General features: G+C 43.6%; 2 protein-coding genes across 7 annotated transcripts; both read left to right on the top strand.

Moving 5' to 3' along the window:
- The first annotated feature begins 2,225 nt into the window (after window positions 1-2,225).
- COL7A1 (collagen type VII alpha 1 chain) lies at window positions 2,226-203,977 on the top strand. Of its 6 annotated transcripts, none has more exons than XM_061618340.1 (122): window positions 2,226-2,303; window positions 20,470-20,563; window positions 28,369-28,549; window positions 29,595-29,754; window positions 31,155-31,248; window positions 32,801-32,959; window positions 33,573-33,736; window positions 34,056-34,185; window positions 37,268-37,387; window positions 40,889-41,038; window positions 46,376-46,495; window positions 50,380-50,526; window positions 51,094-51,210; window positions 52,789-52,938; window positions 53,934-54,062; window positions 55,387-55,533; window positions 58,023-58,148; window positions 58,691-58,837; window positions 59,891-60,016; window positions 63,262-63,405; window positions 63,515-63,640; window positions 69,394-69,540; window positions 70,408-70,533; window positions 70,937-71,083; window positions 72,694-72,813; window positions 77,648-77,794; window positions 78,223-78,359; window positions 79,968-80,094; window positions 80,781-80,924; window positions 83,010-83,182; window positions 83,722-83,757; window positions 84,647-84,673; window positions 84,791-84,835; window positions 86,161-86,253; window positions 87,820-87,891; window positions 88,921-88,956; window positions 89,035-89,079; window positions 91,161-91,232; window positions 91,586-91,708; window positions 92,500-92,526; window positions 96,288-96,341; window positions 96,909-96,971; window positions 97,321-97,380; window positions 97,646-97,681; window positions 98,953-98,997; window positions 99,844-99,879; window positions 100,563-100,607; window positions 101,687-101,722; window positions 102,901-102,936; window positions 103,533-103,565; window positions 103,853-103,924; window positions 104,768-104,827; window positions 105,259-105,294; window positions 106,048-106,128; window positions 108,646-108,681; window positions 108,776-108,820; window positions 109,379-109,450; window positions 109,537-109,581; window positions 110,390-110,416; window positions 110,511-110,546; window positions 111,025-111,105; window positions 112,486-112,521; window positions 112,654-112,689; window positions 113,782-113,862; window positions 115,625-115,660; window positions 116,146-116,217; window positions 116,938-116,982; window positions 117,184-117,219; window positions 117,799-117,834; window positions 118,351-118,455; window positions 120,609-120,644; window positions 122,338-122,373; window positions 123,223-123,270; window positions 124,124-124,159; window positions 125,539-125,670; window positions 126,584-126,784; window positions 127,754-127,789; window positions 132,441-132,476; window positions 135,814-135,885; window positions 138,907-138,951; window positions 140,366-140,428; window positions 140,709-140,753; window positions 150,787-150,822; window positions 153,150-153,185; window positions 153,830-153,874; window positions 154,206-154,238; window positions 155,297-155,359; window positions 155,465-155,500; window positions 155,899-155,979; window positions 156,811-156,879; window positions 161,428-161,463; window positions 163,786-163,827; window positions 163,919-163,963; window positions 164,101-164,145; window positions 164,891-164,926; window positions 167,666-167,725; window positions 168,257-168,382; window positions 168,764-168,835; window positions 169,064-169,099; window positions 170,264-170,323; window positions 170,815-170,859; window positions 170,959-170,994; window positions 171,569-171,604; window positions 173,612-173,668; window positions 174,166-174,237; window positions 177,529-177,600; window positions 178,094-178,129; window positions 178,224-178,304; window positions 178,945-178,998; window positions 185,527-185,580; window positions 185,668-185,730; window positions 186,627-186,689; window positions 189,059-189,175; window positions 189,620-189,697; window positions 191,409-191,462; window positions 191,984-192,032; window positions 192,813-192,845; window positions 195,063-195,158; window positions 196,769-196,888; window positions 197,968-198,030; window positions 199,636-199,815; window positions 200,097-203,977. In XM_061618340.1, the coding sequence occupies exons 2-122, from the start codon at window positions 20,479-20,481 to the stop codon at window positions 200,129-200,131; spliced, it is 9,321 nt and encodes a 3,106-aa protein (XP_061474324.1). In that variant the 5' UTR covers window positions 2,226-2,303; window positions 20,470-20,478; the 3' UTR covers window positions 200,132-203,977. The 6 variants fall into 6 exon arrangements, with proteins under 6 accessions (XP_061474324.1, XP_061474323.1, XP_061474322.1 ...); XM_061618339.1 differs by lacking the exon at window positions 2,226-2,303 and adding an exon at window positions 9,120-9,583; XM_061618338.1 differs by lacking the exons at window positions 2,226-2,303; window positions 150,787-150,822 and adding exons at window positions 9,120-9,583; window positions 151,034-151,069.
- A 12,248-nt stretch (window positions 203,978-216,225) lies between these two features.
- COPG1 (COPI coat complex subunit gamma 1) lies at window positions 216,226-248,273 on the top strand. The gene is made up of 24 exons (XM_061618344.1): window positions 216,226-216,498; window positions 220,225-220,277; window positions 220,368-220,448; window positions 220,875-220,946; window positions 221,612-221,691; window positions 222,819-222,894; window positions 223,103-223,195; window positions 223,634-223,720; window positions 223,868-224,025; window positions 224,481-224,614; window positions 225,435-225,502; window positions 226,414-226,602; window positions 226,721-226,816; window positions 229,939-230,182; window positions 231,076-231,151; window positions 232,357-232,460; window positions 234,060-234,185; window positions 234,623-234,691; window positions 235,920-236,062; window positions 237,049-237,220; window positions 238,800-238,897; window positions 241,003-241,141; window positions 246,241-246,339; window positions 247,730-248,273. The coding sequence occupies exons 1-24, from the start codon at window positions 216,462-216,464 to the stop codon at window positions 247,858-247,860; spliced, it is 2,625 nt and encodes an 874-aa protein (XP_061474328.1). The 5' UTR covers window positions 216,226-216,461; the 3' UTR covers window positions 247,861-248,273.
- The last annotated feature ends 7,218 nt before the right edge of the window (window positions 248,274-255,491 follow it).

Here is a 255,491-nt window from a genome sequence, read left to right on the forward strand (position 1 = left end):
TCTCACTAATTCTATCAATAAAAAATTCAAATCATTATGGTATTTTTCTATCCTCAAAAACACAGTTAAAAAAATCTTATTTGTCATGTGGCAAAAATGTTAACACATTGAAAAAACTGTTGGACACCTCTGTTCTATTTTTTTTACTGCTAAATTAAGATCCTCAATCCATTATGTAAGAGTTAAACAGCTCTCCAACATTGCAACACCAGTCTTCTGCCCACAATTATGGCTTTCTAAAGCCAAAAGTGTTGATGTGTGCTTGGTCTCCCTATTGTTGGAAGATAGCCCAGGCGGTGATTGACAGTAAGGCAATAAAATTGTATCTAGGCCAAATTTAATTCTGTATCCTACTAATTTCCTGAACAAGGTGATGATCAGGTAGCACCACAACAGGTATTAGTTTTGGAGTTTTTTCTGACCACAGTACAACCGTGTTTTTTACACCAAAAACTGCTTTTAAAATGTCAGACCAGACTGTTGTCATTGTGCAATGTGCATAGAGAGCCATTCACAACTAGCCATGCTTTCGTTATTCTGTTCAATGATGTTGTTTCCTCGTAGCCAGCTTCTCTCACTAGGTCCACTAATTTTTGTTCACCAAACACTGTGGTCACCCTTGCTAAAGTTTTTGGTATACACATATTGCAGCAGAGTGCAGAAATAACTGGTCTGTTATGACTGGTAGTTGAAAGAATAAAGAAACTTAAGGCTTATTACTACAAAGAGGTAAAGTCATATATGCAGGAGCAGCCATGCAGCCTGCATTCAGGGAGCTATCACAAACTAACTGAGAACAAAGACAAGAAGAGAAGGGAGGAGGGGAAGGAATAAAGCCTGCAAAACCTACAAACACTTTAGAGGAGGAATACGCAGAGGGAAGATTAGATTGCCTTTCTGTCTATTGCCCTCCACTGGTTCAGGTCCCTTGTAACATGCATTGGTGCTTTACTCCTAACAACCCTTCTGATCATTTTGTCACACTCACCAGAATTAATAGAACACTTTCCAAGGTGAGTGAGTATGGCAAGTGGAATTGTGGATCCCTGCAGGTCACTGTGGGATCTTATGATTTCCATTTTCTTGGATTTTATCTGGGTTCAAATCTACAAAACAAATGAAGGCTGTAATCATAAGTACACATGTTAAGGAGTACATTGCCTGGCCTGAGTAGTCTTGAATCTGGGCCATAATTGGGTGAAGCTCTGCTCTGGTTCTTTCTCTGAAGCAGAAACTGGATATAAAAAGTTTTCTATCCAGGAACTGGGCATTTCTGGTTCCACTGAAAAATTCAGTTCTCCAGTTACATTTCCCCATCATAGTACTCAAAGAATATCAAAATAGCATGTTTACATTTAGATCAGCTTTGTGTCATGGTGATGAGTCTCTACGCTTGCTTCTCAGTTCCTTGCAGCAGTAGCCCCTGAAAAAACAGTAGAATCACATCCATACCATATATTTAAGGCACATGACTTCCCCCTAAGAATCCTGGGAACTTTTGTTTGTTTGTAGCTCTTTGAGGGGTAAACTACAGCTCCCAGGATTCTTATTTTTGGGTAGGGAGAGTCATGTGTTTAAATATATGGTGTGGATGTGGTGTAGGTCTGATGAGAGAAGCAGACAGAGGGAGACTTCTTTGTGTCAAGCTCCCAGCTGATGCCTCCAGACAAATTTGCTCTCAGAGGGCCATACACTCCTGTCCTAGGCCTAAGGCCAGATCCAAAACTCTTGGCAGTCTCATCCATTCCTTTTTTAATGAACTCCCCTCATTTAATTGGGACAGGCTGTCCTTCCTTTATTAATCACATTTCTGAGCAGGAGGCTGTTTCAATTTGGATGACTGGTCAGAGGAAAGTGTGGGAGTTGTGTTGATTACAGAACTCTGTGTATGTGTGTGTGTGTTGTATATTCTGATTGGCAATTTAGGTGAGGGAAGCTGAAAGTGACTGTACATTTGGGATCCAGTGGAGCATGATCCTCCTCAAGAGAAAAAATGATAGCCCTATACAAACAAAGGCTAATCAGATACCAGGAGATGCTTGAAGTGATATATTTTTAAAGAGGAAATAAGATGTTGCAGCCCATTCCCTGTTTTTGCAATGGAACAGTTCTTTCTGGAGCCTGAACAGGTTGATTTTTCAAGAATCTCTGGAATAAGGAGAAGGTCCAATGTGAACGACACTATTCAGGATGTACATCTGGCTGTTGGTGACAGGCCAGAACTTTTTGCTAGAAGATGCATCCCTGAACTGCCTGCTTTGAGACTTGAGTCTGTGTTTCCGTACAAGAACTCAAGAACACAGGTAAATCAGACGTCTTAGTACTTTGTATCTCTGTGTAGTACAGGCTGAGAAAAGCAAACCGAAGATAAAAAATATATATTAGAAGCAAAGCAGGGGCATCACCAGATATATCTGAGGAAAATGGAGAGGAAAGCAAGCTCCTTGTTTCCTTCTCTTTGTGCAAATTGCCTTCTCTCAGGCCATGCTGGAATTGAGCAGTCTGAGAATGTTTTCTTTCCGGTGGGTGGCTCTTAGACAACCTCTTCATTCAACTTTGGAGCCATTTCCCTCAGTATTTGTTGACTAAAGACATTTCCCTTGTCTCTGATGTCTCAACATATGCCACAGTTTGAGCTGGGCATGCTAAAATCCCCCAGATACCCTTACAAAATGCATGGGAACCAGGATGTGGTAGAAAAACTGGGCTCAGTTCCCTTTTGCCCATTTCATATGGGTTTTTTACATTAAGGAAAGGGAACCTGTGGCCCTCCAGATGTTGTTGAAGTACAATGCCCATCATCCCTTACCATTGGCTATGCTGTCCGGAGTTGATAGGAATTGGAGTCCAACATCAGCTGAAGAGTCATAGGTTCCTCATCCCTGACCTACATTCTGTTTTCATTAGAGATGTGAAGGCCCGGAAAAAATCTGCAAAGATTTTTTGGGAGGGAATCCTCCCCCCATTTTCCAGGAAAAAACAGAAAAATGGGGGGGGGAGTTCCCCCCCCCCCAGGCTTTCACATCTCTAGTTCTCCTGCAGTCAAGAGCAAATGGCAGAAGGAACAGTCCTTTCATTGGTTCAGGTATAGTTCACAACTCATTTGGGAGGAAAGGTGAGATGATGATGATGACGATAATGATGATGATGACAATGATAATAATTCTGCTTTGGATATCCACAATGGAACAGTTCTTTCTTGTGAAATGTCAATCTCAGAAAACTGATAAGCAGTCTTTCTTCATCTCCACAGGATGACATTATTTATGCTGCATGGAGATTAATTGGGGAAAAGCTACTACCACTTGCTTAGAGAACCCATTTCATTCATGAGCAATTTTGAAGAAGTAAAAAAAGTAAACACTTTCACAATTCTGGTAATGGATTCCACATGATGTTGAAGAGCTTGCTATTTCTCCATTTAAATGATCTTCTAATACAGATCAATTATATCTTAACACTCCTGAACCACCCTTTTGTGCACACAGTCAAGATAGTTTAATACTGCTAAAAGAGTAAATTCCCATTGTTAACAAAGCTCCATCAGTATGCATGGCACTTTTCAGAGTTACAAGAGGACAGGTCCTTGACCCAAGCACTTTACATTAACAAAATCATTACACTTTTTCAATATCTTTTAAAATATATATATATAGCCATCAGTCTAGCGGACTGTGTGGAAGCTAGCAGGCCCAGTGTGGATACAGAAAAATCAGATCTGAACAGCCTGTTTTATCATATATGGCCCCTCTCTGCAAACACCCTATGAAAATTGCCTCTAATTTTTTTGTGGAATGGAAACTGCTGGGGATTGATCAAAAGCTGTAGTCCCTTTTGGCATACCATGAATAATTAACCTTCAACACTCTGATGACTGGTGAAAACACTAAATGCTGGAACAATCACTTTCCTAAGTAAAAACAAAAATCATGCAAGATCATTCACACAATAGGAAGGGAAATGCCGGGATTATGTAACAAATTGATTATAGCTATGCATTTATAGTACATAAAATGTATTCCTTAAAAAGGCTAGGAATTATAGTTCTCTGTGGTGGGAGGTAGCAAGATTAAGGTAGTCTTATTTATAATGCAGGTAAAGGTTAAGTAAAGCTCTAGCTACTGAGTGCTAACCTTAACACCCTCTGCTGGCTGTACTATGTCAGGCTTATCTATATGTACAGTTTAGGAAGTGAGGGAGGAGTGCTGTCCCCAATGAGCTAAGGTGCTCCTTTCCTTCCAGGACAAAAATATGTCTTGTTGGGAGCTAAGTGCTGACACCTTTGAGCAGAGATCTGCACAACCTGTGACCCCTGATTTGTCTCTCAACTTGTGACCAACCAAACTGAACAAAGCCCACCACCCCATGTGTTGTGTCAGGTGAAGTGCTAGATAACCTGGCTCTTGGGATGCTGCCATACATGGCTGGGTTTGTACAATTGATGCCAAGGCAGGCAGTGATTTGTTCACATGAGATGACTGATCTATACAACATGTATATGACCAGTTTCATTACAAGCAATGGCTCTTTTAAAAACTCGTCCCCTCCAATGAAGCAAGGATGAAATGAATGTAATGACTGACAATGACAGAACTGCATGTTCCCTAGAAAGCTACAGTTCAGGATATTAGCTGATCACAATGCTGGTGTACTATTGACCCCTGCTTGCTGGATCGTCACCTTGTAGTGGTGAGTGGGCTTGCGTGTTCCAGTGAACCCTGTGAGCGATGCCGTCGGGAGTCATGTACTCCCAGCAGGGTCACCCATGGCGGTAAGGTCAAGGGAGAGGAACCAGACAAAGAATGATCCAAGAAAGTCCTCAACGGCAGAACAGGCAGAGGATAATAATGTGTACGTTACAACGGCTGTGAAGGTGGATGAAGGCTGCAGCAGATAAAAGACTTCCAATCGTTGTGGTATCCATGCCATTGGATCAAAGCCTTTTTCTGTCAAGACTGTGTGTTGATCATCGTGCGCCTATCTCCCCACATAAAACAAATTCACGCACAGGTGTCTTCCAAGCATACCTTATCTTGGAAGACAATCTTACTCTCCACAAGTGATCGCCAGTAATAACTATTGACCCAAGAAGACTTAACAGTGATCTAAGTTGGATCCTTCTTCGTATTATCTGAAGTCCCTGGGCCTGTAATTGCTGAAAACATCAGACCCGGGCCTGCTAATTGAATCCAGCCCATCAGAAATAAGTAAGTTTATATATATTCTGCTTTGGAAATATTTTATTATTTTTAAATACTTAACAATCCTCAAAACTGTAAGGACTGAACTATCAATGAGCCATTGGCTACTCATTGGATATTATAAGGCAGGGTAGCCAACATGACACTTTCCAGATGTTGTGGACTCCAACTCCCTTCAACCCTGAGCATTGGCTATGCTGGCTGGGGTTGATGGGAGCTGGAATCCAACAACATCTGGAAGACACCACTGATTACCCCTGTCATAAGGTGTCAGAGATAAACCAGGGAATAAGAGCCATTATTGCTTCTACGTACTGTTTTGTACAATTTGCTGACTGCAGTATAGGAATGATCCGCTAGCTTCAGTTGTACAGAGGGATACAAGGAGTGATGGCGTTTGTTATGGCCTGAAATTCCTCTGATGATCAGGGATCAGACCCCTTCCTTGTCATTGTTAAGAGGCATGGTTGTGTGCATAGGGCAGTGATAGGACTTTTACTGTACTCTGAATATTTTCCTGGTTAAGGTGGTTTTCATCTTTTATACTGTATTCAGAGTTGTATGTGTACTGTACATGAAAAACACCAAACAAAACCCCAGCTGTGAACTGCATCAATTATACAAAGTTAGCACATTTATTTATTTTGGGACCACTGGGAATCATGCTGCCATTGCAAATAGCAGGAACCAGGAGACCCACTTCTAATTGGAAGCGCAGTAGGGGCAAAGATTAAAGTTCTTCCCCCAAACACACACCATGGTCCTGATCCAGCTTGTATCCCCACCTGTCCTGCATCAGTTATTTTCAAAAAGAAAAAAAGGGGAAAAAGAGAAAAAGGGGAAAAAATGACAAATTTTGCTCAGAGTTTTTCATGCCACTGTTCAACCTATATTGAGAAAGAAGTTGTAGTGGCATGCAAAACTATAACATGTGCTGATTGCTACTGAGCTTACTTTTGGGGGCAAATCTACACCATAGCGAAGGTGATCACTCCAGAAGCTGTGGAGTGGAACGGAATAAAACTTTGGTCACGCAACTCTGGCTCGTGACTGAAGCAGACCCCATTGTCTGTCTTGAGGACAGAAATGTTTTTCTGTCTGAAGTGTGAGAAGCAGAAATGCTGACAAGGCCCTAGACAAGCTAAGACAAACACTAATGTGAAGGGGGAAAAAGATTTGTAACTCCATGTGGCTAATAGCACTGGGTGACATTCATGAGCCTCCCTGTACCCCCATAAGACTTAGGATCATGGCAACCCCTTAAGTGGAACAATAAAACAATGGAAAGCTGTTTCTGCAAGTGTTTACCCTATGACCCATTTACCAATACAGAACAAATGTTAGTTGTGAGAAAAGGGAGAATTAAAGGAACCAATCAGCAAGCAGGAAAAGGTTTTTGGGATGCTGAGAAACAGAAAGCAGTTTCCATTTCTTCTCTGGATTCCATCTTAGCTTCAAAGCAGTTTTTTTTCCTGATGTCTTTTTGTGATGTAATATATCTCTTCTGGAACACACTCACAGAGAAGAAAACTTTGCTTTTAAGATTCCATTTTTGCTGCTTATAGGAATTTTATATTGGGTTAGGTTTTCTTCTGTGCTGAGTTTTCCACATACTTTTTGTAAGCTTGGATTAATTTTTCTCACTTGTTTTGCAGGAATTTTACTTCTCTCTTATCAGAGCAATTCCCTATGCTTACTATGCAAAACTGGATTTTCCCTGAATTTTGGCCTATGGACAGCTTTGAATTTAATTTTTTTATAGATTATTTTGTTCTTGCGTGAGGTTCAGACTTCACTATTTTTTTTTAAAAAAAATTCTTTAATTTTCTAGACTAATTTTTTTCTTTTCTTCAGTCCTATATCGTGGACACCAGATTAATCTCTCACAATACAGTAGGACCCCGCTTCCCAGCGTTCCACTAATGCGGCGGCTTTCATTCCCTGTTTTAAAGCCGATTTTGCGGCATTTTCGTGTCATTTTTACACGACGCACCCCATTATACTCAATGGGGTTCTGTTTTACGGCGATTTCCACTTTACGGCGGGGGTCTGGAATGGAACCTGCCGTATAAGCGGAGCCCGCATGTATACATCTAAGACCACAGGCACCTGTTTCCTGGAATTTCACTCTGGATTTTGGTAGCTATGTTCTCCTTTAACTAGAACACTTGCAGAATTTAGGTAGGCTAATACAGGATTCAACAACAGACTAGTTAATTTTAATCTTGCATATGCAATCCTTGCACGTAATAGTCACTTTATTGTTTTAGATTTTTCCTTTCCCAAGATTAATTTTATATTGATTTCTCTTTGATATTATTATGCTTATATCTTTTATAAACAAACACATTCACTGGTCTTCTGCTGATGCATTCGAAATAAATCTTTCCAAATTCATTGTAGCCTCTTGGGTCCTGCCTGGGTCACCACCCTCACACCCACTGGGGCAAAATTTGCCTCTTTAAAACTAAGGAATCTTAAATATTTGTGTTGGGCTCCAATAAGCCTTAGAACCCCAAGTATTCTAATCTTGACGTGTGAAAATAAAAATGGAAGTGATGCTGGCCCAAGGTAAGTTTGCTTGATGCTTAAAGGTGTGTGTGTCATGGTGGTGGGCTAGTGTTGCAACACCTGGGTAAGTACATATATATGATTATAGGTAAAATGAGAGTTCTGATCCACAATACTGATCACATGCATGGAACAAGGAGACAGCAGTTGTTTCAGATGAATGAACAGCATGAAAGAATTGACCTTATACACATGACCAGAAATGGGTTCATTCCCTTCCTGGGACTTATTTAGGTAAAAGTCACTAGAATGCAATAAAAAAATTCTGATTATGCTGTTATTTAAGGAAAATGAGAGAACCCTTTAAAAATACTCTGAAGGGGCTATTTTTTCCAGTGTCCAATTGAGAAAGAGTTCTTACAATGTTTTGCATACATTTTACTAAGAGAACCTAACAAAAGAAAAATCCAGTTAGAGACAACCTGAAAGAAACCTTCCTCTTCAGGTTTTTGTTTTTGGGGGGAAGGGAGATGGGAGTTGTAATCCAAAACATCTGGAGGGCACCAGGTTGGCAACCACTGGGCTAGATGTTAGACAAAGCAGATGATGGGGGAATGAGAAGGGGGAGAGTAGAAAAGTTAGGCTGGATATTGTAGCCACCGTCTGCATCAGAACTCATTCAATGATCTTCCCCAGTCGAAAGTTCATGGATCAAAGCTGGAAGGGAATCCCTTTGTGGCACATCATTCCATTTGATTTTCATGTTGGCTACTGCTATGGTACCAAGGTGTCATTTGTTGCAATCTGTAAAGAGACATATGCAATGTTGGACTGCTGAGGCCAATGACTTGTTCATTTGGTACTTTGAAAAAAATATCTTTCGTTACAACAATCATGATTTCCAGAAGCTGATAACCTGATCCAGTGACCTCACTTTGCAGCTGGCAGAAAGTGGGTTATTCCACACCTGAACTTTCCACTGCAAAATGATAGTGATTTCTATGCAGAAAGGTGGAGTGGTCTAACATGCACATCGCAAAGACCTGAGTTCTAGTCTCACCTTTGCACAAACTGAATGCATGGCCTCAAAAAGCAGTTCACCATCTCTCAACATTTACCCCCCCCTTGTATAACTGGAATAGTAACCACTTATTTCTCAGGACTGTTAAAAGAAGAACAATAATGGCACTCTAGGATTATTTTTGTAATAGACAAATAGTAACACATCTCACAAGCTGCTGTCCTTTCTTGATTTGATTTTTGTATTTGCTCTTGTCGCAAGAGAGAACGGAAAAGGTGGCTAGACAACAAAATAAAATAAACCCTTACCAAACAATTTTTTTACAAACCCGAGCTGGAAGTTCTTGGGTGTGGCATCCTCAGTTCCAATCTCGGCTGCCTGACATGCGAGAAGCGAAGCAGCCCTCTTCCACCTGAGAGGGCTGGTGGCGGTGGGGGAGGAGGGGCTGACTGGAGGTACTTCCCGCAGGCTCTCCTCCTCCTCCCCACTTGCGGAAAGAGAGCAAGGAGTTCTTGAACTTTAGGGACTCTTGGGGCCAAAGAGGCCGGCGCGGCGGCGGGAGCAGCAACAGACGGAAGGAGGGGCAAACCCTCCACAGATACAACCCCCTCCTCTTTGTCCCCCTTTGGCAACAGCGTCGCTGGGACTCCGGCCAGACTGCCTCTCGGCTGCTTCTAGAGAGGCGCTTGCTTTGGTCTCTCTCCCTCTGTCTCTCTCAAGTGCATCGCGGAAGGAGCTAAGGGGGGCTCCAGGTGAGGACGAGGAGGGGGAACTGCAGTGTCCCAGCTCAGCGTTGCAACGAGAGTTCTCAGATTATGCTGGCAAGTAGCAGCGGCGGCAGCAGCAGCAGGTAACTCCCGCCTTTCGAGGGGGAGCGGATTCTCCCAACAAGCTTTTGCAGATCTGCAGCCGGGAAACCCACCAGGTGGTGGCCGATGGAGTAGTATCTCCACCGGGGGGAGTCGGCTGGGGCTTTGCCGCTTACCCTGCTCAGCAAAGTGCTGCCGCGGGCCCGCCGCCTCCGGCGTTCTCCCCTACCCGTGCAGTGCTGGCGAGATGTCCTGCCGCTTTCCGCAGGGGTTGAGTTAGGGCGCGAAAGTGCGCGCGCATTGCGCGGAGGAGCCGCGATTGACGGGACACAGTCTCTGTTCTGCTCCTCGCACGTGTTGCTCCTGCCGGCCCTTCTTACCCAATACTCCACCGCTCAGGTCGGATCTAGAGGCCCTCCAGAAGTTTGCTGGACTATAGCTCCTGTCATCCCTGCCCATTGGCCCTGCTGGCTGGGGCCGATGGGAGCTGAAGTCAAACATCTGGAGGGCCAAAGGTTCGCCACCCTTTGCGGTGCTCCCAGCCCAGTCACCTTGACGCAGAAGTAAGTACCGCGGAGTTCCGTCAGGTCTTGCTCCCAAGTAATTGGGTCTACAATTGCAGACTAAACTGTAACATACTTACTGGAAAGTGAGGCCCGTCGAAGCGATTTACTAATGAGTAACCTTGTTTAAGCAGATGCCAACTTCTATAAGGAGAGGTGGAAGGGCTTAAATTTACCATGGAAGTTGTATCCTCGCGAATGACCGAAAATCCTAGTTGTGGGGGACTGGTGTGACTATAGTTACTCGATAGGAACAGCAAGGCACTATGTGTTCAGAGACAGTTCACACTCTGTGCCTTGACACTGAAAACAGGTTTCCAAGATAAGCAGCAAAGGTAGGGGACATTCAGGCAGATGTATGATCTAGCTATGGAATGGAAGTGGGCAGCCTTGAAAGAAAGTAAAAAAATTAAAATAAAGCAAAGGTTTGTGAAATAGAAGGGGATATACAAGGAACATTGGAAGCTGACTTCTACGAGGCCATATTATTTATAGCCCAGTAATGTCTATTCTGACTGGCACTGCAGAAATCTTTCCCATCATCTAATCCTAACTGGAGATGGCAATTGAACCTGGGACCTTTTGCATGCAAACAATGTGCTCTGCTACTGAGCACCCACTCACCATTGCTGCAGGGTAGGGGTAACGCTGCTGGTTTTCACCATAATAACAATGAATGCAATAACTCTGGGGAGAGGAAGAGAATTACATTTTTCCTGTGACAAAAACAAAAAAAATCGTAGCTGCAGAAATGCATTAACCCTGCAACAGATGTGCTGCCTTTTGCATCTCCTGCAGCACATGAGGAATGGTAATGCATCTATTGTGGAAAGGGTCCTGAAAGATATCAACCTGCTAAGACTATCTAAGAGCTTTGTGGCTGACTTGAATCCAGCTCTCTGAGATCATATCCTATGCTATCCACTGGACACACTGGCTCTTACCAAGTTAGAAACAGTTTCCTAAGGCCATGAATACTGAGCCAAAATGGCTGGCCTTTTCAACCGTATTGGTTGCAGGAATCTGAATCATATGGAAGATCGGATTAACAAGCATTGTGCAAAGGAAACAGAGGGACTCCAGTGTGATGTTCTGATTATTTGAAATAACTTCCTGGCACAGCTTTGCTCCACTTGTAACAGCCATTGGGAAGGGGACCACCATCTAGAGGGTGGTACCACTATTGAGTCCCTGGTCACTTTGGTTACTGAACTTGCATATTTCAAGGTGCAGAAAGACTACACAAATTTATTTATTTTATGTATTTATTGAATTTCTTAGTCGCCCATCTGGCTGGCTATCCAGCCACTCTGGGCGATGTACAAAATAGGCATACAAATATAATAGACATTAAAAATCTGAAAACAATGACGATAAAATCTAGCCCACCCCAAAAGCCTGCCTGAAGAGCCAGGTCTTATCTTCACAGCCCGGCGGAAACTCATTATAGAGGGGGCATGGCAGAGATCATTTGAGAGGCAGTTCCACAGGGTGGGAGCCACAATTGAAGAAGCCCTCTCTCTAGTCCTCACCAGTCTGGCTGTTTTGACTGATGGGATAGAGAGAAGGTCTTTTGAGGCTGATCTTGTTGGGAGGCATAGCTGATGATGCTGGAGGCGCTTCTTCAGAGAGACTGGGCCGAGACCGTATAGGGATTTAAAGGTCAAAACCAACACCTTGAATTGGGCCCGGCAAGCAACCGGTAACCAGTGCAACTCTTTTAGCACTGGAGTGATGTGATCTCGCTGGCTGCTGCCTTTAATCGGGCGCGCTGCTGCGTTCTGTACCAGTTGCAGCTTCTGGACCGTTTCCAAGAGTAGCCCCACGTAGAGCACATTACAGTAGTCTAGGCGAGAGGCGACCAGGGCACATACCACTTATAGGAGCAGATGATTGAGAAGGTAGGGGCGCAGCCTCCGTATCAGATGGAGTTGATACAGTGCTGCCCGGCTCACAGCCGAGACCTGAGCTTCCATGGACAGTTGGGAGTCAAGAATGATCCTGAGGCTGTGGATCTGGTCATTCGGGGGCAATTGTACCCTGTTGAGCATCAGGTCCAAATCCCTTAACAAAAAACCAAGCAGCTCCAATGGATTATGCCTTGGCACCGGTTTTTACAGTGAAGTGTCAGCTGAAATATGTGCCCAATATTGAGCTTGGAGGCAAAAGGAATGGAAAATCAAAGTCACCAGAAAACCCTGGGATGATTAGAAGAGCAAAAAGGGGAAGATGAGCAGCGGAAGGAGAGCAGCTGTCAAGGGCTGGGCAGCAGTGCCTGGGACTGTAGTTTTTATTCATTGTACACACCTTCTGAGAGCCAGTGTGGTGTAGTGGTTAAGGTGTTGGACTGCGACCTGGGAGACCAGGGTTCGAATCCCCACACACCCACACTCACTGGGTGACCTTGGGCCAGTCACTGCCTCTCAGCCTCAGAGGGAGGCAGTGGTAAACCCCCTCTGAATACCGCTTACCATGAAAACCCTATTCATAGGGTCGCCATAAGTCGGAATCGACTTGAAGGCAGTACATCATCATCACACACCTTCTGCCCTGAGGCTGAGAACTTTTCTCAGCTCCTGCAAAGCTCATTAAAGACCTTCATTTGTGAGCTGTGTTTGCCTTCCATGGGAGTGGCTTCAGGGAATTACTCTGAAGCTGTGTGGTGAACAGAGATCCATTTGGAGGAAGAGGAAGGGGTGGAAGACATAGAAAGGCATCTTCACACTTACACTTGTGCCTGCTCTTTCACACTTACACTTGTGCCTGCTCTTTCAGACCTACACAGATGTGTGTACTCAGTGTCCGCTCCGTGTGCACATGAAGCAACTGATATAGTCATTCACACTGTTGCAAGCAACCAAACTTGCATCCAGTTAATCTCCCAACATTGCAGACACGTGATATCTTGCACAGTTAGAATTGCATGTGGACAGTGGTGTGTACTATTTGCTGTAAGGATGGCCCAGAATTCTTCAGGAGAGAAACCAAGGCTTGGGACTCGAGTTAATTCATACATACATCATTATATATCATGGGGTTTGTTCTTTGATGAGTATACTGTACCTTGTTTTGGCTCTGGTATAACATGGCAAGAACCTCAAAATGTATAAACTGAAGCAGATGTGATACTTGGAGGGCTTAATCTCTTGACATGGCAGAGGGTGGTTCTATAATTGGATCACTCAACATATTTTTCTTCTCCCCACAAAAAAGCAGCCTGGGGTGAGTGCAGTTGGGGCTATGGTGCAGGGGAAGGGAGTTTTAACTCTTTGCCCCTGCTGCAATGATGCAATGGGGAAAAAAGTTTTTCCCCTTTCAAAGCTGCTATTAGCAACAGAAGGGAAAACAAACGGACAGAAAAAACATAAAATCATAGAATTGGAAGGGGCCTCTAAGGCCATCGAGTCCAACCCCCTGCTCAATGCAGGAATCCAAATTAAAGCATACCCAACAGGTGGCTGTCCAGCTGCCTCTTGAATCCCTCCAGGGTTGGAGAGCCCACCACTTCCCTAGGTAATTGGTTCCATTGTCGTATGGCTCTAACAGTTAGGATGTCCTGATGTCCAGTTGAAATCTGGCTTCCTGCAACTTGAGCCCATTATTCCAAGTCCTGCACGCTGCGGTGATCAAGAAGAGATCCTGGCCCTCCTTTGTGTGGCAATCTTTCAAGAATTGAAAAGTGCTATCATATTTCCCCTTAATCTTCTCTTCTCCAGGCTAAACATGCCCAGTTCTTTCAGTCTGTCCTCATAGGACTTTGTTTCTAGTCCTCTGACCATCCTTGTTGTCCTCCTCTGAACTTGTTCCAGTTTGCCTGCACCCTTCTTAAAGTGCAGTGTCCAGAACGGATGCTGTACTCAAAATGAGGCCTAACCAGTGCTGAATAGAGGTGAACCAGTATTTCACGTGATTTGGAAACTATACTTCTGTTAATGCAGCCTAAAATAGCATTTGCCTTTTTTGCAGCTGCATCATACTGTTGGCTCATATTCAGCTTGTGATCAACAACAACCCCAAGATCCTTCTTGCATGTAGTATTGCTGAGCCAGGTATCCCCCATATGATAACTGTGCATTTGGTTTCTTATTCCTATGTGTAGACCTTTGCACTTATCCCTGTTGAATTTCATTCTGTTGTCTTCAGCCCAATGCTCCAGCCTATCAAGGTCCCTTTGAATTTTGTTTCTGTCTTCCAAGGTATTAGCTATCCCTCCTGATTTTATATCATCTGCAAATTTGATACGCATTCCTTGCACTTCCTCATCCAAGTCATTAATAAAAATGTTGAAGAGCACTGGGCCCAAGACTGAGCCCTGCAGTACCCCTCTTGTTACTTCCTCCCCAGTTTGAGAAGGAACCATTGATAACCACTCTTTGAGTACGATTCTATAGCCAACTGTGGATCCACCTGATAGTTGTTCCATCCAGCCCACATTTTGCTAGTTTGCTAATCAGAATATCATGGGGCACTTTGTCAAAAGCCTTGCTGAAGTCAGGATATATTATGTCCTCAGCATTCCCACAGTCTATCAAGGATGTTACCCGATCAAAATGTTGTATCTGTATATTTTTCTCTCTTTTCCCCCTACCTCAGCCTCAGTCCCAATCTGGGCATGATTGCTTTTATAAGGAAAAATTATATTGGGAGTTCTGTGACTTGAACCTCCCATGTCTGTTCTAGTATAGCCCTCTGATGGACAAATGTAAAGCCAGGGCTGTGGGTGTGCTTTTTCTTTTTTAAAGAATTGCACGCAGCCAGTCTAAATTTTGAGCAACCAAATTCTGTGCCAAGAAAAGCTGAAGTTTGTGACTTGTGTAAATTATATTTTCTTAATTTATTTTATTCTCCTTAATTAGTTCTGCTCTTTTTGCATGTATCTGATGAAAAATTGATTCTGATTTATTTACTATTCATGGAGAAAGGCAAGGAGTTATGCAGAATGTGGAAGCCCTGCTCTCTGACCATTGTAACGTTTCTTCAGCCATCCCTTTGGCTTCTGAGATTTCAGCAGGCATTGCCCACACACTTTTAAACATATCTTCACAGCCGTAAGGGCTAGGAACTTGCCATTTTTTAAAATGAAAGCTGATATTGTGAGGAAGCTGGATTGTTTAGCCAAAGCTACATTTTCTGCACTACCCCAAAATCACAGCATAGATACAACACTGAGTAAAACTCACTAGCAGGAGTGGTTCTGCCTTGACATGTAGGAGAGTTAGGCTTATTCATAGGAAAATGGTATTCAACTCTGCTGCTTACATTTCTATTTGACAGGGAAGTGAGTTTGATCCAAAGGAGGGATCAAAGCGTGCTCTGAACCAGCTCAATAGTTATGACACATTGACTCTATTGCAATAAAAACAAGACTGATATCATTTCTACAACATCCTTTGAATTATCTAACCCAGTATATTAGGTGTGTGTTTGTCAGTCATGGGACTGGAGGCTGATGACTGAGGCATAATCTACAGCATTGAGGAATGTCATCAGACATCTTAATTGTCCATCCATTATGCCTATTACAACAGAACTTCAGAGCCTGGGCCACCAGAGGTTTCCCACTTACAATTAATAGTCATCATAATAATCTAAGCAAAAGCAAAGTACAAGGAGGTTTCCACCCCTACTCTTAGGGAACATTTGATGGCTACAAAATAGCATGTAGTTGACCAGGAATATAGTTGCCTTTTAGTGGATAGGCATGCTTGCATGAGGTAGGAATTTTCAAGCTGCAATTGTACTGCAAGACACACTGAATGTGGCCTCTAAGAGATTTCTAAACACATGCACACACATGCATGCGCACACACACACCAGAGTCTGCCCTTTTGTATAATTCCTTTTAGGAATTTATTCTGTGCTTTGGTCATCTCTTTTTAAAGTACTACAAACTTTCTCAGTGCCGGAATTCTCTTCTGCAGTTTCTTTCTTCTGCCTCAGTAGTCTTCAGTCTGCTACATTTACCTTTCTCTTTTGCCACTGAGTGCCATCTCACTTGTATTACACTATGATTCCATTGGCTTCCTTTCAGACTCTACATCATCTTTAGCCCTCTAGCCAATTGTTTCCAAAGCTCTCCACTTTTACACCTGATAAAGGGTGGATCCAGCCTACCAATGATACTATATAAACTCCTCCTGTAGCAAGTGCAACTCCCACTGAGATTGGATTGTCTAGCTGTAGCAGACAGCCACATGAGAGAATTTTACCATGCCTCAACAAACTTTACATTTTCAGTCAGTTGTAGAGGCAAGTTTACTTTGCTGTTTGGCCAGATGCTATAAATAATCGCCTGTCTACAAGTCTGTAGTCACTGCGAGATGGAGTCAGTTGGACTAGTTATGGCAGAGATGGGGAACTTATTACCCTTCTAGATATCACTGACCTACATCTCCCATCATCCCTGACCATTGGTCATGTTGGGTGGGGCTGATGGGAGCTGGAGTGCAACACCTGGAGGGCTACAGGTTCCCCATCCCATGAAAGTACCTAAGTGGTTCATTTTAAAGGCCAGTGAAAACGGGTTTTAAATCCCCCACTCCAGATAACTATGTATTTGTATGATATTATAAAAATTGCATTTACAGCCATTTTCTCTATCCAGAGCTTACCTTCGGCACTCTAGTTAGTATATTGGTGTCTATAGTATATATTTAAGCTTCAGTCCAAAACATACTTATTTAGAAGCAAGCTCCATTGAAATCATTGGGGTTTATGCATAAGTAAACATGAATAGGATCGACTACTAAAATTCAGTAGTTATTCCCCCTTCCCTTGGAAACTTTGGAGACTGTAGTTCTGAGAGGAGAAGGGTTTAGAAACTCTTTTAATTTACAGAGAATTTGCAGCATCTTCATTTGATTACAAGTCTCAGGATTCTTTGGGGAAAGCCCTGACAATCAAAAGTAATATATCTTTGTAGTCTTAGGCATACCCACAGAAAATGCTCAAATTTAGAAAAAAAGTAAATGACTATTTCTTGTTAGGAGTGAACGAAGCCTATTTTGGAAGTGTCCTGTAGTGAAAGTTCTGGAAGTGAACAAGACATTATGTGAAATGTTTTTATAGGCAGTTATAATCTTGTATTTATGCCTGTAAGTAAAGTTCAAGGAAAAGAGATGGGCTTCACTCTAGGCTACTCATTGGGCCTGATTCTGCTCTGTGCAACAATGGCAATACAACAGAAAGCAAACAGTATAGTAGAGCACACTAGATTTGGAATACACAAATACAGAAAATATCACAACATTGTTGAGCAGTGTTGTCATTTCATTAAGTCAGTAGGTACTTCCAGCTTTATCTAATCTAGCTCTTTGCAACCATGGCAGGATTTAGGAGGCCTGAATAATCTCTGCCGTACTCATCTAGCCCAGGGTAGGGAACCTCAGGCCCTTCAAGCTTCTCTTTCTGGCCCTTGGGATGCACCGCAGGCCACGCTCTCTTCCCACCCATCCCCCTTATTGGCCCTGCTTCACATCCTCCACAAGTGTTTTTGCTTGGCTGGAATGTGTCCTTAAACTCTGATAATGCCTCTTGCTTGCTTGGATGGAGGGCAGAAAAAGGGGTGTATGAATTTGTGCAGAAACTAGCCTACTGTACAAAGGTAATATCTGCATTAGCTGCTCTGCCCCCTTTTGCATCTGTCCCTGCCCACTACAGCCATTCGGCCATCACAAGGTTGCCCAGAAGGGAATGTGGCCTTGAGCTGAAAAAGGTCTCCATGCCTGTTCTAGTCTCTCCATTAAAAAAAAAAGCCAAAGAAGGCAATTCTGTATCTTTCCTGTGGGCTCCCATGCAATTCACCCTTTGTTCCTTGTCAACTGTTATAATCATCAGACTGGTTTTTTTAGATGCAATTTCAGAAATGGTTTATCATCTCCATCATTATTTTATTATTGATCCTTTTTGATGTGAAACACTCTTTAATAAACTCATTTACAGCAACCCACGAGGTAGCTCATTATTTCAAATGGGAAATTGTCACTGAGAGATAAGGCCTCATGATAAATCTAGGGCATGGATTGGTCTTGAATAATAAGCCCAAACCCAGAGAAAAAGAGAATGAAACCTGTATAAGAGATCCTGAAATGATTGGCACTATTCTGTTTTTTTTCCTGTCTCAGGAAGATCTCATGTCCAGACAGTCACTACTTTGTGGGTGGCATTCAGTCATGTATCAGAAATTTAGGTTTGCGCAATTAAACTGGATTAAAGTGCTCTGTCACTACAGCACAACAAATCGGCTTTTTAAAAAAACTAGACTTTTTTACAGTTAGGAAAGTGACAGGGAAATACACTAAAAAGTGTGGGATAACAATTGATCAATGGGAAGACATATGATCTCCATGCAAAACAAATCAGGATGAATGCTTATGGCTGTATAATTTCCCCACAAACATATCTGAATGAACGCTCAGTGAAGAGAAGGCACTCTATAACCTCCACTTAAGCTTTGTGCAAGCAACTCAGGATGAATGTTCAATAACCAGGTCATCTGGAGGAGCCCCCAGCACAATAGAATTCCCTCAGTGGAACAGAATTTGTGATAAACAGCAACAAATCACTGCTTATTGTGAGATAGATGAAGTCAAGGCTTTAGCACAATTTAAAAATAATTGGTCTTTTATGTAAGGTGAACAGCCTCTTCTACATTCTGTGGGATAAAGGGAAAACTAACAGCCTGACAGGAGAAAGTTTTATTTCCAGCAGAGTGGGGTCCTCCTCCAGAGTATCCCAAGTCATTTTGCTACCTGAGATGGAACAGTAAATTGTGTCCCTGCCCCTCCTGAATCCAGGTGCCAGTCAAGTTGTTTGGGCATATGAGACAGAAAATCCTACAAGTACCTCCCCTCCCTGGCTTAAAAAACACTATTAATAATAAGAAATGAAATAACTAACTGTTTGCTGCCCTGTCATGACTCCCCAAACTGCAACATGAGATGGCTGCCTCCTCTCTCTCTCTCTCTCTCTCTCTCTCTCTCTCTCTCTCCTCTCTCTCGGTCATCAGTATCGATGGCTATTGCGCAAATGCACTATCGTGGCCAAATAGTATCTCTGACAGAAGGTCTGCCCTTGGTAGTTTACATTCTATTGGGTTAATATGGGCCAATCTATTCTGACGCTAATATGGACAGCTATTTGCCATGTGGTAAAATATAGCCTATGTAAAAACTTGATAAGGCAGGTGTCTCTCTGCAACATCTTGACAAGTGGAATCCTATTTTACCTCACATTCATGATCAATTTTATTTAGTATTATGTTAAATTCCATGTGATGTATGTAGTTCTCCCCCTCTCCATGTTATCTGCACAACAGCCCTGTGGGGTAGATTAGGCTGAGAACTAGTGAGTGGCCCAAGATCACTCAGCAAGCTTCATGGCCAAGTGGCAATTTGAATTCTTGCCTCCTATGTCCTAGTCTGACACTCTTAACATTACATCATAGTTTCCTTTATAATATATAATATAATATATATATATATATATATATATATAATATATAATATAAGAGGCTTTCCAATATATCAGTTTATGTACTCAACAACATGAGGGAGGGAATGATGTGGTCTGTACTGTGCCCGACTGCCTTTGACGTCTGCTTCCAAAAGGATGAAGTGTCATTTATAGTATGTGTGTATTTGTGCACATGTGTGTGTGAGGGAGATAGAAAGTGAGAGAGACCAAAGAGTGACCATGCAGTGCAGAGGCGTAAGTAAGAAGAAAAAAAACTCTTGCAAATACAATGGATTTTGCAAAGACTCAGGTTGTTTGTGTTTAAGGATGTCCCTGAAGGATTCATGTTTGAAATGTGGTGGGCCTAATAAAACTATTTCTGTATACCTAGAGGCTTCCTTTCTGTTTCCAGTTTTGGTCCTGTAGCTGCCTCCCCTCTTCCTTTAGTTATAGCCTATGGCTGTGCATCACTGTCAAAGACTGTAGTGATACTCTATACCTGTGGTACCCACTTCCTTTCACATTGATGTGGTGCAACGCTAAATGGACTGCCAGTCTGCAATAGGGATGGGGAACCTGCAGCCCTCCAGATGCTGCTGGACTACACTCTCATCCTCCCTGACCGTTATCCATACTGGCTAGGGTGGGAGTTGGAGTCCAACAACATCTGGAAAGTCACAGGTTCCCTACCTGTGGCCTACAAGGAATGCAGCAAGTGATTTTGTCATGCTTGTAATCACCGGTATCAACGTGGGTGAAGATAACTAGAACTGTCAAGTGAGACTTTGCCATGTCTCATAGTTGGTGGGATGGGCAGTGGTGATTTTGAAGTAACTCAAGAGTGATCTTCTTAGGTCCTTGCCTCCTAGCCTGAACTGAGCCAATGTCTTTTTCCTTATTCTCTCTTTCAGGCTCCCACAATGAGAGGGGAGGTGCTGTTCTTCACCGCACTCCATGCTACTTTCTTTGCTTCAGCACAAGTTATGGCTCAGGCAAGGGAGAGAGGTAGGTGGATTATTTTCTTTGTACCACTGTGGAATGGCCCATAGCACAGGCTCTGCAGGGTCAGGGTCAATCTGTGGCATCTCCAGTCATCTAAGAGAGCAGGGCTGGGAAAAACCTTCCCCTTGAGACCTTGGAGAGCCAGTGCCAGTCAGAAAAGTCAGTACTGGTCTGCCTCAGTGTAAGGCAGCTTCAGGTCTTCATCCGTGTACGACAGAGTAGCATAAAAACATGTGACAAGATCCTGCCCCAAGGAAATTACAATCTACATTTGAAAAAAAGGAGTGAAGGAAGAGAGGTGAGGATAGCAAAAACAGGATGAAAGGGGGAACAATGGAAGAGGTGAGGAGAGAGGCTCATAATAAAGATATGTGAGATTGGTTTGGCTGCTTTGGCCTGATGATATGAACATGCTGATGGCATACCCTTAACTCTGACTCTCCCCATTTATCAGGGACAGTCCCTGTTTTCTGGTTCCTTTTTCCTGGTGAAGCATTTGTCCGTATTTTGCCCTTTGGAAAATGATGAAGATGATGAAGGCACTAGAGGATTTCAGATTTCTGCCCCCTTTGCAGGAGTGGTTGGTGAAGAGGGGTGGTGCGGCATACCTGAAGGGGAGCTGCTGACTCTTACTGGGAGGGAGAGGAGTGAGGCAGCAGGGAGGTCAGCACTGTGTGGGTGCATTCATGGCACCAATCTGGTGCTCCGGGGAATGCACCCACACACACCCATCTTCCCTGCCACCTTTCTCCCTTCCTCCTCCCGGTAAACAGCAGTAACTCTGCTGCTGGGCACGGTGCCATTTCTCCTTACCAGTCTCTCCTGCTCCTCTCACAGTCTCCAGAAGTTTAATACCTGAGTATATAGCCCAGTTCACACATCACAGTAAGCCAGGATATGCACAAACAGTGCGCGCTTAGCTTTGCTCCTCCTTTCGTGAAAATGAGCTAACAAGCAGAATACAGTACATAACATCTCGGGGTTAGTGTTGGAGTCCCCTAGGCTTGTGGTACTGGGGGACTTCGACATCCATGCCAAGACTGCTCTGTCGGCAGTGGCTCAGGATTTCATGGCCTCCAGGACAACCATGGGTCTGTCCCAAGTATTATCTGGTCCCACTCATGCTGCTGGCCACACTCTGGACCTTGTTTTCTGTGCTGGATGGGATGATGGTGACCTTGGTGTGGAGGAATGTTTTATAGTTCCATTGTCATGGACAGATCACTACCTGGTTGGGTTTAGACTCACTGAGACTCATGACCTCTATAGGGGTGGGGGACCGATTAGGATGGTCCACCCCAGGAGGCTGATGGATCCGGATGGTTTCCTGATGGTTCTTGGGGATTTTCCTGTCACCTCGGCAGGCGATTCTGTCGAAGCCCTGGTTGACCTCTGGAATGGGGAAATGGCCAGGGCGGTGGACATGATCGCTCCTGAGCATCCTCTCTCATGGAATGGAGCCAAACCGGCCCCTGGTTTACCAGGAAGCTGGCGGTGATGAAACGTATAAGACGGGGACTAGAGCGATGTTGGCGGAAGACTTGGAGCGAGTCTGACCAAACACGGGCTAGAGCCTATCTGAAGGCCTACTCCGTGGCAGTACGGGCAGCAAATAAATTATTCCTTTCTGCCACCATTTCATCTGCAGGGAGCCGTCCAACAGAGCTGTTTTGAGTGGTCAGGGGTCTTTTACATTCTGGCCCCTGAGAGGGTAATACAGACCACTCAACAGCCCACTGTCAAGAATTTGCACAGCACTTTACAGATAAAATTGCCCAGATTCGCTCCAACTTGGACGCTATAGTTGATACAGTGTCAGGGGATGTAACTCTGGCTCCTGCTTGCCCAATAATTATGGATTCTTTTCAATTTGTACAGCCCAAGGATGTTGACAGGACCCTTGGAAAAATGAGAGCCACCGCATGCCTGCTAGACCCTTGCCCTTCCTGGCTCATTAAAAGTGCCAGAGGAGGACTGGCCGAGTGGGTGAGGGAAGTGGTCAATGCCTCCCTACAACAAGGCAGAGTTCCAATCTGCCTGAAGGAGGCTGTTGTAAGGCCATTGCTGAAAAAGCCCTCCCTGGATCCCTCTATAATGGATAATTATCGGCCAGTGTCCAACATTTCATTTCTGGGCAAGGTAATAGAGCGTGTGGTGGCCTCCCAGCTCCAGAGATTCCTGGATGAAACGGATTATCTGGATCCATTTCAGTCTGGTTTCAGGCCTGGTTATGGGACAGAGACGGCTTTGGTCGCCTTGGTGGATGACCTACGCAGAGAACTGGACAGGGAAAGTGTGTCCCTGTTGGTTCTTTTGGACCTCTCAGCGGCTTTCAATACCATCGACAATGGTATCCTTCTGGGCCGCCTTGCTGGGATGGGACTTGGGGGCATTGTTTTACAGTGGCTCTGTTCCTTCCTGGAGGGGCGTAACCAGAAGGTGGTGCTGGGGGATTCCTGTTCGACTCCTTGGCCATTGGCCTGTAGGGTCCCTCAGGGTTCAGTTCTGTCCCCCATGTTATTCAACATCTACATGAAACTGCTGGGAGAGGTTGTCCGAGGGTTTGGGGTTTGGTGCCATCAGTATGCTGATGACACCCAACTCTGTTTCTCCTTTCCACCTAACACCAAGAAAGCTGTCTTGGTTCTGAACCGGTGCCTGGCAACAGTGATGGATTGGATGAGGGTGAACAAACTGAAGCTTAATCTAGACAAGACAGAGGTGCTCCTGGTCAGTCGAAAGGCAGATCAGGGAATAGGGATTCAGCCTGTGCTGGCTGGGGTTACACTCCCCCTGAAGACACAGGTTCGCAGTTTGGGTGTTCTCCTGGACTCAGCCTTAAATTTGGAGGTCCAGGTGTCTGCAGTGGCCAGGAGGGCTTTTGCACAGCTAAGACTAGTACGCCAACTGCGCCCGTTCCTGGAGAAGCCTGATCTGGCTATGGTGACACATGCCTTAGTTACATCCCGTTTAGATTACTGTAACGCGCTCTACATGGGGCTGCCTTTGAAGACTGCTTGGAAGCTTCAATTGGTACAACGAGCTGCAGCCAGAATGTTAACTGGCGCTGATTACAGGGATCATACAACCCCCCTGTTACAACAGCTCCACTGGCTCCCAGTTTACTTCCGGGCACAATTCAAAGTGCTGGTTATGACCTATAAAGCCCTATACGGCCTAGGTCCAGGCTATTTGTCAGACCGTATCTCCCTATATGAGCTTGCCCGGGCCCTGAGATCTTCAGGAGAGGCCCTTCTCTCAGTCCCAACACCTTCACAAGCACGATTGGTGGGGACGCAGGATAGGGCTTTTTCGGTGGCTTCCCCCAGGCTTTGGAACTCCCTTCCTAGGGAGGCAAGAATGACCACCTCCCTACTGTCCTTTTGTCGGCAGGTAAAGACCTTTTTATTCCGACAGGCCTTTGAAATAGAAGATGTTTAAGCATAGCGTTTAAGAGGTGTGCGGTATTGTTTTACTGCCTTAATTGCACTATCTTTAAACTGTTTTTAACCATTTTAAGTGTATGTTTAAATGTTTTAATGTCGTATATAGTTTAATTCAATTTTAAATGCAGGTTTTTGTATGTTTTTATTATATGTATTCGTTTTTTATTTGTAAGCCGCCCTGAGTTCCAGCTTTGGAAAAAGGGCGGGGTAAAAATAAAGATAATAATAATAATATAATAATAACTCTAATGTGTATACCAGTATATGTACTTACAAAAATATAAAATGACACTACACTGCACCCCCTCAATAATCGATTATCAAGATACTAATTTTTTCAGAATGTGTAATTCTTGTGTACAACAATATCTATCATACAACTAAACATTCTATTAAAATAGCTGTGTGTGTATGGTTGTGGTTATTTTTAAGATGTAATAGTCCGCTTACTAATACTGTATAGCAGTTTGTATACAAAGCCAGTGTGGAACATGCTACTGCAGAATAAGTGAATGCAACATGTTGCCGGTTGTGAAGAATTCCCAAAAACATTTTGTGTGTGTGGTGGGGAGCAAAAGTGTTGATGTTTGCTTTGAGAAAAACAGAAGTTTAGAAGAATGTCCCTGTTTTCATTCATGAAATGTTGGAGGGTAGGTGATGACAGCACCATTTCTTGGTGGGGGGATTCTTTAGAGGAGCTTTCAAGTACCTGTGTGGGGTGTTTCCACACTAGGCATTTTGATGTAGAATTGCCACTTTTTATTCACCCTCTTTTTATGGGGTATCCACATAACAAGCTCATCAGACAGTTATTCCTCATAGTAAAGACAATACCTCTAGTTAAAAAGAGAGAAAGGCCTCAATGGATGAATGAAGAAACTCTTAAAATGGTTAAAGAGAGAAGGAAAGCAAAAGCAAAAGCAAAAGGAGATAGAAACACGGTCAGAACCCTAAATGCAACAATACAGCGGCTAGTACGAAGGGACAAAGAAAACTATTACAATAGTTATTGTATAGAAATAGAAGAGGACAACAAAATGGGAAGAACAAGAGCCCTATTCCAAAAGATGAGAGAAATGAAAGGGAAATTTAAACCAAGAGTAGGGATGCTGAATAATCAACTGGGGAACACACTGACTGACCGAAATGAAATAAAAGGAAGATGGAAGCAATACACTGAAGAACTCTATAAAAGAGATGCCAGGATGACAGATTCATTCATGGAGGAACCGTATGATGAAGAACCAGAAATTTAAAAATGTGAGGTGAAAGCTGATCTAAAATTACTTGGAAGAAACAAATCACCAGGAATAGATGGCATACCAATAGAGTTGCTACACATTACTGAGACTGAATTTGTCCAAATTTTGACAAAAAATTGTCAAGAAATATGGAAAACTGAACAATGGCCCACAGACTGGAAGTGTTCAATATATATCCCAATTCCAAAGAAAGGGGATCCCAGTGGTGCAAGATACCCAGTTCACAGAGAATGCAGTAATTATCAAACTATTGCCTTAATATCCCATGCAAGTAAAGTAATGCTCAAGATTCTACAACAAAGGCTCTTACCATAGATGGAGCGAGAAATGCCAGATGGCCAAGCTGGATTTAGAAAGGGAAGAGGTACCTGAGATCATATCGCAAACATACTTTGGATAATGGAATGGACCAAGGAATTTCAGAAGAAAATCACCCTGTGCTTTATAGATCACAGCAAAGCCTTTGACTGTGTAGATCATGAAAAACTATGGAATACTTTAAAAGAAATAGGGGTGCCACAGCATCTGATGGTCCTGATGCACAACCTATACTCTGGACAAGAGACTACTGTAAGGACAGAATATGGAGAAAATGATTGGTTCCCAATAGGAAAGGGTATGAGACAGGGGTGTATTTTATCACCCTATTTGTTTAATCTATACGCAGAACATATCATACGGAAAGCGGGATTGGACCAAGATGAAGGAGGTGTGAAAATTGGAGGGAGAAATATCAGTAATTTAAGATATGCAGACGATACCATACTACTAGCAGAAACCAGTAATGAGTTGAAACGAATGCTGATGAAAGGGGTAGGGAAAGCACGAAAGCAGGACTACAGCTGAACGTCAAAAAGATTAAAGTAATGACAACAGAAGATTTATGTAACTTTAAAGTTGACAATGAGGACATTGTCAAGGATTATCAATACCTCGGCACAGTCATTAACCAAAATGGAGATAATAGTCAAGAAATCAGAAGAAGGCTAGGACTGGGGAGGGCAGCTGTGAGAGAACTAGAAAAGGTCCTCAAATGCAATGATGTATCACTGAACACTAAAGTCAGGATCATTCAGACCATGGTATTCCCAATCTCTGTGTATGGATGTGAAAGTTGGACAGTGAAATAAGCGGATAAAAGAAAAATCAATGTGCATACCATGGACCGTGAAAAAGACAAATAATTGGGTGTTAGAACAAATTAAACCAGAACTGTCACTAGAAGCTTAAATGATGAAACGGAGGTTATCATACTTTGGACACATCATGAGAAGACATGATTCACTAGAAAAGACAATAACGCTGGGAAAAACAGAAGGGAGTAGAAAAAGAGGAAGACCAAATAAGAGATGGATTGATTCCATAAAGGAAGCCACAGACCTGAACTTACAAGCTCTGAACAGGGTGGTTCATGACAGATGCTGTTGGAGGTCACTGATTCATGGGGTCGCCATAAGTCGTAATCGACTTGAAGGCACATAACAACAACAAATCAGACTGCAGAAAATCCCACTTTGCGGGAAAGAGAAGTATAGTCTCTGCAGTAGAGAGATGGAAGTATAGTCTCTGCAGTAGAGAGCTGCAGCACTATTCTTCCATATTTTCCAAGTGACATGATTTCAAGGCATGCAGCAATGTATCAGGAAGGTGAACCTATCACCATTCAGCACCCCTGGTAGTGTGGAAAGTCTGCTACATTGTCACTTGTAGCTGTCAATGGAAGATTAATGACTGAATAGCATAGCACTAAAAGCTGCCTGAAAGTACAGAGGGATAACTGGAGGATTGACGGTTTGGCTGTGCTAAGTTGAGCATAGTCTGACTCGATCCTTTCCTCTTGAAAGGCCTTTCCTACATTAGACTTTGATTCCCTTTGGTGCAAGATACCCAGTTCACAGAGAATTTTGAGTCACAGTTCCCTGGCAGCTGTGAAGAGTGAGGGAAGAAGATCTGCCAAATGGCTTTGCCATCCCACAGCATAACAGACAAGATGTTTGATGGTTCTGCCTACCCTAATCACAACTTAACACTGATAATCACTCTGGCATTGCTTCAAGATGGTTTGGCAAAGATATGCTGTTAGGAGTAGGTGTGCATATTTTGCTGAGGAAGGTGCATTGCACTTAGTGACCGTTCCTCTACCAGTCTGTCTCAGCCTTCACTCTGACCTGAGAGTTTCCAGACTGATGATCCACACACACAGGTACTTGGCTATCTAACTAAAGTCTTTTTTGCTCTCGCTCATGTTTCTTTCAGCGTCCCATGGGTGTCAGTACACCAACTTCTTCTTGCTGTTCAAGGGGAAGACCTCTCTCTCTCTCTCTCCCTCCTTCCCTCCCTGTGGAAATTCAGCATCTTGTCTCTCCACAAGAGTCAAGGGCTGGTTTCTCTACAATGATCAAAAAGACTCAACGTTTCCATAGCACTGGGCAATGGGGGAAAAAAATCTTAATTTTTTGGTGTAAATTAGACCTTTTCCAACTTCAGGAATGTAGGGCTCCACTCCATGATTGGTCCTCTGATACAGTATTTGGAGGGAAGTAGCAAAGGGGCCTTCTTTTATAGAAAACAGCACTCCATATTCCCTACAGTATTTTTTCCCTTTTTTTCTGCTCTTGCACTGATTACTAAGCAAAGGTTTGGCGTCTCCTCTTTTTTGCCCACCCCTTCCATTGGATGGAGGCTTGAGAATTTAGAGATCTACATACAGACTTGATGTGCAAGGAGGGAAAGAGCCCATTGAACAGAAGTGGTTCTGCCTGCCCCTGTGGGACCTGGAGCCCCAAGCTAGCTGTTCTGATGATTTAACTCCAAAGGAATGTGGTGGGTACGAGGTGCTAGTGTAAAGGACACCTGATTTGACATGCTGATGTATTCCTGTCTGCTTTGTGAGTTGCTGCAAATGGTAGCAAAGAATTTGACACCAGCCTGAGAATACACAGTACCTTCCCTGAAAGGCTTCTGGTAAGGGATTTTAGCCTATATAGAATAGGGTGTAAGGCCAGCCATACCCAGCCTCTGGTCCAAAATGTGATGCCTCTCATGCTTCTGTATTGCACATTATGATGAACCTTCTCACCTGTGGGCCATTATTTTACAGTGATCTGCACAAATGTCTACACGGCTGATGTTGTATTCCTGGTGGACGGATCCTCTAGCATTGGAAGGAGCAACTTCCAAATGATCCGAGCCTTCATGGAGGGGCTGGTTGCTCCTTTTGTCAATGTGGTGGGTGAGAGAGCGGTGCGCTTTGGAGCTGTGCAGTACAGTAATGACCCCAGGTGAGTCTCATTCTCCTTGCCCTCCACCATTATTCACATGAGGCAAATTCATGGAAGATTGGTCTTTCAATGGCTATGATTGTCAAAAGGAACCTCTGTGTTCTGAGACAGTATATTGCTGAATGACAGATGCTGAGGACAAACAACAAGGGAGGATTCTTACCTCCATGCCCTGCTTGTAGGCTTCCAGAGGCATATGGCAGACCACTGTTAGAAAGAGTTTGCTTGCTAGACTAGACTAACTCTTGGTCTGATCCAGCAGAACTCCTCTTATAGCAGGGGTAGTTAATCCATGATCCTCCAGGTATTTGTGGCTGGACTTCAAATTCCATCAGCATAGTCAACATGGCTAATAGTCAAAGATGATGAGAATTGTAGTCCAGCCTCATCTGGAGGACCATATGTCAGTCACTCCTGTCTTACAGGCTACTATAGAGTAGCCTTCCCCAACCTAGTGCTCTCCAGATGTTGTTGGACTCCAACTCCCATCATCCTCAGCCAGCATGACAAGAGGTTGGGGATGATGGGAGTTACAGTCCAAAACATCTGGAAGTCAGCCAGTTGGGGAAGCTTTCAATTGTCATAATATAACTTCAGTGTAAGTTTGTGATCAAAGCTGGTCTGCATTCCTGGAGTATGATCCTCAGGAGTTCCCAAGGGAATAAAGACAGTTACTGCCCTATCTATTCATAGAGCTGGCTAATGGCTGGGGTTTTGGTAGGTTCTACTGGGCACAAAAGTTTCTGGAATGCCTGTGTTTTTATTTTCAGGTCCCCTTGAGACCTAAACTCCCCTTTAAAAATAAAAAAGCTGTTTACAACATAACCTCCTTTTTCTTTTCTGAACAGCCAACTGATCCATTTATATCTAGAGAAATTCCTTTAGGGGCCCACTGCAACTTGGCCTTTCTGAAAAATGATTTGGTGATGCTCAAGCCATCCATAAGGAAGTGACTCATCCTGTGGATGCCACACAAGAGATGCACTAGAAAGTATTGTGATTTCTGCTCCTGCCCTCCCCCCCTTACTTTTCCTTTTGATCCCAGGACTGAGTTCACATTATCCAAATTCCGCAATGGGACAGAAGTGATGAGGGCTGTCCGAGAGATGGAGTACAAGACTGGGAACACACGGACGGGTGCAGGCCTTCGCTATGTGGCTGATAACTTCTTTGACGCCAGTCAGATTCGGCCCAATGTTCCAAAGGTAACAATTACACTCTTCTCTTGCCAGGTCAGAGGCAGAAGGCAGTTGTCAAAGCATCAGGGCAACATGGTGATGGGACCTCTCAACTCTTGATGGCCTCTGTTGGGCTCTGGCAATGCTGGAGCATGCATATTATGAAGCTAAAGCATTAACTATGACTGTCTCTGGGAAGGTGGGGAGAGAGAGCAAGAGAGCTCCTAAATTCCTAACATATATGAACTCTGTGAGCAATCTTTCTATCTTGAACAGGGAAGACATCAACAAACATAAGACTATATATGGTTTAACAAATTTAGACATATTAGAGCTAAAACCCTAAACGAATTGGGGTCCATGTATCTCACAAAAAACGTTTCCCTGTTCATTGGCAGCTGGTGATCACTTGGCCTGGTGGGGTGTTTTCACATCTAAGTGAAGGTGGAGCCAAGGAGATCATACAGGCTGATCCAAGTTATTCTGTATCAGTCAGCATATTAGCCTATGTCAGCCTGCCCAGGCCCTTAGATTGGGAGTTGGGGGGAGGCCTTTGTTGTCCCACCACTAGAGTTGATATATTGGGTGATGACATTGGACAGAGCCTTCTATGTGGTAGCATTCTGATTATGAAATACCTCCCTCTGGAAATATGCTAGGTGCTAACACTTTTGACATTCTAAGTCATTTATTTATTTATACTTTTTATTGTCTTTTTATTAACTACAAATAGCCATACAATAACAATACACTCAGGTGACACAATGCGTGGCGTGTGGGGGACAGGCAGGCAGGGGTGCTGAGAGTTTTACCTGGTTCGTAGTCCTTCCACACAAGGTTCCTAGCTAAGATCTGTCTTTTTGCCTGGGCATTTTTTGACACATTAGTCTGATACTTGGTTTTACACCATGTTTTTAAATTTATTTTTACCAGCTTTTTTATTTGATTGGATGTATTAGTGTTGTGATAAACACCTAACCTGTCCTGAGATCTGTGGATGTAGGGCTAAAAATATTCTGAAAGAAGTAGATTGTGGAATTGTGGGTGTTTGAACATTCTGCTGCATCTTTTATAAAGACATGGCCCAGAACAGCAGTAGCCAACATTATGCCCTCCAGATTTTATTGGACTCCCCACTGCCATCATCCCTGACCATTGGCCATGCTGGCTGAAGCTGGTGGGCATTGGAGTCCAGCAACATATGAAAAGGATTTTGTGGTGGCTACCCTCAGTTCAGAATAATACACATTCCCCTAAAATAAACCACATCTGGCAACTCCTCACCATTCTTCCTTCATCTCAGCTATTAAGCTCAGGTGAGGGATACAAAATGTTTGCACCAATATAAATTTAAAAAAGAGGCACTGAGCTGGGGCTCCGTGTTGGGGATATCTCCATGCTTTATTACTTTCTCTTCTTCGCATCAGATCTGTATCCTCATCACAGATGGAAAGTCTCAGGATGAAGTTGAGCAGGCAGCATCAAAGCTAAAGGATCAAGGCATTAAAGTCTTTGCTGTGGGTAAGTGGCTCCTGCAGTCAGATCCTGTGGACATTAGGACCCATCAGGGATTCATGGGATGTTCCCCCTTCATACAGCCATCTCTTCCCTCAATCCCTGGCTCCCACCAGCTCCTGCCTCACCCTGGTACCAGTTTTGTGACAGGGGAAGCAGAGCTAAGTGGGCGGTGCTGGTTAGTGTCTACACCAGTTCCTACTTGCCACACTAGGCCTAGGTAGGGGACAGGAGCATTGCAGGCATGTGATGGGCCTCCTAGAGTTACTGTCCTGGCAGTCTTCCTCTCTCACAGATTGTGCTTGTATCTGGAGTGAACCTGTGAGGTGCAAACTAAAAAATGAGGGTCAATTCAGCTGCACAGCTGTTATGCTAACTAATGTAGATGGTTATAGGGGAAAACCCATGATACCTTCAGTAACTCACTCTTTAGTATGCTTTTGATGCATATTGGGTCAATCCGCCCTTTTCTGAGATTAGTCAGTAAAATAACAATAAAGACATCAACATTTATTTTCCCACAAGATGTTGTGATGGCCACCAACTCAGATAGCTTTAAAAGAGGATTAGACAATTTAATGAATAATTAGGCTATCAGTGGCTACTTGCCATGACGGTTAGGTTCTACCTGTGTTGTCTGAGGTGGAATGCTTCTGAATACCACACAGAAGGGGAAAGTGGTCCTGCACTCAGGTCTTGCTTTTGGGCTTCCCATAGGCATCTGGTTGGCTACTGTGAACAAGATGCTGGACTAGATGGGCCATTGGCCTGATCCAGCAGGCCTCTTCTTATGTTCTTAACATTTTTTTAAAAAAACCCTGAACAAGCAGATTTCTTTAGATAGGCCCCCAAATGGTATGCTTCAATAGTGGCAAATCACTAGATTACAGCTGATTTTGTATGATGAACATGTGCAATTGTCCCATCATCAACAAGACCATGAAATATTACCAATCTTGGCTGTAGCATTACATGAGGGTGGAAGAGGAAGATTCCTCAAAGAAGTGCCAACTAGTGTGAGGGCTGGGCACTACCATTGCTGATTTTTCATTATAGTTGCTAAGTGCAATTTGGAAAGAGATTAGCACAGTCCTTGTGTTGATTATAGGCATCATGGGTATCTGTCACATCAATCCCCCAACTGGAATGCTTACATGGTGGGAAGGGGTGTATCTCGGTGGTAGATCATCTACTTTGCTTGCAGAAGGTTCCAGGTTCAATCCCTGGCATCTCCAGGTAGGCCTGGGAGAGTTCTCTGCCTAAGCTGCTGCCAGGATTTGTAGACAATACTAATTCTTCCTTCACTGTGACATTACTGAGCTAGATGGACCAATGATCTGACTTGATATAAGGCAGCTTACTGTGCTCCTATGTTCTTGCCTTCATCAGCGATTAAGGCCTGTTTTGCACCCTGGACCGAGCACAGAAAAGACCAAACACTTATGTATGAAAAGGCAGAGGGTTAGGAAGCCCCAAAGAAGGCGGGAATGTAACAGCTGCTTAAGGAAGGATCTCAGTTGAAGAAGATTGTTATGTGCATCTTTTCTCCTCTGCTTAGGCATCAAGAATGCAGACAGCAAGGAGCTCATCACAGTGGCTTCCACTCCCACCAACGATTTTTTCTTCTATGTCACTGACTTTAAAATTCTCTCCACTCTCTTGCCATTGATGTCACGGAGGGTGTGTGCCAGCACAGGGGGCATCCCACAGACAACAGGTAAAAGGTTCAAGGGCAGGTGGCCCTTGGCTTTGACATGCTGCGTAGATTCTCATTCTCTCTCTCTCTGGCAAGGGTTGCAAGGGTTAAGTCCCAGCCTGTCCTGTTTCCATGGAAATGCATCCTGGAGGAAGCTCCTGATCTAATCAATATGATACTCCACCAGGAGCCTGACCTAAGCTCAGTGTTGGTTAACCTCAACCTGTGGGTGTGGGTGAGAGCCAGTTTGGTGTAGTGGTTAAGGTGTTGGACTACGTCCTGGGAGACCAGGGTTCGAATCCCCACATAGCCATGAAGCGCACTGGGTGACCTTGGGTCCGTCACTGCCTCTCGGCCTCATGAAAACCCTATTCATAGGGTCGCCATAAGTCGGAATCGACTTGAGGGCAGTACATCTACATCTACATTGTGGGTGTGGGTAGCATCCAGTCTTCTGACCCTCCAGTGCCTGCTGGTGTCAATATAATTCACTCATCATTCTACAAATCTTTTCAGCTTTGGTGGGTGGGAATTTCTTTTCTGAAATTCTGGGCCTTACCTATTGGGCTTGTAGTGAGCTGCATATGCCAGCAAGGAAGCTTGATTTCTCCTCTCTACTCCCCTCCCCTTTAAGACACAGAGGCATACGGCGGCCCCTCAAACTTGGTCTTTGTGGAGCAGGGAATGGACATGCTGAGGATCCGCTGGACTACAGCTGGAGGTCCTGTAACAGGCTATAAAGTCCAGTATGTGCCTCTCACAGGCCTGGGGCAGCAAATAACAGCTGAAAGGCAGGAGGTGAGTCCTTTTCTGTCGGTGCAGTCCCATGTATGTTACTTAGCAGTAAGTCCCATGGGGAGAGCAATCTTAATTCCCCACTGCTGTGCCTCTGCAGCATGATTGAGCTCCTGCTGCATCCACAGCCCAGTCACTCATGGCGGGGAGAGAAGTCTGGTCCCACGTATGGTTCATTACAGGAGGCTACTGGCAATCATGGCTTCCTCCTCATGCACATGCAGCAAAATGGACACGAATGCTGTTGTCAATGTGACTGGGGTGTGATCCATTAGTCACACTATCTGACTCTGTTTTCCCATGCATTCTTGCTATTGGGCAGATTGGTTTGGGACCTGGTGAGACGAATACTGTACTACATGGCTTGAGGAGTGGAACAGATTACCTGGTCACAGTTATTGCTCAATATGCCAACAGCATTGGAGAATCTGTGTCTGGCAAAGGACGTACCCGTGAGTAAAGACTTTCGCCTTTGATATGCCACTATTCTGTGACTTCTTTGAGACTTCCTGTTACGCTTGTTTGTGGTGATTCTTCACAAGGGCCTGATTACTTTGAATTTCCCTATGTGTAGGACACACATGTAGTGCTATGATGTGTGATAATCTACATGGGGATTTCATGTGTTTTCCTATGTGTGAAGAGCTTTCTGTGTAGGAATATTGGGTTGTATTCAGTGCTAGTCCTACTCAGAGTAGACTCATTGGAGTTAGGAGACATAACTAACTTCACTAATTCATGGGGGGTACTCTGAGTAGAACTCAGTGGGATACAACCCATTGTAGTGTGTGAAGCAGCCACAATTTGTTCAACTGCAGCAGTAAGAGCTTTAATGAATGGTCCTTAGTCTGTGAAGAGAGCCAGTGTGGTGTAGTGTTTAAGGTGGTGGACTACGACCTGGGAGACCAGGGTTCGAATCCCCACACAGCCCCAAAGCTCACTGGCTGACCTTGGGCCAGTCACTGCCTCTCAGCCTCAGAAGGAGGCAATGGTAAACCTTCTCTGAATACCACTTACCATGAAAACCCTATTCATAGGGTCGCCATAAGTTGGGATCGACTTGAAAGCAGTCCATTTCCATATTTTTAGTCTGTGAAGTTGTTGTGTATCTTTGAGGAAGCTCAGGAAAATAAAATGTAAGGGGTTGTCGCTAAGCATGTTTTACTCAGAATGGACCTATTAAAATGAATAGTTCTAAGTTACTCATGTCCATTAATTTTAATGGGTCTACCTCTGAGTAGGACTAACAATGGATATAACGAAGGTGGCTGAAGCTGCTATTACTTTTGATCTGGGCATCATCACCACTAATAGAGAAGCCAACTGTTAGCACTCTTCATTGATCTCTCACTACAGGCCCAAGCAGCCTCTGTGGCAGATATCATTTTTTGCTAGCTAAGGCTCATGCACCAATTGTGAGCCCTCCTGGAGAGAGATAACTTGGCCACAGATATACCCACACTATGGTAACCTTCTGAATAGATTACTGCACTGTGTTGTACATGGGACTACCTTGGAAGAAGTCTTTGAAACTTCAGTTATTTAAATTATTATTAAATGTATGCCACACCTTTCAAAATTATTTTTTACCCTAGGATGGCTAGTTCAGAACTGGCCAAAAAGAGTATACCCCACCTGTTTTGAAACTGCTACACTGGCTACTGGCCCATTTCCAAGCACAATCCAAAATGCTGTTACTGATCTTCAGGAGAATTGTTAGGGGATGGCTGGGGGGAGGGTGAGCCCAGGGTCTTTTGTGGTGAGCCTTGGATCTCCTTACTGCTTCCCCCTTTTAAAACTGTTTTTAATTACTGTTTATTACTATTATTTTTTATTACAGTTTTATTGCTGTTTTAGTGGTTGGGCACAGTGCTGGCGAGACCCCAGCCATTCACCATCTTAATTTTCCATATATAATTTTATTTAACAAAATGTATATCCCACTTGACTGTAAAAAACCTCTAAACGGTTTACAAGAAACAAAATTATCAATAAAAATAAGTAATTGAAACATTTTAAAGATTTTCAAACAGCAGTAGAAAATATATTATCATATGCAAATTTGCTTCATGGGCTTGTGCCTTGTGTCCTTTAAGTAGCAAGCAAAGCTCCTGCTGACCTTTAAAGCCATATATGGTTAGGACCCAGTAGGTGAAGGATTGCCTTTCACCCACATATACTTTGCCTGTACAGTGAGAACATAATTGGAGGCCCTCCTTTGGGTGTCCCTACCTTCTGAAATTAGGTAGTTAACAACTGGTGACAGTTCCTTTTTAGCTGTAGCACCCACGCTTGGAATATTCTCCCTAGAGAGGCTTACCTCGCTCCTACTTCTATGTCCCTCTGGCTAAGACCTTTTTATTTTCCTCTACATATTGGTTGAATCTGGTTTTACTCTGCTTTTGTGATGCTTGTGCAGTTTTTGTTACTCTCTGCATTTTTAATCATGCTACTGTTGTTGTGTTATAGTTATATTTACACTGCATATATTAACTGTTGTCTTCAGTGTGGTTAGAGTGATGTTTTAAAGTTGTTTGCCACACTGGGCTTCCTTTGGGGAGGAAGGACAGATTATAAATTTGACGTTATTGTTATTGTTATTATTTGTAGTAGCAGTAGTAGTTTTTATTGACCTCCCTCCCTTGCGAATCTATTACTGAAAGGTTGGATATCATTTTCTAAATAAATACATTAATGTTCCCATCTTGGATTTTGTACCTGGGGGTAGTGGTGTGGAGGGGATTGACAGAATTTGTTATGCCCTCTTGGTGCGTCCCACAAAACCCATAGCTCTTGGTTTCAGAAGGTATAGCATCATGGATTTAGATCATATAACAATTGTTCACAATAGTTTTGGTCCTACCTTGACGGGCTACACCAGCAATGAAGGTGTAAACATTTTCTTTTTGCTACCTTTTTCTTAGCATTTTAAGAGAAGGAGAATGGTTGGGCGAGGGGAGAAAGAGAAAAGAAATGCCAGGAAAAGGAAGGAGAAAGATGGGCATACACGCTTAAAAAGAAATTAAAAAGTTGTTGCAGTTTGGGATTGAAATTGAATCCTGAGTTAGAAATGGCTGAGGACTGTAGGTCACATCCATAGCATACATGTAAATCACATGGCTTCCCCTCCTCAAAGAATTCTGGGAAATGTAGTTTGTTTCAGGGTGCTGGGAAATGTAGCTCTGTGAGGAGTAAACTGCATTTCCCAGGATTCTTTGTGGGAAACCATGACTGTTAAAGTGGTATAAATGTATTGTGCAGATGTGACCTTTTCTCGCAAAACCCATCTGAAATACAGAGAGTGCCACCCAACTAAGTTAGCTTAATGGTTATGTCAGCCTCTGGTGTCCCTCAGTTGTTCACTCTTACTTTAAGTCTTGACTCAACAGACTCCTATGGTGAGATTCCTCTTGACACACTATGGCAACTGAGGCAGCCTGCTTGCTCCTGCATCCATGGTGTGTCTCAGTCCCAAATGAAGGGCACATGTGAACCTTTCCCCACCACACACACTTAACCATGTTTCTCTTGTAGAGATCCTGTCCGGAGTGACAAATTTTCGAGTCTTGGAAGCAGGACCATCCTTCCTTAGGCTGTCCTGGGCAGCTGGTCTGGATGCTGTACAGGGCTACAGGCTCACATATGTGGGCAGAGGTTAGTGAGGAGCATGAAAGGGCAGCACTTACTGATCAGAAATATTGTGGGTCCTGTTGTCAGGTGGAGGCACTGCAGAAAAGCAGAAAGGTTTACTCTGAATTCTTCCTAGAGGCTAAAGGCTGCTGCTTTAGCCTCCATTGTGAGCTCTGTTTGAGTGCTATGTTCTGAGCAGGGAATACCAATGTGACTAGGGGCCACACATGCTGCTTCCAGTGTGTTCTTGTGCACTGCCACCTCCACCCCAACCTTTCTGTGTTAAGCGGGAAGGACTAAAGGGGGCTTCTAAGTGTGTTTGGCTGAGCATGCTTAGAAAACTCCTCACAATCAGGAACCTTGATAACACAGGGATCCAAATCACAGGGAGGCTTCTAAGCACATTCAGCTGAACACTCTTAGAAGCACTATTTAGACTTTCTGGCTCAGTGGTGGAAAGTCAGAGATGGAGAGGGTGGAGACAGGGACATTTGAGGCACGGCTGCTCTGTGTGTCCACTCATCCCTTACTCGTGTTGGCTGATAATTCCTCATCTCTCATGTGGCTCTCTCTCTCTTTTAAAAAGAAATACTTGGACAATTAGGACTGCTGTGGTAAAAGGAGACAGTCTACACTTCTATCCATGATAGGACTTCCTCCCTCGGGCAGAAAATCCAGCAGTATTTCTAATTGCAAAGTAACCTAAGCAGAAAAGCATGTGAGCCAAACATGATGCTCCCTTGCATGCGTGGCGCCCACTACTCCACATCCTCTTCCTGCACCTTCCTGTAATATTATAGTTAAAGCAGATGCTTAATGCAGCATCATTGGACATGCTGATGACATCACACCCATCATGCATTTGGTTTAGCTGGATGTTACAAAAAGATTCAGGGAGGAGACGTGGGTTGTTGGCAGTGGTCATATGTTTAAGCTAATGTGTTGTCCATTTGGTCCTAAGAGAGACTGAGAAGCAACTTTGGAAAATACTAAAAAGTCTCCTGATTTTATATCCAAGATGAAATGGGAGGGAATGATTATGTTTCCCTTGGCTATCAGAACTCCAGCTTTGGCAGGAGGGTGAGTAGTATTCTTTGGTGGAAAGTAGGCTGTTGTATGGAAGAGAGAAACTCAACCATGCTGGGCTTTACATGAGCACAGCACAGCCCTACACTAATCTTGGGAGAGAGCTCTTGTTGGTGAAGTTTATGTTCTGTGTTCTGGCACAATTTGAAAAGAAAGCTTTGGGACAGCATGGGGTGGAGGAATAGCTTGTGCCTGTGTGTGTGTGTGTGTGTGTGTGTGTGTGTGTGTGTGTGAATCAGAGTGTGCCTGAGTGTCGCAATGCATGTGCATTGCCAGAGTTCAGGCTGTGCTGGGCGAGAGAGTCCAGGATTGGGGGAGAAGACACTATTTGGAAGATTCCCCTGCTGAAAATATCCTGTGTTGTGCCTGTTGGAAGCTGCCCCTGGAGCTGCCCCTCCCCAGCCTGCAGCCATCCCAGTGCTTATAACCCTGGCAGATCTCCCAGAGCCTCACCCACTGCATGGCCACACCTGCTGCCATGGCAATGTATCTCCCTAGCAGAGAATGCTGCCCTGTGGGCACCAAAATGCCGCTGAGCTCAGCAGAAACAACCACCGCTTTGGTTGCCCTTTTACTCTGCATCTCCCAAATGTGCAGGAACCAAACCACTGCAGCTTTGGCCACAGTTAGACCCAAATGGGTCTCTTCTTGTGTCTCCCTATCCTATAGCCTTTGTCTATCAGTGTTGGAGAGGTAGCCCCTGGCATCCCTTTTCAGATCCTGTAAACTTCCTACCCAGTGGTTTAGCCTCTTGCATCTGGCTACACAGTGATCCAGAAACAAAGGTCTTTGAGCTCAGATATACACAGTGCGGCTTATTTGAGAGATGCCTACATAAACAAGTGGGGGCATGCAAGAATTCATAGCGGGTCAGGCATAGCTCTACACTGGCATCCTCTTCCTACTGCCAACAATCATGCACACAACCATACACACACCATGTTTCTCAGCAAGTGGTGCCTAGGCATTCACTGTGATGCTTGGAGAGAATGGTTCAACTCTCCACCATTATTCTGCAAGCCCAGCCAGTATCTACTGTAGGTAAAGAGCCTCTCCTGCCCTGCCCACTCCTCCCATTTCTCTCCTTAGCTGTTCAAATATGGATTGACTGAGTTCTCAGATAGGATATAGATTCCTCTGGGAAACTGGGGAAATATTATAAGAAGAGCCCTGTTGTATCAGGCCAGAGGCCCACCTAGTCCAGCATCTTGTTCTCACAGTGGCCAACCAGTTGCCCATGGGAAGCCTGCAGGCAGAATTTGAGTGCAACTGCACTCTTCCCACCTGTGATTCCCAGCAACTGGTATTCAGAAGCATATTCAGAAGCCTTTTAAGTAGAGACCTTATCCCAGTCTGCGTCTGTGTTGGAATTGCTTTTTAATATGTTTTTAAAGCTTTTTTAAAAAAAGATGTTTTGTTTTAATATGTTTTTAAGGATGCTTTGTTGTAATATATTTTAAAGTTTATTTTTATGATGTTTTATAGTGTTTTTAGTGCTTTTGGTTGCCGCTGTGGGCTCCTCCTTCCTGGGAGGAAGGGCAGGATATAAATCTAATTAATAAAATAAAATAAAACAAAAATAAAATAAAATAAAATAAAATAAAAATAAAATAAAATAAAATATTGCCTCCAATAGTGGAGACAGAACATAACCATTGTGGCAAGTAACCATTCATAGCCTTATTCTCCATGATATCACATAGAGACTGACAGGACCACTGGATCAAAACTCGGGGTTGCATCATGAAACTGGGGCATGCATTCTGTTATGTGTTACAGTGCTTTTAAAGTAAATACTGGTAATGGAAAATGCATGAGATGCATGAGCATGATCAACAGCGAGTATGCTGCATTCATATCATAGCAGAATGACATATTCCAGGTCCAGGAGTCTGAACCTCTGGCTCCAATCTGGCACTCCTTACCCAGCCAACAGAATGGACTATTGGACTGATTTTTACTCATTCATCAGTTTTCCTGCCAAACATGCTTCATATTTTCTCTTAGCTACATCTTTGCTTGTTGTTCACACACCTAAGAGTATTTTATGCCAGGATGCCCAACCCTCCTCACTCAGGAGAGCAAGGATTGCCTGCACTTTGCCACAACTTATGCCCTGCAGTGACTTCAAGATGTATGTGCAACTCAGAACAGTGTGAGTGCTTTGACTTAGAGCTACCAAATTGCCTTATCTTTCAGTCATTAGGCTTGCTAATGTTCTTGACATCACTTGGATCGCTAGGTTGCAAGATTAAGATTTCAAAAATAAAGGGACCAGTAAGGACTTGAAGTGGATTTTTTTCAGTAATGTGTTTAAATAAGAGTATAACCCTGTATAACCAATTATGTCATTGTATGAGGGATTTCTGGTGATGCTGTTCACCTCCACCCTTCTGTTCTATGTGTCCCTGAAATTCTCCTTGTTTTTTCTTCTCAAAGGTGACACTCAGCCTGAGGAGATCAATCTTGGGCCGAGTGCTACATCAGTCTTGCTCAGCAATCTTCGGCCCAACACTGACTATATGGTCACACTCTACCCCATCTACCCGCGTCATACAGTAGCACCTGCCGTAGTTAGTGGCCGTACATGTAAGTTCCATCTGACTTAAGGCCACCTGAGCCTGGATATCTGGGAAGAGAAATGTTCCTCTCAAGAGCTGCAGCCCTGGCTTAGGAGGGAGGAGCTGTGCTGAATTATTTTGGGGAGAACTGTTTGGCAATGGTATTTCCGAGACAAATTGATGACCTTTATGACCACTCTGCACCTCAACAGCCACTATTTTTTCAGCCTCAAATGCAAATGGTGAAGGGGTTATTTGAGTAACTCTTCTTAAGCATCCCAGCAGGCCTGTCTAATGGTGGTGTGCCAGATCAAATGTTTTGCTCACAACAAATGATTTAGACAACTTATTCAGTACATTCTAGGCTAAAAAAGTAGTCAGTAATGCCCAAAGTGATTAGGGAACTTGTCCTCCAGATCCATTTGAAACTAGCCATAGATTGGGGTTCAGAAGGGAAAATGACCTGTTTTATATCTAAGGCTAGCATAATAACAGTCCACAGGCTGTGAGTTATGTCTGACAGTGAGTGGCTGTTCCTTTGTGATGTCATAATTGGATTACATGGGTGGGGAAAAGGTAGAAACAGCTCCTCTGACATTAGTTGTTTCACTATCACAGGAGGCTTGGGCAGCAGAGTACAAAGTGGGTCTTGTACGACCTTAGAATTTGAATTCCAAAGTCCAACAGCCACTTATGCATTTTGGTGTAAACAGATGCAGACAACATTTGCTGCCTTTATAGCACAGTTGGCTAAACTGTGGCACTCCCATCAGCCCCAGCCAGCATGACTAATGATCAGGAATGATGGACGCTAGAGTCCAGCAACATCTGGAGGACCACAGGTTATCAATCTCTGCTTTATTATATGAGGGGATGGTGGCCAGGGAATACACATTCTTGCTAAATGTGATTCTCTGGGTGCATTCAACTATTGCTTTGCAATTACTGTGCCCCCCTAACTTAGGCATTTGTAGCTGGCCACTACTTGATAGAAAGTGATGGATTAGAGGTACTGTTTATTTAAGCTAATATGACTGCTTGCAGCCAAGTCCTATACATGTTTGTTCAATGACTGAGTTCAATGGGGCTTACTTTCAAGCAAGTGTGCACAGGATTGCAGCCTCAGTGCTAAGAACTGGTGGACCAAGTTTGATGTCTTGGTTTTGGTTTTCTAATTATAATGAAAACTTGTAGAATGCTTGATCTTTGCTGTTATCATCACACATTTTTAATTTGAAAAGTATTTCATAGTTAGGGCTGTTTTGCAATATATAAGGTGCACAACAAAATATCAAACCTGCAAAGCAATATTTTTTAAAAATCTTATGAAAAATAAGAAATTATGTGTGTTACTTTGTTAGCTTAGACTGACAATGTAAGTAACCCTCTATTTAAGTGGTGGCTCAATGTAGACAGATTTTATTCCAACTATAGTTGTGAAAGGGCGCCATCTGGTGGGGGGGGAACATTTCTGGTTTTACTAGTTCCTTAGAGACTTTATTATGAAATGTTTCTTCATCATTATCCCATTTTTCACCCTTGTTTGACAGGATGTGAGTGTGTAGGGCATTAGGGAACATTCCAGTGTTTTGCTAGCTTAAGATGAGCTGCACCTAAAAAAGAGACCACTAGATCTTTATGGAAAAGGTCTCTCAGATCATCTGCAAAAAGAAGGCCAACATGGGCTGTCATGTCTTATAATTTGACCTGTAATTTTGCCTTGAGAAACACCTTTGCCCATAAACGATTAACAGTTTCACCTATCAGTATCTAGTGTAGGGTCATCCCTAGACCAACTGACACCCTAGGTAAGTCACATCCTTGGCACCCCCTCCATTTGTTCAGCTTTTGGACACCTTAATTTTTATTGCATTTATTTCCAGTTTCACAATTGTGATGCATGATTTATGTGCGTGATTTATTGTTTTTTAAGATCTGTATGTTAGGATCTATAAACCTGTGTTTACTTGTGCTATATGAATTGTTTGAGTTATTTGTTCAAGTGGTTGAGTGGATAGTTGAGTAGCTAGGGTATGGATGGGAAACCCCAAGTCCTACACTCCACAGCCCAGGTGCCCCAGATGATTGCCATGGTTCCCCTCCCCCAAAATAATAATATAATAATAAATTTTATTTCTAAGTCGCCTATCTGGCCGTATGAACGGCCACTCTAGGCGACGTACAAAAGAATAAAATAACATATAAATACAAATGAACAGCAACTCTACATAATCAAAACCCACCCACATCTTTACAGAATAAAACGAGATTACCCAAAAGTCCCATAGGCCCGCCAAAATAGCCAGGTTTTCAATTCTCGGCGGAAACCTGCCAGGGAGGAGGCATGGCGGATGTCATAGGGCAGAGAATTCCAGAGGGTGGGGGCCACAATCGAAAATGCCCTCACTCTGGTCCGCACCAGCCTAGCTGTTTTGACTGGTGGGACCGAGAGAAGGTCTTGTGAGGCTGATCTCGTCAGGCGGCATATTTGATGATGCTGGAGGCGCTCCTTTAGATAAACTGGACCAAAACCGTGTAGGGCTTTAAAGGTTAATACCAACACCTTGAATTGGGCCCGGTAAACAACTGGTAACCAGTGCAGATCTTCTAGCACTGGAGTGATATGATCACGGTGGCGGCTGTTCTTAATCAAACGTGCCGCCGCATTCTGAACCAGTTGTAGTTTCTGGACCGTCTTCAAGGGTAACCCAACGTAGAGCGCATTACAGTAGTCTAAGCGAGAGGAGACCAGGGCATGTACCACCCGTGGGAGCAGATGGACAGGAAGGTAGGGTCGCAGCCTCTGTATTAGATGTAATTGATACCAAACTGCCCGGCTCACTGCCAAAACCTGAGCCTCCATGGACAGCTGGGAGTCAAGAATGACCCCGAGGCTGCGAACCTGGTCCTTCAGGGGCAATCTTACCCCATTCAACACCAGGTCAATATCTCCCAACCCTCTCTTGTCTCCCACAAGCAGTACCTCGGTCTTGTCGGGGTTCAGTTTCAGCCTATTGCCTCCCATCCATTCACTTACGGACTCCAGGCACTTGGAAATGGTATCCACAGCCAACTCTGGTGAGGACTTAAATGAGAGATAGAGCTGAATGTCATCCGCATATTGGTGGCACTGCAACCCAAATCTCTTGATGATGGCCCCTAGCGGCTTTACATAGATGTTAAATAGCATGGGAGAGAGGATAGAACCCTGTGGCACACCACAATTGAGAGGCCAAGGGTCTGAAACCTCATCTCCCAATGCCACCCGTTGGTGCCTGTCCGAGAGATAGGAACGGAACCACCATAAAACAGTGCCCCCTATTCCCATTCCCTCCAGGCAATCCAAGAGGATACCGTGGTCAACGGTATCGAAAGCCGCTGAGAGATCCAGGAGGACGAGGAATGCATGTTCTCCCCTATCCAACGCCCTCCTCAAATCATCCACCAGAGCGACCAAGGCTGTTTCAGTTCCATGTCCAGTCCTGAAGCCCGATTGGAATGGATCTAAATAATCTGCTTCATCCAAGTGTGTCTGTAACTGTGTGGCCACCACTCGCTCGATCACCTTGCCCCAAAATGGTAGATTAGAGACTGGGCGAAAGTTGTTCAACTCTTGGGGATCCAAGGAGGACTTTTTCAGAATGGGCTTTATTACCGCCTCCTTAAGGGCTAATGGCATTGCACCCTCTTCCAAGGAAGCATTTACCACTGCCTTGATCCCTTCGCTCAGTCTCTCTTTGCAGCCCATAATGAGCCACGTAGGGCAAGGGTCAAACAGACAGGTGGTCGGCCTCACAGTAGAGAGCACCTTGTCCACTTCCTCAGAGGGAAGAGGCTGAAACCGATCCCACCGGACCGGGATGCAACTGGCCGACTCTGGCCCACTTCCTGTATCCACGGCGTACGGAATCGTGTTCTTCAGGCACTCGATTTTATCAGCAAAGTGTTTGGCAAATGAGTGACAGGAGGCTTTAGAATGTTCCAAGGGTTCCTGCGCAACCAGACCGACCAGGCTTCGGACCACTTGGAACAACCTCCTGGGACAACACTCTGCGGATGCAATAGAGGCAGCAAAGAAATCCCTCTTTGTTGCCTTTGTTGCCACTTGATAGGCAGCTATTGCTGCTCTAACCAGTGTCCGATCGTCTTCGGAGCGAGATTTCCGCCACCGGCGCTCTAGTCGTCTCACCTCCTGCCTCAGACCCCATAAGCGTGGTATATACCAGGGCGCAATCTGAGTTCTATTCAGGGGGAGAGGACATTTCGGAGCCACCCGGTCTATTGCTCTGGTGATCTCCCTATTCCACTCTGTCACCAGGGTTTCGACCGGGCGACCTTCTGACGGCTCCAAATCTCCCAGCGCATTCAGGAATCCCTTTGGCTCCATCAGGCGTCTGGGACGGACCATCCTAATAGTTCCCTTTCCTAAAACTAGCCCTATTAGGTTCCTAAGGAATTGCAAGTTCCCTCATGTTGTATACATGTGGCAGTTTTTGAGAGATGTAGGGTGTCAGTGCTGCAGCATTTTCAGTCAAGACTGCTTCTTTATCATTAGCTTAGGGGTTTAAACAGGCATTTTGGGCCAAATAAGGCATCACATTTTAGATGATTTTGTTTATTTGATTTGTATGCCACTTGTGACCTTGGGCCAGTCACTGCCTCTCAGCCTCAGAGGAAGGTAATGGCAAACCACCTCTGAATGCCGCTTACTGTGAAAACCCTGTTCATGGGGTCGCCATAAGTCGGGATCGACTTGAAGGCAGTCCATTTATTTATTTATTTATTCTCAGCTCATGTACAAAAGAAAAAAAATGTTATAACATTTAAAATACATTATAAAATAAGCTATCAGAACATATGAACCAGAGTGAAACATGAAAAACTTTTCTAGTACAGTGAAATATAAACAAAAATATAAGCAGCAGCCGGTTCTTCAAAAATGCCAAATGCTGGACACAGCAAGCAGATTTCTTCAAGCCTGAAGCAAAATGTTTTATCTCCTCCCTTGCTGTAAAGGCCAGTGTTATCAGTCCGGGAGGCAGGACTTCAGGAGAGCAACAGTGTGCTGGGCAAAGATCTGCCCACCTGAGTGGTTCCAGCTGCTGCTTCCCATTCAACAAGCCTCTAGATATTATTGGCTGTATGCGTAAAGCATTGTATTCCTGCAACATATTTAAAGTAGTAAATTGTAAGCAGTGGAAACCATACCCTTTATTAAGTCCAAGGTATAGTTAATTAAGAATTATTTCTGTGAAATTGTGGTTCACCAGCATCTAGACTGTGGCATTATTGATAAATGGCATATTTAATAGATATAGAACATCATCATACTTTTCGGTGTTGGTTTTGCTTTCTCTATCCTCAGTGAGTTTGATAGGAGTGCAACAGCTATCTGCTTTGAACATCTCCTCCCATGGCATGCTGGTGACCTGGCGGGGTGTGAGTGGAGCAACTGCATACCGTGTTACCTGGGGACTCCTCTCAGGTATGTCTGCTCAACTGCCCCGTTTTCCTCCTGGGCTCCAACATCAGGATGCTAGAGCACAGTATGATCAATCAAATGAGTCAACATGATGCTACAATTACTTGATTGGCCCAAAATGCTATGAAGATATATTTCATATGTACCCAGTGGGACTTAATTGACTGTACTGATAACCTTATGGAAGTTCAATTTTATTTTCACTTCCCAAACTGCACTAATCACTTGTGTGCTGGTGCTTCAGCTACCAGAAAAAGAGGAAGGCAATTATTTTATTAAAAAGGTACATCTGAAGATTTTTACAGATGGATACAACAAGTGTGGAAGAAGTGTGGGAGGTAGGGGATTTGGTAGCAAATGCGTTGATCATAGCAGTTCAGCACAAGGTTCCAAAGTAGCTGGACCGAGAGCCCAATCAGGTGGCTGCTAAAATAAGTCCTTCATTTAGCACACAAAAAAGAAGCACCACTGTATGCATAAAAAGCATACTTTAGCATTTATCAAAAACCAATATAAAGTCTTGTTCAGTATAGGATACATTATTATAGAGAGGTGATAGTTTTAATTATATGTGTCCTTAAGTTCTTGTGGTACTCAGCTCTGAATCAAAGGATCAGTATCTACTTGCCTTTATAGGAAGCTAGGATCAACCCTTTTAATGTGTAAACTTATGTATGAGCATTAAGAAAGTCCCATGACGAACCAGAGATTGCTCTAGGTGAAGCTGTGATCTCACATATACCTACAGCTGTAGAACCTGAAAGAGGTAACCTAGCAGTGTAACTGTTCCAATAAGCTGTCAATATTCCTTCTTTTAAAAAAATCATGTCAGTAATGAAACTGCTGTGTTCATATTTCAAAGTATTATATTCCCTTCTAATTAATTATATAATTCATTTCTTAATTATATAATGAATATCTTATATAATTAATTATATCATTCATATCTTAATTTTACAATGACTATCATTTAACAATGCTGTTTTATCTGAAACTTTATCACATAATCATGGTATGGTACCTGCAAGAAAGATCACCATCTATATGCAGTTGCATAATGAATTATCTAAACAACTCACAGGATCTGTGACATCACAACTGGATTCCAGTTCTCTAGTAATTCATCCACCTGTTGACTGTAGTCATTCCATGCACTGGTGGGAATCATTGTGGCATAGCTGACAGTTAAATGTGTGTTGGACTTGGATCAGAGAAGCCTGAGTGCAGGACTCTGCACCACTGCTAAGTTCATTGAATGGCCTTAGCCAACGACTTGCTCTCAGCCTAACCTTCCTCCCAGAATTATTGTGAGACAAAAATGTGTTGAACTAAAATATGCCACCCCCTCTTAACTCTTTTGAGATATGACAGGATACAAAAATGATATATAATGAAAAATAATTGGTTTGTTCCAGGGACAACTCTTTCCTTATTATTGTTGTTGCGGTTTAAATTGATATTGACATGTGTCCATGAAGACAGCTGGTTTAGATACTGTACTGGTTTAGATGGGACATTGGTCCCTTTCAGGGTACGCTGCTGGTGGAATTCTCTCTGCTACAGACCATTCCTCTGATTGCTGTGTATTGAGCATCACCTAAGTCCTCATAAGAACATAAGAACATAAGAAGAGCCTGTTGCGTAAGGCCAGTGGCCCATCTAGTCCAGCATCCTGTTCTCACAGTGGCCAACCAGGTGCCTGGGGGAAGCCCGCAAGCAGGACCCAAGTGCAAGAACACTCTCCCCTCCTGAGGCTTCTGGCAACTGGTTTTCAGAAGCATGCTGCCTCTGACTAGGGTGGCAGAGCACAGCGATCATGGCTAGTGGCCATTGATAGCCCTGTCCTCCATGAATTTGTCTAATCTTCTTTTAAAGCTATCCAAGCTGGTGACCATTACTGCTTCTTGTCGGAGAAAATTCCATAGTTTAACTATGCGCTGAGTAAAGAAGTACTTCCTTTTGTCTCTCCTGAATCTTCCAACATTCAGCTTCTTTGAATGTCCACGAGTTGTAGTATTATGAGAGAGGGAGAAAAACTTTTCTCTATCCACTTTCTCAATGCCATGCATAATTTTATACACTTCTATCATGTCTCCTCTGACCTGCCTTTTCTCTAAACTAAAAAGCCCCAAATGCTGCAACCTTTCCTCGTAAGGGAGTCGCTCCATCCCCTTGATCATTCTGGTTGCCCTCTTCTGAACCTTTTCCAACTCTATAATATCCTTTTTGAGATGAGGCGACCAGAACTGTACACAGTATTCCAAATGCGGCCGCACCATAGATTTATACAATGGCATTATGATATCGGCTGTTTTATTTTCAATACCTTTCCTAATTATCCCTAGCATGGAATTTGCCTTTTTCACAGCTGCCACATACTGGGTCGACATTTTCATTGTGCTGTCCACTACAATCCCAAGGTCTCTCTCCTGGTCGGTCACCGCCAGTTCAGACCCCATGAGCGTATATGTGAAATGAAGATTTTTTTGCTCCAATATGCATAATTTTACACTTGCTTATATTGAATTGCATTTGCCATTTTTCCGCCCATTCACTCAGTTTGGAGAGGTCTTTTTGGAGCTCTTCGCAATCCCTTTTTGTTTTAACAACCCTGAACAATTTAGTATCGTCAGCAAACTTGGCCACTTCACTGCTCACTCCTAATTCTAGGTCATTAATGAACAAGTTGAAAAGTACAGGTCCCAATACCAATCCTTGAGGGACTCCACTTTCTATGGCCCTCCATTGGGAGAACTGTCCATTTATTCCTACTCTCTGCTTTCTGCTTCTTAACTAATTCCTTATCCACAAGAGGACCTCTCCTCTTATTCCATGACTGCTAAGCTTCCTCAGAAGTCTTTGGTGAGGTACCTTGTCAAACGCTTTTTGAAAGTCTAAGTACACTATGTCCACTGGATCACCTCTATCTATAATGCTTGTTGACACTCTCAAAGAATTCTAATAGGTTACTGAGACAGGACTTTCCCTTGCAGAAGCCATGCTGGCTCTGCTTCAGCAAGGCTTGTTCTTCTATGTGCTTAGTTAATCTAGCTTTAATAATACTTTCTACCAGTTTTCCAGGGACAGAAGTTAAGCTAACTGGCCTGTAATTTCTGGGATCCCCCCTGGATCCCTTTTTGAATATTGGCATTACATTTGCCACTTTCCAGTCCTCAGGCATGGAGGAGGACCTGAGGGACAAGTTACATATTTTAGTTAGCAGATCAGCAATTTCACATTTGAGTTCTTTGAGAACTCTCGGGTGGATGCCATCCGGGCCCGGTGATTTGTCAGTTTTTATATTGTCCATTAAGCCTAGAACTTCCTCTCTCGTTACCACTATTTGTCTCAGTTCCTCAGAATCCCTTCCTGCAAATGTTAGTTCAGGTTCAGGGATCTGCCCTATATCTTCCACTGTGAAGACAGATGCAAAGAATTCATTTAGCTTCTCTGCAATCTCCTTGTTGTTCTTTAGTACACCTTGGACTCCCTTATCATCCAAGGGTCCAATCGCCTCCCTAGATGGTCTCCTGCTTTGAATGTATTTATAGAATTTTTTGTTGTTGGTTTTTATGTTCTTAGCAATGTGCTCCTCAAATTCTTTTTTAGCATCCCTTATTGTCTTCTTGCATTTCTTTTGCCAGAGTTTGTGTTCCTTTTTATTTTCTTCATTTGGACAAGACTTCCATTTTCTGAAGGAAGACTTTTTGCCTCTAATAGCTCATGAAGATTAGCTTAGTAGGTAGTATTTTCCTTTCTCAGCCAGGAGTATTAGTCCATAGGCCATTTTAATGCAGTCCACTATGAACACCATTATCTCCATATACTGTATAGTAGATGTCACTGCTGCTAGATTGTTTTGTTTTGTTTGTTCTGTGTTTTTTCAGGTCAGGATGTGCAGGAAGCTGATGTGGATCCTAGCAAGAACTCCTACTTGTTAACTGGACTGCAGCCTGACACTGATTACGTGGTGACTGTTGCTCCAGTCTATGGGCAGATGGAAGGGCCAAAAGCCTCCATTAGGAGGAGAACTGGTGTGTGTTATATATCCAAGGGAGTATTTTTTTAAAAAAATATTATTATTATTAGTGGTAGTGGTAGCATTGGCCAAGCTACGTGATGAGACGGGTGGTTTAATCATTACTGGTCTGCTCAGCATTCCACTTCTAATGTGATCTCAGTCAAAGATTGAGATAACAGAATCGTTCTATGTTTCAAGTTTGAATAGCAGCTCACCCACCTTCTCCCCACATACCTGTATTCAAGAGAGGGAGGAAAATGTAAAATACAATACAATGTTGGAACTCTGCTGGAGATTGAGACACAGAGGTGAGAATTGGTATGCAGGCACATTCAGGACAACATTATGCATTTAGAGCACAAAGCCCAGCCACTCCTCTCCTTTTGAAGGAGTGTTAGAGCTTGTTGCAGTGATGTATTTTGATTTTGATTGGCTTTCCTTCCCCGCAAATGGACTTCTCCCACAGTCACAAGTTAAGATTTGGGGCATATTTGGAAGGTGAAGGAATTACTAAGTGGTTATTGTGCTCTTTCTGAGAGTTGCAATCCTCCTGAGCCCAGTTTGTATTTGCTCTCTTTAGAAACCATTATACTCCAGACTCTGAGAATTGTCACTATTGATCCAACATCTATCCAGTTGGCCTGGAACATCATCCCCAATGCCCGGGGCTATCGGCTGGAATGGAGAAAAGCAACAGGTGCTCTGGCCTGGTTTCTGTAATCAGTGGAAGGGAGTTTGTGGGAAGGCTAAGAGGTGGACTGGGTGGGTGAATGGGAGGAGACTTTCTCACACAAACTTTTGAGAAGCTGATTTTTCTTCTTCCTTTCTTTCCCACCCTTTTCCAGAATTTCCTGGGATATGATCTCTGAGGCTTCTCCATAAGCACAGGACTATTCTTCTTCTCTAGAGGAGAAGGATAATAGTAAAGGACTGTGGGGTTGTTACAGCAAAGCCTGGGCAAAATTGGAAGATATGATGAAGACTAGGAAGTTGGGGAGGCTAGATGTGGGCTATTGTTGTGACTAAGGATGGATAAATCAGTCTGTTTCTGGTCCATGTCACTCCCACATGTGTTCATTCATAAATCTGTTTCGTCCATTTACACATTTATGTGCAAATTTGTTTTTTTTAAAGCCCCATGAAAATTCACCTATACATATTTGTTTCAACATTTTAAGCATGTTTTCTTTAAAAAATGCATTTTAAGACATATTTCCTCTCAAACTACACTTTTCCAAACATATTTTCACTCAAAACATGTATTTTAAAATGCATTTTGATACATTTTTATAAGCCAAGAACGGTGTCAGATTATTTGGGAAATGCAAAAGCTAGTAGATAACCAAGTTTCAATCCACACATTAGTTCAGGAGGTGCAGATCAGGTCCAATTGTTCCAGAGTTCACAAATTCATCAAACATCCCTAAATGAGGGGAGAGAGACTCTGTTGCCATCAGGGGAGGCTGCTTCCACCTGCCTTGCCCCGCCCTCCAGCCTTCAAAAGGGAGCTGCCTCAAGAGAAGGACTATGAGGGGAGAGAGACTCTGTTGCCATCAGGGGAGGCTGCTTCCATCTGCCTTGCCCCACCCTCCAGCCTTCAAAAGGGAGCTGCCTCAAGAGAAGGACTATGAGGGGAGAGAGACTCTGTTGCCATCAAGGGAGGCTGTTTCCATCTGCCTTGCCCCACCCTCCAGCCTTCAAAAGGGAGCTGCCTCAAGAGAAGGACTATGAGGGGAGAGAGACTCTGTTGCCATCAAGGGAGGCTGTTTCCATCTGCCTTGCCCCACCCTCCAGCCTTCAAAAGGGAGCTGCCTCAAGAGAAGGACTATGAGGGGAGAGAGACTCTGTTGCCATCAAGGGAGGCTGTTTCCATCTGCCTTGCCCCACCCTCCAGCCTTCAAAAGGGAGCTGCCTCAAGAGAAGGACTATGAGGGGAGAGAGACTCTGTTGCCATCAGGGGAGGCTGCTTCCACCTGCCTTGCCCCACCCTCCAGCCTTCAAAAGGGAGCTTCTTTAGGAGGACTTTCTGATCTTTGGGTTGGGCTGTGTGGGTTGGGGGATAGCTTCTACTTTGTTGTTTAGTTTTATTGCTTCTTTTTTGATGTTTATATACTTTTATGTCTGATGTTTATATGCCTTTATTTTGTACGTCGCTCAGAGTGGCTGGGTTTCCAGCCAGATGAGCGACTAATAAATTGAATAAAATAAATAAAATAATAAAAATAAATAAATAATAATAAATAAAAAATAAATGTGTCCTTGTGCTGATCCCTAGGTTTGGAGCCCCCCAAGACTGTGCCCTTGCCTACCAATGAGAACAGCTATACTCTGACAGGGCTACAGCCAGGCACTGAATATCACATCACCCTCTATACCTTGTATGAAGGCAAGGAGGTGGCCACACCAGTTACTATCTTACAGACTGGTAAGTAAGTGAATAATGACTGGTGCTGCTTGCTACACATTTAGTCCTTGCACCTTGCTTTCTCAAAAGGGAAGAATGAAGGACCTGTGCTGTACATCTGCCAAGTTTACCTCCCTAAGCAGTAGACCGTTATTAGGACAAGGCTGCCTCTTCTGAATCTTGCTGCTTATTGGTGAAATGTTTTTCTTCTGTGAAATGTGACAGTGAAATGTGGGTAAGCTTTATTTAAATTGCTGGCAAGTATTTACATCGTCATTGAGAATTAACAATGTTTTTGAAGATTAAAATAAGAAATTGTCCATGCAGGAACTGAGTGGTTAGATGGTAGAAGTCTGGATGTGCATGTTAATTTAAAGTAAAACTGAGCCAAAATGTGCCCCCATATTGAAGATAATTTTTGGGGGGGCGGCTTCAAAACAGGAGAAATGAGTTCCTTTGCTCTGGTATAGCTTTGTGAACAAATATGACTGGTCATTTTCTGAGATGTCATCCTGCTGGCTGCATGATCCCTGATTGTCTGGATCACAAAGCCTTAAAGACACGTAGCAAACCTTTCCCCCCCTAAAGATCCTTTAAAAGTGCACTGACTCAGAGGGGTGCTGAATGGGAATGAAACAGTGCAAAAACAGATAAAATCCTGGAGAATCTTTGGGAAAATATTTTGGGAAATCAAAACCTCATTTTTCTCACCAAAACTGTTTGATTACAGAAGGTTACTTGCAAGCCAGTTATGATTAGAAATTGAAAATAGAGCAGAAAATAATCTTAAATCCAACCTTTCAGCGTTGCAATGTGAATTTTTTTTTTTTATATAGACATTTCTATCCCACCTTTCTCATACTTATGTGTCATAATGCTTTTGCTTTCAATGTACCTTTAACAAATGGGGATGTGAATGGATGTAAAATTAAAGCAGCCTTCCTCAACCTGTTGCCTTCCAGCTGTTTGCTCCCCTTTCTGGCTCCTTTGAATTTGTGCTGCAATTTGTCTTGCAGGGGTGGTGCCATCAGTGGGCAGCATCTCTGACTTAAGGGTCATTGAAACTTTGGGAAACCGAGTCCGACTGGCCTGGACGGGTGTCCCAGGGGCCACAGGGTATAAGATTGTACTACGCAATACCCAGGGTGAGTAAGTAGGGGAAACTGGCTGGTGTTTGAGGACTGATGGATGGTGGGGGCCTGCTGAAGATCCAGATGTGTGCTCAGCTAGTAGAAGCAGAGTGTCAGGCCCAGGATGTGACTCAGGAACCAGACCAACGGCTGTAGTTAATTCGTGTTTTATTAGGGTAATGTCCAAACAAAGACTGCGTTTTCTCATGAAGCAATACAGGGATACAGGTCCTGCGGCATTGGGAGAAAGTTGACAGAGCAAGGGACTTCTTCCCACCTGTTCTTTAAGAAGGGGCCAAACGGGCGCGCAATCTTTCGCTCCTCCTTAACTGCCCCTTAGGTACTGCCCGCCTTCCCCCCCTTCTCTCCTGTCTTTTCAGCTGTCTGCGTGTGCGCGGTGAGGGGGGAAGCATCACCCCCTCCTCTTCTGAAGTTTCCGATTCCAGAATGGGGGATAGGGGAGGGGCTGATGGTAAACTGCCTCCCCGCTTTTTGGCTGTGAGCAGCCCTCCCTCTTCTCCCTCTTGCTCTGAGCCTGAAAGAGGGGGAGGCGTGAGAATGTCCAGGGAGGGCTCAGACTCCCCGTTGCTAAGCGACCTTATCACTGGCAGTTCCTCTGTTTCATCTTCGCTCCAAAGGGGGGAAGTTCCTCCCCCTTCCCTCTGCCATCCATCCGAATACTCTTCTCCCAACTCTCCGGGATCCAGCTCCCCGGGATTGGGACCCCAGCTCTGCCTTCCGACACAGAGGGAAAAGCAGTGGCGGTTGGTTCATTAGGGCAAATGGGGCAGTGCCCCACCAATCTCAACCAGACCTCAGCCAGCACTCACCTGCCTGTCTTCTTACATTCAGACTTGGGGGAGGCACTTTCTGTCAGCTTCCTCCTTAGAGTCAGTGTCTTCATTGTTGAACTCAACATGGAGGTGGATGGGGACAATTAGAATTAGCTGGCTGTGCCTGTCACTGGCTCTGGCTTCACCTACCTCTCTGCCTTCTGCCCTACCAGTCCAATGGGCACCACTGGGGAAAAGCAAATAGTTGCCATAGGAGAGGGAGGTGAAGTTATACAGTGCAATGAAACAACATTTGTTGACAATTTGAAACCCTGCCATATGCAGCTACGGTTCCTCAGCCAATTCTCGATCGTGTCTGCACATTTTATGGCTTTACTGTACAACCATGAGGTCTAGGAACTTTTCCATTATGTTAAAAAAAATATGAAATTGAGATTCTGAACTTAGAAGCCAGAAAGGGCATTATTTGCAAGATAAAATCATAAATCTGTAGTATATGGACATGCCTGGATATGAGTACACAACTGTTTTGATCTCTGCTGCAGATGGCACAGAGAAGATTCGGCATGTCTTGGGCTCCCAGACCACTGAGGACCTGGCTGACCTGAAAGAGGATGTCTCATACGTGGTGCGTGTATCAGCTTTTATTGGCAACCGTGAGGGTAGTTCTGTTCCTCTCAACATCCGCATCCGTAAGTGTGAACTGACTGGCCTCCTCTTTATTGTCCTTCCGTCGGCAGGCAAAGACTTTTTTTATTCCAACAGGCTTTTAGAATAAAAGGTGGTTAGGACAGCTCGCTGAGAGGTTGCTGCATTGTTTATTGCTTAATTGCACTATTTTTAATGTGTTTTTATTTATTTTAAGCGGATGTTAAATGTTTTAATCGTGCTAATGGTTTAATCTTATTTTAATGTAGAATTTTGAATGTTTTAATGATATGTATTTATGTTTGTTGTAAGCCACCCTGAGTTCCACTTGGAAAAAGGGTGTGGTATAAAGAAAGATAAATAAATAAATAAATAAATAATCCCAGACAGTCTTACGTCCCCTTCAGAAATTAGCCTCCAGGCATTCAAAGGACTCATGGAAAGAGGAGCAGGGCTGCATATACTAGATCTGTCCACATCAACACTGTCCCCACCAGCTCCAGCCCTTGACCTTTGTGTGTTGGGTGGAAGATCAGCAGGGGAAACCTCGGTGGGCACAGCTGAACTCACATAGGTTTCTCCATGCGACCAGGAGTCATGATCGTGCAGTGCTTCCAATCACAGGGAGCAGCCTATATGCATTCAGCTGAACATGCAGACTCCCCCTGCAGTCTTTCCATCAGATATGCAAAGATCTGGGGATGAAGCCAGTGCAGATGGTGACATTATGGGTAGAGCCAGGATGTGCAGTCCCTCTCCCACCTTGCATTCTTTTGAACACGTGAAGGCCAATTTCTGAAGGATGCTGCAGTCATGGTGGGAGCTAAGAAAATACATTGATGGATAGTTGCCTTTTGGGGATGGGAGAGGGGGAAATCCTGCCTGTGTCGGTATTGCTTCTTGTGTCCTACTGTTCCCAGCAGAGCAGCAGATATGGAATTTATTCCCATTTCTCGGAACTTCATGAGCAAGGAGGGAGTTTGCCTTCTGGGAACTAAAGCAGGCAGCACTTATGGCTCAAAATGATATAATTCTGGCTCAAAGTGAGTCTTTTCTGTGGTGGCCCTCCAATTATGGAATGTTCTTCCCAGAGAGGCTCAACTTTGTCATCCTTCCAGCACCAGGCAAAAATGTTTTTATTCTCCTGGGCATTTAGACAACACTCATAGTCTGATTTTTGGTCTTTTTTTTTTTTTGCATTCCCATTTGTTGAGCTTTAAGTTAAATCAGCTAAAAACTGTAGGTTGTATTCAACTAAGCTTTACTCAAAGTAGATCCATTTAAATTAATGACTAAGTTAGTCATACCTATTAACTTAAAGGGATCTACTCTGAGTAGGACTAGCATTAGATACAATCCTGTATTATAACTGATAACATATCATATGCATGATTATGAATGCAAAACTAATAATAAAACAATTTTGATATTCATCCTTATGTAGGATTGTTGTTTTATGTTGCTGGTACCATTTCTATTTTTCCCAAATGCCCTGGAATGACGTACCATATTCTGAGTGGCATTTCAGGTGGATGGGGAGAAAATTGGTGGCCCTTGCTAGTAACTGTCAAAAAAGGTAGCTACCTGTGGGGGCACAATTGTTTCCTCACAGTGCCACTCAGAACAGCACAATGTTATAATGTAGCATCATTCCAGGGCATTTTGGAAATATAAAAAATGGTAGCACCAGGAAGGTTTCAGGAACAACAGGTGACTGTCGCTCCCTTACCGTTATGATGCAAGAACTGACCTCATCCAAGGCAAGTCTTCATACAGGGCTCAGGCTGATCACTATAAGAAAGCAGAGCTTTAATGTTGCTTCAGCAATAATCAGTGTTAGACTATGGGAGCAGCAGTTCTGTCTTGGTTGTAAGCTCCACCTTTACTGAAAGGTGCCTCATCAGTTAAAGGAGACGAGTTCGTTCCAGTCTTTTACTCCAGTGGGGTGGACTCCAGTGGGGTGGTTATACTGGGGCTCATGTGATAGAATCCTCTGAGTTGGAGGATGGCGGTGCAACATCCTTGGGCCAAAAACCACTGTTATCATGGACTTGCCTTGCAGACTTGCTACTGGGGCTGACCCTGCATGCAGTTCCCCTTCTGACTCGGAGGCCTTGATCTCATTCCCTGAAGAAGGGGACTCGGATCCAAGGATCACAACAAGTCTCCCAAAGTTCATGAGTTTCCACACTCAGTTCCCCAGCCCTAGATGAAAATAGGAAAGGAGATATAAGGTCCCGTAAGATGTGATTAATGCTGCCTACCAGTTTTGTGTATTTAAATTACTTGGAACTAAAGTTAATACAATGCAAACTTTAAAAAAGCTGTTGGGTTCCTGTTTTTCCCATGACTTTCTTCAGTGTTTGCTGAAGTGGGTTTAGTTTTACTCAGTAGTGGGCCATACAAGATGAAAACCCTCTTTTGCCTCTTTGAACTATTTGTGGGTTTTTTGCCAACCCTTGCTCTAAGAGTTCAGTGCTCATAACATTTCCAGGCTCTTCCAGTAATCAGGTTTTCTGTGCTCCTGTGGCAGGGCCAACATTTCCAGACAGTGTATCAAACCTGCGCAAGTCGTCAGTGGGACCAGGTCACATTCGGCTCTTGTGGACGCCTGTCCCCAGGGCTACAGCTTACAAGCTGGTGATTGTCAACACCCAAGGTAAGAATTGTTCTCTTGGGGAGTCGGTGGAGGGCTAGCCTAAAAATACTTAAGCTATTCAGTGCAATGCTGTGGCTTGCTCCACTTGCGACCTCTATATTTATGAAGATGTGTGAACACAAACTGGAACCTTGGGGGAAAATGAGCTGGGGATGCTGATCTTCTGAAGGCTTAACAAGGATCTAGGGAGGATGGTTAAAGCATCACAGGACAGGTATAGGAGATTAAATGAGCCAGGGTTGAGGAACTTTGCTTTTGTCTGACTTTTTCCCGTCACTGTTGAGGGCAACATGCCTCTGAATTCCAGTTGCCGGGGAATCACAAGTGGGGCAAGTGCAGTTGTACTCAGGTCCTGCCTGCAATTTTCCTGTGGGTATGTGGTTGGCCACTGTGGGAACAGGACACTGGACTAGATGGGCCTTCTTCTGATTTCTGTGGAGAGGCAGAGATATTGTGTTCAGTGTGAGGGGGTTCATTAAAGACTGAGCAAAACAGACCAAATTGGAAGAGGCTGATTCAATTTCTTTTGCACACTTCTTCAGATGGCTCTGAGGAGACTAGACGGATCCCTGGTGACCAGAGTTTCTTTGAACTGCAGGATCTGAAGGATGGCGTCACGTACTTGGTGCGAATAACAACACAATTGGGCAGTCAGGAGAGCATCCCTGCCACCATTACTTTCCAAATGGGTATGTTCTCTTTTGGGTCCTGGGCTGCCTCATTCTTCTTTGTGGTTCTGGGTTAGATTGCAGTATTCGTGTAGTTTACCTTTTCAGCACTGCAGGGTCCTTGAGCCTGGCGATGGCCTTATAGCGCATCTTGCCTTTTGTGGTAAGGCTTTGACACTGCTATAGCAGTACAGCACAATGCTCTTCCTTAGATCTATTACCCCTTCAGCAGTGTAAATCCAGCATTTCCATCAAAGACTGGGGGCATCCTGGGACTGCTTTGCAGACATTTTGGGGCATTTGTTCATTCCTGCTTATGTGGAAAGTTCAGAGATGTGGGAGGCAGATAAACTTAGTAGGTGAACTTTAGTCAAGTCAGTGCCTCTCAGCTTCAACCCCATTTACAATTTGTCAAAAAGAAAAACCTCCCTATCTTACAGGATTGCTGTACAAGTTACTGAAATAATGTACATGAAACACTTTTATAGCAGAGATGAGGAACGTTTTTTTCCAGCCCAAGGGACGCATTCCTTCATCGGACCACATCCCAGTGGTGGGCGAGGCCAGAGGAAAAAGTGGGTGGGGTCAGAGGTAAACATGGGCAGAGCAAGTGATTGTGAGTTTCACTTTTGTACAGTAGGCTACATTCCAATTTGTTTTTAAGATGTTTTCAGTGCTTTGTTTGCCACCCTGTGCTCCCTTTGGAAAGAAGGGGGGGGGATATACATTTAATACATGCATACATACATTCCAGCCACACAAGTCAGAGTGTTCTGTGCACATACACCCACTCCATCTCCCATTCAGGCAAGCAAGAGGCATTATCACATGTCAAGGACATATTTCAACCAGACGAAAGCACTTGAGGGTGGTGTACAGTAGGGCTGGTGAGAAATGCCTGGGGAAAGGGGATGTGGCCTAAGGAGGGTTATGACCTGGGAGTCAGAGGGTAGGAGGGCCACATTTAGCTCTTGGGCCTAAAGTTCTCCACCCCTGCTCTAAAGTGTTACAAATGTGTATTAGTATTATCAGTTTTTACCGGCCACCCTTTCGGTTCTCCCTTTGATCTTGTAGAACGCCCATCTGTGGGCAGCGTCACCAACCTACAAGTGGGTGCCATTGGACCCAGCCAGTTGCGGGTGACATGGAATCCAGTTGCTGGGGCTACTGGATATAAGGTGACATGGCGGCTGAGAGATGGTGAGTTTTGTGTGTGTGTGTGTGTGTGTGGCAAAAATGATATTTTCTGGTTGCAGGATTTGTCATACCTGGAATATGGGATTCTGTAGTAATCAAAGACTACAGTACTGCTGGGTAATAGTGGTGGAATAGGCAGGAGAGGAAAACCTGAGGCAGTGCTCCAGTTGGTGGCCAGTGCCCAGCTACAGAAAATGACAGTACACTGGAACTTAGTAGACTTGTGGTAAAGTTGTCAGTATGATGGCGAACATGACCTAGGACCCAAGTGAATTAGAATTTATCCATAGACGTTGGGGTTAAGTTTAGCCTGGGATCTCAGTTTTGAAGCCTATCCACTGTTGTGTCTGAAAGTTCAGGTTGTGGCATTGACAAGGAGTGGTATTCATAAACTCCATATGATGAAATATTGATGATGATGATGATGTATCCTATGAAGTTATCCCATTAGCACAAGGACTTCCACCTCCCTTTTGTCTCCCCTCATGCCCCCCCCATCTGCTCAGGAGAGATGGATGGGGCATGCAGGAGGGAGAAAAAGTCTTTGCGCTAATGGGATGACTTTGTTGGATACAACCAATACATAAATAACTATTTTCTGTGCGTTTTTTATCAACTACCCACTGAATTCTACCTTGGACGTTGTAGAACTTCCATCTGTGAGCAGACAGCACCAATCTACAGGGAGATGCTCTAACGTCATCTTTGTGGGCTAAGTTAAGACTTTGTAACTGATGCAGAATTTGGCACCTGCCCTCTGACAGACTATACTGAGATGGTGTAGAAGATAATTTTGGTTATCATTTGCCCAAGCAGAAGAGCCAGTGAACTCCACACTTTGAACCAATAAGCCACCCTCTGTGTATCTTTGATGTCTTCTCTCTGTATCCTGATTGTTATATTGCCACACTGCCAAATAATTTCTTTATAGTCAGGAAATACTGGAGAGCTGTAAGTAGATAGACTAGCTTACGAGTGTCTCTGAACAATCCAATGTCCTTTCCAGCTCCGGGCTGTTTACACCACCAGCTGCCAATTCTGAGCATAAGGCTCTTCTAAATTATGAAATTAAACACTTTTCAGTCAGTCACAAATAAAGGGATGGATTCTGTCCCTGGAATTCTAAAGCAAAACATGTTTAAACAAGGATGGTGCTATTTTTTTAAAAGAAGCAATATCATTATACAACAGAAAATAAAGCAAGCATGCAAATTAATATTTAATACAACTCTTTTCTTTGGTCTATTGAGATGGTGTATTAAACTAGAGTACATTTTACCCTGAATTACAAAACCAGAGGAGGAAAATTCAGGTTTGTACCTAGAAGGAGAATCTCTTCTCTCCTCTCTTAGAGAAGACAAGCTCATCTTCAGTTTGAAGCCAGTGTACCAGTCACACAATGTCGTTCTCTCATGCTATCCAAGATATTCCTTAAAAGACTCTCTGCTTATAACTGAGATTTTCTTTTCCTCACTATCCATTTGGATTCTTCCCCAAGAAAAAAAGCTTTTTAATTACTCTCCTTCCTCATCCTCCTCATTAGAAGTTGCATTCCAGCAATTAGGGTTGTACATGGTTATGTTTTGCTTGATCTTTCCGTTACTACTGCTAACTTGGGAGACCTCTGGACAAATATTAATTATAAAATGCAATGCCATTTCAGACTGGATGGTTTAATTGGATAGTTCTATCAGATAGAGTCTTGATCTATCAGCAATCTAGAGATCTCCAGGACAGTTTTTGTAACCAAGCAGGAAAACAATTTAGTATATCAAAGACACAATACGATAGTCATGAATTCTAAAAGGGAAATGAAAGGACTATTTACAAACACCTTCGGTCCGGGTTATCTAAAGAACCACCTCTTCCTATACTATTCTGCTCACACCTTAAGATCCAATGGAGAGGCCTGTGTTCTGACATGGGAGGATCCTAGGTTGTTTTGGATACACAGCAGAGTCTTTTCTATGACTATAATGCAGTTGTGCAGTTCTCGTCCACAGGAGGCTCAGCTGGCCCCTTTTTAGTTTCCACTGACTATTTTGTTTAGGCAGGCTTTTTATTAGCCCTGGTGTTTCTGCTGATTCTAACTTTAGTGATCAGCTGCACTGTCTCTTTTTATTTGGGGAGGGGCTGTAGCTCAGTGGTGGAACATCTGTTTAGGTAGGGCTGGCAGAGACTCCGGCTTGAAACTCTGGAGATCCACTGAGAGTCAGTGTACTGGGCTACAATGCCTTGCTTCAGTATGCGTCCTGTGCTTTTTCAGTTTTAATAGTTTTAAAATTGTATTTTTGGATGTTGTTATCCATCTTGGGTGTTATTTTATAGTGTAAAAGCAAGCTATAATTTTTCTAAATAAATAGTAATGGTGATGATGATAATGCTGATAATATACGTATGACGTAGATATTGTATAAAAGAAAGGTGGACAAAGGAACAAGGACATTCCTCAGTATTCTTTCCATATATCAAATTATTAGATCAAGGCCTCAATTAATTACATGGGCAGTCTGGCACTTTTTCAAAACCTCTTGCTGGGCCCATGTTTTCCTTTTTTTTTTTTAAGAAAAATTAGCTCATTCATATCGCATGGTATACTACCTCTCGCACATGTAATCATATGTTGATAATTGTTTTGTTCCCACAATTAGGCTAATAAAATCTATGCAGCTGTAAACAAATTACCAATCAGGCATCTACATTTTAAGTCTCTGGATGATCTTGTTGAGTCTGTCAAGGGTAGGATTCGTTTACTCCCCACTAGAGGAAAAATGTAGGTCTGGAGGAGAGCAGCGGTGTGTCCATTCTCCAGGGCAGAGGACGTAGCATGTAACCTACCATCACTGCACTGTTGCTATTCACAAGCTCATTCCTTTCCCTGTTGCTCTGGTTTGCATTTGCATTCGTACATACACACACACACAAGGCGTGCACAATACAATGCTGTTATTAAAATCTTGGTCTCAGAAGGATGTATTTATGTATATGCTGCCTGCTATAGACTGACTTTGTGGTATGCATGAAAGCTGTTTGTTGGAGGAGACTTTGTTAGTGCTAAGGTATGCACTTTCTGTTGGAAATGCAGTCTCTGGACTCTCACTTAGCAATTGTGTCAGAAAGAGCTATCCAGACCTGCTGTCTGGTGGCTGTAAGGTAGGAGGTGTCTTGCTGCACCAGCACATCCTGTTTTTATCCTTGCTTATGAAATGTGCTTCCTCCAACCTGCTGTCCTCTGCTTCTCCCCCAAGGTCAAGAATTTTCTCAAGTCCTTCCAGCTGCTGCAAGCTCCTACACTATTGAGGGCTTGAGGCCCAGGACCTACTATATTGTTGGGGTCTCAGTCTTGGTTGGCAACAGAGAAGGGAGTCCGGTCACCACTACAGCTGCCACAGGTGAGATCAACTTGGGCTATTGGACAATGATCCCATATGCCTCCACCCACAGTGGCTCCATCTCAGTGGCACTGTTCCCAATCATCTCTTTCCATTCTTTGTGTTGCAGTCTCTGATCAAGTGGGAATGGTCACCAGCCTGAAGGTCCTGGAATCCACAAGCAATGATGTACGAGTCACATGGGTTGGTGTGCCTGGAGTTACAGCGTACAGAGTGGTGTGGAGCCGGCGTGATGGTAAAGTACTTGCTCAGGTTTATCAGTTGTCTGCCTAGATTGCTGTTGTTTCTGCTGCTGAAGAATCTCCAGGAAAGTCCTTATGACTGCCCTTAGGCCTTACATAACAGAAACTGTTCTCTGCAAGCCATGGAATCCAAAGGTGCTGGTGCCATATGCTGAGTGATATCCAATGCTAGTCCTACTCAGAGTAGACCCACTGTAGTTAACAGACATGACTAACTTACGGTCATTAATTTCAGTGGTCTACTCTGAGTACAACCCATTGGTCCCATGTATACACAAGGTTAAGGCAGGGCTTGAGAATCTTTGGGCCTCCAGATGTTGCTGGATTACAACTCCCATCTTCCCTGACCATTGGCCATGCTGGTTGGGGCTGATGAGAGTTAAAGTCCAACATCATCTGAAGGGCCACAGGCTCCCCATCGCTCAGTTAAAGTGATGCTCTTTTATTGGACTAATAAAATGAGACCAATACTTTGGATGAAATGAGAAAAAAATAAACCAAATGTTTAGGCTTGAGAACTCTTCAGACTGAAAAATCTGGGGGAAGAAAAGCATGTGGTAGGTGAGGATGGAGTTAGCTAGATATTGAGGTGATTATCATTTCAAAGCCTTGGACACATAAAGGATGCTCAATGGCTCTGGTGTAGATGTCTGTTAGAATTAATGGTTAGCATTAATAACGTATCTTCTTTTCAGTGATACATGTCCTTGCCCTGTTTGAGCTATTTGGAAAGGAAAAACACATCATGGCATAGAAGTTTTGCATTTGACTTGGGAGGCTGATGTTTTTGTTATGTGCCTTCAAGTCGATTATGACTTATGGTGACCCTATGAATGAGCAACCTCCAATAGTATCTGTTATAAACCACCCTGTTCAGATCTTGTAAGTTCAGGTCTGTGGCTTCCTTCATGGAATCAATCCATCTCTTGTTTGGTCTTCCTCTTTTTCTACTTCCTTCTGTTTTTCCCAGCATTATTGTCTTTTCTAGTGAATCATGTCTTCTCATGATGTGTCCAAAGTATGATAACCTCAGTTTCATCATTTTAGCTTCTAGTGACAGTTCTGGTTTAATTTGTTCTAACACCCAATTATTTGTCTTTTTCGCAGTCCATGGTATCCACAAAGCTCTCCTCCATCACCACATTTCAAATGAGTTGATTTTTCTCTTATCCACCTTTTTCACTGTCCAACTTTCACATCCATACATAGATGGTATCGGGAATACCATGGTCTGAATGATCCTGACTTTAGTGTTCAGTGATACATCTTTGCATTTGAGAACCTTTTCTAGTTCTCTCATAGCTGCCCTCCCCAGTTCTCGCCTTCTACTAATTTATTTATTTATTATTTGATTTATATCACGCCCTTCCTCCCAGCAGGAGCCCAGGGCAGCAAACAAAAGCACTAAAAATTTTAAAACATCATAAAAACAAACTTTAAAACACATTAAAACAAAAACATCTTTAAAAACGTTTCTTAAAAAAGCTTTCAAAACATATTCTAAGATTAAAAACATTTTAAAAAGAAGGTTTAACAACGTATTAAAAAGCAATACCAACACAGACTGGGATGGGTCTCAACTTAAAAGGCTTGTTGAAAGAGGAAGGTCTTTAATAGGCGCTGAAAAGACAACAGAGATGGTGCCTGTCTAATATTTAAGGGGAGGGAATTCCAAAGTGTCGGTGCCACCACACTAAAGGTCTGTTTCCTATGTTGTGCAGAACGGACCTCCTGATAAGATGGTATCTGCAGGAGGCCCTCACCTGCAGAGTGCAGTGATCAACTGGGTATATAAAGGATAAGACGGTCTTTCAGGTATCCTGGTCCCAAGCTCTATAGGGCTTTGTACACCAAAACTAGAACCTTGAACTTGGCCCAGTAGCAAATGGGCAGCCAGTGCAATTCTTTCAGCAGCGGGATGACATGTTGACGATACCCTGCCCCAGTGAGTAGTCTCGTCGCCACATTTTGCATGAGCTGCAGCTTCCGGACCAACCTGAAGGGCAGCCCCATATAGAGTGCATTACAGTAATCTAGCCTGGACGTTACCAGTGCATGGACAACAGTGGTCAGGCTATCCCAGTTCAGAAACGGCCGCAGCTGTCTTACCAGCTGAAGCTGGTAAAAGGCACTCCTAGCCACTGAGGTCACCTGGGCCTCTAGCGACAAAGATGGATCCAGGAGCACCCCCAGACTACGGACCTGCTCTTTCATAGGGAGTATGACCCCATCCAAAGTAGGCAACTGACCAATTATCTGAACTTGGGAACCACCAACCCACAGTGCCTCCGTCTTGCTAGGATTCAGACTCAGTTTATTGGCTGTCATCCAGCCCACCACCGAGTCCAGGCAGCGGTCCAGGGCTTGCATGGCCTCTCCCGATTCAGATGTCAGGGAGAAATTTCTTGTGTATTGTCTCCATTTTGGTTAATGACTGTGTCGAGGTATTGATATTCCTTGACAAGTTCAGGGTCCTCATTGTCAGCTTCAAAGTTACATAACTCTTCTGTTGACATTACTTTAGTCGTCTTGACGTTCAGCTGTAGTCCTCCTTTTGTGCTTTCCTCTTTCACTTTCATCAGCATTCGTTTCAACACATTACTGGTTTCTGCTAGTAGTATGGTATCGTCTGCATATCTTAAATGATTGATATTTCTCCCTCCAATTTTCACACCTCCTTCATCTTGGTCCAATCCTGCTTTCCATATGATATGTTCTGTGTATAGATTAAACAAATAGGGTGATAAAATACACCCCGTCTCATGCCCTTTCTGATTGGGAACCAATCATTTTCTCCATATTCTGTCCTTACAGTAGTCTCTTGTCCAGAGTATAGGTTGTGCATCAGGACAATTAGATGCCATGGCACCCCCATTTCTTTTAAAGTATTCCATAGTTTTTCATGATCTACCCAATCAAAGGCTTTGCTGTAATCTATAAAGCACAGGGTAATTTTATTATGAAATTCCTTGGTCTATTCCATTATCCAAAGTATGTTTGCGATATGATCTCTGGTGCCTCTTCCCTTTCTAAATCCAGCTTGGACGTCTGTCATTTCTCGCTCCATCTATGGTAAGAGCCTTTGTTGTAGAATCTTGAACATTACTTTACTTGCATGGGATATTAAGGCAATAGTGTGATAATTACTGCATTCCCTGGGATCCCCTTTCTTTGGAATTGGGATGTGTATTGAATGCTTCCAGTCTGTGGGCCATTGTTTTCCATATTTCTTGACATATTTTTGTCAAAGTTTGGACAGATTCAGTCTCAGTAGCTTGTAGCAGCTCTATTGGTATGCCATCTGTTCCTGGTGATTTGTTTGTTCCAAGTATTTTAAGAGCAGCTTTCACCTCACAAAATTTCTGATTCTTCATAATACGGTTTCTCCGTGAATGAATCTGTCATCCTTGCATATCTTTTATATAGTTCTTCAATGTATTGCTTCCATCTTCCTTTTATTTCATCTCGGTCAGTCAGTATGTTCCCCTGTTGATTATTCAACATCCCTACTCGTGGTTTAAATTTCCTTTTAATTTCTCTAATCTTTTGGAATTCGGCTCTTGTTCTACCTTTTTTGTTGTCCTCTTTCTATACAATAACTATTGTAATAGTTCTCTTTGTCCCTACATACTAGTCACTGTATTATTGCATTTAGGGTTCTGACCGTGTTTCTATCTCCTTTTGCTTTTGCTTTCCTTCGTTCTTTAACCATTTTAAGAGTTTCGTCAGTCATCCATTGAGAACTTTCTTTCTTTTTAACTAGAAGTATTGTCTTTTTGCATTCTTTCCTGATAATGTCTCTGACTTCATTCCATAGTTCTTCTGGTTCACTATCAACTAAGTTTAAAGCCTCAAATCTGTTCCTTATTTGATGTTTATATTCTTCTGGGATGTTATTTAAATTGTGTTTTGGCATTATGATTGCTTTGTTCTTCTTTAGCTTTACTCTGATTTTCTATATGACCAGTTCATGATCTGTACTGCAGTCTGCTCCTGGTCTTGTTTTCGCAGAAAGTATGGAACTTCTCCATCTTCTGCTACCAGTTATATAATCGATTTGATTCCTATATTGACCATTTGGTGATGTCCATGTGTACAGTTGTCTTCTTCGTTGCTCAAAAAATGTGTTTGCAGAAACAAATTATTGGCTTCACAGAATTCAGTAAGTCTCCTAAGTCCCATTTCCCCACAATTTCTAGTTCTTCTCTGTTCCCTGCTTTTACATTCCAGTCCCCCATGATTATCAGCACATCTTGGTTTGGTGCGTGATCCATTTCTTCCTGTACTTCTGTGTAAAATCTTTCTAATTCCTCTTCTTCTGTGTTTTGCAGTTGGAGCATAGACTTGGATGATGGTTATGTTAATAGGTTTCCCATTTAATCTCGTTGATATCACTCGCCCAGACCTTGTGTTATATCTCCTAATTGCTTTAGCTACAACATTTCTCACTATTAAAGCAACCTTGTTTCTTCTTAATTTCTCATTTCCTGCATGAAATATTTTGTAGTTGCCTGATTGAAAATTTATTTATTTATTTTATTTATATGCCGCCATTCCTCCCAGCAGGAGTCCAGGGCAGCAAACAAAAGCACTAAAAATACTTTAAAACATCATAAAAACAGATTTTAAAATATATTTAAACCAAACAACTTTAAAAACATTCTTTAAAAAAGCTTTGAGGACATTTAAAAAAAAAGAAAGAGAAAAAGAAGGTTAAAAAATGGTGTTTTTTTTTTAAAAAAAAGTCTACAAACATATTAAAAAGCAATTCCAACACAGAAGCAGACTGGTTCCATTCCTCTCCATTTTCATTCACTCACACCAAGTATTGTAATGTTGATATGTTCCATTTCTTGCTTGACAATTTCTAACTTTCCCTGGTTCATGCTTCTCACATTCCATGTTCCTATTGTGTGCTTCGTACAACTCTGGACTCTCCTTTTGCATCTGTGAGCATCAGCCTCTGGGCTTCCTTTCGGCTTTGACCCAGCTGCGTCATTAGTCACAGTGCTACTCGTACTTGTCCTTTGTTCTTCCCCAGTAGCTGGGTGAGTGCATTCTGACCTGGGGGTCTCATCTTCCAGCACTATCTCGTGTTGCATTTTGGATACTCTGTTCATAGGGTTTTCGTGGTAAGAGGTACTCAGAGGTGGTTTACCATTGCCTTCCTCTGAGTTTGGATGCATCTTAGTCTGGTGTCTCAGCTTTGACCATTCCGCCTTGGGTGCCCCTGCTAGGAATTTAGCCTCTTGGTCTAGACTTCTGACGGCATTGCTCTCAGCTTCTTCAATACTCTAAACCCCCCTCACCATGTTAAGCTGTGCATCCTAGATGTCATGCTAGATGACATCTAATGTCATCCTAGATGACATTATTGCCTTATCAAGAAGGCTGAAGATTTTAAGTTGGTTAATTTTAGAAAGTATCTCCCAAAGCAGAGTTTTGAAACAAAATGTATAAAGATGTTATAAAGCAGATTTTAAATTTTTGTAAATTTTTGGATTTTTGCCTAAAAAAAATGATCTTGGTTCTAAGACCACTGGCCATGCTGACTGGGACGGATGGGAGTTGGAATCCAGCAACATTTGTAGGGCTACGGGTTCCCCATCCCTATTTGTAGGGCAAGGGTAATCTTTTGGCATGAGTTGCCACGTGTGAATATGATCAAGATGTACACTTTCCTTTGTGCACTGAGATGGCCTGATATGCCTTTGCCCATCCTTTTAAGTTCTTCTCTTCTTTGAAGGTGGACCTGAAAACAGCAAGTTGGTCTCAGGAAATACAAATTCTTTTGACATCCAGAACTTGGAACCAGGAGTCAGCTACACAGTGAAGGTCACTGCACTGATTGGCAACCGTGAAGGAGACCCTGTGTCTATCATTGTCACCACACGTAAGACTTTGTATTTGTGTGTCACATTTGTATCCACTTCTTTCTATTGGAGTTTGGTGCAGCAGAGTGTAGAAATGAACAGTCTGGTAAGACTGGTGGTTAAAAGAATACAGAAACTTAAGGTTTGTTATTCCTGGGAAGTAAAACCTTTCTGAGTACAGACATTATAAGTCATCAGGTTAACACTCACACATGCTAACTAACTAGAAAAAAGAGGAAGGAAGTAAAGTCTGAGAAAAGCAAACAAGTGGTTACTAAAGAAGGAGTCAGCAAGGGAAGAATAGGTTGCCTTTCCATCTATTGCCCCCCTCCCTGGTTCAGGTTAGTGGTGGTGCTTTGCTTCCAACACTTTCAAGAAGCTCTGGATGCTATTTTAGCCTTTCTATGTCTCAGTGAGTTAGGCTGGGCTGTGAGATGGAGACTTCTCTGAGGCTTCCATTGAGCTTTGTAGGGAGGGAGGGAGACCCGGGGGAGTGGAGTGGCTCTTTTTATGTGGGTTTTGGCACCCTGGATTAGGCAGTGGCTGCATTTGTAGTTGTCATCCCAGAAGCTCCATGGAAGCAAAAGTTATGAAGAGGGCATGGATAGGGATTTCTGGACCCTTGAAATTCTCATCAGTGGAGGGTGCAGGCAGCAGTTCCTAAACCAGAGGACGTGCTTTCACTCTGCATTAATATTCAAATTGGCTCTTGAAGCCCCCTGCAGGATGAGCCTCTTTGTCTCTTCAGTTCCCCTTGGCAAAGTTCATACTCTTCATCCAGGTTGCACTGAACACATAGTTCTTTCGGCAGTGCCTTCTCCTGTCCGTGGTGGTGACTGAATTTTGTTTCTCCTCTTCTTTGCTAATCCTCTCACCTTTCTTTTTAGCAATGGTCTCGGTTCAACCAGTTGGGAATCTGCGTGTGACTGACTCCTCAGAAAATCATATCCGAGTAGAATGGAGCCCAGCCCCAGGAAGCTCAGGGTATCGGCTTACCTGGCAGCCAGCAGGTGGTGAGTGCCTTCTACACCATGTGTGAGGAATTCCAGGCCCAGGGCCACACACAGCCTTCCAGACCTCTCTGTCTGGCCCTTGGGACTCTCCTCAGGCCACATCCCTCATTGCCCCTGCGTTGCATCCTCTCTGAATGGATTTGCCTGGCTAGCGTGTGTTCTTGAACTCATAATGGTTGCCTGGATGGAAGATAGAGAGGGGTGTGTGTGTAAATTTACATTAGTTGTTCCACTCGCTTTTGCTTCTGGATCCTCCCTCCACAGACGTATGTCCCCTGGAAGGTTGCCTAGAGGGGAGTGTGGCTCTCGGGATGAAAAAGGTTCCCCAGGCTGGCCTACACCTGCACCTCTTTTACTTCCACCCAGCACACAGGAAATTAACTGCTTCTCTCCCATGGCACAGGTGGACCAGAGAGGAGCCAGCTGCTGCCAGCCAGCATCAACACCTATGACATCAAAGACTTGCAGCCAGGAGGGCGTTATGAAGTCAGCATCACCAGCCTGGTGGGCAACCAGGAGAGCAGAGCTGTGGCCATTGTTGCCAGCACTGGTAACTCAGTCCCCATCCTCCACTAAGTTGGCTAGTCACGCCAAGCACAGAGGTCAACAGCACTAGAAGGCTCCTTTATTTGTTTTTGAACATGGAGGACAATCAGAGGATTGCAAGGCAGGTCCGCACCATACATTTAAAGCACATGACTTCTCCCAAAAAATCCAAACTAAGGATGCTGAGAACTGTAGCTCTATGAGGAGAAAAACACAGTTCCCAGGATTCTTTGAGGGAAGTCCTGCACCTTAAATGTGTGTTGAATGTGCTTTAAATGTATGGTGTGGTTCATATTAAGTGGCTTCTGATCCCTCATGGAGATATGCCTTGGGCTAAGCTCTGCTTGGAGTAACGGAGCCATCTCCTGGTGATACTTTCAAATTGCATTCCCTTAGAGCTAAAAGCCCTTGTTTGCTGTGCATTACCCTCTTTCCTAGGACTCATTATCAAAACCGGTGGCGGAGAGTTGTGTGTGTGTGTTTCTTATTATTTATTTACTTATTTGATTCCATTTATGAATCCCTTCCATGAAATATCTTGAAGCAATTTCACAGTAAATTTCTTGGATGTATGTATACTTGCAGGGCAGTAGTTCAGAGGAGTTATGACTTCACGCAGTAGTAAAGTGCTTGTATGATGTCCCTAGAGATAATTGGTCAGCATTTGCTCACTTAGGTGTTTTTAATTCCACTTGCTGTTTTAGCAACACTTCTATAGAAAGAGGAAGTGGTGTCTTTTTTTTTTTACATCTACAGTGGTGTTTATATATAGTTTACTTATTTTTTTCTGTATTTCTGTTTTGCCTTTCCTTTTTTTTTTTTTCAATAATTTTTATTCAGATTTTCATAAAACATACAAAACAAAATCATAAAACATTCAAAGACAAAAAACAAAATCAAAAATAATTAAACAAAAAGAAAAAAAGAAAAAAAAAACAAAAATAAAAAATAAAGAGTAAAATATTGACTTCCCATTTGTCAAAGATCAAATCAGTTATAAGTCTATAATATATAACAATCCTGTCTCTTAAGTCATATTATAAAATCACTTTCCTCCAGTAGTTATCTTACTTAATCATCAAATCTCATAAACATTACTTTATTCTTTCCACAAAAAGTCAAAGAGAGGTTTCAATTCTTTAAGAAATATATCTATCAATTTTTTTTTCCAGATAAGCATATCGATTAATCCATCTCATTACTAATTATGATAATCTTATTGTCATAACCATAGTCAAAATAAACATTTCAATTAATCCATCACATCAGAATCTGTTTTGCCTTTCCACAGTAAAGTGCTCAAGCTGATGTATGGCTCTAATAAACCACAGTGGCTAGCTGTGTCTATGGTGCTGTTCTCATGCCCCCTCTGCTAGGCAAACATCTTTGTGATTAAATTTGTACACAGTAGTTATAACTACTGCAAAGAACTGCTGTCATGCTTGGGCATGTAAATACTTGAAGAATTAATGACACTGGAGAGGATGTTTCATTAGTGTTGTAAACTACTGTTACTGATCATGTCTCCGTTGCTTCTTTAGGTAGAGGCAATGTTTGCCCTCCAGTCTGAAGGCCCAAAGCATCTAACTTACCTTTTTACCTCCACTTTTCCAGCAGCGGTGGGCCGTGTGACCAATTTCAGGGTGGCAGAGACTCAAAAGGATGCTGTGATTTTGACCTGGATTCCAGTTCCTGGGGCCACTGGCTATCTCCTCACATGGAAATCTGCACGAGGTAATGGCCTTTTGTAGCAGAGGTAGAGGACAAAGCCGGGGCAGTAGGGATTTTGGAAGAGGAAATACCAATGACATGTCATAGTTCCATCACCCCCAGCTCTTCTGCAGCTGTAGATGGGATGAGGAAAGGCAGCCTGCTGCTAGCAAGAGCAGGTTTCATTTCTTTCATTCATGTAAAATGGGTGGAAACCATTTTTGGCTGTCCCCACCTCTGCATCCCAGCTTTGACAGGTGGATGGGACAATCTGCCAGTCAGTCACCTGATGTTATGACAGGTGGGTTGTCCCATCCACCTGTCAAAGTCCCTTTCACTGTGTTTCCCAAGTGCCTGGCAGCCAGCTGATTGTTGGGTGATTCCTGCTCGCTGGATCGTCACGTTATAGTGGTGAGTGGGCTTGAGTGTTCCAGTGAACCCTGTGAGCGATGCCATGGGGAGTCATGTACTCCCAGCAGGGTCACCCATGGCGGTAAGGTCAAGGGAGAGGAACCAGACAAAGAACGATCCAAGAATGTCCTCAATGGCACAACAGGCGGAGGATAACAATGTGTATGTTACTATGGCTGTGAAGGCGGATGAAGGCTGCAGCAGATAAAAGACTTCCAGTCGTTGTGGTATCCATGCCATTGGATCAAAGCCTTTTTCTGCCAAGATTGTGTGTTGATTGTTGTGCGTCGATCTCCCCACATAAAACAAATTCACGCGCAGGCGTCTTCCAACCAAAATAAAACAAAAGTCCAGTGGCAATCGGTGAATGGCGATGGGGGCAGGACTGTGAAATCTGGAAGCCCCTATTCATAGACTAGCACATGGACAGCGGATACAGATTCAGTCATCCTGGCTCAAGGACCAAGGCAGTTGAGTAGTTTGGCAGCTATATCCACAACTGAGCAGTCCTATTCAGGATCTACTCTGCTCTCACCCCATATGGGGAGGGGGCTAGAAAATGTCCCCCAAACATAGCCTGCCTCATCTCTCCCTGACTGGATTACTGTGTCCAGTAGGGTCACCACTTAGTGGTTGCAAAAGACAATTTAATTTTGGAACATGAAACATATGGACATTGCTGGATGCAGGACTGCCATCATCGCAAGGGAGTTGAGACATTTTAATATTGACATAGCAGCACTCTAAGAAACTTGAAGAGCAGGAGAAGGACAATTGAATGAAGAAAAAGGAGGTTATACTTTCTTCTGGAAAGGACTGCCTGGACAAGAACGACAAATGCAGGCTTTGCTATTAAAAATAATCTTGTGAAGCTCTTGTCAAAAGTTCCTATTGGAATTAGTGAACGACTCTCAACTCTCTGGTTAAAACTTGCCCCAAACCAGCAGGCAACTATTATAAATGCTTACGTGCCAACATTAGATGCTGATGAAGACATCAAGGAAAAGCTGGACATGATCTTAACAGAGATACCTAATGAGGATAAAATTATCCTCCTGGGCGATTTCAGTGCAAGAGTTGGGCATGATTTCTATTTGTGGCCAGAACCCATTGGGAAAGAAGGAGTTGGCAATAGCAACCTGAATGCATTCTACTTCTGACTAAATGTGCAGAGCATAATCTTGTTATTACAAATGTGCTCTTCCACCAGAAAAATAAATTTAAAATATAATGGAAGCACAGATCACCGATTAATTCGATCCACTATGGCCATTAATATTGTTCCTCAATGTAGGCTCCAAGGAAGAAAACCAAGGTATAAAATGAACATCCATACCCTTCAAGATCCTATTAAACAAGCTTGTTTTCAAACAACGCTTAAGAAATATCTACCTATGGAACTCCCTGAAAACGTCAAGGAACACTGAATTAAACTGAAGACTTCCATTATTGCAGCATGTGAACAAACTATTGGATACCAAACTAAGAAACATCAGGATTCGTTTAATGAGAATGTTACTGAGATTGAACGTATCATCGACAAGAAAAGAAAAGCCTTCCAGATATGGCAGAAACTGTGCCGCTAAGAAGAAAATCTATGCCAGTGTAAAGGCTGAAGTCCATCAAAGAACTAGAGAACTTAAGAACGCCTGTTGGATAAAGAAAAGTCAAGAAATCCAGCATTTTGCAGATGCTCATGATATACAGGGCTTTTTTAATGCCACAAAGGCCATCTATGGACCAACAAATTATGGTACAAATCCCTTACATAAAGTGGATGGTACCAGACTTCTTAAGTATAAAGAGTCTATTGCACTGCATTGGAAAGAGCATTACCACGATCTCCTTAATTGTAACACTGTTGTCACTGTTGAGGTCTTCTCGCAAATTCTGCAACAACAAACTAGAGACTAGCTTGCAGTATCCCCTAATTTGGATGAAGTCAGTAAAAACATTAATCAACTGAAGAATAACAAAACTAGTGGACTTGATGGGATTCCTGCTGAAGTCTTTAAAGAAGGTTGACCTGAACTTACACAACAACTTCATAAGCTCATCGAAAAGATCTGGATGAGGGAGGAGATCCCAGAAGACTTTAGGGATGCCATAATTATCACTCTTTTTAAGAAGGGTGATAGAACAGATTGTGGGAACTATTGAGATATCTCTCTTCTTGCTACTGCAGGTAAAATCCTTGCAAAGCATTCTTGCAAATAGCCTCCTACCTATCTCAGAAGATATTCTCCCCAAATCCCAAAATGGTTTCCACCGTTCCAGGGGACAGCCGACATGATCTTCACTGCATGACAGCTTCAAGAAAAATGCTGGGAGCAAAGCCAACCTATATATATGGCATTTATTGATCTGACTAGGGCCTTTGATACTGTGAATCAAACAGCTCTTTGGACCATCTTTCTGAAAATTGGATGCCTTGATAAATTTGTGAATATTTTGTGACTCCTTCATGACAACATGACAGCAACAATTTTGGACAACAATGGCTTTCAGAGCAATCCATTCAGAGTTGGATCAGGTGTAAAACAGGAATGTGTCGTTGCTCCTACCTTATTTGCTATTTTAATTGCTATGATTCTACACCTTATAGAGGGGAAACTTCCTATTGGTGTGGAAATCATATATCAAACAGATGGAAAGCTTTTTAACCTCAGTAGGTTGAAAGCAAAAAGTAAGGTAATTATAACCTCTGTCGTAGATCTTCAGTATGCAGATAATAATGTAGTCTCCGCACATTCAGAGAAAGATCAAACTATCCTCAATGTCTTTGCAGAAGCATATGGAAAGCTTGGGCTCTCATTTAATATAAAAAAACCAAAGTGCTTCATCAGCAGGTGTGAATTAGTCCCTCTGTAGCACTATCAATCCAACGCTGGACAATGTTGATCAGGCAGCCATCTCTCTGTAAAAGCTGACATTGACGCTGAAATTCAGCATCGTCTGAGCTCTGTGAATGCCGCATTCTCCCAAATGAAGCGCAGAGTGTTCGAGGATTGGGATATTCGTAGGGAGACCAAAATGCTTATTTACAAAGCCATTGTACTACCAACCTTACTGTATGCCTGTGAAACATGGACCATTTATAAACGCCACTCCCAACTTCTTGAAAGATTCCACCAATGCTGCCTCTGGAAAATTTTGCAAATTACTTGGGTAGATAGATAGACTAATGTTAGTGTTTTGGAAGAAGCAAAGACCACCAGTGTTGAAACAATGATCCTTCAACATCAACTTCGCTGGACTGGCCATGTTGTTTGAATGCCTGATTACCATCTTCCAAGGCAGCTACTTTACTCCCAACTTAAGGATGGAAAACGGAATATTGGTGGATAGCAAAAGAGGTTTAAAGATGTTCTTAAAGATAATCTAAAAAAATGTAACATGAGCATTGAGAACTGGGAAGTTTTGGCCCATGAGTGTCCCAATTGGAGGTCGGCTATTACCAAAGGTGCTATGGACTTTAAAGAAGCAAGAGTACAGGGCGAAAGGGACAAACGAGCTAAGCAGAAGGCACGTCAAGCAAATCATTGCGACTGTCTTCCATCTGGAAACCAATGTCCTCACTGTGGGAGGCTGTGTGGATCTAGGATTGGCCTCCACAGCCACTTAAGGACCCACCATTAAAGACCTTATCTTGGAAGACAATCTTACTCAGTCATGAGTGATCACCGATGAATGAATGTTAGGCACTTGGGAACCTTAGCACAAGGGGCTTTGCTAGCCCTATGCTTGGCAAAGTGCCAAGTTTAAGATAGGCCAAACTGCTTTTTGCAGAGATTGACTGTGCAATTGAATTCCTTATGGGGAGACATTTCTTTACTTGCCCCACATCTGACAGCAGGTGTAGGGCAGATGGGCGAGGTTTGGGGAAAATAATCGTGTGGGCCAAACTGGGATCATGCCTTGCCAAATTTGGCCTGTGGACGGAGGTTCCCCACTCCTGACATAAAATATTTAATATCTTGCCTTCTGTCCAACAAGCATAGTTCTCCCCCCACTTTATTTTATTTATTATTTATTAAATGTATATCCAGCCCTTCCTCCTAGAAGCCCAAGGTAGTTTTATTCCCCCAGCAACCTTGTGAGGTAAACTAGCCTGAGAGACAGCAATTGTCTCAAGGTCACTTAGTGAGCTTCATGACTGAGTGGGGATTTAAACCGGAATCCATAGTCCAATGCCTTTAAGTACTGCACCACACTGACTGTCAGGAAGCCTGATAACTGCAAAATTATTCCTTCCTTGGCAGGAGTGGCTAGACTTGCTGCAGTTTCCTCCTTTGATTGGATCTTCATATGATGTTCCTCTGGACACCAGGTTCAAGACCCACTGCCGGCTTGAGATGTGACACATAGCGGGCCACAGAGTCTATGCTGGGCCATCTGCTGTGAAATAGCCCTTGTTAACATCCTTCGTGTTCTTGCTTGGTTTCAGATGGAGGAGAAGCACAAAGAACATTGCCTGGGTCGGCAACATCCCACCAAGTGTCTGGGCTGCGCCTGGGTGAGAGATACACCTTCACCATCCGCCCATTGTTTGGGAGCATCACAGGTGCTGAGACTTCTGTGACTGACCGCACAGGTGAGGTTTTGTTGCATCTGGGGCATACAAGGCCCCCTCTAAGCTGGTACCCGGGATCTCTCTACCCAAACTTTGCCACATCAACTCTCTTGGATCTGGGGTATGTGGCAGAAGTGGTTTCAGAAAATTAATTATTTCCTTTCCTAACCTATTCCCAAGGAGATCAAGCGGAGCTAACTCAGGGCACTTTTCCTTGGGCTGTTTCTGCTGGGCCTTGGCATTGTGCCAGTGATCCATTCTGTGCTGTGAATCAAAAACCATTTGGGTAGAGTGGTCTTGCATGAGGGCGGAGGATTCTTCTAGCTTCTCATCTCATGTTTGTCTGTTTTTGAAGGGTGGGTGAAGGGAGGTGGCTGGTTTTTATGTCCCCTGCCTTGATCCCAATTTGGCTGCCATCCCTACTCATTTTGAAACTTTCCCCTCAACAGTCTGCCGAGACAGCCGCAGTGACATAGTTTTTCTTGTGCATGCAACTCGAGACAGTGCCTACAATGCGGAGGTCGTGCAGAGCATCCTCTCCAACACTGTATCTGCACTGGGCCAACTTGGCTCCGCTGCTACCCAGGTAACAAACAGCATAAGGGTTTTTCAGCTGTTCTTTTTGGCCTGATTTGCATGTGCTGTGTGGCTACTTGCTTGATAAAACATCCATGCTGAGGCTGTGCCACATGGCAAGCCATTTTGGTGAAGCACTTCCCATTGCAGTCCTGGTGATTTTCACTCCTCTGGTGCAAAACCTCATTTTCTATGGTTTGTGTTTGTAAGGCAAAAGTGGGTAGAGTAGTGTAGGAAGTGGCTAAGATGAATAGTCAGCCACGTTGTGTTTCTAGCAGCCTCCTATCTGGCCTTTGTGCCCTAATACTGATGGGGGGAGGATAATCAAGTACATGTATCCCACTCCTGAGATTGTCTTTGCTACCATGGATGTATCTTTCCCATAAATCTTTCTTTTCTTGGTTCTTCCTCCTTTCCTTCCATAGGAACTAAAAATGTCAGGTCGAGGAAGAGACTGCATGTATTTACAGAACTGTAAGATCCAAAAGGGAGATTGTTTGTGTGTATGTTTAGTATTCATAAAAGGCCAACTAATATTTTGTCACTTCAGTGTATGTCTAGTATAAATATTTAGGGTCAGGATCATTCAGACCATGGTATTCCCAATCTCTATGTATGGATGTGCAAGTTAGACAGTGAAAAAAGTGGATAAGAGAAGAATCAACTCATTTGAAATGTGATGTTGAGAAGAGTTTTGCAGACACCATGGAATGAGAAAAAGATGAATAATTGGGTGTTAGAACAAATTAAACCAGAACTATCACTAGAAGCTAAAATGATGAAACTGAGGTTATCATACTTTGGACACATCATGAGAAGACATGATTCACTAGAAAAAACAATAATGCTGGGGAAAACAAGGGAGTAGAAAAAGAGGAAGACCAAACAAGAGATGAATTGATTCCATAAAGGAAGCCACAGACCTGAACTTACAAGATCTGAAGAGGGTGGTTCACGACAGATGCTGTTGGGGGTTGCTGATTCATAGGGTTGCCATAAGTTGTAATCGACTTGAAGGCACATAACACACACACACACACAAATATTTTAGCAACATATTTGGTGTAAAATGGAGGATAGAATTATATTTCAGCTTTAGTCAACTTTTTGTCCTTTTTGGAATATATAGGAGCTTTTGTATTGTATTTGACAAAGATATTAATATTTGTGATGCAATCATCATCATCATCATCTTTCTTCTCTAGGCTACACTGTATCTCTTCTGTAGTGACTTCTTCCATATAACTCACTGGCTCCATCTCAGGGGTTGGGAACCTTTTTCAGCGTGAGGGCCACATTCCTTCCAAGGAAGTTTTGGGCTGAGCCATAAGCAAAAGTGGGTGGAGCAACACATGTAAATGTTACCCGAGTACCATAAGCTAGTTTCTGCACAGACTCATACACTCCCCTGTATCCTGCATCCAGTCAAGCAGGAGACATGTCAAGTGCAAGGACACACCCAGTTGGGCGAAAATACTCAAGGAGGACATGAAGTAAATGCAGTGAGGGGTGTGGCCAGGGTGAGAGTCTCAAGCGCCAGATAGAATGGCCTGGAGGGCCATGTCCGATCCCGGGTTTGAGATTCCCCACCTGGACTCTCTTTTGCTTTTCTCCCCAGGTGGGTATTGTGCTTTACAGCTTCCGAGGCCTCCCATTACTCCTGCTGAACCGCTCTAGTGACCAAGCAACTGTCCTGCAGCATATCCGCTCACTGCGCTATGATGAGCCTAGCGGCAATGCCATTGGTAAGAGGGCAGGGGCCCTGAGCCAGGTGATGCAAGGTTCATTGGTTCAGAGGCTGGGGAGGGAATTGCTGGCTTCTTGCTGCAAGAACCCAGTAGGGAGAGAAAAAGAGACACCTTTATTCCCATTGAAATCTGGAGCTGTCTTGAGGGGAAAACTATGTGGCAGGAGCTGCCCTGCCCTCTAGGCTTGCTCTGCTCCTGCATCTGATCTGAGGGGGTGGGGAAGTGCTTCAGGGGAGGGACTGCTCTTTTATCAAGAGCAAGATGGCCAGAATTGCCACTGACATTGGCTGTAACTTTGAGAACTGTTGACTTTAAAGAACTAGTGCCTGAGCTTGTGTTTCCCTCCTCCCTCCCCATTCCTTTTTCCTTGCGTATCATATCTTTTTAGATTGTGAGCCTGGAGGCAGGGACTGTCTTAGAACTGAGTTTTGCTTGCCTCTCTCAAAGCCTTTTTGGCCAAAGGGCAGAGTATAAAAGTTATAGATAAATAATAGTAAGTACATCCTGTGTGAAGCCATGGGGTTGGCCAGTCAGTTGCTGCTATAAGGTCTGAAGTGAGTAGTGTGCCAGGTCACAAAGGTGGATGCTTCCACTGCTTTTGTGACTGCTCCCTTCACAATATCTCTTGCACGTGTCTGTTTTTTGTGGGTGTGTATCTGTGTCCTTTGCTTTCTTATCTGCAGGAGATGCCATTAATTTTGTCAAGACCTACATGCTGAGCCCCAGTGCAGGACGCAGACCCGGTGTGCCAGGAACCCTGGTGATACTGGCAGATGGGCCATCCAGTGATGATGCCATTGGGCCGGCCAGGGAGATCAAGGCTGCCGGTAAGGCACACAATTCCTTGGAATGGGGAAATATAAGAGGACAGGAATCGAGTCAGACCACCGGTCCATCTAGCTCAGATTTGGCTGCACTGACAGACAGTGGCTCTCCAGGGTTTCATTCAGTATGGAAACAGCTCTAACCTGTGTAGACACAGTTTTTAGAGGGCTATATTTAAGACTAGCATGTTAATACAACTTATTCCTAATTCTATGTGATAGAGCAAGTGAGACATGGTGGTGTACTGAGTTCATTCCCAGGGAAACTTAAGGGCCAAGTTGGATGTTTTGGGTCATATCTAGTGAGGTTGCTCCACTAATGGGTATCTCTAAATCTGCTCTAGAGGTGGCATTGGGGAGTGGGGGATGAGGTTTCTGTCAGCAGGGCAACAGCATTGGATAGAGCCCAGTGTCACTAAATGTGTGGTGCCAAGCCCAGCATTTGCTGACGGAATGAAAAATGCAAGAGAGGGCCCTTACAGGAGAAGTTCTGCATATGTGTGGTGGGGGTGCCTCCTCTTCCACATTCAGCGGTTCTCTTTTGGTACTGCCAGAGGCCATTCCTATCCATCCCCAGCTGGACTCAGTTCCAGTTTTACAGTTTGGCTAGAGAAAACAATAAAAAATATCCTAGGCGGGGACATTTTTCGTGGACAATCTAACAGTGGAGGAAGGGTTAAACAACCCCTTCATGCAACCCCTGCATCAATATTATGGGGGAAATATGGGGTTGTACGCTTCATGCTTCCCTTGTAATGACTCTTTTGTGTGCAACTTCTGTGTGTGCATTTACCAAAAACAGACTCTTCCCCCTACCTTCCAGCTCACCTCAACTCCATAAACCACTTTACTTTACCTGTCTGATCATAGTAGGTCAATGCCATGCCATTGTGTACTCATGAGTGAAGATGCAATTTTAGAAAGGGATTCTCTCATGCCGAATCATTTCCACTTGTTGAAGGAATTTCTCTTGACTCTCTAGTTTGGCATTAGAGCAGTAAACCAGGGAACTAGAAGGAAGCCCCCGTGTGGCCATGCCTTTTACTGCATATCACTTCCTTGAGCGGATCACAAACACTATTAGCTGAGTAGGCCACTATTTGGCTTTGCTTTTGCTAGGGGAAGCTGAAACCATTCCTATTGACTTAGAGGTTGTTTGCTTTAATACAGTATATGCACAAGAACATAAGAAGAGCCCTGCAGGATCAGAGCAGAGCCCGAACTAGTCCAGCATTCTGTTCCCATAGTGGTCAACCAGATGACTATGGGGAAGCCCATAAGTGCAGCAGTTCTGTCCTCACTCATGTTCCCCAGCAATTGGTTTTAGAGGCACTACACAGTCATAATGACTAGTAATCACTGATAGCCTTATCCACCATGAATTTGTGAAATCCCCTTTTGAAGACATCCAAGCTGATGACCATCACTACACCTTGTGGCAGGAAATCAAAAAGTATGTGCTTTGCGAAGAAGTAGGAGCCCAGGAAGTTGCCTTATATAATCAGACCATCTTTCTGTCTAGCTCAGTGTTGTCTACACTGACTGACTGGCTGTGGGTCTCCAGGGTTTCTCCTAGCCTTATCTGGAGATGCCAATCAAAGACTGAACCTGGGACCTTCTGCATACAAAGCAGATTCTCCGTCACTGAGCTGCAGCCCTTTCCTTATTTCTTTCGTTTGTCCTGAATCTTTCATCAATCAACTTCACTGGATGGTCCCTTAGTATTATTAGGAAGAAAAACATTTCTCTATCCACTTACTCCACACCATGCATAATTTCATATACCTCTATCATGTCCCTGTCCCCATCCCACTTGCTCACTGTGCTTTCTAAACTAAAAAGCTCAAAATGCAGTAGCCTTTTCTCATAGGGAAGTTGCTCCAGACCCCTTGATCATTTTGGTTGCTCATTTCTGCATCTTTTCCAGCTCTCCTATATTCCAGCAGCCCTGGCTGAAGCTTCTCTTTGAAAAAGTTACTTAAGCTGCCCGTATCCTGAGTATCTCCTTCTGAACTGCCACATGCCTAGCCTACAGAATGGTCCACACAAACCCCCTAACTGATGTTGTGTCTTCTCTGTACCTTGCAGGGATCCATGTGCTGGCCGTTGGCATGAATGGGGCTGATCGCGAGCAACTGCGCCGCTTGGTAACCAATGAAGACCGACACAATGTTTTCTTTGTGAGGAGGGACTTGAGCAGCCTGCCAGAGGTAGAAGAGGGGCTTGCCAGTGCCCTCTGCAGGGCACCCACCAATGGAGAGGTAAGGCATTTCTCACAAAACACATGGAAGGGGTTACCTATGGGTTTTCTAAGCTCTTGAAAAGATCAGAGTGGAGGGAGGTGAATGGAAGAGTACTTGCTCTGCCCATTCAGGTAGCTTCCATGCAACAGAAAGTGCCTTGGAGGGCAGCTGCTTCTCTAGTTTCTGCATGGCCTGGATTTCTGACACAGGAGGGCCATGCATCGAGTGGAAACTGTATGCCGTGTGTGTAGCCACTTGGTAAAGGCAGTCATCTGTAGCATTCTGCCAAGTGGTGAAGAGAATTTTATCACAGTCCTGTTCCTTGAGATTTCTGGTCAGGTGCAGCTATATGGTAAAATGTACACATCTTGGTAGGATGTAACAGGCCATTGGTTGTACCAAGCAGTCATGTGCGCACCATGATAACCTACCTGCATTGTTATTGGCATTTATCCAAAGTCCAACCCAAAATGTTTGACACTTAGGCAGCAACATTATAGCTATTTTAACAGTGACCCTTTTGTCCTCCCCCCCCACTTCCTGTCTCCCTCTCACAGCCTAGACCAGAGCCCTGTGCTGTGCAGTGTCCTAAGGTAAGTCACTGGCTGCTTCCCTTCAACAGAACTAAAACAGAACCAAGTGGTTTCTTCTAATAAGTGACAGGCAGACAAGACAAGGACAGGAAATAGATAGGAAATGGATGCCAGGCATATGGCTTTTGGGGAAGGGATGTGGCTCAGTGGTAGGCTTTCTCATCTTGAACAGGCACTCTAAAATCTATAGGCTAGCAATGTGGAACCTCTGGCCATCCAAGTATTGGGCCATATCCATCTGACACATCTTGTCAGCGCAAGGATTTCTATTTGTGCAATGGGACTTCCCCCTATGCACATGCTGTGCTCTCCCCAAATCTATTCCAGAGGATTGTGGGATCCCCTAGAATAGATTTAGAGGGTGCATGGGGGAGGAGAGGGAGGGGAAGTCCCACTGCACAAATGGCAATCTTTGTGCTGATGGGGCTGTGACTTACCACTACTTTGGATACAACCCATTGTTGGACTCCAACTCCCATCAGCCCCAGGCAGCATGGCGAATGGCCAGGGATGATGGGAGTTGTAGTCTAGCAACATCTGGAGGGACCACAGGTTAGCCACCCCTGCTTTAAGCTGTCACAGCATGGGTCAGTGGGTTCAATTTTCCTTGGAAACATGATGAAGGGGAACCCTTGTCAGCAATGATGGAATAATATCCCATACTATCTTACAGTTTCCTAGGTGACTATGACTGGTGGGGAAAGAGAGAGGCCTTGATGGGAATGGAGGTGACTCAGCACTGTTTTCCCCTGTAGCTGTAGGCTACCTTTTGACCATCTTTTAAAAGTTTTTTTCTTATAAACTGCCCAGAGGTAGCCAGGGAGGAAAAAAAATGTTTTGAGGTATCTCTGGTTGTTTGCAAACCGGGACTTTTTATCTTGTCCTGCAGGGTGAGAAGGGCGTGCCTGGTGAGATTGTGAGTATCTGAGATTTCCCAAGGAATGGGATCTAGCATAGAGCTCCTTTTTAGGGGCTAAACTGGAGTTGTCTCTTGGGGAGAAAAGGCCACTAATCTCTCTGATCATTTTTGCAGGGGCGGAAAGGACGCGCGGGACTTCCTGGCCCTCCTGGAGATCCGGTAAGTCTACTCTTGACCCCTGAGCTATATGGCTTCGATCTTGCTTCTTAGACCCCTGTTGGCTAAACTAGAGCCCTTTACTCTTTGGACTAATGGCAGTTTAGACCCTCTGGTGGCATCCCTATTTGTATTTTAGGCAAGCGATTGCTCCTACCATCAGAAGCACTAAAAAAAACCCTAAGGAGTGTGTAAATTTTGGATTAACTCTGATTTATTAGTTTATTTAATCTCAGCTTGTTTGTGGAGTTCCACAGGTAGTGGGCTAAAGAGTTCAAACCATTGTAGATGGTAATAGTGGCTTCCTTTAGACATCATGCTGCACTGTGGTTTTGGGGGTCCAGGAGCACATTTGGAAATCTGTCATGGACATTACAAAATGTCAGTTCACTGAAGAAAAAATGTGATGCTCAACCCCACCAACAACAGCCCAAACGTCTACCTACCCACCCACCCTGAAGAAACAAATGACAAACAAAAAGTCCAGGCACACTCCCCTGACACACACACACATCAAAACAACAACAACAACAGGGAACTCTGCCAATCAAACAAGCAACCCCCCCTCACATTTTTTTAAAAAGGCAATTTTGGGGCCTCCTCCCACTGCATGGGGAAGAAGGGATTCAGAAGCTTTCACTTACATGTTTGTTATTGTTGTCTTGACCAATAAACTGTGATCAACATTAACTATGGGTAGTTTAAAGCAAGCCAAATTCATACCATGGTTTTGGAAGCTGGTTTGTTTAAACTAACCACAGGTAGTGTTAATCACACTTCTTGGTTTGGACAACACAGCAAGCTATGGTTAACAGCTCCTCCATCCAGTTGCATAGGAAGAAGAGAGAGCACTAGATCCTGGGATGAGGGTAGACTCATTTACCCTTGACAGACAAAAACTTTTGTAAAATGAAGGAATGGCAATTAGCAGCCATGATAAAACTTCAAAGGAAGAGTGCAGGATAGTGACAATAGGCAACCACGATCCAATGCATTGTTGGCTTTGTGTTGCATCATTTCAGTTGACAAGACAAGTGAGGTAGTATACATAGTTTTCGCAAAGTCCCTCAAAGTCCTGCAGGTTTGTTTGCACCGAAATGGCTCTATATTCTTTTTGCAGCATATCTAATTGTTGACTGCCAAATGAAGTTGTCTCACAAGAACTCTTTATCTGTCACAACAAAGTAGTTACTAGGATTCAAGTAGAGTATTCTGTGATGGGTGTAATGGATAGAGAAAGAATGCCTTTTGCCTTTGGTATGAGAAAGAAGCTGCTCCTGGCAGCCAACAGTAAAATAAATGCTAAGACTTTTCTTCTTCTTTTTCAGGGACACAATGGGATCCCTGGTCCTCCTGGTGCAGTCGGACCTCAGGGTCCCCCAGGTGATGCCACTGAACGGCGGGGCGAGAAAGGAGACAGGGTGGGTACTCACAGCATCCCATGTAGTCTTGAGTATTTTACTGAGGAGGGAATACAACACTATCATGGAGTTTTTAAGGGCAGGAAACCTTCCTTTTTCCTCCACATCAACCTATTCAAGATAAAATAATCCCTCTGGGTGCATCTTAAATTAGAGAATCTCTCTAATTCAGAGAATTTAGCTATATGGTGTTTCTAGTGATGAAATCCCTTTCCTGGAAGATGAAGACACCATGGAAGCTTGCTGCTTTAACTCTCCTGCTTGGGTTCCAAATCCAGAGCTATCTGCTATGCAGTTCTTCTGCTTTTGGTAGGGGATACACATTTGGATCTCTTTTTGGGCTTGGCATGTGGCAGATCCTTCCTTTTGGGTACAGCATAAATTAGATGATCCTCAGTCCCTTTCATCTCTAGTATTGAAATCCTAGACATGCTTACTTCTGAGTAAATACAATTAAGATTGGGCTGGAGTGCTACAGACTGTGGATGCAGAGCAGCTAACTCATTGGCAGGGCAGTAGGCTGCATTGTGGCTATCACAAATATTTTCCTGCAATCTCTGCTGCAAATCACCAGTATGTATTTCTCTGAAGCATAGCATTTAGGATAAATCTTTACCCTTATGTAGCATTTAGGTGACTTATAAGCAAGTCATTCTTGAGCCTCAGTTCTCACTGAAGCTGCCCACTTCATTCTGCAGATGGAGGCTCACATGACTAAATGCTCCTCTGTACAAAAAATAAATAAATCCCAACATGTAGAAAACTGGCTTGTTGGAGTTTAGTCTACTGGTCTAGAGTTCTGATGTGCTAGTCTTCTATTTGAAGGGCTTGGTGTTTTTTTTAATGGAGGACTATTTAGACCCGAACCCCCACCCGCACATCCCATACTCAGGGTTTACTACCTCAGTGAAAAGTGAAAACCATTTATCATCCTCTGAAACACTTTCCAGCATGAAAATCTCATAGCTTGGCCCTGATTCCCTTGTAAATCCAAATTAAGGAGACTTTTGAGGGTTGGTTTACATATGCATCTACATCATCTACTCTCTGACTCTTTGATTACTGAATGCTTGATGACTCTCAGCCAATCTTGTTAAGTGCCTTTGTTGGAAAGTATTATGTCTTGACACATTCAAGCCATAATTTGATGACTGACAGTAGTCAAGTGATGAACATGTATGTGCAAACAAGTCGTGTGAAAATTCCCTGTTCCCAGTTTGTTGCCCTCCTGTGGTTCTCTAGATAGTAAGAACATAAGAAGATCCTGTGAGATCAGGCTAGTGACCCATCTGGTCATGAAATCCTTTCCATCCTCTAGGAGTCAGGTTTTCGTACATGAAAGATTCAGCCATGGGTTGGAGTTGGGAAGTGTTTTCCCTTATTTCCCTAGCACCAGACTTTCTCTGGCCTCCACCATGAATGATTGCAGGTTCCATCTGTGTTCTATACACTTGGACTCTGCTGCACTACCTTATGCTTGGTTCTGAACTTATATTGTATGTGCTGTCATGTGTGTGCTTCTTATTGTTAAATGTAAAATGCATCTCTGCCTCCATTTTCTTCCAGGGATTCCCAGGAGCTGATGGAGTTCCAGGAAATCCCGGCCGTCCTGGTAACCCTGGTTCTTCTGGACAACCAGTAAATAGCACTTTTTTGTCATCTTGCATCTGTAGTTGTATACAGAGGCATTTCTATTTCTTGCTATACTGAGACATTATTTGGCTTCATCCATCAGTCTGAACCTAGGATTGATGGGTTCCTCCTTAGCAAAGAGAGCTTGCTTCACCTTGCTCTGTGCATTAAGTTCATAATCTTACCATGAGTAATGTTAGTTTCACTGAATAGTTTGGGGGTTTGTCCACAAATGTCTTCACCCAGTTTTCTGAACTCTGAAAGGTTTCAGGGATTCCAGCACTTATATGGGTTTGGTTTCTTTTGGAATGAAGTCACTTAGATCTAACTGGCATTTTGTACTGTTTGTGTTTATTTACAAATATACACACTGAGCATAGTTGGAGGTTTACAGCTTAGCACTCCAGCAGATATCCACAAATCATTCAGAGCACCAGCTAAGTTACTTGAACTTCAGGCTGTCCCGATCTAATTTGTCCATCTAAGCCAGTGGTGAGGAATCTGTGACCTTTCAGATGTTGCTGGATTGCAGTTCCTATCACTCCTGACTATTGGCCATACTGTCTGTACTGATGGGAATGGGAGTCCAACAACATCTGGAGGGCCACAGGTTCCCCATTGCTGATCTAAACATTTATGCACACATGCTCTCACACACACACACAGCTTGAGGACAAGCTGTGATCCCCAGCCAAGGAAGGGGGAAAAAGATGGGGCAAGAAAGACCTGTCCCCTTCAAAAACAGTCATCGGCCATTGTTAAAATCAGCTAATCTCCTTCACAAAGGGACAGGGTACTGAGCACCTTTTCCAGACTACTTACAAGGTCAAGGCTCTGACCAGGTGTACCCATGCAACCTATGCTAATAGAAAACCCATTCACAGAAATCTTAATTAGTTGGAAGGTACCCCAAGAAGCCATCAATATCAAGTTCCATCACAGTTTTATGTGGCTGTACATGCTTCTTCCCATCCCCTAAGTGTTATGATCCCTGTTCATTACTGTCCATTATTGCATCGATTTTCTCTCCCACAGGGCAGCCCTGGCCTTCCCGGTCTCCGAGGAGTTCCAGTAAGTAAAGGGCCTGATTCCCATGGACCCCCAGTTGCTGATTAGAAAGACTTACTTATTCTTGCCTTTGCCTTCCAGGGAGAGCGTGGACTAATTGGCCCTACTGGGCCGAAAGGTGAGCCGGTAAGTGAACAGATTTCCTACCTTGGCTCAGGGGGGTCTCCATGAGGTTTGACTTGGAATGGCATCAGAAATGTCAGTAATACTATCTGAAAGCTGTTCCAAGAGCAGGGTGTACTAGTGGCACTGCACTGAGAGATCAGTCAAGAACTGAGTAGGAGGAACCTCTATAATAGTACGTGTGATGATTTTGTCTTGGGCCATCTTTAATTCCTCCAGCCAGTGTTTCAGGCAACACTGCCAAGCCAAGGTGCTGATGGCGAGTCCCAATATTAGACATGTAAAACTCCTCTAATCTGGTCTTCCCAACCCTGCATGTCAGCAGTCAACTATGGTTCTGAGAAACACTAGAGCAGAATGGAGATGAATACATCATTGGGAAAAAGTGAGAGAAGAAATTAAAGAGTAACACACAGCCCTCACTTTCTGTTCCCATCTGAAGTCTGCCATTTGAGTAACAGGACCATGGTGTATGTGTGTGTGTGTGTGTGTGCGCGCGCGCGCACGTGCACATGTGCGTGCAAACTTCATTTAAGTGGTCCGCAGCATGTCTGTGAAGAACACATAATCTGAATTCTTCAGAATTCTATGGAATTCAAATTGTAATACAATACAATATATAAGCAATGAAAAAAGCAATTAAAATATAATTTAAAGTCATACAACATCTAGCACAGTGCAAGACAACTGCTAAAACAGGCAGGGGGGGAATTTACATGTTCTGCCAATATCCTCAGCAATTTTCAAGTGGTCTGTGGGCAACAGAAGTTTGGGAACTGCTGCAGTGGAGCAAGGCCATATTTGATTGGCATTAGTTGTAACCCAAATGGCCACATTCAGCTGGAAAGAGGAAGTGATGGTCAAACAGCATTAGCACTGCAACCTTGTATTTTGGGAGACTTGGGACTGGTTCTTTGGCTGCAATATGATAATTTATCAGGGCTGCTCTTCCCAGATTTTACTTCCTCGTAGGGACACCAGAGAGCAGTATGCAGCTGAGTCCCAGACCACTTGTAGGCTTTAAAGAGCTGCCTCTTCTCTGAGTCTAGATCGGATGTCAGCTGTGGAAAATCTGTGAGCCTTTTCGGTCAGCACCCTTCACTGTCCATCCTGCACCATCTAAAATTAGTCGTCAGCTTTGCTAGTAATAAACATTCCTCATTTTTCTTTACTTCTGCTCTCTGCCTTTCAAGGGACTCATGTTTGGATAAGTCCCAGAGGCAGACCTGAATAACTGTTTTTTAAAAAAATATTATCAAATGAGAGTCATATTTCCCTTCATCACAACATACTTGGTGCAGAGGAGATCTATTTTGTACCAGGTACGGCTGGCTCAAAATTTGAGGGCAGTGTTCTCTGAGGGGGAGTCCCCTGTCATCTGTGGAATCTCTCCAGTGGGCTTACTGGTGACAAGCAGCAGTGAAAAGGGAAACAGCAACACTATAAATGGAGGCTCCAAGCTGCCTGCTATTTAAAATGTCCCACAATTCCCTAGCCTGGTATCATGGAAAATGGCAGGTAGCTTGCAATACATAACCTGAACAAGAAGGTACAGATGAGTGGATGGGTCCAAGCCCACACCATACATCTGCACCTGTGGACTTTACTAGGGATCCATCAACTGTCCTTTAATGCTGGGTGCTGATACTGGGCTGAGGCTGTTTAACCCGGCCTTGCCCAATTTGATGCCCTTCAGATATTTTGGACTACAGCTCCTGTCACCTCCAACCAGTGCACCGGTTGAGGCTGATGGCAGCTGTTATCCAAAGCTGGTCTAACCTAATGAAGTTGGCAAAACATCGCTGTTCCTTCTTAAAACTATTAAAACTTGAAGACATGCGCTTTCCCTGACCTTTTTGCTTTTTCAGTGTGAGGAAAAGTTACAGTGACTTGAAAACTAGCTCATTGTGACCTTTTAGTTGCTGCTGATAGACGTTATGCTGCCTTTGCAGTCCTACGTTGTAGTTTAACTTACCTGTAAATAACTGACCACACTTCCTCCTAAGAGAAACAGAGGCAAACTTTGGCTTCATCCATGAAATTATGCTGTGTTGAAATGACTTTTGGCCTTTTGTTTTTGGCAGGGGGAGCCTGGAGGGATTGTAAACGGAGGAGGAGTTGGGCTTCCTGGCCGGAAGGGGGAGCCTGGCAGTCCGGTATGTAGCATCTTACAGGCCAGAAATGAGAACTGACTGAAGGGGAGGGGACCACTAAGGGAACAGGGGAAAGGATGGTTGCATTGCATGAGAGCCTGCCTCTCGTGTGTACTTCAAGCTTTGTGCTTTCTGCCATATACAGCCCTCCTCTTGAAGTGTCATGCAGCTGTTCAATACTGCTGGTCTTTCTCTGAAATGTGCCATGCAATCCACAGTGTTCATTGAGATTTACCTCCATGTAGGTGTGCAGAGGATTACAGTAGAAACTGTATACCTATACCATTGACTTCATAGGTACAAACTGGTGGGTAGGGCCCTGTTTTTGCTAAGCATATCTTTCTTTCTGCCTGAAGGGAAACCTTGGACCTCCTGGGCCCAGGGGACCATTTGGTGATCCTGGACCTCCTGGGCCTTTGGGACCTCCTGGGCCTTTGGGACCTCCTGGGCCTGTGGGACCTGCTGGCGAGTTTGTCAAGGTATGTTTTCCTCTCCCTCAGACTGCCCGTGTTTTCAGCAGCTGCTCCTTATGCAATCCATGCACACAGTTTGCCCCCTCTGCTAGGCATGTAGGCAAGGTTTTGCATCCCCATGTGCATCCGTGTGCACAGAAAGAGAGATGGAAAGACCTCTTGCACGCATATGCATCCCATGGATATGCATCCCATGGATTTGCATGCAAACAGGCCTCACCCTATAAAGAGCTCTTGCCACTTGTTTCTCATCCTCATCCTCCTTGCAATGATATATACATTCTTTGGCACATACATCAGCCCCACACAAATTTCCTCCCTTTTGTGTTGCTGTTCATAATCTTCACATCACTATCCAAGTATGCAAGGTTGGCCTAGCGGGACAAGGAGCCCAAGTGGCATTATTTTTTAGAAGCAACAGTAAAGCAGAAGGCAATATAAAAGATGCGTCTGAACATCCTCCTGTCACAGAGAAATAATTCTTGGACCAAATCTCTCTTGATGCAATTTTTGGATCATCCCTGATCCTGAAAGTATACCCTCACTGAATGCCCCAGTGTTTCTCACGCATATACCTGGTGCTGCAGTTTCTTCTTACCAGATATGATCCCCAAAGTTGTCATTATGTGGCCCAATTTTTCTGTTGGTTGTGTCTTTCCTGTGAAGTGCATGATGTGTGTGTGTGTGTGCACCCTATAAATGCCTGTTGCATTATGTCATCTACATTTAGATGTAAGGGGCACTTGGACATACTAAGCAGAACACCTTTGCTTACATGTGGGTAATTCTTCTTACAGGGAGAGAAGGGCGACCGAGGTGAGCGAGTAAGTGATCCTTCTTTTTCCCTGGCTGCTCTGCCCTTGCTCATGGCACATTTGATCCTGGAAGATTTGTTTGTGATTGCATAACAATGGCATGGTAGAGCTAGAAAAGATCTGAAGACCATCTTTTCCCTGCCGTTGTACAGAGACAGGATCCTAAAACCATAGGAGTGTAGCAACTAAGACCCATTGAAAGTAATGAATATAAGTTAATAATGTCTATTAATGAGTTTATTCTGAGTAGGACCAGCACTGGATACAATCCATAGATAATATGCATGCAAGTGGGCTCCTGCAACAAAATGTTGCAGCATGATGCACTTCTGTTTAGAATTCCAGCCACTCCATTCCATTCTCCTCTTCACCTCTCCATTTTGGGTTTTTTTGGGGGTGGGTGGAATTATGGTAGAACAGTAAGTACCAGGGAGTAGGGCACAGAACATATATTAAAAAGACGAGCCTAGATAATACGATGTGCTGAGCCATGCCACACATTACAGAAGGAACTAAACCCCTCTTCCCTCCTTCCTTACACCTGCCCCAAATCATCAGCCAATCCGATCATGAGATCCTGACACACACACTTGCATGCTCAAGCAGGATTTATTCTATTGCCTCCTTCCACCGCTCTCCTTGAGAAACTAATTGCCCAGTGTTTAAAGGCCATTCATTATCCAGTGTATTAGATAATAGTGCTGCTTCACACATTACATTTTTCTTAGGTGCATACCTTAGATGTTTTATGCATACACATTCCATTTTAAAGTGCAGATAAAGTTGTGTTTGCAAACAAGTGCATCATACCCAGAAGCTGGGTTTGACTGTGGCTCCCTGTTGAGTGCAGCCTGGGTTTACCATGGTGTAATGTGTGAAAGTACAAAGAGAAAATACATCCTTTTGTGCCAGTACTGGGCTTGGACTTTGGCTGACAGTGCTGCAACCCTATTGCTTCCTCAGAGCACTTGTGTGGCCACTGCTGTGCTACCTAGTGGGCTTTTGAGGAGTGGGAGTTACTAGTCCAGAGGTGGCCAGTGTGGGGCCCTCCAGAGATTGTTGGACTACCCCTCCTATGAGCCTCAGCCAGCATGGCCAATAGTCAAGGATAATGGGAGTTGCAATCCAGCAACATCTGGAGGGGCACCACATTGGCTACTCTGGCATTTGCCTCTTGCACGCCAGCTCAAGGACCATTGGGAAGCCCTCCAAGTTCCTTGGATGGTTACTTAGTTATCTTTAACATACCTTGCCATTTAGCTCACTATGGTCCTCTAAATCAAACGTAATAAACATTAAAATACAATTTTGTTTTACAACTCTGTTCCTGAGTTTTATGACAGGTATTAAGTTTTAGGGCAGTATAATGGAAAGAAAAGCAGAGCCAGCTGGTCCTGGCCAGGTGCAGGATGCTAATCTAAGTGTAGTAGCTCAGCTTTCTGCTTCCACTGCTGCAACTTAAGCTGGCCCTTAGGATTTGCATTAGTTGCATCTTTGCTTTTGTTGTTGATTGGAACAGGGGTTAATGATGGGGACTGGGGTTTGTGCTGTTATATTCACCTTATAGTAATCAGGATGTTGGCTGGGCATATTCTGTGTTTTTCAGCTTTGGTCCTGAATGCCTTATGGTATCCTATCCTAAAACACAGTAAGGCTGCAATCCAATACTTGTCTACTCAGAAGTAAGCTCCATTGAATTCAGTGGGACTTACTCCCAGGTAAGCGTGTATTGGATTGTAGCCTAAAATGCTAACTTGAAAAAGAAAAGCTGGCTTTTAGGATTCGATTGCCTGCTAGACTTATCCTTGTCCTGTGTAGGGTAAGCTCAGTTCCTCCCCCACCATCTTCACTCTTCAAATTTATTTATGTTGTATTTATGAATTACACTTCCTCCAGCAGCACCCAGAGCAATGTACGATACTAGATAAAAGCAAAATTGCATCAGTGATGAAAACAAATGCAAAACTAAAATTTGTGAAGTAACAAGTCATTAAAAATCCACACTTGACAGTTCACGGCAACTGAAAAGGGATGGCTGGACAGGAACATCTTTAGTTGGCATCTGATTCCCCAAAACAAAGAGGCAATTCTAGGGGGAGAATCAAAACCCCACTATACAGAAGGGCCTTCTACACATCCTCCAATTATAAATCCTCATGGGGATCAAGAGCGAAGTTCACTCCCCATACTGATCTTAAGGACTGAGTTAGCTGCCATTGTGTTCTGTTCCAGGCAGTCATCTCGGCCTGGGGCCAGGGTTCTAGCTAAGTGGGGGGCTTTTGCTAGACACAGAGTCCAGGGATACCAAATCACATATTGTTGTCATCAGTTTAAAGTCCAAGAAGCAGAGCAGGCCAGTCACAGGTCAAGTTCTAGCAAGGCAAGGTCAACACAGCAGAGGGATAAATTCATATTAGCAAGATCAGGCAAAGCAGAGGTCAGAAGTCCAAACAGGCAAAGAAGCAAAATGGTTAGCATCCTGGATAGGTCCAGCAGACAAAGCAGACTTGAATGTTGCTCCAACCAGCAAACCCAGAGTGAGCCTGAAATAGGCCTTTGTTGTTGTAAGCTTAGACTTCCTTTGAACAGCTAATCACATTCCTGATGAGTGGAGCCTCTTCTCTTAAAGGACCCCATCTGTTTTAGGAGCTGTGGATTCTGGCAGCATGGGGGAGGCTATGGTTCTGCTATGGCCTCTGAACTGTCATCCTCTGAGTCTGAAGATAGCAACATGACTTCTTCAGGCCAGAGAGGTGGTGGCATTGTAGGTTCTTCCAGTGCAGGAACTTCAGAGGAAAAAAGAACATCAAAGGTTAGTTCAGAGGGCAGGATCACATCCTGGTTCAAGGTGTCCCCTGAATCCATAGCCTCTCCTCCCAAGGATGGGGAGTCTGACATATTGGAGGATTCCCTTCCACCATAACACACGCCCTTGCTTCCAAATCTTTTTTATTTATTTATTTATTTATTTATTTATTTATATTCTGCCCTCCCTCCCAGTAGGAACCCAGGGTGGCATTAATACAGATTTTAATCTTCTTTGCTCTTATCCTATGCTTTAGGCTGTCTGACTCCCCACCCCGTGCCCTGAACATTTATCTCAGGTGTGGGGAATTTTTGGCTGTCCAGATGTTGCTAAACTACAACTCCCATCAGCCACAGCAAAATGGCCTACGGTGAGGGATAAGAGGAGTTATAGTTTAGCAACATCTGGAGAGGCGAAAATTTCCCACACTTGATTTATCTGATTAAATTTTGGTACAGTTTTGGAACCTCCAAACTATTTTAGCTTCACGATTGTCATAAGGGCAAATCTATTAGTACTATGCACAACCTCTTTGGCTGCAAATAGGAATTAGCTGTAAGCTTAAAGGAAAGTTGTACATCTGACCAAATTGGGGTGAGTGTAGTTCTAAAGTGGGTTTACTGTTTAAATTACGTATAACTGGACACAACCACAGTAACTCTTCTTTGCCTCCATTTACAATTTGAACTGCTTTTCTTTGAACATTGCTATCCACAGTTGTATGAGGGAAGCTTTACTCATATTTTATACAGAACAATCATCTTTCTGTTCCAGGATTATGGGCCGGTCAATCTCCAAACTAGCTGTGTTGTGCTAAGATGAACATCACTGATCATAGTGACTACGACCGTGCTTGTAACTGGTTGCACAACAGGCCCTCTGTTCTTTCTGTAATATTATGCTGTGCAGAAATGGTGACCGCAGTTTTGGTGCTGTCCAGAGCTCACTTTGTCTGTCTTTCTAGGGACCTCCTGGATCAAGTGATGGGGTTGCAGTCAGAGGAGAACCAGGAACCCCAGTGAGTACATCCTTTGCCATGTTTGGGTAGGGGATCACATAGAGGGCTAGAGTGTATGGGCAAATGCAGCATTTATAGTTGTGGGTATGGTCATCGCTTAAGGAATACTAGAATGGGTGTGGGAGAAGTTTATGGAGGTGAGGGTAACAATGCCTGGGAGTATTGGACAATTATTGCTGAGGGAAGTTAAAACTGTTGAAGATTCGAATGTATGGGGCAGACTGAAAAAATATTATACTTTGATTACTGGAAAAATGTGATATCACTGAAGTAGTCAGTCCCAGACTATGGTCTGAAGGCACATAAGGCCAGTTCCCTGCTGAAGCTAAGCAGGGTCAGGTCTGGTCAGTGCCTGGATGGGAGATCACCTGGGAACCATATGTAAGCCGCCTTGGGTTTCAATCATGAAAAGAAAGGTGGAGTATAAAAGTAATAAATAAATTTAAAAAAGTATTTCCTTAAGGAAAGGCATGCGAGTTCTCTGCAGAAACTGACCACAACAACTGTATATAAACTGTTTAAATGCAAAAAGCATTAAGTTCTTTTGTGTTACCTTTTGCACTATAGGGTGTGCCTGGAGATCCTGGGCCTAGAGGATCTCCTGGACTCGCAGGACAAAAAGGAGACAAGGTAAGAAGAGGTTTATTTATGGACTTTGAAGACAAACAGATGCAAAGTGAACAAAATATACTGTTCCCCTACTGTTTCTAAGTACCCTGCCAAAGCAGAAACCTGTTTTATTCCTGCTTCTACACAGAGTCATCTGAGACCATTAAGCCAAAGCTGTACACACACACATTTGTGTTTGGGATGCAGATACTTCTGCATTAATTCCTGGCTTGGTCGCAGCTTCCTTGAGTTTCATGGATATTTATTTTTTAAAAAATATTTCTAACCCACTCTTCATTACAACTGATCCCAAGGCAGGGATAAAACTTTCTTTCTTATGGGTAATCGTTGCTATGCTTTGTGTTCAAAGGGAGATGGAGAAGAAGGTTTTCCTGGACCACCTGGGCGCACCGGAGACCCAGGAGATCGGGTGAGTTTTTGAGAGTAGGAAATTGCTCCTGTGCCCTGGTGGGCTTTAGAGCCAATGATATCCAGGCTATTTATTTTGTTCTCAAGATGAAGAACTGTAGCAAAAGATGGAATTCCAACTATGTCCACAATTGGTGGTCATTTGTTTATTAGACTACTCCTTAATGATCATCTAGGGAAATGGATACAGGATTCCTTGAGCTATATCATGATTCTGCTAGCAAATTGCTCACTGAAAGTAAAATGTTCTTTGCTATTGTCTCTAGGGCCCTAGAGGACCTCCAGGTGAACATGGAAGCAAGGTAGGTACTTTTGTAGCATCAAATTGGAAGCACCCAATAAGAGTGTGTCCTGGAATTAGGACCACAGTATGTCACTCCTTGATCTGGGCAGGTCTTTCCCCCCACTCAAACTGAAAAAGTAGAACTCAGTGGATGACATGCTTAGGTGTGGAGATATCACTCTATATCAGGCTCATATCAATTTCGCATGTGTTCATTTATAAGTCTGTTCCATCCTGTTTCCACGTTAATCTATGATTGTTATTTTTAAAAGTATTTAAATATGTATTTTATCACAAACTATTTAAAAACCCTATTTTCTCCCAGTGCACACATTTCTAAGCTTAAAAATGCATTTTAAAAAGACATTCTGGTATGTTTTTGAGCCAAGAACTGAACTGCAAAATCTGGAGAAGTGCAAAATCTAAAGGATAATTAGGTTCCTGTTCACACTTTAGTCTGGGAGGTGTGGATTAGGTCAGTTCACATTGGAATTCATTGAAATTGAATTCCTCATTTCTTCAGTACTCTATAACATTTTGTAGAGTTTTCTAAATTGCTGTAACCTGCCCTGGAATCTCAAATAAACAAACAAATATTTTGCTTGTACTCTGCATCTGCCTACCTGTCTTGTTGTTTAGAGAATTATCTGAAATTGTATGCATACCTGAATTGTTCCTCTTTTTCCCACCCTGTAAAATAGATCTTAGTTCTTGTTTGTTTGTTTGTTTTTTCCTATTCTATCAAGTTGCCCTCTGAATTTTCCCCTACCTTCTTTTTCGGAAAAGTGAGCTGGAGGCATTGCACTCTATTCATTCCCCTCATCCACCTCAGTGTTGTTTGAAGCTTGTTCCAAAGCTTTCCCCAAAACAAAAAACTGTTGGGAAACAAAATGAGATTGCATGTTATTTTTTTCAAATAAGAAAGGAGTCAGGGCTTTGCATATACCATCAAATTCTGCGCTAGATAGAGATCTGGTGCTACACAGTGCAATCCTGTTCACAAAGATGTTCTGCCTATCTGCACTGGGATGCTTGTACTCCTAGTGTCTTTCCATTCGCTGTCACCCATTCTGGGCAAACTGGCTGCAGTGGAACCAGCCTTGTCCTTTGGTATGCAAAGTTGCTTTTACTTCACAGGGAATTCTGGTTCGATCCTTCTCAACAATGGGGCAGGTTAGAAACCCCTTGGTTGCTTTGTGATGGCCCTGCTATCCACACCTACACTCTCATCTGTTGTTCAGTCACTTTTACCCTTTAATGCTGCTAACACATCGGTTCTTTTTGCAACAGGGAGATCGTGGCCAGCCTGGTGACGTTGGACCATCAGGAGAGAAGGTGAGCTGTTATTGGAACAGGTGGTAATATTGTGCAGGTGGAGGCAGAATCTTGCTGAGATAAGATTTCTTTTCAGAGGTGGAAGATAACCAGCAACTTGCTTTGGCCAACTGCTATGCATTATGCGATGAGACATCAAATGATGTACATGCATGTGTAAATCAGCCCTGGACCAATAAAGGGCTGATTCACAAATGTGTGTGCATCACTTGGCATCCCATCAATATTTAGCCCTTGATGGCCGAATGTGTCAACTGTCTCCTTTCAAATGAAGTAATATGAAAGCTCTGTCTGTGGCATAAGATTTGGGATACCTATTTCACACATATATCTCCTCCCTTGCTGCTATAGTCATTGAGGTTTGACCATGCATACGTGAATCAGTTGAATCAACAGTAGTGCTTCTTAAAAACTTAAAATAGGATTTGTGTATACTGGTGGCACACAGATAACATTCTAAATATTGTGTGAAATGATGGTGTATAGGAGTTCCTAGTATGTCCCTTAGGATTTAGTCTTCAGATTTATCATTTATTTATTTATTAACTAAATAAATAAATGTATTAAATTTATATCCCTCCCTTCCTTGTAGAAGGGAAGATCCCCTCTCAACATGGAAAAGCTTGGATTTGGGTTGATGATTCATCAGAATGAGTGATATAGGCATAGCAATTGTTTCACAGCTCTGTGTGGATCCAAAAAGCATGCTATAGCTCTGTTGTAAAGGAAGCAGATCCATAAAGAAGAATGGATATTGGTTGGTGTCAGGAAGAGAGTTTTTTTAACACTCTGGCATTTTAATCTGCCTGACATGTACTCATTTTCTTATTTCCTTTTCCCTTGTAGGGAGAGCGTGGACCACCTGGCCCTGAAGGAGGGAAGGTACATTCATTCAGGATTAACCTTGCTATACCTCGATTATAGGCACAAAGGGCATCCCTCTCTGGGAGAGCTAGTGTGTGCAGCGACTGAAATGTTGGGCCTGGACCAGAGAGACTTGGGTTCAAATTCCTATTCCCGTTCTTATTCCTTCAGTGATTTATTAGCCTAACCAGCTTCTCAGGCTCACTCCAATGATAAAATGGGGAGAAATGGGTTTGTACACCACCCTGACCAAGAGAATAAGGAATGAATGGGACCGATATCTTTGAGAAGCTGTCCTATTCTTAGCCCTCACTGTTGCCCAGACTCAGTTGCAGGGGCTTTGCTAGGTACTTCAAAAGACTCAGGGCACCGTCCCATGCCATAAATATGCATAAAATGTGCATATGTTAATTTATATGTATAGATACAAATTTAAGTGCCTGAGCAAATTATGATGGTGGATGTTTGGGGTCTCACTCGTGCTGTACATTGCAGTAGGCCCAGCTGCCCTGTAAGCAATTTTTTTAAAAAATATATATAAGTTAAAAAAGTGGGGGGAAGAAGTAGGAAATCTGGGGCCCAGCACAAAAGACCCAAGGCTGGTGCACCACTTTGGGCCACCACTAACAATGCCCCTGCCCCAGCTCCAAAGAGAAACTCTTCTTGGTCCTACTGAACTCCCCGTTTTTTTCTTGTTTCAGGGAGAGCAAGGACCCTCAGGCCGCCTAGGCCCACCTGGCAGAGATGTGAGTTTGGGACTCACCTTAGGCTCAATGCCTGAGCGTGCTGGAGAATCTAGACAGGGACCAGCAGCTTCCATTTCTGATGAGCTATGCTAACTGCTTTGGAACAATTCGCCTAACCCTTTTCTCCTTTTGAGTAGAATAACCAGAGGTTGTTTGAGGAGCCAGAGTACAGGCGATAATGAGAGAGAGCAAATTTAGTGATGGAGCATGGTGAAGGCCCCTCCTTGTTTTGTGGCTGGGTTTGTAATTTTGATACCATACTAAAGGGTGGAGTGGCATATTTGATGGAGACCTGGGTCTGGGAACCAAGGTCTCCACTCAAGAACTGCAAAGTGTTGGTGGGGGAGCATGATATAAAATGGAAGATGGGAACGGAATGCTTAACCCACCCATCTTTTTCTCCTATAATACCCTCCCTCACCTCTCAGGGTTTCATGCCACATCACAAGGAAAAGCAGGTGGGTGGGGGATGGGTTCTAAGGAAAACGCAGGGAGTGTGGAAAGGATTAAGTAACCTACCTGCTGCTTCTCCACTTCAAACTGCACCATCTACACCATTTTGCACCTATTAAGCAGAGACTTGGATTTCCAGACCTAGGCTGCCTCCGTAAGTCCATTGAAAGTCTGCAATTTTGTTGGGATAGTGCCTCAGCATAAATTCACAACACAGCCATAGGAGGCATTTCAGGTGACATACCTAGTGAAGTGGTCATGTGACTGCATTTCAATTGTGTGGTATTGCTAAGTGTGATAGCAGAAATGTACTCAGCCTGGTAGTGGACACCATGCATATAAGATCCTATTGCCTTTAGCAACTAAAGGCATGAATCAAGTTGAAATGTGACGTTACTCGCACACAGTTTCCTCTTGGAAACTTTTCCTGAACAAGGGCCCTTCTTAACATCAGCTGGTGATTCCATCCTTCTCTATACGCCCATCTGGCTACATTGTGGGGTATGCAGAAGATCCTCCAGAATATTGTTAATAATTGCTTCAGGAGTGACTGAAATTGCTAGTGTGAAAACCATGACAGTTGGCAAATTTGTGACGAATGTGTCTTCCTTTGACCTTTGGAACAGGGCTTGCAAGGACCACCTGGACTTCGAGGAGAAAGGGTAAGGACTTGTTAACATATTCCAAATGCTGCTTCCATTTTAGGGGTGTGCTTGCACAGCAGGGTTGTTGAAGCTAGAGGAAACTGGTAATGGGACGAGTCATCCCTCTTTTTGTAGGAACAACATTGTGTGACGCATTCCTAACCAGTGAAGACGATGTACATTTATTACTTGCTCTTCACCAAAGGTCCATGGGCAGGCTGCATTGTAATGAAACAGTAAAATACAATACAAAAATAATGAACAACAGAACAACCTGTAGGATCATTAACCACAGTTGAACAAAAGCCTAGGTAATAAACCTTTGCGTGTCTTCTGAATATCTCTAAAGTTGGGGCTAGGTACATACCCAGAAGCAGAAAGTTCTGGAGTCTGCGGGCCACCACTGAGAAGTTTCTCTCATATGCTGCCATCCCACAGACCACTGAGGGCAGCAGAATCACCAACAAGGTCTCCCCTGCTGATCTAAATTTTGGGGCTCGTATTTAAAGGAGGAGGCGATCTTTCAGCCATTCACTATTTGGGCCAGCAGATCTTTAGAGCTGTACCATACCCCTATGGGTGACTGCAAAGGCAGCCTTGAAGAAGTTCCACAAATGAAATTCATGCCATTGTTCCCCACTTCCAGGCTAAATGCAGCACATCAGTTGTATATTATGTCTTGCAAACTGCCGCTTTTTTTGTGCAGTTCCAGGCAGGCAGTAAAATGGAGATTTATCAAACCTCTGAGAGGCTGCCGTACATGGCTGATGGGCTATGTATGTGTGCTTGGCTTGATGAGTGACAGATTGTGCAGGCCTGGCTACAGTATTCTGAAGGACTAGTTTGTCAACCTGTTCAAAAAAGCTTGACAAGTAAAAAGTAGTTGCAGTTACTGTTCCTGGAACTTGCTGAGGAATGAGAACTGAGCTGTTTCCATGCATTAGTTACAGATATTAGAACCATGAGTTAAATTCTAGTCTTCTAGACACCCAAGGATCTCTCTCAGTGTTCAAAGTTAATGAACTCCTAGGGTGCTGCTCCCTCTAGTATGAGACAAGGAGATCTGAAATAGCATCGCTTGGCCTGGTGCAGATGAAGTCACTAGTAGGGATCAGTCATAGTGATCCCCTTCTGTGATAGTGTTGTCATCTTCATGTGCTGTCTGAGCCCTCTTCCTGTGCCATTTCCTTCCACAGGGAGAGCCGGGAGAGCCTGGTGCACCTGGGAAGCCAGTAAGTGTCCCTTTGTTGAACAGACATAGTTGCTCAAGAGCGGCTACTGTATATTTTTTGGGGGGGGGAATGTACAAGATTATCCTAGTGTTCTCTCTCCCTCTCCCTCTCTCTCTCTCTCCCTCCCTCCCTCTCTCCCTCCCTCCCCCCCCCTCTCTCTCTCTCTCTGGTAGTTTTATTCCTGGGCTGGACAAGGCTATCACGATATAATCTCTTATCCCTTCTCCAAATCATTGTCTCCTTCACTTGAGCTTCTCAGATACTCCAGCTAAATCATCTAACTAACAGTCCGGTTGTATGCCATGTATGAGAACGAGAATTTAGCACCCACTGAGGTACCTTGGTTATTGCATGGATGGAGAACAGACTGAAGCCTTTTACGCTCCTGCCCCCATCCCTTCACCATCTTGCACAGCTGGTGGGCAGATGGAGAGCTCCATCATCCCTCCATCCTGAACAGGGGAGGTCCTGACCTCACTTACATTTTTGCATACAGCTTGTAATCAGTGGGCAAGAAGTGCCTTTTCACAAGATGATATGTCAAAATAAATTATGACAAGATTTCAGCAGGTTCTTTTCTTATGTGTCTCTTCTAGGCTTCCAGTGTGTCAGGAATCAAAGGAGACAAGGTAACAAATCTGCCCCTCAGGAGAGACTTGCAGAATAAGTTGTGCAGCTTAAGAATGACCCTCACCCCCTTTAATAATATTTTTCCTTGAAGAAAATCACCTTCAGTAAGTTATTCCAAATCCACTATTCCAAATCCACCATTCTGGCTATAATTTTTTTCTGGTGATTTCACTCCTGGGTTATGGTAGCACCTCAGAAAGCAGCAATGCTCATAGTATGGAAGACAAGAGTGCTGAAATGCCACTATTGACCACTGAAGCTGTGATATTGTCATCTTCTTTTTTAGGGGGAGACAGGTGTTGCAGGACCAGAAGGGCTGCCTGGACTCAGAGGAGATCCTGGAAACAAAGGAGAACGTGTGAGTGTCCCGCATCACAAGATGTGTCAGCGCATGTTGACTATGAAGATGCAACCAGCAGAACTTGTTTCTTTCAGCTTCAGGGTCTGGATTTCAAGTCAAACTGGGATGCTCACTGTTACAAATTTTGTCAGAATGTTTTTATTTTTTACATGAGCCTAACAGCTTTACTTTGAAAGCGGATACACTCTAAAATATGTTTTTTTAAAATCTTTTGTTTGAAGATGTTTTTAGAGTTTTATCATCTGTTTGCCACCCTGGGCTCCCTTTGGGAGGAAGGACGAGATATAAATTTAATAAAGCAACAAATAAATAAATAAGTAGATAGGAAGGCTAGAAATCCATTAAATAATAATTGTAATAGATTTAGACCATATAATTTACTCTTTGCTTTGGTGACAGGAGGTAGAGCAGGGCAAGATGGTTGCTCTTTGGTGGAATGGAGGTTGCAGTGCTCATCCTTCCAACTGCTGCCCCTCAGCCTGATGTGAGAGGGAAGGGTGGATTTCTTCTACCTGCAAATTTTTTTACCTGGCTGTACTTCAAATCCCTACAATTTGAGATGATTGTCTAATAACAATTGTGTCCTTCCAGTGGAGAAAGATCTGACTAATGGCTGAATTTGATAAAAACAGTTCACTGCTCTGAGTGGTGCAATCCTACCTTTCTCTATGGCAGGACCAACTTTGCCATACAATATATGTTTCTATCTTAAAGTAAAGATGATGGACATCAGTGTGTGAATGTGGGGGGGTAGATGGGTGGGTGTATGTGTGTTATAGGGGAATACATCACTTCCCTGAAAATAAGTACTTTATGACATGGCTTTGTTGTCCCTCTTAGGGGTCTACCGGACTTGGTGTCCCAGGCCCACCTGGTCCAAAAGGAGAGCAAGGGGACAGGGTGAGTCCTACCCTCATTTCCTAAATCTGTAGCAAGGCAACCAACTCTGTACCAGGGCTCTGTTAGTTACCCTCTTTTTTTCCTCTGAGGAAGAGGGATCTGCTCAGCCTCTGCTATTGGACACTAGGCCATTGGCCTGCACTGACATTGATCTGACCCAGTGAGCTGACATGAGCACAGTGCCTTAGCTCCCTCCTCTGGTAGATTCAGAGCTTTCTGACCTTTGCACAAGCCATCTCTGTACAGCCAGCTGAATATTCATTGGGCTGTGCATCCTTGCAGTCAATGGATGAGAAGTATTCTTTCCATGGAGCTAGTCCTTTCTTCTCTGAAATACAATGTGGAACAGCTTGCCCCCCTGTAGAAGCCTCTGTTTTCTTGACTGATATAGATCCGTATTAATTATTTGTTTCTTCCCTCCTAATAATCAGGGGTTTGTTGGCCTGACTGGCAAGACTGGCACAAAGGTAACTACTGTGCATTGGCTGAAGAGAGAAAAAGGGTGTTGGTGGGGTCTGGGCTAGGCAGCTGGGACCTGCACCCTTCAACCTCTGTGTGTGTGTGTGTGTGTGTGTGTGTGATATTAAGTATGTAGTGCAGGGATGAGGAACTAGTGGCCTTCCAGATGTTGCTGGACTATAGTTGGCCATGCTGGGTATGGCTGATGGGAGATGCGAGTCCAACAACATCTGGAGGGCCACACGGTCCCCATCCCTGGCATAGTGGAAGGCCGGATATGCTCCTGTCTGCACAGATTTCTAGAGAGTGCAAGGGGCTCATCATGTTCTCTAGAATATGTGACTCTAGCTCAGCCCAGCCATGAGGCAGGGAAGCTGGAAAGGCTAAGCTGTTGGGATACAGTGAAGATATTTATTTCATGTATAATTTCATACAAATTTCCTGAGAAATGGGTTTTTTCCCTGTTTTAATCTTAAAATGAGGTAGGTTAGACTGAAAGATAGAGATAGCTCAAGGTAAGCCAGCGAGCTTCATCGCAGAGCAGGGATGTGAACCCAGGTCTCTGTAGTTCAAGCCCAACACACCATACTCAGATAGTGGTTCTCTACAACATGAGTGGGGGTGGGACTAGGAGGAACTTTCTAGCTTTCTTTGGGAGTGTTCCAGCATATGATGGCCAGTAGTTTTAAGCTCCTTCAGGATCCTGCATTATTTGGACTGATACCATGTTCTTTTCCTTGGGCAATGACTCTGTTACTCAGGGTGACCCAGGAGACCCAGGTGAGAGAGGAGAGCCAGGAAGGCCTGGACCTGCTGGACAGATTGGCCAGAGAGGAAAAGAGGTAAGCGAGAAAGAAGGAGCTCTAGCTTTTTCAGATCTGGCCTAAACTTTTGCCTAAACTTGCATTTTGGGAACCCGCTTCTTAATTTTTTACCATACATTTGTATGGTGGCCATGCTGCTGGTGTGACCCACATTAGGTCAGGCTGCACCCCAGTGGTGGACCCTGACTCTTAAGTCATCAGTAGAAGGCCAATGTTCTAGACCAGGGCGATTAACCTTTTTTTGGCCCGAGGTCTGTGTTCACCCTTGGCCAGCTGTCTGGGGCCACATGCCAGTGATGTGTGTAGGCTATCCCAAACTCTTCCATGCAGAAATACATATGCACACCCACACCGAACGCATGCACCCACACAGGGACACAGCCTCCCCAGCTGATCCGTGCAGATCAACTCAGGAGGAGGGATTAACACCCCTCCCCACTCATCAAATGATCCATCTGATGACTGAGAATGATTTTACCCCCATTAGGGTACTGGGCAAGGTGGAGAGGTTTAAATCTCCCTGCCCACCCCACTGTTATGTCAACTTTATTTTTTTTCCCTTTTTGCTACCACTACTAAAATCAGTGAGGTCTTAGGGAGGCAATTTTTTTATTTTTTTTTTTGCATGTGGAGTGGGGACACAGCAGGCTTCCAGGCTAGGATTTACCATGCATGTTCTAGACAATATTTATTTATTTTTTATTTATTTGTTGAATTTCTATATTGCCCGACTAGCATAGCTCTCTGGGCGGTGAACAACAGAGAAATATAGATATACACAATAAAATCCAATAAACTCAGTACAAAGAACATGTATATAACAAATCTAAAATCAAATTTATAATCAATCAAAAAAAATTAAATCAATTAAAACATATTTAAAAGACTAAAATGCCTGAGCAAAGAGGAAGGTTTTGACTTGGCGCTGAAAAGATAACAACGTCGGCGCCAAGCGCACCTCATTGGGGAGACTGTTCCACAGTTCGGGGGCCACCACTGAAAAGGCCCTAGTTCTTGTTACCATCCTCCGAGCTTCCCTATGAGGCGGAACTCGGAGGAGGGCCTTTGATGTTGAACGTAGTGTATGGGCAGGTTCATATCGGGAGAGGCGTTCCAGCAGGTATTGTGGTCCCGCGCCATATAAGGCTTTATAGGTTAAGACCAGCACTTTAAATCTGGCCCGGAAGCATATAGGTAGCCAGTGCAGGCGGGCCAGAACAGGTGTTATATGCTCAGACCGCCCGGTCCTCGTTATCAGTCTGGCCGCCGCATTCTGCACAAGCTGTAGCTTCCAAACCATCTTTAAAGGCAGCCCTACGTACAGCGCATTGCACTAATCCAATCGAGAGGTTACCAGAGCATGGACAACTGAGGTGAGGTCTTCCCTGTCCAGATAGGGACGTAGCTGGGCTACCAACCGAAGTTGGTAGAACGCATTCTGTGCCACTGAGGCTACTTGAGCCTCGAGTGACAGGGAAGGATCTAAAAATACTCCCAGACTACGAACCCGCTCCTTCAGGGGGAGTGTAACCCCGTCCAGAACAGGGTGAATATCCACCATCTGGTCAGAGAAACCTTCCACCAACAGCATCTCAGTCTTGTCAGGATTGAGCCTCAGTTTGTTAGCTCTCATCCAGTCCATTATCGCAGCCAGGCAATGGTTCAGCACATTGACAGCCTCACCTTAAGAAGATGAAAAGGAGAAGTAGAGCTGTGTGTCATCAGCATACTGATGGCAGTGCACTCCAAAACTCCTGATGACCGCACCCAGCGGCTTCATATAGATGTTAAAGAGCATGGGAGACAGAACTGACCCCTGCGGGACTTCACATTGGGGACCCCACGGTGTCAAGCAATGTTCCCCAAGCACTACCTTCTGGAGACGACCCGCCAAGTAGGAGCAGAACCACTGCCAAGCTGTACCTCCAACTCCCAACTCCACGAGCCTCTCCAGAAGGATACCATGGTCGATGGTATCAAAAGCCGCTGAGAGATCAAGGAGAATCAACAGAGTAACACTCCCTCTGTCCCTCTCCCAACATAGGTCATCATACAGGGCGACCAAGGCTGTCTCAGTGCCAAAACCGGGCCTAAAACCCGATTGAAATGGATCTAGATAATCGGTTTCATCCAATAGCGCCTGGAGCTGGCCAGCAACCACTCGTTCCAAGATCTTGCCCAGGAGTACTTTACAGCTGAAAGTGTAGTTAGAATCTTGTTGGTGGTAGAAAGTTTGCCAATACATATGGGAAGCACACCTGGAGATACAGCAAATTCTAGCCAGAAGAGGCACTGCTTATAGTAATGCTGACATGGATATTGTTTCTATGGAAACCTTGCATGAGAGTGCCATGGCAACATTAGCATATCATTCTTGAAAGTCAGGTTCTCTTTACTTGTCACCATCTAGGGGTCTAAAGTAGATTCATTTGGGGGTACTTGCCCTTAAAACATAGAAACTCTTAAGGGTGTGCTTGTGTTTTGCTGATAAGAACAATAGAAACAATGTATCTGCTATGGATTCTTTGCTTCTAGGGTGAAAGAGGTGACAAAGGAGAAGAAGGGATCCCAGTAAGTAACAGCCTCTCAGTTTGCCCCCTGCCCCTCTGATGTTCTTGCTTTTGCCTTTACTGAGCAGTCTCTCATGGTTCTCTTTTCTCCTAAGGGCGAGCCAGGTCTACCTGGCAAACCTGGAGAGAAGGGTCTGCGGGTAAGTACGGTGGAAGCACCACTCAAGCTCTTGGTGTATGAGAATGGGATCTGCTAGGGTCAGTCATGGGTGTTAGGTGCAGAATGTTGTAAACACTGAAGTAAGGTAGTCTGGGTGACTTGCCATCCCTTCGGTATAAAACTCTCTGTTGCCTGAGCCTGGGCTTTGGAGCTCTAGAACAGCTGCTGTGGAAATGTTTTCCTCCTTCATGCCTCTTGTATGGGCCTCAACCCGAATGGCTGAGATATTTGCATAAGCAGTGCTGATTGGTGTTGTTCACAGTGGGGTGGGACCTGCAGTTTGAAGTTCTAGAATCTACTGATCCTCCTTGTTCTTAGGCAAAGCTGGAGAATTCCCTTTTACTAATGGCATTATGTTGTTGTTATTTTCCCAGCTCTGTTGTATTTAAGGCCCTCTTCTTGCCCCTGTTCACTCATTTCTCCATCCAGTCTCATCCCAGCTAGCCAGTTCCATAAGACTGTGCCCTCCCCTTTTTTCCAAAGTGGAATTAGCTGCTTGATAGCGTGCTGATTTTCTGTTTTTCTTTTAATATCACAGGGCCTGCCAGGAAGCCGAGGGCTCCCTGGTGAGAAGGGGGACCAGGGGGACCCAGGTGAAGATGGGAGAAATGTAAGAGTACATTTCCACGCTCAGACATGATTGCAGCATCCACCCACCCAGCCTTGCTTTTATCATGTTCCTTCTTCCTGTTATAGGGCACTCCTGGAGCACCAGGGCTGAAGGGTGACCGGGGAGATCCTGTGAGTAGCTGTGCCACCTCTCCCAGTCTCTTAGTTTGAAAGAATATTCTTCCTACTAAGGGCTACTGTAGCTAATCTATGTCAGCTATTTGGGACCTAGGCCTCACTGGGGGAGGGGGTTGAGATGAGAATGGGCAGGTGCATGGGCACTGACATCGAATGGGGCTGCAGGACAAGTGTATTATTTTAATGCAGCAAGCTTGTCTCCATGTTCCTTCCTGACTATGGGAGTTTCCAGAGACACCCTTCATTGCAGATCTTTGTTCAATATAGACATGAAGGAATACTCATCACCTCCCATCAGTGCCCTTCCAAAGGCTGGCTTTCATTCACTGCACTCCTCATTCAAATCCATTTCCCTTCTTTGTGTCCACATTGGCCAACAGAGCTTCCAGCGCTTCAAGCTCTTGACTTGCATATGGCTTGGCTCCTGTCTGTTTCCTCATCTGCTCACTGTGGAGCATGCTCCAATGCCATCTGTTGCAGTCACATCTCAAAGGGTTTTGGCACTGTGGAGGAAACTGCTATCCAGTTCTCCACATTATACTAATAAGGGAAAATCCTGGCAATGGATGTTTCATATCTTTCGTGCTGATTTTGGAGTTGACATCCTGCCTCTATTTTCTGAAAGAAACCCAGAGCCCTCACAATGCCTTCTGGAGATATTTGAATGTGTGCCTTTACATAGTATGCATCCTCCCTATTAACAAACGTGTTTTCTTTTTGCTCTTGCCTGGGGCATATCACAGGCAGTGTGAAACCACCAGCTAGTGTTCTAATCCTTGTTTTTCTTTCTCCCTCCCTGCAGGGTCAACCTGGACCCCCAGGCCAGACAGTACGTTCCACATTTCTCTCCCCAGTCACAATATTTTATTTTGATCCTGACTTTGCAAGTGTCTGATGTGCCTCTCCTCTTTTCTGCTCTGCAGGTGGGACCTGGAGGAGGAGGGCAAAAAGGCGAGAAGGTGGGTGATTAGGCTCTGAGATCCCATCCTTCACTTGCTGGGCCATTAGAAGGCAGCAGTCCCTGGACTGCAAGCACACTCGGGGAGTGGGAATCCCCAAGAGTGTGTCCTGCAAAGAGATTATGCTTCAGGGCTAAACTAGACATAACATTAAATGTCTTTGCATTTAATGTGGAGGTGTTTTTAAAAATGCAAATAGAATTGACAGGAGAGCTAATACATTTATCCGGATCACAGGAGAGGGGTGGGGGTGGGGATTTAAACATTTCCTCTCCTGCTGAGGTCCTAAGGAAAGACCCACCTCTGAAGTTGCTCTTTGCATTATTCCAACTCTTATTGGCACTTGAGCATCATGTCTGATTTGTCCCTCAGAGAAATCATTCACTCTGGGCATACTTCAGAAAGTGTTTTGTGGATATTGGTTCATAAGAAGTGAGGCTCTGGTGTTTATCTCAGCTACCACATGTTTCCCTTTCAGGGGGAGCTAGGGGACCCTGGAGAGGATGGAATGAAAGGTGTGAAAGGAGATGCTGGTTTACCTGGCCTATCAGGAGAACGGGTAGGTCCCAGTACATCTGAGGTCTGCCAAAAAGAAAACTGAAAACATCATCAAACTAAGAATTTATTAATTATTTATTTATTAATTATATTTCTATACCGCCCCATAGCCGAAGCTCTCTGGGCGGTTCACAACATATAACATCCAATATTCAATTTAAAAACATATATTAAACTTAAAAATTATACCAAAAATACCTAAACATAATTAAACATATAAACAACTACAAAACTCAGTACTAAAATATTAAATGTAAAATGCATTAAATCGATTGAATATTAAGATGTTAAGTAGTGTTCCTTTTGTAACTGTCATCTTAACATTCCACCTCCTTTGCTCAGGGCTTCAGGGATAGGCTTCTCCTTGTTGACAAACACCCTAATTTGAAACAACAGCTTATCTGCAATGAGACGATGTAGAGCAAGGTGCAAGTAGCCATTGGAAAAGAACAGTCTTTGAATGTTTGTGGATGAAGGAAAGGTGTTTGGCACAATAGTTGTTTTAAGTTTAGATTACATGTTTCTGTATGGAAGGGATTGCCAACCTCTTAGGGCTCATAGGCATATTCTCAAATTATAGACACTATCTTAGGAACCACACGCTGTGACCTATTCTATTGGCTACAGTAGAATGTTTATTTCAACCCAGATTCAGTGGGGGGAACTCTGTGGGTGCCAGGGAAGGCCTCTGTGGTAACATGTATTCCCAAGGGCACCAGGTTGGTGGCCGCTGGATTATGGGGCCTTGGATAGAAAAGGCAGCCAATAAAAGCAACAAATCATCATCATGATGCCTTAGAATGGATGTATAGAGATGATTAATACTTTTAGGGAATTATGCCATGCTCGGCTCTGGATTTCTTTGTCAAAGGAGCCCCAATTAGTCCCATTTCTAATGACCTTCTGCTGGCATGCAATGACATTTTTATTTGGACAAGCCTTTGGCACATGAGCTGAATTGTAAATATGTTTAAACTGGTTTGCTTTTATTAATGTTTTGTCTGCCTTATTTTTATGCTTTAGTTTTTGTTGTATTGCTGTTTTATCTGCATTTTATTATATTTGCATTTTTGAGCATCAGTTTATGGTAAGATGGGACACAAATACTTGAATAATTTATTATTTATTTATGTGCAGTAGAAGTGTTATTATGTCATAAGATGGGGGCTGGATGGAGGGATGTTGTAGGACATTCCCTTAGAAGTATTGAGCATTAGCAAGGGAGGATGGGAAGAGGCTCCATGTGGGAAAGTTGGTTCTTCTTGGTACAAAAGAAAAGGAAGATTACTTGGCCTAAATGGCATAAGAATGTTTGCATAGGAACTAGCCACTCCCTTCTCACACCCCTTTTGCAGAAAGCTCTTTTTTTTTTTTTTTGCAGGGAGTTGAAGGCTCCAGAGGTCTACCTGGAGTTCGTGTAAGTCTTTTTCCATCTGCCTTGAAAGGGAACAAAATATCCTGCTTCCCTTTTGATTTTTGGAGAACTTAATTCCCAGCTTGATACAGTTATTTGTAAACTGAGCATGTGCTCATTTGTTTCATTTTGCAGGGTGACCCTGGAGACCGAGGCCCTGTGGGAGAGAAGGTAAGAGAGCTTTGATTTTTAAGGTGTCAGTGGTGGTGGTGGTGAGGACTATGGAATAATTTCCCCATGTAAATTTTGTCCCCACTTTTTATCCACAGTAATGATAACCAGTTTACTTTAAAAAATAAAAAGTAAATAGAAAGCAGAGGTTTCCTCTGACGCCAAATTCTGTATCAGATAACAAATTTTGCATTTAAATGAGTAAATTATAAAATAAGTACAACTTTATACACAAATTCAGTGGGCTTCTGTGATTCTCACTGCCATCTCCACTGATAATGCTGGGTGCCCTAGGAGCATTATGGAGTCATTGAAATTCCAATTCAGTAACCTGTCAAGAATCTAACAATACCCCACATAGCCCTTTAACTGTTTGGGCAAGAGTCCAAGAAGCAGAAGAGACTTGGTTTGCTGTCAGCTCTTTTGGAATTGTATGTAGGAGTGTGTAAGTGGTAAACATGACGGAAACTTGGATATAATGGTGAGCATGCATTACTGTTGTAAAAGGTGATAATATGGAGCCATAGAAATTATGATTCATGGTAAAAGGCAGCAGCAGCAGCCCTAGGATTGGAGTTAAGCATTTGCTGCTGCCTTTTAAAGAGCAGAAAGAGTCTTTTTCTGTCTGCCGCCTTTTAAAGATTGGGCAGAGGCTTATCTTCAGTCTTAGTGCCGGTTCAACAGCACTAAAATGGGAGATAAGTTAAAACTGTCAAAGAGCAGGCAGAGGTTTATCTCTAATATTAGCGTTAAGCACCACACTGTTAAGATCGGAAATAAGCTCATCTCTTATCTTGATGCTGTGATGGTTGGCACTAAAATTGAGAGAAGACAAACCACTTAGTGCTTAGATCAGAGATAACAGATTTCTGATGTCAGGTGACTGACAGATAAGTGTGCTTGTCCAAAATGGTCTCACAGGCCAAATTCAGAGCCATGGTGGGCCTAATTAAATCCGCAGGCTGGGGGTTCCCCACCGATCCAGAGTATGCAAAACATTGCCTATGGCTCCCATTCTTCTCCACCTTCCAGAACACTGTGGTCCAGAACCTGGGTGTTCACTCTCCCATTTACTGTCTAATTCTCTTTCAGGGTGACCGAGGCCCTCCAGGACTGGATGGCCGGAATGGATTAGATGGGAAGCCTGGGCAAATAGGGCCTGCAGGCCAAAGGGTAAGCGTGAGCATGATGCTTGGTAAAAGATAAAGTATCAGGTATAGTTAATCCATAATGACACTGTGTAACTGTCAGCACCATCAACTGTTTTGTGAGCTGCTCCTAAGTCCTTACACAGAGTGATGAGGATAGGCATGCATTTTGTAGCTTTTGCATTCTGTTTGAACAATGTTCATAATATGGAAGCTGAGTTGATGCTGGTTGCTTTTTTGCCCCCAAACAATAAATTATACAAAGTAAACCTGATAGTGCTTATTGCACCCAGTTTGTTGGCGTAGGAATGTAGAAGTTTTGACTTTCACAACATTTGGCACAGAGCTTGGAAAAGTTACTTTTTTGAACTACAACTCCGCTCAACCCAATCCAGTGGCCATGCTGGCTGGGGCTGATGGGAGCTGTAGTTCAAAAAAGTAACTTTTCCAAGCTCTGATTTGGCAGAATGTGATTCTGTCTAATGATGAGTTCTTTGTAGTGTGAATGCTTGGATACTTCTTTACAAGTCTGACTTATTTCTTATTGAATCATTATTGGACCTAATTGTGTCATCTATAAAAAGGGAAGTAAACACATTTGTTCAATTAGTAAGTGTGTTATTGTACAGTCCTGTGCATGCCTCCTTTTTTGGTCACATACACTGGGCCTTTTCTAGACCAGACCTAATGAAGAAGAGAGTTAATGGTTCTGTGGCAAACAGCATTTTTTGTCTCTCCAAGAATATGTGTAAATGTGTGGAGAAAGTAGGAGGGGAGGGATCCAACAAATATTATCTGTTGCAAATAAAATAATAATTTGGATGATGCCTGCCTCCAGGGCTAGTCTAAAGGTTCTGAGCATCTTAGACAATGAAATGAAATGGTGTTGCATCTCATGGATACTAGATCCTGAGCCCACAATTGCTGCATCCTGCCTCCAGGCAAACAAAAAGCATTATCACATTTCAATGTCACATTATAGCCAGGCAAAAGAGTGAAGGGTGTGGTCTGGGGTAGGGATGGAATCCATAGCCGCTGCCGCTCTGCTCTTCCAGCCCACTTCTGCCACCACAGAGAATAAGGAGGCAGGAGAGGAGCCCCCCCCCCGGGTGGAACGATACAGCGGAGGTTGTGGCAACATCCTCCTCAGCAGGGCCAGACTGCGAAGGAGCAAGAGGAAAAGGAAGAGGAGGCGGGACACCATGGGGCAAGCAACAGGCTGCAAGCTGGGATGGGTGAATAACCCACTTAATTCTGAACCCTTGCGGATGGCTGTGGTAGGTGCAGAGCAGAGCGGGGGCAAATCAGCAACTGCGTATTCTATCCCTAGTCTGGGGAGGGGTCATTGTCTGAGGGACAGTCCTGAGAGCCAGATAGAGAGGCCGCATTTGACTCCTGGTCCTGAGATTCCTTATCCCTGACATAGACATCTTAGCTCCTTTAATTTTGCGTATTGAAGACCCAGTTGGCCAATGTTTATGCTAGTTTTACAGCATGAATGAGATCTGCATTGTGTCTGCATTTTCCAGTAACCAAGTCTAAGTACTTAGGATTGTCTGATCCTTTTGGACTCCAATTCCTTGCATTATTCCTCCATACAATATTCTCCTGTGCCATATACATAATCTGTGGGAACAATGCTTGCTGTTGTGCTGCCATGACCTTGAGAGATATGAACTTTAAAGAAACCCTATTGCGTACTGCAGGTACAAGTAAAATGAGAAAAGCATGAGACACAAGGCAATGCCTGGCTCCTCATCACATCCACATTTTCTTCTTTTTCCTAGGGTGATCCAGGGAAGCCAGGTGACGCAGGCAGAGATGTAAGTATGAGAGCCTCACATCAGGCCGCATGAGTTTTGAGCTCAAATACTGATTCTTTATCTTGCAATCCTGTTTCAAAAGCAGAGTGCTATTTAGAAGCTGACATCTTACAGCAGATTATTGGTCCACCATTTACTGTTTCTTTATTTCCTTTGCCTGCTTGAACACAGCTCCCGAGCTTTCTCTTGACAGTGATTGACACTTAAAGCGCTTAGGTTCTGTGGCCTCCTGCTAATTACTGAAAACTTTGGATGTGACAGAGTCAGTCTCTTTTCATTTTTCTTTAGCTGATCTTAGGGTGGTCTGCATAGAGTCCAGTTGCCCATACTAAAGGGCTCTTGTCCTGGCACTCTCCTTCCATGTTAACAGGGTATGAGAGACTACTTAATTTCAGTTATCAAATATCTTATGAAGATATGGGTCTGTCTTCTGCTCTACAAACCAACGGGTCTACTCCTCACCAGCTCTTTTTTTTTTTTGGCAGGGTCTGCCAGGTCTGCGTGGTGAGCAGGGTCCTCCCGGAGCAATTGGCCCCTCAGGACCTCCAGGGTTGCCTGTGAGTAATGTGGTTAAAGATACAAGATGATATTCTGCACTCAATGCCAGTATCCCGCAGATAATCCATACCCATCATTATACTTCCCCTTCGGGGCTTTTGTTAAAAAGTTGCTCCTGGTCTCTGTTTATTTTATATGCTTTGATAAGAAGAATAGTGAGTTTGTAGGGCAATCAAGGAAAAACAGCTCTGTCCTTTGTAAGGAGGATTAATGGTAGGTGCATTTAAGACTGGCCCTCCACTTTTTGCTGTTGACACTCCCAAGAGGCAGACGGTGGAGGTGCAAAGTTCTGAAAGGAGGAAGGTGTGATATGGGAGGGTCTGTTGCTGTTGTTCCTGTGGGTTTCATGCAGTATAATCATATCGGATTGCCTCTGTTATGTATTGGTGCAGGTAGCTAGTGTGTCAGTGCTCAGTCAATGTTTGGCCAGCCCACAGATTTACATAATGTCCTCAGAACTTTGAAATTCAGTTCTCTGAATATCTTGACCCACACAGAAACTAGAATTTTTTAACATCTGCTAGAGAGTTTTCTTCCTCCTCTGTAAATTTTTATGTTTAAATCTTTTTTCACTCAGTGATGAAAGCCAGGGCATAACGAATGAAGAATGATCTTGTGCTAAAGTGACATGGATTTAATCCCAGTTCAGTTATGGCGCTTTTGGGCAATCCAGTGTCTCAGTTCCACTTTCGGGCTAATAGCTTGCATTTCTTTTCCAGGGCAAACCTGGTGATGATGGCAAACCTGGGCTGAATGGGAAGAATGTGAGTGATGAGCCTGACCCCCATCCCCTCCTGGAGAAGTGGGGCTTCAGGCCTGACAGGCAAGGGATTGTATTGGGGGAAGGAAGTGTGGATAGCTAAAAATGTTCTTTTATCAGCTCTCGTAGCAAATGGGAGGATTAGAGTGGATGCCTCTAAGTAGAACCTGGAAGAGTAATGTGAATGTGCCATTTTATTTTCCAGGGTGAAGACGGGACAGCAGGAGAAGACGGGAGGAAGGTAAATGCCCTATATATTTTTCCAGTATATTAGCCAGGCCTCTTCATGATAACCAGCCTTGTTCTGGCCTAGCAGAAGGCAGGGTGAGCCTTACAATAAAACAAACCTCTTAATATAGGTTTCTGTCTTTTCACCACCACCACCCTCTGCAGCTAATAGCAGCTTTGCATTACGAATGTCAGTGAGGCATGCAGTGATGAGTATGGGCAGTAGCAGCCCATATGGTCGGAAAGAGGTGCCCTTCCAACACTGGTGTCACTGCAGCTTACCTGGACAGGGTTAGATGGGGACGAGGTTGGGGCTGTGCAGGAGCACCAGCACACTCCACTTATGTGCCTATGCAGCCCCAGCCTCGCCACTGCCCAGCCCTGCTCCAACTGTGTCCAGGTGAGCTGCCGTGACACCAGTTTTGGGAAGATGGCTCCACCCCACTAAGCCGGCTGCTACTAAGTAGAGGGATCCAAAGAAGGTTTGTTCTCTCTGTACAAAGAAGAGAAAGCTGGGGAGGATGGTTCAGTCTTGCCTGTACTACACAATTGCAATTCCAATGTTACATTTTGTTTCATTCTTCTCCTTCAGGGGGACAAAGGTGAAGCTGGAGCACCTGGCCGAGATGTAAGTACCATTGCCCTAGAAAGCCTTGCATGCAACTTTGGTAGTATCCCTGCTTCCTTTCGTAGACCCCTGGCATTATCCAGTAGGGGCCTGTGACATTTGAACAGCCAAATCAGACAGCATTGCCAGCTGGGAAAAGCATTGTATTTTCTAAGCAATAAATACATATTATGGTTTGCATGCTTGGTACCCCCAAAAGGAGAAGCCCTTTGTTGAGGGAAGAGGTCTGAATCCAATGCAACAATTAAACAACTGTTGGTACATATATATTGCAAATCACTTTGGAATGCCTCATGGGAAGTGATTCATAAATGAATTGTTGTTGTTGTTGTTGTTGTTATGACCCATGTTCAGTCCCTGGCATCAGGAGTTAAAAAGGATCTCAGCTAGCAAGGCTGGGAGAGGCCTCTGCCTAAGACCCTGCAAGGCCACTGCTGGTCAGAAAAGGCAAGATGGACTCGGTATAAGGCCACTTCTTATCTATTATGTCTCACTGCATTTGTTCTTTATTGGCAGGGTCGGGAAGGTGTTAAAGGAGAGCGAGGGCCCAATGGACCTCCAGGTTCTCCAGGGCCACCGGGTGTTCCTGGCATGCCAGGACAAGTGGGTCCACCAGGCCAGGTGAGTAGCCTTCTCACACATAATATATGTGACATTATTTTTGCCAGCAGATAATGGACAGATTCTTCCAGGAAGTTACTGATAGCAGAATCAGTGCTATGTGGTATGAAAAGCAAGTCATAGCAAAGGCAAGGCACTGGCACTGGCACAGAGACTGCAGTTCTATACATATCTACCTGCTTCCAAATTATATTTATTTACTTATTTATGTATAACCCTCACTTTCATAAAAGTATATCAAGGTAATATACAACACATAAAATCAGCAAAAGCATCCACAAAAATTGAGAATACCAATAAGCCATCAGTAAATACTGGTTGGTTAAAAAGAGAAATTCATATTGAAAAGGTCTGTCTGAATAATATAGTTTTGAGAAGACCTCTAAAAGAAGGCAGGGACAGATCCTGCTGAACATCTACTGGTAAGGAGTTCCATAGGGCAGGGCCTGCCATACTAAAGGCTCAGTCCCTAGTGAAGGCCACCCGAACCTCAGGTTTGTGGGGAAGCAGCAGAAACAGCCTGTCAGAGGATTTCAGTGACTGAGGTGGAGCATAAGGAGTCAGGTGGTCCTTCAGGTACTTTGGGCCCAAGTTGTTTAAGGCTTTATAAATTAACCCAAGTACCTTGAACCTGGCACAGGACTGAACTGTAAGAAGCTGAATTCAGATTAGGGAACGGATCTTGTGAGGGTTGCTTTGGCCAGTCAAAGAGTCCAAAGCTCTAAATACAAATTCCCCAAAGCTCTAAATGCTAACAGCTTGGGGCTAGTTTACTTGAAGGATCATCTTCCCCCTTGCATGCCTACTTGACCACTTTCATCCACCGAATGTGCACATTTTCAAGTACCTTACACAGTTCATTCTGCATCTGTGAGGAGTCAATCTTTTGGTGTGGCAGCATCTATGTTTTGGAACTCCCTGCTATTAACATTAGGCAAGCATCCCCACTTTACTATTTTAGACACCTGCTAAAATGTTTTTTATTATTTCAGCAAGCCTATGCAGACATATAATTTAGTTATGTATGCATATTTTTATTTTTATTTCTGTTTTTACCTGTGTGTATATTGATAATTATATCACTTCATGTATGCTTCTTAAGAGATTTTTTGAATAAGCAGTTTATAATTTTTTCTAAATATTTAAATAATCACGGGCAGGCATCAAATGGCTCTTTGGCTAAGTACAACTTGCCAAGGCGTGGAGGCTGGTCCATTAGGGAAAATGGGTCACTGTCCCGCCAACCTTAGCCTGCCCTGAGCCAGCCCCCACCCACCTGCCTTCTTCCTTCCAGCCACTCTAGGGGGTGGCACTGGCTGCCAGCTTCCTCCTCCTCAGTCTGCATTTGACCTTGATAGAACTGAGCAGGGAGGAGGGTGGGGACAAAACTAGAATGAGTTGTCTCTGCCTGTCACTGTCTCTGGCTCCACCGTCTGTTGGCCTCCTTGCCTTTTTGTCCTACCAGTTCCACTGGGCACCAGCCGCCACTGCTGCAAGGTCCTGGGTAACCTTGCCCATTTTCCCCTGCTGCTTGCAGACACCGAGAGTGCTGGGGTGGCCTTTATTTTATTTGTATTTATTTACTTATTATTTGGTTTATATCCCACCCTTCCTCCCAGTAGGAGCCCAGGGTGGCTCCCCGCTCACCCCCAAGTGCTCTTGATCCAGCCGAGACCACTGTCCTTGGGATAGTGATCTTTTGTCATTCTGGGGCACAGGGGCTGGAAAGCTTTGAACTCTTCTCAGTACTCCTTATACAGCCTAGAATACTTGCATTGCACTGTACTGCTAATAGCCCATTGGGAGTATTGGGGGGGGAGGGTTTTAAGCTTCCTCCCCAGAATTTCTGGTACAGCCAAGATCCATTGCATGCAGCAATCTTAGCTGCATTGGGAGTGGGGGAATTGAAGTGTGTGTAAGAAAGAGAATGGAGAACATTGTCTGTTCGTATTTGTGTGCCTGCGCACATGACTGTGCAGCTCCTGACTCACCACTGCATGTGGCCCTCAGAGCTAAAAATGCAGCCCACCTTTGCTCTAAGTGATATCTTATTCTGGGAGTCCTGGCAGGGCCCATACGATTAAGGATTCCTTTATGTTTCCTGTCCTTGCTTAGCAGCTCTGTTATGGTCATATCTATCTTGCTGTTTTCAGAGCATGCCGGGCCTCCCTGGGATTTCAGGACAAAAGGTAAGCAAAGCTTTCTGCTTCAACTTGCACCAGATTTGGTGCAGTAAGGAAGTAACTAGTGCAGTGCAGTCCTCCCACCTACCTCCATGTCAGCTGAACTCTCCCTATATGTTGGCCACATCCCTTGGATGTGAAAATTCAGCCTTGAAAGAAAATTCAGCCTAGAACCACTTTAATCAGAAGGGCTTATGGGCAGAAAATAAATTATTATTTTTTAATTATTTATTGAATTTATTGATGGAGAAATTGTTATTTTCTCCTGTGGGATCTTTGCTGGGGGTCCTTGAATAAAATTGAAGACAGGCTTGGAGCAAAAAGGTAGGCCTTTATTTAAAAAAAACACAAGCATATGCAAGGACAGCCCATCAGAAAATCTGAGAGGGACTGTAAAGAAATATAGTATGCACAGATGTTTTATAGGATACCATTTCAACATGTGACAATGATTTAACCAATCCCCCAAATTCTTTTCTACGTAGCTTAACAGTTTCTTCCCTCTTGAAACACTTCCAACCAACCAGATAACTTTATTAAAATGAATACATGCATATTCATACCCCCCATCTCCCATTGTGTTCAGTGATGTCAACCTGTCCCCTTGCTCAGATCTCACCATTCTACTGTCATATATTACTGATGACCTTGTACTGTTCTGAAACCCATATGTACCATTTACATTCCATTCTATCATGGCTCCTGATCATTCAAGTTGGTCAAGGAATATCTCTTAGGACAAAACAGCATGTTCCTTGGGTGAAGCCATGACTACAAGCCAAATCTGGCTCTCCCTAGAGTGACTGGGAGTTCCATGTACAAATTCCTACTACTACCTAGCTATAAAGAAATATTAATTTTAACTCACCATTTTATAACCAAAAGCCTCATAATATAATATAAAGAATGATTAGGGAACACAGGAAGGGAAAAGGGCAAATCTGAGCCAGCCACTTCTCCATAAAACACAGTGAAATGCAGAAAGGCAGCCCATCTCAAAATACCCCTTACCTCAAGAACACACTTAATGATTTTATGGAATACATCATGCCATAATAAAATCAGTATCAAGCTAAAAATTCTGTCTACTTAGATTTCCCTTTATAAAGATTTATTTTAACTGAAGTATTTTGCTTCTCAATAGGAGAGCTCAGAAACCCCTGTTTCCAAGATCAAATAGTAAAAATATATTAATCCTAAACAATACTAAATTGATGATGTTCCGTCACGCTTCTAGTCATTTCTTGGTTCGGAGTGATTGCTCAGGAATTTTGCAGAGAGGTGACATTGACCTCTCTGCTTTTTCCTGGACACACGGGTTTTGCTTTTAATGCCTGCTGTATGTGAATAAGAGGAAAGAAATCCATTTTTCCTTAATCAATTTTCAGGGGCCCTAATTGCTTGGGGCCAGGACCCCTTAGGGGTTCTCCATCATTATATCCCACCCTTCCACCTGAATGAAGTGCCTGGAGAGGAGGCATGCTGTGGATTGGATATCTCTGCATCCCACATATGCCACCCCCACTTGCAGTAACAGGATGTAATGCCCTGCATGCCACAGTCCCATGCTGCATGGCTCCAATGCCTGGGACCCAAAGTACCCTTCATCTAGAGTCAGAGATCCAGAGTATCCCTTTACCCTTAGTCAGAGTTGAATTTCTCCCTCCAGTACTGACTCCCCATCCACATTGTGTTTCAGGGAGACAGAGGGGAGCCTGGATCCAAAGGAGAGCAGGTGGGTATCTCTTAAGTCCACAGAGCGCTTGATGATTCAGGAGTACACCCCTCCTCAGAGTTTTGGAGCCCTTTACAGAAGGGCATTAGACAAAATCCTGTCTTGTGAGAGCCCTCTTTTACTGGCTGCAGTTTGTAATGACCCCAGTCTTCAGCAGTGTTCTTTGTCAATTTCCCTTTTTCTCTTGTCATGTAAAACTGTGACAATGTATGCATCCCACCTTGTTATAGAGTGGATTTTGAAGGAACTCAGAGCACATTGGAACCAGAACTTACTAGAATCTATTGTCAGATCGCTTGGGTTCTAGACCATCCCTAGTCTGCACTAGGCTATTGAGTGCATGCACAAGGGCCTTTGGCATATCACACAACAATACAAATTCACATTGGTATTGACCTGTGTAACATACCAGAAGCCTCTGCACACGTACAGTGCATTCTGATGGTCATTTTGGGGTCTGTTGTATGGTGCAAGACAGGTACTCTGGAACTGAGTGTATTCTAGGATCTAATCTGGGGTTACAGAAATCCTTTTACCATCTTTTTGACACTTTTCCAGAAAGAGGTGCTGAGTAGTTTCATCCGTTGAGTTGGTTGACCTGGTCTTGTGAGAGTTTTCCTAATTCTTCAGAGGATGCCTCTCTCCCTGCTTATTTAGTAGAACTCAGTATCTACCAATAACCTAGAGAACATCTGCCTTTCTGCTGCCTTTTCACCTGTTTGCTAGTGATCCCCCTTTGAGGTGTAAGGTGTGTGACACAACCAAGGTGTGATTGTTGTACCTATTTGAGTACCATAGCTATTTATAATGAGCATTATTTTCTCTCTCCCCGCCCTCCCCAATCTGCAGGGAAGACCAGGGGAATCTGGGCTGAGAGGTGAGCCTGGGACAACACCGGTGAGTTACTAGACACATTCTTTCATCTTGAGGGTCTGGTAGAGGACGGTAAAACATGCAAGGATTTGCTCTTAGGTTAAGTTGACTATAGTCCCTAGGAGATGCTGTCAGGAAGTTTTTGTCTTTTCCCAAATATATGATATGGCTTGAACCATGGGGAAGTATTTGCTCTGCAGGTATCTTTCTGCAGAACCTTTCCCTTCCGCATATATCACACTGTGGTCTGGCTTCCATTGGTTGACCTGTGGGGGACAGATGGGTGGATGTTCCTGCCATTGGGGACAGGAGATAGGTTCTCAGTTTTATGGTATTACTCTGCTTCCCCATTGCCATAAAGGGGGTATAAGGTGTGTTTCTCCGGGGTGCCACTTGGAAAACAAACTCAAATTTGTAAAAATTCATCTATAATGGAAAGTAGGAAACTTATCCAGCAACAAACTGGTAAAATACAGAATTGTCCCAATTGGAATCTCACCACAATTGGTAGTTTCCTTTATGTGACTCCAGTTGGGAGTTCCTTTCCACAAAGAGCAGCTTATATGTAGGCATGGCATCAGAAGGGTCTATAAGGTATGGACTCATGAAAAACAAAGAAGGACCCCACCCTACATAATGTTGGCTGCTGTGTCACTCCACTCACCATGCAGTGAGTGATGCTGCTCTGGGTTCTTGATGGCCTAGTTGTGCTCCGTTGTGATGTCACAATGGGGCTGATCACCCATGGAGAGCAGCAGGACAAGGATAATAGGAGGGTGGCCAGAACTGTCCTGTAAGGCAAATAACAGACTTTTTGATGTTTGTTTCTGTGATTTTTACATTTTTTGCTGATGGGTTTCCTCTTCATTTTCTCTAGAATGTTGAACGTGCCTTGGAAGCCTATGGAATTAAGGTATGAGTTGGTAGCAGCATCTGCCGTTTTGTCTCCCAAGTTACTCTTGTCACTGTATGCCTATCATGGATCCTGGCCCTGGCTACTGCATAACCAGGCAGATGGAGGGAAGTTTCCAGACTCAGTTCAAAGTACTGGTATTAAGTTGTAATCCTTTTATTGAAGTAGTGCCAGGATACCTTAAGGACTGTCCCCCAACAGACACTTCAAAAGCCCCTACGCTGGTCCCATTGCTATTAGGGATATGAAGGGTAGGCACAAGAGCCTGGCCTTATGTGTACTAGCAAGTAAACTGTAGAATTCCTTCCTTTTCTACTGGTATTACCCACCTAAATACCACGTATCACATACATGACACAACAATAAAAAGTAATTCTAACAACATGCACAAAGTAGCAACCTTTCATCAGGAAGGTTATTTACATTCAAAAGGCCTTGGTAAACAATAAAGTTGAGGCCAATTTGAGGGTTGATCAAATGTCATTCGGGAGGACGTTCTATAATTGGGAGGCCGCCACCAAGAATGCCTTGTCTCACACCATTTTCTGCCCATGCCTACTAGTAGACATGTCAGCAGTGGCAGGAGGAGAAGAGACAGTGAGGCCCCATCCATTGGTCTCTTTTGACTTGACTCATTTATATTTCATACTTTTAATGTTAGTCACCTTGAGTTATTTGTTCCAAAAAGAAAGATGAAATCTATACATAATAAATGTATAACATAATGAAGGTTCTCAGTGCATCTGACAATATACCTTAATGCTTAAACCAATATACCGTAAAGCTTCTGACCCAGCCATACCTCCCTGGGTTCTTGATACAGCATCAGCCCAGGTTGCATGAATTGGCAGTGCAGGGGGTGGGGGGAGTTGCTGTGGTCCACAGTACTTCCATCTCCATCATCAGGAAACCTCTTTGTCTTGGAGCAGGTTGTCAAGGCCTGCACCTGATGTTGGACCCAAGGATGCAGTAAACTAGGGTTGATGCTAATGTACATCCACCCTGCTGCTCAGCAACTTCTCTGAGCAAGCTGGGGGAGGTGGCCAGAATGATAGTTCTGGGTGATTTCAGTATCCATGCTGAGGCAGTCTCTGGTGTTCCACTTTTGTGGTTTCTATGATGACCATGGGGGTGACTTCAAGTTGTTGTTGGTTTGACATGCAGGGCAAGGCATATTCTCAATTTGGTTTTTGCTCCAGATGGAGGAAGGAGTGGTCTGGAAATGGGGGGAGGTGTAGATAGCAATCGATAATCACAGTCAGATTGCTTCATGGTGAAGTTTGGGCTTACAGCTTCAATCCCTCCACCCTCTGAAGGGGAGGTGGATCAATTCTGTCTCTTCTCATTTCATTAATGGAGAAGTTCCTCCTTCCCTACAGATTTCCTTACTGCGGGAGATCACTGGTGCCTATGATGGGAGTTCTGATCAATTCTTGCCTATCCCTGACCGCCGGAGAGGCCCAAAGGGTGAAATCGGGGATCAAGGAGAAAGGGGGCCACCAGGCAAAGAGGTGAGATTGAGCTCTCTGCATACAAGAATCAGTTGTAGTAGCACACAAACAGATCTCTAAAATCAATGCAATTAAGTTTTTTCAGATCCTGTCCTGAACACAACATTGTTGGGCCTGCATTTAAACTAGACATGAAATGAATGTATAAAAATGGGTTTCAGATAGATTTTGCATTGGTTGTTAAACCATACAATTGTATTTTACATTATTTGTGAAAAAATCACCAAATATGTGCAGAGGTTCACAGAAACTAATTTATTGGGTATGCAACAAAAATGTTTCTGTGATATAATGTTGGTTTCGTATGGGTTCTTAGGAAAAGAATTACAAGTTTCATAACATTGAAAACAGATCATTTGTCTTATTTATTTATCCAATTTCTATCCTGCCCTTCATTGTGGATGGGACTCAATATACTATCCATTGAAATATTTTAAAACCATACATCATAGATAACACTGATATGTATATTTCTCCAGTTTACCATACTCTGAAACCAAGGCCAGTGATGTTCATACAAAGGCCTAATGGAGCAAAAATGTTTTCACCTGGTACCAAAAGCTGGTCATTGTGGGCACTAGTCCTAATTCCAGTGGAGGGAAGTGTTCCACAGCCAGGGTGCTACCTCCTATTGGAATGGAAGGATATAGTGGAGCTAGAAGAACCCAAAAATCAAAGTTAACATCCAGAATCTGATTGTCAGATGTGGAAGATTAATAATAGGAGGTACTGTAGCTGTTGCCACTGTGACCTGCTTCAAAGCACTACATGGAGAGATCCATTCTGTTCCAGTTGCCAGTCTCCATAGTGAGAAGCATTTGGCAGAGACACTTTGCTCATAGATATCTCTGAGCCTCCTTTTGCAGAGAAAGCAGATCTGAGGCGATCTAGATGTGTTCTGTGTTTTTTGCAGGGACTCATAGGCTTCCCTGGAGAAAGAGGGCCAAAGGGAGATAAAGGAGACCAAGGCCCACAAGGCCCAACAGGGCGTGCTATTGGAGAGCGGGGACCAGAAGGATCCCCTGGCCAGCCAGGGGAGCCTGGGAAACCTGGAATACCAGGGGTGCCAGGCAGGGCAGGAGAACTTGGGGAGGCTGGCAGGCCTGGAGAAAAGGTGAGTACATCAAAGGTAGGAAGGGAAAGAGTTACCATTAACTTGGGAAGGCACCAAATGTGATCAGCTCTAAAAAAACCCCCAAAATTTGGCCACATTTTCTGACTCCATCAAGTCCTCATGATCTTTGCATGAGTGGGTGGAGGTGCAACAGAAGGGGTTGTCTTAGGTAGGATTATCTGGGGAAACTGTCTGAACTTTTGTTTATTTAATACACTAATACGTTGCATGATTAAACCAAAGTAAACCATGAATTAACAACACACATAATAAATCCATAAGCAGCAATAAAAATAGTTTTACACAGGTGTGTTTTCCTGTTACTTTTTCTGCAGGTGGCCCCCTCCCAGCCCCCTCTGGTCCACCCCTCCACCACAGAGAAGGAGGAGGCCGGAGAGGAGGGGGTCTCCTGGGCTGAACAATACAGCAGAGGCCTCTACAATAGCCTCTCTAAGCAGGGCCAGATCACAGAGGAGAAACAGGAAGAGGAGGCACCACACCATGGGGCAAGAGACAGGCTGCAGGCTGAGGCAGGTGAAAAATCTGCTTAATTCTGACCACCCCAGCCTACAGCCTGTGTCTTGCTCCACAGTGTGACGCCTCCTCTTCCTGTTCCTCTTCCATGGTCTGGTGATGCTGGGGAGGCTGTTGCCGTGGCCTCAGCTCTGTTGTTTGTCCTGAGGGGGGGGGCTCCTCTCTTGCCTCCTTCTCCATGGTAGTGGGAGTGGCAGGGGGTGGCGAATTGGTTGTGCCAGTGAATCTGCTGTGTGTGTGTGTGTGGGGCTTCAAAGGGCATGGCTGCCTGAGGGGGCGTGGCATGAAGGAATCTTGCACTCTTAATTTGCCAGTACACTACTGGTTTGACAGTTCTTTCTAAAACTCAGCAGAGAAATATATACATTACAGATGATACCACTGTGTTGGTAACTTATTCATCTCTTTTTTTAAAAAAAAAAAATCTTATTCCAGGGTGATCGGGGTGAGAAAGGTGCACAGGGAGAGCAGGTGAGTGGTGTTAATGTGATTGTTGGATGCGTGTGTTGATTTATTGTTCAGATAAAGAAATATTGGATTGGATCTAGACTTAAGTTAGTCACACTTTAGTTCCATTGAAATCAATCATACTTAATTGTATATCATGACTCATGTCCCATTGATTGCAGTGAGACTAAAGCGAAACTCATTTAGTCTGGATAAGAACATAAGAAGAGTCTGCTGGCTCAGGCCAATGGCCCATCTACTCCAGCATCCTGTTCTCACAGTGGCCAAATAGATGCCTGTGAGAAACCTGCAAGCAGGACCTGAACACAAGAGCAGTCTCCCCTTCTATCGTTTCTAGCAACTGGTATGCAGAAGCATACTGCCTCCAACTGTGGAGGCAAAGCATAGCCATTGTGGCTAGTAGCCTTTGATACACTTACCCTTCATTAATTTGTCTAATCTTCTTTTAAAGCACTCTGATTTAGTGGCCATCCCTGCCTGCTCAGGGAGCAAATTCCATAGCTTATCTATGTGCTGCCTGAAGAAGTACTTTTTTTTATCCATCCTGAATCTTCCAGCATTCAGCTTCATTAAATATTCGTGCATTCTAGTTATGAAAGAGAGACAAAAACATCCCTCTCTCCACTCTCTCCATGTGAGGCATAATTTTATAAACTTCTGTCATGTCATGTCCAACCTTTTGACCCAGGTTGCACATAATGCTAATCCAAACCATGGCTTAATGCAAATGTGTGGGTATATGGGTTCCCAGAGATGAGATCACAGCCACATTTTTCCTCCTCCGGCTCTGCTGCTGTGCTAAGCCATGGTTTAGCATACTGTGTCATCTGAGCCGGGCTCATGGTTTGTCTCACTTCAGACAAACCATGAGCTATAGCTAAGACTTGTTCTTGGGTTTACAGCTCATGGTTTGTCTGGAGAAGACAAACCTCGAGCTCTAGTACAGCTAACATGCTAAGTCAAGCCATGACTTGCCTCACAGCAGCAGTACCAGAGAGGAGCAAAGTAGCTGTGATCTTCTCTCCAGGAGCCATCATGCTCACATGTCTGCACTAGGCTATCATTTGGCTTAGCATTGCATGCAAAGTGAGTCATTGTTTGTATTTATTAGACTCAAGAGCAATTGCCATTCTGCCTCTCTCTTTCATACTTGAGAACTTTATACATTACATCTGGCTATTCAAACAGGATTCAGGAGTTCAAAACATCTTAAGAGACACCATGAACCCACCTGGGAATAGAAGGCCACGACAAGGGTATGGCCAGGGCCAACAGTAATGGGTGCAAGTTACATTGATCTTATCTAATTCTTTGAGGCACTCTTGCTGCCTAAGTTTGCAGGAGGGAAATATGGATCAAAATTGCAGGAGGGAAATATGGATCAAAACTACATGCTATTTGGGGAATTTAAAGCAGCGCTTCAATCTATATTTAGATGGCATTAATTGCCTGCCTGAGAGGAAGAAAATAGACATCTTAATTGGTCGTTTAAGAGAAACAGAAAAAATGATGTTTCTACTTGGCCAGAAAATGAAAAGAAGGCAATGGAACAAATCTCTACAAGACTGGCATTCATATTTGATATGCACACCCTGTGCAAATTGAAGCCTAGATTATATACTAGAGTTCAGGGGCTTACTAAAGTTGTAAGGGATTTTTTGTTTATTTATTTATTTGTATTTATTATTTCATTTATATCCTGCCCTTCCTTCCAGCAGGAGCCCAGGGCAGCAAACAGAAGAGCTAAAAACACTTTAAAACATCATAAAAACAGACCTTAAAATACATTAAAACAAAACCACGTTAAAAACATTTTTTTAAAAAGCTTTAAAAACATCTTTTAAAAAAAGGGTTAAAAACATTATTGTTGTTGTTATGTGCCTCCAAGTCGACTACGACTTATGGCAACCCTATGAATCAGCAACCTCCAAGAGCATCTGTCATGAACTACCCTGTTCAGATCTTGTAAGTTCAGGTCTGTGGCTTCCTTTATGGAATCAGTCCATCTCTTGTTTGGCCTTCCTCTTTTTCTACTCCCTTCTGTTTTTCCCAGTGAATCACATCTTCTCATTATGTGTCCAAAGTATGATAACCTCAGTTTCATCATTTTAGCTTCTAGTGATAGTTCTGGTTTAATTTGTTCTAACACCCAATTATTCATCTTTTTCACAGTCCACGGTATCCGCAAAGCTCTCCTCAATCACCACATTTCAAATGAGTTGATTTTTCTCTTATCCGCTTTTTTCACTGTCCAACTTTCACATCCATACATAGAGATCGGAAATACCATTAATATATATATATTAATATATTTATATATATTTATATATATGTGTATATATATATATATGTGTGTGTGTGTATATATATTAACAAGCAATTCTAACACAGACGCAGACTGGGATAGGTCTCAACTTAAAAGGTTTGTTGAAAGGAAAGTCCTCAAAAGGTGCCGAAAAGATAGCAGAGATGGATATAGAAGTAAATGAACAGCAACCATCAAATGGAGCCTCGGACGCAATGCTTAATGAGAGATTTGTGAAAGGGGTCTATAAAGATGCCCTGAGCAGGGAGTAAAATTTCTCCTTTCTCGGAGTTTAAGGAGAATGTCAGAAGTCTTCAGGGAAACTGTTGAATTAGATGGCACTTGTGAAGTGGTCTTAGTATGAGTACAACTATATACTTCCCTTGCCATTGGAGTCTGATGGTTATAATTCTGTGAAGATGGGCAAGAACCTAAGAAAAGCCCTTCTGGATCTGGCCAAAGGCCGATCTAGTCCTATTCCCACAGTTGCCAACCAGATGGCCGTGGGAAGTCCACAAATGGCATGAGTGCAATACCCCTTACTTGCTGTTTGCCCCCCAGCCGATGATATTCAGAGGTATATATAGCCATCATGACTAGTAGCCATTGAGAGTTCATGTTCATTAATCTTCAAAACAATTGCCAATCAGCCTCTTCTCATTCATATTTGAGAACTATGTGTGTTTTACAAATGCAGCTTCATGGGAAAGGAACTTTATTTAGTATTATTTACCTGCTTTTAGGACACAAATCCTTCTAAGGCGACTTACCAGTAAAATAAAAATGTGGTAATAAGATTACAATAAAATATCAAAACATAATGATTTGTCAGGACCTTTACCACAGGGCAGTTGATGTCAGTCCAATCTGGAGCAGGCTATGGGGGCTGCCTTGCCAAAAAACAAACTAGACAACCATTCTTGAATAATGGAATAATACAAATGGGATAATAAAAAAGACAATTCTGCAAATAAGCAGTGGACAGAGAGAGGGAAGGAGGGGTGTATCACTTATCATGCCTGCTGTTTTTCTGCTCCAAATCACCCCCATGTGACTGCTGTCTTCCACAGTATATTACTCATGTTTATGTATTAATTTTAAATATTTATGAATTGTTTTTCTAATAAGTCTCCAAAATGATGTATAATCATAAACCAACCCCAAACTATATGTAAATAATCCTAAAACATTTAAACTACTAGGGGCTCAGCCCCTGCTCACTTGCTCAACAACCCCACCTACTCTCACTAGTGCACCTCCCCACAGGTCACCAGTGCACCCGTCCCACCCCCAGGTTGCCAGAGCTCCCCCTTCCCCTGTACACAGGTCACTGGTTCTCTTCCCCCCTCCTCCTCCATGGGTCACCAATGCTCCTCCTCCCCCATTGGTCATCAGCCATCCCACTCCTCCATGGGTGTCCACCCCACCCCACCCACCTACCCATCAAGGGCCAGGGCCAGCCCCCACCAGTGCTTCACTTGCTTCCACCACTGCCCCACTTGCTCGCTCACCTGCTTGCTGTGGGTGACCCCACTGCCGACGCCGCCACCACCAAGACAGGGCAACCCGCCCTTTGCTGCTGCTGCCACCAGGCAACCTGCACAACTTGCCTTCTGGGTGCCTCAAGTAAGTGGCCACGGCATCACTGTCACTTAGTCTTGAGTGAGCGGCCATGGCACCACCACCATTCCACCTTGCCTCTCAGCATCATGCTACACGTGACCGATTCTGCACAAGCTTGTACCTGTGCAAAAGCGTGGTAGCATGACACATACAAAAATGTTATATAGGAAGAAAAGATTAAGACCAGTTCCTCAACACAAACTGGAAACTCTGCTCAGGGAGAAATCACTTGCAGGAGGGGTGCGAGGTAGAGAGACAACCAACAGGGAAAGGTTTAAGGACTGCTTTTTGATTCTAAATTCCCTTTTCGGGAAGTTGTTTTTCTTTCTTTTCCTTTCTTTTCCTTTCTTTTTTCAAAGTGCCATGTGGCCCTTGTACAGATGTTTTGCATGTATAGTTGCAAATGGCACCTGTGGGCCCAACTCTCAGTATTCCTCATTCATCCCCTGCCTTTAGGAGTCAGTATACAAGGTCTGCTGTTGTAGTTGTGTATGCTGTTTAAAGCACATCTCCCCCTGCAAAGAATCCTGGGAAGTGTAGTTTGTTAAGAATGCTGGAAACTGTAGCTTTGTAAGAGGTAAACTACAGGATTCTTTGTGGGGGGGTACTTTAAATGTATGATGTGTACGTAGCCTTAGTCTCATTGGGGGTGTGATTAGTACTTAGATAATCTCTTCGGCACATCATCCATGTCTTTGAGCCTTATCCTGTATCTTTTGTCCCCAGGGCAGAGATGGTTTACCAGGACCACCAGGACCCAAGGTGAGTGATTCCTTCAACTCCCTCTCCACAGAGGTCCATCTGGCATCTTCACTATATCGTTTTTATCATATGCTGAAAATGCACTTCTTTAGCCTGGCCTTTGGTACTTGAGATGTATATTTTCAGGTCCCACCTATTTTTGTGACAGTAATTTGTTTTAAACTGTTTTTAATGTTGTATTTGAAATTGTTGTAACCAGCCCTGGAACCATAGGGTGAAGGGTTATAATGTATAAATTATAAATAATATGTTGTTTCCACCATAGCACTAAATCATAGTCCTGTCAGTGCAAGGATTACTTCAAGTGCAATGGGACTTTTCCCCCTCCCCCCATGCACCCCCTGAATCTGTTCTAAGGATACCCCCCACCCTCCAGGGCATATTTGGGAGGGATGCAGTAGGGAGGAGGGGAAAAGTTCCATTGTCCTAGCAGTGATCCTTGCAGTGATGGGACATGTTCGTTGAAAACTGACCATAATAATTTATCATCATCATCATGTCCTTCTGCCTCTTGACTGTTGTGGTTTGTTCACTGTGACCATGAATGCCTTGGGCTAAACAATGCTGACCGCTTCCTTCAGCTAGCAATTCAGTATGACACAAAGCTCAAACAGATCCCATCTATCCATTCATGCCTTCCTCTGTTGCCATTTTGTCTTGCCCACTGAATGGCTGAATTTCTCACAGGAATAAAAGTTAGAGTTTGTCCCTGACACGTGTTGTCCTATATTGATACAAGGCCTCAGAAAATTATACAGCCAGGAGAGTACCTATATACTATAGCCGGCATGGATTTTTCACATTCCGCAATGTTAAATTGATAATACCACCTATGTCATTCTGATGCTTCCCATAAGCTCATTTCAAAACAAAACCTTACAACATTTATAATCCTGAACTCAGAAACGCTTGCTTAACAACCGTCAAAGTTTTCATGGCAATACACAAAACAGAGAGAATCGAGAGTTCAAAGTGTAAAAGAGAGAAGGGAAAAAAACCCGAATCCCTGTTGGACTTTTTTCTGGCTGACTGACTGTTCTGCCTTCAAGTCGATCCTGACTTATGGCAACCCTACGGATAGGGTTTTCGTTGAAGTCTATTATTATGTCAGGCATGCTCAGTAAGAACCAACTGTCAGTGTTCTAAAAGCCAGACTCACAGCTGTTTGGCTTGGCTAATCAGGGGCCACATGCAGGCCAGACAGTTATTCCAATTTAGACTATCCTTGCTTCCCCCAAAGAATCCTGGGAAGTGTTCTTTGTGAAGGGTGCTGAGAGTTGCTAGGAGACTCCTAATCCCCTGACAAAGCTCCAGTGGCCAGAGTGGTTTTAACAGTCAGCCACTCTTATTGAAGCTGTGTGAGGTGAACAGGGCATCTCCTAGCAACTCTCAGCACCCTTCACTAACCACACTTCGCAGGATTCTTTGGGAGAAGCTATGACTGTCTAAAGTGATATAAAGGTCTGATATGGATGTGGCCAGGAACACCTTTGGTTTAAATTTGGGTGGGAGACTACATGTATCTGCTGTAGAATAAAAAAGTGGGGGAAATGCTGAAAAACAATGATACTGTTCATAATGTTTTCCTTTTGGAAAGGAAAGGGGCTTTTCCTCTGCCCAGTGCCTGCCCACATGATCTCCTACCCTTCCCCTTCCTCCCCCTCTCTCCCTTCCCTCCTCCTCCCTCCCTGCCCCTCCCCCAGGTCAGTTTCAACTATCCTAAGCATGATTGCACAGAAGTAAATCCCACTGAACTCAAAAAGCATGCAAATGATCAAATCTGCCCTCCCCTCCTCCTCCCTCCTATCTCCTCCCTTTTGCCCCTTCCCTCTACCTCCCCTTGCCCCTCCCTCCTTCCCTCCTTCCCTCCTTCCTCTCATCTCCCCTCCCCTTCCTCCTCTCCCATTGTCAGTACTACCTATCCTAACCATGATTGCATGGGAGTAAATCCCACTGAACTCAATAAGCATGCAAATGATCAATCCATTCTCAGCAAACTTGCACAGGATCCCATTTCTTACCTCCCAGATTGAAAAGCAGATAAATTCACTAATAGGCAAAATAAAAACCCTTCTGGTATAAGAACATACCTGTTCCAAATATGTTGCTAAAAGATTTATGTGTATGTGTGTGTTATGTGCCTTCAAGTCAATTATGACTGTAGGCGACCTCATGAATCAATGACCTCCAATAACATCTGTCATGAACCACCCTGTTCAGATTTTGTAAGTTCAGGTCTGTGGCTTCCTTTATGGAATCAATCCATCTCTTGTTTGGTCTTCCTCTTTTTCTACTCCCTTCTTTTCCCCCCAGCATTATTGTCTTTTCTAGTGAATCATGTCTTCTCATTATGTGTCCAAAGTATGATAATCTCAGTTTCATCATTTTAGCTTCCAGTGATAGTTCTGGTTTAATTTGTTCTAAGACCCACTTATTTGTCTTTTTCACAGCCCATGTTATGCGTAAACCTCTCCTCCAACACCACATTTCAAATGAGTTGATTTTTCTTTTATCTGCTTTTTTCACTGTCCAACTTTCACATCCATACATAGAGATTGGGAATACCATGGTCTGAATGATCCTGACTTCAGTGTTCAGTGATACATCTTTGCATTTGAGGACCTCTCATAGCTGCCTCCCCAGTCCTAGCCTTCTTCTGATTTCTTAATTATTGTCTCCATTTTGGTTAATGACTGTGCCAAGATATTGATAAGATATTGGGTGCACAGAATCCTGTTTCAGTGCAAGAGGAGAAACCACATGACTGAACTCTGCAACTCTTTTTATTTTATTTATTTATTTGTTAAATTTTTATACCGCCCCACTAGCATAGCTCTCTGGGCGGTGTACAACAAAGAAATACAAATATATACAATAAAATCCCATAATGAAATACAACAAAAATATAAAAGAGTAGGAAAACTAAAAACAGTTACAGCACATGTTAAAACTAGATTAAGTTAGATTAAAATGCCTTAGAAAAGAGGAAGGTTTTGACTTGGCGCTGAAAAGATAGTAACATCGGCGCCAAGCGCACCTCATCGGGGAGACTGTTCCACAGTTCGGGGGCCACCACTGAGAAGGCCCTAGTTCTTGTTACCACCCTCCGAGCTTCTCTATGAGTCGGAACTCGGAGGAGGGCCTTCGATGTAGAACGTAGTGTCCGGGCAGGTTCATATCCCTACTAGCCAGACAAATTGCATTCTGGAATGAGATGCAATCAGGGAAACGTGTACAAGGTTGAATGTAAATTATTAAGAATGTAGATGAGAGTGCATAAACTGTGCGCGTGTGTGTGTAAACTGACTATTGGATTAATACATTTATGTGTTTCCAGGTAGATGCAATTGATGGGAGCCTCTCAGGGCTTCCAGGAGACCGTGGGCCTGCAGGACTCAAGGGAAGCAAGGTTGGTGCATTTTCTCCTCCCTTTTTCCTCCCAGTCTTTTCCCAGCCAATACAGGCTTCACTACCTATGCAAACAGATGCTTTAGGGAAGTTCCCCATCTGTGGTATAGGACTATGCTTCACAATTGTTCAGTGGTTTTAATGATTTCAGTGCTGAGTCATGAATGATAAGAGAAATATCCTTTAACTTGCCAAATTAAGGAGCCTTTCAAACCATAGAAGAATCTGAGAATGCAACATTGTAAACCCTTCCCATTTTGAAGACATTTAATTAGTAGAGCATTTTTTAACTAGTCAACTAAGTATAAACAAATTTGTTTATCACCAAAACCTCAATTTAGATGCTGTTTTGAGATAATAAGATTCAGCAGGTACCTTCTATTTTGCCTTTTCAACACCTGCTGAAAACAGGTGTTGTGCAAGGCTAATGCAAGCAGTTGAGAAGATATCTTTTTGCAATAGTTAGTCAATGATTTCTGATTTTAAATTTTTACGTGGTTTTACTGTATGTGTATACTATAGCCAGCGTGGATTTTTAACATTCTGCAATGTTAAATTGAAAATACCCCCATGCTATTCTGCTGCTTCCCATAAGCTCATTTCAAAACAAAATCATACAAAACGTATAGTCCTGAACTCAGAAACATCGGCTTAACAACCCTCTAAGTTTTCATGGCAATATACAAAACAGAGAGAATCAAGAGTTCAAAATGTGAAACAAGAGAGAAAAAATCCAGACCCCTGTTGGACTTTTTTCTGTCAGTGGTCTCGTAATATGTTCAAATTAATTAAAAATCAGCCATGTTCACAGAGTACCTGTAATCCTATTACTGACCTTGCCCCATACTCTGACCTTCATCTTCTGCAGTTTAAATGTTTTTAAAAAATGCCTAGCTGATTTTTAATTAATTTAAGAAATTTAACATTGAAGTCTATTATTATGTCAGGCATGCTCAGTAAGAACCAACTGTCAGTGTTCTAAAAGCCAGACTCACTGCTGTTTGGCTTGGCTAATCAGGGGCCACACCCAGGCCAGACCGTTATTCCAATTTAGACAATCCTGGCTTCCCCCAAAGAATCCTGGGAAGTGTACTTTGTGAAGGGTGCTGAGAGTTGCTAGGAGACTCCTAATCCCCTGACATAGCTCCAAGTGTCCAGAGTAGTTTTAACAGTCAGCCCCTCTTCTGGGGATTGTAGCTCTGTGAGGTGAACAGGGCATCTCCTAGCAACTCCCAGCATCCTTCTCAAACTACACTTCCAAGGATTCTTTGCAGGAAGCCATGACTGTCGAGTGAAATACAGGTCTGGTGTGGATGTGGTTTGGGACAGCTTCGGTTAAAATTTGGGTGGGAGACTACATGTGCCTGCTGTAGAATAAAAAGATGCGGGAATCCCGGAAAAATACCGATACTGTTCACAATGTTTTCCTTTTGGAAAGGAAAAGGGCTTTCCCTCTGCCCAGTGCCCGCACATGCAATCTCCTTCCCTTCCCCTACCCTTCCCCTTCCTCCCCTTCTCTCTCCCTCCCCCTCCCTCCCTGCCCCTCCTCCAAGTCAGTTTCAGCTATCCTAAGCATGATTGCGCAGGAGTAAATCCCACTGAACTCAAAAAGCATGCAAATGATCAAACCTGACCTCCCCTCCTCCTCCCTCCTATCCCCTCCCTTTTGCCCCTTCCTTCCCCTCCCCTTCCTTCTCCTCCCTCCTTTCCTCTCCTGTTGCCTTCCCCTCCTCCTACTCCTCCATGGTCAGTTTTACCTATTCTAAGCATGATTGCACGGGAGTATATCCTATTGAACTCAATAAGCATGCAAATGATCAGACCTGCCTTTCCCTCTCTCCTCTCCTTCCCCCTCTCTCCTTCTCCTCCCCGCCTTTCACTCTCCTCTCCCTTCCTCCTCCCTTCTTCCTCACCTGCTGTCTTTCTTCTTCCTCCTCCCCTGCCTACTTCAGCACTCCCTCTACTCCTTCCCCATGTTCAATTTTACCTATCTTAAGTATGATTGCATGGGAGTAAATCCCATTGAACTCAATAAGCATGCAAATGATAAAATTTGCCCTCCCACCCGGCCTCCCCTCTGCTCTTCCTCCTTCTCTCCCTCCTTCTCCCCTACCCCTGCCCTTCCTCCTCCTCCCCTCCCCTCCCCATCCCTCCACGGTCAGTTTCGCGTATCCTAAGCATGATTGCAGAGGAGTAAATTCCATTGAACTCTAAGCATGTAAATGATCAATCCATTCTCAGCAAATGTGCACGGGATCCCATTTCTTACCTCCTGGATTAAAAAGCAGAGAAATTCATTAATAGGCAAAAAAACACCTTGCAGTTTAGGAACGTACCTATAGCCAACAGATATTTCTATCAAACTTTAAAAAGCATAAAAATGCATTGTTAGAAATCTTCATTGCCTCCTTTCTGCTTCCCTTTTAACACTATTAAAATTTGCCCTTGCTAATTAAAAACTGGTTTCAACAGATCAATCCATTTACATTGCAATCCAATACATGTCTGCTCAGAAGTAAAGTCCCATTGAGTTTGCTGAGACTTACTCCCAGATAAGTGTGTATAGGATTGCTCTCCTAAAGCTTGTGTCTAGTAAATTACAGTTCTAGTGATTTCTAATAAGTTTTTATGTCAAAGGGAAGAAAGCAAGAGAAGGTTGGGGGTGGGGTGCAAAATTGTGAAACGTGATGGAAACAAGCTTGTTTGGGGGGGAAACGTTGCAATGCATGGTTTGTTGCTAAGGTTCACATGATGGCATCAGCTCCTACTTGGGCATTATGGGTGATGGAAAAGGACAATATGAATGACTAAACCAGAAATGAAGAATATGTGGCCCTCGTGATGTTATTGACCTCCCTCCCAACTCCCTCCAGCCACAGCCAGCATAGCCAGTGATCAAGGATGATGGGAGTCATAGTCCAGCAACACCTGGATGGCCATAGGTTTCCCCAGCCTTGGATGAGACCCCACTCTGGTTCTTTTAAATCTTGAAGCTAACCATTGTTTTTTTCTTCTTGTATAGGGAGAGCCAGGAGAAGATGGCGAGAGAGGCTCTAGAGGCGATAAGGTCTGAGTATAGTAAGTCTCCCACCCCTGCATCTCTCCCGCTTTCCCTGTGTCTGTTCTGTGTCTTCGCTTACAAGAGGGGAATACTCCTTCTTTTCTGCAAGTGCTTGACTTTATCTTGCTTTTAAACTTCTTTTTTTCCATCCCTTTCATTGGCTTAATGAAGAACTCAGCAGCCCTGAGCCAAAAGGGGGTTTATTAGCACCAGAGGTTCAGCCTCAGCAATGACTAAGAGCAGGATAGCCTTGCTCACCAGTGCCACATCCCCACCACAAGTACCTATCATGGATCTACAGGAACTCTCTGCTCTCGGTTAATTCCTGGCCTTGCCATGCTTTCCTTCAGAACTCAGCTTCGGTGCTTGGCTTGCTTCATTTTCTCCCCCAATACCAAAGGATCCTCATCCACTCCCACAATTGGGGCAGAAACTTTGGATCATCACTACTGGCTCCATTCCTCAATGGTGGGTTTCAGCTCTCTCTGGATTCAAGGTCTTAAACTTCCTTTATGTCAAGGCAGCAATTTAAGGGCCTGGAAGAAAACAGCACATGTTCAGGGAAGGGGGATATTGTTTCTTCCCCTTTTCCCCCATGTCTAACAAAAGACATAACAGGACCATTTAGCAGAAGGTGAAATGTTCGTGAAAGGAATAATCACAGTGAGGAGTCAAATAATGTAAAAGTGATATTTTGAAATAATGTCATGGTGTTACAAAATCACTGGGACATACAATTAAATGCCACTAGAGGCTAGTCTATTGGAGCAAACGAGGAACTGCTCCACCAACCTCGGTCTGGCCTTAGCTACAGCCCTTGCCTGCTGGCCTTTCTACTTACAACCAGTACAAGGGATGGCCCTGGCTAAGCTTCCTCCTCCTTAGTCTCAGTGCTGCCCTCATCAGGCAGGAGGGTGATAGGGACAAAACTAGAATTAGGTTGCTCTGCCTGCTCTTGGTCTCCCTGCCTTTTGCCCTACCTGTCCAAATGGGTCCCCAGCCATCACTGCTAAATGCTTAAAGTTGGTCAATGCGTAGGTGGGAGGCCATCTGGGAACTCCATGTAAGCTGCCTTGAGTTCTATGACAGAAGAAAGGTGGGGCATAAGTGTACTAAATAAAATCAAAATAAAATGATTTCAGTAGGACTTAGCATGCTTAGCTTGCTCCCAGTGTACACATACCTACACTTCTCACACTCACCACTATACTGGGAGCAACGGGGAGGGAGGGAGGTAAGCCAGGGCTCTTCCAGAATGTTGGCAGCCTCTATCTATGCTCTTGGTTGAACTGAGCTGAGTCCCAGCATCGGCTTATGGGGAAGCAAAGCAAACAACAAATGCATGATAGTGGGCAATCGAGGAGCTGGATGTATTGCTTGGGCTTGCCTTTGTGACATCACATGACATTTTGAATTGCAGGGTGACGCTGGGCAGAAGGGGGACAAAGGCGAAGCTAGCGAGAGAGGCAGGGATGGCACTCCAGTGAGTATTGCTGACGGACCATTGTTGGAAATGATGGCAGCTGCTGACATGGAAGCAGTGGGGAATCAGTTCTGAAACTGCAGTTGCCGCTGCATTTCTAATAATAAAATAATACCCTGCTTTGGTGAGCAGTGGAGGTTGGGGACATATTCATACCCATGTATATTTGATGCTGCATTATGCTCTGGCTTTAGAGGTGGTATTGATGCCTTGTTGGCCTTCTGTTTACTCTCAATGACCTTTTTTCTCCCCCCCCCTTTTTTTTTTTTTTTGGCTTTAGGGCCTTCCAGGAGAAAGAGGCCTTCCTGGCCCAGAAGGCAAAGCAGTAAGTAAAAGGGGAGGAAGCCTCAGCATTGGGGTCTGAAATGTGTGTGAATTGGGGGAAGGGACAGGGGGCAAGAAAGAAAGGGCAAAGGGAAAGGTTCAGTGCTCAAATTATGAGAGGAAAGGTAGAGGGACCTTAACAAATTCCACAAGTGCCATCATCTCCAACTCTATCCCCAGTTTTAGCCCAAGCTTTCTCTCCACAGCCTTCTAAAACAGTTGGTAATGGGTCAGTCACCCCCCCCCCCATAATTCATGCACTGGAAAGGATATATAAATGCTTCTTGGAGAGGAGTTCCAGTGAGCAAATCTGGGCTCCTGCAGAAACCAGCATTTCAGGAACAAAAGCCTTAGTCCAAGGCCCTCCATGCATCACACAGAGAGATCTGTATCTCTTTAGCCTTCCAGCTGTGACTGCAGAGAGACAGCAATATGTTATACAATATTTCCTTTTATAACAAATATATAACAAACAGTACAATTAGATACAGAATATTACTTTCTCAATTTTTGTGGTAGGGGTATGTTTGGGAAGGGCCATTGCTCAGTGGTTAGAGCACTTACTTTGCATGCAGAAGGTCCCGGGTTTATTCCCCAGATCTCCAGGCAGGGCTTTCTGAAACCCTCGAGAGCAGCTGCCAACCAGTATAGATGATACTGAGCTAAATGGACCAATGGTCTAACTCTGGATAAGGCAGCTTCCTATGATCGTATTCTGTGTGTTTTGCAGAAATTTTCCATCTGTCCTTTCAGAGGTTACCATGTATGGCTGGTGTTTTTTATCTGACCAGACAGTTGATTAATGTAAGCTATTAAGCTGCAGTAGCAGACAACAAATATGTCATTTGTTCCACAGTGTCATCTGTGCTCGCATTACCTCATGCTACTCTTATATGCTTTCTTAGCACCTCAAGACATAATTGGACCGAGGTCTCCAAAGAGATTTCTTCAGTTTTCCAACATTTTCCTACAACTTACATGTATTGCTACTATTAAATATAAATTAAAGCCATTTCTTCACACATAATTTTCTTATTTCTACCCTTCAAATATCAACAATAGTAGCTTTTACAAGTCTGGGCACTTGTGATGCTTATCATTGTGGCACGTGAAGTCTGGACAGGGATGACCATGCTGCATATGCAGCAGACAGTGCTTGACCAGCAGTAGAAAGCCAGGGTGAGATTCAGGGAGAAGGGGTCATGGGGGTAGAGGGTTCTGTTCACAATACATTTTCCTTTCCTACCTGGCTAGAATCCCTCTCAGTGTTGCTATGTGCCCCCTAGCCTTTCCCATAGTAATGACATGCTTTGTGATCTGTGTGTGTCCATGTTGTTGTGCCCCATATCCTTTTTCATTGTAATGATGTGCTTTGTGATCTGTGTGAGTGATCTGTGCTGATGTAACAAACCATTTCTAGAACCCTCCTCATCAGACCTGTTGCCTTGAGAACAGGGATTGGCAAGAAATTTGATTCAGTTCACATTTCAAACAGAATATGTTAAATTCGCACTTTCCAAAACAATATGAGAACCAAAACACAGCCATCCTTTGAAATTCATATTTATTCAAATTTTGCAAATTTTGTACACCGCCCAGAGAGCTATGCTAGTCGGGCGGTATAGAAATTCAACAAATAAATAAATAAATAAATTGCAATGCAGTTCACCAACCAACCAATGTTTACAAAAATGCATATGTGCAAAAATGAATATATGAGTGAAAAGACCTGGGCAAGGTCTTGGAACGAGTGGTTGCAGGCCAGCTCCAGACACTCTTGGATGAGACCGATTATCTGGATGGATTTCAGTTGGGTTTCAGGCCTGGTTTTGGCACGGAAACAGCCTTGGTCGCTGTGAGGCATCCTTCCCTGGCTCTCCCTGTCAGGTTCCTACCTGCTCGTGGTTACTGCCTGTCTCTAGGCACCACCAGGGACTCCACCAGTCCAGACTGTCCTTTATTTTATTTTTTCTCTCCCCGCTCTAGCACAGATCTCAACAGATCCCCCTGCTAGGCAACCACCAGTCACGTCCCAATACTAGTATTCCCAGAGACTCTGAATACTGGTATTGTTATTCTCTTCACCGCTGCCACCATTTGTTACAGTTCCCCTTCAGCCTTGGTCATTACCTTACCCTCCCTTCTGGTCTGTGAAACCCCAGTCAAGGATCAGGCCTTTGGTAAACTAAATTAAGTATTTATTACAGATAACAAAGCTAACAAGATTAACAAGATTTCTTCTTAAGCACATAAGCATATGGTTTTACTCAATACTAATCCGAACTCCACCTCCCTCCTTCTCCACTCTCTCCTGTCAAGCAACTCTCTAAACCCCACCAAGCAACCCACTCAGTTCTCTTCTCCCCCCCTGATTCCACTCTCACCCTTCCTTTTATATGTTCAGCCATTTTAAACACTCAGCCAATCATCTAGCATTCTACTGCCCATTCACTCCCCCTCCTCTTTCACTCCACTTACCATGTATCTTCTAAACAACCAACACTTACCATATATACATTAATATAGGAACATCACATTCCCCCCCCCCCTTAAAACAACGGCAGAGTATTATTCCTGTTCCAGGATTTATACGTCACGTTAACAAATAAAAGTCTCTATGGGGAAAATGTCTTTCTTTGTTCCTCCGTCTGGTCACGTCACTGCAGTCCCAGCCACTTGCCTGGAAAGTCCATCGGCCACAGTACATTGTCCTTGCCTTTTATGAACTGGAAGTCCACTTGATAGTCCTGTAGGGCCCAGGACCACCTCTGCAGCATAGTGTTATGGTTTTTCATAGTCTGCAACCATAACAAGGCCTGATGATCCGTAGTCACTGTGAATCTTCGTCCCCACACGTATGGGCGCAACTTGTTCAGTCCCCACACGACCGCTAGGCACTCCTTCTGGACCGACGAATAGTTTTTCTCCCTCTGCGTCAGCTTGCGACTCAGGTACGCCACTGGATGTCTGGTGCCTTCTCTCTCCTGCAGCAAGACGACTCCCAGCGCCAGGTCCGACGCATCTGTAGCCACGATGAATGGTTTCTCATAGTCTGGTGCTATTAATATGGGTCCTTGGCACAAGGCTTGCTTCAGTAGATCAAAAGCCTTCTGACATTCATCCATCCATACCACACGCTCAGAACACTTCTTTGTTAATTCATGCAAGGGGGTTGCTATTTCCCCAAAATTTCTCACAAACTTCTTATAAAATCCAGCCACACCCAGAAATGCCCTTACTTGTTTTTTGGTTAAGGGGATCGGCCACGCTTGTATTGCCTCCACCTTGCTCCATAAGGGAGTGATTTTCCCACTCCCCACCTTATGTCCTAAATAGATTACTTCCTTTAGTCCAAACTGGCATTTCTTAGCTTTTATTGTGAGGCCTGCTTTTCTTAAGGCCTCCAATACTGTTGTCAGGTGTTGGACATGCTCAGGCACCGACTTGCTAAAAATGGCCACGTCATCGATATAGGCCACTGCAAAATCTGACATGCCTCACAACACAGTATTGATTAGCCTCTGAAATGAACTTGGTGAGTTCCTTAGTCCCATGAGTAAGGTCACAAACTCATATAACCCATTTGGTGTACTGAAGGCAGTTTTGGCTCTGGATTGCTCGTCTAGTTCCATTTGCCAAAATCCTTTACAGAGATCTAGTGTAGAGATAATGGTTGCTGCCCCCAATAACTCTAACATTGCGTCTACCCTAGGCATAGGATACGCATCTGGGACAGTAATTTTATTGATTAGCCGATAATCAATGCAAAACCTGGTCGTTCCATCTTTTTTCGGAACCAGGACAATACTTGAGGCCCAGAGACTGATGGATTCCCTGATCACTCCTAATTCCAGCATATCTTCCACCTCCTTTTTGATCTCATTCAAAACTTTCCCATTCACACGGTACGGAACAGATCTGATTGGGGCATGATCTCCAGTATCAATGGAATGTATAACTATACTGGTTCGGCCAGGTTTGTTGCTAAAGAGATTCCTATAGGTTTTCAAAACTCTCAGAATCTCTTGTTTTACTTCCTCCTTCACCTCCTCTGACCATTCCACTTGATCTACCCCTCCTTTGTCTTTGCTTTCCTGTACCAAATCTGGAAGTTCAGGCCCACTTCCCTCAGGGAATAAGGTAACTTGCAACACCTGTGCATCCCTGGTATGGTAAGGCTTCAACATATTTACATGAACCACTTTGCTTTCGTTTAATTGGTCTGTGGTGATTACATACGTCATTGTGTCAAGCCTTTCTCTGATGGTATATGGTCCTTCCCAGTTAGCCTGTAATTTGTCATGTTTCCTGGGTATGAACGCCATAACTATATCTCCCACATCATACACACGTTCCCTGGCTGTTCTGTCATACCAGTAACGTTGCTTCTCCTGTGCTTGACTCAAATTCTTTTTCACCATCTCCATCATTGATGTTAATTTATTGCGGAATTCCAATACAAAATCTACTACAGATGTTTTGTACTCTCCCAGGGTTCCTTCCCATGAATTTTTTAATAGTTCCAAAGGTCCCCTCACTTTTCTAGTGAACATGAGTTCAAAGGGTGAGAAGCCTGTTGACTCCTGAGGGACTTCTCTGTATGCAAACAAGAAGCATCCCAACCGTTCATCCCAGTCTTGTGGGTGACCTTGAACATAGCTTCTGATCATGCCCTTCAAAACGCCATTGAATCTCTCTGTTAACCCATTAGTGGCGGGATGGTAAGTAGTGGTCTTTAGATGTTTTAGACCACAACATTTCCACATACATTGCATCACTTCTCCCATGAATACACTGCCTTGATCCGTCAGCACTTCATGAGGGAAACCCAGCCTCATAAAGATTTTTAATAAAGCCTCTGCCACTACAGGGGCTTCCACGGATCTTAGTGCTTCTGTGTCTGGGTACCTGGTGGCAAAATCCACCACCACCAATAGATATTTCTTGCGATGCCTTGTGGGTTTGGAAAAAGGGCCCACTAAATCTATCCCCACTCTATGAAAGGGTTGTCCAATTATAGGAAGGGGCTTTAAGGGTGCCTTAGTCTTTACTCCACTTTTTCCCACCTTTTGGCATATTCCACAAGATAGACAATGTTGTTTTACATCTTTGGAGATGTTTGGCCAATAATAGTGTGCTGCCAATCTCCTCTTGGTCTTTTTTATTCCCAGATGTCCTGCACATGGGACATCGTGGGCTACCTCTAGCAATCTGGTTCTGTATTTGCTAGGTACTATCAATTGCTTCACTGGTTCACATTCATCCTTTCTCTCAGCAGGCATCCACAGTCTCTATAAAATCCCATTCTCACACACAACTTGATTCCTCAGTTTGTCAGTGAAAGGAATCTGTTGGGTCAGAGCTTGTTCCTTTATCTGCTTCAAACTTATATCTTTTTGCAGCTCTTCCCTGAATTGATCTGCCTCACCATTATCAGAGACCACTTGATACAGTTTGTCTCCTTCAGCAGGCCTGCTAGTGGTTGCTATGGTGACCTGAGGCTGGTTAACAGATTCCACCCTGTTTGTTTCAGCCCCCCTTAATATGGCTTCTTTTTCTCTGCCAATTTGCTGTCTGGTCACTACATAGATCTTTCCTTGGGCGCCCATTACATCTCTTCCCAGTATTACTGGTTCTTGTTGCTGGGCATTAATGCCTACTTTATATCGGCCCTCTCGGCCTCTCCAAGTCATTTCCACCAGGGCCACAGGCAAACTTTATGGTTGACCCCTCACTCCTTGGATAGTCACAGTTTCCTGAGGTAATATTACCTCAGATTTTATTAAATCTGGCCTCAGTAATGTCTGAGTGGCACCAGTATCAAGCAATGCCCAATAATTTGCCCCTTGTACACTCACTTCCTCTCTCAGACTTGAATCAAGGTCTGTTACTTCTGTCTAGTTTATCTGGCAGAACTGAACCTTTTTCGCTGTTTCTAAAGCCTTGGGCTCTGTTTTCACTGCCCTTGTCTGAGCAGGATTACTAATGGGGTTGGCAACCTCACATTGAAAACGTAGGTGCCCCGGTCTACCACATTTGTAGCATAATTTCTCCTCACTTTTAGGGTACACAGATCCACTCTGGGGTGTCCTGTGCCCTTCAGATTTTACTGGAGGACTCACTCTCTGTGGTACCACATCCCTTCTGCCAGCGTTATATGGTCTGGGTTTAAAATCTCTCGATGTTTTCCCCACCCAGCCAGTTCTGTTGGAGGCGAAGTGATCCGCCATCTCTGCGGCCTCCTGCACCGATGTAGGGGAACGGTCTTTGACCAGGAGCCTTATTTCTGGTGGTAACTGATGGTATAATTGATCCAATATCATGAGGTTTTTCACCTCCTCCACAGACTGAGCTTTTGCACTTATCAGCCATTTCCCAAATATGTCCATCAGTTTTGCCCCCAGCTCCACAAAAGACCTCCCTGTCTGTATCTGGCAATTTCTGAAAAGCTTTCTAAAATAATCAGGCCCCAGTCTGAATCTTTTAAACACTGCTTCTTTGAATTCAGCATAGGTGACGGGCCTGTCTGAGGGGAAATATTGGTATACCTCAGCCAATTCCCCTTTAATCAGGTTTGATAAATACTGCATGTATTTATCTTCAGGTAGCCCCCACAACTGAGCTGCTTTTTCAAAGGTACTGAGGTAAATTTGAGGATCTTGACCAGGCTCATAGACAGCAAAGTCCTTTGGAGTAATTTTTATTTTTGCTCCATCTCTGTCCTTTCTTGTTTCATCAGAATGAAACTTCTCTCTTTCAAATTTTAACTTTTCTACTTGTAATTCGGCATCCACTGCTCGTTGCTTCTCCCTCTCCTCAAACCTCATTCTCAACTTCTCAGTTTCCAACTCCCTCTGTTTGTCTTTTTCCTCAGCCTCAAAGACCCGCTGTTTGTCTTTTTCCTCAGCCTCCATCCTCATTCTCTCAGTTTCCATCCTCAACTTCTCTCTCAAGTACTCTATATAAGCGGGATTGCTTAAATATCCTTCTGGGGTCTCTTCTCTGACAGGTTGTTTTTGCTGGGCAGTTGCAAATCCTATAAGTGCTACCCTCAATTCATCTACCCCTTTACCCTCGTGAGGTAAATTGAATGTTATGCACTTCTCCACCAGCTCCTCTCTTTTCATTTTTATATATTCAGCCATGGTGTTTGAGTTCACTCGCTCTTTGCCACACACTCTTTGCCAGTCACTCTCACAAGTAATCTTGTTTTGTTATTTCTGTTTGCCACACCACTGTTAGGGATTCTCTAGTATTCTTATCTGGATTCTCTGTTGTTCGTATCCCACCGCTAACACCACGTGTGAGGCGTCCTTCCCTGGCTCTCCCTGTCAGGTTCCTACCTGCTCGTGGTTACTGCCTGTCTCTAGGCACCACCAGGGACTCCACCAGTCCAGACTGTCCTTTATTTTTTCTCTCCCCGCTCTAGCACAGATCTCAACAGATCCCCCTGCTAGGCAACCACCAGTCACGTCCTAATACTAGTATTCCCAGAGACTCTGAATACTGGTATTGTTATTCTCTTCACCGCTGCCACCATTTGTTACAGTTCCCCTTCAGCCTTGGTCATTACCTTACCCTCCCTTCTGGTCTGTGAAACCCCAGTCAAGGATCAGGCCTTTGGTAAACTAAATTAAGTATTTATTAAAGATAACAAAGCTAACAAGATTAACAAGATTTCTTCTTAAAGCACATAAGCATATGGTTTTACTCAATACTAATCCGAACTCCACCTCCCTCCTTCTCCACTCTCTCCTGTCAAACAACTCTCTAAACCCCACCAAGCAACCCACTCAGTTCTCTTCTCCCCCCCTGATTCCACTCTCACCCTTCCTTTTATAATTTCAGCCATTTTAAACACTCAGCCAATCATCTAGCATTCTACTGCCCATTCACTCCCCCTCCTCTTTCACTCCACTTACCATGTATCTTCTAAACAACCAACACTTACCATATATACATTAATATAGGAACATCACAGTCGCCCTGTATGATGACCTTTGTCAGGAGAGAGACAGGGGGAGTGTGACTCTGTTGATTCTCCTTGATCTCTCAGCGGCTTTCGATACCATCGACCATGGTATCCTTCTGGGGAGACTAGCTGAGTTGGGAGTGGGAGGTACTGTATTGCAGTGTTTCCACTCCTACTTGGCAGGTCGCCTCCAGAAGGTGGTGCTTGGGGAACATTGCTCGGCACCCTGGACTCTCCAGTATGGGGTTCCGCAGGGGTCAGTTCTGTCCCCCATGCTGTTCAACATCTACATGAAACCGTTGGGTGCGGTCATCCGGAGCTTTGGAGTGCATTGCCATCACTATGCTGATGACATGCAGCTCTATTTCTCCTTTTCATCCTCTTCAGGTGAGGCTGTCAATGTGCTGAACCGGTGCCTGGCTGTGACAATGGACTGGATGAGGGCTAATAAACTGAGGCTCAATCCAGACAAGACTGAGATGCTGCTAGTGGGTGGTTCTTCTGACCGGATGGTGGATGTCCAACCTGTCCTGGATGGGGTTGCACTCCCCCTGAAGGAGCAGGTTCGTAGCTTGGGGGTTCTCCTAGAACCATCTCTGTCACTTGAGGCTCAGGTAGCCTCAGTGGCACGGAATGCCTTCTACCAACTTCAGTTGGTGGCCCAACTACATCCCTATCTGGACAGGGATAACCTGGCTTCAGTTTTCCATGCTCTTGTAACCTCCAAATTAGATTACTGCAATGCACTCTAAGACGGTTCGGAAACTGCAGCTTGTGTAAAATGCAGCGGCCAGATTGTTAACAGGGACCAGGCGGTCCGAACATATAAAACCGATTCTGGCCCACTTGCACTGGCTGCATTTATGTTTCTGAGCTCGATTCAGGGTGCTGGTATTGACCTATAAAGCCTTACACGGCTTCGGACCACAATACCTGATGGAACGCCTCTCCCGATACGAACCCACCCGTACAGTACGTTCAAGATCAAAGGCCCTCCTCCGGGTTCCTCCCCCGAGGGAAGCTCGGAGAATGGCAACAAGGGAGAGGGCCTTCTCAGTGGTGGCCCTCAAATTATGGAATGATCTTTTTGACGAGGTGCGCCTGGTGTCAACACTGTTATCTTTTCGGCGCCAGGTCAGGACTTTCCTCTTCTCCCAGGCATTTTAGCATGTGTTCTATATTGTTTTACATTTTTAAATTGTGTTTTAAATTGTTTTTAAAATATGTGTTTTAAATTGTATATTTGTTTTAATGTTTTTGATTGCTGTAAACCGCCCAGAGAGCTTCGGCTATGGGGTGGTATACAAGTGCAATAAATAAATAAAGAATATACAAAAATGTATTATATGACAAGAAATTGCTTGCAAAATGCTGGAGAATTTTCATTAGGATTTTTTTTTAAAAGATCACAATTTGCTGAAGAAATTTGGAGGACTGAATTTAAGACTGGAAAAACTGAGAAACGGAGAGAACCAAAATGGACAGATCTCTCCATCCCTGCGCTTTTGCAGGAGTCCACCTTCCATTCATGCTGTCCCTTGCAGACTTTGTTCTGACTGAGGCTGTCTCAACAGAAGGAACTTCCTAGTCTCTATCACCTACAGTGGTGGTTGTTTGATCATTCAGCCTTTCGCTTCTACTGGGTGGAGCAGACTTGCTCTGTCAAAATGTTAAAAAACATTCAAGCGTTCAAACAAATGGTGTGATTACAGGAAACCTCCACATCCTCTATGATGCCATTGTCCCCCTGTCCTATGACTTAAGGAGTCCCAATGGAATAGCCCTGTGGTGTTCAGATAGGCTAAATTCCTTTGATCTGCCATTGTATGTTGAGGACTCAGTAGAACTACTATGTGCTGGGAAGGCCCTTTTTTGCCTGACAGAACTAAGTGCCCCTGACAGCCAATAGAAAACAGGAAAGCAGCCTGAAATCCCCTGTTCTGTCATGTATGGTGTTTCTAGGCCTTTCAGAGGACAACAAGCAACCTCCCCACCTTGTTGCAGTATTTTTATGTTGCTTGTTCATGTGTGTCTGTTTTTTGTGTCGTTCCCTCCCATCCAGGGCCTGCAGGGTTTTAGAGGGCCACCCGGCCCAGCTGTAAGTAATCTTTCCTGGTAGGCCTCGGTTGACCTGGGTTGCTGGCTATGGTTGGCTTCCTCCGCTTGTTCGCTCTTTCTCTTTTTAGTGCAGTAGGGGCAGTGCTGCCTTGGCATTGAGTTGTGAGGGAAGCAAAGGTCAAGCAAGCCTTGCTGGAGGGATTGCTCTGGGTCTTGCTAACTCTCTGGATGTTTGAATTGGATCTTTGCAGGGCTTCCCAGGCTTCCCCGGAGTTCTGGGCAGACCGGTAGGTGCTCCCTTCCTTTCCTTCCCTCCCCCCGCGCCCTTGCTGTATCTCACCTATCCTACCTTGCATGTAGCAATAAGCCTCTTGCTAATAATATTCTATGGAGTGTTTTCTTCTTCACATTGCATTTAAACGAGGACTGTAAGCTTTGCAGAGGGAAAGGGGGGGCATTACCATGCTGGTCAAAGCCGGGATCTGGGATTCAGAAGGAAACAAGCCATTTAACCTTTCTCTGCCGGGGGTGGAGGTCAAGATAATGAAATTTGGAATTCACATTTGTAAAGCATATTGGAATTCATATTTGTAAAGCATTTTGATGTCCTTGGGGAAAATGCTAGATGCAAATAATTGTATATGGTGGGACTAATGCAATGAGTGTAGGAAGTGGAACTCCACAGCTCAAGTATCAATTAAACCTTGAATTCACTGAGTGGCTGTAGGTCAGGGGTGGCTAACGTTTTTTTGGCCTGCAGACCATACTAGGCCTTCACCAGTCATCCAGCATCTGCAGGCTAGCAGTGGGTATGGCCACACATAGGTCACACAGAGCTCCCTCTGATGCATCTGAGGAGGGACAGTTATTGCTTGCTCATCAAATGATCCATGTGATGACAAAATGGAAATGACTGCCTTCAAGTCGATTCCGACTTATGGCAACCCCTACCCTGTGAATAGGGTTTTCATGGTAAGCGGTATGCAGAGGGGGTTTACCATTGCCTCCCTCTGAGGCTAGTCCTCCCCAGCCAGCTACGGCCTGCTCAGTTTGCCACAGCTGCACAAGCCAGCCCCTTCCTTGTCCGCAACTGCCAACTGGGGGGCAACTGGGCTCCTTGGGACTATGCAGCTTGCCCACAGCTGCACAGGTGGCAGGGCACGTAACTGTGGGGGTGATCTTTAGCTGGCCCTTGACACCCAGGTGACATGAGCGGGGATTTGAACTCACAGACTCTGGACTCCCAGCCAGGCTCTCCTCCCCACTGTGCTATACTAGCTGCTGTGTGATGACAAGGGAGGGGGCAATTTGCATTTCCATCAGAGCACTGGGCTGTGTCTAATTTGTTTTTCTTTTTGCTGCCACCATCAAAATCGGTGGGACCTTACAGGGGGCATAAAAATGCTTGCAGACCTCAGGCAGGGGTTAAACACCTCTGCTGTAGACAAATCACCATGTCTCTGCCTCATCCTCATGCACCTCAGGAATGTATAAGTTAGATATTATTTGTTTGTTTCATCTCTGTGTGAACCATTCCAGGGATGTGATTGTATGGAGAAATGTGCTTTGCAAACTGGGGATATGCAAGTATGTTGCAGCAATTTACACAACCATGGCAGTTGCTAAGAAAGTACTGCTGTAGTTTGTGGAAATCTCTGCAAAATGTACCTGCATATACTGCCAATACATCCAGTATTTTCTCTACGTGGCTGTGAACATGCAGAGGCCTGATCACTGAGAGCATTTAGTGGTGAAAAGGATTATGAACAGTCCCTGAGTGGAGAGCTCTCCAAGAAGAGAGGTAGGGAAGCTCATATATTGAGCTGCTATTAGTTATCCCAAGGCTGCTGTCAGCTGCTGTATATTAATGTCATAAACTGCAGTTTCATTCCTTGGAAGAGCTGTGCTATTTGGGCCTGCAACATTTGGATTTTAATGGTCAAAACTATTTAACCCAAGGGTAGCTAACGTTGTGCCTTCCAGATGTTTCAGACTCCAAATCCTATCAGTTCCAGCCAGCATCACCAATGGTTAGCGATGATGGGAGTTGAAGTCCACAACATCAGGAGGGGCACCACATTGGCTATCCTTGATTTAACCTAATTAGTTTGGTCATCTTTTGTTGTTTAATGTTTTAGTGATCTGGCCCTTCCTGAAAATCTAGAATGCAAGTTCCCGGTAGTGCTGTGAGAGTAGTACGTAACATTGGAGAGTGAGGAATGGATGGACATCACTTGAAATGAAGTATTTTGCCAAATCTGTTGTACCTCTGCATTGGTTCAAGGCTCAAAAAAAATACTAACAAGGGGTGGTGAGAGATAAATCAGTCCCATGCCCAGTACTGATTATGTCTCTTCTTTCCTATAGGGTAACCAAGGAGATGCTGGACCACCAGGCCCTCCTGTAAGTAAAGCTGCCCCTTTTTCTTTGAGAAGTTATTACAACATAAAATGCACTTCATCAACTGTGCATAGAAAAATCTGGGTTTCAAGGGTTTGTGATAAGAATACATAGTGTGGCATTTGGATTATCCCTTAATTTAATAAGCTCTTAAACTAGGCTGTGCATAGGAGACAGCAACCCCAACTTGGCCAGAGACAGAATAGGATGCACTTTATGAGAGACTTACAGCATTAGTTGCCTCCTTCAATTCTATATCATTGTCCTGTCAGGTTTTCAGGACAATATGCCTAATTTTGCTAGACAGTTTTACCATGGATAAAAGTTTCCCCTTGTATCCCCAAAGAAACATAGAATCCAAAGCAGATATGTTTGTCAGGTACTCAAATCAGCAAACAGTTTGGTTGTGATTCTGGTTCACCAGTAACTGAAATGTTTTGGTTTGGTTCTTGTTCAGGCCAATAAAGGTTCCGTTCAGTTTTTGGTTGAGATTCAGTTTGACTCCCTGATTTATATACAGCCTTTATTGTGTGCTTGTGAAAAAGTTCAAGGTAGAAAACAAGTCTGTGTGTGTACAATTGTTGAGTTAGCGCAGTCATCCTTGCTGTGTTTTGGTTACTGGAAATATCTGTCTTTTTTCATTACAGGGTCCTGTCGGCCCTCCAGGCCCTCAAGGCCTATCTGGAATAAAGGTATGTATCCTGATTTGAACACCAAAGAAACCAGATACAGCTTTTAGAACTTCTTTCTACCACAACCCGTGACACCTGGTGGCTTACGCTCTTAGCTTTGCTGCAGGTAGCACATCCCAGCTTTTACAATCATGTATGGGCAACACCACTTCACAAGCATATCTCTGGATTCCCACGGAATATCTTGTTTTCTAAAATTTTGCCACCAGAACCCTATTATGCCAGGTTGTTAGCCCACATTCTCCTTTGCAGAAGTTGAAGCCATTAGAACTTATGTCTCCAACAAACACAGATTAATAATGGTGAGGTGTTTTGTTTTTCCTATTTATAGGGAGACACAGGAGTGCCTGGCTCCAGCATCCGGGTAAGTACTGTATCTTTGACCTGTCCTCCAGCACATCTATCCTACTGGCTCCTAGTCTTCTGAGCTGCCATTTCAGGGTCTTCATTCATTGCCAAAGTGATACTCATAGAACAAGGTAGCCTATTCCAGGCCCTCTTTTGGGCTCCCACATCTATTATGGGATGATCCGTTTGAAAGCCCCTGGTTTAAAACATTTAACGCAAAGTTAAATCTTCTAGGCCTATCCAAAGAACTATTGTCATCTTGGAGCTTTAGACTGGCCACATCTGTTATTAGCCAACATATAAAGGACCTTGATAGACAATATCTATTTTCTAAGGCAAAAACATCTTGCTCTCCGATTTATTTCGACCTGAATTTTCGTTTTCCAATGTATGCATCATATTTAGAAACACTAACCTTCCCTCAATATAGATTCCTTTTCTCCAGAGCGAGATTCAATTGCCTACCCTCCACTCTTTTAATGGGACGGTTTCAAGGTACCCCACAAGACAATCATTTCTGCATTTGTAATTCAAACTCAGCTGAAACGCTAGAACACGTATTTCTTAATTGCGAGCTATACCAAGACTTAAGAACTAAAATTATCTTACCCCTTATTTCAGGGTATCAGGAACAACCTCCAAATTGGTTTGTTCACTACCTTTTATCTGATAATGATAACTCTATAACTAAACAAGTAGCTAAATTTCTTTATATAGCGCAATTTATACGGAAAAGACAAGTTAGACTCCTTCAGTGCTGATGATATTAATTTTATTCTTACTTCAATTTTTACTTCCATGATAAACCAATTTTAGTTTTTAATTATATATGCTGTATATTGCTATTTTATAATTTTATGTATGCCAGACAGGCTTTGTATCTTGTATTTTCTGTTCTGTTTGGGTCTATGACCGTAATAAACAAATTGATTGATTGATACTCATAGATTTTGTGGGATCTTTCCTTTCTGACAGTTGACATCTCAATTTTTCTTGAAAGGGTCAGTGGTTGGGAACTCAGTACAGTAAGTCTGGCCAAATGTCAGTACATTTGATCAGATCTCTTTCTTGCAGGGTTTACCAGGCCCCCAAGGAAATGTTGGACTCCCAGGATCACCAGGACACCCTGGACTTGTGGTAGGTGCCCAAAGTGTATCTCTAGCTTGGGAGTTATTGAAGAATTAGGGTGGAAAGTTCATGGCTCCTTTTTAATTTGTTTTACTTGTTTCTGTTTCTTTTTAGGGTCCACAGGGCCCACCTGGATTACCAGGACAAGTGGTAAGTTTGCTCTGCAGAGTCTCCCAATAGACACCTCTACACACCACACCTCTTTATGCAATTGAATTGAATTCTTTGGTGATCCACGCTTTGATTCCTGCTTGGAATGTACCCTTATTGATTAATTTAGTGCCTGATGCCCTCATGTTTGTCTCTTTGGCCAAGAACAACTTGAATAATAATTTCTTTTCTCCTTGTGGGGTGGAATCTATTCCCATTGCACACTTATCTGAACACACCCAACATGCAACTGATTCCCTCACCATCATGTTCTCCAGGGAACCTGTTTGTCCCTAGCAAGATGGAACTGTTTAATTACAGGAAGTATTTTCTGTGTTATCCCCTGTGTACAGCAACACACACACCCTAATTCTAGTTGCGGTCTTTCCGTGTCTTAGGGTGAACCTGGGAAGCCAGGTGTGCCAGGAAGAGATGGAGTACCTGGGAAAGAAGGGGAACCTGGACTGCCTGGGAAAATGGTATGGCCTTCAATGTAAGATTGCATGTTTCTTATATAAACTTTAATTCTGTCTAACATAGGGATTGACACCACGACATCCTACATGATCTCATTTTGCCTGTGCGGCCAAGAACTGGAAACAAAAAAGGCTTGATTTACTGACTTTGGGCTTTAATTCCTCTGTGTCATCATATACAGACTAGAGCACTGTTCTTCAACCTTGGGTCCCCAGATGATGTTGGACTGCAACACCTGGGGAAGAACAGTGGATTAAAGGCTCTTAAAATCTTGTTACCTATTCCTGTGATTCTGTATGAGGCATGAGGATTCAGCTTGTAGGTTAGAGAATAACAAAACATTTCCTGTAACAGTTTAGGTTACATTTATTGATAGCATCATGACAGCAATTCTTAAAACTGAATTCAAGACATGGGACAGTGTTTTGAAAATAAACTAGTACACATTTTAAGATCAAACAGACTGGCTTTTATGTCCTACTCTTCTAAGAAGCAACTGCTCCCAAGCATTTGAGAGTTTCTAGATCACTGTTTTTCAACCTTGGCTTCCCAGATCTTCCTGAACTACAACTTCCATCATCTCTGACCATTGGCTAAGCTGGCAGTTGATGATGGGTGTTGTAGTCCAACAACATCTGGGGACCCAAAGCAGAAGAACACTGCTCTAGATGCAGCCCTAAGCATACTTCCCAGGGAGTAAGAAATAGTTAACACAATTAGGCTTACTTCCAAGTGAACATGCATAGATTGCATTGTCACCGTGGGACAAGAGAGCACAACATTCATCATTGCTATCCTGCATAAAGTCAAATTGCTTATTAACTGCTTTCTAGGGTGTCCCAGGACCTGTAGGACCTGCTGGCCCCAAAGGAGAACCTGGGGATGCTGGACCCTCAGGACAAGTGAGTGACAATCTTTCCTTCCTTTTTTTTTTTTTGAGCATATGCTTTATCTTTCTTCCTTTTGTTTCTATTAATAATTTATTGGATATTCCAAATATATATATATTTATTTTGTTTGTTTATAAAATATTTTTACCCTGCCTTTCCACATGAAAGTGCTCAAGGTAACTTACAGACTAAGAAAATAAATAAAATAAAACAATAAATCCTTGTTCTTCAGACTAAATATTGGCTAATGCAGAGATAAGGAACCATTGGTCCTCCAATTGTTGCTGGACTACCATCTCCACCATCCCTGATCGTTTCCCATACTGGTAGGCACTGATGGGAGTTGAATTCCAACAATATCTGGAGAGCCATGGATTCCCTAACCCTGCTTTGATGGCTAACATTACATCAGTTCTTGTCATGATTTTTCTATCCCTCTGTCTTTCCACAACCTGCCTAATTAATATTTCCCATTACTGTGCCCTATTTTTATCTGTGACAGGTGATACAGGTCCCTTAGTTACCATTGTAAGTCATATAGGCTTGGAAAAGAAAAAGAAAAGTAATGATGGAAAGTCGGCAACATGATTTCAGAACAATTTGAATCTCCAAAACATTTTATTAATGAATTCCTAACGCTGTCACAAGTTTCTTCTATGTTGAATTTTTTTAATGTAGTTCTTTCCTTTCCCATCAAATGTTTGCCAGTTGTTTGGGAGAGGCTTATAAACAAGTAAGCTGTGGGAATCGCTACCTTGATTATATTCCCTTCTCATCCCTTGCTGTTCAAGCCATTATTTGGAGGGCTGGAAAATACAGCTTGAGAGAGAGAAGGAGCTTTGTATCCCTATGTAACCATCCCTTGCACTGTTGGCATAGTGATAAAATCCAGTGAAATCAATTCACTATTGATAATCCAGCAGGGCTGGAGAGATTAATGCTTCTTTCTTTCGTTCTTTCTTTCGTTCTTTTTCTTTTTCTTTCTTTCTTTTTTTCTTTTTTTCTTCCTTTCTTCCTTTCTGTTTATATTCCGCCCTTTCTCCCAGTAGGAGCTCAGAGAGGCAAACAAAAGCACTAAAAATGCTTTAAAACATCATAAAGACTTTAAAATATTAAAACAAAACGTCTTTAAAAACATTTTTTTAAAAGCTTTAAAATTTCTTTCCTTTTCAAGGTTTAAAAACACATTAAAAAGCAATCCCAACACAGACACAGACTGGGATAAGGCCCCAACTTAAAAGACTTGTTCAAAGAGGAAGGCACCAAAAAGATAACAGAGATGGTGCCTGTCTAATATTTATGTGTGTGTTATGTGCCTTCAAGTCAATTACTACTTATGGCGGCCCTATGAATCAGCAACCTCCAATAGCATCTAATATTTAAGGGGAGGGAATTCCAAAGGGTAGGTGCCACTACACTAAAGGTCCGTTTCCTATGTTGTGCGGAATGGACCTCCTGATACGATGGTGTCTGCAGGAGGCCCTCACCTGCAGAGCGCAGTGATCAACTGGATATATAAGGGATAAGACAGGTATCCTGGTCCCAAGCTGTATAGGGCTTTGTACACCAAAACTGGAACCTTGAACTTAGCCCAATAGCTAATAGGTAGCCAGTGCAATTCTTTCAGTAGCAGGGAGATATGTTGGCAATACCCTGCCCCAGTGAACAGTCTCGTCGCCGCATTTTGCACCAGCTGCAACTTCCGGACCAACTTCAAGGGTAGCCCCACTTAGAGTGCATTTCAGTAATCCAGCCTGGAGGTTACCAGTCCATGGAAAACAGTGGTCAGGCTATCCCGGGCCAGAAACAGCCACAGCTGTCTCACCAGCCAAAGCAAGTGAAAGGCACTCCTAGCCACTGAGGTCATCTAGCGACAAAGATGGATCCAGCATCACCCCCTGGACCTGCTCTTTCAGAGGGAGTACAACCCCATCCAAAGCAGGCAACTAACCAATTATCTGAACTCAGGAACCACCAACCCACAACGTCTATATCTTGCTAGGATTCAGACTCAGTTTATTGGCCCTCATCCAGCCCACCACTGAGTTTAGGCAGCAGTCTAGGGCTTGCACAGCCTCTCCTGATCCAGATGTTACAGAGAAATAGAGCTGGATGTCGTCAGCATACTGCTGACACCTTGTCCCAAATCTCCTGATGACCACTCCCAACAGCTTCATATAGATGTTAAACAGCATGGGGGACAAGATGGTACCCTGCGGCACCCCACAGCACAACTGCCAGGGGGCTGAAAGACTATCACCCAAAGCTATTCTCTGAAAACAACCCTAAAGATAGAATTGAAACCACTGTAAAACAATGCCTCCAATACCCATCTCAACAAGTCAGCCCAGAAGGATACCATGGTCAATAGTATCAAAAGCCGCTGAGAGATAAGTAAGAGAAACAGGGTCACACTACTCCTGTCCTGCTCCCAATAAAGGTCCTCCATCAGGGTGACCAAGGCCGATTTAGTCCCATAACCAGGCCTGAACCCAGACTGGGATGGGTCAATATAATCTGTTTCATCCAACAGTACTTGCAATTGCTGCACCACAACCCTCTCAATCTTTGCTAAAAAGGGGGTATTTGCAACCGGGGGGTAGTTGTCACAAACCAATGAGTCCAGGGTGGGCTTTTTCAGGAGCGGTTGGATCACCGCCTCTTTCAGGGCAGCTGGAACTACTCCCTCCCACAACAACGCATTGACCACACCCTGGATCCACTCCGTCAAGCCCCCTTGGCAAGTTTTAATAAGCCAAGAAGGACAAGGGTCGAGAGGACATGTTGCTGATTGCATCATTGCAAGCACCTTGTCCACGTCATCAGGCTGCATCAACTGAAACCATTTCCAAGATGTTGCGGCAGACTTTGCACTAGACACCTCACTGGGGACTACAGTAGATGTGGATGGGGCATCAAGATTGCTACGGAGGTGAGCAACTTTACCCTCAAAGTGTCTTGCAAACATTTCACAGTGGGCCTCTGAAGGGTCTAAAACTCCATTTTCTGGAGTTGATGTCAACAGACTCCTGACTATATGGAAAACCTCCGCTGGACGGCTATTTGAGGATGTCATGGTGGCAGAGAAGGGGGCTTTCTTTGCTGCCCTCACTGCCACACATTAGGCATGGTTATGATGTTTTACTCGTGCCCGATCAGACTCACAGCACGTCTTTCGCCACTTGTGCTCTAGCCATCATTCAGCCTGTTTCATTGTCCTTATCTCACTGGTGTACCAAGGTGTAAGCTGTGCTCCGCAATGCTGGAGAGAGTGCTGAGGGACAACCATGTTAAGAGCCTGACATGCCTCACTGTTCCACAATATGACAAGGGCTTCGGCAGGGTCACCTCCTCTATCTACTGGAAACTCTCTCAGGGTATTCAGGAATCCAGTGGATTCCATTAGTCTCCAGGGTCAGACCATCTTAATCTGTCCACCACCACTGCAGGGGAGGACCAGCAAGTCTAAACTTCAACAGGAAGTTGTTTGATCATGACAATGGGGTGACATCCACCCCGCTCATCTCCAAACCACCCCTTCCTCCATCTGGAGCAAAACCCAAGTCGAGTGTGTGCCCTGCCCTATGCATCGGCCTGTGACAACTTGAGACAGCCCCATGGTTGTCATGGAAGACATGAAGTCCTGAGCCGGAACACTACGGGCAGCCTCAGCATCGACATTGAAATCACCCAGAACTATTGTTCCGGGCTTCTCCCACAGCCAAGATGGCCTCCACTACCTAATATGGACCCAACAAGAGTCCACCAGCAAAAACTACCTGAATCAGTAATCCCAGTACGCTTCTGAGAGAATTGGAAACAGTCAGACCCACTCAATATCTTTCACACGGGGCACATTTACTCTCCCCCTTCCTCACACCCAGGGAGGGCCAGCCTTCTGCCAGTTGCAGACTCTCACTCTGAAGGCACCTGGCGACTTTCTCCTATTGTTCAGTTCACTGTACAGGCTCTCACCCTGCAAAGGAACTACACAAGCACCATACACCCTCCCCATTACCAATCTCCTTTGGATTGGTAAAAAAAAAAGGAAGCGGGTAGTACCCTTGCCCTCGGGACTCCCCAAGGGGTGATCCCCTTTGGTGTCACCCCTTCAATGGTGACCCCGCCAGCGGGAGACACACTGCGCAAAGGCAGCTGGGCTTTTATGGCCCCTGACCCAGCCAGGAGCTGATGCAAGAGGTTGCAAGATTGACTGCAGCCTCTCTCCGGAGTCAGGGTCAGACAGGGGGTCCCAGCCCTTGCAGCACTTACCAGAGATTTCAGCTATCGCAAGAGACAGTAACCCAGAGGAGTGAGCAAGCGAGCACCCAGATGCTCAGATACTTACTCCCAGGGCAGGTCTTCTCCAGTCCCCCAGTGCTGCAGCTGTTCCCCTTGAGTCTCAGAAAATACTGGCTTAGGTTTATGGAATTTTTCTGACTATCGTAAAGTTATTGCACCGATTTTTTAGGAAAAGAAAATCTTAGCTAGCATTCTTTTCATTTAATGTCTTACATTGCTATTAAGCAACTGTCTTTCTTTCTCTTTGATTGACTGTAGGCTGTTGTGGGGCCTCCTGGAGTGAAAGGAGAGAAGGTAAGCTAAAAATCTATATGGAGAACTATATGATGTAGTGAGCAACAATATCATGTAGTCTGGTGGAACAAAGAACTGGAATACAGCAATTTGGGGGGTTTTGGTAGCTCCATCTTGTAGAAACAGCTTCATATTCTGGATTCTGATCCAAAGTTTGTTCCTCCTACAAGTTTTATCCCTTGAAAGGTTGTGGCATCTGCAGTAGGTGCATAGAAGTACTACTGTGTATATATTGTCTTACTAGGGGATGCCCCCTGCTCGTTCTGCTCAACACTCCATCTTCCTGCCTCAGTTTCCCTCCACCAGATTTTTCCTCTCCAGGACGACAACGTCTGCCCTTTCCCTGCCACAGTTTACCCTCAGGACCACAACTTCTCCCTGCATCAGTTGCCCTCCCCCAGAGTTTCCACATTCAGGACCACAATATCTCCCCCGCACCTGCCTCAGTTTTTCCTCAAACCACAACATCCTTCCATTCCCTGCATCAGTTTCCCTCCCATAGCATTACCTTTTCCATGCCTACAACCTCTTTCCTCTCCATGCCTCACTTTCCTTCTCCAAGACCAAAATGTGTTCTTCCTTCTTCAATTATCAAACCTACAAAAGGGTCACAATATCTCTCCCCAAGACCACCATCTCTCTCACCCGTGGTTCCCACCAAAAGAACAGCAATCTCTCTTTCTTTCTTTCTTTCTCTTTCTTTCTTTCTCTTTCTTTCTTTCTCTTTCTTTCTTTCTTTCTTTCTTTCTTTCTTTCTTTCTTTCTTTCTTTCTTTCTTTCTTTCTTTCTTTCTTTCTTTCTTTCTTTCTTTCTTTCTTTCTTTCTTTCTTTCTTTCTTTCTTTCTTTCTTTCCCCACCCACCAGAGCTCCCCCCCCATTGCTAGGAAGGGAGGGGAGCACACACACGCATGCACACACATACACAAGAGGTCATGCTGGCACTTCCCCCTCACAGCCTCCCCCTCCTCAGGTGACCCATTCAGACTCTGAGATGGATTCCTGCAAGTCTCGGCACAATCTGAGTGCCTCTTGCACCCCAAGCAGCTCAGAATGTCATCCCAGTGTGATGACAAACTAGTTCAAATAGGAGAAGGGGAGCAACATTGGTTAATACTTTTTCTTATGAGCGTGGTCCAAATAGAAGTTCTTATCTTATTTGCAGGAATTTTTCAAACCTAACAAACTTCGCCTTTCAATGTCCTCCAGCTCATCTATTAAGCATCTCCAAAAGCTCAAAGCAATAGCAACCCTGAAGAAGCGTTTGGCAATAATGCCAAATAACTCACCCCAGGGACGTAAAAGATATGACACAGATGTTAAACTTTTGTCATACAAGGCTAGTTCACATGAGGTGTAATAAGTACTCAATTTTTAGTGGCTTTCCTGTAGGCTTGACAAATTCCACAAGCCCTTAAATATTGTATAGTCACAATGGCGAATTTGGAAACAAACCAATATCTCGCTATTTGTTCTGTCATACCATTCTTCTTTAAATGAGGCAGACCATAACTGTTCATTATTCTCTTTCTTTTCGGTATAAGGCCTAATTCTGTGAATTTAGACAAATTCTCTATGTCAGCCACTGGCCACTGAACAAAAGAAACATCAAAACCAGGATGTTGAGAAAATATTTTGAACTTTTGCTGCCACCTCTGCAGCTGCATCAGCCTAACCCCTTGTATGCTAGTTCCCAGTCCACAACTGCCACTTTCATTTAATGGTCATAAAGTGTGAACGAACATACAAAAGAGAATATTCTTGCTTAAAAGGAAAATATTGGAAAATATTGCATTATGGACCTAAGCTGACCTCATGCTACGCTAAAAGGAGAGAATGCTATGGAATCACAAAGGCCAAACCCATATTGAGAGGCATTTGTATCTTCCCTTTCTTCCATAATGAAATCCAAGAAGGTATACATGTAGTTCTCAGATCCAGACCTACTAAGCTTCAGCATTGTGGTAGACTTGTGGTTTCAGACTATACGCTGGGATTTGGATGCCACAATCTGTCAGAACTGTGTTGCCTGGTCACTGGCACTCATGAACTATGGCTGGTCTGTTTCAAAGAGTCTTTCTGCCATTTTTTTCCAGGACGAGCAAACAACCCTAGACATCAAAGGAGGCGCAATCTCTGTGTTCCATTTTTTGTACTGAATCTAGAGAGGGAACTAAATTCAGCTACATAAAATGGATGAGCCTGGCACCTGTTTTCTAGAAGAGCAGGGAGAAGATCAGAACAACTTTTGGGGGTGGGAGGGAGAGATGATTTGATTTTAAGGGAAGCTTCAGCAATACTGATCATCTACACTATCTATTTTAGGGTGCACCAGGTGATTTGGAGGGGGAAATTTTTGGAAAACCGGTGAGTTGGTCTTTCTTATTTATTTCCATTGCTATTTCTCAGACCCTTGCTTCCCAAGGTAGGCATCAATGCCAATCTCTCTACTTTGCAGGGTCCAAAAGGTGATCGAGGCATTCCAGGCCCTCGAGGAGAAAAGGTGAGAAACTGTCCTCCAAGAGAGAACCTTAGCTCTCTTTCTCTGGCAACCGAGGTCTTCATGAAACCCCTTGAGTTGAGGCCTTGGCTCATTTTCGGTATAAATCCCTCAAGATAACGTTTCTTTCTCTATGGTAGGGTGAAGCCGGGGATCAGGGGGAATCTGGAGATCCCGGAGAAGATGTAAGTACTATTTACTATATAGTAAAACACTTGCTCACATTATCACAGTTGCAACGGCAGCAAGGAAGTGCCCATCCAATGACCTTGGCTTGAATGTTGGAAGAGTATCCATGGATCATCTAGTCCATTTCCCAAAATGGGGTGCCTAACTCCCTAGGGAAGCATGTAGAGAGAGGGGAGAGAGGAGAGAGAGAGAGAGAGAGAGAGAGAGAGAAGGGAGAATAGGTTATGGAGAAATACCACTGCCTGGCATTCATGAAATACCATAAACCTGGCTGAAAATCTATGGGCAGGATAGGCAGTAACAAAATAAAGATGTTGTTATCTGAGTAAGTCCTGCCAAGGTGAAAAATATGCCCTGCAAAGTATAATAGATTGAAAGGGGCTTATTTTTAAAGATGGTTATTCCTAATATAGTACAATACTCCAGAAAGATTCCCCAATATTAACAGGTCTGGTCAATCTTTTCTTTAAAAATCCCAGAACAGAAGCCAGCCTGTAACATACCCAAGTTTCTGGTTCCATTGCTGTTAATGCCTAACAAAATCTGCCTTCTTGTAATTTAAACCTATTGTTTTCTAACACCTTCCTCTCTATCCTTGGGAGATATGATGCCAAATTTTTCTCCTTTTTTAGTATTTGAAATGTGTTACTAAGGCGGTGGAGGAGAGAAGAGCATTCTATCAGGCTAAGCTATGCATATAACACCTTTTGCTCACTCTATTTTGTTTTTGAATTTTAATAGGGAGCCAAAGGATCACCTGGGATCAAGGGAGAAAAGGTAAGATCGCTTGCATTCGCCGGGACTTAGACTCCACTATTATAGCAGTTGGACCTAATGAAGCGTCCAGAGCACGGTCTTGTCCTTATTTCTTGGATGAATTTCAGTCTGTGCAGCTTGAGGATGTTGACAAGATCCTTGGAATGGTGCGGGCGACCACGTCTGTGCTGGACCCTTGCCCCTCTTGGCTGGTGAAAGCTGGCAGGACCGGAACCGCCGTCTGGGCCAAGGAGGTGATAAATGCCTCTTTGAGAGAGGGAGTGGTCCCTGACTGCCTAAAAGAGGCAGTAGTGAGACCACTCCTGAAGAAAGCCTCCTTGGACCCAGATAATTTGAACAACTATAGACCTGTGGCGAATGTTCTGTTCCTGGGCAAGGTGCTGGAGCGGGTGGTTGCCGGCCAGCTCCAGGGGCTCTTGGATGACACTGATTATCTTGATCCATTTCAATCCGGTTTTAGGCCCGGTTTTGGTACCGAAACAGCCTTGGTCGCCCTGTATGATGACCTTTGTCGGGAGAGGGACAGGGGGAGTGTGACCCTGTTGATTCTCCTTGATCTCTCAGCTGCTTTTGATACCATCGACCATGGTATCCTTCTGGGAAGACTCATGGAGTTGGGAGTTGGGGGTACTGCCTGGCAGTGGCTCCGCTCCTACTTGGTGGGTCGTCACCAGAGGGTAGAGCTTGGGGAACATTACTCGACACCCTGGACTCTCCATTGTGGAGTCCCACAGGGATCGGTACTGTCCCCCATGCTCTTTAACATCTACATGAAGCCACTGGGTGCGGTCATCAGGAGTTTTGGGGTGCGTTGTCATCAGTATGCTGATGACATGCAACTCTATTTCTCCTTTTCATCCTCCTCAGGTGAGGCTGTTAACATACTAAACCGTTGCCTGACCGCGATAATGGACTGGATGAGAGCGAACAAACTGAAGCTCAATCCAGACAAGACTGAGACGATGTTGGTGAGTCCTTCCCCTGCCCAGATGGTGGATGTTCATCCTGTTCTGGATGGGGTTACACTCCCCTTGAAGGAACAGGTTCGTAGCTTGGGAGTTCTTTTCGATCCTTCCTTGTCACTGGAGGCCCAGGTGGCCTCGGTGGCATGGAATGCTTTCTACCATCTTCGTTTGGTAGCCCAGCTACGTCCCTATCTGGACGGTGATGACGTCACCTCTGTTCATGCTCTGGTAACTTCTAGATTGGACTACTGCAATGCGCTCTACGTTGGGCTGCCCTTGAAGATAATTCGGAAACTACAGCTAGTCCAGAATGCAGCGGCCAGACTGTTGACGCGGACCAGAAGGTCCGCTCATATAACACCTGTTCTGGCTCGTCTGCACTGGCTCCCTATTTGTTTCCGGGCTAGATTCAAAGTGCTGGTTTTGACCTATAAAGCCTTACACGGCATGGGACCGCAATACCTGGTGGAACGCCTCTCCCAATATGAACCTACCCATACACTGCGCTCAACATCTAAGGCCCTCCTCCGAGTGCCATCTCATCGAGAAGCTCGGAGGGTGGTGACTAGATCTAGGGCCTTTTCTGTGGTGGCCCCCGAATTGTGGAACAGTCTCCCCGATGAGGTGTGCCTGGTGCCGACGCTGCTATCCTTTCGGCGTCAGGTGAAAACCTTTTTATTCTCCCAGGCATTTTAAAGTGTATTTTAATCTGTTTTTAAAGTGTATTTTAATTGTACTTTTTATGTTGTATTATGATGCTGTTTGCTTTTTGTTGTTGTTTGTTTGTTTTTGTTTTTTGACTTTATTGTGTTTATTGTAGTTATATATTGTGCTGTTTTTATCTCGTGTACACCGCCCAGAGAGCCGTCAGGCTTAGGGCGGTATATAAATGAATAAAATAAATAAAAATAAATAAATAAATACAGTGGCTCTCATGAATTTTGTTTATGCTCCTGTTGATCAAAGTCCAAATGTTTCTTACATCTTTAAGATGTGATTCTTCTGTCCATGTACAGTATTCTGAGATGTTCTCAACTTTACATCATTCCAAGAATCTGTCAGTAGATAGGAACTCAGCAGCAATCAGAATCCTGCCCATAAATGGGGACTAAGGGCATCCAGGTTTCAGTCCCAGAATGTTATATCCTGACTATCCAGTTCTGGTCTGGCTGGTAGCCTGTACAAGAAGTAATAACTATTATCAGGACCTCTTCCAGTCCAAGGTTAGCGGGACTCTGGACAGTTCCCACTAAACCTTGCTTGCTGAGTTGTCTCAACCAGGGTCCAGAGTTATCTGAGGGCTTAAGAAGGGTGGGAGGACTTTCTCTTCCAGTGGCTACATCCCCTTGGAAGAGCTGTAAGCAATCTTGGAAGAACTGTAAGCAATCTATACCCTATTCTTCTGCCACACGGTCCTGTGTGGTTGTGGAACAGGAGAAGCTGCAAAGCCCTCAGACTGTGAGGATGATGGGACAGCCGTGTTCTCAGTACAGGACAGTGTAGAAGGGAGTGCTGAGGGCTCCCTCTTGAGTGGGTCAACTGATGTATAATCTGAATCTGAATCCTCCTCAGGTTGACATTGGGACCTGAAGTATGTGACATGACATCATTCAACTTGCTTACCAGGCAGCAAGCCAAATGAAAATGGACTAAATCCTGCCCTCTGTTCCATGTGGTCCAATAATCATTAGGGCTCTTAGTATAGTCTATTGTAGATCCTATTTACACATTATCTATGCACACCACATTTTTTTCTTTCATCTGCACCATTCAGGGTTCACCTGGGATTGGCCTCCCGGGACCTCCTGGACAAAATGGACCTCCAGGTTTAAAGGTAATTTCCTGTTGACCTACAAGTAGTGTGCAACCTTTCACTCCTTTACATAGTTTTATGATACACGTTTTCAAACCTTTTCAGCACTACATCTGTTGGACAGCTCCTGCAGAAGGAACTTTGTAATTCTTGTTATAGTTTACAAATCAGACCTAGGAAAAAAGAAACATCCAACTGCTAGTTATATCTTAGAATACATAACCAAATACACAGATCAGGAATGTTAATGTTCCATAGCTAAGGTTGTAACATCAGGAATTGCTCTATTCAGTACTATATCCCAAGCCCTGGTTTCTGCTCCTCTGGAGTTTTGGCTGAATAAAAATGATATTTCAGTACTTTTGTCTAAATGTGTATTGAAAAGGGTAAAATAAAATAAAAAGTAGGGATGCAAACCTCTTACTTTATAGCTTCTTTTATGAATTTGTAGTGAAAATGGTTGTCAAATGTTTGGGGAGGGGGAGAAGGGGGAGTGGCCACATATCTTCCCTATTTCTGGATCTGATATCATGTCTTGTGCTTTCTTTTCAGGGAGACCCTGGCTTGCCTGGCCTCCCAGGACCTCCAGGTTTGCCCGGTGTGGCTGGGGTTCCAGGACAGCCAGGTCTGAGAGGAGAAAATGGACTGATTGGCCAACCAGGACCTTTAGGAGAGAGGGTAAGGGAAACAATCACCACTATGCTCCATGTCCTATGATCTGCTTTCCTTTGTTGTCAGGATAAATGAATCACAGTCTTCAGTAGCCACAAGGAACAGCACTAACACACCAATGTGTGGCTGTTCAATGGCTGAGCATTAGTCTCTTGCCAAGTGCTTTGATCTTGCGCCCCCAGCATTGGCAGATGATTCTGGAGCTCTCCATTATGATGAACGATGCCCTAGTTTATATGGACTTGTTCATAGCCTTTGAGCAAGCCAGCCTGGATATAAATGAAGTGGAACGTCATGTGGTTCAGGGTTTTGGTTCACTGGAAAAGGATTGATCAATCATAGCCCAGGTTAATAAAAGCTGAACTGACAGCTATTTTCTTTACTTAGGGCCTGAGTGGCTTGCCTGGAAGAGAGGGCACTGCAGGATCTCCAGGGCCACCTGGGCCACCAGGGCCACTGGTATGTATTTAGATATTTGGAATGTTGGTGCAAGGCGAGGATTGGATTATTTAGCTAGTTTTTAATGTATTTTATACTGTTTTGTAACCCTGGGACCTTCTGAGGAAAGGCAGGTAATAACAGTTGCAGCCTGTCTGGATCCTTCCCCATGTGTCACAATGTTGCCTGTGTGTGTTTCTAGGCCAGTGCTGCAAGATCAATCTGTTTTCTCCCATCACTTTATTATAGGGTGCACAAGGCATCCCAGGAGTGAAAGGTGACAAGGTAAGCCCTGACTTTGTCCACTAGCCTCCAAAAGCTCTAAAACAGGAGGGAGAGATGCACATGGCCTCTTAGTGAGTTTACTTCTGTAGCTTGTTTTGTACAGGGTGCTGTTTCCCAGAGCTGCAAGTCCTCATGAATCCCTGTGCACAGACTTTTTCATAGAATTTGGTAGAATCTGGCAGCTTGGTTAAGTAATCTAGATATCTCAGTTTCCAGTGTAAAAATAGCAAGTTTTGGCTCCTAACTTGCAGAAAGTTTGTTTCTGCACAAAATCACACAACATAAGTCATAAAAAGAAGAACCTGTGAACAGCTACACTAATGGGAAACTCTTGTTTTTTCCATTATTAAAGGATTTTTTTTAAAAAAATGTACCTTTAATATGTTATTGAAATGGAAATGAACTGTCTTCAAATCAATCCCGACTTATGGCTACTCTGTGAATAGGGATTTCATGGTAAGTGGTATCCAGAGGGGGTTTACCATTGCCTCCCTCTGAGGCTAGTCCTCTCCAGCTGGCTACGGCCTGCTCAGCTTGCCACAGCTGCACAAGCCAGCCCCTTCCTTGTCCACAACTGCCAGCTGGGGGGCAACTGGGCTCCTTGGGACTATGCAGCTTACCCACAGCTGAGCCACTCACTGTGGGGGTGATCTTTATTATTATTATTATTGTTGTTGTTGTCTTTATTTATACCCCGCCATTTTTCCAAAACTGGAACTCACGGCAGCTTCCAGATAAAAATACATATAATTAAAAACATTCAAAGTCTACATTAAAATAAGATTAAACTATTTCCAATATTAAAACCCATACACACATATAGCTAAAAGAGTTCAAACTAATTTAAAAATAATATAATAGATATTATAATAGACATTAGCTGGCCCTTGGCACCCAGGAGACACAAGCGGGGATTTGAACTCACAGACTCTGGACTCCCAGTCAGGCTCTGCTCCCCACTGTGCTATACCAGCTGTTAATATGTTATTACTTAAATTATATTAGGCTTTTTGTTTTTCTTGGAAAATACTTTGACAAAGTTTGAGAATCATGAAGTGGATGGAAGCTTTTGCTAAGTTGCTGGTCCCTTTAATTCACTGAGATTGCAGATATCAGCAGGAACCCATACGGAATTTCAGTTTCCTCACTTTTTCTGCTTTTTAGGGGGGCACTGGTATTGGACAGCCAGGTGCTAGAGGTGAGCGAGGAGATCCAGGACCACGGGTATGTATCTTGATTCTGCTGCTCAGACTCAGACCAGAACCCATGAGAACCTGTGGGGTTGAATCAGCTCACCTAAATATATAGGTACGGCAATATTGTGGAGGTCTAACTTTATCAGATGAGCAACAAAAGGTTAGGCGAAGCAGCTGACTGTGTGGAACTATGCATGGTTTGAAGGGAAAAGCCGTAGTGACCTTTTAGTTTCTGTTTTCCATGAGGAGGAGGAACAGATATTCAGGGTCAGCTGGTGAAGACCTATTATAGATTCTTTGATCCAAGCTTAGCTTTCTTTAGAAGAAACTATTAGTAAATCATGAAGAAGCCATAGTGTGCCATCTTCTAAAGATATCCTTAGCTTAACTATGATGCTATATCTGCTTGCTGCTTGTGGTGAGAGATTCCCACTTTAGGTTTGACTACAGCTGCAGCTGCAGCCTCTTCCCCACCCTATGTTCTTTCCTTTGGTCTGGTTCAATGTTCTTTTTTCTCAGGGTGAAGATGGGCGCCCAGGGTTGGAGGGCGATCGTGGGCCTGCGGTAAATATCTGACTTCCCCTCCTTTCTCTGCTCCCTCAAACCTGAATATAAGCATTTGTTGCCATTCTGAAATGTCATCTCTTTTTGTTTTGTTTTCAGGGTCCTCCAGGAAACAGAGGAGAGAGAGGTGACAAAGTAAGTAAACCTTGGGGGGGGTGAGGAATTGTAGAGGGGAACGAAGGGGGGAAAAGGCTGCCTTCCTGCCCTTCCTTCATGGTGATCATTGAAATAATATTTTTAGTAATGAAATTCTGAATTGGGCCAGTAGAGGAAGACTAAATCAGGTTGTTTGTCTCCTGGTGTTACCTGCTGATTGTCTGCTTGCTACACAGCCAGTCTTGGGCTATGGGCAAAGGGAAACACCTTTTTGGAGAGACTGGGACCAACCTCTGAAGCATAGTCATAATATGTCTCCTTTCTTCACATTGCTTATCCAGCCTGGTTCTAAACCCAGGGCACAGTGAAGTCCAGTAGATTCACATGGCATTTGGGACAATCAGGCTCCTTCTAAGTGACTTGAGGCAAGGACTTGCTTTTTAAGATTATGCTGTAAAGTGCAATAATAAATATTTGGAATAATATTAACAATCCACTAAACATATTTACAGTCGGCTTACTCTGAGGCCTTTGGAGTAGAAAATAATCTGAATGAGTCTGGAATCCTGATAATTGTGAATTCTACAGATTTATTTTTAACCTTCTCTTCTAGGGAGATGTTGGGCTTATGGGGGCAAAAGGAGACAAGGTGAGTACTCTGTGATAGGATTGTGCTGACTGATGATTGAATGTAGCCTTGTGGAGTTCCAAGCCAAACCCTTCAAAGCAGGGCAGGAAAAAACACTTACCTGCTGGCAGAGCTACTTCTACAACCCAAATGTCTCCATATGATACACACGAGTCTGGCCTTGGGAAAGAGGACATGATGACATTCACTGAGAATCTTCCATGACACTTTCACATACCTCCAGTTGTTCTGCTTATAGTGAGTTAAGCTGAGTTTATATGGGGAAGGGCACTGTGGAGGAATGAGGGGTAATTTACTTCTTTACTCCATAATAACAAAACCCAGCTTCTCCTAAACCTATGCAGCTGCCACCATACAGTCTCAGTTATTCCCTCTGAACCCTTAACTTACCTATATTCCAGTAACTATGGAGTACAGGCATGGTACAAAGCCAGTCAGATACAGATATTATATTTAAAAATCCATTTATGTTTGTTTATTACAAGATTATTAAGTACACAGGCTTATCTGGTTACTTTAAATTAGTATTGTATCTGTAAATGAATATATGATTTGTTAACTTGTTACTGTCACTTTAAATACCAATGGCTTATATTCAGTACTATTAATGTTATACATAGACAGCTTTAAGGAAGCAGTTAACCCTGTTAAAACCATTTAGCCAAATTGCCCTTTTATTTTCCCCACTCCAGTTAATCTCCACCAACACTATACTAGAACTGTGGACTGTGCTGGAAGCTTCTTTTTCCAACTCTTTACTGACCTATTGGAGAGCCAGTGTGGTGTAGTGGTTAAGGTGCTGGACTATGACCTGGGAGACCAAGGTTCGAATCCCCACACAGCCATGAAGCTCCCTGGGTGACCTTGGGCCAGTCACTGCCTCTCAGCCTCAGAGGGAGGCAATGGCAAACCACCTCTGAACACCGCTTACCATGAAAACCCTATTCATAGGGCCGCCATAAGTCGGGATTGACTTGAAGGAAGGCCATTTCCATTTTTACTGACCTATTGAAGCACAGGTTTGCCTTGCTGTACTGCCATGGAAATCTTACCTCTGGTACTCTGACCAGCCACCAACATTCCAAGCTGCTTCTCTCTTCTCTCCCTCAGTTCTCCAGACGGGGTCTCTTCTTGTCTTTTCACCTAAGCTAAGTGATTCAGCTATCCCCAGCACGTCTTCTATCATTAAGCCACTCCACCTACCTCTCTCAGGTCATCTTCTTCTTTCCTGATCCTGTTCCTCTGCTTTCATCATCTTCTTCTTCTGGCTGATTCCACAAACACCAAGCTCTAATTCACTCCTGCTGACCAGCAGCCCTCCATATGTATACTTCTTCTGGCCCTCCTAGTCCAGCCCCAGCCAATCACACTGTCTAACTGAAAATTCTAAACTTGCACCCACCAATCAAAATATGCATACCTACTATCCTTTATTTGCATACTGAGAATTGTGACTCACAGCTGTCAGTTAAGGCCCCACGTGACAGTTGAACTAATTTTGAGTGGGCCAGACAGAAAATTTCCCATATCAAATACTTACAATGTACATTACAATACATAAGTCAAAACACCTTATATTAAAACTTAACTCAGGTATTACTGAATTTCTTCACAGGCACATACTTTGAATGCAAAAGGTCCCAAGTTCAATCCCCAGCATCTCCAAGTGGGGCTGGGAATGACCTGTGAGTTAGATAGACCAATAATAAGGCAGCTTCCTGTGTTGGTATAATTTTTGAAATGTATTGTTACCCAAGCTACAAGTTAATTCCTGACTCCACAAATTGCTTTCATAGTTCTATAGCTGTGAGGCAAACTAGTGTTCTCTCTCCTGGGTATTATTTGTGCCTTGGATTGTGCCATGTTATAATCAAAAGTTTTCATTGATGCATCCTTGCCTGAAAATTTAAGCAGAAAGTGATCTTGGCTCACATGACAATGGGAGGCCAACAGGAGTGGGGGAATGCAGCAAATGATTTGATTGGTATTGTATTCTTTCAATTACAGGGTGATACTGCCATTGTGGAGGGCCCATCAGGTGCTCGGGGGAACAAAGGGGAGACAGTAAGTGTCATGGCTGCGTAAAAAAACTACCATTGAAAGTCCTTACATGGCATTGATCGATCTAGGGCCTTTTCTGTAGTGGCCCCTGACTTGTGGAATAGCCTCCCCGAAGAAATACGGCTGGTGCCTACGCTGCTATCTTTTCGGCGCCAGGTTAAGACCTGGCTATGCTCCCAGGCATTTTAGTGTGTTTACTTTTATATTTCTGTGGTTTCTGTTTGTGTTTATTATTGTTCGGCTGTTTTTATTATGATATTTTGTATTTTAATCCTTTTGTACACCGCCCAGAGAGCTATTCGCTATGGGCGGTTTAAAAATGAAACAAATAAATAAATAAAATAAAATTGAATTTTGCATCTCTAGTCTTTTCAATGAGCTTTCCTTTCTTGTACTTTTTAATGTTCCATCCAATCCCAGTATCATATCATTTGTACTTTTCTTTTCTGACTACGCTGCTAGTTATTTACTGATAATCCCTCTTTCTCATCCTTCTCTAGGGAGACCGTGGCCTAAAAGGAATGGAAGGGGAGAAAGGTGACAAAGGAGACCAAGGCATCCTTGGAGAGAAGGTACCAGAGCAAATCCCTGGGCACCTGTTTCCCTGGGGGTGGAGGTGGGGATTTAGATTGGGTTGGGGTTACCTGTGGCTGAAGGCAGTGAGTGGATGTGGCATGGGCCCATATTTCACAAAGTTAAAATCAAGGTGCCAAGTCAGAACAAATAGCAGGTGTAACTTTTTGGCCTGCAGTATACTACTGGGATATTAGCAGGAAAAGCTGGAAGAGAGGGAGTCAAAACTGCATTCTGCAATTTTTTTATTTATTTAACACAATTTATATACTGCTTCATTGTAAAATACCTTTAAACAGTTTACAAACATAGGGAGCATTGTATTTATTTTTATTTCAACAATTTATACACTGCATAACACCTTAGTCTCTAAGTGGCATACAGTAAGGTTATAAAAAGAGAAAGATAAAATCAATTAAAATTAACTGTAAAATCAGAACATTTGCTTAAAATGCCTAAAATAAAATGGTCTTCACCAATCGCCAGAAGCCCAACAGGGAGGGAGTTTGTCTGATCTCATCTGGCAGGGTGATCGTTGTTGTTATATGCGTTCAAGTTGATTACGACTTATGTACCACAGAATTGGGCCCACAGTACTGAATTCACAGCTCCTGGTGGAAATGAGGCATGCGTCTGAGCCATGGGAGCACTAACAGTGATTCCCTCTAAAAACCTCAGTGACTGGACAAAGACAGCATGGGATGTGTTAGTGTCAGGGATTGTTAAAAGCAATATGTGAGGAAAGGCAATTGCTTCAGTGTGTCACCGCAGAGTGTAAATGAGCCTAGTAACCACCACTGTTTCCTCTGAAGAGAATTACAGAGAGAAAGGGAAACCGTTTATAATGTATATTCATGAAAAGGCAAAAAACCTTGCAGTTTAAGAACGTACCTATAGCCCACAGGACAATGTCTCAGAGAGGAGGTCAGGTCTCCTGCTCCCCTGGTGCATTCACTATAGCTGCCCAATTTCCCTGCTTTTTAAAGTTTGATAGAAATATCTGTGGGATATAAGTACGTTCTTAAACTGCAAGGTTTTTTGCCTATTAGTCTGCTTTTTAATCCGGGAGGTAAGAAATGGGATTCTGTGCAAGTTTGCTGAAAATGGATTGATCATTTGCATGCTTATTGAGTTCAATGGGTTTTACTCCCCTGTAATTATGCTTAGGATAGGTGAAACTGACCACAGGGGATGGGAGAGGGAGGGAAGGGGAAGAGGGAGGAAGGGCAGAGGGCAGCAGGGGGATGGGAGCAGGCAGGAGGGGGGGAGGTGAAGGACAGGTTTGATCATTTGCATGTTTATTGAGTTCAGTGAGAGTTACTCCCATGCAATCATGCTTAGGATAGGTAAAACTGAGAGGGGGGAGGGAGGGAGGGTTGGATTGGGCAGTGGAGGAGGAAGAAGGAAGAGGGGAGGGGCAAGTTTGATAGAAATATCTGTGGGATATAGGTATGTTCTGAAACCACAAGGTTTTTTGCCTATTTGTGAATTTCTCTGCTTTTTAATCCGCAAGTTTGCTGAGAATGGACTGATCATTTGCATGATTATTGAGTTCAATGGGATTTACTCCCATGCAATCATGCTTAAGAAAGGTAAAACTGACCATGGGGAGGAGGGGAAAGGGGAAGGAGGGGATTGGAAGGGGATGGGGAGGGAAGGGCAAAGGAAGGGGGAGGGAAGGGGCAAGAGGAAGGGGATAGGAGAGAGGAGAAGGGAGGGTGAGTTTGGTCATTTGCATACTTTTTGAGTTCAGCGGGATTTATTTCTGTACAGTCATGTTTAGGACAGGTGAAACTGACCTGGGGGAGGAGCAGGGAGGGGAGGAGATTGAGTGGGTGGGCACTGGGCAGAGGGGAAGCCCCTTTCCTTTCCAAAAGGAAAACATTATGAACAGTATCATTGCTTTTCAATTTCCCCCACCTTTTTATTCTACAGCAGGCGCATATAGCCTCCCACCCAAATTTAAACCAAACCTGTCCCTGGCCATATCCACATCAGACTGTTGTTTCACTTTAGACAGTCACGGCTTCTCCCAAAGAATCCTGGGAAGTGTAGTTAGTGAAGGGTGCTGAGAGTTGCTAGGAGATGCCCTGTTCCCCTCACAGACCTTCAATCAGAGTGGCTGACTGTTAAACCACTCTGGCCACTGGAACTCTGCCAGGTGAATAGGAGTCTTCTCTCAGCACCTTTCACAAACTACACTTCCCAGGATTCTCTGGGGGAAGCCATGACTGTCTCATGTGAAATCAAAGTCTGGTGTGGGTGTGGCCCCCTGATTAACCAAGCCCAGCAGCTGTGAGTCTGGCTTTTAGAACTCTGACTGTTGGTTCTTACTAAGCATGCCCGACGTTATCATTGAGTTCAATGTAAAATGTTTTCCCCTCTTTTTACACTTTAAACTCTCAATTCTCTCTGACTGTTTTGTGTATCACCATGAAAATTTAGAGGGTTGTTAAGCAAGCGTTTCTGAGTTCAGGACTATGTTTTGTAAGGTTTTGTGTTGAAATGAGCTTATGGGAAGCATCGGAATGGCATGGGGTGTATTTTCAGTTTAATATTGTGGAATGTGAAAAATCCATGCTAGCTATAGTATATAGCCACTCTTATGAGCTGTATAATATGGTAGCACAAGTATCGCTGTAGCTTATCTTTAGGTATATCTGGGCCTGAACCCATTTCTCAAGACCATAGAGCAAGCCATTAATCCTTGGCCAGCCCTCCAGGGCCGCATACCAGTGGTGGGTATGGCCATCTCCCTCTCCCTCTCCACTCACTCGCTCACTCACTCACACACACACACACACACACACACCATTGCCCTCTTCACTCATCAAATATTCTATTTGATGACTGAGGAGGCGGCAATTTGCATACCCATGAAGCCACTGGTCTGGGCAGAGAGATTTAAACATCTCTGTCCACCCCACCATCATGTGTAATTTTTATTTATTTTTGCCTCCACTACCAAAATAGGTGGGGCTGTGGGGAGGATCGAGTGCTCGAGGGGCCAGATAAAGCTTCTGGGGTGGGGATTAGCCACCCCTGCTGCAGAATGACATATAAGAGGAATAACTGGTTAGGCATAAACTCCTATACACTGGAGCTAGGAGTTATCCTGAGTTAGGGGAACTCCTGCAGTTGGAGTTAGTTTCATGTGGAGGAGAATTCTGGTTTCAGCCTGCAGTAATTTTGGAAACTGTTTTTTTCCCCATTCAGCACCAGGAATTGGACAGCCACCTTCTTTTCTCTGTTACCCATATTTTTCAGTAACCATCACTTTTAACCCACAGGGAGTGAAAGGTGAGCAGGGAGAGAAAGGATCAACAGGATTCCCAGGTGCACGTGGTCCTGGCGGACAGAAGGTAAGTAAGTGTCTTATTATTCATGGCTATGCATTCACATGCAGGAATCCACACTTGCTAATGCATATACAGTCATAGATTGTCTACAACAGCCCATCCTAATGGTAATTCATTGTGATTCATACTACTACTACCATTTCAAACCGCTCCTCCTGCCGACCAAGATCTCATCTTCTTTTCAAGAATCAGGGCAAGTTCTTTGAAGCTGCTGCTTGCAAGAGTGATACCATCTTGGAATGGCTTGTGCATGTGAGCAAGTTCAAAGATGGCAGCAGAATGATGCCCCTTTTTTAGCCTTCATAGTTTTTAGAGACTCTTGCTAAGACTGGTGAGAGTTTTAATTTAAATTTTGAAGCTGAAATGGCCAGCTCTCTAGCCTTTGGTCTTTGTTATGTACATACTTGTGTACAGGTTTCTACTTTAACATATTTGCCCATTTGACATCTCGCGGTCATACTGAATGTTTCCATCTTGTGTCTTTGCCTTTGCATAGGGTGAAGTTGGTGAGTCAGGAGAGCCAGGAGAGCCGGTGAGGACTTCTCATATGTTGCTGTTTTTGGCCTCTCTTGTGCAGATCAAAGCCTGAGACTCATGTTACTTTGCCTTCATCTTTATCCCTCCAGGGTCAACCTGGGAAGGACGGCATCCCAGGAACCAGAGGGGAGAAAGGAGACATGGGACCTATTGGGATGCGAGGTCCAAAGGTGTGGTGTGGCACGATTTCATTTCTTTTGTTTATCTCCCTGTGATCCTTAGAGATGCTCTCTAGACTGGGATATCTCACATGACACAAAACAGAGGGAAGTGGAACACACTGGCAAAGATGTTTTAAGATACTTGAGAACTATCAAAGGGGAAGTTTAGACTTCCCACCCTTAGGGTGGTGGTGGTGTTAGTGGGGTTTTTAAAGGTTTCTTAAAGCCTGATGCTGTGTGTATTATGAAAAGGTTTTCTTCACATTGACATCAATAGACATATGTAAAACCTGCCTCGGTAGCTCATCAGAAATGGACATGAAGATCCTTGGATCAGACAAGCAGAATATATCCTCTGCTGGCATGGCACAATGGGTAAAGCCTTGGATTAAATGTGGGAAATCCAGATTCAAATCCCTTCTCAATAATGCAGCTTAATGGATGGCCTAGGGAAAGTCATTATTTTTCAGCCTAGCCAATTTCACAGGATTGTTATTGTGCTATTGTTGTCAATAGGTTTGTGGTTGTATTCTAAAACCCCAATAAAACATTTTCAAAAGAATTGCAAAGTACAGTGTGCACTGAATAGTACTGTAAAAATGGTTTAAAATTAATTTGTGTTCTTATATATCTCTTCTTCATTTTGTAGGGGGACCGAGGAATGAAAGGAGCCTGTGGTCAAGATGGAGATAAGGGGGAGAAAGTAAGTGCCAGAGCTCCTCTTGGATCGCTTTTGCATTTGAGACATGGTGGTTCTCCCATTTAACTGAAAAGATACAGAAAAGATTTTATTGAGAAGAGTTCAGGTTATGCTGCTAGAACCACTAAGGAGAAGGAGCACTGTTTCTCCCTGGAGAACAGCCCATCAGATGGAAAATAGCGTCACCTAGTGTCAGCAGGCAGGAATCGTATGTTTTTTGAGGAAGCAGCAACCCTCGCGAGACCCCAGACCATTCCTTCTTCCTGCATCTAGGTGGATCATTTTCTCCTCGCTTCTAAGTAGCTTCATTTGTCCAACCTTTCTAACCTTTTCTATTATTTTGTGTTCCTGAAACCAATATCTTCATTTCTAGCATCAATGCCAAGTAGAGCCATTTGTCTCCCACTCAACATATTCAGCATCTTGGGCACTCATCAATACACACAGATCAGCGATCTCTTTGTCCCTGGAGAGGGTCTACAATGTTGCATCCACAGTGACGGCTCTTTGCTCCTCCCCCTCAGTGGATTTAATGGTCATGGCCAAAGTCCTGGGCCTTCTGATTTCCACAATACAGATCACTCCTTGGGCTTGGCATCACACCAGGGCCCTGCAGTGGACTCTACTGCCTTTCCAGGACAAGACTGCAGCCAGTACTCACCGTCCTGTTCATTTACCTTGCTCCCTCGGTTATGTCTCAGGTGGTGGGCAGTGCGTGTGAATCTCCAGAAGGGGATACCATTCAGGGACCCTCCTTGGACTGTTGTGGCAATGGATGCTAGCCTATTGGACTGGGGCGGCCATTGCCTGGGCAACTACATTCAAGGACAGTGGTCAGATCAAGAAGCTTACCACAGTATAAACTGGCTGGAGCTTCAGGTGGCAAGCCTTGCCAGCCACTTCACCACCAAGTTCAAACTTTTTCATGTCCTGTTGTGTACTGACAATACTACTGTGAAGGCACACTTCAACAGGCAGGGGCGTACGCGGTGTTGAAGCCTGCAGCTCGAGACAGCCTCTTTCTTCAACTGGGCGGAGCTACACCTGTCAGTGCAGGCAGAGCATTTGAGTGGCGGCTTAAATCTCACAGCAGATTGGCTCAGCAGACAACAGATAACACTAGGAGAATGGAAACTACATCTGTGGATCTTCACACAAATAGAACAGCGTTTTGGCAGGATAACTCTCGATCTGTTTGCTTCCTGCTGGAACTATCAAGTGCCTTGTTTCTACATGGAGGTACCATATGGACGAGGCAGAAGGGACAGGCGCCCTGTCAATGCACTGGCCTCAGGGTCTACTTTATGCCTTCCCCCCCCCCATGCCTCTCATTGCACGTTGCCTTCAAAAGCTACAGTCAGACAGGGCAGAGCTGATCCTAGTAGCGCCATTCTGGCCTCACCATCCATGGTTCTCGGAGTCCTCTCAGTGGCTACACCATGGACGCTGCCCCCACAGCGGGACCTTCTCTCACAGGGTCCAGTTAATCATAAAGAACCCACGTGGCTGAAACTGACGGCGTGGCGATTGAGCACCAGTTCTTGAGACGTTCGGGTCTCTCTCCAGACATAATTGATACCTTCCTGGCAGCACGGCAGCCCTCTACAAGAAGGATCTACCAGTCAACCTGGAAAGCTTTTGCCCTGTGGTGTTCACGTAAGGACCTACGTCCTTCTAGAGCACAAATTCCTCACATTCTGGGGTTTTTGCAAAATGGTCTCCGACTAGGCCTTAAAGTGAATACTTTACATTGACATGTCTCAGCCATCTCCTTGGTCTTGTCACTTCATCCTTCAGGAACAGTTGGGTCTCATCCACTTGTCAAAGGTTTCCTTCATGGGGCAGTGGCCTTTTGTCTGCCAGTTGTCCATCATTTCTCCACGTGGAATCTCCGTAAGGTCCTGCAGGCACTCTAGCTACCGCCTTTCGAGCCTTTAAACACAGTACCTCTGCGGATGCTTTCACTGAAGGTTCTTTTCTTAGGTTCTTTTTCATTTCTTGGGCTGGCTTCAACACCTCGAGTTTTCACCAAGCTCATGATACCATTGGTGACACAACTCAGGCAACAGAAAATACACAAGACGACCTTTTGATCAGGTCCCCATTACTACTTCAAGCACAAAGTGATATTCAGCAAATGCTGCTCTGTCTGAGGAGTCACAGATTCCTCATCAATGCCAATGAAAGCCATCTGGTTCACCTAGGAGCCTTGATAGACACCTCCACAGGGATTATCACCCCGGCATGAGACAGAATAGCCAAGATCCAGGCCTTAGTCTGGTCTCCCATATTACACAGATTCGCAGATCTGATGAGCCTAGAACATCTGCTTGGCCTCCTGATAGCTTGTATGGACCTAATTCTGTGGGCCAGAGCTCATACCAGACAGCTACAGTGGCTCCTGCTTCCCCACTTGGATGCAATTGCAGCAAAAATGTGCAAGTCGATCTGGCTGCCTGCAGCTCTCAGACAATATCTCCAGTGGTCTTTGCCTCTCAGACACCTTCTGAAAGGAGTTCCACTCCTTTTCCCCCAGTGAATTCTGGTCACAACAGCTGACGGCCTTCGTGGGTGGCGTGCCCACTGCCTGCATCTTACAGCTCAGGGGACCCTGGGCACAGGGGAGAGAGGGCACATCAGAAATTGGTTGGAGTTCAGGGCAGTGGCCCTTGCCCTCAAACACTTCAGGAACATACTCCTTCACAAACACATATTAATCTTAACCGACAGCATTTCAACCAAATGTCATTTGAACAAACAAGGAGGATCCAGACCTCTTTCCAGCCAGCAGGGCATCATAGAATCAGCAGAACGCAATTTGGCCTCTTTGACAGCACAACACATCAGAGGGGAGGTGAATGTGACAACAGACTTCCTCAGCAGACATCAGATTCACCCGGGGGTATGGACTGTCAGCAACAGAGCATTCGAACTGTTTTAGGTCCATCTGGGGTATCCATTCCTCAATTTCTTTGCATCTCATCACAAGACCCCTTTTACTCAAGATACCAGGTTTCAGGAATAAAAGAGACAGATGTGCTCAATGCTGTGGCCTCAGGGCCTCCTGTTTGCCTTTCCTTCGACTCCTGTCCTTGCAAAGGTACTTCAAGAGGTCAAGCTAGAACAGTCAGAGATCATTCTGGGCCCTCAATGACCCAGGAGGCTGTGGTTGTCTGAAATCCTACATCTAGCATTATCTCCATTACCACACCATCTCTCCACAGATCTTCTCACACAGCATCCAAACAAACATCCAGATCCCGGATGGCTCAACCAAGCCACATGGAGATTGAGCTGCAGATTCTCTACTAGCTGAGACTAGCACCAGCAGGCATAGTCACTATGCTGGCATCCAGATAGGCTTCTACTAACAGGATTTATGAGGTGACATGGAAAGCTTTTCTCAGTGCAAAAAAAAAAAAAAGGACTTTAAGAAGCTGGAGATTCCAGTCACTATGTTTTTTAAAGGACGGCTTAGACCAAGGGCTTAAGCTCAATACCTTGAAGTGTCAAATAACAGCTCTGTCATCAGTTTGTTCAGGCCTGGATGAATGGCGCTCTCAGGCCACCCATATGTTAAACATTTTTTATGAGGGGCAACTCCACTTTCTCCACCCATGATTCACAAGTTTCCTTCATGGAACCTTAACAAGATGCTCAATGCCTTTACTAAATCTCTTTTTGAACCACTGGCCTGTGTGTCACTACGATTACAACAAGGATGATCAGGGGACTGGAAACAAAGCCCTATGAGGAGAGACTGAAAGAACTGGGCATGTTTAGCCTGGAGAAGAGAAGACCATGGGGAGATATGACAGCACTCTTCAAGTACATGAAAGGTTGTCACGTAGAGGAGGGCCAGGATCTCTTATCGATCATTCCAGAGTGCAGGACACGGAATAATGGGCTCAAATTGCAGGAAGCCAGATTTTGACTGGACATCAGGAAAAACTTCCTAACTGTTAGAGCCATACGACAATGGAATCAATTACCTAGAGAGGTAGTGGGCTCTCCGACACTGGAGGCATTCAAGAGGCAGCTGGACAGCCATCTTGTCGGGAATGCTTTGATTTGGATTCCTGCATTGCGCAGGGGGTTGGACTTGATGGCCTTATAGGCCCCTTCCAACTCTACTATTCTATGATTACTGTCTTTTAAAGTAGCATTTTTGGTGGCTATTACTTTGGCCAGGAGAGTGGCAGAACTCAGTGCTCTGTCCATCCAGGGTGATCTCTGCATTTTTCATACAAAGTAGCATTCAGGACAGACCCTCCTTATATCCCTAAAGTTAATTCTACCTTTCATAGCTCTGAGGAACTGATCCTCCCTTTCTTTTCCCGTAGCCATCACTTTCATCTGAAAAGTTATGGCACAAATTTTGATCTGAGGCAGGCACTTAAAATTTACATGAAATGCACCAAGACATTTAAGTTGACCACTAGTCTGTTTCCTTCCATGCCTCCACCATGGAAAAAAAAGCCCAATTGGCAACCATTGCCAAATGGATCAGAGCCTGTATTGCATTAGCTTATGAATCCCAACTGTTTAGGGCTTCTGGTCACATTACAGTTCATTCCACCAGGCAGTAGCAACTTCTTCCGCTTTAGCCATCAACACCAGCATTGCAGAAAGCTGGGCAGTACCATCTGCATTCTCCACACACACTCTAAAGTGGACACTTACACTTCTGTTGAAGCGGCCTTTGGATGGTGTGTCTTTCCATCGATACTACCTTCATAGCGAGCGAGCTGCAAGTTCCCACCCAAAATGGACTGGTAGGTCCCAATGTCTGCTGGGAAAATGAAACGTTGGTCACTTACCATGAATGGTCTTTTTTTGGCAGACGGAACCCACATAGCCACTCCTCACCCTGCACTCATCCACTCACTCTGTCAATGCATAAGTTCTTCTTATTAGGTTATCTGTTACGCTGTTCTGTTTTTTCGGGCCGGGCCCAGGTTTGTGTTAATGTTTTTCTAAGGTTTTACTGCACAGGTCCATAGAGTCTTAGGGCTGGGCCAGAAGGGAAACTGAGGAGATGCTGAGAGGGATAGGAGGAGGAGCATTCAAATTAACAAGAGAGATTTCTTGCCTGGGCTAGAGGAGACTGATAACCCAATGAGGGCTATGTGGGCTTTGCCAGAAAAAGATCCTTCACGGTAAGTGACCAACATTCCAATCTACATCCTGAACATGATGGAAGCAGCCATGTTTGTTTTACATGGCTGCCGTGTTCGCATATGAAATGGTATGTGTGTGTGTGCTGGCCTAATTTGTACATAAAAAATAGTGCACAGGAGCTGAGCTGTTCTGCTTTACCTCCCCTCAGTATGCCAACCCAGGCACTTTTCTACATTTTCAAATGCCAGAAGTGACTTCAAGTTCTGAAACATGGAGAGGCAAGGTGGAAGGGGAGACTTCATGTGCCCCTTTTGATATTAAACTTAGACCCCACCTGTTTTATATGAAATGGGGCAGGCATGTCAAGAACAAACCTGTCTGTCCCCATCATATCTAGTTTGGCCCTTAGTGGCCTTGTTGTTGATGATGGGGAACAGACAGAGTAATGATAATACTGGCAGAAACAGAGGAGGGAGGTGAAGAAATGCAAGCCTCTGAAGAGAGAAATTCCCTAGTGCTGCTAAGGAGGCATTTGGAATGGAACTGAGGGAAAGGGGTGTTCTTCCTGCCCTCAAGCCAGTCTCAAGGTACAGGGTTTCCCTACACGAGGGAAGAGGCTAGAATGTTCTCTAAAGCGCCAGATGCTTCTGAAATGTTGCCCTGTGCAGGCACAGAATCTATATATGTAACTACACAAAGATCCACCGCCCAGCTGATAAGCCATTAGTTGGCTAAAGTGGGGAAAATGTTTCTGTTCCTCAGCAATCGTAATGTTGAAAAGCAGTACAGGGATGGCAACCTCTGCTGCATCAGGATCTCTGGGCAGGGGGTTATCCTCCCTCTTCCCCAGTGATCCCAATGCAATTGAGATTGCTCTGTGTATATATGTGTGTGTGTGTGTGTGTACTGAATGTGTGTGTGCTAATGGCTCTGCCCACTCCTTGCCTTATGTGGCCCTTTGAGACAAAAAAGTTGCCCATCCCTGTCCAAGAGAGAAGCAATCCCTCATCTGAAGAATGTGCTCAGGACAGACAAAAGAAAGTACTTCATGCAGCACATAGTTAAACTATGGAATTAGTTTAACTCCCACAAGAGACAGTGATGGTCACCAACTTGGATGGCTTCAAAAGAGGATTGGACAAATTCATGGAGGATAAGGCTGTCAGTGGCTACTAGCTATGATGGCTGTGCTCTACCTCCACAGTCAGAGGCAGTATGTTTCTGAAAACCAGTTGCTGGAAACTGCAGGAAGGGAGAGTGCTGTTGCAGCTCAGAACCTTCTTGAGGGCTTCCCATAGGCATTTGGTTGGCAACTGTGAGAACAGGAAGCTAGACTAGATGGGCCATTGGCCTGATCCAGCAGGGCTCTTATGAGTGTGTGATCTCACTATCATGTTCTATCTGTTCTAGGGAGAGCCGGGCTTGCCAGGCCGAATGGGACTTGCTGGAAGGAAGGGTGACTCTGTAAGTGTTCTCATCATATGCCAATGAAGCAGTGTGGCAAAGCATATGTTGGGAAAGGTCAACTTACTTTCTGCTTTGCTTTCCTAGGGAGATGTGGGCATGCCTGGAACCCCAGGAATCCCTGGGAAAGAAGGTCTCATTGGACCCAAGGTATGGAGTAGAGAACATTAACGTGGTCTCAGTAATGGGCTGGATGAGGGCCAATAAACTGAAGCTGAATCCCAAGAAGACGGGGGCACAGAGGATGGATGATTCTTGGGTCTGGGAAATCAGTGCTCTGGATGGGGTTGCACTGTCCCTGAACGAGAAGGTACAAAGTTTACCCAACATCGTCACTTGAGACTTCATCTGGTTTGCCGGCTGGTTCATCATTCCTATACAGGGATAATTAGCCATGCTGATCCATGTTCTGGTAATCTCCTGGCTAGATTGCTGTAATGGGGCTGCCCTTAAAGACCATGTAGAAGCTTAACTGTGTGCAGAACTCTGCTGCTAGAGTTTTGTTGAGGACAGCTAGAGTTCTTCATATTACACCTATTTTGAAAGATGTACGCTGGCTGGCTATGTGCTTCTGAATCCTGTTTAAGTTGCTGGAACTTACTTTAATGCTCTAAATGGGTTGGACTCATGCATGAAGGAGTGCCTCTTCCCCTGTCTAAACACTAAAAGTGCTCTCTCTCGCTCTCTCACACACACACCACTACATAAAAATAACCACCCTCATGACTCTCTCTTTCAACTTCCTTTTTAACCAGTCCCCTCATTGTTGAGAAGTTTCCTCTTTTGAAAAAAAAATGTGACGGTGTTTTGTGTTTCACATAGGATGACCTTTGGAAGAGACAGAGTGTGCCCTCTCCTTTTAATATGGAATGATGAGTGTCCCAGCAAGCCAACTGGCAAATTCTTTGACTTCTCTGTGATCTGTGTCTTTGACTGCCTAATTATGTTTTTGTCTTTTTGAAACATTTACTCTGGAAGTACATAAGTCAATCTAAGAAGTTTGTTCCAGTCATACTCTTAATCAATATGCTGGTTTTTATTATTAGGGTGACAGAGGATTTGATGGCCAGCAGGGATCCAAAGGAGACCAAGGAGAGAAAGGGGACAGGGTACGTTGTTCTTCCACTGGGAAGTGGTGAGCTTTGCTGGTTTCAGTAGGATCAAAGCTAGTCTCAAACTGCTGAAGAATGTGATAGCTTCCCCGTGTGGCCCTTTTCTGTGTTCTTGCACACAATGTGATGCTCTCCCACATGCACATCCTGTTTTGTACACATTTGGCAACTCTGAGAATTTCCCTTGTGGAAGCTCATTCATTGCTCTCTAAAGCTAATGATATTCAGTTGTCCATGGCAGGGCCCCTCAGGACTTGCCTGGACAACTAGAGGTCTTGTGATCATGTTTGGGCCCAGCAGAAGACTGTGAATACTGACATGAAAATTAGTGTACAGTATTAGTGCCCATGCTTCACCACATGGAAACAAGTTTGATTCCAAAGACAGCCTTACTGTCTACTAATGTCATATAACCTTTGCTTACATAATGATTATTAGTATTTGAGTATAAGAGATAATTCAGATCAAAGACCACTGGCTGAAGAATGCACTTCAGCCACCCACAAAGAAAAAAAAGTAATGATTTTAAAAGCTGGCTCAGACACACATTTTGATAAATGAAATAAAATCCTTATTCAGACAAGATAACAGCCTGTTTCATTTCTAACCAAACATAGCAGAAATGATCAAGAATTGACAAATTGTTTAAAGAAAATTATTCTATTTAATCTCTTAAGTTTTTCACTTCAAATAGCTCCAAAATTTGGTGCCATAAGCATCTGTGTCAATATTTTAACCTCAGAAACCTTGGTGTACTTTTCTTTTCACCTTTACTCCTTCAAAATCTTAAAACTACCTGAGCAGACTAGGGCTCCTCCTGATTATCTCCATCATGAACATTCATCCTGATTTGTTTGCACAAAGCTTGCATGGAAATTAAACTATGTCTGCTCTTTATTGAGTATTTGTTCTGGTTATTTTGCAAGGAGGCTATATGACAAAGAGCATTCATCCTCATTTCTTTGCACAGAGGTTATACATGTTCCATTCAATCAGTTGTTATCCCACACTTTTTGTATATTTTCCCATCGCTTTCCTAACTGCAAAAAGTCCAGGGTTTTTTTAGTGAATTTGTTGCATTAGAGCACCAAATATGCAAAATAGTGATAGTCTAGAAGTCTGCTTTCCTTCTAGATACAAGCAACTGTTGTTTCTAAGAAAAGTTACTAAATAAAAACTATATTCAGATATTTACATTTTTTAAACTTGTTTTACAACCTGTCATCAAGACTTGCTTTTGTATAATGAATATATAACTTCTCCTTCTGTCAAAAAAATGTCAGTAAAAAGTGTGGCATGTGAAATGAGGATGTTGTCTACATATAAATATGAGAGACATGCTTCATTCAAGCATATGAAGATGACAAAAATAATTGATCTATAACTCAGAAGCAGTATTATGAAATGAAAATGAATAGTGGGCCAGAATGCAGCCTTGCCGTACACTGCATGTATGCAGGCCCTCCCTTAGCATGTGCGGGGCCTGGGACAAAAGCAAAGTTGGGGGGCCCCCACATTTGCTCCGGGTCACAGTCTTGGCTGAGTCGCCACCGTAGGTGCGCAGGCACCAGTCCCAGAACTGCCAGCCCAGCTCGCTGTCCCCGGGGTGGCTACCGCTCGCTGACCGCAGCAGGAGTGGTGGTGGCGGCAGCAGCTTCAGGATGGCGGGCGGGCAGGCAGGCAAGTGAGCCCCCGTCCCGGGCAGAAAGAGAGCAAGCGAGTGCTGCACCCTGCCTGGCGAAGGCTAGCAGGCAGGGAGGGAGGAGCCGGCTGGTGAGCAGATCACCAAGCATGGGGACCCCCAAAGCGCGGGGCCCGCTTCCCGATGCCTAGGGGCAGCTCTGCATGTATGTATCGGACTGGTGTACCACCCTTTGAAATAGTTGTAAGTTCAGGCGAGATGGAATGCCTTTCCTGGATTTTTTTTTTTAATTACTGTTATTTGCTATTTCATTTAATTTTTTCTACAGTGTTGCTTTACTGATGTATTGCCTTGTTGATGTATTTTTATATTTTTGTTTACTTTTTCTGTAAGCTGCCTTGAGGGCCGTTTGGCCGAAAGGCAGGGTATAAACATTAACATAACATAACATTAGGCATCTACTGAATGCTTCCCATCAGACAGCAAGAATCTTCTTGTGGTTAATTGTTGTAAACAACTGTGATAACATTGGAATCCTCCAGTCAGTGAATTATATATTTTTTTAAAAATGCAGGGGAAAAATCTTATTCTTATTGCTTAAACTATTTTCGTCTAGGTGAGCATAACAGAATATTGACCCTATGCACAAGCAAGGCAGTTAATTTTGTTTGCTGGTGAAATTACTGTGTCAGGATTGTTCCTAATGTTTATCTCTGTTTCCTAGGGTGCTCCAGGCATTATTGGTTCTCCAGGACCCAGGGGCAATGATGGACCTCCTGGACCTCCTGGGCCTCCTGGAAGCATTGGCCCAAAAGGCCCAGAAGGGATTCAGGGGCAGAAGGTAGGTAGCCGTAATCTGGGAGTCAATTTTGTCCCCTGCTACCTCTTGAAATCCACATCACTGCAAATGTTGCATTTGAGTCTCAACAGGGAGATAATGTGCAAGCAACGAGAGCCTTCCTTTTGCTAGACCCAAATGCAGGGGAAATCTTTGGGGCCAGAAGAGCTGAGCAGGGAGCTTCTCTTCTTCCCCTTTCTTATCCCCATCCCTCACATAAAATAGTGACAATCTGGAGTCACCCTATGTTTCTTCAGAAAGGGGATAGGTATCCCTTCAAACTTACCTTCTTCTCTGTCCTTTTTCTTTGTAAAGGGCTATGTAAAGGACTATATAAGCAGTTCCAAACTTGAGAGGTACAACAAGAAGTGCTCAACTTTGAAAGATTTTTTTATTTAATGAAACAAAATAAAATGACTGTCTTGGTGTGTTTGATTTCCATTGCAGGGTGAAAGAGGGCCCCCAGGAGAGTCAGTTGTAGGAGCCCGTGGAGTTCCAGGTGTGTCAGGAGAAAGAGGAGAGCAGGTTTGTAAAGAGGTTCTTAAGCACCTTTTGTGTAGGCTAGCTCCCAGGATGCTTTATTTGTCTTGGAATAAAGTAGGGATGGGCAAACTCCATCAGTTCCGATTTGATATTATTCAGATTTACCCAGCATGCACTGGCCATCCAGTTTGTTATTGTGGACTTTGATCTATTGAGCTAGGTTGCCCTGTAGGCCCTGACATACACTGATGACATCAGCAATATGCATCTTGGCAGGATTACGTAACTGGTAAATCCTTTCCCCTTGAAACACACACACTACCTCCATATTTCACAGCAGATTTCATCTGAATGAGCTTTAACATCTCCTCCTGGTGAAATGAGGTAACTTTATTTGAAAGGAAGCTTATTTCAGCCTCTCACAAGGCTGGACCTTTTTAAAAAAATCATTTTTGTTCCTTTTTTATGAGCTCTCAATTTTAATTTAGAGAGTCAATTTCTAAATGCTTTCATGAATAATAGTACATAAATAAATATTTCAAGATTTATTTATTTTATTTATTTATTTTATTTAATTTATATACCGCCCTAAGCCCGAAGGCTCTCTGGGCGGTGTACAAAAAGATAAAAACAAGCAATGTATAAATACAATAAATACAATAAATCAAAAAAACAAAACAAACAAATAATAAAGAAACCAAACAACATCCAAAATACAAAATAATAATCAAGATCAAGTCTTGTCTTGGTAACACTTGTATTTCCAAGCCATAAAGTGGAATCAGAGGGTTCCAGTTGATGGCAGCAACAATGCAACCATTGCAAGTGTGGACATTTCTCAGGCATCCTGGGCAAGGCTGGGGAAGGGGAAGAAGGAGCAACAAGTTGAGCAGGCCAGAGCTGGACAGGTCAGACGAAGCAAATTCAGTAGAGAAGCTGAGTGCCATAGGGGAAAGAATTTGGGGTGGGGGGTTTATCTGCAAGGAGGATGCCAGAAAGAGGAAAAACATTAGGGGCAGTGGGGAGGAAAGGGAGGGGAGTGACAGAATCTGGCTATCAGCCAGATGAATTTTCTTTATGTAGCTTTTAGTCATAGAAATGTTAGCCATCCATGCTCTCTATGCTGTATCTTATGGGTAAGGGACAGGATCTGGCTGCCGAACCAAATCCTTGCCTCCTCCATCCCCTGTGGGCCAAGTGTGACAAATGAGCAGGGCTGCTCCCTGTAGATCACCTGACATCAGGAGACATGTTTTCCTTTGCCCAGACAGTTTGAAATTGAACCATGCAGTCAAAGGTACAGGACTTTGCAAACATGGACAGTCAGTGGCACTTGCAAAGCCCCATGCCTTTGCAAGCACTGCCGTTATGTCAGGTGTAGAGCAGGGGGTGAAACAGCCTTATGGCCCAAATGGGAAGGCCCATTGGGCCTAATTAGGCCCATGGGCCAGAGGTTCTGAATGTCAGCCTACAAAAAACATAAAATTCCTGTTAGATCAGGCCTAAGTCCCAACTAGTTCAGTATCCTCTTCTGACAATGGCCAACCAGATGCCTATGGGAAGCTCATAGCAGGACATGCACATAAAAGCACTCTTCCGCTCTTGATTCCCAGCAACCAGAGGCATCCTGCCTCCGATACCGGTGCCTTCTCTAGGTTTATATTGCAGGTCTTCCTCAGATTGAGTATATTTCTTAGCTCAGAATGTTATTGTCTTCTGTAACTTGCTACATTCTTTTGCTGTTTGTTGACAGGGAAATCCAGGGCTTGATGGCCCCAGAGGAGAGAAAGGAGAGCCTGGCATGCCGGTGAGGAGAGAGACCCTTTAAGTTCTGGAAGTCTGAATCAAAACCTGGAAATAGGATGGGAAATTGAATATTGCTAGCCCTATGTTGGCCAAAGATGGTTGATGCAACAGTATTTCTTCCTTTAGAAAGAAGTTAGTTTTAAGGCATCAGTGCTGATTTTCTGTATTGCAGGTTTTTAGCTTTCTCCCCTTTACTTTCTTTCCATTTTGACTTGGCTGTTGCATTGGAATAGTTTTAGGTGAGAGACGTTAGTCCTCATAACACTCTGTACGTATATCTTCCTCTTTCAATAAGCCTTTTAAGTAGGGACCTTATCCCAGTCTGCATCTGTGTTGGAATTGCCTTTTAAGATGTTTTTAAAGCTTTTTTTTAATAAAAAAGATGTTTTGTTTCAGTATATTTTAAAGTCTGTTTTTATGATGTTTTATAGTGTTTTTGTTTGCTCAGATTGTTTTATCATCCATGGGAGAATCATAGCAGTAGAACAGATCTCAGTATGCTTTGCATTGTCTTTTGTGCAGGAAGAAGAGGTCCGTATGTTTGTCAGGCAGGAGATGAGTCAGCACTGTGGTAAGACTCCATCCACTACTAGCCTTTGATTGCTTGTACCTCCACCCTGCTGTTTTCTCCCTAGACACTTCTCCCTTATTCTGTCTTTTCGTATGCCAGTCTCCTTTTAAAGGGCTTGTTTCACATCAGCTGCCCTGGGTGGGTCTGAAGCATACTTGTCCCATGGTGATAGATACAGGTGCCCATGTATTTCTCAGACTGTCTTTAATGACATTTCTCTCTGAGCCAAACTACACTTGTTGTGCAAAAGATCTGTGACTGGATTATCTGACTGCAGTTGTGGAGAGGTGGCAGATGCAGTTGTGGAGAAGGTTGTGGGGTATTTAACTCTTCTCTCCAGAGGCACTATCCCAATCAAAATCCACCCCCAGGTTTTTGCAAAAGAAAACATACAGGCTAAAGGGACAATTTCCATAGCCTGAACACCACATAACATGCCAAAGAACTGAACATCAGAAAAAAGGGGGCACGTGGGCAGAGGGAGGTAGGAGAGCTTAAGGGAATAAAGAATTGTACAGTTTTATTGTAATAATATGAAAACGCTAATAAACTGTACTTAAAAAGGCACAGAACAAGAATTGAACACCCCCTAAACTCCCTTGCTGCTGCTCCAAAGAAACTGACAGCAGCCCACCATCATGGCTGTGTTTCAGTTAGTTTTTTAATTGGATCACAAATCTTCCATGTAACATGTAGTTTGGTCTTCAGTGCCTGGCAGCAAAGACCCCAGTCTGGGTGCCTGCAGGAGTTAATTAATCATCTCTCCATTTCTCATTTCAGCTTGTGGAGGCCAGTTCTCCCCTCCTGAACGACGTGAGTATTTTTGATACTGTTAACTGGCTTCCTCTTTGTGGCAATCATAATCCCAGCCAACAGCAGTGGCTGGCATGGCAAGACCAGCCCTCTCAACAACAGTACCACTGCTGCTTATTAGAGTGGGGGTGGAGCAGGGGGGCAAGGCCAGGGCCATGTGAGTGCACCAATGGGAGCATCAGATTGGTTCTGTCAGTGCACTTGCATAGCTCTGACCTTGCTGCCCCCCCCCCCCCGGTAAGCAGCAGCAATGCCACTGTCGGGAGGATGTCTTTGCAGTGCTGCCCCATCATGCTGGCTACTCCAGCCAGCCAATGGTAAAGAGCATAATCCAGCACATCATTGATAAATGAATATGGTTTGTGCTCCCAGATATGCAGCAGGCTTCATCCGTGAGAGAGATATCACCCTCTCCCCCAGTCCTTTGTCAGGAAGATCATTAATCAGTAACTTTACCTCCAGCAACAGCCACTTCATAGGAAGTTAGCTGGCAGCCCGAAGGAGATACTTGGTGCTTCTACACTTGGTGTTCAGTGTGGAACTGCCAGATTCATTCACTCACTTTTTACACGACATTAACATGGCACCATCATGCAATAATATCATCCTGTGTTTCCATGTAGTTTTTTCAGGTTTTCTCAGACTGCAGAAAGTTTCTGACTTTTTTCAGAAGAGCAGAAAAGCAGCACTGTCTTGGCAGGTGCAGATTCACTTAGTCACTAACTGCACTTTGGCAAAGGTTTTCCTTTCTAGCCTGGCTTGTGTTCAGACTTGGGCTTCTGAGGAAGAAAGGCAGCAATCAGGAGCACCCTCAGAGTTTGCTCCCAATTCTTTCCTTTGAAGTTGGTGTCATGAGGTGACTAATGTATGGGAAGCCTCATCCACCGGTCCAAGTGGTCCATGGTGGTGGAAAGCTTAGGATCAGTCTTGCCAGATGGATCCCACTCCTGTCTTTAGTGCTATTCCATCTTTTTTTTAAAAAAATGACATTTTGATGTTGGGAGTTACATGTCAGGCAGATGAACCTGTTGCAGCTCAGCGCACTCTCTCTGTAACCTTTGCAGTGGACACCATTTTTTATCACCCCATTAGTTTTTTTAATCAGTCTTTTAATTAGCACTAGAATGCTTTTCAAGCAATTTTTAATATTAAAGAAGTAGTGAAATGCCACTTACATGAAGGAGCATTATAGCACTGTAATGCTAGTTTTTTTTAAAATGATGAGGAGAAAAACCTTTCTGATCACCACCATTTTAGCAAAATTAATGACTGTGTCAGGAGTGGTTTTTTGTTTGCTTTTAAAATCATTTCTTAAAAATTAGCATTATGGTGTTGACGTTGATTTTCATAGGTAGAAAATTGTGAAATGGGCAGCAATGCTGTGGGTGAACCTAACAAATTATTTACAAAGGACAATTGTGTGTACAGGGAGAGAGGTGCATACAAGGAGAGGAAGAAAAAAATTCAGAGGCAATCAGCGTCCCAACAGCACAGGTGACTGAGAAGGCAGAGGGAATGCACCTACAGAAAGCATCCCAACAGATGCCAGGGCTGCAAGAGGGGTAGATGGGTCTGTAATCTGTCAGCTGTACACAGGAACTTGTTGTCAGAGTCAGATTGCCAAAAGTCTAGGAAGGGTTCACAGGGCTTCTCAGCACCCATGCTTGCCTTTAGGTTAATGCATGAAATATTTCTTCTAATCTCTCCATAATAAATGTTGCAAATCTGGGAACATCCGATGATGTGCTTATTTGTCTTCCTGGCATAAACTTTCCATTGTTTCACTAGTATCTTCCCATGTTTTGTTGTGTAGTGCTGAAACTTTCATCCACCCAAATGTGCCAGGGTTCAAGATCCCATCCCATCCCAAGCATGCAAAATACAGGTAGAATTCACCCATTACTCTGCCAGTAAAGGTGGCTATACCTGGCTGAATTGGAAATGCCATTGGACTGGGCTTTGGGGCACTAAAAATGTTTCTGTATGATAGACCCAATTAGCTCATCAAACAAACCTTATTTCAGGATCATCTTTTCTCTGTCTGTGGTGTTTAATGCCTGACTTTTGTGGAAGAGGGCAACACAAGGTGTGTGGCTCTTGAACTCTGGCTGAGGGGAAGGTCTGTCTCTGTTTTCTGTCTTTAGGTGGGGAATGTGCAATGTGTCAGTTATTTTTATGTGCTTGCTGATGTTTGCATTGTGACCTTGCCTCTCCCAGGTCTCCTCCCCAACTATCCATCCACCCAACCACTCCCATCTGTAAAAGCTCAAATAGTCCCTGTGCTTAAGTTGTCCCATGCTGAGGAAGAGGAAGGTGAGTCTTGTCTCTCGCTCTTTCTTGTTCACAGCATCATCTTTGTTAGCATGCAGAGAATTTCTACCATCACCTTCTTTCGTTGCAAGCACAAAGCAGTTTCAACTACCTTTTCACTTCCCATATAATACCAGCTGTAGGAAAATGTGAGATGTTTAGAAAGCAGGATTGAGTTATATAGTTACATATTTTGAGTGTAGGGCCATTTCTGCGTAATGAGCTTAATAAAGTTAAAATAGCAAAGCATCCTGTTGGTAACATTAAAGGCTAACAGATGTACTACAGCATAGAGTTTTGTCAACCAGAGCACTCATCAACAAATGTATGAAGTGCTCCCCTTAGTTTATGTATTTATCAGTTTAGGAGGATTCATCGTCCTATATCTGAAGAAGTGCAGTCTAGCCGACAAACGTTTATGCCACAATACATTTGTTAAAGACTAACAGGTCTTTAACTAAAGGTCTTCTGTTGGTTTTGCTACAACAGATTAACATAGATGAAATTGATAAAATTACATTTACGGTGGTAATGAGGCCAAAAATACAGGGAAATCCATATCATGGTGACAGTCCATGAAAGGACTGAGGATTGCAGAGCATACTGGGTATGAAGTGGCCCAAAGGTACTCTTTGCTAGAAAGCTGTCATTTGGTCCCCCAAGATGCATAAAAATTTACATGCCCCTATACTATGGTGTTTGTTTTCTGGCACATAACCTGTAGGGCACTGATAATGAACAGGTTATGTAACAGTGGTCCAGTTTGCACATAACACTGAGCCAAACCATGGCTTATGGTGAACAAGCAAGTTCCCCAAGTGAAGATCATGGCTGCTGCACTCTTCCCTGCCACCACCGCATTACCAAGGGCTAAGCCATAGTTTGGGTTGGTTACATACAAACCCAGGCTGGTGGTTTGTCTCCCCCAGACCAATTATGAGTGATAAAACAAGAAAAACCTGGGTTACAACTTGTGGTTTGTCTGGAATGAGAACCTGCTGATTTGCGCTAAGCCATGGCTTGGCTTGGCTTAGCATTATGCACAAATTGGGTGTATATAGGAACACAGAAAACTGTCTTAAACCAAGTTAGACCCATTGGTCTATCTAGCTCAGCAGTGTCTACACCACTGTTCTTCAACCTTGGATCTCCAGATATTGTTGGAATACTACTCATATAACCCTTGGCCATTGGCTAAGCTGGCTGGGGTTGATGGAAGGTGTAATCTGACAACATCTGGGTACCCAAGGTTGAAGGGCACTGGACTACACTGACTGGCAGTAGGTCTGCAGGGTTTCAGGCAGGGGTTTCTCCCAGCCCTACCTGGAGATGCTGGGGATTGAGCCTGGGACCTTCTGTGTGGAAGGCAGATGCTCTACCATGAGCTTTGACCCTTCCCCATATATGTACTTCTCGCTTGGAATATCAGATAAAACAGTGCACCAGCTGCAACAGTCTATCAGTTTTTACAAGTGGCACTTTAATCAACCACATTCTAGGAATGAAGGAGTAAACATGCTCAGAATGACCCCTACTCATTTGTCATTCCTTTCTTGCCATCTAGACCTCATCAATTTTGAATTCTTTCTGAACCAGCCATTCCTGTTTTGTAGGGAGCCAGGCACGGAACATAGTGAACATTGATGAACCCGAGTATGAGTACATCTACACAGAGGAGGACTATGATGAGGGCTTGGGAACAGATGGGACAGAGACCCCAATGCTGAGGGATGGTGAGCTCCATTGGTTTGCAGAACATGTCTGAAGGAATTGGGGTATCTCCTCCTGCAGTAGCCCCTTGGGTGTGGGTAGCAGCAGGGTGGGTCACTGGCCTCTTATTGAAGCCCAGTGAAAGCGATTAGTAAAAGTGTACTAGCCTACAAACTGTGTGGAAATTTGGGTGAAATGACTGACTGGCTTTGCCTATCCACTTCTGCATAGATACTGGTTGAAAACCACTTCCATTACCGGCTCTGTCTTCTCCTCCATGGCCACTAGTTGGCAGCCTTGGCAAATAATTTTTCTTTAAAAAGCAGCTAGATAGAGAAATGACTTTTCTTGACCCTAAGAGAAATGGTCTTTGCCAGATTCAAGGCCTGATGGTCTTTCCTCCCATCTGTAGTGCAGGAACAAGGTGGAGACCACAAGTAAGCAAAGAGGATTCTATGGCATGATTGATGATAGAAAAGGACCCTCAGTATTCTACTTTGGAACCAGTAAACACATTCTTAACTTTGATAACTGACATCCCCAGCAATTTATTCATTGTCCCTGCAGGGTTGGTTGATATTAATTTTTTTCTCTTCGACTGGCAGTTCACTGACCAGAGTTTTCTAGCAGAAGGGGAAGATGGATTAAAAAATGTTCCAGGACCTGCTTGATTTCCTTAGTTTATCAAAAGTAGGAAGCCATTAGTAGAACCTATTCTGTTACTCCTGTAATTTTCTTGTAAGTCTCAAGGATTTTTTTTTTTAAAAACTACTGTACTCTGTATCCATAACTCATGAGGTCTAATACTGCAGCTTTTGATCTTGAATTTGAAGGGGTATATGGGTAGTGAGACGGATAACAGCTAAAGTTCCATTTTGCATATAGACAAGATGGTGCTACATTGTGATCCTTTTGTTCTGGGTTTTGTTTTTTGGCCACAAGTAAACCCTATGTCTCTGAAGCCGCATTCCATGTACTAGCCATCCTATTCCTCCTTCTGAATGGGGGTGGGTGGGAGGGTCGGATGAAGACAGACGTAAACACCAGAAGCTTCTCCTAGCAGCATGACTTCTTAAACCAGTACTCTGCTCCCTGTTTGTAGAAGTAATGAGCCCAAGGGCAGCCCCCAAGCATGGACGGCAAAAGAGAGCTCCCTCTGAGGAAGGTAAGCAGCAGACCTGCCTTGTGCCTTTCTCTCAAAGAACAGTTGTCTCCTTTCCTTCCATCCTCTTGGAATAAATTAAGATCCATTCGCTCCTCTTGCTTCTGATACTATAAATAATACAAACAGATTATTTCTAGGCTAAGACAGGGAACCTATGGACTCTGGGATGCATGTAGCCTACCAGGTTCCCCCTTCCCCACAACCTGTGTTATCACTATCTGGGCCTGCTGTTCCAGGAAGAAGGTGGTGTATATCTTAGCATGCTGAATATGACTCTACTTTGACCCTGAGGTGGTGTAGTATTCTTTGTAGAGCTGGTATTTGCTAGCAGAGCCAATCTGCAGACTACTTTTAGAAGAGAAATTCAATCTAATGGTGGTAGACAGGCATTGCACTTAGAGGGTATGTTGCTCAAACTTGTGGAGATAAAAATGACATCTGTCCATAGCTGTATTTTTTTCAGTATAAGCCCTAGTCCTCCCTGATGCTGGCTTCTATAGCGTGGACAAGTAAGCGTACATTCTTGTGCCATGAAGAACTTAGAAGAAAATCTGTAGACTAAAGACGTGATGGCAAAGACTTTCCCATGCCCCAAACAGTGAAGTTGCAAATATCAAGAAGTCAAATACAACAGGGACAACTAAGGTGTATCAAGCAAGGGCTGTATTGACAACTTGCTAGAAGCAACTTTACTTGCTTATCATTAGGAATTGGATCAGACAACAGATGCCCAAACTGATGGTAGCGCCCAATGTGCAATGAAGTTGGAATCCAGATAGCAACATGTCACATCAAGACTTGATGTCAGTCTCCACATGATAAGAAGACTTTAACATCCAGTAATACATTTAGCATGAGACCTGCACAGCACTTCCAAAAGGGCATATGGATCATTCATGTCCACTTCATGTCACACTGACCTGAGATGACAATCAGGTGATTACGTACATCCAAAGCAAATTTTACCACCTAATTGCCATTTTGCTGTGTGACTACTGAGTACACCATCATGAAAATCACACAAAATCACCCCACAATGACCCAGTCATAGCCTGATCTAACAGTAGCTTTGGACCTCACAATCAGTAAACATGTTAAGACTTAAAATGTTTGCATATGATAAACTACATTTTCCACAGTGGCTCCCTTAAGTGAAGCAATCACCTTTTCTGTTAAGAAGAAATGGCTGTCTACAGTATAAATGGAAAACAATATGTAATAACTTTCACACAGATGAGCAGCTTATACTGGATAACGTTTACTACTGAGAAAAGTCCCATTACATTAATTGAGGCACATGAAGATACTCAGATTTAACTCAGAGGCCATCATTCAAATTATAATGCTAATGTGCTACAGGATTGACAGGGCTCTACACTGGTCTTTAGGCTTAAGTACATGAACAAGTATATCCTAGTGTAACCTACTGATGTGTTAACTACCAATTCTGCATGGCTCTTTTCCAACCCACTCTTGCATTGTCTTTCAAGTCTGTCTTAGGCTCTAGAGAAAATGTGTTCTTTGTCAAGGTTTTGCCAAGTATAACACCCGAGAGTGGATGCTTAAGCCATGACATATAGGCTTGTTTCACATTTCCCCTTCCAGCTGAGCCATGTGCCTTGTCCCTGGATGAAGGAGACTGCAACACATACACACTAAGGTGGTACTATAACCAAAGAGTATCTGAGTGTCGGCCGTTCATCTACAGCGGTTGCAAGGGTAATTTCAACCGCTTCGACTCCAAGGAGGATTGTGAACTTCAGTGCAAGCCACAGGCTGATGCAGGTAAAAGCTGGCAAAGAGATAACAGGGACCTGCTGCTGCTCATTGTTCAGCAGATCCTAAAGCAGCCTTCTTCAATCAGGGGCCCTCCAGTTGCTGTTGGACTGCAAGTCCATTAGCCCCAGCCAGCATGGCCAATAGTCAGGGATGATGGGAGTTGTAGTCCAACAATGTCTGGAGAGCACCAGGTTGGGGAAGGCTGTCCTAAAACAATGCATGTTTAAAGAAGGACCAGTTTTTAAATATTGTTGATTCCAATAATGCTTTTTTCCCTCGTTTGGTAGGTGGCAGCACATTGGATGGGAACAGAAATGTATAAATTCTTAAGCGCGTTTCCTATTCTGGGAGAACTGGAGGACTGACCAAAAGAAGAGTCCCAGACTTTGAGGCTTCCAAACCATTCTTAGCCTGCATAAGGTCTTAGACATGTACATACACATGGTGCATTTGGTCTGACCTTGCTGCCATTTCTATTCCCTGCAGCACAGTGGTGTGTGTGTGTGTGTGTGTATTTTGTGTGTGCATGTGCGAATGCATGTGTGTTGTGTGTATGTGGGCTGCTTCAGCTGAAGCAGAGAAACGGTGCTATTCTTTTTTTTAAGTATTTTTGTTGCTCTTGATTTATTTTTTTAAATTAAGGTGAAATTTTTATCAAATGAAAAACATATGCATAACCTCTTTTAAATATAATATAAAAAGAAAATACATATTTTAATTAGAGCTCTCTTAACTTATTTGATACTGGTCAACTGATGACACATGGAATGTATTGTAGCCAGACCAAACTCTCAGCAACTTGCTTCAGATCAGGTTTATAGACTTTGTGACCTTTTCCTCTTACAGTAGACTAGCAGAAAACCAGCCCGACGGTCTCAGCCAGACTGTTCCTAGGAGCTAAAATGCCCTTTCAGCAATAAGCAGGGCTATGAGTATCTGGACCCAGAAGTCCCATGATTCATTATCAAAGCTATAATTCTATCAGTGCTCCAAAAGGTTTCTTTCTGTGATTCTCCTGTGAAACTAAATCACTCTCCATCCCCCCAGTTTGTCAAATGAGGTTTGAGGAGGGCAGCCATGATGTGCACATCTGCAGATCTGATAGGAGTAAGAGTTCATCACTTGGAAAGAACTGATCAGATAACAATTCTTATGGATTGTTTGTTAAGAACATAAGCAGGAGTAATAATAAGGCAGATGAAGGCTGATCTTACAGAGACCTCTAGAGGTATTATCTCCATCTGAGTGCCTAGGCAAATTCATTGCTTAATACCAATGGCAATAGAGATTCCATTTAGATATTGTGAGTAATAGCCATTGCTAGACCCATCCGCTATGCATCTGCCAAACTTTCCATTTGAGCTTGTGGCCATCATCGAATCAAGTGGCGTATGTTAACTGCATTGTAGGACATAAGCGCTTCCTTTTTCTGTTCTGAACCTACTATCTAACAATTTCATAGTAATTTTTATAATACTAATTTTATAAACCTCTATCATGTCCTCCTTTAAACATCTTTAAATGGCTTTTCAGTCCCTTAAGCACTTTGATTGAACTGTTTTTATACCACAGCCTTCCAGATAAGTGGTTTTCAATACTTACTTTCCCATGGACCACTTGAAAATCATTGAAGGTCTTGGTGGGCCACCTAATAATATTTTGGCCTGCTGTAAAAATTATAATGTGCTTGCTACATGCTGTACGATTTTTACTTGTATTTTATTTCTTATATATTGTATTTTTTGTATTACAATTTGAATTCTACAGAATTCAGATAATGCAATAAAATGCATTATAAGAAATAAAAGAAATACAAGTACAATTAAAATATGAATATTTGATGCAACAGATATGCCATCTCCTGTCTTCAACCACAAATCCACAGACACATCACAAACCACCTGAATGCAGTATGCAGGCCATGATGGTCCATAGACCACAGTTTGGGAACATTCCTGTTGAAATCGTAACATTTTTTTCAGAATCTTAGGGGAAACACCCTCTTGTCTTGTGTAAATATTACTCTAAAAAAGTTCATTTGAAGAAATTTCACCTTAATCCTGAACAGGAAGCAATAGTCTCCAATAGGTAATACCATATTGGAAGACACTAAACAAAAATAAGAGCACATTTATTTTGTATGAGTGAATTCTATACGAAACACTCATTTTCATTGTCTTTTTTTTAATCTGCTGAACAATATAATGGAAATAATCAGTGAAATGCTGAGAATGGTGCTAGGCTGTTACTATGTTGCAACCACTACAGGGCATTTTAAAAAGCTTTGCAGTGATGTCTATTTCAACTCCGGTTTTCTGTTGTTATCCTTTTTCAACACCTAGGATTGCTATCTCCCATACTAATCCTGCTTCTCTCCTTCCCCCTCAACTCTTTGACATCCTCTATGATCTTACGTTCAGTGCAAATTCAGATATAACAGCTAGGGTTTTTTTTAAGATCTCTGAAGAAAATTGGGAACAGCTCTCTATATAAACATATGACATGTGTGCTGCTGTAGCATATAGCAGCAAAAATGAGAGAGTGTTATATTTTACCACTGTCCTCGTGGATAGATCTGGTGCAGTTACAGTAATCAGTTAGTAATCCTATAGATAGGAAAGTATCAATTCAGAACCCACTGGACTAGTCCAGAGTAAATAAGTTATGGATTGTTGTCTTTGAAGGATGGTTATTTATCATCCCAATCTTAAACATTTTTATAGAAGTACATTTTTCATGGAATTTACTTCCACCTTTTGGGCACCACCGAGACTATTAGGCATGCCTAAGTCCCATGGTTTAAGTACACGGTACAAATCAGTGATTGGATATGCACATAATACTAAATTAGTTAAGGCCAATGCTTTTCTTAACTGGTTTGCAGAACATGTGTGATGCCACCAAATTGTAATGGTGCTTGCTAGCTCTGACAAGACTCTTTAATCCCAAGGGACTCTGACCATAACCCAGCCTTTTCCTAGTCCATGAAGAGATGTTGCATGTCTTTCATATTTCTGTGGTGCAAATGCAAATATGATCAAATGTAAAGGCAGCCTCCCAAAATCAGAGAAGCAGAGCATAGCTTTTGACAAATTTTGACCAAAAAGTGACTCTGGTAGCAGTTTCGTACTGGAACCTGTGGACAGTTTTTGACTGAGTCACCGAAAGTGTTCATATTGATCCTTCCTATCTGTAGGATACAGTTGACTAGATTACATGGCTTTATATGTCTGGTACTATTGGCTGGATGTTGTTGGCCTTCGACAGGATGGCTTGGACTGGATTACCTTGGGTCTAGGGTAGCCAACCTCCAGCTGCTATGAACTACAACTCCCATCACCCTGATTATTGGACATGCTGATGGGAACTGTAGTCCACAACATCTTAAGGGCATCATGTTGTCTACACATGCTTGCAGGTTCTTTCTAGCTCTTGTGATTTTCTGAACAAAGGTAAAGTCACTGTCAATATAAACTTCCATTTCCAAAGGGATGAGAGAAAATGACATTTCAGTGGTAATGTTTTGCCAGCACATGAGACCTGTTTAGGCACCTTCATTCGTTGTCTCATGATAAACCAGCTATATACTATATAATAGTGTTCAGTGCCTCCTTCTTGTAAAGAGCATGAACGTATGAATTTGACCATTTTAACTTGAGATGGCAGGGCTTCAACTCTGCAAAGAAATCATGTGTTCTGCTACTGCACTATAGCTCTTCATCTATATATCAGTACCTTGTGAATTCCAGATGAGCAGCCAAGTTTAGTCTTTTATAAAAACAACAAAGAGTCCTGTGGCACCTTAAAAGACTAACAAATGTATTGCAGCATGAAAGGACACAGAGTCTGTTAATAAATCTCACTGCTTAGTTATTCAAGTGGTCAAAAAGCAGCAGTTACATCCTGACTTGTATTTTGCTAGACCCCTGGATAATCTGTAAGGAGGAACTCAGCATGGCCCTTGCTTTTTTCCCTCTGCACAGTGTGTTTGCTAAGAAAGCAAAGCATTTTCCTCAAATAGCACCACCCCCTTGGTGTACATACGATCTTTGCTGCCATCAATCACAGTTTTATTCCAAGATACTGAGTATAGAATATAGATGCAAACATTACTGTTTCTTTTCTTGGTAAAATGCCTCTAATTATGATGTATGGTGCAAAATCCAAATGTGGTAAATGAATAAAAATTTATTGTACCTCATTAAGTCAAGTGTGTTCATCAGCTGGGTGTTGTTGTTTTTAGAATGCACCACAGGACATCTCACCTATCTTTTATCCCACAAGACATCAGCTTCCACCAGAAGCTGGGTCTGAAGATCTAAGCTGTTCAGAAATACTGTAGAAAAAAACACTTCTGTATTCCCATCCACATCACCCATTAAGCAGGGCGACCAAGGCAGTCTCTGTCCAATGACCAGGCCTGAAGCCTGATTGAAAAGGGTCTAGATAGTCCAATTCATCCAGGAAAACTTGGAGCTGAGAAGCCACTACCCTCTCACCTTGCCCAGAAAAGGGAGATTAGAGACTGGGCTGAAGTTGTTAAGATCCGCAGGGTCTAAAGTAGGCTGTTTTAACAAAGGTCTTATCACAGCCTCCTTCAACAATGTTGGCACAGAACTTTCCCTTAGGGAGGTGTTAATTAAATATGCCAACCAGTCAGCCACTCCCCCTCTGGCAGATATGATCAACCAGGATGGGCAAGGGTCAAGGGAACAAGTAGTGCCCCTCAATTCTCCCAGAATCCTGCCCACATCCTCAGGCTTTACAAGCTGAAAAGTATCCATAGAAAATTGACCAGAGGAAGCTTCGGGGACATCTGGCACAACTGTAGTTAATGAGGAGTCCACAGTCTGAATGTGAGCAATTTTATCTGCAAAGTGCCTCGCAAACATGTCACAGTGAGCGACTGAGGGCTCACAGTCTAATGTAGGGCCAGAGCCCAAAAGACACCGGACCACCCAGAAAAGCATTGCCGGACAACAGTGAGCAGATGCAATGGTGGCAGAGAAGTGCACTTCTCTGCCATCACCGCCACATGATAGGCTCGAAAATGAGCTTTAGCCTGAGTTTGATCAGAAGCGGACTGAGTTTTTCTCCATCATCACTTAAGCCGTTGTCCCTGTTGTTTCATCAGGCCCAAAGTTTGAGTAAACCAAGGTGTATTATGGGCCTTCCCTGGTGGGAGAGGGCACTTTGGAGCAATAGTGTCCACTGCCCAGGTCACCTCCATATTCCAGAGATTGACCAGGGCTTCGGCAGTATCACCAGCCATGCTGGGAATAATCCCCCAAAGCATTCAGGAAACCATCTGGATCCATGAGTCTCCGGGGGCGGGCCATCTTAATTGGCCCTTCTCCCCTGCAAAGGTTACCAGGGGCACAAAGTCTAAACCAGCCTTTCCCAACTAGTGGGCCACCAGATGTTGTTGGACCACAATTCCCATCTTTCCTGACCATTGGCAATGCTGGCTGAGGCTGATGGGAGTTGTGGTCCAACAACATCTGGTGGCCCATTAGTTGGGAAAGGCTGGACTAAACCTTGTCAGGTGGTGATCTGTCCATGACAATGGAGTCACTAAGAACCCCTCCACCCTCAGATCACCTTCCTGTCCCGAACAGAACACAAGATCAAGTGTGTGTCCTGCCACATGCTTCGGTCCAGATGATATTAGAGACAGCCCCATGGTTGTCATGGCAGCCCTGAAGTCCTGAGCTAGACCTGTGAGTCTAACCTTGGCATGTATGTTAAAGTCACCCAAGACCATCAACCTGGGGAACTGCAACACCGAGACCAGCTCCACCAGCTCAGGGAGGGAGACTGTTGGGCAGCAGGGTGGATGGTACACCAACAGAATCCCCACTCTGTCTCCCTGACCCAACTCCAGGCACACACACTCAAAGCTGGAGGTGTTAGGGACGGTATCTAACAGGGGAGATAGATTCCCTGCAGACAATTGCGACCCCACCTCCCTGTCCCCTGGATCTAGGCTGCTGGAGTGCCACAAAACCTGGTCGGCAGAGCTGGGAGAGACCTACTCCGCCTTGGTCATTTAGCCAGGTTTCGGTAATACAAGCAAGGTCAGTGCATTCATCCAGGATTAAGTCCTGAATTAAAGTGGTTTTATTAATCACTGACCTTGCATTCATCAGCAGGACAGTAAGATGTTATTTTTCGGCAATATGGAGTGTGGAAACCAGCGAGAGTGACTGGACAAAATATGACTCCAAGATCGTATTTGGTTCAGACTGATGATTTAACTGTCAACAGGAGGAACAGAAGAGATCTGCAAAACACTCCAACTCGTGAATCAACAATGGATGATACTACTGAGACTGCAACTGCACCTTCATCAGAGGTAGACCTATCAGAGTCTCAAGATAACAAAAGTGGAACAGTTGTAGCACAAGTGCCAGAGAAGATTTTGGACTCTGAGTTACCTGTTACTACATTGAGAGGCAGAGTGATCAGAAAACCAATTTCATATAGACAGTAGTTTCCATCTTTTTTTTTAAGAGAGATGTAATGTGAGTAGGAACTAAAGTGATTTAGAAATAGTTGTATGGGGGAATCAGTTGTGGATGTGACCAGCAAGTAAAGGAAGCTAGGAGGTATCTGTCTCAGTTTCAGTTATATATACAGTATATATAGTTCTGCAGCAACACGTTGTTAAGTAAAGTTTCTTCCTTCTAATCCAGTATTTGTGGTTCATCTTGCAGTTATTACAAGGACCATCACAAAAGGTAGGGAGACCATCTCCCTGGTGTAATTTGAGTGCTGTTTGACTTCTTAAAAAAACTTTGTATCCTAAGGTAAAATGTCCTAGCTTGCAATGTAACATCCAGGCAACTAGAGTTCAATTGAGTAAGGTATTCATTGTTATGGCTTCTTGCTTTAAAAAATAAATGTTTGAGTTGAAATGTGTGTTACCTTGGGCTTCAAGACAGTGCATGTTATCCTACACACATATTGCTATTGTCTGTTGTGTTTGGTTTTGTACTTCACAAGAGGCCTTATGCTTGCTGTAGTGGTTAAAAAAAGCATGGATGGGGAACCTGTGGCCCTCCAGACATTCCTGGATTACAGCTCCCATCATTCCTGACTGACCACTGTCCATCTTGGTTTATTTATTTATTTATACCCTGCCCTTCCTTCCAGCAGGAGCCCAGGGCGGCAAACAGAAACACTAAAAACACTTTAAAACATCATAAAAAGACCTTAAAATACATTAAAACAAAACAATGTTAAAAACATTAAAAAAAACTTTAAAAACATCTTTTTAAAAAAGGGTTTAAAGATATTAAAAGACATATTAAAAGCAATTCTAACACAGACACAGATTGGGATAGGTCTCAACTTAAAAGGCTTGTTGGAAGAGGAAAGTCTTCAAAAGGCGCTGAAAAGATAACAGAGATGACGCCTGCCTAATATTTAAGAGGAAGGAATTCCACAGGGTAGGTGCTGCCACACTAAAGGTCCGTTTCCTATATTGAGCAGAATGAATCTTCTGATAAGATGGTATCTGCAGGAGGCCCTCACCTGCAGAGCGCAGTGATCAGCTGGGTATATAAGGGGTATATAAGGGTCTTTCAGGTATCCTGGTCCCGAGCTGTATAGGGCTTTGTACACCAAAACTAGAACCTTGAACTTGGCCCAGTAGCAAATGGGCAGCCAGTGCAGTTCTTTCAGCAGCAGGATGACATGTCAGCGATACCTTGCCCCACAGTCTCGCCACTGCATTTTGCACCAGCTGCAGTTTCCAGACCAACCTCAAGGGCAGCCCCACATAGAGCACATTACAGTAATCCAGCCTAGAGGTTACCAGTGTGTGGACAACAGTGGTCAGGCTATCCCAGTCCAGAAACGGCCACAGCTGTCTTACCAGCCGAAGCTGGTAAAAGGCACTCCTAGCCACTGAGGTCACCTGAGCCTCTAGCAACATAGATGGATCCAGGAGCACCCCCAGACTACGGACCTGCTCTTTCAGAGGGAGTACAACCCCATCCAAAGCAGGCAACTGACCAATTATGCGAACTCAGGAACCACCAACCCACAGTGCCTCAGTCTTGCTAGGATTCAGACTCAGTTTATTGGCCCTCATCCAGCCCACCACCGAGTCCAAGCACCAGTCCAGGGCTTGCATGGCCTCTCCTGATTCAGATGTTATGGAGAAATAGAGCTGGGTGTCGTCAGCATACTGCTGACCCCAAATCTGATGACTGCTCCCAAGGGCTTCATATAGATGTTAAACAGCATGGGGGACAAGATGGTACCCTGCAGTGTTGCACTGTGTGTAATTTGTGTGCTTAATTTCGTTTAAAGCAACACCACGGCAGCAGAGTAACAGCAGACGTTGAAACGTGTGCGTGCATTTACCTAAGAAAGCAGGCTTTTACCCTGCATCAGCATCACTGAGACTTGAGACTTAGTAAAAATAAGAAAAACTATGTTATTTATAGAAATACATAGTAGATAGAAAAGCATACCTAGTTCTAACTAACTAGCTAAGTTGGAGGCATAATGCCCAGGTGTAGGGGTTAGCCTCATGGCTTGGAGAGAGCAGAGACAAAGGGATGTCTCCTCTCTCCCGGACAGTCGGAGGACAAAGGAGGGGAAAGGGCAGAAGGAGGAGGGGGCAGGTAAGCTTCCCTAAAGGCGTCACAGTCTAGCGACGGAAGGAAGTCAGTCAGAGCATCACAGGTAAAGGTAAACAAGCCTATCCATCTGGAGGACCCTAGCTCTATCTTCCCTCTGGAGCACAAACGAACAAAACAGGAGTTGCTCTTGCCCCACTTCCAACATGCGGCACCCCACAGCACAACTGCCAGGGGGCCGAAAGACAGTCACCCAATGCTATTATCTGAAAGCGACCTTGGAGATAGGATCGGAACCACTGTAAAACACATGTCTCCAATACCCATCTCACCAAGTCAGCCCAGAAGGATACCATGGTCAATGGTATTAAAAGCCACTGAGAGATCAAATAAGAATAACAGGGTCCTACTCCCCCTGTCCTTCTCCCGATAAAGGTCATCCATCAGGACAACCAAGGCCGATTCAGTCCCATAACCAGGTCTGAACCCAGACTGGGATGGGTCAAGATAATCTGTTTCATCCAAGAGTAGTTGCAATTGCTGCGCCACAACCCTCTCAATCACCTTCCCTACAAAGGGGGTATTTGCAACCAGTCAGTAGTTGTCATAAACCAATGGGTCCAGGGTGGGCTTTTTCAGGAGCGGTTGGATCACCGCCTCCTTCAAGGCGCCCGGAACCACTCCCTCCTGCAATGATGTGTTGACCACACTCTGGATCCACTCGGTCAACCCCCCTTGGCAAGCTTTAATAAGCCAGGAAGAGCAAGGGTCGAGAAGACACGCTGATGGCCACATCATCGCAAGCACCTAGTCCATGTCATCAGGCCGCATCAACTGAAACCGTTCCCAACAAGTTGCAGCAGACTTTGCACTGGACACCTCATTGGGGACTACAATAGATGTGGAGGGGGCATCAAGACTGCTATGGAGGCAAGCAACTTTACCCTCAAGGTGCCTAGCAAACAATTCAGTGGGGCTCCGAAGGGTCTAAAACTTCATTTCCTGGAGTTGATGTCAACAGACTCCTGACAATACGGAAAAGCTCCACCAGACAGCTACTTGAGGATGCGATGGAGGCAGAGAATTGGGCCTTCTTCGCCGCCCTCACCACCACACAGTAGGCACGGTTATGATGTTTTACTTGTGCCCGATCAGCCTCACAGCACGTCTTTTGCCGCTTGCGCTCTAGCCGTCCAGCCTGTTTCATTGCCCTTAGCTCACTGGTGTACCAAGCTGCAGACCGGGCTCCACAATGCCGGAGAGGGTGGTTGGGGGCAACCGTGTCAAGAGCCCGAAGCGCCTCACTTGTTCCACAGCGTGACAAGGGCTTCAACAGGGTCACCTGCTCTACTGGGAACTCCCCCAGGGCATTCAGGAATCCAGTAGATTCCATTAGGCTCTGGGGGCGGACGATCTTAATCTGTCCACCACCCCTGCAGGGAAGGATCGGAGCCATAAGTCTGAACTTCACCAGGAAGTGATCTGACCATGAGAATGGGGTGACATCCACCCCCTTATCTCCAGACCACCCCTTCCTCCATCTGGAGCAAAAACCAAGTCGAGGGTGTGTCCTGCCCTATGCGTCAGGCCAGTGACAACTTGAGACAACCTCATGGTCGTCATGGAGGCCATGAAGTCCCCAGCCGGAACACTAGAGGCAGCCTCAGCATGGACATTGAAGTCACCCAGCACTATCGTTCTGGGCTCCTCCAACACCACAGCTGAGAAGGCCTCCACCAGCTTAGTCAGAGAAGCTGCTGGGCAGCAGGGGGGATGGTACAGCAGCAGCAACCCTAGTTTACTGTCTCCTCGGCCTGACACCAGGTGCAGGCCCTCACAGCCACCTCCAAGACAGAGTGGTTTCCTGGTGACCGAGATGGAAGTTCTGTAGATTACAGCAACTCCTCCCCCCTGTCCCTGTAGCCTGTGCTGGTGTTGCACTGAGTATCCAGGTGGACAAAGCTGGGTCAGATCAACGCCTCCCAGCTCACCCACCCAGGTCTCAGTAATGCACACCAAATCAGCACCTTCAGCCATGATCAAATCATGGATGAGAGTTGTCTTATTGTGTACTGATATGGCGTTGAACAACAACACGCACAGGCCAGTGGGCACAGCAGATGAGCAATGCAGAACCCATCCATGAGGGAAGCGGCAGCAAGGAACAAGGCGCAGATAGCCTTGCCCTCGTCTTCTATGGTAATTCACCACATCCCCATGGCTATATTTCCCTCTACCCATGATCACTAAAATTGGGGTGGCATCACCCATGTTCCTCCGTACTAAGTTGGGGTTGAAGGTCACAGATTTCCCTACCCCTGATGTAAAGGAAGCATAAAAGAAATACTGTCCATAAACTGAAATTATCCACTACATAGTAAACAGGCTTCCACCGATTCCAGGGCATAAAGAAAGGCTTCTGTACCAGCATGAATACCAAACCTTCTGATTAATACTCCATCCTGGATTTGGATTGTAAATACAACTCATAAGACAGAATAATATTGTGGCAGTTCTATATTTTTTTTCCCTTCTAGCCTAACTATTGATTGAAAACAGGAGTAGAAAATGCTAGTGGGTGATACATTGTGTAGCTATGAGGTGTGGTGGAATTAGTGTCAGTGTTTAATATATGCTGTATAATTAAACTTGAGTGCCCTCTATTGGATCCAGAACCAGACCCCGGCTTTTCATGACTTGATGCAGGCAGTTAAATTATTATTATTGTTATTGTTAATTGCCCACCCTTCACCAATAGGTCCCAGCGCACGTTATAAAATCCAAAATATAATATTAACAAGAATTAAAACACATTTTACATAAAGTGAAAAGAAAGAACAGACCGCCTCAAAAACTAGCCACTGATATTGGTCAAATTGCATAAGCAATGAATTTGGTTCAAATGAATTTGGTTCTCTGCCCCTGATGACTTGTCTGGATCAATATTTATAGCATATCCTCCAGAAGTAATGCTTTTTTTAAAAAAAATTATATTTAGAAAATGTATAAATTCTCCTAGCAGTGTACAGATCCAATTTCTATAAAAACATGACTAAAATACCCAAACTAATAACAAACAGAAAACCATAATTAAAAACAAAGAGAAAATCAATAAAATATTCAAACAAATGTAACTGATTCATGTGTTTGGATAGGCTTGCTGATACAGAAAAAATTTCAGCGGACATCTAAAACAGTACAGTGAAGGTGCCTGTTGCAAAGCTCACAGGGAGCAAACCTGAAGTGTCACCTTTCATTTATTGGACCCTGACTCCAACTTCTTTAGTGAGTACTTTGAGATAACAGAGGCTGGCAGCTTGATGCAAAGTACACAGGACATTTGTGTAGTGTAGGCACAGGACGATTCAAGGCAGCCCTTCTTACACCCATTGAAGCTCACCACCGTCATTAACATGTTCTTCAACGACTACTTGACAGACAGTAGGTACAATTCTCTTTGTGAATGTTTACAGAATTTAAGAGATTGGCATTAGAAGGTCTTTTGAATGAGCTTCTTGCTCATTTCCTAGTTAAACGGGACAAAGCAGCATTCCACGGTATATGTTGATTAGCATATCACTACTATCATTATAACAAAATAATGGAATCTACAGCTAGGTGACAACAGCACAATTAAAGAGGAAGCTAATCGTGAATATTTGGGAGTCTTCTACACTACAGACAAGATTCTTGTCCTCATGCTTGTTAGGTTAGTATGTTCACAGCATAGCGCTAAGCATATGTTGTCAGAAGTAAGTTGTAAGAATTTTTTTTTTTTTAGTTCAGTTCAAGGAACAGGACAAAATATTCCCTGATAATTATGGTAAAGCACATGGCAGCATGGGACCACCCTGAAGCTCATTTAAGACTAATAGCAAGTTAATTTTTGCTGCTGATTCAATTCCAAGTTGAAACTAACTCTGCTAGCTTCCGAGCTGTCCTTGATGTGATCTGTATTACAACCTGATTTTCCTGTGTGTCGGAACAACTAAATTCCAAGCAAATATCATTCATGACTTTCATCCATAAGAGCTTGTGATGAACTGTGTGATGCAGCATGGGTGTTTTGCATTTGAACGGGATAGTTTCCTTTGGAACAGTACAGATATCCTACAATGGGGGCTACAGTGTAAATGGGAGCACCATTTCCACCAAAACATGTATATATACCTTCAAATCCTAATGTTTAGTTATTGTCATAGTACTAAGTGCGCCCCACCCTTCCAAGCAGTGGAATGCCACTGTCATAACCTTGCATGAGGAGTACTGGGTATGTATGCACTTATAAGGTCTTAGTTAAGGTTTGGTTTATTTACAAGTATGCAAGCAAAATATCTTGGTAGAGAAAGCCCGACAGTAGGCAGCAAAATGGCTGAAGACAGATTTAATAAATAATAATAAAGGCCATTAAGGAAAATATTCCCACAGTCAAGGGACATTCATGTTCTTTTGATATATCTCTGACTGCTCATTATTCTGGTGGGCAAGCCATAGCAATGGGCCCTTTCTAGCTACTCAAGGCAATAAAATTCATACTTACATTGTCTCTTGTTTTGGGACTTGGTACATAACATCACCTTTTCAGTATGTATGTGCTCCCTTATCTCCTGTTAAATGGGGTGTTCTTTGCATTTGGAGAATGCCCTTTGTATTTTGGACTTTTTCTTAATCTTGCCCCCTGCTTGCACAGCCGTATACCCCTTCTTTTTTACACTTCTAACTTTGTTGTGGCATTCAGTATCTAAACAGGGGGACTTGACAAGACAACTCTGTAAGTACTGTATACAATAGACAGGTGTTTACAAAACCATAAAGAAAAAAAACTGAAAAAGCAAAATAGAAAAGTGGTTTTTTTAAAAAAAAGTATGTTGTGCACTTACGTTTCTCTGCTAAAGAAAATTGTGGATCAATAAACAGATTGGAAGGAATGGTGAAATATTTCTCCAAATTGGCCAACAACACCCATTGCTATAAAAGTGGGGGTTATATTAAGTTACATAATTATAAATTCTATAAATACATTCAAAGCAGGAGACCATCTAGGGAGCCAATTGGACCCTTGGATGATAAGGGAGTCCAAGGTGTACTAAAGAACGATAAGGAGATTGCAGAGAAGCTAAATGAATTCTTTGCATCTGTCTTCACAGTGGAAGATATAGGGCAGATCCCTGAACCTGAACTAACATTTGCAGGAAGGGATTCTGAGGAACTAAGACAAATAGTGGTAACGAGAGAGGAAGTTCTAAGCTTAATGGACAATATAAAAACTGACAAATCACCGGGCCCGGATGGCATCCACCCGAGAGTTCTCAAAGAACTCAAAGGTGAAATTGCTGATCTGCTAACTAAAATATGTAACTTGTCCCTCGGGTCCTCCTTCGTGCCTGAGGACTGGAAAGTGGCAAATGTAACACCAATCTTCAAAAAGGGATCCAGAGGGGATCCCGGAAATTACAGGCCAGTTAGCTTAACTTCTGTCCCTGGAAAACTGGTAGAAAGTATTATTAAAGCTAGATTAACCAAGCACATAGAAGAACAAGCCTTGCTGAAGCAGAGCCAGCATGGCTTCTGCAAGGGAAAGTCCTGTCTCAGTAACCTATTAGAATTCTTTGAGAGTGTCAACAAGCATATAGATAGAGGTGATCCAGTGGACATAGTGTACTTAGACTTTCAAAAAGCGTTTGACAAGGTACCTCACCAAAGGCTTCTGAGGAAGCTTAGCAGTCATGGAATAAGAGGAGAGGTCCTCTTGTGGATAAGGAATTGGTTAAGAAGCAGAAAGCAGAGAGTAGGAATAAATGGACAGTTCTCCCAATGGAGAGCTGTAGAAAGTGGAGTCCCTCAAGGATCGGTATTGGGACCTGTACTTTTCAACTTGTTCATTAATGACCTAGAATTAGGAGTGAGCAGTGAAGTGGCCAAGTTTGCTGATGACACTAAATTGTTCAGGGTTGTTAAAACAAAAAGGGATTGCGAAGAGCTCCAAAAAGACCTCTCCAAACTGAGTGAATGGGCAGAAAAATGGCAAATGCAATTCAATATAAACAAGTGTAAAATTATGCATATTGGAGCAAAAAATCTGAATTTCACATATACGCTCATGGGGTCTGAACTGGCGGTGACCGACCAGGAGAGAGACCTCGGGGTTGTAGTGGACAGCGCGATGAAAATGTCGACCCAGTGTGCGGCAGCTGTGAAAAAGGCAAATTCCATGCTAGCGATAATTAGGAAAGGTATTGAAAATAAAACAGCCGATATCATAATGCCATTGTATAAATCTATGGTGCAGCCGCATTTGGAATACTGTGTACAGTTCTGGTCGCCTCATCTCAAAAAGGATATTATAGAGCTGGAAAAGGTTCAGAAAAGGGCAACCAGAATGATCAAGGGGATGGAGCGACTCCCTTACGAGGAAAGGTTGCAGCATTTGGGGCTTTTTAGTTTAGAGAAAAGGCGGGTCAGAGGAGACATGATAGAAGTGTATAAAATGATGCATGGCATTGAGAAAGTGGATAGAGAAAAGTTCTTCTCCCTCTCTCATAATACTAGAACTCGTGGACATTCAAAGAAGCTGAATGTTGGAAGATTCAGGACAGACAAAAGGAAGTACTTCTTTACTCAGCGCATAGTTAAACTATGGAATTTGCTCCCACAAGATGCAGTAATGGCCACCAGCTTGGACGGCTTTAAAAGAAGATTAGACAAATTCATGGAGGACAGGGCTATCAATGGCTACTAGCCATGATGGCTGTGCTCTGCCACCCTAGTCAGAGGCAGCATGCTTCTGAAAACCAGTTGCCGGAAGCCTCAGGAGGGGAGAGTGTTCTTGCACTCGGGTCCTGCTTGCGGGCTTCCCCCAGGCACCTGGTTGGCCACTGTGAGAACAGGATGCTGGACTACATGGGCCACTGGCCTGATCCAGCAGGCTCTTCTTATGTTCTTATGTTCTTATACACACACAGAGAGACATCTAATTGCCAAGGTGGCTTCTAAATGGTTTACAAGTGTAAAACCAATTCCAAAAGCACACAAAATTAAAATACCAATAAAAACAGCTGCACACCCTCACAAAGCATTACTAAGCAATGAATATATCACCTTCCTTGATACCAAACTATTTGCTGTTAACAGGTTCATAGGACAAATTCAACAGGTACAGCTTTCCATAGCATCATGGAAACCTTTGCCCGTCGGATTTCTACCTGTTATGCTAATAAAGACATTGAAACCTTGCCAGAAAAAAAAACCCCGACAACCTTATTCGGGGGGGGGGATTAGAATAAGCATCAAAGGGTTTTTTTTCCTTTTAGGATTATTCCTGAAAATGATAGTACGGTAAACAGTGCTGTCAAAACAATTAAAATTAAATATGAGAGGCTCCAAACAACGGAAAACAGCTTTAATTAAGAGTGTTTTGAAAGAAACCTCCTTTCTATCCCACGAAAGAGAAGTGTAAACTGGTATGAAAACAACCCTAGATTCCCATTTCCCACTCTATTTTCTACTGCAAAATATACATAGATCTTTTCCTCCAACCCTCACTCTGCTTTCACATCCCGCGCTTATGCTTTTCACGCTTTGCTTATACAGTAGTTTGTTCTTGTCTTCCTCTAAAATATTTGCATTCGCAGAAAACGATTGGTCTGGATTCTTAACACGTTGTCTAAACTCCCAACCCCTCTTCACCACAAAGCGTAGCCTGCAACTATTGGCTGAAGAATCAATGCCGCCACACAACCATCATCTCCCTTAACTCCTCCCTAGTCCTGGCAGCCACGTAGAGTCCTTTTTAGCCCACCATCGATGGGTGCGCTTGCGCGTAGCTGTCTAGCTGAGCTGGCTTCATGATATGCTGGCAGGAAGTGAAGCCTTTGCAGGAAGTAGAATTCCTGGTAACGCATAGAGAGGCACAGTCTTTTAGCACTACACCTCTTCCCATTTTCCACTTTCTTTCTGTCCCAGGATCTCTTCTTTGCCTCTTCCTTTGGCCGTGTTAGGTTATCTGCTAATCTAGATTCTTGGCTTCAACGTCCTCCACCATCCCTACAACACAGGGACAGGATGCTGAAGAAGTTTGATAAGAAGGATGAGGAATCAGGTGAGTGAGTGTGTGGCAGACGGTATACAACAGGGGTAGGCAGAGCGTGATAGACTGCAAAAGCACTTCTAAGTAAGCAGAACAGTTTGCTACTTTTGCAGTATTCTGTATAGATCTACTGGTATCTAGATTGAATTACGTAGGATATGATATGGAAGTTTTAATATTTATATTATTTTAAATGGTAATTAATTGATAGGAAATCATCATTGTTCCTCTTCTTGCCCTATAGCAAATTCATTTATATGTGACATTGTTTTAATTGTGTTTATATATGAATTTTTATATTGTTTTTATTGTTAAATTGCTTTGAGATGTTTCATAGGAAGCGATTCATAAAGGAATAAATTCAGTCTTAAGGGAGGTGTGTCTATGTGTCTTGCACATTTTATTTTAATATGGCTTAAAGGTATTCTTACCGTTTTTGGCCTTTCTTTGCAAGTTTTCTTCAGTTCAGCCATCGTACCTTCTATTGTACATTTGTTCAGCAGTTGTACACCTTGCACAATCGTGATTGACAGATGTTCCATTCATATTGGAGCTTTCCAAAATGGTTTTATCTATTTCTGTTACTCCTCTCCCTCCTCCCTACCTCATTCCCAGTCCCCTTCTGTCTTGGCAGCTCCTAAATCTTTGGCAAGTGTTTCTCTGTGTTTTACTGGTACAGTCCCAGCTGCAATGTTAGTCGGTCTATAAATAAATGATGCTTACATTTGACTGGTGAGATTTCTACAGGTTTGGAGATAAAGCAGAATGACAACTCTCCTTGCCTTGCTCTGTGGACAATGCCTGTCAAGTGGTTTTTGTCTCCATCTTGGTTACAAATATGGTACAGCTTTGTTAACTAATGTCTGCAGGCCATAACTATGTGAAATAATGGGGATGCTGATGTTATGGTATTGCCCTGGCTGCTTGAGGGAACAGATAGTGAATTTGGTTGGCAAGATGTGTTGGATAACCAAGACACCAATAATGGAATCAACATTGTATGTGAATAAAAAGGAAGCTGCCTTACATTATGTCAGGCCATTGGTCCACCTAGTTCAGTACTGAGGATGTTGATTGGTAGCAGCTCTTTCACATTTTCAGCTCTGCCGGGAGATACTGGGAATTTGAACTTGACACCTTGTGCGTGCAAAGCGTTTGCTCTGCCACTCAGCTATGAATTGCAAATTAGACAGGGCTGCATACATTTCATTTGCATGTTTTGTTTTGTTTTTGGTTGTACTTTTTATTTTTAACGATTAGAAACTAGGATTTGAATTCATAGAATTTTAAGAAGAGGATTAATGGGTGTATCTGTCCTGAGGTTAATAGCAACATTTTTGGGGGGGAGGGGGGATTGAGCCCCCACATACAAAAGGATGAGCTTTACCACTGAGCTATGCCATCTTCTCCCATCATGCATTTTTCTATACATTAAGGCTCTTGTTCAGGACTGGGATTTCCCCAAGCTTCCGGTTGTCCAGATAGCTAAAAATATGATGTTGGTAATGGTATCTAAACTTTTTGAAATACTTTCTGCTTTTACACAGAGCAATAATCTGTATTAACTGTATAAAACATATCAACCTCAGAGATGTCTAGGCCTGGGAAAAAACGTTTTCTTCTCCCCCCCCCCCAATTTTTCCAGAAAAAAAACCAACACAGAAAATTCAGGGGAAAAAAATCTTATTTTTTCCATCCCCCCCCCTTCACATCTCTAGTCAACCTCTATATGTTGGTTGACATGCAGGGGTCTAAATCTCAGATGGGGAAGTCATAGATCTACTTTAAAAAAATCCTTTGAAGATTCTAAGGACATAAATATTGACCACACCAATGTGGGTGTTGCCTGTGGAGTGACGCTCAGGCTCACTTGACCTACTACACTCTTGCTGCACAAATAAATCAGCCCTAAGAGTTGAGCATCATTCACTCACTGATTGCCCCCCCCCCAATCTTCAGCAAGAGCAGCAGGATAAAGGAAAACATGCAGTGGCTTCATTACCTTAATGTATTGTTTGAAAATACTGTTTGTTTTGGGTTATGCTATTTTTGGTTGTGTGGTTTGATCTGAGTATTCTGATCCTATGAGATGAAGAATGTTCTAAAAGTGTAAATAAAACAAAATAGGTAGTGCAATTTCCTTATGCAGCAGCTGCCCGTCTCTGACCAAGTCAAAAAAGAGCTTTGATTATATTTGCATACCCTGAAATGCATGCATGAAGCTGTTTGACCATTATAAGACCACATCTTTTACTCAGACAGTGAAATACCAAACCTTTCTTCAGACTCATTTTTTTAAAAATTAATAAGAGATTATCAGAAAATCTATACATCAGTGCAGGTCTAGGTCCTGGGTGCAATCCCCAACTTCTCCAGTCAAAGGCTTTTAGGTAGCAGGACCAGGGAAGACCATGGAGACTGGCTGCCAGTTAGAGAAAACAATCCTGGGCTAGATGGGCTCATGCTCTTGGTATCCGATCGCTTCAAGTGCTTTTATGTCCAAAACCAAGAGTAAAGCCTGGTGAAAAGTTGTTGCTAAATAAGCAAAAGGATCATCTAAATCCTTGTCTTTGACCTAAAGCAACCCAGTCACAATGGCACCACTACCACCATACAAATATCTGGTTAAAAAAAAATAGAAGTGGGTCCCCAAAACGTATGTTTGGGCTAAAGGTGTGCCACTGTTCTGAAAAGACTGGAGGCTACTATTCTAAACAGTAATAGAAATGTACTAAGAAGGCCAATTGCAGCTTTTTAGTGTAGGATGATTCTGGTGAAATATTGTCATACCACCTCCTCCTAGATCCCATTCTTTCACCCCCCATCCCCTATCACCGCCACATGACATTTGTCCATCTCCTTCCTTGCTTTTTCTTTTTTGCCTTCTCCAGCCTCAAATATACGTAGGAAGCTGCCTTATACTGCGTCAGAACATTGGTCCATGTAGTCCAGTATTGTCTACACTGCTGGCAGCAGCTCTGCAGGGTTTCAAATGGGGGACATTCCTGGCTCTACCTGGAGATGCCAGGGTCTGAATCTGGGACCGTCTCCCTCCCCAGAACTGGCAAGGTGGAGGATGTCTGCCAGGATGCTGAAGCTATGAGCAGCTGAAGCAGCAGCTGATGGCGGGTGCTTTTGTGCCCCCTGTATGTACTAAGGGATTAAAATCCCTGTCGTCTGGTGGATGGACAGGCTCTGGTGTTTAAGATTCCTGTATGTGAAACTCCTGTATGTGAAGAGTTGCATTATTTCTTGAGCATTCTTTGGCACTGGATGTGAGATTAGCATTTGCAGAATTCTATGGTTTCCGTTTGGCCATAAATTTGCTGGGTGACCTTGGGCCAGTCACCATAGCCTACCTCACAGGATTGTTGTGAGGATAAAAGGGAGGAATGCTGACACATCATGTATGCCACTTTGTGCTTTTTAAAGGAAAGGCGGGATATAAATGTAATCAAACAAACAGTTGCACCATCCAGATGGAAGACAGAAGGGTCATTTAGTAATTCATAAATGTCTTCTCCTGACATTTCAGTTCAATCCGCACTTAAAACTGGACCATAATAGTTGCTGAACATAATTGCTTTTCTTTTGCTGTGGTCATTCCATCCTTAGCTGTTGATGTATTGCCTTCAGAAATGTATTTGTATTAATTAAAATCAGGCTTTCCAGCCTCATCGTTTTTCCACATAGTAAAAATCCTTGGTCATAACCACATTCAATGATCTTCTGTTGCAGGTGGGGGTTCCAATCCATTCCAACACTTGGAGAAAAGTGCTGTGCTGCAGGAAGTAAGTTCTGTATCAATGCTGGTCTTTTTCTAACAGAAACTCACTCTGGCATATCCCTGAGATCTCATTCATACATCTCTCTGCTCCTAGGCTCGAGTATTCAATGAGACACCTATAAACCCTCGGAAATGTGCTCATATCCTCACCAAGATATTGTATCTCATAAACCAGGTAATGGCGTTTAGTCTCTTAAACCAAAGCTAGGTTGCTTGTTAATGTTAATATGCAGAACTCACGCAACATTGCTTGAGAGAACCGGTGTTCCAATAGGGTCAGCAACAGGTTGTGAATTGGCTTGCAAGTACACAGTTTTTCCCTTCAGGCTGATGAAGCAGGTGTCATCTGTGTGCTGTCGTCAGATAGCACCCACAAAGTCTGCAGCAGTTCTAAAAGTGACTCTTTTTGTGGAAAGAGAGTTGGTTCTTGCTGACCTCTCCTGTCAGCTGAGATGCACTGTTGACATGTGCTTCCATTTGTTGCTTAATTGCAATTGCTAACATTGGTTGATGTGCTTTCTGCGGCAATGCTAAACATGGTTTATTCCACCATTTGTTCCGGTTGCTAACAAATGTTGGTGGGCTTTTTCCCCCATTCCAGGGGGAGCACCTTGGTGTGATGGAAGCCACGGAATCCTTCTTTGCAATGACTAAGCTGTTCCAGTCCAATGATGTAAGCATGTCAACTGTGCATGGATATGTTCTCATAGGGAAAGGGAAGAGTGTGGGAATCCTCTCCTTTAGTGTACAGTCCTGGTCAATAACTAGTTTTGCCAGATGGCCACTTTGGCAAGGAAGCGGGGGGTGGAAGGGCCAAATGCCATGCCCCATTCCCCAAATGGCCTGAAGCTGCACCTCATAGGCACATTTGCTACTCATGTACAGCCCTCTATCCTTTTGTGGCAAAATAGCATAGATTAGCAAATCAGCTGTCAGTCAGTTGCTGTCATAGGAACAGAGGAACCTGTTTTACACCAAATCAGACCATTGGTCCATCTAGGTCAGGTTTGTCTACACTGACTGGCACCAGCTCTTCAGGATTGCAGACAGGGTTTCTCCCAGCCCTACCTTGAGATACCAGGTATTGACCTAGGACCTTCTGCATGTAAAGCAGATGTTTTACCACTGTGCTACAGCCTGTCCCAAAAGATGTTCAGAGCGATTCAACAGCAAACATTCCATGGCTCCTGGTTTTGTCCCGTAATGATGGCAACTTTTACTATTTTTTAAAATTTATTCCCCACCCTCCCTCCCAAAGGAGCCCATGGTAGTAACATTATGCCGTATCAGTGTTTGTGCATCCTAACTAACACTGCTGCTCCTTGTTCTTTATACCAGCCAACTCTCCGCAGAATGTGCTACCTGACCATCAAAGAGATGTCTAGCATTTCAGAGGATGTCATCATTGTGACTAGCAGGTGATTCTTCTCCATGTGGCTGTTTTTGTTTAAGCTGCATATTTTCACTCCTGAGACTCCCTTTTCTTGCAAGGTTGGCTGCAGTGCTCATAGGAAATGAAGAAGTTGGAGGGTGTTGTCGGGAAGAAGAAATGGTCTTTTTTAAAAAAAATGTTATTGAAATACAGATGCTGAAATTCTATCCATGTGGTCAGATGACTCCAGCCCTTGAGTAACCCAAGCTGATTCTCTGCAACTAGGGAAGCTAGACAAAAAACTCCAGATAATACTGCTCTCTTTCTGCTCCCCCCCCGCCCCAAAGGTATTGCCTTTTCATTCTGTGGGTTCTTTCAAGTATGTTTCCAGCTTTTGAGGAGACGATATGGAATGGTTCAACTCAATAGAAACTATTAAAGTGATACTCATCAATGTTTGTAGGCAAATTTGAATGGTAGTTTGGGAGGAGCAGGGAGGAATCGCCTCCTCTTCCAGGCCTATGGAAGGTGAGTGTGTGTGTGGGGGGGGGATAGATTTGATTCAGTTTGTATTTAAAGCCAAATCTATCAAATTTGTGCTTTCTGAAACAATATGAGAACTGAAACATGGCCATCCTTCAAAATCTGCACTTATCCGAATTTTGCAATGCAGTGGTCCAACCAAAGAATGCTTACAAAAATGCATATATTAGGGGAAAGTGTGCTTAAAAATTAATATATTAGTGAAAATAACATACAGAAATGCATTATATTAGGAGACTACACATACATTATATACATTTGTCAAAACTGCATTCAAAATGTGTTTATGAGCACTAAAATGCTGAAATATTTTCATGAGTTTTTAAAACATACACACAAAAATTCCTGCAGTTGTGGAAAACTGAATTTAATATTGGAACAACTGAGAACAAATGAAAAACGGAAAGAACTGAAATGGACAGATCCTTCCACCCCTAGTATATACATAAGCACAGTTTTTCAAATACGTGGAAATACATTGTGGGGGCATTATTATCTTGTTTCCCTCAATGCAGTGAACATGCTTAAGTTACTTACTTTCTGGGGCTCTTGCTGCTCTTGTCTACTGTTTGTGAAAGCCCTTCGGATGAACACACAATATTAACAACCTTTCCCCCCATTTTTATCCAGTTTAACTAAAGATATGACTGGGAAAGATGACAACTATAGAGGTCCCGCTGTGCGAGCCCTCTGCCAGATTACTGATGTAAGTGCCACTCTTTCCGTGTTGGTGGATCTTTTCCTTCCTGCTATCCCTGCCATTTTTCTCCATCCTTCCCATCACTGTCTTTTTTTAATTTCCCCCTCTTCGTTCTTCTATTGCCTCCTGAATTGTTTGCATCTTCATTTTTCTCTTTGCCTCATTCCTGACATCTTGGTTCTCAGAAGTGTCTCTCGCTTTGCCTTCCCCGCAGATGACCATGCTGCAAGCCATTGAGCGCTACATGAAGCAGGCGATCGTTGATAAGGTGCCCGGTGTGTCCAGCTCGGCCCTCGTGTCATCTTTGGTACGTAGGTGCTTGACAGGGTCACTGCACTTAGCCAGAGATCTATGTTGGGAAATGAGGAGTATTACATTGCCCGCTCATTTGTAATAACTGTATACACCTTTTTTATATAAAAAAAGTGAAACATTATGATTGGAGAACACTCTGAGAATGTGGGAAGAAGTAATTACTCTCAGTGCCTTGGTAGGCCATTACTCTGTTTTTTGGAAGAAACAGTGATGCTCTGTTTTCTACCTTTTGCCAAATTGCTTTTAAAAGCATTAGCTGTTGCCTACCTGAGTTCCTTACACTGTTTCAAACCATGAATGAATGAAAGGAGGGGGATATTAGACTGACATTAATGTGTGCAACTCATAGAGCTGAAAGTTTGTTCTAGATGCTTATTTGAATTACAAAAGGCCTGATGTACTTCCTGGCTTTCCCCCCCCTCCTTCACAGCATCTTCTGAAAACCAGCTTTGATGTGGTAAAACGCTGGGTGAATGAGGCTCAGGAGGCGGCTTCTAGTGACAACATCATGGTCCAAGTAAGAATCTTAAAGCCAATTGGGCTTTTTTTTTTTACATGGCATTGGGTTTTAGGGGTGTGTGTGTGGGGGGGTTACTTTGTGGGGTAAAGACGTAGAAATAATGTTGACTTTTTTTTTGTTCTTAACTTTGCTAACCTTTCCCAGTATCATGCCCTTGGCTTGCTGTATCACGTGCGCAAGAACGACCGCTTGGCTGTCAACAAAATGCTTAACAAGTTCATGCGCCATGGCTTGAAATCGCCTTTTGCGTATTGCATGATGATCCGAGTAGCCAGCAAACTGATAGAAGAAGAAGCTGGAGGGTAAGAACATTTCTATTTTATTTTTTTACAGCTTGGAAAAACATTGTCCATAGTGTTACATCAAATTTTCTCCAAGTTTGATATATATATTTTTGGGGGGAGGGAGGGATTTTGGAAGGATTGGAAAGTTTCCCCAAACTGCATGAGAGTCTTACCTTTCTCATAGCAGCTTGATTGTTGTTCACAGCCCCACCTGGCTGTTGCTTCAGCACAGTTTTTTTAAAATAAAAAAATGGACCTTCTCCTTTGAAACAAGGAAGTCCTTCATGAAGCCCAATCAGATTCGGTTATGTTGTAATATAACCAAAACAGATTTGGCTGCATGAGGGACTTCCTTGTTTCATAGGACAAGGTCAGTTTAGTTTACTTTTCCGGTGGACGGTCATCCAAGTTTGAATGCAAGTGATTGATATGTATGTGTGAACCTGACTCCTCCTCCTCTTTGACTGTCCTAGCCGTGATAGCCCCCTGTTTGATTTCATTGAGAGCTGCTTAAGGAATAAGCATGAGATGGTGGTCTATGAAGCTGCATCTGCCATTGTTAACCTGCCCAGCTGCACGGCCAAAGAACTGGCACCCGCTGTGTCTGGTAATTCGTTTGCTTTTTCAAATAATAAATAAAATAAATAATGGTTGAATTGTTGAAGGGAAGGAAGGCTTGCTTTACATGTATAGGTTTGGCTTACTGATCTGAAGACTAAAGTCTCACTGTCAGTAAAAGGCACTTCTTTGCTGGATTCCGTGTAGGGTTGGATTGCCAAGTATCTTGAGTCTTTCTGTATGCTCCAGAACAGTTCTGTAAGCACTGTAGGGGTTAGTATCAATGAAGGGACACTTAGTCAGACACATTGCTTGAGATGGTGCATTTGGGCGCTGGGAAGACTGGATTCATGCCATAAGAATCCTCCACCTAATGATCACAAAGAAATTGAATTGTATTTTAAAAGGAAGAAAAATCCAGTGTAAATAGTCGAAGGGGAAAGAGGCATAAAGAGTTGAAACAGAAACAAAACCAGGTAATGTCTTGTTATCTCCAACAGGTAGCTTAGACCAGGTGTAGTCGATGTGATGTCCTCCAGATTTGGTTTGACTCCAACTCTCATCGACCCTAGCCAGTGTGGCTAATGCTCAGAGATGATGGGAATTGTAGTCCCAAAACCTCTGGAGGGCAACATGTTGGCTACCCTGGCTTACACTTAGTGACTGCTGGGAAAAACAATGCATAACCTAGTGTCTGGACATCCTCTAGTCCTCTGGAAATGAAGGAGACATGTCTCTTCTGCAAATTTCCTATCTTCCAGTTTTCCCAATTTCATTCCTTATTCAGGCTGCTATAGTGAATCTGAATCATTGCAGCATAGGCTGGTGTGGCTGTCTTGCTAATAAAGATCAATTCTTATTTTTTACAGTGTTGCAATTGTTCTGCAGTTCACCCAAGGCAGCCCTTCGTTATGCAGCAGTTCGAACTCTGAACAAGGTAAGAATGCTCAAAGAACTCTGACCAATTTGGTTTGCGTACTTGGATAGAGCCTGATTGGAGACAGCGCTCAGCGGGCCTTGGCCTTGGAACCTCTTTCTGATACCATGGCTTAGTCCTTGGATGTGAGAAGTAATAAAAATAAGTACCAATAAGCCTGTGAGACCAGCTGAAAGGAATGCATTTCAATGTTTTTTTAAACCTCCTCCCTGGTTTCCTGTCCATTTCCTTAGCACAATTATAATACTTGCTTTTTAAAGAGCTCTATCAGGAATGGAGAACTTCAGTCGGGATCAAATGTGGCCCTCCAAGCCACTCTATGTGGCCCCCTTGCCCATCCAGGTCCAGCAGTAAGTTGGACTTCCTAGTGTCCTTTTTTCAAAAAGGACTGATACTGGGCATTTGGGATAATGAACCTGGTTTTCTGAACCATGGTTTAGGAAGCCAGGAACAAGCTTTGGGCCCATGTGCTTTTCCCTCACTTCTTCCCCTGCACACTGGCTTTGGTACTATGATTCTGGTAAGACTAAGCCATGGTTTCATGTTACATCCAAAATGAGAAACTCTGGTTCACTGTTTTCCTAACCAGGATCAAACTGTGGTTGAAGATTCATGTTAGTAAACTGACCTCAAACCACAGTCCCCATTACATCAGTAGCTTGAAGATACCAGGACTGAAGAGTTGAAGTTGGTGCACAACAGGAACAGGCAAGATGTGGGGAGGAGCACACAGGCCTGATGTGTATTCCTAGTTTAATAAACTACAGTTTGAGTCAGAAACTTTGCAATTCTGGCCAATTGTGCCAGAGTTATGAACTCTCCCAAGAGTACAGCATTGAAGATATTTTATATCCAGACTTGCAAGGTCATCTGGTCTATACGGAGCAAATTCTGTTGTTTTTCTCCACTAGGTTGCTATGAAGCACCCATCTGCTGTGACTGCCTGTAACCTTGATTTGGAGAACCTAGTCACAGACTCCAACCGCAGCATTGCTACCCTAGCCATCACTACCCTGCTGAAAACTGGCAGTGAAAGCAGCATTGACCGCCTCATGAAGCAGATCTCCTCCTTCATGTCTGAAATCTCAGATGAGTTCAAGGTATAGGAAGATTTGTGTTGTGGGACTTCATGGACCTTTTACATTTGTGGGATGGGGGCTGGTATGAGACATGATTCCAGTTGTTCGACGTGCTTGTTGAATTCCCGAATCTGTCTAGGTTGTCGTGGTACAGGCTATCAGCGCCCTCTGTCAGAAGTATCCACGCAAGCATGCGGTCCTCATGAACTTCCTCTTCACAATGCTCCGTGAGGAGGTGAGCTTAGCTGTTTCCATTGTTCTCATTATTATTATTGACTTGTGGCAATCTTTGTTCTGAGATCCATACAACTCAAAGTGGAAGCTTGTAGGATAGAAACGACAATCTTCATGCTGCGCTGTAGGAGCGTGATACGATAGAAAAATCTAACCGATTTCCCCAAGCAAGTAATGTCAGTCAAATGCTGAAATATAAAGCTACCACTTCTCATACCATAGATGCCTACTACAGACATGATACATGCTTGTCGGTGAAGGCCAAAATCTGCTCACCATTTCCTATAGAAAAGCGTCGCTGCTGTTTATGCTATTCATGCTTTCTGTTGACTAAATGAGTTCATGCACAAGCCCTGTTCGTGTGTGTGTGCTTTTTAATGTGCTTGGGCATAAGGTGTGTTGGCAGAGCAGGCGCACTGACCCTGCCCCAACAATCCCACCCGCTCCACCGCCGATCTTCCCGTGTTGAGAGGCAAGGTCTGAAAGGGCCTTCTAGGAGAGAGTGGTAAATGTGCTTAGGAGCCTCCCCATGATTGGGAATCCTGATAAGGCTGAGTTCCTGATCGCAAGGAGACTTTTAAGTGTGTTCAGCCAAGGACGCTTAGAAGCTTCCTATTCAACACAGAAGGATTCGGTTGAATGCATGGATACAGCTGCAGCGTGTGTTGAGGAGGGTTTTTCCAGGGTATTTCTTGGTACTAGCTTTTTTTTTTAACAGTCATCCTGTGTCTCCAAATTTTAGAGCCTTCACTGCAACCAGTGTCTATTAGCAATGGGCACAGTTGTTGCATTTTCCTTTGCAATCCATTACACGTTGACCACAAATCACAAAGATGACGTGAAGATTTCTAGTCTGCCGCTGCTGTCCTGGTACCTTCTCCCCTGACACAGGCAACTGGGGAAAACGGCTTTAGCGGGAGGGAGCAAATTTATTTTTATTTATTTATTTATTAGATTTATTAGTCGCCCATCTGGCTGGTTGTCCAGCCACTCTGGGCGACATACAGAATAAAAACATATAATTATATTAGAACATTAAAAATCTCAACAACAATAATAAAACCTAAATAAAATGTTACTTCACCCTGGCTGTTCGGAACACGCAGTCATGACCTGCTAAGCCTTTGGCTGCAACTCTGCTTTCTCCTCATTCGATTCAAGAGGCAGCCTTAAATATACAGTACTGCAGGGATGGGGGTACCTCAGGCCAGGGGTTGAATGTGACCCTCCAGGTCTTTGTCTCTGGCCCTTGGGAACCTCCTTGAGTGTTTTTGACTGGCTGGGATGTGTCCTTGAACTAGGATAATACTTCTTGGTGGCTTGGATGGAGGAAAGAGGGATGTGTGAGGGTGCAAAGGTGAAATGTATATTCATTGCTCTGTTGATTCTGGCCCCACCCACCATGGCATGTGACTCCCAAAAGTGTGGCCCTTGGGCTTAAAAAGTTCTCCTGACTCCCAGTCCCCGTAAAGCAGTCAGGAATCTCTCCTGGGTGCTAGTTTGCCTCTGTCTTGCCATCTCCTGTGGAGTGAGCCTGTTGTTGGCCATTCCAGCACACTCTCTCTCCCTGAAAATTTTCTTTTGGAAATCTTTTTAACAACCTAAAATGTATTAGTCCTTTCCTTGCCAGTTCCATTGTACTTGCAAAGGAATTAAGTAATTCTTTAACCATTTTTATAGGCAGATCACAAATGGAAGTCAACTATTTTTCCAGATCTCTGCTGAGGCTTTTTAAAAAAAATGATCTGATGCAGTGTCCATCATTCTAAATAAATTTTCTAGCTGCCAACATTTTCAGTTGTCTTGCTTTCTGGCAATATTAAGACTATTTAGGCTGAATTATCTTTCACTCTGAAAACAGAATGTTCTGATCGGATAGATTTTTGTGTGGGTGGAGAGTATCATTCTGGTATATTCTGGTTTTAGAAGTTCCTTCCATTCAATTTATGCTTATGGCTCCAGAGGAAACTATCTGAAGTGCCCTCAACTTCAAGCATGGACCAAACTTTAGAGAAGGCTTCACATTTTTTTTTAATCCTGAGGGGCACAAATATCATCTGCACTATTTGTAATAACCAGTTCCTGGATATATCAGGGAAGATGAAGGTCTCTTGTTGTTTTCCAGTATGTCACTTTATGAAATAATCAACTATCCTGCTTGTTCAGGGGGGCTTCGTGAACATGAAGATATTCGTTGCTTGGACTGTCCAACCTGTGTCCATGTACTTACTCTTCTGTTTGATGTGCGCTTTCTGTTTCTTCTTGAAAAGCTTTCTGCAGTCCCTGTGATTTATAGACTGTCCCTAGGGATTATTCAACAGAACAATGTTAGTACAGGGTGCCAACGCCCAATGCTCTGAATACTGGAGTATCACTGAATACAGAGACTATCAGAAAGGGATTCAAGCACATACTGGATGTGTTTGTCCAGTTAAATGGATTAAAGCACTCCGTCTCCCTAGCGCAACAAATTCACTTTTTTTAATGGACATTTTGCGGTTTGGAAAGTGACGGGGCAATGCACTAAAAAGTGTGGGATGAACACTAACGGGAACAGCCAACAAACAAATCAGGATGAATGCTCATTGTTGTATAACCTCCCTGCTAACAAATCAGAACGAATGCTAAACAAAGACCGAATATAGTCCGCATAAATTTGTGCAAGGAAATCAAGATTAAACAGGTCATCTGGAGGAGCAGTAGGACTTCCCTCTTTGCTCCTGTCCCTTCTAGTAAAGCCTGTCTCTGCACTTTTCAAGCTTTTATTCACAGCAATATGAATGAGAACTTTTTTTAGTTTTGTCATATTTATATCCTGCCTTTCTTTTTCGACAAAAAGTATCTAACAAAAGAATTATAAAAGTGCAAACTGGTCAAAGCAGACCAGGGGAACAGCTGGGGTTGGCAGGAGGGAAATCACTTTTTTTAAAAAAAGAGAGCATAAAATCCTGAACATTCTAGACTCTTTACTAAGCAGTGCAGATGCTACCCTCTTGTCTTAAAATGCAGATGAAAAATCATTATCCAGTAGCTTTTTTGTTTTAGAAAGTCACAATAAAAGAAACAACAGAGCCACTGTTCTCCATTGAGCTTTCTTCCTGACCCATTGATGTTGCTGTCTAGGGTGGCTTTGAGTACAAACGAGCCATTGTTGAATGTATCATTGGCATCATTGAGGACAACTCTGAGAGCAAGGAAACCGGCCTCTCCCACTTGTGTGAGTTCATCGAGGACTGCGAGTTCACTGTCCTGGCTACCCGCATTCTCCACTTGCTGGGTCAGGAAGGACCCAAGACCAACAATCCTTCAAAATACATTCGTTTCATTTACAACCGAGTTGTCTTGGAACATGAGGAGGTCAGGGCAGGTATGTGTATACAAAAAAGACATACGCCAGAGGAACTTGCCTTATACTGGGTTTTATTCAGCATAGCATTAAGGAGATCATTCCATCAGTTTTTGTTTGCTTGATGGAATGATCACCCCTCTTCTGCACCCAGTGTGCTTTTTCTAGGGGTTCTCCCAACCCTCTAGAGTAGATTGGTGGTGGGGAGAAATAGGGGAAGTCCTGTTGCACTATCGGGAATCCGTGTGCTACCTGTGCTAGGTCAACAGTTTAGTTGAATGTGGCCCACTCAGTCGGACTATTGGTCCCTCTAGCTCAGTATTGTCTGTGCTGATTGGCAACAGCTCTCCAGAGTTTCAGACAGGGGTCTTTCCCAGCCCTCTCTGAAGATGCCAGGAATTGAACCTGGAACCTACTGCATGCAAAGCATGAGAGCCCTCTCTTTATGTTCTTAGGGGTAAATGAACTTTTCTGACTCAAAAACAAATTAAGGACAGGGTAGATGGTCACTTTTAAAATGGGAATTTTGCTTGATTCCTTCTGAACATTTGTCCACGTAAAGCAGGGGTGGGGAACCTGTAGCCCTCCTGATTTTATTGGACCCCTACTCCCATCAGCCCCAGCTGGAATGGCCAATGAATGGGGATGATGGGAGTTGTAGTTCAGCAACAGCAGGAGGGCCACATTATATCCCTGATATACATCCATCCATTGACAGGAGTGCTGATACCTCATATATTATTCAAAGGATATCAACTGCAAGGAATAATTCAGGTATTGCCGTTATATTAGCTTTTAGATCATTAGAATCCTATTTGTTCCTGGTACAGTTCTGTGAATGTTTTCCTAAAGCATCCTTGGCTAACCCTGTAGGGATCTTCGCTGACTGTCTTCTCATTTGCTCTTAATTGCAGGTGCTGTGAGTGCTCTGGCCAAATTTGGGGCTCAGAATGAAGAAATGCTCCCAAGCATCCTAGTGTTGCTGAAGAGGTGAGTTGTGATTAGAGCAACTTGTTCACTTGCTGCATTTCAGGAGATCCACCACAAAAGATTTGAGGACATTCCTTGTCCAGTATTGCAACTAGGTTAGGTGTACACAAAAACTCCTTGGGATAGAAGGGCAGTTTTTAATGTTTTTAATGTTGAGGCAGATCTGAAAGAATCCAGGCATACAGACTGGTTTAAGCTGATGTTATAATTGCTACGGTGTGAACAGACAAGGCCAATTTGGATTGAAATACCCAATATATTTGTACTGTAGGAATCTGATTTAATGTAGAAGTCCAGCTGATTTCCCCAAGCAAACAATATAAAAATGTGGTATAGGTCTCTTGTTTCCTTCTGGTCCGGAAAAACTATGTGGCTGGTGAGGGCCGCTACTGCAACAAGAACTGCTGGATCCATGTCCTTTGGCAAAGAGGCTGAGCAGGAAGCACTGAAACATTAGGATTTCAAGTGGCTGGATTTGAGGATACAATCAGTGTACAGAAGACTTAAGAAAATGAACAAAGCATTTGTACTGGAAATAAAAGTGTCTCACTTTGCAAATCCCCAAACCTATAAAAATCAAAGGAAGGAAAATGCAAAATTTGAAAACGCCAAATAAAAATGTAAGATTATAACATTAATGAAAGCACAGTGTGTATGAAAGCTGTAGTGAACATCTAACATGCCCACGTTCTGTAGGCATTGTAGCAGCATAGGATAATTCTTGAAAAGCTTTTCTGCTTGATTGGCATCATCTCATATGAACAAAGGAAACCTGTTAGGGGACTAAACATAATAACCAAAAGGTTATTAGGGTGGCTTATAGGTGGAGAACTGGGGTAGTGTTGGAGGAAGTGTGGTGGCTTGTGCATTGATGTAGCACACTGATCTAGTCATCACTAGTCTAAATGGCAGAATAGGAGATTAACAGGATCAGCACAAATGGCACTGTCCAAAGAAGGGATTGCTCTCAGCCTTGGATGCACTAAAGCTGCTATTGCAGATTTATTGTTGTATTCAATACCACAAAACAATCGTAAGGTGATCTGTGTAAACAGCTGGTTCCTGGTAAATGTTGGCACTGGAGCATTCTGTATACTACTATCCCTTCACTACGGTGCATACTTTCCTCTTTCTTGACCATCTGGATGGATCCATGTGAATTTAAATGCCTCCCAGTGAGCAAAGCTCTCTGATCTTGATTTCAGGTGTGTGATGGATGATGACAATGAAGTGAGAGACAGGGCCACGTTCTACCTAAGTGTTTTGGAGCAGAAGCAAAAAGCTCTCAGTGCTGGCTACATTCTGAATGGTAACTATGATGCTGATTTGGTGGCTTTTAGAAGATGAAGTCAAGTTTATGGTTAGAACTTGCCGTGATGTGGAACAGGGGAGTTTTGGAAAGTTTTTTAAATACCTGGAAGATTGTGACACAGATTTGACAGTCAAATGGTAGGTACTGCATTTTGGCTTGTGAGGATGTTATTAAAATTTCTATTTGATTTTTTTAAAAAAAGAAAAAAACTTGCTTTCAAATTGCTTAGGCTAGATTTGGAAGCTGATTGGTAGTTCAAAGTCTCAGAATAAATGTTATACTGACATTAAAGTTGCCCACAATTTTATAAGATGAACTAAAAGGAAAATCTAAATAACTCTCATATCCTTAATTCTGACCCAGGGAACTCAGAATTCTTGACTTGTTCACCCCACCACCCCAAAATAACACCATCCGTAGCCTTACTTAATTCTTATTTGCCCTGAAAATCACCACCTTGGCTCTCTCCAAAGCTGTATACAGACTAACAAGGACAGCCGAAAATGTTTAGCAATCTGAAGCAAAACACAAGATTACACATTCTCCTCCTGCCCCCACCCCCATTCTGTGTACAGAAGCCAACTGCCTTGGCTGTTAAACCTTACTTTAACACTGGCAATGGGACAGGGTCCTCTACAGCTGGCTAGTTTGGGGAGGGGGAAGAGGCTGTGTAGCATACATAGGTCTGTCCTCCAACAGAAAGGAATGGCCAGGAGGCTTAGGAGCAGCAGCCCCATCCTGCCCCCCCCCGCACCATCTGCCACCTGAGACAGTCACCTTACGTTGCCTAACTATCTGGCCCTGTAGACTGATTTGCCTTCTGTTCCAGCTTAGTAACCTTCGCCTTCCAAACCAAGTCTCCATGTACATCTTTTAAGGTAGGACAATGCCGTTCCCTTTTTCTTTGCTTGAAAGGAGGCACAGGAACAAGGATTACCCCCTTCCCCAAGCTGGAATACCAAAAGCTGTTGTGCAACGTTAATGATTTAAATGCCTGCTGGCTAGAATGAGAAGCTTGCAAGACTTCTTTCAGTTGCTGGCTTTTACCGATATGTATCTATAGGTCAGCAGAAGTGGCTTCACAACACGCATGAAAGGCAAATGGGAATTAGATCCTGTTTTCCAGATCTTTTTGTGGCCTTTTTGTGGCAGCATTAGCTGTCTGTGCAGGCTGTATATGTGCATAGCAGAGCCTCTGTGCCCCCTGAGCCCTAAATGGGAACAGGTGCAGGCCAGATGTTTTGTACACTGCTCTAGGGAAGAGAGTCATTTCCATAGGTATCTTTTTGAGGTTATGGGTTTCCCCCCTTGAAATGCAGATATTCATCAGGAATGGATTTGTAGTTGAAGTGACTGTTGCCTCTGCATGTAGAGAGGAATATATTCACAGTGGGTAGTTACTCCTAGCTTGATCTGCAATCCATTTAAGCTGTAGGGGATTGAGTTGGAGAAAATCCAAGCTTTTTAAACAGGTTTTTGGATGAGGCCATATGGAAGAGCAGATGTGGAGACTTAATTGTGCTCTGATTTATAAACCGCCAGAGAGCTCTCTGGTTTCCTGTAGATTCAATTTCTGTCACCTTTTCTTTTCTCCAGGATTGACTGTATCCATCCCTGGCCTGGAGAGGGCCCTGCACCAGTACACTCTAGAGCCTTCTGAGAAACCTTTTGACCTGAAGTCTGTTCCTTTGGCAACTACCCCCATCACTGAACAAAGAATAGGTAATTGTAGAAATAACAAAGGAGAAACTTTGTCGTCAGTGTCTAGCACTGCACATTACTTGGGGACTTTCCAGTCCTTTCTGCCTGTGCAAGGCACCTCAGCTTGAATTTCATAGGGCTCCTTTCCCAGCAGCATCTGTGATGTTATGAATTGCTTCCATTTCATCTTGTTAAGATGTTTGGGACAGTTTTCTTTTCCCCTTATACTGCCATCTGATTAGAATGTTGGTGCCATCTTCTTGCATTACTGTAATCAACCTGCTATGTGCTCCAATTCTGGCTCCCCCCCCCCGGCTCCTTTGCTACATAAGCACACACAAAAAGGTACTACTTCACTTTAAGAGGTTTGAGTCCCTTTTGAGTGACGGTAGTAGAACTTCAGGTTAGCAAACATGTGAATTATTATACCTGTACTATGTTTTCTTGCCCATCTGCAGAAAATGTTCCTGCGTCTGCAGTCAAGCAGCCGGAGAAAGTGGCAGCAACCCGACAAGAAATATTCCAGGGTATGGTTTCTCCTTGTGCTTGGGAATAAAATACAGTGGCTGGGCAGTTTGTAGGATGTGGTATTATTCCTTCAGTCTTTCAATGTCTGAGATTTTCCCAACAAATAGAACGGGTTACCTAGAAATACTTGCATGGAGGCGTTGTCTCAGGATCAACTTTTTATTTGTTATGTTTACATACCAGGAGTGGGGAATGAGATCCAGTGAGCGGGTCACATCCTTTTCTTCCTCACCTCCTGTGGCCCAAGTTTAACAGGTGGGCAGAGTTGGCCACCTGTCAGTCACCTGATGTCACAATGATGCCAGTGACCCATTTTTACCTGCTTGGTTTGAAATTGAAGCTTTCTGGCAAAAGCCCTGACAATCAGCTGGTTTACAGGGCTTGCAAAGCGCTGTGCACTGGGCTTTGAAGGTCCTGCTGATGAGTGCAGCAAACCCTCTTTTCACCCAACTGCATCTTTACCTGATGTCATACATGGCATCTGTCACTTTCTGGTCCAATGCCAGTTCCCACAGAGAAGGATGCCAGGCTAGTCAGAAGTTGCAGCACCACAGATAGCTCCAGCTGAGCAGCTTACTCCAACAAAAGTTGGAAGCAGACTTGGGACTTTTTAGCCACTGTTTCTAGACTACCTCTTCTAGGCTCCACCCCCTTGTGGAGAACTATGGAGCATAAAGGGCCAACCCTCTGGCCTAAAGATGGGCACTCTTCCATTCCATCTGATTCAGGACAGATAAAAGAAAGTACGTCTTCACACAATGCATAGTTAAGGTATGGAACTCACTCCTAGAGGAGGCAGTGATGGCCATCAGCTTGGGTGGCTTTAAAAAAGGATTTGAAAAATTCATGGAGGATAGCAATATCAAAAGCAACTAGCCACAATGGCTATGTTCTACCTCCACAGTTGGAGGCAGTATGCTTCTGAATAGCAGTTGCTGGAAACCACTGGGGGGGCAGTGCTCTCGCTCTCAGGTCCTGCTTGTAGGCTTTCTATGGGCATCCAAGGGGATGCTAGACTAGATGGCCACTAGTCTGATCCAGCAGGGCTTTTCTTATGTTCTCATAGCTATGATCTAAGTAGAGCAAAGATCCTGAATAGGTTTCACTTGACAACTCTCTCTCTCTCTCTCTCTCTCTCTCTCTCTCTCTCTCCTTGCACTACTTTAGAACTAATGCCCTGACAGTAAATGGAAACCTATTTCTTTTCCTTTTTACATTGTATTTTAGAACAACTAGCTGCTATCCCAGAGTTCCGAGGACTCGGCCCACTGTTCAAGTCCTCTCCTGAGCCTATCGCTCTTACAGAATTGGAAACAGAATATGTGATCCGTTGTACCAAACACGCGTTCACCAACCACATGGTGTTCCAGGTGGGTATTGTGCTGAAAAGACATTAGTACAAATCACCTCTTCACATTAGGAAGGGAGCGGGGAAATATAGTGGGTAGCTCTTGGTACAATATAAATGAATGCTTCTGAGTCCATTTGCTACACTGGGATAGCTAAGAAATCTGACAGGAGGATATCTGTGTGTTCTACAGCTGAAAGAGACTAGCATTAAGAAGCATTGTGTTCGTTCATAACGTGCGTACAAATGCAACATTAAACCATAGTTCAGCACTACAGTGACAAGCTTGGGTGGACTCACTTGCTCCTTCTTCTCTTTCTTAGGATATAGCTAAGAATCCTTTGTTTCAATTTTCAGCTCACCGCAGTTACTTGTCTTGTCTGAACTGAGAAATGTGGTTAGTGATAACTATGGTTTAGAGAAACAAGCCAGGATTGGGCTGTTTCTCTAAACCTGGGAGGAGAACCCTTTTCAGCCCAAGGGCTGCATTTCCTTCTGGGTAATCTTCCAGGTGCCTAATGCCAGCAGTGGCTGGGCCAGAGGCAAAAGTGTAGAGAGTAACACAGGTACATTTTACCTTTTGTATAGTACCCTAGTTTTTACATATATTTGCATATGCCGCTTTATCCTCCATCCAGGCAAGTAGGAGGCATTGTTAGAGTTCAAGGACATACACTTTTGCCCATGCTTTCCCTGACTCATTTGTCTGAATTCCCTGTCTTTATTTGTCTGAATTCCCTGGATTCTTGTTTTTATGTATGTTTATATTACTGGTTTTATGATGTAGTTTTTGTTTTAATGATACTTATTTTTTTATGTTGTACACCACTTACAATTTTTTTTAAAAATATTAAGCCGTTTATAAATGCTTTCAAATAAATAAATAAATAAACTGTCTGTGGATCATCCAAGTGAAACATTTGTGGTGATTCTACCTAAATACGTTCAGTATTTGATGTACTGACTTGGTGCCACAATGTTCCTTCATTGATTTTTTTCTCCTGATAGTTTGATTGTACAAACACCCTGAATGATCAGATCCTGGAAAATGTCACTGTGCAAATGGAGCCAACTGAGGGATATGAGGTCATGGGTTACATACCTGCCAAAAGTTTGCTATACAACCAACCTGGCACTTGCTACACATTGATTGCATTGCCTGAAGAGGACCCAACAGCGGGTAACAATCCTTTCTGTTTTCTTTTTCCTTTCTTGATAAGCCTACACTCTGAGTTCTGAGCTGTAGCACATGCCCACTTTTATATTTATTTATATATTTATTACATTTATATACCGCCCCATAGACAAAGCTCTCTGGGTGGTTTACAGCAATTTAAAACAAATATACAAATTTTAAGACACAAAAAACAATTTAAAAACACAATTTTAAAAAATTTAAAAACAATTTTAAAACACATGCTAAAATGCCTGGGAGAAGAGGAAAGTCTTGACCTGGTGCTGAAAAGATAACGGTGTAGGCACCAGGCGCACCTTGTCAGGAAAATCATTCCATAATTTGGGGGCCACCACTGAGAAGGCCCTCTCCCTTGTTGCCATCCTCCGAGCTTACCTCGGAGTAGGCATCCAGAGGAGGGCCTTGGACAGTGAGCGAAGTGTACAGGTGGGTTCATTAATGTAGACATATTATATTATATTATATTATATTATATTATATTATATTATATTATATTATATTATATTATATTATATTATATTATATTATATTATAGACATTAATGATGCTGATTGTTGAGAGTTGACATACAACATTAGATTCTGTACAGTAGGGCCCCGCTTCTTGGCGTTCCGCTTCTTGGCGTTTTGCTGATATGGCGGTTTTCTTCAGGGTTGGGGGAAGGGGGGCAGTGGGCACGCATCCGGACCAAGGGAGTGAGCGGGTGGGCCAGAGAGCAGGCGGGCAGCTCCTTCCCTGCAATCCACAGCAGCCTCCCTCACCCATTTAAGATAGTTTGGGGTCGTTGCTTACTTGCCCCCCCACCTCCCCATTTCTACCTACCTAGCCCTGTTCTGTTTTTTGGGGGACAGCAGAGGCTGCTAGAGTGAGAGTTTGCTCTAGCGCGGCCTGCTTGTTGCCGTGCCTGCCTGTAGCTCCTGGCGGCGGCTTCTGTCCCTCTCGGTTGGATCAGCGGTGCCTGCTACAGCGGCCTGCCTGGAGCTTGCAGCGGCTGCTCGAAGGATCACTCCGGAGCTCGCAGCTGCGGCTCCAGTCGACTGTGTGGGGGGAGGCTTTGATTAGCGGCTTCTTTCCCTTCCCCTGGTGGAGGGTTGGATTAGTGGTGCCTGATACAGCAGCCCGCCAGGAGCTCGCAGCGGTCTCTGGAGCTTGCGGCTGCCGCTCCGGTCGGCTGTGTGTGTGTGGAGAAGGCTGGCAACATGTCCAGTGCCTGCGTGATCATTTTGTTGCGGCCTTTTTGGCGGGGGTCTGGTCCTTAACCTGCTGTATGAATGGGGCTCTACTGTACTAGAAGTGTACAAATTGTAGGCCTAAAGGTTTCTAGACACTCTATGAAAAACCTTGTATATCTAGAGAGAGGTTAATCTGACTTGTCTATCTAAAGAAAATCTGTCATGTTGGAAAATCATAGATACCTTTGCAAGCGCTCCTCTCAGGCCACAATAATAAATGGGCAGAGTGGGCCTACAAGCAGAGATAGAAATGAGAATTAGCCTTTGCATTTTACAGTGAGCATAACTTCTCATTGTACTTGTTTTTGTTGTTGTTTGGTTTTTCTCTGCAGTGGCTTGTACATTCAGCTGCATGATGAAATTCACTGTCAAGGACTGTGACCCGAACACTGGTGAAGCAGAGGAAGATGGCTATGAGGATGAATATGTGGTAAGAAGAGGGGTTTGGTTACTTTACTGGCCCTTTTCAATGTCACCTGGTCAGGCGGTGAGATGCGCTTGAAGGCAAGACCATCGGGAGGTAACATGCTCCCCCTGCCTCCTACAGGGAGCCATGGCTTGATCTAACATATGCATTAGCAACCCTGTTTCGTCAGGACCAAAGGATAGATTTGATCAGGTTCTGAGCTAACAAGCTGCTGAGTCTCAGCATGTCCAGATGGCTAAGTGTCAATCCTGGAGTGTCCTGTCGGAGTTGCTCATGCACAGACCTGGCTTGCAACCAGCTGAATTTTGGCAGCCGTGTACTTGAAGGCCATGATATCTCTCCAGGGCATAGTTACTCTGGGTTCCCTGTGTTATCCCCACATTTCATGGAAAAAATGCTCTGACAATGCTGTTCTGCTTGTAATCATTTGGGTAAGGATTTTTATCAAATAAATACCTCTCCACACACTTAACATAACAAAGACTCTAATGTATCTTTTTTTGAAGTAAAATATATATAATCATGTGCTTCACAGAGAGTGTAGTTGATGTGCTGAGTGGAGGATACCAATGAGCTTGCTTTTATACGCAGTGGGTTTCTTTTTATGTATTGGAGCCATTGATTTCCTGTCAGCTTCGGGCACCATGGAAATGTTTTTCCGAGTCAAACCTAAAGGGACTTTTTTTTTAAGGAAGGGCTCTTTTTTATTGCCTGGGAGGTCTTTGGACACCCTTCCCCAACTGATGTTTCAAGTCAGGGCTGTTTTACACAATCCTGTGCAGAGGTTTCCTCACCAAAGGTTTGTTTTCTGCCAGCAGCCTCAGTCACTTCACGCAGGGTGGTATCTCCACACACACACACACACTTTGCATAGCAGATTGCACAATGCAACTTGAATCTTTGTCTGATGTTTTGATTTTCATTCTCTGTCTCTTCCTCTGAACTGAGTGTCTGACTCTGGCAATTCTGCTGAGAGTCGCATCTGCCACATGTGCTGCTCCAAAAGCTATTCATTAAGAATTTCAACATTTGGGAATGGAAAAGACTGAGAATATTCAGTCTCTATTTATGCTGCATGCGAAAGTGTGAGTGTTTGTGTGTGTATTTATGCACACGCACACACACCCTCCAGCATGGGATTTGGCGACGGCCCAGTGATTTTCTGGAAAGATGGGTGTGTTTGGTACTGAATGTAATACAAACATGCATACTTTATTCTATTGGGGAGAGAGTGCTTTGAGTATAGGATTAAGGAGCACTTCCCTGAAAAAAAACCCCTCAGCAGTAGTACTGCTGACTTCTATGTATGGTGACAGACATGAAGCTGCCTTATTATTAGGTCAGGGTGGGGAACCTGTGGCCCTCCAAATGTTGTTTGGACTCCCAAAAGTACCAGGAGAGCCACAGGTTCTCATCCCTGACTTAATCAAACCATTTTCCCTTCTAGTCCAGTATTGTCTACTACTGTGACTGATGACTGTCCAAATTTTCCAGCAGAGTTCTTTCCCAACACCTGTTACCCGATCCTTTTAAATGGAGAGTATCAGAGATTGAAACTGGGATCTTTACCTGCTAAGTGTGGGCTCTACTGCTGAGCTATGGTCCCTTCTAAAAGAGACAAGCCCTCTCTTAATTCTAAAAATCAGCATTTGGTTGAACATAAAACAGATTCAGTTATAAATCTGGACTTCCTTTGGAACTGCATTGAGCATGCAAAACAGACTGTTAAGAAGAACAGCTGGTCCAGGTGCTGTTGAGTTGTTTGTCTTTTTTGGGGGGTTCTTCTCTAATTCTGAATCTCCACCAAGCATTTTAAGTTTGGCATGCTTAGATTTAGGTGAAGGATCTAACCCAAAGAATACCACAGGAGGAATGACACTTTTCAAACTCCATTCACCCCAAGTCTGGTATTATAACATAATATTATTGCTTTATAAAATGAACAGACATTGTAGTGGATGGGGAGATAGAAATGTTGGGAGTAGCTAAATTGGAGGAGGCAAGAGAAGGAGAAATGCTTTAAAGTGGCTGTGGTCACTGCTGTTCAAGGGACCAGTGGTAAAGCTTGATTCAGAACCTTATCATTTCAAATATCTTTATTATGCTAGCTGGAAGATATTGAGGTGACTATAGCAGACCACATCCAAAGGGTTCTGAAGCCAAATTTTGGAGCAGCCTGGGAAGAAGTTGGTGAGGAGTTTGAAAAAGAAGAGACCTTCACACTATCCACAGTTAAAACACTGGAAGGTAAGGAAACACCTAATTTTTTTTTTTTTTTTCAATAATTTTTATTCAAATTTTCATAAAACATACAAGACGAAATCATAAAACATTCAAAGACAAAAAACAAAATCAAAAATAGTTAAACAAAAAAAAAAAATAAAAAAAATAAAAATAAAAATAAAAATAAAAAATAAAAAATAAAGAGTAAAATATTGACTTCCCATTTGTCAAAGATCAGATCAGTTATAAGTCTATAATATATAACAATCCTGTCTCTTAAGTCATATTATAAAATCACTTTCCTCCAATAGTTATCTTACTTAATCATCAAATCTCATAAACATTACTTTATTCTTTCCACAAAAAGTCAAAGAGAGGTTTCAATTCTTTAAGAAATATATCTATCAATTTTTTTTTTCCAGATAAGCATATCGATTAATCCATCTCATTACTAATTATGATAATCTTATTGTCATAACCATAGTAAAAATAAACATTTCAATTAATCCATCACATCAGAATCTGTTAGGTTCAGTAATTTCAGTAGCCATTATTCTATTATCCCTATTAGTTCCATTTTCCATCTTCCATCTTCAGTAGTCTTGTTAAGTCCAGTAATTTCGGTATCCAATCTTCCATTATCAGTATTCCATAATAATCTTGCTGTCAAAGCCATAGTCATATAGTAAGAGTCTGATGGGAATTACCTCTATCCCAAATATTTTCTTGCCATCCATTCTGAGTAGGTTGCTGAAATACTGCTGTAAAATCATATCTCTGTTCTTTTTTTCAAAATACACTGGGTCATCTCTTGAAAGTTTTTCCATTGTCACATGGCTGCAGTTAATTCCATAGATTTTCTCTATATTGGGCTCCATCACATCATTCCAGTCCAGAAGATTATCCATGCCATTGATAACTTTATCTCTAGAATCTTCATTAATTTCTTCAGAGATAACATTGAGTTCCAAACAATAGATTTTATTTCTAAAGTCCATAGACTCCAAATCTTTTTCCTGTTCCACGTTTGTTCCAATCTCCGGGGTCTCCTCTCTCACAGGGACCCCTGTTCCAGTCTCCAGGGTCTCCTCTCTCACAGGGACCCCTGTTCCAGTCTCCAGGGTCTCCTCTCTCACAAGGACCCCTATGTCTTTAATCTCCTGTGTCTCCAAACAATAGATTTTATTTCTAAAGTCCATAGACTCCAAATCTTTTTCCTGTTCCACGTTTGTTCCAATCTCCGGGGTCTCCTCTCTCACAGGGACCCCTTCCAGGGTCACCTCTCTCACAGGGACCCCTATATCTTTAATCTCCTGCGTCATTTTACTCAATTCAATTTTCAGCTCCTTACAACCCTGTCGCAGGTTTTGTTTCGTTATCTCAATCTCATCCATTATTTTCTGAAACATAGTTATTTCCAGATTCTCAGCCACTTTCTTAATTGCCATTTTAAAAGAAAAATATAGGAAAACCACTTCTTATTTCAGCAACAATTGGGTTAATACTCCAAACTTGGTGACATCACAGTATAAACAGAGCAGACAGCCTTATCTCTCCATAGTTAAGTAAACAAAATGCAGTTCCCAGGATCGAAACAATTAATGGCAGTCGTCAGGAAACAGATTCGTCAAAAAAAAATAGACCAAAAAGAGAGTAGTCTCAGACAATATAATATTCTTCAAAATAAAAATCTGGAATAGAAATCCCTCTTCTGTGTATATCTTTAGAATGCAAATCCAGGACAGCTTTTTGCAACAAAAACAGAGATAAGCTATTAATTAGTGCGTAGCAGAGAGAAGTTATGGCTCCCCAGTGAGATGTCAAAAACCGATCAATCTGGCAAATCTCTTTTAAACAGCAACAATTTAAGTCAAATAAAAGAAAAATATAGAAAGAAGGGTGCTTGCCTGTTAGTGCGTTCTCTCTTAGAAGATAAGGTGAACGTTCGCTTTATCAGATAGAGCTTGCTGTTGAAAATCCGTCCCACCTTCGTCGGCTGGACCTCGTCCCATAAATTAATGAGATCTGGTCGTCCCAACAAAAATAGGCTTTGAGGTTAATCTCTTCGTTTCTCCCTACCCGGGAGAAGTTTAATCAGTCAAAAAAAAAGAAAAAACTGACTGATATATCTGAATAAGCTTCTTTTGAGGCAGGAGCCCGTCTCAAAAGCAGGCACAGGCTAAGTCACCCTTCCCGGAAGTCAGGAAACACCTAATATTAACCGGGCTCTTGCTATTCTTCTCCCCCAACACACGCAAACAAAGTTGGATTTGTTGTCAATATTTTAAGTGCTTTCTCTTGGATTGTTATATGATCTTGCTCAACGGTTTGGTTCTTCTCCTTAAACTGACCTGTCCACAACTCCATGGATAATTCTTTTGGTTGTTATTCAGGATATCCCTGGTACTTTTTCAGTGGAAAACACTGAGCAGTCTTTCTCACAAGGTAGCAAACTTGAATGAAAGAATTACTTTTAATATCACTCCATTGACTGGCACAGAAGAAATCTGGAATGATAAATCAGAATTCTGAATTCCATAAGCAGTGTTGTGATAGAGGGTCAAATGTATTACTCTAGAACTATATCCTTTTCCGAAAACGAACCATAATTCCCATGTTGAACTTGAGCCCATCTCATCTAGACTGGACTACAAAGAGGAGTAAAAATTCATAAGTGAAATACGCTATAGTTAATCACCAGTAGTGGTGGATATCTTGGAAATGAAGAAACTCATTTATCACTCACTCTCCTCCTTAGCTCTTTTATTCACAACATTCACATTATTTGAATAAATGGAATATTTGATAGTGTTTATGCAAATATATGCTTAAATATACTGAACAATCATCAAAAATCAATAACCATTTGCTGATTCCACCAAGTTGTCAATAACTAATGGTCTTTGAATTTAGTTTTCTGGCCTTTCCCCCACTGTATGTATCTCTGACCTTTTTTTTAACCCCCTACTGCCATAAGTGCATCAAATGCCATTTCTGAATAATGTCATGAAGCTATTTTATCCTTTAAATTGCTCCCCTAAGCACCATAAGGAAGGCAAGAGATTTTATTATTTCCTTTGCATTAATCTCATCCTGCAAGAGTTGTCGGCATACTATCTTAAGCCAGGACCTTGTGAGAGATTTATTGCCTTTCTCTTTCATACTTTATCATTTGGATCTTGTTATAGCCTACCCAGTGTATTATTTGTTTTACACTGATACTTAGAGTTCTCAGAAGGGGCTATAATGATGCGACGATGCGGCCAGCAACGTGTCTTCTCAACCCTTGCCCTTCTTGGCTTATTAAAGCTTGCCGAGGGGGTCTGACCGAGTGGATCCAGGGTGTGGTCAACGCATCATTGCGGGAGGGAGTGGTTACAGTTGGCTTGAAAGAGGCGGTGATTCGACCACTCCTGAAAAAGCCCACCCTGGACCCATTGGTTTGTGACAACTACCGACCGGTTGCAAATACCCCCTTTTTAGGGAAGGTGATTGAGAGGGTTGTGGCGCAGCAACTGCAAGTCCTCTTGGATGAAACAGATTATCTTGACCCATCCCAGTCTGGGTTCAGGCCTGGTTATGGGACTGAATCGGCCTTGGTTGCCCTGATGGATGAGCTTTATCGGGAGAAGGACAGGGGGAGTGTGACCCTGTTATTCTTACTTGATCTCTCAGCGGCTTTTGATACCATTGTCCATGGTATCCTTCTGGGCTGACCTGGTGAGATGCATATTGGAGGAACTGTTTTACAGTGGTTCTGATCCTATCTCCAGGGTCGTTCTCAGATAATAGCATTGGGTGACTTGTCTTTCGGCCCCCTGGCAGCTGTGCTGTGGGGTGCCGCAGGGTACCCCCATGCTGTTTTAACATCTGTATGAAGCCCTTAGGAACAGTCATCAGGAGATTTGGGGTGAGGTGTCAGCAGTTCTCCGTAACATCTGAATCAGGCGAGGCCTTGCAAGCCCTGGACCGGTACTTGGACTCGGTGGTGGGCTGGATGAGGGCCAATAAACTGAGTCTGAATCCTAGCAAGACGGAGGCGCTGTGGGTTGGTGGTTCCTGAGTTTGGATAATTGGTCAGCTGCCTGCTTTGGACGGGGTCGTATTCCCTCTGAAAGAGCAGGTCCGTAGCCTGGGGGGGGCTCCTGGATCCACCTTTGTCGCTAGAGGCCCAGGTGACCTCAGTGACTAGGAGTGCCTTTTACCAGCTTTGGCTGGTGAGACAGCTGCGGCTGTTTCTGGACCGGGATAACCTGACCACTGTTGTTCATGCACTGGTAACCTCTAGGCTGGATTACTGTAATGCGCTCTATGTGGGGCTGCCCTTGAGGTTGGTCCGGAAGCTGCAGCTGGTGCAAAATGCAGCGGTGAAACTGCTCACTGGAGCAGGGTATCGCCAACATGTCACCCCGCTACTGAAAGAATTGCACTGGCTGCCCATTTGCTACCAGGCCAAGTTCAAGGTTCTAGTTTGGGTGTACAAAGCCCTATACAGCTCAGGACCAGGATACCTGAAAGACCATCTTATCCCTTACATACCCAGTCAATCACTGCGCTCTGCAGGTGAGGGCCTCCTGCAGATACCATCTTATCAGGAAGTTTGTTCTGTACAATATAGGATATGGACCTTTAGTGTGGCAGCACCTACCCTGTGGAATTCCTCCCATTGAATATTAGGCAGGTGCCATCTCTGCTATCTTCTCGGCGCCTTTTGAAAACTTTTCTTTTTCAACAAGCCTTTTAAGTTGAGAGCTATCCCACTCTGTGTCTGTGTCAGAATTGCTTAATATGTTTTTTAATAATGTTTTTAACCCCTTTTTAAAGTTTTTAAAATGTTTTTAATGCTGTTTTGTCTTAATGTATTTTAAGATTTGTTTTTATGATGTTTTAAAGTGTTTTTAGTGCCTTGTTTGCTGCCCTGGGCTCTTGCTGGGATACAAATTAAATAAATAAATAAATAATATAATTAATATAATATAATATAATATAATATAACTGTTCTGAGTCTTCTATAAACACATATAGCATGTTAGCAGCTTCTCCACGTTGGTGCCTACTGCATTTTGAGGAAGCTACAAAAAGCGAAATACAGAAAAGTGAACCCCAATTTTTTTTTTCCACAGAGGCAGTAGGCAACATTGTCAAGTTCCTGGGGATGCAGCCCTGTGAGCGGTCAGATAAATTGCCTGAAAACAAGAACTCTCATACCTTGTACCTGGCAGGTAAGGCTTCGAGGCCTGAAAATCCATCCCTATTGTGGCTTGGCCTAAATTCAAACCACCTTAAGGCCCTCCCGGACACTGCCCTTTTTCTAAGTGAATTCTGCAGCTATCAGTAGTCCACTTACCTGGCATCAACTTAATAGGCATTCCTCAGGAAATCTTTTTCCTAGCACTCAAAACAACTTGCTGCAATTACTGTAAAACAGTGATTCCTACCCAACGGATGATCTGTGTGTGCGCGTGTGTGGGCACCTTCTGTATGGAAGGTGGAATTTGTGCTGGTACCATGAAAACCATAAGAACATAAGGAGAGCCTCTGCTGGATCAGGCCAGTGGCACATCTAGTCCAGCATCCTGTTCTCACAGTGGCCAACCAGGTGCCTGGGGGAAGCCCACAGGCAGGACCCGAGTGCAAGAACACTCTCCCTCCTGTGGTTTCCAGCAAGTGGTATTCAGAAGCATGCTGCCTCTGACTGTGGAGTCAGAGCATAGCCATCATGACTAGTAGCTATCCATGTATTTGTCTAATCCTTTTAAAGCATATAAGGAGATTGCAGAGAAGCTGAATGAAGTCTTTGCATCTGTCTTCACAGTCGAAGATATAGGGCAGATCCCTGTGCCTGAACTAACATTTGCAGGAAGGGAGTCTGATTAACTGAGGCGGATAGTGACGAAACCAGTTGCATGGTGCCTGTAACACTATGGCTTGACATATCACAAGTCCCTCCCTTGCCAACTTGTACCATTTTGAATGGCTTCTGCGCATAACTGCTCCTGCACATCACTCCCTGTATTTTGAAAAAGACCTATGCCCATTCTCCATACACTCCTCCCTGAACAACAGTAGCACCACTCATTACATGGAGATGGAGATCTTGCTTTATTTGATAGTGCAGTACAAATACATAACAGTGTTATCCTCCTGGGAAAAAGAAAAGGTCTAGAAAAGGCATTACTCTATATGAATAAAACCCTGTCTATTACACAAGTAATCTTGCATAAACCACTTTGAGGTCGATCTGAAAAATAATATATGAATATCTTCAAACAAATAGTGAAGAGGAGTCACAAAATCCATGTGTGGAGTCAGGAGTGTTACACATGATTCTGCAGCATGACCATCTTTTTGCTACAATCCCATTTAGGAGAATAAAAGGAAGCCAGGTAACTTAAAGTAACAACCAAAATATAATGCTAGATGGCCACTGGCCAAAAAGTTGTTAAATGTAATGACCATTCTCATTTTCAAGTCTTTTTTTTAAAAGTCTTATGTTTCTTTGGAATTTTTGTTTAATTCCCTCAAGAGCTAGCGGAGCCATAAAATTGTTTGAGTTGCACAAGTATTTGACCAATGGCCTGGCGTTTGTTACCCATCTTATATCTACTACAGGTGTTTTTCGAGGTGGTCATGACCTCTTGGTTCGTTCTCGACTTGTCCTGACAGACATTGTGACAATGCAAGTCACAGCACGGAGTGGAGAAGAACTTCCTGTGGATGCTGTCATGGCCTCTGTTGGCTAAACATGATATAGGACTTTGTATTTCAAACTCCAAAGCTGAAGGGTATGTTGGAAATGTATTTCCACTATTCTGGACACTGAGAGAATCATTAGAACATGAGCTCTTTTTCTAATTAGAAAACAAAATCATTGTGTGGATTTAAAGCCACAAGAGTATGAGGTTTTCTGAAATACTTAACAGATCTTTTTTTCAGGATCTCTAAACTACTTCAAAAAAGCATCCTTTTCACATCAAATTGCAAGACTCCAGTGCCTAAAGATGCTTTCACCAGCTCTTCTTGTGGTAACAGTGTGTCACATCCCTTCTGGATCAGTGAAAGCCTTTATAAGTATGGCAATTTCTAGTTGTGTTTATGATTTTTTAAAACACCCTTCGAAACCAATTATGAAAATAAAAGCATTAATTTTTCTCAGTGTTGTTGCCAGAGTTTAGCTTTTTTATAGTGGCCTTGAAATAGAAGTCTGAGTTCTCTTTCATTACACATATCACCAATAAAATGACACAAAAAGGCTGCCTTTTCAAGAATTTAAAAGGAAAGAAGTCCCTCAGGACAGTATCTCTTGCCCACATTAGAATGAAATGCCAACCACATAGTACAAATCTAGTGGACCTATTACTTGTTTATATCAAAATTAATTGATTCTTCCCTTTCTCCTAAGAGAGTTGACTCCAACTTTTCTTTTGTTACAAAACAATCTTATATGTAAATGTAACGAGCTGCTTCTGATGGTGGCAACTGGCAGCAGAGAAGCAGCAGGAGTGATCTAGAATGGAGAAACATTGAACGGAGAAATGCTCCTCCCCTCTCCTCACTTTGCTCCAATTTACCTTCTGTCAAAGCAGTTACATGATGAAAAAATTGGGCTGCCATATCACACAGTTTGGCCCTAAAGTAGTAGTTTAGTGTTTGTGTCATTTTTTTTGTATTGCACAGTATCTGGAAAAAGGAATAGTCAAATAAATTGCTGATATTCATATTGCTTCATCGGTTGTAATGCAATTTATTCTAAAAAGTTATTTTATTCTGTAACTGGGCATGCACCAGTGTGGTTGTGTTTTATTCATAAGGGCTAATATTTTGCTTTGTTCTACTCTGCATAGTTTTGTATATAAAAGTTGTGACACCTAAACCAAGATTTAAACAGTATAACGTTCTTTTTGAAATCTATGTGATTAATCATTATAGTTGTGAAAGGGGTCATGTCCAACTATATTTCTTATTTATATGGCTTTGGCAAGAAGAAGAATAGTTTTACAGAGGGGATATAAGGTCACCCATAAGTTATACGCAAAGTCTTTACACTCAACAAAGCTCCTGCCAGTTCTGGTTCCTTCAGAGTCTACCTATAGAAAAAATATGTTTTCAAACATGTTTGTCACATTCACACTATTATTTTAGATGTTGTGCCCAAAATACTTTGGGCATACAGTCAAAGCTCATTATACCACAAGAGTCGGGGGACAAAGGAGCACCCATGTTATAGGGTTTCCACGTTATTATGAAAGTGCACTGAAAGGCACTTATTTTATATATATATATAAAACAGACAAGAAGCAACCAGAGCAAATAAAAACAGTAACAGGAAACTGGGAACAGGTACAGTATAGAGGGTGGTGGAGGAAAAAAGAGATGGAAAAAAAGGTTTGAAAAGGCAAACTGCTACCGCTGTGGCTGAGGCAAAACCAGTGCCGCTGAGAGACGGAATGGAAAGGGAAGAAGTGGGAAGGGTAACACTGAGTGAAGAATAAGTTAACAAACTTCACAAACAACGACAAAAGGGCTTGAGAAGTAACCAAAACTGAGAAGACTTGAGTGATAAATGATCCCTAGAAAAAAGCCACCAGGAGGAAGGGGAAATGGTCAGAAATGGGGGTGGGGAGAGGACATCGGGGCGGGGGGGAAATTACAATAATGCTGACAGGAAAAAATGGCTCAAAAACACCTAGGGAGGCAAATGTAAGGATTCACCAGTGAAAGAAACACTGGATGAACAACAAGGTAGAATGAACAGAAGAAAATAAAGTAGAAAGTAAGGCGGGAACCTACCATGTTTTTCAATCTTGTAATTTAAAAGATGTGTGAACTGCTGTACTGTATTTTCCTAGGCCTAGGGGGACATGATCATACCTGCGGCATATCCAGTTCTGCGGAATATTGAAACATGTTATATTGAGCTTCCACTGTATGAAAAAAATTGTGTGAAATGGTCCTAAGAATTATTAAAAACAGCACCATATATGTTCAACATTAAAACATTTCTTTCCCCCTTCCACTGCCCCATTAGGCACATTGGAAGCTGCCTTATATGGACTCAGATCATAGTCCATCTACCTCAAGATTGTCTAAGCTGACTGGCAGCAGCTCTCTAGCTTTTGAGACAGGTCTTTCCCAGCACTTCCTGGAAATGCCAGGGATTGAATCTGGGACCTTTTGCATACAAAACAGATGCTCTTCCATTGAGCTATGAACCTTCCCAACAAGACTCCTGTGGTCTGGTCAGTCTTGTATGCGGCAAAATACACATCCTCTGGGTTTGCCTGTACTTCATCTTGCCACAACTCAGATGTTTGGGGTATTGATTTTCAGGGCTTGTGGCATCTGTTTTTATAGCTCTTGCTAAAGTCTATGTTTACATGGCAGCGGGATATTCTGTGCCAAAATGATATCCCCTGGATTTGTCAGTTTATCTTTCTATGTTGATGAAAAAGCCTGCCTGACGTATTTAAAGTGTGTGCAGCAATCATACGCAGCTGCAGAAACAGGGGGAAAAAGAACCAAATGAAAAATAGTCTGGTGTAGAATATGGTCACCAGGTTCAATGACTCTCTGCCAACTGTCTTAATGCCTGCAGAAAAAGAGAACAGGTTATCCCCTCAATGACAACAATGATAGGGAATGGATAATCGGGCTGAAATTCAGAGGTAGGGAGGGCAGCAAGCCTACCTCCTCACTTTAAAGAGTGGGCCCACCTGGTTATCATTCTTAAGATTTTTTATATTTAACCTTTGAATTGTGTTAGATTAACAGAAAACAATACAAATATGTAGAAAATTAACTTCAGGGTTTTTATTTTAACCAAAAGGTTACACATACTCTCTTAGACTAGAACATTGGCTGGGTGTTCAACACTAAATTATGACCCACAAGGAGCCACAATTTGACATGTGTTGGTTGCCTCATATCATCTGTGGGGGCCTACTTTCTTCAGTTAGAATTTCCTGGATAATCATGCACCATCTAAACCTTGCAGAATACTTGTTACTTGTCAGTCTGGCTCATGAGGTTCAGGTCCAAAGACGTTTGTTTTTATTTAAGGAAAAACCCACCTCATTGTCTTATTTGTATGTTATTAGCTACCTTGATGTATTTCTCTGAAAAGTGCAGCTTATAAATACTTTAATAAATAAAAACCAATTAAATATTTATTTATTTATTGAATTTATTAGTCGCCCATCTGGCTGGTTATCCAGGCACTCTGGGCGATGTACAAAATAAAAACATCCAAATACATTAAAACATTAAAAATCTCAAACAATAATAATAAAACCTAACCCACCCCAAAAGCCTGCCTGAAGAGCCAGGTCTTTAAGGCCTAGCGGAAGCTCATCATAGAGGGGGCATGGCAGAGATCATTTGGGAGGGAATTCCACAGAGTGGGGCCACAATTGAAAAAGCCCTCTCCCTAGTCCTCACCAGTCTAGCCGTTTTAACTGGTGGGATAGAGAGAAGGCCTTTTGAGGCTGATCTTGTTGAGCGGCATCCCTGATGATGCTGGAGGCGCTCCTTCAGATAGACTGGGCCGAAACCATGCAGGGTGTTAAAGGTCAAAACCAACACCTTGAATTGGGCCCGGAAAACAACTGGTTACCAGTGCAACTCCTTTAGCACTGGAGTAATGTGATGTTGCCGGTGGCTGCCTTTAATCAGGCGAGCCACTGCATTCTGTACCAGTTGCAGCTTCTGGACCGTTTTCAAGGGTAACCCCACGTAGAGCGCATTACAGTAGTCTAGGCGAGAGGAGACCAGAGCATGTACCACCAATGGGAGCAGATGGTTGGGAAAGTAGGGGCGCAGCCTTCGTATCAGATGGAGTTGATACAGTGCCGCTCGGCTCACAGCCGAGACCTGAGCCTCCATGGACAGCTGGGAGTCAAGAATGACCCCCAGGCTGCGGACCTGGTCTTTCAGGGGCAATTGTACCCCATTGAGCACCAGGTCAACATCCCCCAGCCTTCTCTTGTCTCCCACAAACAGTACCTCGGTTTTGTCAGGGTTCAGCTTCAACTTCTTCCTTCCCATCCAGCCACTTACCAACTCCAGGCACTTGGACAGGGTTTCTACAGCCAACCTCGGTGAAGATTTAGATGAGAGATAGAGCTGCGTGTCATCCGCATACTGGTGACATTGCAGCCCAGATCTCCTGATGATAGCCCCCAGCAGCTTAATATAGATGTTAAACAGCACCGGGGAGAGGATGGAGCCCTGTGGCACCCCACAAATGAGAGGCCAAGGATCCGAAACCTCATCCCCCAATGCCACTCTCTGGTACCTACCAGAGAGGAAGGAACAGAACCACTGCAATACAGTGCCCCCTATACCTAACCTCTCCAGGCGGTCCAGAAGAATACCGTGGTCAACGGTATCAAAAGCCGCTGAGAGATCCAGGAGGACAAGGAAGGTACATTCCCCCCCAGAGCTTGGAAAAGTTACTTTTTTTAAACTACAACTCCCATCAGCCCCAGCTAGCATGGCCACTAGATTGGGCTGATGGGAGTTGTAGTTCAAAAAAGTAACTTTTCCAAGCTCTGTTCCCCCCTATCCAGCGCCCTCCTCATATCATCCACCAAGGCCGTTTCAGTCCCATGTCCAGGCCTGAAACCTGATTGAAATGGATCTAGATAATCCACTTCCTCCAAGTGCACTTGCAACTGCTTCGCCACCACCCGCTCCACCACCTTGGCCAGAAATGGTAAATTCGAGACTGGGCGAAAGTCCATATAAGGGATGAAGATTAATTCAAGAATTTTTAGTTAATTATCTTTAAACCAATTAATTTACTTCTTCCTTGTTGTTATGTGCCTTCAAGTTGATTACGACTTATGGCAACCCTTTTTAAATTTCCATTTATAATACTTTGGAACCAAAATAATTTCAGAAAATAAGTGTGTCTTTAATGTTCAGGTCAACTAATTGTCCCTCACTTATTAAAGTTAGCCCCACTAATTTAATCAGACAGCCATGGTTGGGTAATCTACTGGTGGGTAGATTAGGATAGCAAAACGTAATCAGTAATCTAAAATCAACATTTTTGGCTGAGTTCTCCGTTAAGATATTGTTAAGCATAGTGGGTTTTGACACTTGCTGACTTGGTAGGCCTAAGCAAATTCACATCTGTCAACCTATCTTCAAAAGAGTTGTAAAATACTTTGGACACTTAGAGAGCAATCCAGCCCCCCTGCCCCTTACACTGGCCTGATGTGTGTGGATTACATGGAGATGCCCCACTGCCCAGTTCTCCTCACTGAGACTCTCTCCCGCCACTGGTATCCCCACCAGGAGGACCACTGAAAAGCCCCAAAATGGCACGTTTTAAAGAGGGAGTGAAGCTGAGTCGGTTTCATTGGATCTTGAGCAGGTTTCACTTCTGTGTGAAGTGACATTGGGGCTGATCCAACTAGTACCCCTGCTGTTCCACAAAGCCCCACCAAGCGAAAGGTCAAAATTTGGATTGCACCCTAAGAAGTGCTATCAAATTATTACTAATGTAAACACTAATCTCATTCTGTATTAAAATCTGATCCCTGCATATGGGGGATCCAGTTTAATTTTGGAACAAAATACCAGTTGCCTACTATATGATGAGTTTATATCTAATGCAGAATCAGGGGGATAGCCACAAAATTTCCTGCTTTGGTCATCAATCAAACTACTTTTCATAGATATAGTGAATTTGAAATTCTAATAATGTGAACTAGATTTCTATGCCATAGATGAAATATATTGTGATAAAAATGCATGCTTTAGGAAACTACAGGGAACAAATATACATTTTCCCATTTTTTGCTTGCTACCTGCTCATTTTCATGATACAACTGCTAACAGACATGCTCCCAGTTGTTAAGCGTATTTAACCAGAGGGCATTTAGGATTTCTCAATCTCAACATCTGAAAATAGCTTCTTCTTTTTTAATTGATTTGGACAGCAGATGTGATGATACTTACAAAACTTAGCTCCAACTCATCCAGCAGTAGTATGCCGTACATTACAGGCTTTGATAAAATAGCGGACTTTGTGCCAAAATTAAATTGTATATGGTGGAAGCAGAGCCTATTTAACAGGACGAGTAGAGTTCATCTGGGAAATATCTAGGGCGTAAGCGTCTGAAGACTAGAATGCTATAGTTCAAGTTTTCCTAGAAAGCTCACCTTGTGAGTCTCAAGTTTAGCTTTTAATTCCTATAAAGGCTGTTATATATTAGTTTTTCATTTTTTAATCCCATGATATCTGTCAGGACCTCAAGAGTCTGTTAACAATCCTGTGAAGCAGGTTAAGCAGAGAGTTGGAAGCTTACGATTAGTGATCCAGATAGGTAATTTTAGACACTAGTTAATGGCCTTTTGCGCACCCACCCTTTTAGATAGTAATGTGTGACTTCACTTACTTCAAAATGATGCAAGTCAGCCCTATCCATTTGATGGCCCTCCTGCTCATTCTGCTGAGTGGAGCTCTGGAATTCTGTCCCAAAGTCATGCCTGCTGTCACCTCTGCTTTCTATAGGCTACTAGCAACCTCATACCCATTGTAGCTCGGTAATTCTAAAAAACAATAATAATTTTAAAAGTGCAATTTTGAAATCAGTGGTTAAAATCTGCAGTTTCGAAAGTTTCAGTCTATCAGCTCTATTCAAATTGGCATCCAACTGTATCTAAACACTGATGAAAACCTGCTCCTTAAATCTCTGGAACCATAATGCAAAATTTGGTTATGATATCTTAAGAGGTGTCCAAATGCATTGTGAACAAACAACTTTCCAAAATATATGGTAGATGTAGAATGAGATGGTAGACTTGCAATTTCTACTACTTCAAAATGTTGGGGGAGGGGGAACAATTAAAATGCTTCTCCACATCAAAGTACCCTGCATGCAGAAAGTGAGCAGGGGTGGGGAGAACAACTTACATTAAAAACATTAACGTTGCCTCTCCCCTATCTGCTGTTTTTCATACTTGCAGTTAATTCTACAATCTTGTTCTATTGCATAATGGGTACAACAGCTAGCTCTTTATTTACTGGTTGAGGGTACAGTTACACTTTTTATGGATTTTTGTGGCTGAAGGTAGGTTTATGTTTTATTAATATTTTTATTTTGCTCAATATACACAATCTCTAAGCCTCTTACATAAGGTGTTAAAACAAAAGCCACAAGCTTCGCAGCAAGCATGTCTGCAATCCTAACCGTGGGCCCCTGTAGACTTCACTGTAGCTGGCTAATTGCAGTTTGTTAAGGGTGCCCGGAATTGTAGCTCAGTGAGGGTTAAACAGGGTTCTTGGCGGGGGGGGGGGGGGATGCTTTAAATGTACGGCATGCACGCAGCCAAAATGTCTGAAGTAAAGTCACATACATGTTGC

Source organism: Rhineura floridana, chromosome 3 (assembly GCF_030035675.1).
Source record: "Rhineura floridana isolate rRhiFlo1 chromosome 3, rRhiFlo1.hap2, whole genome shotgun sequence".
NCBI lineage: Eukaryota > Metazoa > Chordata > Lepidosauria > Squamata > Rhineuridae > Rhineura > Rhineura floridana.

Coding starts and splice junctions, on each gene's coding strand:
- COL7A1 (XM_061618340.1), top strand. CDS start 20,479: ATGAGAGGGGAGGTGCTGTTCTTCACCGCACTCCATGCTACTTTCTTT. Junction 63,641..69,393: donor GGTGTGGAGCCGGCGTGATG/GTAAAGTACTTG, acceptor TCTTCTTTGAAG/GTGGACCTGAAAACAGCAAG. Junction 120,645..122,337: donor CTGGGATTTCAGGACAAAAG/GTAAGCAAAGCT, acceptor ATTGTGTTTCAG/GGAGACAGAGGGGAGCCTGG.
- COPG1 (XM_061618344.1), top strand. CDS start 216,462: ATGCTGAAGAAGTTTGATAAGAAGGATGAGGAATCAG. Junction 234,692..235,919: donor CCGACAAGAAATATTCCAGG/GTATGGTTTCTC, acceptor ATTGTATTTTAG/AACAACTAGCTGCTATCCCA. Junction 238,898..241,002: donor GCTATGAGGATGAATATGTG/GTAAGAAGAGGG, acceptor TTATTATGCTAG/CTGGAAGATATTGAGGTGAC.